Source organism: Oryctolagus cuniculus, chromosome 9, assembly GCF_051225735.1.
Source record: "Oryctolagus cuniculus isolate XC-2025 breed Fujian yellow rabbit chromosome 9, ASM5122573v1, whole genome shotgun sequence".
Lineage (NCBI taxonomy): Eukaryota > Metazoa > Chordata > Mammalia > Lagomorpha > Leporidae > Oryctolagus > Oryctolagus cuniculus.
Genome location: NC_142875.1, coordinates 36,802,070 through 37,055,436, shown reverse-complemented (window position 1 = coordinate 37,055,436; position 253,367 = coordinate 36,802,070). Strand labels below are relative to the sequence as shown.

General features: G+C 43.3%; 1 protein-coding gene across 40 annotated transcripts; it reads left to right on the top strand.

Annotated features, from left to right (window-relative positions):
• The first annotated feature begins 22,358 nt into the window (after nt 1-22,358).
• LMO7 (LIM domain 7) lies at nt 22,359-251,314 on the top strand. Of its 40 annotated transcripts, XM_089303561.1 has the most exons (33): nt 22,359-22,484; nt 23,031-23,101; nt 104,690-104,760; nt 126,262-126,331; nt 150,846-150,952; nt 190,486-190,516; nt 191,491-191,604; nt 195,708-195,909; nt 201,946-202,198; nt 203,165-203,446; nt 203,710-203,913; nt 204,792-205,511; nt 206,413-206,442; nt 214,185-214,302; nt 216,338-216,480; nt 217,763-218,669; nt 220,987-221,289; nt 229,066-229,180; nt 230,281-230,442; nt 231,196-231,383; nt 232,435-232,495; nt 234,109-234,165; nt 236,029-236,054; nt 236,703-236,807; nt 237,407-237,499; nt 238,291-238,685; nt 239,525-239,590; nt 241,935-241,987; nt 244,126-244,339; nt 245,619-245,915; nt 247,853-247,961; nt 249,174-249,276; nt 250,555-251,314. In XM_089303561.1, the coding sequence occupies exons 2-33, from the start codon at nt 23,033-23,035 to the stop codon at nt 250,575-250,577; spliced, it is 5,691 nt and encodes a 1,896-aa protein (XP_089159687.1). In that variant the 5' UTR covers nt 22,359-22,484; nt 23,031-23,032; the 3' UTR covers nt 250,578-251,314. The 40 variants fall into 40 exon arrangements, with proteins under 40 accessions (XP_089159687.1, XP_017199021.3, XP_017199023.3 ...); XM_089303563.1 differs by lacking the exons at nt 22,359-22,484; nt 234,109-234,165 and adding an exon at nt 234,323-234,364 and having other exon boundaries at nt 22,770-23,101; nt 231,277-231,383; XM_017343524.4 differs by lacking the exon at nt 22,359-22,484 and having other exon boundaries at nt 22,770-23,101; nt 231,277-231,383.
• Nucleotides 251,315-253,367: the final 2,053 nt, after the last annotated feature.

The following is a 253,367-nucleotide window of genomic DNA, read 5'->3' as shown; positions in this document are numbered from 1 at the left end:
ACAGCAGAGAGCTGGCCTGGGAGAGGGGCAACCAGGACAGAATCCAGTGCCCCGACCGGGACTAGAACCCGGGGTGCCGGCGCTGCTAGGCGGAGGATTAGACTATTGAGCCGTGGAAGTGTATCATGGCAGTGGTTTGTAGAGTGAATTAATCTTTGGTACTCAAAGTGGGATTACATCAGTATTACCTGGAAGCTTACTAGAAAGGAATAATTTCAGACTCACCTCCAGAACCTGCATTTTCACAAGCTCCCTGGGTGATTGATATGCATATGAAATTTGGGAAGAGGTAGATTATAAAAAATAGACTATAATAGGGAAGCTCATTTTTCAAGTTATTTCAATCTGCCACCATCTTATGGATGAAGAGGAACTAGATGAAGTGACAGAATTTAAGAAAGTGAACCCACAGATGGGTGCTGTTAAGTAATAAAAAGAAAATAGAAAATAACCTGAAACAAATTTAATAAACTGGTTGTGTGTAGATGATGCTTTTATCATGCCAGTAGTAACAACCAAGTGTTCTTTTTCGTTACCCTGTATTTTGCACTCACATTTGTATTTATATTACCTTAAATATCTTCAATATTCCTCAGCAGTGTTCTGCCTATTGCCCTGTTGGGTTTCTCCCTGTATTCAGTTTCTTAAGTCAATGGTACATTACCTAGAATTTGCATAGATTCTCAAAGTTTGCTATGGAAAACACTTTGTACACAATGGATAAGAAGAGTTATGAATCCAATTATCTTGAAAACATTGGGTTAAACTTTTCCTAAGTTAAAGATATATTGTTGTGGAGCAACCACACAATATCTCAACTTCTTAAAAAATTTTTCGGCCGGCGCCGCAGCTCACTAAGCTGATCCTCTGCCTTGCGGCGCCAGCACACCAGGTTCTAGTCCCGGTCAGGGCGCCGGATTCTGTCCCGGTTGCCCTTCTTCCAGGCCAGCTCTCTGCTGTGGCCCGGGAGTGCAGTGGAGGATGGCCCGAGTGCTTGGGTCCTGCACCCCATGGGAGACCAGGAGAAGCACCTGGCTCCTGCCATGGGATCAGCACGGTGCGCCGGCTGCAGCGGCCATTGGAGGGTGAACCAACGGCAAAGGAAGACCTTTCTCTCTGTCTCTCTCTTTCACTGTCCACTCTGCCTGTCAAAAAAAAATTTTTTTTTAATTTTTCTATGTATTAGGAATGGCATTTTCTAAACATTTTATAAAACAATACTTTAGCATTCTTTGGCACATGCTTTAGCAGGATAGTCCTTCCAAAAGATAAAATTACAACAAATACAGATCTATTTATCTGGCTTTTGTTCAAAATTCATGGACTGGGGCAGCCTCCATTTTTATGAAATAGAATGAGGACTCCCAATGGGCAATAAAACAGTGGCTTTTGTAAAATGAGAACAAGGAAACAACAAGAGAAAAAAAAACCCTGGTAAACATCATGTTCCTTCAGGTTACTTTTTTGTAGGAGGTAAGGCAGAAGAAACTTCCTTATGTTGACTCAAATTTATGAAATCTGTTTTCAGGAACAACTTGTCTGTTTTGGGATCTGTCTACTTCCTTTTATTTTCAGTTTGATTATATGGCAGGTAGCGTAAGTGACTCTGCCTCGGTTTGATCTGGTGAGGCTTAGTGAAGGAGCTCAGGGCAAACAGTAACCTCCCGTAATTTTAACAGCTCTTTGCGGAACATACAGCCTCAAAATTTTTTCTTGCTTTTCTATTCCTTTAACTTTATTCCTTCCCCTGTTCCTTACAACGATTTGTTCAGTCGCTTGCTTGAAACTTAGTGCTTAAAGAAGAGATTAATAGTTTAGTTTGAATGGAAGCTTAATGCAGACATTAAGGCTAATCAAATTTGGGTCATTTCTGTATACTGCTGTTAATAACCATGATAGATTTAGGGGGAGTGGAACTAAAAGTAAATGACTGCTTGGTGGACTTTTGGGAATTGACTAAACGTCATCCTTCCCCAGATCTAATGGATTGCTTTAAATCGTTGGAACGTGTAGAGGAGTTTTTCTGAACTCCATTAGTAACTGCTAATATTTTCCATGCTCATCACTGTCTAAAATGGAAGTTTTCTGTATTCTCTGTTGAATCAGACTTCATGATGTCTTAAATGAAAACCAAATTCTTCATAAAAATTTTTAAACCTATCTGATTTGTTTATTCCATCTGAGATTTATGCACAGTGTTTATTAGGTAAACTTTATCACTGGACTATATATAACAATCTGCTTTTGTAATGAAAACAAAATAGTTTAAACCATACTTTTAGTCATTAATGTTTGTCTAACACTGTAGCTTTCAAAAATGTGTCTAAAGGCTTAAGATTCCTCTGTTGGTGCTTATAAGAATTGCAAAGAGGCATATTCCCATCATCTTAAAAAATCTTTCCTATGGGCTGGCGCCGCGGCTCACTAGGCTAATCCTCCGCCTTGCGGCGCCGGCACACCGGGTTCTAGTCCCGGTCAGGGCGCCGGATTCTGTCCCGGTTGCCCCTCTTCCAGGCCAGCTCTCTGCTGTGGCCAGGGAGTGCAGTGGAGGATGGCCCAAGTGCTTGGGCCCTGCACCCCATGGGAGACCAGGAGAAGCACCTGACTCCTGCCATCGGATCAGCGCGGTGCGCCGGCCACAGCGCGCTGGCTGTGGCGGCCATTGGAGGGTGAACCAACGGCAAAGGAAGACCTCCTTTCTCTCTGTCTCTCTCTCACACTGTCCACTCTGCCTGTCAAAAAAAAAAAAAATCTTTCCTATGTATAGAAATTGATTTATTTTAGGTAAACCTTATGCAAATATGTGTGTTATGCACACACACACTCACACATATATATATGAGTATGCATGGGGTACTTCAAAACAGTTCATGAAATAATGGAATTAAAAGATAGTGCACATTTTTTGTGAGCTTTTTGGAGACCTTCCATTTCTGTGGGTTTCCTGTTCTTGGATGTAATCCACTGTGGATCAAAAATATTTGTTAAAAAAAAATCTGTACTAACTGCATACAGACTTTCTCTTGCCATTATTCCCTAGACAATACAGTATAACAACTATTTATGCAGTGTTTACATTTTAACAGGAATTAGGGGTCTGGAAATGCCAAAAATCTATGGGAGGATGTGTGTAGGTTCTATTTCAATTCTATACCATTTTAATTAAGGGTCTTGAACATCTTGGTATCCAGTCTCCCACAGGTACTGAGGGACGACTGTTGAATACTCTCTCACATACATTGACTTACACCTAAATTCTCTGGATTAATTAAGTCCTGCACTAAAGTTGAGTAAAATCTCTTTGAAAAGTATGTAATCATTGCAGGTTTCTAGAGCTAATTTAGAGATATTTATAATAACACACATGAAGTTTAATAGTTAATGTTTTTTATCTTCTAAGATCTTCAAACAAGGTTCCTTGTTGTTTTCAGTAAAATTACTACTGGCCGGCGCTGCGGCTCAATAGGCTAATGCTCCACCTAGCGGCACCGGCACACCGGGTTCTAGTCCCAGTCGGGGCGCCGGATTCTGTCCCGGTTGCCCCCCTTCCAGGCCAGCTCTCTGCTGTTGCCAGGGAGTGCAGTGGAGGATGGCCCAAGTGCTTGGGCCCTGCACCCCATGGGAGACCAGGAAAAGCACCTGGCTCCTGCCTTCGGATCAGCGCGGTGCGCCGGCCGCAGCGCACCGGCCGCGGCAGCCATTGGAGGGTGAACCAAAGGCAAAAGGAAGACCTTTCTCTCTGTCTCTCTCTCTCACTGTCCACTCTGCCTGTAAAAAAATAGAATAAAATAAAATAAAATTACTACTGAAAACCAAGTGTGGAATATACTGTTTTCTGATAGCACAAAGTGTTTTGTAATTCCTTTTGCTTTCTTATTTAAAAATTTGATCTCCTTAAAGTATATATATATAGTATTGTGATATGTAAGGCACAGCATCACAGAGAACATTTATTTTCTTGGTGCCAGTGGATGAGATCAGTCTACTTTCCTTCAGTTTCATGCATATTCTCACTTAAGTAAAAGTTATTCTAAATCTTTCTCATTATATCTTTGTTGAGGAAAGTGGTTCTGAACTTGTCTGTTGTTTCTACCTTCTTGATAATCGGCAAGGGTCGTCCATAGGAGATTTCTACAGTCCACAGCTGGATACTATATGGGAGGCCATACAGACAATAAAGGCTGTATATTGTGAACAATTCTTTATTGTCTAATTAGGAGGTTGGGAACCTCTGGGTTAAGGGCTCTAAAAGTATACAACCATTACTGAAAGCTATTTTGCAAAATGAATTAACATTGGTTAGAAATATGTCATGTAGCTCTTCTGATCTACAAGATGTGAGTATAAATGGAATTATTTAAAATAAGAATCTAAGTGGTCAAGAATAAATCCCAGGGACATGTTCAGTTGTCAAGACACCATATCCCATATCTCGGGTGTGCCTAGGTTCAAGTCTCAGATTGGCTCTTGATTCCAGGTTTCTGCTAATGTGCACCTTGGAGGCAGTGGTGATGGTTCTAGTGGTTGGTTCCTTACTGCCCACGTGAGAGACCCAGATTTAGTCCTGGCTCCCAGCTTCTGCCTGGCCCAGCCACGGGAGAACTAGAGGATGGAAGTTCACTCTCTTTCTGCCTCTCAAATAAATACTAAAGTTCATGGAAAAATGGAATTAATACATGCTTTTTTTAAATAAGGGGATAAATCCCAAGTGATATGAATGACTAATTCAATTGCTTGGTGCAAAACTGTGCCCTTTATCAACATGTAAAACTGGTTAAATATATTTGATAGTAATTTCTCTAAGAGTTAAAGGATGAGATCTTTGTCCTGTGCATGTTTTGTGATTACAAGATGGAAACAAATTGCTTGAGGTATTGTTTGTATCCTAAACATGAAAATTTTGAAGCACACACAAGGGCTGTAAGTTAGACTATTTAAAAATGTGGTAAAACCTGTCCAATGCAACATTGAGTCTTAACTACTTGCAGTAGGTGACAAAAACACTGAGTCTGAATCTTCTTTTAGGGCTACGCAGTGGAAAGTAATTTTTTTCATGAAGGATACTTTTCCTTATTCTTCCTGAATACTAAGCATTTGAAACCAAAAGTCTCTTCCTCCTCCACCATCAGCATGGAAATAGACACTTTTGATCACCATGTATACAATTTATGAGAATGTTACACTTGTTCATATTTTTATCATTGAAAGACCAAAATATGATATTTCATGGTCTGGGTATAAATCAAAGGATGCATTCTTGAGAGGAATTGATTTCTTTTATTAAAAATGCAAATGTCTTAAGTATTTCTCTATTTTAATGTAATAAAGATATTTATTCATATAGCCATAATCAGGTTCATATGACGTATTCAAGATAAGAATGCAATGGTACTGATTTTAAGAACTTTAGAAAATTTGGCTTGAGGGCAAAATAAACTCACAGAAAGAATGTTTAAAGCCAACTATTCACCTCGCTGTTTCAGCCTTAACCTCGCCTTTCCCATTTTCAGCAGACTAAAACATGTACCTTAGTTGCTACAAGAATTCCAGAGAGGACATTTAAACCAGCAACCCTCTCTTGTTTTCTTACTGAATGCCTTGGAAGGTGAGTAAAGTCACGCAGGAGAGAAAATACTCAGGTCATTTATTTCTGTCTATCTAGTATTCTACAGATGATACCTATGTAGATATTGGAGATTAGTTAAGCAACTAGCCTGATTTTAAAATGGAAAGCAATTCTCCAATTTTGGGGTCTCAGGAGCCCCTTGCACTCTTAAAAATTACTGAGCACTCAATAGAGCTGTTGCTCTCTTTTATTAGAGGTTAAAATAAATTTTAAGAATATTTGTTTATTTAAAAAATAAACCCATCATCACATGTTAGCATAAAGAACATTTTAACTAAAGAATAACTTTTAAAAGAAGAATTACATTGTTATATAAATTAAATCTCTTTATTATTGACTTTTGAATGATGACTGGATTCTTCTGATAATAAATGCAAAGTGCTGACTGTGGCAATTTAGAAAGTCAGTAGTACTCTATATCCAAACGCTGTCAGAGATGGTCATCTAAGGACACAGAAATGTCTCTTGTATATCAGATCCATAAACAGCCCAGGTTTTGGTGTGAAATCCGGTTTTACTTAGTATTCTTGATTTTGACTCAGAAGTTTTGGGTAAATTTTAACACCTTAAGCAGAAGTGCTCTCATGCAAGATTTGCACAGAAATTACACATAAACACCAGCACTCAAAAATGGTAGCTGTTATGAGCAGCACTCCGAGACTGAAATGAACTATATGGAAGTAATTTCAAAGTTTGTTTCATGTAGCATCAATTCATCTAATTTTAAAAATAAATAGGGAGATGGAATGAATAGATCACATTTTGTTTCCATGCACAAGAGAAATGTGCATATTTCTTCTGTGACTCGGAAACGGTTTAACCTAAAAAAAAAAAAAAAATCCCAAAATAGCTGAAGTTAGCAGACATGCAATTTAGCAAGGATGATTGGAATTTTGGTCTTTCCTGTAATAGTACTGTACCTAAGCACACTGCTCATTAGGAACACATTTTCATCTGAATCTTATACTGTTGGGGGCCAAACCTGCTGTTTTTCTTTTCGATAGCTGTGTTGACAGAATCTAATCAGTCCGAGCAATTATTTCAACATTTCAACCTATCCTCACTGTTCATGCTTCATTGACAACTATTGAAATTTTGATGAAGTTCAATATGGTGTTGGAGTGATAGAAAAAGGTCAATGAAGTTCAATACATGGGTATGACATACACCCATTTTAATTTTTATTATAATTGCTATGAAGACAATAACTATTTCTACTTTTTACAGTTGGCCTTACGCTGAGAACAGAGCTCTAAGCTCTAGAAATTTGGAAGTAACAGATGAGTGCGTCAGCCCATGTCTACATCTGTGTGGACTGTCTGTATCTTAGGAAAAGAGTCGTCAGCACAGAAGGTAATAATAGTTCTTCGAGTACTTCTGTATGGTTGCTTTTAAAAGAACTAAGGCAGGGTGTCTCCATTTGGTTCTGCCTCAGCCTGGCCCTGCCCTGGCCATTTTGGCCATCTGGGGAGTGAACCAGCAGATGGAAGATTTCTGTGTCTCTTCTTCTCTCTCTGTCACTCAGACTTTCAAATAAATAGATCTTTAAAAAAAAAAAAAAAGTCGGCCGGCAGGGCGGCTCACTAGGCTAATCCTCCGCCTTGCGGCGCTGGTACACCAGGTTCTAGTCCCGGTCGGGGCACCGGATTCTGTCCCTGTCGCTCCTCTTCCTGTCCAGCTCTCTGCTGTGGCCCGGGAGTACAGTGGAGGATGGCCCAAGTGCTTGGGCCCTTCACCCTCATGGGAGACCAGGAGAAGCTCCTGGTTCCTGGCTTCGGATAAGCGTGGTGCATCAGCCACAGTGCGCCAGGCGCAGCGGCCATTGGGGGGTGAACCAACGGAGGGAGGACCTTTCTCTCTGTCTCTCTCACTGTCCACTCTGCCTGTCAGAAAAAAAGAAAAAAGAAAAGAAAAGAAAAGAAAAGAAAAGAAAAGAAAAGAAAAGAAAAGAAAAGAAAAGAAAAGTCTGTTCCTGACCATCCTATGCTTACCTCCCCCTCCCCCAAAAAGATCCAACAGGAAGTAGATATTGTAACGATAAAATTAAGTCAATTTGCAGACTATGTCGAGGAATTTTTTTTTTCCAGGCAGAGTTACACAGTGAGAGAGAGAGAGAAGAGAGAGAGAGAGACAGAGAGAGAGTTATAGACAGTGTGAGAGAGAAACAGAGAGAAAGATCTTCCTTTCGTTGGTTCACTCCCCTAATGGCCGCTATGGCTGGTGCTGCGCCAATCCAAAGCCAGGAGCCAGGTGCTTCCTCCTAGTCTGCCATGCGGGTGCAGGGCCCAAGCACCTGGGCCATCCTCCACTGCACTCCCGGGCCACAGCAGAGACCTGGACAGGAAGAGGAGCAACCGGGACAGAATCCGGCGCCCCAACCGGGACTAGAAACCAGGGTGCTGGCGCCGCAGGCAGAGGATTAGCCAAGTGAGCCACAGCACCAGACAATATACCAAGGAATTTTCAACTGGAACTTTTATTGTTAGCAACCACACATCGCAGTTTTTCATCCCCTCTTATTAATTTTATGATCATTGTTCACTTGCAATGATAGACTATGCCTTAAGAGGTAGAAGATAATAAGATAACATAAAGTATGTTTTAGTTTGGAAGACACTCTCACCAAAAGCTGTATGGGCATGCAGAACTGTCAATGGAGCTACTCAAAGCCAACTTGAATTTAGGTTTGTGTGTCCAGAATTATTAAGATCCTGCTGGATTTTTGCTTTGAAAAGTTTTTCTCATTCTTTTTTCTAAATCTTGTAATTGTCTGTAAGCATGCCTTATGTACTTAAAATGCCCTACTCTAATCATGCGTTAAGCTCTGAGAATTATAAGCCTAGAGCTTCTTTGAAGCGTTCAAGCCAGAGATGGATGCTTCTAGGGCTGCTGTCACATTGATTTACAGCCACTATCCTAACCTAACTTTAGGTCTACTCAACAGATCTGGCAATAAACAGAACATAAAAGTATCTGATTTTGTATAATTTTGTTCTGCGTGAGAAAGGTTTGTTTTCTCCCATTATGTTGACTAAATGTGTTAGGATATCTATTGAAAGTAATCTTTTAAAAATAGTTTTGATTGGGGCTGGCATTGTGGCATCATGGGTAAAGCTGCTGCCTGCATTGCCCAGCATCCCATGTGGGTGCTGGTTCCTGTCCCAGCTGCTCCACTTCAAATCCAGCTCCCTGCTGATGGCCTAGAAAAGCAGCCATCCATGTGGGAGATCTGGAGAAGCTCCTGGCTTCAGGCAGGCCCAGCCCCAGCCCCAGCCCCAGCCATTGAAGCCATCTAGGGAGTGAACCAGAGGATAGAAGTGCTCTCGCTCGCGCGTGCGCTCTCTCTCTAACTGTAACTCTGCCTTTCAAATAATAATAATAATAATAATAATAATAAAGAAAATTTGAGTAAATATGTCAGGATATCTATTGAAAGCAGTTTTTTAAAAAACAGATTTGAGATCTTCCTTCTTTTCTTTTCCTTTCTTTCTTCTTCTTTTTAAAGCTGTATTTCTTTGAAAGGCAGAGCAATAGAAACAGAAAGATCTCCCATTCACTGGTTCACTCCCCAGATGGCCACAAGAGGCCTATGCCAAGCAGAAGCCAGGGCCCCAGAACTCCATCTGGGCTTCCCATACGGGTGACAGGGGCCCAACTACTTCGGTCATCCTCCACGGCCTTCCCAGGTGCATTAGCTGGGAGCCAGATTGGAAGCAGAGCACCTGGGACTTGAACCAGCACTCTGATAAGAGTTATTGGCATCACAAGCAGTGGCTTAACCTGCTGCTCTTCATCCCTGGCCCCTTAAAGCAGGTCTTGAAATTAATAATTCCTGCTTTTTTGATTTAGTATCCAATAAGCCTCTCTGGCTATTGGTGCTTAATGAATAAAATACTTTGGTAAACATTTTGCTGGCCTGAAATTTTACTATAAAAATTATTTTTTGGAAATTAAAATGAAAGGTTAATTTTCCACTGCAAGTTTTGGAAAAATGGTATGAACTTTCTTTAAACCACTAGAAGAGCAAAAATAATCTCAAATGCCTCTAAAATCTGAATTTAAACGTTCTTAACATTTTATTGGGTACATAATTGTACTTGACTTTTGGGTGATCAGCATTTAGTTATCTTTGTATCTATTTATGGTGGCTATTATGGTACCTTTGAAGCTCAGTAAAATATTTATTGCTGCTCAACCATTATCTTAGTGAAATAAGCCAGATGCAAAAAGACAAATATCACATTTTCTCTGATTTGTGGTAGCTAAATATGGGGTACAAAAATTTTAGGGAGGTCTGGTGCTGTGGCTTAGTGGGTAAAGCTGCTGCCTGCAGTGCCAGCATCCCATATGGGCACCGGTTCGAGTCCTGGCTGCTGTACTTCAGATCCAGCTTCCTGCTAATGGGCCTGCAAAAGCAGCAGAGGATGGCCTGAGTGCTTGTGTCTCCCACCCATGTGGGAGACCCAGAAGAAGCTTCTGGCTCCTGGCTTTAGCCTGGCCCAGCCCTGGTTGTTGTGGGCCTTTGGGAAGTGAACCAGCAGATGGAAGATCTCTGTCTCTCTTTCTTGCTGTCTCCAGCTCTTTCAAATAAATAAATAAATCTTTTAAAAAATAAAAATTATATGACAAAGTATCTTGGGGTTTGACTATTGTTTATAGCCTTTATCTATATTCCTTCTGAACAGTGGTCTTTGTACTTTGTAATTGTTGAACCCTTTATTTAGTGGAGCCTCAAGCCTCTGATTATAAAGTGAATTAAAAAAGAAACTTGGAAGGAGGGGGAGGAAAGGAGGGAGAATTATATTTTTATAGTCCTAGAATATCTGTGAACCACAGGAAATCTGTTCTCCTGGTATTAATAAAAAAGATTCTGGAAGACTCTCCCAACATTAAGACAAAATTTTTATGTAATTTCTAAGGTACAATTAAAATAATCAAAAAGCATTATTAAATTGCAATTTATTTTAGGTATTTCCAAGTGAATTATTTTTTAAAATGTTGAACAACTTAGCTTTTGAAATTTATCCATCTTTATCTGTTTCTGGATATGTTGTAGGGAGATGAAAATCACTGAAAAATATGACCATGATATAATTAGGAATGAAGTTTTGGAAGGTGATGGGTAAATACTGCTCTACCAGTCCATTCCTCTTCCAGGAGAATGAAGGGAGTTCAAAGTGCAGACGATAACCAGGTGTCTCTTGGTATTTGTAAATCTTTGGCCATTTGGGGTTATATTTCCTATCACTTTCAAATAGAATTTTTTCAAAGACCAGACCTGGCCCCCCATCCTGTCTCTCCCCATATCCCCAAGGATTCTTCTCAAGAGTGCACACCTGCAGCCATCTGTGGTTTCGTTTGCTTCTGCTGAGTTTTCAGTTTCTGTTTCAGTCTCATCATCTGTGGCAGACAGTGAGCCTTCCCAGGTGGGACTTTGCCTTATGTCAGGCACAAAGAGCAGAGGCTCCAAGGTACCACCAAGGTTAAGCTACATATTCATCTTTACTGATAAATTTCACACTCCAGGAGAGAAATAGAATACACAAGTGTACACCACTACAGTATTATAGATATAACTATTTCCCGAATACAAGACAAGAAAATCAGACTCTTTGTAGATATAGCCAGCGTCCCACCCCTTAGCTCTACACTAAGGTCCACCTGATCTCACTTGTTGGAGACAGCCCCTTTCATAAATCTTTCATGGGGCCAGTCTTCCCTCACTGCAAGGACACTTCTCTTACTACCTACCAGAGTTGTCTTTACTGTAGGACTCTTAGACATAAGGATCCACACACAAGTCTGTGTTTGAGTCTGAGTTGTGCTGGAAGTGATAAGGAAGGCAGTGAATAGCTACAACAGAACAATGGAACATGGCTATTGGCATGACAGATGCTATCTATATAGAGGTTCCGGGGCTGGCACTGTGGCCCAGCAGGTTAATGCCCTGGCCTGAAGCGCCAGCATCCCATATGGGCACCGGTTTGAGGCCTGGCTACTCCACTTCCGATCCATCTCTCTGCTATGGCCTGGAAAAGCAGTGAGAGATAGCCGAAGTCCTTGGGCTCCTGCACCCTCGTGGGAGACCTGGAAGAAGCTCCTGGCTCCTGGCTTCAGATTGGTGCAGCTCCGGCCATTGTGGCGAATTGGGGAGTGAACCATTGGATGGAAGACCTGTCTCTTTCTCCCTCTGCCTCTCCTCTCCTGGTTCGCTCTGACTTTTAAATAAGTAAACAAATCTTTAAAATATATATTGAGGTTCCTGGGGCAATAGGAAGTATGATCTTTTTTATTCTTCCTGATTTGTTTGGTCTTCTCTGAGTACCTTTTGGAAAAAACACTCACTCACATAAGTTCTCCCAAGGTCAAACAACTATTCTCAAGGACTGGATAGTCTTGTATCCATTTGAGAGAGGGAAAGATTTCTCTAGAGTCAATAGTCTAGCCAAAAATCTCTTCTGTCCACAATAAATAAGCTGTTACATTTACGCAGCATGGATTCAGGCCTTTCTCTTCACATTCTTCTAATGATCTAGACCCTGCCTAGAGATATACCTCTGCAAAAATCAAATGAACCCCATTATAGTCCTCTTTCAACAGTAGAGTTGTGTAGCTTTGAGCACCACCTTTAACGGTACGAATACCCAGCAGAAGATGTGTGTGTAGCCTTGATTTGTAACTAAGTCAGTCTCAATAAGCCAGCTGTGACTTTCATTAATTGGCAGTATGTAGAAATGGAGATGAGGCTTTTCTATATGGGGGATGTGTCAAGGTCATGTATTTGTTTTTGTTTTTTTAAATTCAGTTACAGAGGATTGGAATTGTTTGGCCTGACTGATCTGCTTCTGTCCACAGGACTAAAAGAGGCTTCTTATGAAGTCATGGATAGGGGCATTCTTAGTCCAAGAGCTCTTTGGAGACTTTGCTGGTTTACCTCAGAGACCACTTGATTTTTTGTTCAGGGAAAAGCCCAATTCCTTGTTTACCAGAGAACCCTCTGACTGAGCTAGCTGCAACGCTGGCCTCTCTTAACATGATTTTTTTGAAAGATGTGTTTATTTATTTGAAAGGCAGAGTTACAGAAAGGTGAAGGGAGACACACACACACACACACAGAGAGAGAGAGAGAGAGAGGAAGAGAGAGAGAGAGAGAGAGAGTCTTCTATCTGCTGGTTCACTCCCCAAATGCCCGCAATGGCCAGGGCTGAGCCTGGTGGAAGCCAGGAGCTTCTTCTAGGTCTCTCACCTTGGTTTCAGAGGCCCAAGGACTTGGCCATTCTCCACTGCTTTTTCAGGCACGTTAGCAAGGAGTGGATGGAAAATGGACTAGCCTGGACTTGAACTGGTGCCCATATGGGATGCCAGCCCTGTTACCCCTTCTTCGAATGATTTTTTTTCCAGCCCTTGAGGGAGTAGCAGACCTGTCTCTAGGCAGATTGAGATTCTGTGGTCAGGCTGGAACTCAGCCAAGAACTTCACTTCAGAGCTATTTGTAAGTTTCTTCACACTGTCTAGTGTTGACAGTGAGGTCTGCTTGAGATTACCGATGGTGCAATGGAGACCCAGACTGGTAATTATGGAAACCATGGGGGTCTCTTTTCTCCCAGTCCAGTCAGTTCTGTTGTCTTTAATTTTTTTTTATTTTTAAAATTTTATTGTGGTAAACATGATGTCTACCCTCTAAATAAAATTTTTGGTATATGATACTTTATTGTTGATCATAGGTACTACCTTTTACTTTTTGAAACTATGATACTATTAATAATTACCCAGTATTTGTCGAGCAGGGAGAATTGTTATAAAAATTATAATTTGAATTTCTGCAAGTTTCCTTTAGTTGATGGACTCTCTCCTCTTTGGGTTTACCTTGAGAATGTAAATAAGAATTGCTATCGCAATTCCAATGTATTAATAATATAATAGGTACCATGTTTAAATATTTTCCTCTGCTTTTTTAGCAGAACAATTTGAACAGTAAGGCTATTTCTTTTATCAAATAAAGTTAATAAGAAGTGGGGTTAAATTTTCTCCACCAAAACATAAAAACAAAGGAAAAGATAAGTATGTTTTAGGGCAAACTGGACTCGGCTATTTTTATCTTTGGCTATCCTTTCTAAAGATATCCTTCCAAGGAAAACAGAGTTTATTTTCTTCATTTCACTGGGCTTCGGGAAGAGAAGTTTAGTAAACACACATTCTCTCCTTCCTCTTTCCCAGAAGCCCCAATAGTTTATTTTAAAGCTAATTCTAGGGTAAGTCCTTTTGATCTCACTGCTATCACTTAGAGAACTATAGTGTGGTTTGTAATTCTGGCTAGAATGCAGGACCTTAAAGAAAATAAAGGCTTTAGATTTATGTTAAATAATTTGAGTTCAGTGATGGGAAACCCCTTTACATGTTTAAAAAGAAGAATAAACAACAACAAAAAAAAAACCCTTAAGATCTTTATAGTAGGGAGAAAATAACCAACTGCTCTTCAAATTATGGGGTTGGTTCTATGTTTTGAAAGTTACCATCTCTGTTGATCTCTTAATGAGATGTCTGTGCACACAGAGGGGAGGGTCCATCAGAACCAAGGGCTTTTCATCTCCTCATCGACCGCTCCTGGTTAACTATCCAGAAGCTGAAGAAGACACAGTGAGGACCCCTCTGTCCACTGGGTAAAGGAAATGCTCAGCACCTGGTGCTGAAAACTTCCTCCAGATGTTTGTCTTTTTTTTTTAAAAAAAAAAAAAAGGATTTATTTTATTTATATGAAAGGCAGGGTTACAGAGAAAGAGAGAGAGAGAGAGAGATTGAAAGAGATTCCATCTGCTGAATTATTCCCCAAATGTCTGTAATCACCAGGCCTGGGCCAGACCTAAGTCAGGAGCCAAGAGCGTCTTCTGAGTTTCCCATGTGAGTGCAGAGGCCCAAAGACTTGAGCCATCCTCTGCTGCATTCCCAGGCACATTAGCAGGCAGCTGGATTGGAGATGGAGCAGCCAGGACACCAAAGCCTCCATACTGGAAGCTGGTGCTGCAGGCAGTGGCCCAACCCGCTGCACCACAATGCCAGCCTCTCCGCTTGCCTTTTAGGGGAGTTATATAATGTGGGATTCCCCCTATTTTTTTTTTTTTCCTTTTGCCTTCTGACACATTCACTGTCCATCTGTCCATCTCTCAATGATGATCTGTAATATTTTGGCTTCTCTTTTTCCTCTGGCTTCCATTTCCATATAGAGAAACCACCTTTCTGAATGCGAGTGTGTAAGTACTAACAATGTCATAGTCCTCTGATTACTGACACTGAAGCATGTATTTTTGTGGGTAAAGGTGGGATAATTAGAGCTAGGATAAATATAATCATTAGTATATTTAATATGTTTTTTATCTACCTTCTTGGAGTGATTCTTCCTGTTAATTAAGCTGTTACATAAGCCTAAGAAATAGACGTGTACACCAGATATTGGTTATCTCTGAATCCAGAAGGGCCGACGCTTTGAACCAGAACCGACCACAGTGTAAAATTTAGTTCTTTTTATTAGGAGAATTCCCACTGCACCTGTCTGGCCTTCTTCTTCTTTTTTCTAAGATTTATTTATTTGAAAGGCAGAGCTACAGAGAATCAGAGGCAGAGGTAGAGGCGGAGGGAGAGAGTTACCTTCCATCTGCTGGTTCATTACCCAAATGGCCTCAACAGCCCGAGCTGTGTCATTTCGAAGCCAGGAGCCAGGAGCTTCTTCTGGGTCTCCCACGCGGGTGCAGGGGCCCAAGGACTTGGGCCATTTTCTACTACTTTCCCAGGCCATAGCAGAGATCTGGATCGGAAGTGGAGCAGCCAGGTCTCCAAACAGTGCCCAGATGGGATGCTGGTACTGCGGGCAGCAGCTTTACCCGCTATGCCACAGCGCCGGCCCCTGGTCTTCTTTTAATTCTTTCCAACCACTTGGTCCCTCCTCATTTATGATTTTTATCCCAAGCATCATTCAACTTTTCCCCTTCTTTCTAACAGAGTATCCCCTACTCCCATTCACCTTAAATCCTCTCTACCCAGCTCACGGACTTGCAAGAAACTTGGGCCCAAGATACACTTCTACTGTACCGAAGCCAGTTCCTCCCCAGGAAAGCAGTCCTGAAGAAGAGCTAATGTGAGTCCCCCACAGGGAGACATCTGGCAAAGTCTGGAGACATACTTGGCTGTCATATCTACAGGGTACTACTGCCTTCTGGTAGTCAGTGATGCTGCTTTAGGTCCTAAATGATACAGGCCAATCACCCTAACAGAGAATTAGTGAAAAATTATTAACAGGATCTCCATTGAGAAACCCTGCTGTAAAAACTTCCTTATATTATTTTTGTATTAGCTGTTATAGTCAATGAAATTTTCTACTCTGCTACTGTCGATGCTTTATCAATTCAGTATGGTGTTACATGTTTGATACAAATGAGACTCCAGTCAGTAAACCGTTGTTGAATACCAGATGTGTGTTAGGCACCAAGACTGGGATTGATAAGTTGCTCATGATTCAATGAGGAAAAGAGATAATGGAATACCTTGAGAAAAGGGCTGTGATTGCTTCAAGAAGCTATGCCTAACCTGGCCCAGGAGGATCTGCCAAGATTTTCTGAAGGATTCCCAGAAGGAAGAAGCTTGAACAGAGCCTGGGCGAACAGGGAGAAGAAGGCCAAGCAGAGCGAGAGACGTACATTTCTGTTTTTGAGAATCGGTTTTTGAGGATCATGATGTGGTAAGAGGTGGTTAGGAGCAGATCCTGATAGGAACCCACCTATGGTGTTGGCAATCACCAGATGTCCCTAAAGGGCCACTGGGAGTCCTCGCAGTCTATAGCATCAGATTTACATTTTAGAAAGGTCATCCTATTTCTGAAATCTAGCTGAAAGCAATGAAGGCCTGAACTAAGGTATTGGGAATACAGATGGTGAAGTGGGGCCAACTGAGGAGATAAATTTAAGAGAACTGACAGGGGGCTGGTGCTTGGTGTAGCAGGTAAAGCCACCGCCTGCAGTGCCGGCATCCCATATGGGCTCCGGTTCAAGTCCCAGCTGCTCCACTTCTGATCCAGCTCTCTGCTATGGCCTGGGAAAGCAGTAGAAGATGGTCCAAGTGCTTGGGTCCCTGCATCCATGTGGGAGATCTGCAAGAAGCTCCTGGCTCCTGGCTTTGGATTGGTGCAGCTCTGGCTGTTGTGACCAACTGGGGAGTGAACCAGTGGATGGAAGACCTTTCTCTCTGTGCCTCTCCTTCTCTCTCTGTGTAACTCTGACTTTCAAATAAATAAATAATAAAAAGTAAGTACTCAGCATGCCAAAGTACCATGCTTTTTAGAAAGAGAGAGAGAGAGCAAGCGAGCTAGCTGACAGGATTGGGAATGAGGTCCACACTGCGTGAGAGATGAAGTCCAGCAGGACCCCAGATATAGATGTGATGCCATTTGGCAAATTAGGGACGGCAGGAGGAGGCTGCAGCTTGAGTTTGAGACTCGAAGTCAGATTTGGACATATCTTTATTTCAAGCTTTATTACAAGCTTTCTCATTTATAAAAGTAATATACATGTTTTTGCAAAATAACTTGAAAAACAGACAGAAGTATAAACATCTCCATTCAGAAATAGGCACCATTAAAATTTCCCCATTTGGGGGCTGCTGCTGTGGCATAGTGGGTAAAGCCGTAGCCTGCAGTGCCGGCATCCCATATGGGCACTGGTTCGAGTCCCGGCTGCTCCTCTTCCAATCCAGCTCTCTGCTGTGGCCTGGGAAGGCAGTAGAAGATGGTCCAAGTGCTTGGGCCCCTGCACTCCACGTGGGAGACCCAGAGGTAGTTCCTGGCTCCTGGCTCCTGGCTTCAGATCAGCCAGCTCCGGCCGTTGCAGCCATTTGGGGAGTGAACCAGTGGATGGAAGACCTCTCTCTGCCTCTCTGTGTAACTCTGACTTTCAAATAAATAAATCTTTTTAAAAAAAATTTCCTCACTTGCTCTAAGTAGCAAAATTATTCATTTAAAAAATACAATCCCAAGGATAGCTGTTGTGCTACAACTCGCAGTCCATATCAGAGTGCCAGTTCTGGTCCCAATTGCTCTACTTCTGATCCAGCCTCCTGATATTGCATCCTTGGAGGCAGCAGATGATGGTCCAAGTGCTTGGGCCACTGCACCCATATGGGAGACCCGAACAGAATCCCATGTTCTTGACTTTGGCCTGGCCCAGCCCTGGCTGTTGTGGTCATTTGGGGGTGTGAACATCCATCTGTGTCTCTCTCTGTGCTGCCACTCTGCCTTTCAAATAGATGAAAATAAATAGACATTTTTAAAAATGCAATCCTCAAGGTAATTTGTGCACTGCTTTTTCACTTTGCAATATATTTTAAATCTTTTTCTGCCTCGTTGAACTCTTTGTGCATTTTGAAATGACTGCACAATATCTGACTCTATGGAAGAACCATAATTTACCCCACCTTCCTGATTGTTGGAGTGTGCTTTTAAAAATTTTATTTGAAAGGCAGAGAGATAGAGTAGGACAGCGAGAACCAGAGTGAGAGCGAGAATCTTCTGCTTTATTCCCCAGGTGTTGCAGCAGCCAGAGCTATGCCAGGCTGAAGTTGGGAGTTGGGAACTCAGTTGGAGTCTCCCAGGTTCACGTCACGGACCCAAGTACTGTGCCATCACCTGCTGCCTTCCTGGGTGTGCGTTAGCAGGAAGCTGGAACAAGAACCAAAGCCAGGACTCGAACCCAGGTACTTTGAAATGGGATGCGAGCCTCTCAAGTGACATCTTCACCAAACGCCTGCCTCTATTGTCGGAGGCTTTTCTTGCTCTTGGGATTCTTATTTTCAACAAATCATGCTTGAAGCCATCACAGGCTGAATCCTACAGCGATAAGTTCCTATGACGAGAATAGGGGACAAGCAGGAAGGGACAGGGAGAAGCCCCAGGGTCTGCTGACAAGGCCCTGCAGCACTGTCTGGCATGCGTGGGATCACGTACTGGTTGAGGACAGTTCTGGGAGGAGCATAACCTCAGGGGAGGCTGGCCTGCGTACCTGAGGCCAACCACGAAAGGACTGGCAGCTGGGGCTCTCCTGCCGGGCAGGGAGTCCTCCTAGGAGGGAGGTTTGATGGGGCATTCCGGTCTTCACTGCAGAGCCTCACTTGGTATCTTTGCTCATATCCCCTGGCTACGTTTCCAGAAGGGCTATGGCATGAACGTTTGAAGAAAATAACTTTTTAAACAATGTAAAAGGCAGAGAGACACCATCCTCTGGTATACTGCCCGGATGCCCACAGCAGCCCCAGATGGGCCAGTCGGGAAGCAGGAGCCGGGAATCCAGTGCAGGTCCCCCACTCAGGCGGCAGTGATGCAAGTACTTGTGCTACTCCTGCTGCCTTCAAGGGCAAGCATTAGTGCGAAGCTGGACTTGGAAGTGGAGCTGGGACTCCGACCAGGTACTGCAATATATGATGCAGGCACCCCAGGCTGCATCTTAAACACTGTGTCCAATGCCAGCCCCTAAAAACTTTTGATATTTATTGCCAAATGGCCTCCCAGAAGATGGTACCCATTTCCCCTTGGAAGTTCATTTTACCGCTAATGGATAAAAATATGACAGTTGCACTGCTTTGCATTTAAAAATAGAGAAATGAAGCAATTACTGGTGCTTGAGCTGACTTGAAACAGAATTTGCAACACTCTTCAACCCTTTCCCCGAAAGCAGTGAACAAATACATGAAATCTCCACCTATTAGGGAAAGCTGATACACTACTGTCAGAGACCAATGAGAATAACCATCATTTATTGAGTGCCTGCTCCACCCCAGGCAATGCCCTGGCTTTTTACATCCATCATCACATTTAATTCTCACACCAAACCTTTGACTTAGTTATTGTCATCGTTTAGTTATTGTCATTGCTCAGGCATTCAAGTTAACCTAAGTCTTAACCTACGTCATTCAGTTTCCCAAGTCTGTGTACTTTAAAAAAAAAAAAAAGATTTATTTTTATTTATTTGAAAGACAAAGTTACAGAGAGAAGTATATATATATATATATATATATATATATATATATATATATAGAGAGAGAGAGAGAGAGAGAGAGAGAGAGAGAGAGGAGAGAGGTCTTCCATCTGCTGGTTCACTCCCCAGATGGCCACAACAGCTTGAGCTGAGCCAAACCAAAGTCAGGAGCCAGGAGCTTCTTCCAGGTCTCCCACGTGGGTGCAGGGGCCCAAGGACGTGGGCCATCTTCTACTGCTTTCCCAGGCCATAGCAGAGAGCTGGATCAGAAAAGGAGCAGCTGGGACTAGAACTGGTACCCATATGGGATGCTGGCGTTTCAGGCCAGGGCTTTAACCCGCTGTGCCACAGCGTTAGCCCCCTGTGTACTTCTTAAATCCTGGACTGTTCCATCCAAAACTATATGTTCAGTTACATGGCAGCAGAGTCAAATGGCATAATATATGCACATACTAATGACAGTAACAATAACCCTCAGGAAGCTTGCAGAATATCTGTCCTATTTATTTAGGAGTGCAATGGATTCAGTGTCTGGAAATTTTTTTTCTATCACTTAAAACTTTTAGCACTTATACATAAGATTCTTAATAAAATTTTAAGTGGTTTTTTTTTTTTTAAGACTTCTTTATTTTGAAAGGCAGAGTGACAGAGAGGGTGAGGGAGAGAGAGAGATCTTCTATCTGCTGGTTCACTCCCAAATGCCTGCAATGGCCAGGGCTGGGTCATGCTGAACTGGAAGCCAGGAGCTCCATCCGGGTCTCTGACATACGTGGCAGGAATCCAGGTAGTTGTGCCATCATTCACTGCCTTTTGAGGTGCATTAGCAGGAAGCCGGATCTTCAGGGGGTACCTAGGACCAGCACTCTGGTATGGGATGCTCGTGTTCTTAGTGCAACTTAACCTGCTGTGCCCCACACCTGCCCCAACAGTCTTTTTTTTTATTTATTTATTTGAGAGGCAGAGAGAAGAGTGAGCTCCCACAGAGGTGGCAGGGACCCAACCACTTGAGCCATCACTTGCTGCCACCCAGGGCACACACTATCAGGAAGACAGAATCAGGATCTGAGGCGCATCAGCTCCAACAAGGCACTACAGCAAGAAATAAGGCTGGCCAGAGCGGTGTCTTAGCCTTGGCATCGAATGCTTGCCCACAAGAGAATAGTCCTTGAATAGCCACAGTGAAATAGCTTCCCAGTATCTTTCATCATTCCATCCTCTTTTTCGGGTTTGACCTGATCAGGGTGTCACCGACAGGCAAATGGTTCAGGGAATGGTCCCCCACTTCAGCAATGATTGTCAGTTCTTTTAAACAGACCCACTGTTACTACAAATACCAGTAAAAAAAAAAAACACACACAAAAAAGGGGGGCGTTGAGTGAAAATAAGCCTAACAAATAAACAAAAACCCATCTTCCCTATGTGGAGTAATGTGGGTGGTGAAGCCTTCATCTAATCCAGCCTCTACATCTAACTGCCAGGGGACGGGAAGTGCACAAACACATTCACCGAAGACCCCCCGCAAAGAAGCCCTAAGCAAACCCAGAGGCAGATGTAGCTTCTCCAACAAGATAATGTCAATCAAAAACGGGGGAGGAGAGAAGGAGGACACGTTCCAGGTTAAGAAGCTGTAATCAATTGCAGTGTGTGGTCATTGATTGGGTCCTGGTCTGAGTAAGTCAGCTGTGAAAGACACCTTAGGGTCAGTTAGGGAAATCGGATTTTGGATTGGATATGAATTGTAATTGCTGTTAGCTTTAACTAGGTGTGGAAATGATAGGGCAAAGAAATGTCCTTTCTAAATGAAATGTATGTTGTTTAACATTTAGGGTTGAAAAATTGTACTTGACTTTAAAACTCTCCAGCAGAGAAATGAAGAAGTAAATAAGGGAAAATGTTAACAATCGTTAAATACAGAGTCTGTAGCAGACTCTCTGATCTTTTTCAGTAGAAAAGGTAAATAATCAACTAGAAAAAAAATAAAAAGGGGTTACTTCCTTTTCAGGAGAGAGAGAGGCCCATCTTTATCTTCCCAAGGTGAAGCCCCCAGGGAGCCCAGCCAGATGAGCAGTTAAAGCCACTTTAAATAAAAATATTTATTTATCTATTTATTTAGAAACGCAGAGTGACGGGGAAACTGAATGAATCTTCCATCTGCTGGCTTACTCCACAGAGGTCGGCAACCAGCTAAAGCCAGGAGCCAGAACTCCATCCTGGTCTTCTTCGTGGGTGGCAGGGGCCAAGTGCTTGGACCACCCTCTGCTGCCTTGCCAGACGCGTTAGCAGGAAGCCGGCCCCGAAGCAGAGCAGCCAGGACTCCCCCGCCGGCACTCTGAGATGGACCTGATTTGGCTTCTAGTGAGGTCTCCCGTAAGCCAAGCCTCTGGCCTTGCGCACCTACCCGGGGCCACTGCGGATATCAAATAACGGACCGCGCTGCTGCCCGTCTGGGTGTGCCCCAAACAGGAAAGGCTTTGGACTTCCAGTGCGAGGGCGGTCAGACGGTCTGAACTGGGCTGCCCGGCGGCAGGCGGGGGCCTCGCAAGAGTCCCTTCGCTCGCTCGTACCACGCTGCGTGGCAGGTCCCTTCTTCCACACTCACCTGGAAGAGCGGCTCAGCTAGGCCGGTCTCCGCTGGGCGAGACCCGCCGCAGGTGCCCAGAGCACGACTCTCACCTGCCGCCAGGTGGGCCGGACCGGCCGCAGGGGGCGGGGACGCGGCGCACGTGGAGGCGGGGCCGTGGGCTCGGTCCGGCCGCATGTGAGGGCGATGGGCTAAGCCGCGCGCCCCCGCGGGGTGGGGGACGCTGCTTGGCCCCGAAAGGTGCAATTGTGCGCAGCTATTCCTGGTACTGCAGGCCCGCTCGGCGGCCGCGAGCCGAGAGAACGCCCCTTCCAGGAGCCCCGGGAGAGAGAGGCGGCCAGGCGGGCGCGGGGGTGCATCCCCTGGGGCGGGGCTGCGGTCCCAGGGCGGGCGGTGGCATCTCCCCGCCCAGACGGTGCGACCGCAGAGCCTGCCGCTCCGGGAGCCCGGGGGTAGCAGCTCTGGGGGCGGACGGAAGCGGAGACTCGGCGGGCGGAGGCGGGGCCGGGCGGGGCCACGCGGCGACGTCCGAAGCCCACAGCGCGCTCGGGGCTGGTGCCGCGCGCTGCCTGCCGTCGCCGCCCGCACGCCCGGCGCCCCGTCGGGAGTTGTGGAGACTGCAACGCCTCCAAGTTCTTGTAGGCTTGCAAAGTTTAGTCGCGGTGCGCAACAAAGGGAAAGCGCGCCCGGAGCGCAGGCCGGCACGGCGGCAGCGCGCGTGCCCTCGCAGCCCGCCGGGCCGAGACGCGTGCGGACCCCGACCCCAGTGTGCCCGCTCAGTCTCTCTCTCTCTCTCCCTTTTTTGCTCCAGTCATGGAAGGGGTGGAGGAGGCGGAGGCCGACTGCTCCGTGGCGTTCGCCGAGGCTCGGAGATGGGTGGAGGTGAGTGCTTTTGACTGCGCGAGTCTGCGGTCTCGGGACGCCCGTCGCGAGGTGACCGCTGCCCCGGCCTCCTCCGGGCGCTGTAGCTTTCGCCGTTGACCCAGCCGGTGCCGTGCAGTTTGGGGAACTTGGCACGGTTTGGCTTTCCTGCCTCTTCCTGCCCAACTTCGTGTGGGCGCTGCTGTTCCCCGACGGTCGGGTCGGCGTCCTCAGCGCTCGCCGCCCCGTTCTGGGACCTTGCATCCGTAAGGACCACCAGCCCAGGGAGGAGGTCCCCAGGTCGGCTCCGGCCCGCCGGGCGTGGTGTCCTGCCGAGAGCCCGCGGCACGGAGCTGATCTGCCCCGGGTGCATTTCTCCGGGGTGGCTACGAGTGGGGATGCCCGACGCCCACCTGAGCAGGTCGTGCGTTCAGCGAGTGGGGCGCACGCGAGGGCAGGTGGAGAGGACCCTCGCGGCGCGCCTGCAAAGCTGCCGGTTCTGCCGCAGCCTCGGAGCTCGGGACGTGGGCGTCGGGGAAACATCCTCTTCACTTTCTGCGTGGAGGAGACCAGCGTATCTGCGGGTCCCTCACGGGAAGGTCGTTCCTAACCCAGCTGGGCCTCACACAGAGGCTCCTCGGTTCCCTTCTCTCCCCCCTAAAATGCAGACAGCGTCTCCACGGGCTTGGGGCGCCCTTTATCTGTAGAAGGTTAACATCAGGACAGCCAGCCTTTCAAACGATTTTTGTAAAGGAGAAAAAAAAAAAAAAGTCTTAGAAGCTTGTTAGAAAGCTGTGGCCTGCTCCACTTTTGCAGTCATTTAGGAGTTATTGATGCCACGTGCTGGTTTGTTCAGTGCACTTAAACATTCGCATTAGGTTTAAAGATTCTTTCACAGGAACAAAAAACATATTCGGAATTCCAAAGCAAACAGTATTTTAAAGTGACTTTTTTTCTTGAAAGAAAGACATGTTTGCATGTGGAAAAAATAAAGAAACCAACTTCGAATGTTTCATTTCTGACACTAAATAAAAGGAATGCGAAATGTGAATTGTATTAACCAGTAGGAAGTTGGGCGGTCTGAAAAATTAGCTTTAGGTGTCTTTTTGGGCTGAGACCTGAGGTCATATGAAAGTGACTTAGGAAGGTGTGGAGGGGGGGCATGTTTAAATGGGAGAAGTGTGAACACTGTATTTCGAATTGCAATGAGAGTGGAAAAATTCCAGCAATGTAGTTAAGAGAAATAACTTAACTTTATTTATAAACTTTGAAAAGTCCAGGCTTCCCACTGTAATTTTCCATCAGCCCGGTTTCTTCTGCATAATTTTAGAAAACACTCACCATTTTGTGTTGGTGGGTTGGGGAGGGAGGGAGGGGGCAAGGAAGAAGGATGGGGCATTTCTTGGTGATGCCTGGCTCCTGTGGGGAGTTTGTATCTGCAGGCTTTGTGTTTGCCCGAGGAAATCTGTGAATCTGGATGACTTCGCACCCTTCTTTCTCTGAGTGTGCAGATTTTGGCAAACTGAAGATTCCTTGTTTGTCCTAGCTTGTTCCTAATTGTGTAGGGTTTTGTGAGAAGTTTGTGTGTAATGAATAGAGATAAGTGTATTGTGATAAAGGATATTGTGCTAAAAAACAATGCAGGCTGCCGTGCTGTCTTCTCACTCCATCCCTCTCTATTGTAAAGGTGTTCATCAGCCATCATTTTTAAAAGGCAGACACCCCCCCCCACACACACACATCGGAGATCTTCTGTCTACTGGTTCACTCCCCAGATACCTCCAACGACTGGCGCTGGGCCAGGCCAAAAGCCAGGAGCTGAAAACTCAATCTGGATCTCCCACTTGGGTTGCAGGGACTCACCCGTGGAACCATCATCTGCTGCCTCCTAGGGTGTGCTTTAGCAGGAAGCCAGAATCTCGAGTGGACCTAGGACTCCAACCCAGGCATTCCACTATAGCATGTGGGTGTCCTAAGCAGCGTAACTGCTGTGCCAAACACCTGCCCCCGTCAGCAGTGATGAGATGACTGAATAAAGGGTTTGGCTCCTCATTAGCAGAAACTCTAATCTTTCCAAAGATAGTATCATATCCTTTTAATGTAGTTAGTGACATTGATTTTTTCCCCTTATGCCACTCATTGTATCGTCAGTGAACATGCTTTTGGAATGCTCAGGCCATTTGAAGTGACAGTGGTGGGGTCATGGGCAGGCTTACTTCATTTCCCTAGTTTGGGTCCACATAGATCTCTCTTGCTAGCTTTGCTTTTACAACTACAGCGCATATTTAAAATATTCTTGCCAAAGGGAGCAGAATGAATGGTTCTCTCATTGCCACGATGTCTTCATTTTAAGAACCCCTCTATTTGAAGATGAATGTTGATTCCAAAGTGTATTTTATATTTTGGAAAGTGAAGATTATAATGTGAATATTTATTCTGCTTGCTGATATTTTTGCTCCACTTTGCCCTATCCCATTTTTCTGGTGTGATGAAGCATTAGTGGCTCCTTCCTGTGGGTGTGTAAGTGCATGTATACTCATACGTCTTTTGTGTAGTAGTGTACATTATCTTAAATTTATACTCTGCTGCCTTTATTCTTAGCCTCAGCTTTGACTATCTCAGGGTCGAGGAACTCCACTGACCTTGTGAAATTTTGAATGATGCCTGGACTCTATGTCAGTTGTATCCTTGGGATTTTCATTTTCTGTCTGTGATTTTAAATAGATGATGTGTTGTTATTATACCCAGAATCAGAAGTTTTTTGAGCCGGCGCCGTGGCTCAATAGGCTAATCCTCCACCTTGCGGCGCCGGCACACCGGGTTCTAGTCCCGGTTGGGGCGCCGGATTCTGTCCCGGTTGCCCCTCTTCCAGGCCAGCTCTCTGCTATGGCCAGGGAGTGCAGTGGAGGATGGCCCAGGTGCTTGGGCCCTGCACCCCATGGGAGACCAGGAAAAAGCACCTGGCTCCTGGCTCCTGCCAGGATCAGCGCGGTGCGCCGGCTGCAGCGGCGGCCATTGGAGGGTGAACCAACGGCAAAAGGAAGACCTTTCTCTCTCTGTCTCTCTCTCTCACTGTCCACTCTGCCTGTCAAAAAAAAAAAAAAAAAAAAAAAAAAAAAAAAAAAAAGAAGTTTTTTGAATTCACTTTTTTGGGGGGTCAGGGGAGAGTGAGGTGAGGGCTAGTTTTTTATTCTATCACTTATTTTATGACTTATTTTTATGAATTTCAAATTGTACTTAGAAATATATATATGTGTGTGTGTGTATAATATATATATATATATATATATATATATATATATGCATGACACCCTGAGGGCTCATTTTGCAATCAAAACACATGTTGAAATGCTGCCCTTTAAGATAACTCAGCATCATCATGCTGGATTTTTATCTGGTTGGAAATGCTGTTTGGAATATTAACAGGGTAGCAGGGCTAGTTTATGATTAAACATTGGTTTTAAAGCCAAGCAGTATAATGGTTTGAAGGCAAAGGCAGAGGGGAAACTTGATTGTACCAAGGTCATGGCGAGGGTGGGTGACAAAGTGTTGGAAAATACAGCCTGGACTCTCTAATTTGAGTCCTCTTGTGCAGCACCTTTCAATTTTCTATACCTAATGGTTGCCTCTGTCTCTCGACATTGAAAAGCCTGTAGTAAACAAATACCAGTGTGATTAAAAACCGGATGTGTCACTCTGCATTGGTTACTCACCAGTTTCCAGTCTTGAGTTGATGTTGCTTTCTATGTTGAGGTTTCACAATAGTAATTTATATGACTGGAGCAGAATAGGCTTTTTCTTTTCTTTTCAACTGACTTTATTTATTTATTTAAGTGGTACAGACAGTGAGAGGGACAGACAGAGAGAGAGGCCTTCCATCTGCTGGTTCACTCCCCAAATGGCTGCAATGGTCGGAGCTGAGCTGATCAGGAGCTGCTTCTTCTAGGTCTCCCATGAGGATACAGGGACCCTTGTGCTTGGTCCATCTTTGGCTGCTTTCTGAGTCCACAGCAGAGAGCTGGATCAGAAGAAGAGCAGCCGGAACTAGAACCAGTGCCCATATGGGATGCCGGTGCTGCAGGTGGAGGATTAACCTACTGTGCCACAGTGCCGGCCCCAGAATGGGCTAGCTTAATTCACTACCTTCTTGCTCACCTGTCCTTCCTGTTATCTCTGAGTTTACTTCTAGTATCACTGTCATCTTGTAAAAGGACCAGGGGATGCGAACTTGAGAGTTCACTGCCAAGTCTGGCACAAGAATATGAGTCCTTCATGATTGACTTTGAATTGGTCTGTTTCTTCATTTGCCCAGTTTGTATCTTTCAAAGATGTGCTGGTTCAACACCTTCTGACTTCCTCTGTTTACCTTGGCTGCTAAAGAATTTGAGGAATTTAAAGCATCTGTTGGTTTTAGAGAATTAGGCTCTGTGGGTACCCCACTGATATTAGCAAAATCCTTCTGAATGGTTTCTCTCTTTCTCCCTACACCACATCCTTTCTACTGTGGTTACTAGCCTGTGGTCTGGTCTGAGAGTTTGCTGAGGGTACACAAGTCCTCAGTGTTTATCTGCGTTGTCCATAGACTAAATAGAGGTCTTTGGAATTGAACTACTGCTTTCCAAGTGTATCTGGAGTGATAAAGGCATTCCCTTGAGAACATTACCGAATTCATAGACTCAGTTTTGGTAATTATGTATGATTTCAGCTATATTGAATTACTGACCCACAGCTAACTGTACATGTTTTAAATTTGGCCTGAAGGCTTCTTTGTACGTAGTTTGGAATAAGTAGCTGAGTCTCATCCAATCACAAGTGACTGAACAGTCAGACCATGTTTAAATATGGCACACTGGAGTTGTAACCAGTTGGCTTGTCTCTGTATTTCAGTTCCTGCTGTCTGTACATCACTGCCTTTTCTGTGGCAATGAATAGAACCTGCCCACGTGGTGGGACGGAGAGTTCTGAACCATTTTTGGTCCAGACTTGCCTGTTTCTAGAATCACAAATAAAGCCAAATAAGATGAGCAAAATTTAGGTTTGTTTTTGTGAACCTTAAAATATAATCAACAGATATCAAACTTGAAAATACTATGATGGCAAAAATTTGTTAAAGAATTTTGATTACAGAAAGTAATTCTTAAGCTAGCTGTTTTAGCCAAAATCATTTTTTTTTCAAAAGATAAGTATAATTATGTTAATTCCTTGTTTTCTGGGGAGTTAGGAAAATTATTTTAAAGTCTGTGATCCTTAGTGTGGTGTTCATGGCTCATTTTCATTCTAGTCCTATCAGCCTATATAGCTGTCTTTATTTTTGGATGTTTTCTCCATGACTAATCACGTAGTTGCTGGATAGTATAGAGATTATGACTACAATCTAGTTTTGAAACCATCGTATAAGGCCTGGCTTTGCTCTTTAAATCCTGCAGTCCTCAGCTTTCTCCTTTTCACCTATGCTACATTTTTAAGGGAGGAGACATTAACTGAAAGCAGTTAGTGCCCCCCTTTGTTGCCTGTGTTTCCTGCTCGCATAGAATATGGTTTTCTCACTCCCGTGTTGTTTGCCTGCAATATTTGTTATTCTTTGTTTTTGAGTGAACTCCTCTTCATTCTTCCATACTTGGAGTAAAATCAACCTTTATGGGAAGGCTTTCTGAACTGCCAAACCTCCACCTGTGTCCATTCCTTTGTCTTCTCTGTGGCTCATGTAGATCCCTCTGTATGCTCTATGGTGTAGTTCCATCTGGTTTGCCAAATGAGACTATATAATAGGTACCTTGTGTATGGTGCCTGATAAATGCTTATTGAGTGAAAGGACAATTTTAAGGTTTTATGGGTTCCTGGTGGAAACTTCTGTCTAGAGGTGAGTATGTGCAACTCTTGTTGGTTGGAACCTGTTACAGGATGTGGCTTCATTTAGGGCCTGTGTGCACTTGGATATTGATTGAGAGTTTCCTTTTTTCTCCATCCCTGGTCCTGAGATAGTTACTGTACTGCTGCCTTGTACTTGATCGTTTCCTTCATGGGCACTTGCATTTAGTTGTTTAAAAGGTACCTGTTTTGTGCACTGTCTGGGAGGTACCTGTTGGTTTATTGATTGAGTCACCAAATTATTGGCCTTTGACCTTGGCTTTTTGAGAGAAGAGTACCCTGAGGAACATTCTTTCAAACAAAGCCAACATGACTGACTGTAATTGCACCATGTACAGTGATGGCTTCGAGGAGACTGCCCAAGTGTGCCTGCAGAGTGAGAGAAGACAGCATTTGCCCAGGGTGCAAGTGGGGCTAACACATTGGCTGCTGTACTGGAGCCTTGTGTTACAGAGAGAGGTAGAGACACACACACACACACAGAGGTCTTCTATTTGCTGGTTCGTTCCCCAAATGGCTGCAACAAGCCAGAAGCCAGGAGCTTCTTGCAGGCTTCCCACATAGGTGCAGAGGCCAGGGACTTGGGCCATCTTCTGCTGCTTTGCCAGGCACATGAACAGGAAGCTGGATCACAATGGGAGCAGCTGGGACTCAAACTGGCGCCCACGTGGGATGCTGGTGCTGTAGGCCCGGCCTTTAACCTGCTGTGCCATTGAGGAAGGCCCTGCCCTTGTGTCTTTTTTCCTTGTGAGAACTTAAAGTTGTGTGCAGCATAGTTCCAGGGGCTGCTTAGAGTAGTTTACTCTTTCTGAGGTCGTGTTTGCATGCAGTGAATTGCCCAGATTTTAAGTGTACACTTGTAGGAGTTTTGTCGGTTGTATACACCTGTGCCACTACCACACCAATCAAGAGAAAGGATGTGTTTCTCATTTACAAAAGTTCCCTTCCAGAAGAGTACATCACTCCCCACCTCTTCTGTAAGCAACCCCCCTTCTGATTGCCAGAATCGTAGATGTCTCAAGGTGGGTTTTGAACAGCCAAGAGATGTCTAAATGCCTGATTATACCTTTTGTTCCTTATGCAGTGCCTTGCTGTTTCTTGAACACAGCATCTTTATTGACAAACAAGAAAGGAATATAGGAAAGAGGGAGGGATGGCAAGAGATGAGGGAGTTCATAAAAAAAGCTCTTAGAGGTGACTGAATCCCACAAATAGGAACCAGGACAGCCATGTGGGTGAGCAGCCTGGCTCCAGCAAGTGTAAACGGATGTGTCAGGGTATTTCCTGAGGAGCTGGGAGGGCTCCACCAGCTGCCTGGATCTTACAGTGTGCCGATGCACTGAGAGCTGGAAATGGAATGTGTCCAAAAGTGAGAAGGCATGCAAAGAACGTGTGCCTTCACTAAATTAGCATGTACTGGAAGTAGTTCGAGAGGTGGACCCAGCTGGCTGAGGGAAATGGGTGATTTTTATTGTTCTTAGTGCACATCACCAAGTTGCCCTGTAATAGCTTTGTGCCAGTTTGCAACCAGGAATGAGAGTTCAGCTTTTCCATATTCTGGCCAGAATTGGAAGTGGACATTTGCATTTTTCCTCTACGTTAGTAGATGAAAGATGGCATGTTTTACTTGTTCGCAGACTCAGTGGGTTTCTCTGAAGGAGTAGGGTGAAGTTGGGACAAGGAGGGGCTCTCCCCTCTCACTGGAGTCACAGAAGGCAGACCAGAGTCCCAGTTGACCGTTGTGATGAAGCAGAGCGCCTGGCTGTTTCTCCAGCCATTAGTGAGGCACTGAAGTCCTTAAAGGATCTCCTAGTCTGAGATGGGAACATGCTGACTCTGGTCCTTCCATGCAGTGTGCCAGCTCTCTCTTTAGATGCTATCTAGGGGACTGCTGTGTAGACACTGGCTCTTTTCATCTTCGCCTTTCCTTTTTTTTTTTTTTTTTTGACAGGCAGAGTGGACAGTGAGAGAGACAGAGAGAAAGGTCTTCCTTTTGCCATTGGTTCACCCTCCAATGGCCGCCGCAGCCAGCGTGCTGCGGCCGGCACACTGCGCTGATCCGATGGCAGGAGCCAGGTACTTATCCTGGTCTCCCATGGGGTGCAGGGCCCAAGTACTTGGACCATCCTCCACTGCACTCCCGGGCCACAGCAGAGAGCTGGCCTGGAAGAGGGGCAACCGGGACAGAATCCGGCACCCCGACTGGGACTAGAACCCGGTGTGCCGGCGCCGCAAGGTGGAGGATTAGCCTAGTGAGCCGTGGCGCCGGCCTTCTTCGCCTTTCCTTTTAAAATCACTTCTTGGAGCAGGAGGTTATCCTAGCGGTTAAGACCCCCACCTCTCAGGGCCTGCACTGTGGCGTAGCAGGTAAAGCTGCTGCCTCTGGCAACAGCATCCCATGTGGGTGCCAATTTGAGTCCTGGCTGCTCTGCGTCTGATCCAGCTCCTTGCCAATGTGCCTGGGAAAGCAGTGGAGGATGGCCCAAGTACTTAGGCCTGTGCACCCACCTGGGAGAACTGAAGAAGCTCCTACCTCCTGGCTTCAGATAGGTCCAACTCTGGCTGTTGTGACTCTTTGGGGAATGAACCAGCAGATGGAAGATCTCTCTCTCTCTTTCCCTCTGTAATTCTGCCTTTCACATAAATAAATAAATCTAAAAAAAAAAAAAAATACAAGAAAAAAGAAGACACTTGTATCTCACCCTGGAGTGCCTGAGTTTGCTTCCTAACTCTGGCTCCTGACTCCAGTTTCCCGCCAATGTGACCTCAGGCCATTGGGATTCTTCCTCACTGGGAGAGCTGGGTTGAGTTCCCAGGTCCAGGCACCCACCCACCCCAGGCCTGGCAGTGGGGGACTTGGGGATTTGGGCATTTGGGGATTGAGTCAGTGTTTGTGAACTCTATCTCTGTCTGCCTCAGGAAATAAGTACAGAATTTAAAGACTACTGCTCAACATAACAGCATTTGAGTTAGAAAAAAAGCCTTGTGTACTCCTTAAGAAAAACAAAGCAAAATCAAAAATTCACCCTGTTCTTTCAGTTTAAAGAAAATATTTTGTAGGTCAGCAATTTATTTAAGTTACCATCTGCAGACTGAGTTGTTGATGTTGTTTTTGTGTTCCACCATTTCTGAGAGAACGTTCTTAAATGCTTGTTGAATGAATGCATGTTTTGTGTACAATCAAAATGTTGGCTTATTTAATTGATGCCGCAGATCTCCTTAAGCCTGTTAACTATGAAGAGTGCATTTGAGCCTGAGGAAATGATAAATTATGCATACTTGTGCTTACTTTTTAGTTTCCAAAGGTAATTATTGGGTGTGCTTCTTTAAAAGCGTGTTTGATGTACTCAAAGCTCTTAATAAGGATAATAGCTGTCATACATGCTCAGCTTTGAAAAGCTGAGGTGGAACACAATCTGCTGCTTTGCTCTAAAGATATGGGCATTAGAAAGTCCCTCAGATGAGTCACAGCACAGCCAGTGAACAGCCTCTCCAGAGAGTATCAGTGTCTCCAGCAGCATGCTCAAAGACTGGTTCTGATTTCTGAGTCCAGGACCCTTTGGTTGCTTAAGTACATTTTGGTGACAGTATATGTCTCTTTCTCTAGACATATGTCCATCTGCAAGCAGTGAGGATTTCCATGTAGGAGAGAAGTCAGAGAAACTTCCAGGGTCCAGGGACAGAATTGTCCATAAGTGATTTGTCACAAGACTTTTGAATCAGTGTTTTGAACATCTTTTTATAAATAAAAAACTGTCCTGTCCTACCCCCAGAATGAGATGACTTCAACAGTGAGTGGCACATTAGTGAAGCTTTTACAAGTGAAGTCTTTTTAAAAAAAAAAATTATTATTTGAAAGAGTTACACAGAGAGAGAGAGGAGAGGCAGAGAGAGACAGAGAGAGGTCTTCCATCCATTGGTTCAGTCCCCAATTGGCTGCAATGGCTGGGGCTGTGCCGATCTGAAGCCAGGAGCCAGGAGCTTCCTCCAGGTCTCCCAATGTGGGTGCAGGGGCCCAAGGACTTGGGTCCTCTTCCACTGCTTTCCCAGGCCATAGCAGAGAGCTGGGTCAGAAGTGGAGCTGCTGGGTCTCGAACCAGTGGCCGTGTGGGATGCCGACCCTGCTTTGCCACAGTGCCGGCCCCAGAGTAAATAACTAACAGTTGAAACAACTAGTATTTTTGAGTTGCTACCATATGCAAGACACGTGGCAGATGCATTATACTCACACACCGTTTACTTAAGTACTGTTACTACCTGAGGATGTTTTTCTGAGATGAGGATAAAGTGAAGTGAGAGGTAAAATAATTTGCTCTAGGAAACATTAGTACTTGTAAGTAGTGTTTGGGATACAGAGGCAGTTTACCCTTTTAATCACCATACTCCACTGCCCAAGAGTGATACTGGCTCGTTAAGTGTAAAGGATTTTATAATCTGGAAGAGAATGGGCTTTCAGTGTTCATTCTGTCTAGAGCTTGAACTTGAGCTATTATTTTTTTCTTTTGCATATGACAAGTCCTGTTCACCATCACAAGTTCCATCTTGTAATAGTGTCTTGATAATACACGGTGATCAAATTTTACATAAGTTACAGAATGGCTAGTGGACATTTTTGGGCAATAGCTGCGACTTCGGATTTACATGTTCAGATATATCTAAGTGAATTGATTCATGCTCAGTAAGCCCTTTAAGGTATTAAGAGAAACATTTTTATGTTAGGGCATCGAGTTATACTTCAGCAAGAGTAGGAAATAGAGTGTATCTATTTCTTAGACAATTTGTAAAAGTATCAGTTTCTCCCCTTATGTAACCTACATTTCAGTCATTTCATGCATACTAAAAATTATACAGACTGTTTTTTAGGACTTTTTAATATATGTCGTGTTTTTGATGAGAATACTTTCTAGTTTGTATTTTGTACTTACGTGAGATCATGAGCAAAGATTGTTATCTTCCTGATTAGACTGAAATTTGATCTAGATCTGTGAACTGGGAAAGAAATACCTGAATTATTTTATTATACTACTGTTTCAGTATTCCAGGGGAAGGAAGTCCTTGTCAACCTTGTTATAAAATTTGATTCTGGATTTTTTTTTTTTTTTTTTTTTTGTCTAATGAGAGTTCAAAGTTTTTTATTCTGTCCAAAGAAGGGGAAAATAAGCAAACATGTTGAATTTACCTCTTGAGAATTATTTAATCAATCCTATTTGAAGAAAATACTATCAGTCTATCAACAGCATCAGATGTAGTTGGTCATAACTTCTCTCATTTCATTTCCTTTGGGGCTGGCACTGTGGCAGGCTGCCACCTGCAACTTTGGCATCCCATGTGAATGCAGGTTCGGGTCTTGGATGCTCTGCTTCTGATCCAGCTCCCTGCTAATGCTTCAGGAAAGTAGTGGAAGATGACCCAAGTACTTGAGGGTCCCTGCCACCCACATGGGAGATTGGATTGAGTTCCTATCTTGGAACTCAAATCTTCTTGGCTTTGGCCAGGATCAGCCCTGGCCATGTGGCCATTTGGTGAGTGAACCAAGATAGGTAGATAGATAGATCTCTCTCTCTCTCTCCCCTCTCCCTCCTCCCTACCTCCTCTCTCTCTCTCACCTTTCTCTCTGTAACTTCTTTTCAAATAAATCTTTTTTAAAAATCCCCTTTAGTTGCCTTCTGTTTTTTTTTTTTTTTCCCCGTTTTACTGGCTGTTTCTAGTTTTCCTTTGTGGAGTCCTAGTTATTGTCATCAGTGAATATTAGTGCTCAGAGGCTCGTCCTCTCTGTCTGCGACTGTCCCTTGTGGATGTTGTAAAGAACAGAGCTTTACCTACCTTCTCTGTGCTGATGCCTTCCATATGTACACTCAGGCCCCGACTCATCCCTCACTCCAAGCCTGTATGTGTAGTTACGTACACAGGATTTCCCACTGTGGGTCTGAGAAGCACAACACAACCACTGTGTGCAGAGCAAGACTCTGAGTTCCCCCTCCTATTTACTGTCTCCTGTTTATCTCACCACGGTTTCTAGTCTTAGCAAATGGCACCACCGTTTACCCTGTTGCTCAGGCCCCTAAATTTGAAGTCATTGTAGACTTCTTGCTCTTTTTTTTTTTTTTTTAAATCATACCTTGCATTCAGTCTCTGAAGAAATTCACTTGGTTGTATCTTCAAATATATCCAGAATTTGACTACTTGTTACCACCCACATCACCTCTTATTAAGGATTTTGCAGTGGTCTCAGCATCCTGATTCCAAGAGAGCAGCCAAATGCCTCCTTTGAAAATGTAAGCCAGAAATTATAAAATCCAACCCATCCCCCCCCCCCCCCCCGACTGTGGTGTTCCATTACATTGATAAGATAACCTGAATTTTAAAGCCACAGTCTGTAGGGCCCCAATGATCTGTTCCCTCTTGCCTGTCTCATCTCTGTTTCTCTGTCTTGCTTGCCTTGCTGCATCACACTGGTGCTCTTCTCCCAACCTGGGAAGAAGGTTTCTCTTTTAGGGTATTTGTGTTGCTGTTGCTTGTGCATGAAAACACTTCCCTCATTGACTTAGGTCTCATCTGGAATGATGCCTCTTCATGCCCGCTCCTCCCCCTCCTCTAAATAACCTCTCTGTCCCTCTACACTCTTAGATTCACTTATCATCGCTTGTCTTTGCATGGTTTATTTTTTGTTTGGCAGTGACTCCCACTAGAATGTAGTAGCCTTACATGCAAGGACGTATTTTATTTTCAGGCCTCTACCAGTTCCATGTATTTCATAGGCACTCAATAAATATTCACTGGATAAATGGATGGATAAACAAATAACTTTGCATTCTTTATACTTGAAATATTTTCAACCCTATGATAGAACTGACTTCCTGGCTATGATTCATCTAACATGAGAAGATGAGTCTGCTGTATTAGGTTTTTTTCCTTTTATCTTCAAGTTCAATTCTAGATTAAGCAATTTCCAAGCGTATTTTCATAAAAACACCACCACCACCAACAAAACCCCTGCAAGTTTAAACCATGAGAAGTGGACTTTATTCAGTCAATTCTAAAGGTTCCTGAAGGCAAATGTCTTAAGATAAACATTCAAGATTATTTAAAGATGAACCTTCATAGCTGAAAATCCCGTGCTGAGAACCGTGCATTGTCATGAAACTTTGGAGTATTATTCATGAAAAAGATCCCATGACTCACGGGTTGAGTTATGTCCTGCAGTTGCAGCACGGTCTGTAACTAGTACTAATTGGAGACAGAGAAGTAGAAAATATCTTTACCCTGTCTAGAAATAATCGAATCATCAAGAAGAGGAAAGTTTTCCCCTTCTTCCTCAAACCAGACATTAAAGATCCATCTCATGCTTTCAAACCAGTTTTTCCAGGACTCATTCCACAAGAAAAAAGTGAGGTGGAGACTTGCAAAAGAACTTTGTTAAGAAATGAGTGAACATGGGAGGCTAGCCTTCCTGGACGGTTTTGGTACAAGCTGACTTTCTCTTAACTTAAATTATTTTTTCCTAGCTGTCACATGAAACACGTGATTTTTTTTTTTTTATAATAACAACTTTTTAGCAGATGATAAAATTGAGGTTCAGTAAAGTTAAGTTTCTCCCCCTACCCCCCACCTACCTGATACTATTCTAACTAGAATTTGAATTTAGGTTTATCTGGTAGAAAAACTCAAGTTCTCCACTACTTTGTTTTTTCCCTGTTTCTCTTCTCTTGTGTAGCTCTGGTGTGTACATGCCCTGTTATACTGTGGACTGCTGCTTGTATCTGTCCCTGTTGTGTTTATTTCCTTATTTCACAATAGGAGCTAAATTACAAAGCATAGGAAAGCACTTAGACTTGAGACAGAATGTGGGGCCGGCGCCGCGGCTCACTAGGCTAATCCTCCGCCTTGCGGCGCCGGCACACCGGGTTCTAGTCCCAGTCGGGGTGCCGGATTCTGTCCCGGTTGCCCCTCTTCCAGGCCAGCTCTCTGCTGTGGCCAGGGAGTGCAGTGGAGGATGGCCCAGGTCCTTGGGCCCTGCACCCCATGGGAGACCAGGAGAAGCACCTGGCTCCTGCCATCGGATCAGCGCGGTGCGCCGGCTGCAGCGGCCATTGGAGGGTGAACCAACGGCAAAAGGAAGATCTTTCTCTCTGTCTCTCTCTCTCACTGTCCACTCTGCCTGTCAAAAAAAAAATAAATAAATAAATAAAAAGAAATAAAAAAAATTAAAAAAAAGACAGGATGTGTTATAAATTCACACCAAAGTATAATTAGATACTATTAAATAATTTCTTGATATTGGGATGAGGCACGGGCCTTTGGAGACCATGTGTGTGTGGTGAGGAAGGAAATGGTGAAGGTTCTTGCTATTGTGGTTACTTCTGAGACTCATCCTGACAGGAGATAGTCACAGGGCAGCAGAGCTGCAGGGTATTTGAGAATGCAAAAGTATTTGGAAGCTTCTTGAAAAGGCCCTTTTTGACCTGAAGTAGGAGGGCATTTGAGTTGGGGGTGGTCCTAGCACGAGCAAGGGGCCATTGGGTTGACCCATTGGCAGGACAGTGAAGCTGTAGTTGAAGTTGTGGTGTGGAAGGTGCTGATTTGAAGGTGGTAATTATAATACCAAATTTTGGATAAAGATTGTGACTTAAAAAATATTGTTATTAGGTGAAGTTGGAACCCCTGGGAAAGAATGGGTCAGTGGAGGGTAGAGGCCGTATCTCATAAAAGATCGAGGACTTCACCTTGGTTGACATCCTCTGTTCGGAGGATGGGAAAGGGAGGTGGTGATCACGAAGTCAGGTGGGGAACCAGGAACGTGTCCGAAAGCCCAAGGGAAACACTGCTTTCATAAAAATACGGAGGAAGAAGATGCTCAACAGTGTTCAGTACTAGAAGTGATCAAGGGAGAGGAAAATGGGAACAGGACCACTGAATTTGGAGGAGAGTCATCTCTTGTTGAAAGTATAGTTCGGAAGTGCTGCTGTGGTAACCAGATGAAACTTCAGAAAACCCATTGGAAAGTCTCAGAGAGAAGCGGTAGGAAGAGCTATCCAAGAAATGAGCAGTGTCTCTAACAAGCTGTTATTTGTACTAATGAAATTGTTCGCTGTCCTCAGCCTACCTTATTGGATGTATTAGAGGTGCTGGATCTTAATATTTAAAGGAACTACCCTCTAAGACAACAGACCTGAAACAATCGAAGCAATGTACTCCATCAAATACTAAAGTTGAAGCACATTGCTCTATTTTAGAAAACTGTGACACAGAAGACCAGCTGGGTGTCGCTTGAATCTTCTTCTGACATCATTTTTCTTTTTCTAAATAGGGAAACCTTATCTATTCTTGCTCAGGGATTTTAACCTCCAATAATTTAGTGGAGAAATTTTGTTTTTAAAATTTAGAGTAACTCACTTCTAAAATGACAGAAGGAACAATGGCTGTGTCGGAAAGGGCTGTGGCTATTTACCACCTATTAGCTGCATAGACTGTGTTCATGAGTGCCCAAGGACAAGGCATGAAGTAGTTCATCACTGAGGGCAGGCACTGGGCTCAGTAGTTCAGATGCTTGGGACCCCCACATCCCATATCAGAGTGCCTGAGTTCGAGTCCCTGCTCCACTGTGATCCCAGCTTTCCACTAATGCACACCATAGGAAGTAGCAGGGGATGGCTCAAGTCTTTGGGTCCTTGCCACCTATGTGGGAGACGGAGCTTGAGTTCTAGGCCCCTGGCTTTGCCCAAGCCATTGGGGTTGTTTAGGGAGTGTTCCAGGGGATAAGAAGTCTCTATCTCTCTGCTTTTCAAATATAAATAAGTAGATACAAATTTGCAAATTAAAAAAAGTTCATCAATGGAAGCACAGTAGAGGCTACAGCTGTCAGAGACTTTTCCAAAGCTAGTCTCTTGGACACCTCTGTGCTTCCCAAGCTGTGTGTGAAGCTACTTCTTTTGTACATTGTGCTATTGCACAGCAGAGTAGGCGAGAGTCAATCTCATGAAGCTGGGAAGGATGGAACTCCCTCATCCCTGTCCAGTTGTGTTGGTGCTGCCCCAAGCATCACCAAAGCTGACTCCCTAAGGACTGAAGAAGACTATCCTCTGGAAGAATAAAATGGCAATTGTACCTTTAAAAATTAAAATAGGACCTAACACAATGTCAAAAAAAAAAAAAAAAGATAAAATGGAGTGGCCATTGTGGCATAGTGGGTCAAGCTGTGGGTAAGAGGGCTTGGGATGCCCTCTTACCATAACATAGTGCCTTGGATCAAGCCAGGCCTCCCCCTCTGCTTTCAGTTCACTTCCCTGCCAATGTGCCTGGGAAGCAGTGGCCCAACTGCTTGAGCTCTGCTGCCCCTACAGGAGGTCTGTGTGGAGTTTCTGTTTGGGGTGTGGCCCAGTCCCACTGTTGGGGGCATTCAGGGAGTGAACCAGCAAATAGAGGATCTCTCCATCTCTCTCTTTCTCATTGCTCTGCCCTGCCAGTAAATAAATCATTTAAAAAAGACTCAAAGAGGCCGGCGCCGTGGCTCAATAGGCTAATCCTCCACCATGCGGCGCCGGCACACCGGGTTCTAGTCCCGGTCGGGGCGCCGGATTCTGTCCCGGTTGCCCCTCTTCCAGGCCAGCTCTCTGCTATGGCCAGGGAGTGCAGTGGAGGATGGCCCAGGTGCTTGGGCCCTGCACCCCATGGGAGACCAGGAAAAGCACCTGGCTCCTGGCTCCTGCCATCGGATCAGCGCGGTGCGCCGGCTGCAGCGGCGGCCATTGGAGGGTGAACCAACGGCAAAGGAAGACCTTTCTCTCTCTGTCTCTCTCTCGCTGTCCACTCTGCCTGTCAAAAAAAAAAAAAAAAAAAAAAAGACTCAAAGAGGTGTTTATAAAAAAGTTAAGTATATGTGAATAGGTTTGCTTTAATGATTCCAAGAAACCTAAAGCCATGTTAATCAGATGCAATAAGAAAGAAAATCAAACTTGTAATGTTCCTAAATTTAAATTCCCACAACTGTAATAGGAAGACTACCAGATATTTATAAGGCTTAGGGAAAAAGGAGTGTGAAATATTTGTAGTACTCAGAAAATGGTAGGTGTCCATGTTATTATCATTGTTATACTTTAATCTGTATATAATCAGAAAATGGGTTATTAAATGACGTTTATCTAGGTGGATAATTAAATGATCTTTCCTAGAATAACTCATTTTCAAGGCTGTGTGTGTGTTTTTCTGACCATGAATTTAGATAACTTGCTGTTTATTCTGACTTTGGATTTGTGAATCCAGATTTTCATTAATCATCGTCTGTATTGGTTTGAAGTTGTGATTAAAATCTTTTGATCTGTGAGAACTCAAGGTTGGAATGAACAAATACTTTAAGAGCAGTGAGTTTTGTTTCTTTTGTTGTCTTTCTCTCTCCAGGGATCCTTGTGTGTTTATTTTAGCATTTCTTTGCTATTGATCTTTTCCTTTCAGTGGATTTATGGTAGCAAGCGAAGGCTAGTTGACTTGCCTGAGACTTCACAGTGAAAAGTCTCAACAGTGCTCTTAGTGCACTGTTGAAAACTCTGTCATCTGTTATTGTATTCATTCTCCTTTCCTTTTTCTGCTGTTTGACGTCTGATATTAGAGGATTGAGTATAAAAAGAGGATGTATAAAGTTTTTTTTTTTTTTACAAATAAAATGGTTTTTCAAGTCAACATTACAGCATAAAGATATTTATACGTCTTTAAGCTATCCTTTGTTCTTTTTGTATTTTCATTTGTATTTTAAAATTACTTTTTATGTTTTTCATGTGTATCTTTGTATCATCTTATTAATTTAGCTCTTTTGCTGTATTTACCTTGGGTGAGGCAATTGTAAGATCTTCCCAGGAAGGACATTTTAACATTTAACCAAATGAGCTATTTTAGAAAAGACAAGTGTTTATAGTTTCCATGAGGAAAGAAAATGCACTTTTAGATGTTTTATTCGAAGGATAAGGTTTATATAGCTGCTGGTCTTTAAGCCAATTTGCAAACATTTTTAGACTTGGAAAATACTTGTAACTCCTGATAGGTATAACTTGCCAAATAGCTGATACTTTTGAAATTTGGACTAAGTTCTGGTAAAAGAATGTGGTTGACAGCCACGTTACAATTTACAGTAATCCTTTTTGTGTAAGGAAATGAATCTACTTGACTTAATAAATTCCAGATGTGTTTCTGGCTCCTTCATTATTGCCAGGTCATTTAAAATTCAGGTTTCACTGTCTAATTTGGTTGTGGCAGCCCTCTTTTCTATGATGACCAGTATGATGTTAAAGTACTTTGTAAAACTGAAACATTGTGGGGGGAAATTTGAATGTTGTGTGGGTAATTTGGGAACACATGCCTTTGGGGCCACTGCCTCAACCTAGAGCTTAGAGGGCTAAAAAGTTTCTGGCACCCTGCACTTAAGACCAGGAGATCAATCAAGTTGAAGACCTGTAAGGAAGTTAGTACCATAAAGAACTTTCTTAGAAGCCCACCTAAATGAATTTTACTCCTTGCTTCTCACTGGTAGCCCTTGTCTTTAAGGGAGTTGGGGAAAGGTTTTGAGCTGAGTATCTCTCTGCTTCCAGCAGCAGGGGTCTTCTGTTAGGAAGAATGGATTGACAGTTTAGGTCTCTGCCGTGCTGGGTGTCTGAATGTTACTTTTCCATAGCATTTTACTTTTTTACGACTACAATCTTAGCTCTCTGATGATACTATAATATAGGGTTTTTCCCCCTTTATATTAACTGTTGTCTCTGTTTCATCCAAGTCCTTTTTCTACCCCTTTTGGCATCAGCCTGTCTTAAGCTGGAAGCTTCTTTTACACCTATAGTATGCATGTCCAGCTGCCTTCTGGGTTCTGTACAAGTCTGTGCAGCCAGCCCTGTCAATCACTACCCCTTGCCTGTTGTTTCCAGGCCCTGAGTCCTTTCTGGAAGAATGTGCTTGCTTTGCTTGTGCAGTGTGTCTTCGCAGATTCTCAGGTTTAACCTTCTGTTCTGCTCAGTGAGGTACTGCCCCTCTGTCTGCTCTGTATCTTCCCAGAGTTTCATTAGTGTTTTCTGTTTTCCGAGTCTTTTTGTCCTTGTGGAATAATATCGTATATTTTTATGCTGTCATTTTGGTGAGGTTTTAAGACACTGGGAAGCCAGTAATGTATGTGTGTGTGTGTGTGTGTGAGAGAGAGAGAGAGAAATGTAGCTCATAGAATAGAGGATATAAAAACATGAATAGAGGGAGCTTTGCAATGGTGAGGTATCCTTTCTTTTTTTCTTTTTTTAGATTTTATTTATTTCTTTGAGAGGCAGATTTATAGGCAGAGAGAGGGAGAGACACAGAGAGAGGTTCTCCACCTACTGGTTCACTCAATAGATGGCTGCAATGGGCAGAGCTGGGCCATTTTGAAGCCAGGAGCTTCTCATGGGTCACCCATGCGAGTGCAGGGGCCCAAGGACTTGGGCCATTTTCCACTGCTTTCCCAGCCCACAGCAGAGAGCTGGATCAGAATAGGAGCAGCCAGGACTCGAGCCAGCACCCACATGGGATGCCAGTGCTACAGGTGGAGGATTAACCTACTGCCCCATAGTGCTGGCCCTGAAGTATCATTTCACACAAGTAAAATATATGCCATCTCATTAAAAATTTTTAAAATGTTTCCTACTCTAAAGCAGATTGAGAGGGCTTATCTAAATCTTCAGTCCATACAGTGCAGTGAGGAAAAAGTTAAACTGTGAATACAGAGATAGTGAATACAAGCAAACAGAACAACAAAGGCAATAATGAACTAAAGCTGTAGCTGAGTTTACATTCTTGCCATGGGCTCCATTCTCTGTCCTAATACTGAATCATGAACTTAATCCTTGTGGCAATAAATTCAGAGACAGCTCCATGTCCCTTTCCATCCTTTTCACATCTGAGCTTTTACCTGTACTTCCATTCACCTGACGGGCAGGTGAAAGGAGGAGACAGGGAATATTGTTGAGCATGGAGTAGATACTGCATAAATGAGATTTTTTTTTTCTTTCTTTAAACCGTATGCTACCATAAGGAAACTAGAGATCAAATGGCCTAAGGAACCTGCCTGTGTCGCTCAGCTTTTTCACTGATGTAAAACAATACATGAGATAAGGTACTTATGAAGTAATGAAGTTCATGGTTTTGAACAGACAGTGCAGTGCAAGCTCTAACTCTGCCGAGGGGACCAATGTGGATGGTGGAAGGCAGATAGCAGATGCTAGAGTATGTGCCGAACAAGGATTGCAGGGCAAGCCAGTAAATGGGAGGAGAGAGAGAGAAAGAGAGCGAAAGAGAGAAGGAGAGAGAGGAGAGTGGGTAGGGAGGAAAGGTGGCCAAAGAGAGAGCGAGAGCGAGAGAGAGAGAGATGGATGGATGGTGTGCCCAAACTCAGGCTTTTATAACAACCCTCTTGGTACAACTACTCTCTGAGGGCACACCCTCAGTTACTCCCAGTTGTGTCACCATGGGGACCAGGATCTTTGAGGGACTCCTAAACTAATATCCAAATCACAGCACTATTGGAGGAAGAGCAAGCCTTAAACCCAGATCCTGAGTTCAGTCCTAGTGTGCTTTGTGCCACATCACCATTGTTTCCAGCGGTGTGCATTGTGGAGATGTTTCCCTAAGAGGATTCACTCCAGTGGCACTTCACTTGTTATAATTGGTTGCCTTTGCTGCAGAGGAGGTGCCTAACCATTCAGCACCAAGAACAGTGCTTAGTAGAAATGTCTAACAGGAAGAAAAGTTGAATGAATTCAGAGCTTCGTCCTTAAATGCTGGTATTGTAAATCCTTATTAACTGAGATCTGAGACTTCGGCAGTGATTTTTGTGTGTAATTTCTGGAGGGAGGAAGTGCTAAGTAAGACCGGCAAAGCTATCAGGACAACTGGAAGTGTTCTGTAATGGCTCTATTGTTCTGTAGTTAAAGGAAATACACTCCAGGTCTGTGATGACAGAATCCAACAAATAGTTTTCTGTTATTCTAGTGAATTTAGACTTGCAGTTTTGACACTATAATTCTTGAAAATTTAATAGAAAATGCCTTTATGAAAATCTATTCATGGATTTCAAACTATTTTTGGGCCAAAATAAACTTTTTTCAAGTTTTTATTTCTTTGAAAGGCACAGAGAGAGTGAGAGAGAGTGCACTTCCATCCACTGGTTCATTGCCCCCGCACAGCCAGGTATGGGATAGGCTGACACCGGGAGCTCAGAACTCAGTCCACTTAGGTGGCAGGAAGCCAGGTACCTGGGCTCTTGCCTGTTGCTTGCAAGGGTGCCCATTCTAGGGGACTGGAATTGGAGGCAAAATAGCTGGGACTCAAACCCAGACACTAGGATGCAGGCTTCCCATGTGGCTTGAGTCAGATGCTTACCCCAATAAAGGTATTCCTAAATTCCATTTACTTGTCGAGGTGTCCATGTATTACTGTGTAAAACTGTACTAATTAGTTAATAATTATTTTCATGTTAGCAAGTAATTAAATTTTATGTGTAGTTTCCTCTTTACAACTGTAGTGGATCTCTTTATAAAGAATGTAATTAAATAAAAGAGGCGACAACAGGTCTAATTTTTTTTTTTTGACAGGCAGAGTTAGACCATGAGAGAGAGAGAGAGACGGAGAGAAAGGTCTTTTTCCATTGGTTCACCCCCCAAATGGCCGCTACAGCCGGCGCGTTGTGGCGATCTGAAGCCAGGAGCCAGGTGCTTCTCCTGGTCTCCCATGCAGGTACAGGGCCCAAGGACTTGGGCCATCCTCCACTGCACTCCCGGGCCACAGCAGAGAGCTGGACTGGAAGAGGGGCAATCAGGACAGAATCCAGCGCCACAACCGGGAATAGAACCCGGTGTGCCGGTGCCGCAGGCAGAGGATTAGCCTAGTGAGCCAGGGCGCCGGACTTAGGTCTAATTTTTTAAAAAATATATAAATATAAACCTTTCTCACTCTCATCATTACTATAGTATCCTCTACCCTTTCCCCAGATAAGAAATTTGAAATGTAAATCGGGATCCTAGCAGGAAGAAGGTCACAACAGATCATAGAGACCTTAAAGTCCGGGCATGCTGGGAAATGTGCAGGCACAGGTGATTCCCGGCACAGAGGTTAGCAGCAGTAGGAAGGCATCTTCCTGAATGGCTGCTGATGCTGAAGATCAGAAAAGCACATCTCAGGCCATGGGCAGGGCAGCAGGATAGAGGTTGGAGGTGTGGATCTTGAGAAGGGTGAGGTGGGAAAGAAGACAGATCCCTTTTGCCGGAAACCAAGTGGCAGCCAGTGGGCAAACAGCTCAGATGGTAGTCATTAGGGGCAGATTCCTGTGGCAGGTAGGGAGAGTTATTCAGATCTGGTGGAAGCCATGCCTAGCTTAGGAGCAGGACAAACAGCCATACATTTTCCCCCCTCTTCTGTATTCCTGTTGCACAGCTTTAGGTCTGGACTGAGAATTTTCTTTGTAGGGTTTTCTTAAATAGTCCTTATTTAACATAATTATATATCCCATGGCTGGCGCCGCGGCTCACTAGGCTAATCCTCTGACTGCAGTGCTGGCACACCGGGTTCTAGTCCCGGTTGGGGCACTGGGTTCTAGTCCCAGCTGCTCCTCTTCCAGTCCAGCTCTCTGCTGTGGCCCAGGAGTGCAGTGGAGGATGGCCCAAGTGTTTGGGCCCTGCACCCGCATGGGAGACCAGGAGAAGAACCTGGCTCCTGCCTTCGGATCAGCGCAATGTGCCGCCGTAGCGGCATTTGGGGGGTGAACCAACTCTCTGTCTCTCTCTCTCAAAAATGCTAAATCTTAAAAATAAATTAAAAAATAATTGTATATCCCAACCTCATTACCCAGGATCTCAGTCTAACGTCGTTTCCTACCTTCTTCTGTCTCAAAACCTCTGATACATGTTAGTGACACTTATTTCTCAGATGTCTCCCTTGGATCTCTTTATATACCCAAGTTTCTGAATCCTTGCCTATGTGATATCTGTCTATTATCCAACAGATGAGTGACTCTTTATCTGGTTTCAGAAGGTTTAGACTGCAGACTTGATCCCTCTCATGCGTAGAGTTCTGTAGTCATCTCATTTCCAACATTGTAGCTGAGAACACTGTTGTAACTTGCTTTTACCTGGAAGCTTGTTATATATATTTCTTATGAGAAAAAAGCATATTTTTCTGTTTCAGTGACATTTTATTCTTTTGTTTAATTGTCATCTCACATATTTTTGCAGCTCCTTTTATTTGCAGTTAGAACCACTTTAGCTCTCCCCCAGATCTTTTCATGGTTTCCGTCTCTTTGTAGCTTTGCTCTGCGTTTGATCATCCTTTGAGGCCTCTCATCTCAGTAGTAGTGATGACTCAGTTCATCTGAGTGCTTTTGATCATGGATTACATGTGTATGTGTGCTATGAAGAGGATCCTTGTGGCAGGCAGCGAATGTAAAGGCAAGCCCTGGCTCAGTCAAGTCACACACAGAGAACGTCTCTCCTCCGGGGTTTCTTCATGCGACTTGGCCCTTGGTGGAGGGGAGGCATCCCTGCACGCTCTTTTCCTGTAGGCCGGGGAAGCTGGTGTTGGTGTTCTGTGGTTCCAGCCCCACCTGTGTGTCCTGTCTCTCTAAACCGGTGTGGCCAGAGCTGCCTCCTGCGATACTTCCCCATCATGTTCTGGTTCCCTCATGCTGAAGGGCAGATAGACCAGCAGCACTTCCTGTGTGTGTGTGTGGGGAGCTGGAGCCTTAGCTGGAACTGTGAGCTCAGGAGGGGAGTCTGCCTTACATTTGAAGTTGGGAGAGGAAGGAGAGCTGCGTCTACTGTGCTGGAGGCTTTCTAATGTACATCTCCTGTTACGCTTGAAAGTGCTTTAGAGTTTCTGCAGATGTACTGTTAACGTTAGGCTTTTTTTTCCCCCAATATTTATTTATTTATTTGAAAATCTGAGTTACAGAGAGAGAGAGAGAGAGAGAGAGAGGCAGAGAGAGGGAGAGAGAGATAGTGAGGTCTTCCATCCATTGGTTCACTCCCCAATTGGCCACAATGGCAGCAGCTGCGCCAATCTGAAGTCAGGAGCCAGCAGCTTCTTCCAGGTCTCCCACGTGGGTGCAGGGGCCCAAGGACTTGGGCCATCTTCTACTGCTTTCCCAGGCCATAGCAGAGAGCTGGATCAGGAGTGGAGCAGCCGGGACCCGAACTGGCACCCATATGGACTTCAGGGTGCTTTTCCCTCTCCTCATGGAGTCAACTGCAGGCGGCGGCCTCACTACTACACAGCACCGGCCCCAATGTTAGGTTTTTAACCATCTATCTAGCAAGTGATTATTCACCTTTGAAATGTCTAAAAGAGGTTTTGATTTTAGCTTCAACATTTTTCATTAGTACAGAACTGCTTTTGCATTTCAAACCCTGCAGTGTAATATTTTCTCCTAAATTATAACTTCAGAATAAATATATGCATATTTTGTATTACTGAATGGGTTGTTATAGTTACTGTTTCAGAAATGCCATGTTTAGCCTGTGGTCAGCGGACTATGGAAGGTTTGTGGTGAAGGCCAGTGGAGGGAAATCCTCGCCAACTAGTTTTCTTTTGGATTCAAATGTGCGGGTCTTGGAAAGGCTACATCAACTGTGCCAACTGTGAAAAAGCTCGGTTCAGGACTGACCCACCAGCGGTCTCTGTGTGGAGGATTAGACTTCAGGATGCCTTTCCCTCTCCGCATGGCGTCAACAAGCCAAGGGTGTGCAAGCATCACTTGTTAGCAGTACATTGCTCTTTGTGCCCCCCAAAAGATTTGCTGCAGTTTTAGGATTTTAGTCCCCCAGCACCTTGAAACATGACTCTTACTTCAGTCTGGTTGTGGTCATTAAAGAAATTATGGTATAAGTACACTGTGGAGTACTACTCATCTGTAAAAAAAAAAAAAAATATGTGAAATCCTGTCTTTTGCAACAAGATGGACACAACTGGAAACCATTATACTTAGTGAAATAAGCCAGTCCTAAAAAGTAAGATATCATATGTTTTCCCTGATCTGAGGTAACTAATAGAGTACCTGAAATGTAATGTATTGAAGTGAAATAGACATTTTGAGAGTTGATGATTACGTGTAGCCCTTGTCTTTTCCATTGAGGAACAGTGTTTTTTTCTTGCATGTTATTTGTTGAACTATGTATTTATTGTAGGGTTAACTTTATGAATATATAGTAAACTGAAAATAGATCTTTGTAAAAATTTGGGATTAGGAGAGGAAGGAAGAAGAAGGGTGGGAGTGTGGGGAGAAGAGAAGAAAGGGTGGGAAGTATCACTATGTTCTAAATCTCAATATATTAAATACATGAAACTTGTATACCTTAAATAAAATTTAAAAAATACTATTAAAAATAAATGATATTTTTCAGAAAATCACTAAACTTTATAAAACTGCTTTTGCTTTCTTGGAATAACCCTTTGTGATGATAAATTTTAAAAATACACTATTAGTTTTTGTTCCCTGCTAGTTCTTTAAAATATTTTATTTATTTGAGAGGTAGAGTTACAGAGGGAAAGGCAGAGAGAAAGGTCTTCCATCCGCTGATTCGCTCCCTGGATGGCTCAACAGCTGGAGCTGAGCCGATCTGAAGCCAGGAGCCTGAAGCTTCTTGTGGGTCTCCCACACAGGTTCAGGGACCCAAGGACTTGGGCCATCTTCTACTGCTTTCCCAGGGCATAGCAGAGAGCTGGGTCAGAAGAGGAGCAGCCGGATGCAAACCAGAGCCCATATGGGATGTTGATGCTACAGGCAGAGGCTTAGTCTACTGTGCTGCAGCGCTGGCCCCTACTTGCTGTTTTTCTGTGATTCTTTTTTTCTGATGTATATTCTTTTTTTTTTTTTAATTTTTTTTTTATTTTTTTTATTTTTGACAGGCAGAGTGGACAGTGAGAGAGAGAGACAGAGAGAAAGGTCTTCCTTTGCCGTTGGTTCACCCTCCAATGGCCGCCGCTGCAGCCGGCGCACCGCGCTGATCCGATGGCAGGAGCCAGGAGCCAGGTGCTTTTCCTGGTCTCCCATGGGGTGCAGGGCCCAAGCACCTGGGCCATCCTCCACTGCACTCCCTGGCCACAGCAGAGGGCTGGCCTGGAAGAGGGGCAACCGGGACAGAATCCGGCGCCCCAACCGGGACTAGAACCCGGTGTGCCGGCGCCGCAAGGTGGAGGATTAGCCTATTGAGCCACGGCGCCGGCTTGATGTATATTCTTAAGTCTAAAATTCCAGTATTTTATTTTTGGGCATTAGATTGATTTGGAATAAAGATTTTGTTAGCTTCCTAAAATGTACCGTATGGAGCTGGTGCTGTGGCATAGCCAGTAGAGCTGCTGCCTGCAGTGCTAGCATCCCATATGTGTGCTGGTTTGAATCCCTGCTGTTCTACTTCTGATCCAGCTCTCTGCACTAGCCTGGGAAGGCAATAGAAGATGGTAAAGATCTTGGGCCTCTATACCCATGTGGGAGACCCAGAGGACACTTCTGGCTCCTAGCTTGGGATCGTGCAGCTCTGGCTGTTGTGGCCACTGGGGGAATGAACCAGTGGATGGAAGACCTTTCTTTATCTTTGCCTCTCTGTAAACTCTGCCTTTCAAATAAATAAATAAATCTTAAAAAAATGTTGTTTCCTCTCTTATTCTCTTATGTGTAGAAACATTTCAGTAAAGTGCAACTAGACAAAAAAAAAAAAATCAAAGAAACAACAGAGTTGATCTACACTATTGACCAAATTGATATCTACAGGAAATTTCATTCCACATCTGGAGAATATACATTGTTTTTATCAGTCCATGGAGTGTTCGCTAAGGTAGGCCATATGCTAGGCCATAAACCAAGACTCAACAAATTCAAAAAAATCAATTGTACCATTTATCATTTTTGACCACAATAGTATAGATCTGGAAATTAACATAAGAAGCTCTAGAAAATATGCAGACACATAGAGTGAGCAATATGCTCCTTAATGAATAGTGGGTCATAGAAGAAGTCAAAAGAGAAATAAAAATTGCTTGAAATGAATGAAGAAGGCAATACAGAATATCAAAATGTATGGGTCACAGCAAAAATGGTATTAAGAGGAAAGTTTGTGGGGCTGGAATTTGTGGTAAGTTGATGCTGGCATCACATATGGATGCTAGTTTGTGTTTTGGCTGTTGCAGTTCCAATCTGCCTCCCAGCTAATGTTCCTGGAAAAGCAGCCGTGGATGACCCAGGTGCTTGGGCCCCTACCACCCACATGGTAGACCCAGAAGGAACTCATGGCTCCTGTTTTCAGCCTGACCCAGCCCTGGCTCTTGCAAACAGCTGGGGAGTGAGCCAGCAGATGAAAGATCTCTCTGTCTTTCCCTGTCTGTAACTCTGCTTTACAAAATAAATAAATCTTTTAAAAAAGAGGAATATTTGTAGCAATTAGTGCCTACACCGAGAAATTGGAAAGGTATCAAATAAATGATGTGACAGTGCATCTCAAGGACCTATAAAAATAAGAACAAACCAAACCCCAAATTAATAGGAGAAAAGAAATAATAAATAAATAAAATTGAAATCAAGAAAATCAGTGAAAGGAAGAGCTGCTTTTTTTAAAAAAAAAAAAATAGATAAACCATTGGCCCAACCAACCAAAAACTTAAAAAAAGACCCAAATTAGTAAAATCAGAGATGAAAAAGGATATTTTACAATGTGTGACACAAAAGTAAAAACAATCACAGGAGTTGCTATAAACAGCTATCTACCAAGAAACTAAAAAATCTAGAAGAAATGGATAGATTTCTGAACACATACAATTTACCAAAATCAAGGCATGAAGACAGAAAACCTAAATAGACCAATAACCAAGATGGAGATTGAATGAGTAATAAAGGCTCTCCCAACAAAGAAAAGCCCAGGACTGGATAGCTTTACTAATGAACATAGATTAAATTTAAAAAAGTCTTCAACAAATTAGTAGCTAATCCAGTCCAACAGTACATCAAAATCATTGTCCCAGACCAAGTGAGATTTATCCTTGGGATGCAGGGATGGTTCACCATTCATAAATTAATATATCAAGTTGCTCATCAACAGTCAGGGTGAGGGCTGATCAAGTCACCATTTCTCATAGTGTTCATTTCACTTTAACAGGTTTCCTTTTTGGTGCTCAGTTAGTTGTCACCTATCAAGGAGAACAAGTGGTATTTGTCCCTTTGGGATTGGCTTATTTCACTCAGCATAACGTTTCCCAAATTCCTAACAGGGATCACTTTTCAGTTAAAATTTAAACACCTAAGAATAATTGTGTGTTAATTACAGAGTTCAACCAATGGTACTAGAACAAAATTAATAAACATGATACATCACATTAACAAATTTATGGGTAAAAGCCATATGGTTGACTCAATGGATGCAGAGAAAACACTTGATAAAAATAAAACATCCTTTCATGATAAAAACCTTAAACAAATTGGACATAGAACATACCTCAACACAGTCAATGCAATATTTGACAAACCCACAACCAGCATCATATTGATTGGGGGAAAGCTGAAAGCAGTTCCACTAAGATCTGGAACCAAAGATGTCCACTTTTACCATTGCTATTCAATATAGCCAGAGCCATCAGGCAAGAAAAAAATCAGAGGGATACAAATTAGAAAGGAGGAAGTCGTATTATCCCTGTTTGCAGATGAGATGATCCTATATATAGGGAAACCAAAAGACTCCATCCACTAAGAGACTATTGAACTCATAAGAGTTTTTGCAAAGTTGCAAGATATACAATTAACACACAAAAATCAATAGCCTTTGTATACACGGACAATGCCATGGTTGAGAAAGAACTTGTAAGATCAGTACCATTCACAATAGCTACAAAAAATTTAAATATCTTAGAATTAGTTCAACCAAGGATGTGAAAGGTCTCTACAATGAAAATTACAAAACATTAGAGAAAGAAGTAGAAGATGATAGAGAAAATGGAGGACTCTTCTATGTTTGTGGATTGGAATTAATGTAATCAAAGTAATCATGCTAACAAAAGCAATTTACAGATTCAGTGTTATCCCAATCAGAATACTGAGGACATTCTCCTCAGATCTAGACAAAACAACCCTAAAAATTCATAGGGGAACATGAGTCCCCAAAGAGCTACAGTAGTCATTTTTAAAAAAGATTTATATATTTTTATTTATTTGAAAGCAGGAGTGATAGAGAGGCATAGGCAGAGAGAGAGGTCTCCTGTCCATTGGTTCACTTCCCAGAGGGCGCACTGGCCAGAGCTGGGCCGATCTGAAGCCAGGGGCCAGGAGCTCCTTCTGGGTCTCCCACGTGGGTGTAGAGGCCCAATATCTTGGGCCATCTTCTGCTGCTTTCCCAGGCCAGAGCAGAGAGCTAGATGGGAAGTGGAGCAGCTGGGATTCGAACTGGCACCCATATGAGATGCCAGCACTGTACATGGTTGCTTTGCCTGCTACACCACAGCGCTGGCCCCACAATATTTATAGGTTCATCAGCATCATGACTTTTTTAAAAAAAATTATTTATTTATTTGAGTGTTAGAGAGTTAAAGACAGTGAGAGGGAGAGACAGAGAGAAAGGCCTTCCTTCCATTGGTTCACTCCCCAAATGGCCGCAATGGCCAGAGCTGTGCTGATCTGAAACCAGGAGCCAGGAGTTTCTTCCGGTCTCCCATGTGGGTGTAGAGGCCCAAGGACCTGGGGCATCTTCTACTGCTTTCCCAGGCCACAGTAGAGAGCTGCATTGGAAGAAGAGCAGCTGGGACTAGAACCGGTGCCCATAGGGGATGCTGGCGCCGCAGGCGGAGGATTAACCCATTGCACCACAGTGCCGGCCCCAACAAAAGTAGTCTTAATCAATAAAAATAAAGCCCGAGACATCACAATACCAAATTTTGAGACATGTTACAGGGAAGTTATAATCAATACAGCCTGGGATTGGCACAAAAATAGACATGTGGTCCAATGGAACAGATTAGAAACTCTAGAAATTAAATCACACATCTATAACCAGCTATACACATCCTATTGTACTAAGGACTCCAGAAATCATTGTTCCTACCTAATTGTATTTTGATACTCACTATCTAAGCTCCTCCTACAAAAAGTAGTTCATTGATATTGGAAAGCCATGAATAGAACTCACATCATCTGTGAAAGTGATCGTAAACTGCTGAGCATGACCGTGAGCACGTCTGAACTCTGTGCCTTCACTTTCTAACTGCAAGGTGATAGTAAAACTTTCATCTGTAGGATTGAAAGATGAGACAAGGCAAAAAAAAAAACCGTTTCAATGGGAGCAATGAAGGAATGCAGTAAATGTGGGCCCCGGAAGTTAAGAAAAATGGACAAGTTACAAAAAAGGTAGTTTGGTTACCTTAGGAGTGCATGAAGGAAAGAATAGTGACCTAATTAATAAGCAGACGTGACGTGTTGTTGTCACCACCTGTTTCCAGTTTCTCTTCCTTTTCTCACTGGTGGAGGAAATGTGCCCTGCGTCAGTACTGGCTGCCTCTGCACCTGAGGCAGCTCTGCCGTCTCCTCCTATGCTTTATTTGTATTTCTACAACTATTTTGAGGCATGATTTGCCCGCCATAAAATTGTGTGCTTCGTTTCCCCACATTGTCATGGTTATTTAGGGTTATTATGTGGTTGAATGATTTTTTTTGTCATCAGCGGGTGTGCTTTTCTGCCGCTAGATATGATAAATTGTATTTCTATGTGGAATTCATGACTTTAGATACTTATTTACCTGCATTTAAACCTTTCATCTTCTGCTTTTAAAATTCTTTTACCTGGTATTTTTTAAAAGATTTCATTTATGTATTTGAAAGTCAGAGTTACACAGAGCAGGAGAGGCAGAGAGAGAGAGAGAGAGAAAGAAAGAGAAAGAAAGAGAAAGAAAGAGAAAGAAAGAGAAAGAGAAAGAGAAAGAGAAAGAGAAAGAGAAAGAGAAAGAGAAAGAGAAAGAGAAAGAGAGAGGTCTTCCCATCCACTGGTTAATTCCCCAGTTGGCTGCAATGGCTGGAGCTGTGCCCATCTGAAGCCAGGAGCCAGGAGCTTCCTCCATGTCTTCCCATTCTGGTGCAGGGGCCCAAGGACTAGGGCCATCTTCTACTGCTTTCCCAGGCCATAGCAGAGAGCTGGACTGAAGAGGAGTAGCAGGGACTTGAACCAGCGTCCATATTGGATGCTGGCACTGCAGGTGGTAGCTTTACCCGCTACGCCACAGTGTCGGCCCCATTTCCCAGCATTTTAATATTATGTCAAAGGTGATAGTTTATCTGAAAGGTTACTCACTTTCGGCCTTGATTCTCTTTTCCTCAAATGGTAGACTTTACTAATTCCAAAAACATTTTTTTTTTCTGACAGCAGGTTTCCTGTTTTGTTCTTTGGATGATACTCAAAAACTATGGATTCTTTTTTTTTTTTTCCCCAATACATGAACACGAGCACACATTTCACATCCAACTTCAGGGGTTTCATGAATCATGAGTTTGATTCAGTGGAATAAGAAATCCTGTAGGGCAGATATCCTATGTTGTCCATCTTGACACTAAGCATCTTACTGTGTGAAAAGTTCCTCTGATCCTCAGATACTTTTTATTTTCTCACTTTATATTCTTGACAAATCAGACACATTAGACTTTTTTTTTCTTTCAATTACTGTGAAATCAGTGGGGAGATAATGCCCAGCCTTTTAAAGAGGACTACGTAAGCAAAAGCTGCTGACTCAGTTGTTCTGCCTTCAGGTAACTCGTTTGTGTTTTGAGCCACGTAGGGAGTACTTCCGTTGGAATTATCATCTGAGCCTTCCAGAGGGCTTCTCCATGACGAATGGCAGGTGGAGCTGTCGTCTTGTAGGTGTGGAAACCTAAACCCGTTTCCAAATGCTGGTGCTGAGGGCCTTTCGTTTTTAATCCTAGTATCATTGATGAATTGAATAGATTCTCCCATGGGTTTCTCTAGTTGTTAGCTAAAGTGGCAGGAGTGGAGTTTGGGTTTTTTTTTTGGATACTCAGTTGAACTCAGTATTTACTGATTTTCTGGTATGTTCCTGGGAGAGAGAAGACGAATACATCCCTGGCAAGAATACCCTGGTGTTGAGGCATAAAACCCATCCCTGTCTGTTTACAGAGATTACAGAGATGGGAAACTTCTTAATAATCCTCTTCAATTACGTTGCCAACATATTTGTTTCCCTCTTGGAAGTTTTCTTGGATTTTGTTAATGCTGAGAGTTTAAAGGAAAACTTGCAGTGTCCTATAGCTAAGTAAGTTCTTTAAAAGTGACCAACAGCAACAACAAGTGACCAACATACTAACTTTATTTGTTTTTGACACTCGTAATGATTGAGATGACTCAATTAATGAAGGGGACGAGCCTATTGAATGTTTTTTTACAGGCAGAGTGGACAGTGAGTGAGACAGAGAGAAAGGTCTTCCTTTTTTTCCGTTGGTTCACCCTCCAATGGCCGCCAAGGCCGGCGCACCGTGCTGATCGATGGCAGGAGCCAGGTACTTCTCCTGGTCTCCCGTGGGGTGCAGGGCCCAAGCACTTGGGCCATCCTCCACTGCACTCCCGGGCCACAGAAGAGAGCTGGACTGGAAGAGGGGCAACCAGGACAGAATCCGGCACCCCGACTGGGACTAGAACCCGGTGTGCCGGCACCGCAAGGCGGAGGATTAGCCTAGTGAGCCGTGGCGCCGGCCTGAGACTGTTGAATGTTACTGTGTTTCTCAGATGGCCTTTGTGATGACTGTCAGCTTAATTCATTATGGCAAATGTATTTTGTTTGTTAAAACTGGCAAATGTAATACATAGAAATCTAATAATTTTCTCTTAAGTTGTTAGAGTAAGTTTGGATTTGTACAATATTTACTCATATGCCCTTTCAAAATTCAGGCATCATTTTTATTTTTTATTACATGATCCTTTAATATTATTTTAAGTGAAGTTTTGCATTAAATTCTGGGATTTTAATAGGTTTTTTTTTTTTTTTTTTTTTTTTTTTTTTTTTTTTTTTTTGGACAGGCAGAGTGGACAGTGAGAGAGAGACAGAAAGGTCTTCCTTTTGCCGTTCGTTCACCCTCCAATGGCCGCCATGGCTGGTGCGCTGTGGCCGGCGCACCGTGCTGATCCGATGGCAGGAGCCAGGTGCTTCTCCTGGTCTCCCATGGGGTGCAGGGCCCAAGCGCTTGGACCATCCTCCACTGCCTTCCCAGGCCACAGCAGAGAGCTGGCCTGGAAGAGGGGCAACCGGGACAGAATCTGGTGCCCCAACCGGGACTAGAACCTGGTGTGCCGGTGCCGCAAGGCAGAGGATTAGCCTACTGAGCCACGGCACCGGCCAGGGATTTTAATAGATTTCATACTGCAAGTTTAAGAAATTTAGATTTAAAATGGTGTACCTAAGAGTACTGAAGTTAGTAAAATAAAGTGTGATGTTTTTATTTCTCTCCCTTAGTTACATTTTGGTGAGGCTAGTCCTGTGAGGCTTAGGTGACTGGGGTCAAATGCCAATTAGAAGATAAAATAAGGGGCTGGCGCTATGGCACATAGTAGTTTAAGCCTCTGCCTGTGGTGCCAGCGTCCAATGTGGGCACTGGTTCAAGTCCCTGCTGATCCTCTTCTGATTCAGCTCCCTGCTGATGGCCTGGGAAAGAGTGGAGGATGGCCCAAGTACTTGGGCTTTTGCACCCTTATAGGGGACCTGGAAGAAGCTTCCATTCCAGTGGATGGAAAACCTCTGTCTCTCCCTCTCTCTGTCTGTAACTCTGCCTCTCACATAAATAGGTAAGCATTTGCATATTGTTATGCTGCGGTCTTTGTGTTGAAAGTTAAGAGGAACAAATTGTTTTTCTTCGGTGATAATGAAAAAAGTGACTTTTTTAAAATACAAATAATTATTTGTTTTGTATTTAAGAATCCAAATGGGATTTTTAAATGTTGAAATAAAAATCTTTTAGGGGGGCAGCGCCATAGCTCACTTGTCCTCCGCCTGTGGCGCCGGCATCCCATGTGGGCGCCGGGTTCTAGTTGCTCCTCTTCCAGTCCAGCTCTCTGCTGTGGCCCAGGAGGACAGTGGAGGGTGGCCCAAGTCCGTGGGCCCCTGCACCCGCATGGTAGACCGGGTGGAAGCACCTGGCTCCTTGCTTCAGATCAGCACAGCACCGGCCGTAGCGGCCATTTGGGGGGTGAACCAATGGAAGGAAGACCTTTCTCTCTGTATCTCTCTCTCACTGTCTATAACTCTACCTGTCAAATAAAAAAATAAAATAAAATAAAAATCTTTTAAGTTTTGAAGACTTGTGAAACATCAATGCTAACAGTGAATTCTGGTATAGTTCAGCTTTGGGGCCATTTTGATTTTTATGTCAAATGTCTAGGATATAAAACATATCTGTATTACTTGTCATAAATTAGAACTGTTCACAGGGATAGAATATATTTTAAGAAATTAATTAGGGGCTGCGTTGTGGTATAGCAGATTAAGCCATTGCGTGTGATGCCGGCATCCCATTTGGGCACTGGTTCATGTCCCTGCTGCTCCACTTCTGATCCACATCCATGCTAATGTGCCTGGGAAGGCAGCAGAACATAGCCCAACTGCTTGGGCCCTTGGGCTAACGTGGGAAACCCGGATGAAATTCCTGGTTTCAGCCTGCATGTTGTGGCCATTTAGGGAGTGAACCAGCAGATGGAAGATAACGGTTTCACAGTTTCCTCCCCTCTCTCTATAACTTTGCCTTTCCAAATAAATAAATGTCTTAAAAATTAACTTTATTTGAGAGAAGTTAGGGTAGGGGGAGAGAGAGAGAGTGAGATAGGTCTCCCATCTATTAGTTTATTTCTAAATGCCTCCAGCAGCTGGGGGTGGGGGGGTGGCGCAGGTTGAAGCCAGGAGTTGAGAAGTTAATCTGGGTCTCCCCTATGGGTAGCAGGCCATCATCTGCTGCCTCTCATGTTGCACATTAGAAGGCAGCTGGAATTCAGAGCAGAGCCGCTCTCAAACTCAGGCACTCTGATAGGGAGTGTGGCCATCCCAAGTGGCATCTTAATTGCTAGGCCAAGTGCCTACCCCCAAGAATAAGATTTTTAAATATAAATAAATCAAGTAATGTCTTATCAAAAGACAAAATAAGCTTAATGTAAAATCTTCGTTTGCAATTCTTGAATGAATGTTCTGGTGAGCTGAGCAGAGGAGGTTGACTATAAGGAGAAAAGGGCTGAGGAAAGCAGAAACAAAATCTTTTCAAATCTTAGTATATACCAAGTTAATCTTCTGTACATAAAGTTAATTGAAAGTGAATCATGATGAAGAATGGGATGGGAGAGGGAGTGGGAGATGGGATGGTTGTGGGTGGGAGAGAAGTTATGGGGGAAAAGCCGCTATAATTCAAAAGTTGTACTTTGGAAATTTATATTGATTAAATAAAAGTTGAAAAAAGGAAAAGAAGAAAAAGTCATGCTTGTTAAGTGGGCAGCGAGGCTGTGGAGGGTGGAAGAAGTAATTTCTAGTCCTGTTGAGTCTGCTGTTACCAAGGAAGAGATACATACTACATGGTAGACTTTGGAAGTGCAAATGGTAGAAGTGTGATTTGGATTGGAGATAGAGCTTGGGGACTGTGTTGGTGGTGGCTGACGTCATGAGAGAGGATGAGCGAGTAGAGATGTGTTCAACAAGACTGACCTGAATTCCATAACCCTGGGGAACAGCCATGTTGAAGAGTTAGGCACAGGAGGAGGAACCCAGGGAGGAGATTCAAAAAGTAAGCAGTCATCCCTAAGAGAAAGGGATGCAACCAGTTTTTAACCTGGGATCCAGCTGGTCCAGGATTAAATTAAACTTCAAGGGGTTTCTTTTTTGTGTTTGTTTTTAGTTTTTTTTTTTTTTTTAAAGGTTTATTTATTCGAAAGGCAGAGTTACAGAGAGAAAGAGATCTTCCATTCACTGGTTCACACCAACTGGGTGCAACAGTTGGGGCTGTGCCAGGCCTAAGCCAGGAGCTTGGAGCTCCTTCTGGATTGTCCATGTGGGTGGCAGAGGCCCAAGCACTTGGGCATCTTTTGCTGCTTTTTCAGGTGCATTAGCAGGTAGTGGAATCAGAAGTGGAGCAGCCGGGATTTGAACCAGCATTCACATGGGATGCTGGTGTTGCAGGTGGCAGTTTAACCTACCGTATCACAACACCAGCCCCTTTAAGTGGTTTATGAACTTTCTGTATTGCGTGTGTGTGTGTGTGTGTGAGAGAGAGAGAGAGAGAGAGAGACAGACAGACAGACAGACATGCCGAAGAGGGTAGGAGAGGAAGGTTCATGGCATATTTCCAAAAAAGACTTGTGACCTACACATATTTCAGCATTGAAATAGACAGTATCAAATTGAAAGATCAGAAAAATGACTGGAAAAATATTTAATCTGCTGATTAGGAGATTGTAGTTGTTTAGAGCAGTTTCACAGTGAAGGTGAAAGATAAATTGGAGTTCACCAAGAAGTAAATTGGAGATGGAGAGGTAAGCACAGGGAGTGTAGAGTTCTCTTTCAGGAAGTCTGGGTGATAAGGCGTGGAGAGATTGCATGATAGAAAGGGGTAAGATTAAGCAAAGCATAGCAGTGCCCTGCCTGGCCTCGTCTGTCCCAGGCTCCTTGCCATCCATCTCTTTGTGCGCCTGTTCTTAATGAATTTGGCAGCTTGTGGAAAGAAAGCTGCTTTGCTGTAAACTGTAGGAGCTGCCTGCGTGGGCCATTCGGCAGCACTAAAAACTCCTGATTGCAAACCCCGTATGGGTTCCCTGGTTAACCTATAGTGCCTTCTGTATTCTGTGCATAAGGGGAAGGGACATGATCAGGTGGAAATGGTGGTCCCTGTGCCAAGGGTGTAATGAACATCTCTGGTCCAAGGTTTCCCTTACAACTCTGCCTGCATGCTCTCCAGTCCCTGGGGGATTGCTGGTGCCTGTATTACTACAGGTCAGACTCCTTAAGGCTACACTTGTGGGTGCTTAAAACAGGGAAAGGGCTTAAACCTTTGTCCAAGAGTAGTAGGGCAGCACAACACACACACACACACACACACACACACACACCCCTAACTTTCTCCCCCATTTTTGACTCTTTTCCTAATAAAAGTTGATGTCTTAGTCCATTTCTTAGGGCTGTAACTGAATAGTACCATGTGAGAGACCTGGATTGAGTTCTAGGGATCCTGGCTGTTGGGGGCATTTGATAGGAAATTGCTCTATCACTCTGCTTTCCACAAAAAAAAAAAAAAAAAAAAAAAAAAAAAAAGGGAGGGAGAGAGATTGAATTAAAGCAAGAAAGGATGAATTAGGAAAAAAAGAAAGTTTATTCAGTTTAAAAGCCAGGAGCTCCAGCTTGAGGGGCCACATGTGATGAGGGCCGAGCAAAGGTGCTAACTTGGTTCTCTTGTCTTCTTCCTCTGAAGCCACCAGTGCCATCCCAGGGGCCCCATCCTCGACATTATCCGATCTTAAATATCTCCCTGTGCCATTAGCTTTAGGAATTACGTTTCAACATGGTTCACTCCACAAATCCCCATAACAGCCAGGGCAGGGCCAGCATGTAGCTGGGATCTGGGAAACCTTGCAGACCAAAGTAGATCAAATACCTTAGGCTGAGCTCACAAGGGAATCAGAAAAGCAGGTGGAAGCCGGGAAGTTGAGATTTGTAGCTTTCTGAACACAGGCTGATGTCCTCAAATGAAAGTTGCAGAGCCTATGTTGTGGGTCAGTCCTATCGCTTCTTCTGTTTTCTGCCACTGAGACTCGACTCCTGTCCAGCCTTGGGTATGACCTCCTCACTCAAGCCAGTTAACAAGAAACATTCTTGTCCCTTCCAGCCCTCTTGAAGCTGCCAAGGATCATTGTGTTACTAATATCAGGTAAGGGTGAAAATCGTTTAAAGATTAAATGAGGCCGGCGCCGCAGCTCACTAGGCTAATCCTCCGCCTAGTGGCACCGGCACACCGGGTTCTAGTCCCGGTCAGGGCGCCGGATTCTGTCCCGGTTGCCCCTCTTCCAGGCCAGCTCTCTGCTGTGGCCAGGGAGTGCAGTGGAGGATGGCCCAGGTCCTTGGGCCCTGCACCCCACGGGAGACCAGGAGAAGCACCTGGCACCTGCCATCGGATCAGCGCAGTGCGCCGGCTGCAGCGCGCCAGCCGTGGCGGCCATTGGAGGGTGAACCAACGGCAAAAGGAAGACCTTTCTCTCTGTCTCTCTCTCTCACTGTCCACTCTGCCTGTCAAAAAAAAAAAAAAAAAAGATTAAATGAGAGCTATTTCTTTTTTTAAGATTTATTTTTATTTATTTGACAGAGTTACAGAGAGAGGTAGACACAGAGAGAGGAAGATGTTTTCCATCTGCTGGTTCGCTCCCCAGATGGCTGCAATGGCCAGAGCTGAGCTGGTCTGAATTCAGGAGCCAGGAGTTTCTTCTGGTCTCCCATGTGGGAGCAGGTGCCCAAATGCTTGGGCCATCCTCCCCTGCTTTCCCAGGCCATAGCAGAGAGCTAGATTGGAAGCAGAGCAGCCAGAACTTGAACCGGCACCCATATGGGATGCCAGCGCTGTAGGCCGGGGCATTCACCTGCTGCGCCAGAGCACTAGCGCGCCAGCCCTGAGAGCTGTTCCTGTACTTGGGTTCACATCTTATCATAGAAGCTTATCAAAAGTGGATCTGTCACCAGTTGAATTTGTGGTAAAGGCATTTTAGATTGCATCCTTCACAGGCTGTTTGTCAGGGAGTAACGTGTGTCAAAACTGTCTTGGGGCTCATGTTCCATGGCAGCCTGCTGTCTTCCTCACTCTCTTTAAAAGCTCTGAGCCGTCTTGAACTGTCACTGTTTGGGAAGAAGGTGCAGGTCAACTGCACACAGTAGCTGAAAGCATTCGAATGACTTCTGTGAAATCTGAATGCTTTGGGTGGTATGCATATTTCTTACAATGCTGAATTTAAGAAAAAAAAAAAAAACCTGGAAATATAGTAAGGCAGTCCCTGACTTAAAGATGCTATGACCTAGGCATCCTGTGCTATGCAGGATACAAAAGAAAGATGTATTTGGTGGAAGCTGGACTTTGAATTGCGTACATGAATTGTTGCCTGGGCTAATCAATGTGGATGCAATGTTGGGCAGTGCAGCAGCTGCAGCTGTAGTTATGTCAGCCATGGGATCACGAGTGTGGACAATCTATACTTTGTAGAGTACCTTTGCATCCCCTTCATCTGGCAATTGATTTTTTAAAAAGATTCAGTTACTTGAAATGCAGAGTTACAGAGAGAGAGAGAGAGAGAGCGCCTCCATCTGCTGGTTCACTCGCCAGATGGCTGCAATAGCCAGGGCAGGGCCAGGCTGAAACCAGAAATCTCAGACTCCATCCAGGAGTCTCCCACATGGTTGGCAGGGGCCCCGAGTGCTTGGACCATCTGCTGTTACTTTCCCAGGCACATTAGCGGGTAACTAGGCTTTAAGTGGAGCAATGTGGGCTTGAACTAGTGCCCATATGGGATGCTGGCATTGCCTGTGGCGGCTTAACCCCCATACCACAGTGCTGGATTCGCTGGCTGTTGAGTTTTGTTCAGTGCTTCTGGTGTTCTTCAGGCCTTCTGTGCTCCAAGTTGCATGTGTTAGTGGTGAGTGCCCATACAACATTGTGTTTTGTCCCTTCAGTATGATATTGAGTAAACTGCATGAACTGTGCAACACTTTATTAGAAAATAGACTGTGTCAGATGAGTTTTGCCCAGGTGTGGGCTTATAGATGTGTTCTGAACACATTTAAGGTAAGCTGAACTCTGATATTTAGTAAGTTAGGTATGTTAAATGCATTTTTAAAATTTTATTTATTTGAGAGTTATAGACAGAGAGAGAGAGACAGAGAGAAAGGTCTTCCTTCTGTTGGTTCACCCCCAAATGGCTGCAATGCCCAGTGCTGCGCCCATCTGAAGCCAGGAGCCAGGTGCTTCTCCTGGTCTCCCATGCGGGTGCAGGGCCCCAAGCACCTGGGCCATCCTCCACTGCACTCCCGGGCCACAGCAGAGATCTGGACTGGAAGAGGAGCAAGTGGGACTAAAATCTGGCGCCCATATGGGATGCTGGCGCTGCAGGTGGAGGATTAACCAAGTGAGCCACGGCGCTGGCCCCTATCAAATGCATTTTAAAAAATAATTTATTTGTGGCCTGTGCCGCGGCTCAATAGGCTAATCCTCCGCCTTGCGGCGCCGGCATACGGGGTTCTAGTCCGGGTCGGGGCGCCGGATTCTTTCTCGGTTGCCCCTCTTCCAGGCCAGCTCTCTGCTGTGGCCCGGGAGTGCAGTGGAGGATGGCCCAGGTGCTTGGGCCCTGCACCCCATGGGAGACCAGCAGAAGCACCTGGCTCCTGCCTTCGGATCAGCGTGGTGCGCCGGCCGCAGCGCACCAGCCATGGCGGCCATTGGAGAGTGAACCAACAGCAAAAGGAAGACCTTTCTCTCTCTCTCTCTCACTGTCCACTCTGCCTGTCAAAAACAAAACAAAACAAACAAAAATAAATTAAAAAAAGAATTTGTTAATTTGGAAGAGGAGTGATAGAACTAGAAAAAGAGTGAGAGAGAGCTTCTGTTGGTAGTTCACTTCCCAAATGTCTGTGAGTGAGTCAAGTTCACTCCCCAAATACCTGTAGCAGTCTGGGCTGGGTCAGGCCGAAACAAGGTGATAGGAGCTCCAACCAGATCTCCCACGCAGGTCAGAGGAACCCAAGCACCTGTAGGATCATCTACTGCCTCCCAGGTGCACCAACAGGAAGCTGAATCAACACTCCAGTATGTGATATGGGATACCAAACACCAGCCCAAATGGCTGGGCGACTACACTCATTTTTTAAATGCATATTTGACTTGTTATATTTTTAATGTATTATGGCTTTATTGATGTATAATCCCACCCAAGTTGAGGAGCATATATACGCACTATTTTGGTTTGTTGGTTCTGTTACCTAACTGTGTAGCTTGATTGAATTTATATCTTGGCACTTGTTAAAAAAATTTTTTTTTACTTTTTGCATTAAATTTCATTGTATGTATAAATCAAAATTTATGTAATTTCTCCATTTTGATTTTAAGATTTTTCTTTGTACTATTGGTGGTCATAAGTACTGCTTTAGTGACTAACACCGGGCCCAGGTTTTCTTTTTTAAGAATTATTTATTTTATTTTTTGCTTTTTTTTATTTTTTTATTTTTTTTGACAGGCAGAGTGGACAGTGAGAGAGAGAGAGACAGAGAGAAAGGTCTTCCTTTGCCGTTGCTTCACCCTCCAATGGCCGCCGCGGCCAGCGCGCTGTGGCCGGCACACTGCGCTGATCCGATGGCAGGAGCCAGGAGCCAGGTGCTTTTCCAGGTCTCCCATGGGGTGCAGGGCCCAAGCACCTGGGCCATCCTCCACTGCACTCCCGGGCCACAGCAGAGAGCTGGCCTGGAAGAGGGGCAACCGGGACAGAATCCGGCGCCCCAACCGGGACTAGAACCCCGTGTGCTGGCGCCGCTAGGCGGAGGATTAGCCTAGTGAGCCGCGGCGCCGGCCCTATTTATTTTATTTTAAAGTCAGAGTTACATAGAGAAGGAGAGGCAGAGAGAGAGAGAGAGAGAGAGAGAGAGAGAGAGAGAGAGAGAGATTGATTGATTCCATCTGCAGGTTCACTCCCCAATTGGCTGCAATGGCCAGAGCTGTGCTGTTCCAAAGCCAGGAGCCTTTTCTGGGTCTCTCACACGGGTGTAAGGGCCCAAGGACATAGGCCATCTTCCACTGCTTTCCCAGGCCATAGCAGAGAGCTAGATGAGGAGTGGAGCAGCTGGAACTCTAACCGGTGCCCATATGGGATGCTGGCACTGCAGGCGGCAGCTTTACCCGCTAAGCCACGGTGCTGGCCCCAAGGCCTAGGTTATTTTGCAGGTGTGTGGTGTGGCTGATTCCCAACAGCTTGTTGGTTTTCCTTTCTGGAGACTCAGCCAATTTATACTCTCATCAGCCCCACAGATGAAATGGTGAGGTGGTGTCTTGTAGCATTTTTTTTAAGTAAACTTTTATTTAGTAAATATAAATTTCAAAAGTACAACTTTTTGATTATAGCAATTCTTCCCCCCATAACCTCCCTCCCACCTGCAGACCATCCCATCTCCTACTCCCTAGCCATCCCATTCTTCATCATGATTCATTTTCTTTTTCTTTTTTTTTTTTTTGATTTTTTAAGAATTTATTTTGACAGGTAGAGTTATAGACAGTGTGAGAGAGAGACAGAGAGAAATGTCTACTTTCCGCTGGTTCACTCCCCACATGGCTGCTGTGGCTGGCGCTTCGCCGATCCGAAGCCAGGAGCCAGGTACTTCCTCCTGGTCTCCCATACGGGTGCAGGGGCTCACGCACTTGGGCCATCCTCCAGTGCCCTCCCGGGCCACAGCAGAGAGCTGGACTGGAAGAGGAGCAAGTGGGACTAAAATCTGGCGCCCATATGGGATGCTGGCACCACAGGTGGAGGATTAGCCAAGTGAGCCACGGCGCCAGCCCCCTGATTCATTTTCAATTATCTTTATATACAGAAGATGAACTTAGTATATACTAAGTAAAGATTTCAACAGATTGCACCTATAAAGACACACAAAGTATAGAGTACTGTTTGAAGACTAGTTTTACCATTAATTCTCATAGTACAACACATTAAGGACAGAGATCCTACATGGGGAACAAGTGCACAGTGACTCCTGTTGATTTAACAATTGACACTCTTATTTATGGAGTCAGTAATCACCTGAGGCTCTTGTCATGAGCTGCCAAGGCTATGGAAGCCTCTTGAGTTCACAAACACTGACCTTATTTAGCCAAGGCCATAATCAAATTGGAAGTTCTCTCCTCGCTTCAGAGAATGGTACCTCCTTCTTTGATGGCCCGTTCTTGTAGCATTGATTTTGTATTGATCGGAATAAACAGGGTGATCGTCTCTTCTGATGTTCAGTTGTAACTTGTGTCTTTTCTGTGAACTCTTAATTCTCAGGCCTCCTGTTTGGTAGAATCTTGCTCCTTATTATGGAAATTAGCTCTTTACCTGATCTATGAGTTGTCTTTTGTGTGTGTGTATGTTGTTTTGTGTTTTATTTGTCTGTAAAGAAACTTTTTATGACTTTTTCTAGTTGAATTTTTTAGACTTTTCTGAGTTTTCTATCATGAAGACCTTTTTTATTCCTAAACAATTACCACAGTTTATTTACTTTTTCACTTTTTATGCTTTAAAACTGTGATCCATCTTGACCTAATGTAAGTATAAAGGTTGAGTTATGGGTCTAATTTTTTTGAACAGCTTCCACCCTTGGCAGATACTGATTGTTCACCTGATACCTGTTCTCTTCACCACTGAAACCCTGGCATTTATGAGAATGTGAATAAATCCAGATGAAAGTACTTGTCTTCCCAGACAGCCTTGCTGCTGGAGATGGTTGTGTGTACAGAGGATTTCTGAGTCTAGCTTCCAGGAGAGGTTTGCCTTGCTGGCAAACCAGCCATTTGCTGGCAAATGAGCCATTTGCTGGCATAGGCCTGTGCTCTTACTGTTTCCCTGTTTTCCTGCTTGAGTGAGGGTGTAAGGTACGGTGTACAGCAGCCCCTTTGAGAGTCTGGGGCAACAAAGCATGAGGATGAAGCCAACATCTAAGGCTGGAAAGAACATGGGACCCTGATGGCATTTTAGGGCTTGGTTCATTTTTAAGTCACTTTTTTTTTGGACAGGCAGAGTGGACAGAGAGAAAGGTCTTCCTTTGCCGTTGGTTCACCCTCCAACGGCCACTGCGGCCGGCGCGCTGCGGCCAGCGCACCACGCTGATCCGAAGCCAGGAGCCAGGTGCTTCCCCTGGTCTCCCGTGGGGTGCAGGGCCCAAGCACTTGGGCCACCCTCCACTGCACTCCCTGGCCACAGCAGAGAGCTGGCCTGGAAGAGGGGCAAACGGGACAGGATCCGGTGCCCCAACCGGGACTAGAACCCGATGTGCCGGCGCTGCAAGGTGGAGGATTAGCCTAGTGAGCCACGGCGCCGGCCCTTTAAGTCACTTTTAACTAGATTTTTCGGTTCCCTGCTTTCCTATGTGACCAAAATAACACAGTGCCTTCTTACTATGTACGGTAGGTTTCCTTATTATATGTAGCTTGAAAGGTTATAAAGGAAGTGCATGCCTGTTGAAGAACATCCAGAGAATACTGCAAAGGACATTGCAAGTTAATACCACTTAGAATCTCGTCACTGTTATAATAAGTTTTGTTGCTCTGTGTTGATATCTTTTGCTATGCCAGCAGACAGTTCATTTGGCATTATACCTAGCTGTTTCTTGAGGATACTAGAGAACTCACTGGTAAACAGAAATTTCAGTAGTATTCCTATTTTCCGTTTTGGTTGTTAGTTTTACACTTTCAGTTAATTTTTTTTTTCAGAAATAGAAACTTTGCTGCAAAATACACCATTTGTTATTGCACTGTTGTAAGTTTGAATGCATGACTTAATACTTTTTTTCTTGCAGATTTTTTGAAGAGAGCAATAGAAGACAGTGATTTTAACAACACATGTTTACTTTCAAAATAATACTTAAAAAATCGGAAATAGAAGTATTGTGGATGAGTGTTTTTGACTTCCAAATGTATTTTGGAAATTTAAGAAACAAGTATTCTGCAGAGTGTCTTCCAGTTTGAACTAGCACTGCAACACAATTGCTTGTGCCTTGCTAGCTTGTAAAAAGCTTAGGGGGGTTATCATCAAATTAAAATATAGTGTTAAAAATCCTTGTAGCACGTCACAAAGTCACTGTGGACTTCACTTGGAGAAACTGCTATGGGTGCTGTCAATTTTACAGAGAAAATGTAATGAGAGTGAAAGCATTGGTGGAGAAAGTTCCAGGTTTTGGCAGCAGAGGTCAGAGTGCCTCTGCTTGTGTGCTTTGGCGCTGTCAAAGCAGATGGTGAAATACAGCCAGGACCAAAGTGAGAGGACCCAGCCTCTCCCAGATCACACATAAGGGCTGCGGTGACCCCAGATTTCATTGAAAGACAATGGAATCTGCAACCAGGAGTTGGTTTTCCCACTTGGCTATTAACCCGGTTCTTGAACAGCAGAGGAAACCTGCTGAAAGGAAATCGGAGTCCTCATTTCACTAGTGTTCTGTTTAGAGTAATGAAGTGTGCTCGGCCTTTGAAAACTGGACGCCTCGCTGAAAGGACCTGATCATTTGTTGACATCACTGCATTAACTGCCAGCAGCGGCAAATGGCTTGTGATGGAGACTGTAGAATGTATTACTTCTGAGTCAACTTCAACGCCCTCTCCTTGTTATTTATAAGTTTATTCTGAGGTTAAATTACAGCAGAAGAATAATCAAACATATTCTCTATTTTCTTTCAGTTATAACATCTTTTGTAAATCATATGTAAGTGAGGCCCTGTGACTATAAAGTAGTTAGATCAAATAAAACTTGAATAAACGTTTAGGAAATTGGACTTCATTTCTTGCAGATTGAATACCTCCCCGCCCCCTTGTCTTTTTTTTTTTTTTTTTTTTTTTTACTTCCAAGAAACTAAACCTTTTGGGAAAAGATCTTCCCTTATCTGTGGTATTGATGGAATTCTGAGCCACCGTGGTTGCCACAGGCAAGCTCTGAGGTGGTGGCTGAGTTTTCTGAGTGCTCTGTCTAAATGTTACCTACGCGTCCGTGGCTAGAATGCTATTTTTTGAACAAAGACTGGCAGTTATTAACTTAGTTGAAGAAAATGGCCAGTGAGACATGAGGATTGTAAAATATAATGATGAAGAATGTTTTAATCACTCAGCCTCCCTCTTGATAAATTTCTCCTCCTTGTAACACACACACACACACACACACACGAATGGCATTGACACAGTGCTTCTTAGAAGAAACAGAGTCATAGCTAAACCACACTAGGAAGTTTTATGAATGTTTGCTGAAATTGTGCATGTTTGGAAAAGACTGTTACTGATGAATATATGTGTGAGGGTACTTCAACAGGTTTGTGGAAAATGGAATTAAAAAATAACTCTCTTTTGGTGCCAACATTTTGAATCTGTCCATATGAGGAGGTCTTTAAAAAGTTCAGGAAAAAAATAAGAAGAAAAAAACTGTAACATGGATTCTAAATTTATTTGAAAAATAATAAAACTTATCTTTTAATTGTATTTTTTGACAAAGAGTGCATGGAAAAAGGAATTAAAATATAGTGTAGCATTTACAAGCTCTTTTTACAGCCCCCTTATATATGATGTGAGATGTGTTCCTGATGAGCGCTGTTCAGCATCCTGCCTGGACCAGAGCACACGCTTTGTGGGGAGCAACTCGGACTATACTGTTACTGGAATTAAGACTTATTCTATGCATCTGCTCTTCCACAATATGGCGCTGAGAAGGGAGTAACAGCTTCTACCCAGCTGCCTCTCACCAACTTGACAAGCTGCAGGAGCTGCTCCTGATTGGAGGAGAGCAGCGCGCTCAGCGTGTGGGTAGCAGAGCACGGATTGGTGGAGAGGACTATATAGGAGGAGAGAGACGGCATGGTGGTGTGGGTTGGTTGGAGAGTGCGTTGGAGAGTTCGCGGGGAAGTTCGTTACTTCGTTCTTTCTCATTTCTCTCTACTCATTCTTGCTTTGGGAGTTTGCTGTTTACTTATTCTTACTTTACTATAGAAAGGACTTGTAAAAAAGGGAACAACAAGCGTCTGGTCCGGTGCGGCTCCTCCGCGTGCGGAGGAGCAGCAACGCTCAGTCGATGTTGGTTGAATGGGTGAATAAAATTTTGCTGTTACATATAGCAAATTAATTTTAAATATGTGCCTTTCTCCAGACTAAATGATTTGGCTGACATAATGACTTAACACTGACTGTTCCTACTCATTAAGATCTTTGATTGTTGCTGTAATTATAGTTAACATAATAGCTTTCTCAGCACTTGCCCCTGTGTAATCTAGGTTAGCCACAAGGACACTAAGCACTCTAAGTGGCTTCCCTTGCATTAATATGAGTGCCTTCTCAGTGTCTTTTTCTGCAGGGGCAATGCACCTTGGGAGCAGGGTAGCTGGTAATGCAACACCTGGCTGTGGAGCAGGAATTGGTTAGGTGTAGGTTCTCTTTTGAATTCGGTGCATATCTCCCTCTTTGTATCAGTCCACACCTGAAGATTAGGTTTGTTCTGCTGTGGATAAAACATTCCTTACTTAATGCATTCCACAGTAGCTACTAATTGAATGTGAATGTGAAACTCAAGCCTCCTTTCACTAGCTAACAAAGATGAGAAGGTATTGCATTATTAACAAAGCTTTTAACCAGTTAGAGGGGTGCTGGGTAAATAAGTTGAGGACACTTCCTATTTTTTTTTTTTAAGCAAAACAAACACTGGGGTAGAACCTTCCTGTAATAAGGTGACAAAGGCTTTCTTAAAGGGCTTTTAACCCGTCAAATGTTTTAAAAAAATAACTTGGAATTAGAACCTTTAAAGATGATATCCTGGTGGTACAACTTTTATTTTTGTGTCTGTACTGAGAACGACATACTTTTCCTTTTTTTTGGGAAAGGCTTTTATGACTTTATTTATGGTATGGAGCAAGCCCAAGTATTTTTCCTCTGAGATTCACTTTCTACAATTTTGTTTAATTTAGAGGAAACATATGTAATTATATATACATGAAGCACTAATAAAGACTGGCATATTTGGAGCGTCTGCAGGGCTGCTGGGTGAGGTGTGGACCAAGGCAATCCTCTACAAAAATCTAATGCTTTCGAACAACTGCAGTTGCGTTTACTTAGTGGCTTTAAACAATTTTTGCAGTTAGTAGGGTGGGTGTTTGGTGCAATAATTAAGCCCCTTTTTGGGACACCTACATCCTCTGTCTATCCGAGTCCCTAGATTCCAGGCCCAGCTCTGTTTCCAATGCCAGCTTTTTGCTGAAGTACACCTTGGGAGGCAGCAGGTGATGGCTCAAGTCTTGGGGTTCCTGCCACCCGTGTGGGAGATCCCAGTTGAATTCTGGGCTCCTGGCTTTTGTTTGGCCCTGCCAAACAAAAAGGTATTTTGGGAGTGAACCAGTAGATGGAAAATGGCTCTCATCTCTCTCTATCTATGTTTCTCACAAATAAAGTATGAAAAGTAAAATGGTGATTTTCTAGGAAAGTTAACTTTTGGCTTTCAGTTCTTTTTTTTTTTTTTTTAATTTATTTGAAAGATAGAGTGAGACAGTGTGAGAGACAGACAGAGAGGTCTTCCTTCCATTGGTTCACTGCCCAAATGGCTGCCATGGCCAGAGCTATGCCGATCCGAAGCCAGGAGCCAGGTGCTTCTTCCTGGTCTCCCATGCAGGTGCAGGGACCCAAGCATCTGGGCCATCCTCTACTGCCTTCCCGGGCCAAAGCAGAGAGCTGGACTGGAAGAGGAGCAAATGGGACTAGAACTCAGCGCCCATATGGGATGCTGGCGCCACAGGCGGAGGATTAACCAAGTGAGCCACGGCACCAGCCCGGCATTCAGTTCTTACCGGTATCTCTAAGCAGGCTCTGAATAAACAGGATATGTTGCATATCCATATTTTTAAGCTACATTATGTTCAGGCATCCATCCTTTCATTCAGCAATTATGTGAGTGCCCACTATGTGCCAGTGACTTTAAGTGATTGGGATATATTAGTGAAATATATCCCAATATATCAGATAAACACACAGAATGGCTAATAAATGCGAGGTTTATAATCATGTAATCCAGATGAATGGACAGAGTTTGCTGAGAATCTCATATTGGAAGCCAGACAGATTTCTTGTGTGTCCTGCTAGAAGGCTGTGCATTTATCCCTGTGACCTTACCTTGAAGGAAAGTTTCATGTGGAGAGCCATGGAACAGAGCTTTTCCGGGGTGACCCTGGGAAGATGGGGCTGGGTGTGGGCCTTCCAGAGCTTAGGGCTTTTCAGTGAGGAGGGATTTTTGCACCGCTGCTCCCCTTACCCCCAGTCTCTGCAGTTAGACCAACTCCATTCTTCACAGTTTTCACCTGTAGATTCTGCAGTGCATTTCTTTAAAAATAAATGCTCTCGTCTAGATTATGAGTGGATTGGCAAGTCTTGGAAAATGATTTTTTTTTCCTCCTGTTTGCAATTTGCCTTAAACACAAGTAGTTTGGATTTTTCATGATTAAAGTTGTTGTTGGATTGATCTGTGTTCATCCATCAATTTAATTTCTTGCTTATCTTCCCAGCTTGGTAAAATTGTTTATGATGCTAAGCAGATGATTATCTGAAATCTGTAGCTCCTACAATTGGAAATTTAGAAAAGACTGTAGACAGCATCTGCTATTTGATGTAGTTTGCTATGCTCAACACCTCCAGGGACAGAGCCCACTCTCCCTCAGTTCGCAGCTGTTTCTGTCTGTGTAACATTCTAGGTTCTGTCTCATAGAGGCCAATATCCATTTTTCCCTTTGTTTTCATGACACACAGTTTCATAAAACATTTATGGAGTACCTTTCATATAAAAAACATTCTGCTATATTGGCAAAAGAAATTGATTAGCCCATGTATGGCTCAATTTTAAAAATGAAAGTATTTTAAAAAATCTTGGAAAATTAATTAAAACATATTTTTCTTGTGTGCAAACACTCTTTGAGAGCCACACACAGGTTTTGTGAAATGTGCATTTTCCATGAACTTTTCAAAGACCTCTCGTACTTATTTTTGATGGCATCAAAGGTGCTTTGCCAGGTGTTGAGCCTGGCAATGCACCAACGCCCGATGTGCTTTGTGTGTGTATCCATAGGCAATAGGGTGTGCATGGCAGGTCCAAAAGATGCTGCCACTGCAGTCTACACAGCCGGAGTTGCTGAGCCTTGGAAGGATTGGGACCCATCAGATGAAGAAATGGTAGAAGGGTGTTTTCTTTTTTTAAAGAATTATTTTATTTATTTGAAAGAGTTACAGAGAGAGGTAGAGCCAGAGAGAGAGAGGTCTCCCATTCATCTGGTTCGCTCCCCAAATGACTGCAACGGCCAGAGCCGAGTTGATCTGAAGCCAGGAGCCGGGAACTTCCTCCGGGTCTCCCATGCGGGTGCAGGGGCCCAAGGACTTGAGCCATCTTTTACTGCTTTCTTAGGCCACAGCAGAGAGCTGGATTGGAATAGGAGCAGCCGGGATACCGATATGGGATGCCGGCACTGCAGGCTGAGGTTTTAACCCGCTGTGCCACAAAGCCAGCCCTGAAGGGTGTTTTCGGCAGCTTTTACCAGGATGATACTGCATTACAATCCCCAGAGTACAGTCTTTGGACCTCTGACTTCTGAATTATCTAAAATGCTGATTGAACATCGGATTCCCAGTTCCCATTCAAGACACACTGACTCATGAATGGAAGCAGAGTTGGGAGCATGGAGTCTTAACAGATAGCCTTGCTGATCCTTGATGTTCAGTACAGGACGCTGTCCTAAACTTTGTTAATGTCAGTTCAGATGTGGCAGCGTTTTTGAGAGCTGGTTTGCAGCTTCTAGCCGGGGAGCACAGCTGCTCATATGCCCTTAACTGAAGACCGGTCCTCGAGTGGGGAAGGTCGTCCTGTTCAACCAAGCATGCCGCAGCTTTGGGAGGGATGCACTTGGGACCAGAGCCCTGAGGGAGGGAGGAGACACCTGCTTAGCCAGCCAGATCATCTGGATCCACCCTTGTGATCAGTGGGACGATAGATGTCACAGCCAGAGAGCCCTCGCATCGGCAGCTGCGTTTTTAATGGCTACTTCACGCTATTGACATCTTTTTTTTTTTTTTAATATATTTTACAGTGTAATTTACCCTTTTTGGTGTATTGAGTGTTGACAAATGCATGCAGTTTTACAATTAACATCACAATCAAGATACAACAACTTTACATCACCTCTCCAGATTTCCTTCTATACTCTTCTACTGATCCTTCCCTCTCCACCCCTCCTCCCTGGCCACTATTGATCTCTTTGTGGTCCTTGTAGGTACCTGTAGCTTTGTGTTTTTGAGTGTGTCATGTCAATAGAATCATACCATTTGTAGCCTTTCATGTCTGGCCTCTTCTTCTTAGCATAGTGATATTAGACTTACCAATCATTCATACTTTTCTGTAGCTGAGACTGATTTTTGGTATGGATACAGCACAACTTTGTTTACCCATTCCCATTTGAGAGAGGCTTGAATTCTAGTTTTTGGGTGTTATGAGGCTATCATGACCATCCATGCATTGGCTTTGTGGTTCACTTGTGTGAACATTGAGGGATGGGATTAATGGGTCTTACTGTACATGTGTGCTTATTTTTTTTAAGAAATTGACAGTTTTCACGTGACTGCACCATTTTACGTTGTTACCAGCAGTGTTGGAGAGTTCCAGTTGCTTCTCCACCCTTGTCAGTACTTGCTGTTATGAATTTAAAATTTTAGGCCTTCTTAAATGTGATGGGTAATGGCAGTAGTGTTTGTGGGTATTATAGTAGCACCTAATTCTCCTAATGACTGTTTAATCTGAGTACCTAGCATACTCTTCTGGACACGGCAGAATGTCAGAATGAATGCTACTTCAGTAGCAAAGACCATTGACTAAAGTTTATTACTCACATAGTAAATAGCAAGAAGTTTATCAAGGAGAAAGACTCGGGTTTTGTCTGGAATGAGAAGGGCATTGGTGGTCTGGGATTTTTATTGTGTTAAGGGGTGGAGCCTGGATGGGACACCTTTTTTTTTTTTTTTTGCTAGTCAGTTTGGGGCCTTTTTTAAAAAAATATTTTTTTATTTGAAAGTCAAAGTTACAGAGAGGGAGGGAGACAAACAGAGAGTGATCATCCGTGTGCTGGTTCACTCCCAGTTTGGCTGCAGTGGCCAGGGCTGGGCCAGGAGCAAGAAGCCAGGAGCTTCATCTGGGTCTCACAGGTGGGTGGCAGGGACTCAAACACTTGGAGCATCTTCCCCTGCTTGATGGGTTGGAAGAGGAGCAGCTGGGATATGAATCAGCACCCATATGGGATGCTGGTGTCACAGGTGGTGGCTTAACCTGCTATACCACAATGCAGGCACTCTACCAAACTTTTAATTGGGTTATTTGTTTTTGAGAGTTGAATATTCCAGATGTAAGTCAGATTCACTGGACATGTATCAGATATGTTTTGCAAATATTTCTTCCAGTGATCTGTATTTTCCCCCCATTTTCTTAACAGTATCTTTCAGAAGGTTTGGATGAAATCCAGTTTATCTTTTTTTTTAATTGGTAATGCTTTTATTCAAATCTAAGACATTCTTTCTAACCCAAGGTCATAGAGTTTTTCCAGTGGTTTTTTTTTTTTTTCCTGGAAGTTCTTAAATAGAGATTGTGCAGTTAGGTCTAAGATTCATTTTGATTTATGTTTGTTTATGGTGCACAGCATAGATTGAGGTTTATGTTTGTTTTTGCATACAGATGTCCATTTGTATCCCAGCTCAATTATTGTCATGCTTCTTTAATGTAGTCCCCTGCTTATTTTCCTTAGCAGATTCCTTTTCATCATGCCCCTCTCTCCAGCACTTCCAAAAGCAGTCTGTCCATTGGGAATATTGATGTGGCATGGTTGTAGAAAGGAGGCACCAAGCACTGCACTACCCCAGCCCCGTCCCCTTCCATGCTGATCCAGCATGACTGCAGACTTGGCATATCCATTCTCCATCATGCACCAGATGCTGTGATTTCCAACACATGCTCTGTGGCCACATGTGCACCAGATGCCATGAGTTTCCTAGAGATCATCATGTGCACTGCAGCCCTCTCCAAACTCCACCTCTTTAAAGGTTCAGTGAGACCCTACCCTAGGTACTGGTTCTATCCAATAAAGGCACAATCCTGAATCTTACCAACTGCAGTACTTATTTTCTCCTGAGGTTGTCCTCATGCCTGTCTGAGTGTGTGCTTTCCCTTTGTCTTTAAATAAAAATCTGACTTTCCTGCTCCCTTGGTCAATGTTGTCTTGAATTCTTTGATTCATGGAGGAAAGAACCTAGGAAGAAGAGCAGCGAGGGAAGCCTCTGTCTCTTCCCACCGCAACAGTAAGAAGAAGTGGGGAAGAATGTTTTCCATGACTCTGAGCTTTGTCACTTTGAAATTTCTTCATCTTCTTTAAAAACAATTTTTTAAAATTTTTTTGACAGGCAGAGTGGACAGTGAGAGAGCGAGCCAGAGAGAAAGGTCTTCCTTTTGCCGTTGGTTCACCCTCCAATGGCCGCTGTGGCTGGCGCACCGCGCTGATCCGAAGCCAGGAGCCAGGTGCTTCCTCCTGGTCTCGTCTCTCTGGCGGGTGCAGGGCCCAAGCACTTGGGCCATCCTCCACTGCACTCCCTGGCCACAGCAGAGAGCTGGCCTGGAAGAGGAGCAACCGGGACAGAATCCAGCGCCCCGACTGCAGGTGGAGGATTAGCCTAGTGAGCCGTGGCGCCGGCCTAAAAACAATTTTTACCATGGGAGGCAGAAAGTCTCCTGTGAGAAGGGCACTGGAATCGGCTAAGCTTCTTGTGTAAATTGGGTTAAGTAGAATGAAAAGCAGGGTGACTCATATTCCCTAACAGAAAGCAGGCGTGTCTGACCCAGACGCCGTGTGTGTGACCACATCACTGCGCAGTTCACTTTTCCTTACTTCCTTGAGTGAAGAGCCTTACTGTTCTCACCTTGTAGTTGAATGCAGGGATGCACACTTTTCGAGAAGCTTTGAATGTCAGCTAGTAGATAATCTTAGAGGCCCGTTCAAGGTTTGATCTTCTGTGGCCTAGTGATGTGTTGGGTTTAGTCCACTAAAGTCCACCTATCTTTAGCTGTTTGTAACTGTTATATAAAAGAAGCAACACTGGCAACTTTAGGCATGTTTTCGATAACTTTCTGATCATCTTTCCTGCAGCTAATTTTCCCAGAATTCGTTAGACAGCAAGACAAGGTTTCCACCTCTCTGTATCCTTCGGTTTAGATATTCCATGGAATTTGGCCTTATTTCATTTTGCATAGCACAGAATCAGCAAACATCCTATAATAGGCAGATATGAACTTAGAGTAACCCAGGCTTGCGTTTCTCTGAACCCTGCTGGCCTCCGGGAACGAGGCTGCGATGCCACATATTTGAGTGTTCTTTCCGCCTTCGGCTAGTGTTGACTCATGTTTGTGTGAAGTGGAGGGAAATTAAAGCCTTATCCCCTCCCTGGTGTCTTACAAAAGAAAGCCAAAGAAAGAGACCAATTGGAAGATGAAAGCCTGCTGCATTTTAATCTTCTCATCTGCCTGCACTGTGTGGCCTCTGGGCCTTGTCAACAGGGGGAAGTAGTTGAGCCTGTGGACTATTTACTTGGATTTGGCCTGTGGAAGCCCACTCTGTTCTCAGCTGTTCCTTGTTGGTACCAAAGTGCTCCCTGAAGCACGCACTGAAATAAATCCAGGCTTTCAGGCTTGCCCTTGAGTGCATAGTTGACGGATGCCTGTGATGCTGGCCAGCAGATCTCAAGGTGGAAAGGCAAGATAAGGGGGAAGAAGCTTCCTGGATATATGGATTGGGGAGCGAATGTTTTCTTTCTGTCCCCCAAAGGTTCAGTCACTGAGGCTATGAAATGACCCGAGAGTAGTTGGATTAACAGGAGAGAAGGCTTGCGCGGGGTCATCACAGGATGTGATGGGATTTGAATACCCAAATGATGTGGGCAAGGCAGGTATTCATTTCACTTGAGGCTGTTCTCATGCACAAAGACAAGCATGTGAAGCGCTGACACGTATAAGGTGCACAAAGTGATAAAATTGATATAAAAGGTGAGAAAGTGAACACCCCCCCCACATATACATGTGAGCGTGGGGTTGCGTCCCACAGAGAAATACCTGTCATGCGGGGGCAGTAGGCCAGAAGACGGGCTGCAAAGAGATGGGGTGGAGGAAGAGAGACCCAGAAAGCACCTGGCAGCCCCTCCAGCCGTGATCTGTGACGGAAGAGATACAGAGCTCCCCCACCATGTTGGTCCCTTTGTGAGGTTAGGGGTGGTGCCTCCAGATTGTGTGGCCCTTTGACAAGTTCTGAGCTTACTTTCCATATTTTCATGGTGTGTCCTTTAGGTCCTGATGAAGGAGAAGCATCCTGGAACGGGGGGCATTCTGCTTGACAATGAGGAGAAAAGAATTACATGGGGGTTTGGAACTTCCAGTTCAGCGACCTTGCTAGCTGCCTGCCTATGCCATCTCACCCACACGCAGTGATACCTGGAAGTCAGGAGCTCTTCCTGGGGAGCGTGGACCAGGACATAGGCAGCCTGAGGGAGCGTAAATGATTTGGGAGGGAGATGAATGAGCCTCGGAAGGATAAGTGATGGCCTTTGACGGAGTCTGTGTGGCCATGGTGTGAATGTTCAGTCTCTCTCCTGTGATGTAGTTTATCTTTTCTGATTGATGGGCCTCCTGAGGGAGGCACTTGTAACAGTTGAGTTTCTTTTAGGGGAAATTTATCTTTAGGAAGATGAGGAAACTTCAGAGAAAACCCTTCTGTGCTTAGGGAGAGAAAATGGACAGAGATAGAGGAAGTTGAGAGAAGATTAGAGAGATGTCAGTTCTGCGAACTTCCAGCACTCTTTAGTTCAAAGTGCCCAGACTGCCAAAACACCATACTATGTGGTATCATTTTCTGTGTGCCTATAGTAGGATGTCTCTAGAGCCATAAAAACAATTTATGTAAAATGCAGGGAGATACTTAGGGAGAAAGTGGCTACTCGTTTATGTCAGTTTATTGGGAAGTAAAGCCCAGTCAAGCCAAGGACTTCCCATTTTAGTTTTTTACCTCTGTAAGGGGTAGAACTTACTGAGTTGGTGTCATGGGAGATTTTTAGATATCACAGACCAAAAGGGATGTGGCCCGGCCCCAGCTGTTGCGTCCATTTGGTGATTGAACCTGTGGATGGAAGACCTCTCTGTCTCTGTCTTTGTCTATCTTTGTAATTCTGCCTTTCAAATAAAAAAAAATAAACGTTGTTTTTACAAAAGGATTTCAATATATGAATGTTGTATGGACACAAACATTCAATCCATTGCAGTCATGCCATGGGAGGAAGTGGGCTGCACTCATGCCCCCATGAAGGGTATTATCCTTATCCTGGATTTACTATCATTGGCTCTTTGTAGGATATGCCTTTATAAAGTGACCATCAACACATTGTGTATGGTAGGACCTGGGTTAAAACTTGACGGAATTAGCATCTACTTTGGCAGAAAGAGTGGGATGTTAGGTCAGTGTCTTAGGTGATAGGAATAAGGGCTGGGTTTTGTTTTGAAGAAAAAAGGTGGGAGAAAGTTCTGGAGCACCAAATACATTTTGTGTGATTTATGAGAAAGTCTTGTTGGGGATAGTGCTTTTGCACCACCAGAGGGCAGTAGTCATTCAACAATTATTAATTGAACTCCATAGTCTAAGTACCACTGAGATCTGGGGGAAACAGTAGCAGCCTCTGTGAAAAGACAATTTTATAGTAATTTTTTCTTTTCCCCTCTTTTTGCCTCTCTCTCTGATGACCTCCAATGAAATTTACCATTTTTTCTGTCAAATGTTTTCTTAAGTAGGATTATTCTACAGTGTTGAATACACAACTCTGTAGTACTTATTATATTTTATTTATCTTTTAATGAAATATTTAATTTGGAGGTACCTAAAATTAATCAATGGCTTTTACAGTGTGACTGCAAAATATTGACTCCACTGCAGCCCAGTGAAGATTTTGGTAGTTTCTCCTACATCCTTCAAACAATTAAAGTTGTTTGGAAAGACAGTATCAGTTGAGACTCTTGGCACTTATGACTAATCCATTATAACAAATAGCAATCTAAAAAATAAAAAGCTAAAGTAAGTGCCATTAAAGGGTAAGAAGTTCATTGGCTATACTGTACAAAAAGATGAAAATTAAAATGGGTTGTGTACTACAGGTTTATGTAAATATAAAAATCCTGTCACCCCCTCCTGCAAATGCTTAGATCCTTGTTCAGGTAACAGAAAGCTCCATTCCATTCTCTTCAGTAGCATAATCTCCTTAGGATTGAAGATTGAATAATTAGCTCCCAAATTTATTTACTTCCTCCCCTCCCCTCCCCTGTCTCTTCCCCTCTCCCTCCCTCCTCCTCCCCTCCCTTCTCTATTTACTGCTGTCAATTTTATGACACATTTAGCACAATCAGGAAAATCTTCTCAGTGAATCAAGCACTTGGAGCCTGTAAATATATTGACAAATGCTGGCTAAGATACATATATCCCATGTTGTTTTGGTTTCCTATCTTCTAAAAAATTTTAGAAACATTTATTCATTTTCATTTTTCTTTAAAAAGCAGAGACAGGCATCTCCCAGCTGCTGCTTCACTCCCCAGATGCCTACAGCAGCCATGGCTGGGCCAGGCTGAAGCCAGGAGCCCAGAATGCCTTCTGAGTCATCTCTATGGATGGCAAGAACCCAAGTACTGGAGCCATTGCCTGCTGCCTCCCAGAAGGCCCACGAGCAGGGAGTTGGACGAGAAGCTGAGCAGTCCAGCATTTGGATTCAGGGATGTGGGTGTCTTAACTGCTGTGCCACAGTGCTCTCCTCACACCTACTCTTTGCATCAGATCCTTGTACAGATTTCTTCTTTTGAGCAACCTGTGGATTTTCAGCGTTCTTTTTGGCGTTCATAGAGTTGCAGCAGACAACAGCACTGGCAGTTTTTCCAGCAGTCAATGTGGTAGCTGTTGCATTGCTGAATTCCTCCTCCAGATTCCACCTGTCCGCGGCCTGGCCTGGACTGTTTTACCATTATTTTTCTCTTTTTCTTCAAACCTATCACTGATTCCAAAACATGGAATAAGCTCCTCCCCCTGGGCTTTTCCCTTTGAGCAGCCACTTCATTTTTCATTTTATGTTTTATAGTGTTTTCCTTTTTCCCCTCATTCCTGAGGTTGAGATTTATGTTTAGATATTTTTAAAACAGTTCCTGAAAGTCATTCTACATATTTATGGAAAATCCCCAAGGGCACTACTCCTTATATGCATTGCCTATGTTGCAATTTTCAGCCCATTCGTAGAGAAATTGGACATGTGTTTTTCTAATTAGTTGATCTTGATCTTTCTGTAATTTAAGACATCACTTTCAGAATCCATGCCACTTCCCTACATTTAGGCCGAGGGGAAGCTTCCCACTTGACATGTCGTCTTCAGGGTCAGATCTTGAAGAGGGGGAGTCTAGAAAGGTAGCCTTCCGCTAGGCCACACAGCAAGCCGTCTGCGGCCTCAGGCAGTGGGTTAGTGGCAGGGTGGGAAGGAGTCCGGCCTGGACACAGGACTGAACATTGAGACCTGGGCATGAGTCTGCCCCCTGGACATTGCCATGGACTGTAGGCCTTCTCCAGGGTGTAGCATTTCAGAACATAGTCATTCTTACCCCACTCGGTTTGGCTGGGGTGGGACAGAAAAACCCTTTCTCACTGAAGGCCCAGGAAGGTGCTAAACTACCTCTTCTGAGGCAAATGTAGGCTGAGAGTTTCTTTCTGATTTGATCTGCTCACACTGGGCCTTGTAGCAGGCCCGCCTAAGTCTGTATTTTACTGTATGCTTTGTCTGATCCTTGAAATATCCTCCAGGACACGCTGTATTTGTGTATATTTGTACCTGGCCAAGAGCAGGATGAGTAACCCTTACCCAAAATGCTTGGGATCAGATGCATTTTGGATCTCAGAATTTTTTGGGTTTTGGAATATTTACATATATGTCAAGAGATGGCTTGGGAATTCTGCCCAAGTTGAAGCACAAAATTCATTTATGTTTTATATACAAACAATACACGTGGTCAGAAGGTAATTTTATGTAGTATTTTTAAAGTTTTGTTCTTTTTGATTGCGACCTCTCATAAGGTCAGTTATGGAATTTTCTATGCATACATAGTAGGGCTCAAAATGTTTAAAGTTTCAGATACTGGATTTTGTTTTAAAAGATTTATTTATTTATTTACACAGAAAGAGGAAGAGACAGAGACAGATCTTCGATCCACTGGTTCACTCCTCAAATGGCCTCATCAGCTAGGGCTGGGCCAGACTGGCGCCAGGAGCTTCTTTCGGGTCTCTTACAGGGGGTGCAGGGGCTCAAGCACCTGGGCCTTCTTCTGCTGCTTTCCCAGGCCATTAGCAGGATGCTGTAGCAGAAGTGGAGCAGCTGGTCTCGAACCAGTGCCCACATGGGATGCTGGTGTTGCAGGTGGTGGCTTTACCCGCTGTGCCACAATGCCAGCCCCAGATACTGGGTTTTTAACATCAGGAATGCTCAACCTTTATTAGCCTTGGCCCAATGTATTTGAATGAATAAAAAGAAAGAACTTGTTTATTTGTCAATATCAACAGTTGGCCAACTTTTTCTGTGAGGGACAGATATTTCAAATTTATTGGCTGTGGGTCTCTGGAAACACTGCTCATTTTCCCTTTCCAATGCAGTGAGAAATTTCATTGTATGTGATTGGAGGCTGCATCTCAATAAAACTTTATTTATAAAAACAAGAGGCTCTGGCGCCACAGCTCACTTGGCTAATCTTCCGCCTATGGCACCGGCACCCTGGCTTCTAGTCCTGGTTGGGGTGCCAGATTCTGTCCCGGTTGCTCCTTTTCCAGGCCAGCTCTCTGCTATGGTCCAGGAAGGCAGTGGAGGATGGCCCAAGTGCTTGGGCCCTGCACCCGCGTGGGAGACCAGGAGGAAGCACCTGGCTCCTGGCTTTGGATCAGCGCAGTGCTCCAGCCTTAGCAGCCATTTGGTGGGTGAACCAACAGAAGGAAGACCTTTCTCTCTCTCTCTCTCTCTCACTCTCACTCTCACTCTCACTCTCACTCTCACTCTCACTCTCTCACTGTATAACTCTGCCTGTCAAAAACAAACAAACAAAACCCAAAAAACAAGAGGCTGGCCAGATTTGGCCCATACTATGGGCTTTAGTTTTCTACACTTGGTTTAAGATGCAGTTTCAAGTGAAATTAGGTACATCAATTCTCTTGCCTCCCACATTACTTTGAGCATAGTAGTTAGCAGAGGCATAAAGTACACAGATATTTATTGAGTGGGTAACTGAAGAGTTGTTTCCGCTAATAATTATAACTGGATAATAATTATAACTGCTTTTTCTGAGAATACTTCAAGGAAGTTTTCAGAGAGTAGATAAGACATTGTATGTTGTGCTACAACACAATTTTAGTGAATAAGAAGTCTTGATAAGTCCATGCGGAGTGGACTCTCTAGGCGAAACTGGATGATTTCTCTGGGCCAAACTGTGTCTGAGAAAAGTATTTTTTGCAAAGCTTTAAAAAATTAGTTTTGCTTCAGGTAATGTGAATCTAGCCAAAATATCTCACTGTTTATACGCGAGTGACCTAATGTTTGAAATATTGGTCATCGCATCAATCTTCTGGGTGTGTGCTTAGTCAAGGGTGTTTGCTCAGTTTCATTGCAAGACGCGGCCTGCTTTATCGTCACAAAGTATGCAGCGTTTATGTGGTCTCGGCCTGCCTCGGTGTCACGGCGTGTTTACTATGAGGTGTAACGTGGAGCTGTCTGATATCATGTTAAGGCTGTATGTTTTTTGTTTTGTTTTTTACTGTCAGCTAACTGATGTTAACCTTAGCTGTTACCCGAGATAGAGGAATTTGGGCCGTAGCTGCTGAATACTTTGGCTTCCTGGCCCAATTCCCATTCTTCCATCCAGACTTTTTCCACTCTGGCCCCTGGAACAATTATTCAGTGGTAAACATTCCAATGTGTACCTCTTTCCTAAGTCTTTTTCCTTTTCCCCTTTGCTTTAAGCGAAGCTCAGATCTCTGGTTCTCCTGTAGTGTCTCCTGGTCATGTTTGCTGGTTTCCCTATGCCGTGTATACCTCGGGACTGGAAGAAGCAGCACCACCACACAGCTGGCCTGAAGTGTTCACACAGAAATAGCACCTGTAGATAGTGTGGTGAAGGCATCTGACACCTGGGCCAGCACGGTGGCTTAGTGGGCTAAGCTGCCTCCTGCATTGCTGGCATTCCATGTGGGTGCTGGTTCCTGTCCTGGCTGCTCTGATCCAGCTCCCTGCTAATACCCATGGGAGAGCAGCCGAAGATGGCTCAAGTGCTTGGGCTCCTGCACCCACTCGGGAGACGGAGATGGAGTTCCAGGCTTCTGGCTTTGACCTGGCTCAGCCCTGGTTGTTGGAGTCATTTGGGGAGTGAACCCAGTGGATGGAAGATTGCCTCTCTGTCTCTCCCTCTCTGTCTATAACTGCCTTTTCAAATAAATAAATAAATCTTTAAAAAGGAAGAAAAGTATTCAGCCTCCTTCCACCTCATTATTAGGCTGAGCTGCCCTTTTGAGCACCTGCTCTCCTTCCCACCCCAACCCTGCCATCTCCCTAGCAGAATATAGTGTAGACCTGCAGAGGTCAAGTTCTCAAGCCTCCCAGATCCACGACTTCTGCTTGTACCCGAGCCAGTTTCTTCACTGTCCTAATACTGAAATTAGTTATATCCTGGGGAGGCTCCACTTCGGCGCTGTGAAATCCCAACATCTTACTCTGCAGCTTGCCCCAGAGTTTACCTTGTAACTTCAGCTATACTTGGTTAATTAAAAGCTCTTTTCTTTGTTCTTGGTGTGTTTACCTCCATCCCCTGCTTAGGTGTAGTCTGCTCAGGCAATTAGTAAGCCTTTAGTGGCAATATCTTCAAACTTGCTCAAGTGCCCTCTCTTGTGTGCCTGGCAAAACTCAACAATTGACAGTCGGCTTGAGTATCGGCCTGTGCCAGCACCCGTTTGCCTTAGCCGAGTTCTGTAGAGTGGCTCAGGCCACCGCGACACACCAGCTGGTTTCAGGGCTGGTGGTCCTTTGAGTGTCTCTTTTTCAAGGAGCTGTTTACACACGACCTGCCGCAGTGCTGCAGTCCCCTGCATTCCTTTCCAGTGATCTTGGGATCTTGCATGTGTGCTTGCTCATGTTCCTTTGGGGTTATCCAGCCAAGCATTCACTGTTAATCTGGAGGTTTACTTCATCCTGGTTATCAAATGGCTGTGCCTTTTCATCGTCTTCCTAGGCAGTAACCTCTCTCTGGGAGACATAACTTGTTTCCTCAAGGCTTTTCGAGAAGGAAAGGGTACTGGTGGGATTTAGGCTTATTTTGTTGTTGGATGATAAAAGAAGACTTTTAAGCAAGAGTGAAGCAATTCTGAGCTTTTTTGATGTACACAAGCCAGAATTCTTAAGCTGCGGTATATATACCCTTGTGTAAATTATTCTGCTCATTTTGGAAACTATGAGTGTTTTGCACAATTCCTTACATCGAGATGCAGGAAAGTGGCACATGTGGGTCCTGTTTCAGAACTGTAGCTGTAATTTTGGGTCACACGTGTGGGGAGCCGTATTACCTGGCATTTTTTAGTAATACAATTAATACGATGGCCTGGGGGTCAGAGAAGCAGCATCAGTGTGATGTAAACGGCCATCATTGTCATCAGCACACGCACTTACTCGACAACGATGGTTTGAGAGATGTGCAGACACAGAGGAGTAAACAGTGGAGGCCGTTTTAAGTCCTTTTGTGTCACACGGACGTTTAGTACTATTATTAGCCCGTTTCTGGATGGAGGTCTTTCATTGTGCAGCCATTAAGGAATTCATCAAACTTTCATGTGGCCTTTGTGGGGCTCCTTTGTCCGGGGCTGCCATCTGGCTCCGCGTGAGGCTGGGGTGATAATTATTTCATGTGGCCCTCCCGGGCCTCCTCCTCCCTTCACCGAATCCACTTTGCTTTCTCTGCATCTTGCTGCCCTCTGACTCTTCCCCATTCCAGGATGTAGAATAATCATCATCATTCTCTGTTGGAGAGGTGGCTGTTATTTAACAGTGGTTTTCCATCTTTCCTTCTCCCCCCTTCAAGGTGTTTGTTGGACTCTCCTGCTAGAGGCTCTGAGAGTGTTTTTTCCGTGGTGCTGTGGGACTCTTGTTTATGAACTATGGCTGCAGCCAGGGTGGCTGGACAGAGGGGTAGGGGGGCTGGGCACATCTCCACCTCTTCCTGCTGTGCACGCTGCCCTCTGGGGGTGTCAGGCAGCTCATGCCTCCTGCTCCACTTCATAGCACCAACTTTTTTTCATACAAGAGCGAAATCTTTTTCCTGAATTGTGCTCTTTAGTTTCTAAACTTGAATTACAGCTTCTCTGTATTTCTGAAGCAGCTTCTCTTTTAACCATTTTGCCTTGCGAACTCTAGAGTAAAAACAACTGATCACAAAGAATTGTTGTGCAGTGGGAGAAGGCAGGACGTGTTGTGTCAAACTCTTACGGAGTTTTCTGACCTCAGAAAGGTTTCATCCCAGGATAGAAGAGATGACCAAATGATGACATTAGGCAGAATGGTGTGGCTACTGACTCAGTGGCTTAGAAATGCAACGTCGCAGATGTGTCTCCTTGGAACAGTCTGTTAGGGGAGATGTAATTTGAGTTGTTAAAATAGATGACGTGGAGGTAGGCATTTGACCCAGGGGTTAAGGTGCTTGTTGAGATGTATCCCGTATTAGAGTCCTGGTGTTGACAGCTTGCTCCGTTTCTGACTCCAGCTTCCTGCTGGTACACACCCCTGGAGGCAGCAGTGATGGCCCAATGGGTTGTGTTGTGGGGTGGATCATTGCTTTATGTTTTATTTATTTGACAGGCAGAGTGGACAGTGAGAGAGACAGAGACACAGAGAGAAAGGTCTTCCTTTGCCGTTGGTTCACCCCCCAATGGCCACTGCGGCCCGCACCCTGCGCTGATCTGAAGCCAGGAGCCAGGTGCTTCTCCTGGTCTCCCATGCGGGTACAGGGCCCAAGCACTTGGGCCATCCTCCACTGCCTTTCCGGGCCATAGCAGAGAGCTGGGCAGGAAGAGGAGTGACCGGGACAGAATCCGGCACCCTGACCGGGACTAGAACCCGGTGTGCCGGCGCTGCAGGCGGAGGATTAGACTATTGAGCCGCGGCACCAGCCCACTTTATGTTGTTTTATTTAGCTGTTTTATTCCAGCTTCTTGCTTCCACATGAGATAAGAATTCAAAGCAGAGACACACATAAAGTGCAAGCATTGGGACAGGATTTATTTATTTATTGAATGTGGGCAGCCCGATGAGGAGAAACGCACACCATGAGGAGAGTCTGCATTCCCCCAGTCAGTGGTCCCCTTCATTGGACAGAGGGTGGTGCCCTAATTGAATATCCAAATGGGGTGGGGTTGGGCGTGTGTGCTGTCCTCTGGGAATGTTTCCATGGTGTCTCCACATGAACTTAATGTGCTCGCGTTTGTCATGGCATCTTCATGGTGGAGGAGCCAGGTGATGCATGGGAACGTGGGCGTGTGTCACTGGCATTGCAAGGGAGTGGAGGTAGGGTGCAGGGCTAGGGACAGAAACTGTGGAACCCCCTCCCCCCAAGCTCCTTTGTTCACTGACTGACTCCCTGCCTAGCCCATATCAGTTGGACCCTGCTACCCATGGGGGAGGCTGCAATTGGGTTTGTAGCTTCCAGCTTCAGTCCCTGGCTTGGGACCATTGTGGGCATTTGGGGACTGAACCAGGTGGTAGGAGTTTCTCTCTCTCTCCTTCTTTCTCTTCTTCTCAAATAAATAAATACAGCATAATAAGATAAAATCTTCCCATTCAAGGACATGGAGACATTGAGGTTATTGAGCTCGTGTGTTGAGGTTGAGTCAGGTATTCTTGAGTGCGAATCAAGGTATGAGTGGCATGAAGGCAGGGAGAGGGAGGAAAACCATACTTTGCAATCTGAATGGAATTAAGGAAGGTTTTGAGCAGTGCTTGCCTTTTTTTTTTTTTTTTTTTTTTTTTTTTTTTTTTTTTTTTTTTATGAGCAAGGCTGTTTTGAGTTTTGAGGAGTGATAGGCCTTGAAGCGCAGGGTGGAGGGGGAGGAGAGCAGTCAGTAATATGGAGAAGCCTAGGACTGGGGTGGAGGGAGCTGCATGGATTTGGAGGGAAGAGCAAAGTTCATTCTGATGCGTTGAGTCTGAGAGGCTGGGCAGATGTGGTCTCATGACTGCCGTGGAGAAGCGAGGTGTGGCAGTTCAGTCGTGGGTGAGAGGGTGTGATCTGGTTTCCTTGGGAGGCTGGAGGTGAAGTGTGCATGCTCAAGAGGAAGTACCCAGCTGGCAGCAGTAAATGTGAGGCTGCAGGGAAGCCTTGGGCTTGGATATTGGACCACCTGCCTGGGTTTGTTCTGCAGTGTGCAAAGTCTGTGAGGTGGAAAGGGGAGCACCTAGCCAGTGAGTGCAGGAGGAATTTGAAGGAGGGTGTGGTTGGCAGGTCAGGCTTCACGGTTTCGAGGAGGGTTAACTCGTCATCTTTGGGAAGCCTTCCAGATTAACTGGTGCCCTCCTGCCTCCCACGCCTTCTGGCACACCCAGCTGCTGCAGGCCGCGGCCCTACTGGGTTTTGCCTGTACATTCGGTTCATGATCTTCCATTTATTATGGTTGCTTGTCTACCCATGTGAGCACCCTTCTGAGCAGTAGTTCTAGGCTTGGAGAGCAGAGTCCATGTACAACCTACACTCAGAAGACTCCAAGAACCTTGCTAAATTAGCTCCCTGATGGATGGAATACCTCATCATTGAAAAGGTTGAAAACAATCCTGGAAGTCTCAGGCATGGTAAATTACAAATGTTTAGGCTCTGCACACTTTCTGTGCCAAAAATTTACTCCATTTCTGAATTTTTTAAAAAGATTTATGTGTTTATTTGGAAGGCAGAGTTTTACAGAGAGAGAGAGAGAGAGGGGCAGAGAGAGAGAGAGAGAGACAGACAGACAGAGAGATATCTTCTGTCTGCTGGTTCACTCCCCAAATGGACACAGCAGCCATAACTGGGCAGGTCCGAAGCCAGCAGCCAGAAGCTTCTTCCAGGTCTCCCATGTGGGTGGCAGGGGCCCAAGTACTTCAGCCATCTTCCACTGCTTTCCCAAGTTATCTGCAGGGACTTGGATCTGAAGTGGAGCAGCTGAGACTTGAACTGGTGCCCATATGTGGTGCCAACATTGTAGGTGGTGGCTTTGCCTGCTTTGCCACAATGCTTGCACCTTATTTTTTTTTTTAACCATAGGAAGTTGTTCCTGGATGGGTCTCAAATCTACAGTTAAACAGATTGTATACTTTAGTGCGCATTTTTTTTTTTTTTCACAAAAAGTCTCAAAATCTATTAGGAACACATCAGAAGCTCTTGTAGCTGGAGACATTTGCCCTGGTGGTTAAGATACTGGTTAATACAGCCACGTGCAGCAAGTTAAGGTTCCACCTGCAATACTGACATCCTGTATGTGCTCTGGTTTGAGTCCCAGGTACTCTCCACTTCTGATGCAGCTGCCTGCCATTGTGCCTGGGAGAGCAGCAGCAGATGACTCAAATGCTTGGGCTCCTGCTGCGCATGTGGGAAACCTAGATGAAGTTCCTGGATCTTTGCTTTGGCCTGGAGCAGCATCGGGGGGAGTGAACCAGTGGATGGACGATCTCTCTCTCTTTTTTTTTTTTTTTTACTTTTATTTAATGAATATAAATTTCCAAAGTACAGCTTATGGATTACAATGTCCCCCCCATAACTTCCCTCCCACCCACAACCCTCCCCTTTCCCGCTCCCTCTCCCCTTCCATTCACAGAAGATCTCTATTTATGTCTTTCAGTCTCCCCTTCCTTCTTTCCTTCTCTCTCTCCCCCTTCAAGATTTATTCATTCATTTGAAAGATGGTGTCACAGAGAGAGAGGGAGAGACAGCTCTCCATCCGCTGGTTTACTTCCCAAATGGCTGCAAAAGCCAGGGCTTTTCTAGTCCAAAGCTGGGAACCTGGAGCTTCATCCAGATCTCTCAAGTGGGTGCAGGGGTCCACGTACTTAAGCCATCTCCTGCTGTTCCCCCCACCCCAGGCATGATAGCAGAGAGCTGGATGAGAAGTGGAACAGCCTGGGCTCAAAGAGTTGCTCATGTGGGATGCCGGCACCACAGGCAGAAGACTCAACCTGCCAAGCCATGATGTCCGTCCCATGTCTTCCCCTTTCTCTCTCTCTAACTCTGCTTTTCCAATAAATAAATCTTTACAAAACAAAACAAAAACAAAAACCAAAAAAGACAGCCATGTCCTACGTCAGAGTATCAAGGTTCAATGCTGGGCTTGGGCTCCTGATTCCAGCTTCCTGCTGATGCAGACCCATGGAGGAAGTGAGTGTTCGCAGCTCAAGTGGATGGGCTCCACTTTCGGTGTGGGAGACCTGGATTGAAAGGCTGACTTCATCCTGGCCCAGGCTCATTCTCCACCTTCGTGGGCATTTGGACAATGAGGCACTGGATGAGAGTGCTATCAAAAAGATTCTTGTAGTGTCAGATGAGTGGTATTATATAGAAGCATTTTTCCTTTTCAACAACTATAACTAGTAGCTGTATTTTAATCTTTATAGAGCTGTTTTTATTGTGTGTTTATATATATACCTGGATCTAGTGGTTGCAAATAGTGGACAGTGGTCCCAGGGCTGCCGTTTAGACCCCTGAATTTCCAAAGATAGGCCAGCAGGTGGTAGCAGAGAACATGAACGGATTTCACACTTGGCTTCCTTAGGCTTCCATCAAAGAATCAGGGTATTTAGAGCTGTGAGGACATGAAGTGATGATTTAGTACACATTCCTTTTCTTTTTTTTTTTTTTTAAAGATTTTATTTATTAATTTGACAGAGTTACATACAGTGAGAGGGAGAGACAGAGAGAAAGGTCTTCCTTCCACTGGTTCACTCCCCAGATGGTTGCAATGGCCAGAGCTGCGCCAATCTGAAGCCAGGAGCCAGGTGCTTCTTCCCAGTCTCCCATGTGGGTGCAGCGGCCCAAGCCCTTGGGCCATCTTCTACTGCTATCCCAGGCCACAGCAGAGAGCTGGACTGGAAGAGGAGCAGCCAGGACTAGAACTGGCGCCCATATGGGATGCTAGTGCCGCAGGCAGAGGATTAACCTGCTGCACCAAGGAGCCAGCCCCTACACATTCCTTTTCTTATAAGGAAGACAAATCTCATAGATACCTTTAATATGTGTTGAAGGTCTGCCTGTTGGTAGAGTTAAGACTTGTAGCTGGTCTACCAGGTTCTTTCCACTAAATCACTGTTACAAAGCCCATTCTTAGTCTTAGCAGTTCTGGAAAAGGTGGACTTGCGGGGGTCCATCCAGGCCTTTGGTGTTAGCATCTGTATCACGAGTTTTTGTAAGCCCCACAGGCAGTTCTACATGTTAAGTTGACAGGGAACTCCCTTCTACGGAGCAGCCGTTAGGCTGGGCCTTGAGGATGCAAAAAAAAAAAAAAAAAAAAAAAGCCCATGTGATCTCAAGTGAACCCGGCTGTCCAGGGCCAGACACGTGGTGAACAAGAGCAAGGCAGGCTGGGTGTTCATAAGGCGAGGGGGGCCCTGCCACCCCTCTGAGGCTGTGTTGCCTTCAGGGACATCCAGTTGTGGCCGTGAGGTAACACATGCCCAGCACTGCTGGACTGTTTCCCTTTTAAGGAGAGGCTAGCAGTCTTGCACTGTCTGCCAGTCCCCGACGTCAGCGTTCTGTCCAGGCCACTCAGAACATGGCCACAGGCTGCAATCATGTGGCTGTGATTTCCACGTCAGGAACTTACTTCAGTGGGAGTTGCGCATTAGCTCTGTGGTGATACGATCGTCGTGGGTAGACCTTGGGAGATGGTACAGTAGGGACAGCAGGGTCACTGCATCGTTGAAGGAGGCCACGTGGCTTACCGAAGGCCAGTTCTCAAGGCTGCTGGGAGACTTCAGGAAACTAAGCTCATTTGTGTGGGCAGTCTTCCTTTTTGTTATCCTGAAAGGGAACTTGGGTGTTGCTCTTTGATCAGTCGCAGCACACCAATTATTGTCTTAAAAAGTTACCTCTGGTGGTTCCATGTTGGTAGCCTGATTCCAGTAATAGAAGTGAAATTATAACTAGGTCAGGGATGTTTCAGATGAATCAGTGGTGCATTGTGGGACTGGCCAGGAGCCTATCAACTTTTTAGATAAATAAACTAGAAACTTTGTTACTGCAAGTTGCCTGAGGAAAACTGGTTTCTTCACATTTCTGTTGTTGGCCGTGTCATTAGTTTGCAATAGGGAGTTGGCAGTGATTCTATTCCTATAAGCCCATTTGCTATGGCCCTCATTGTTATACCTGAAGTGTATTTTCTTTTTTGAAACCATATAATTAAAGTGAATTATGAAACAAGACAGTAAATGTACTTGAGAAAACCTGGTTCTGGGGAATTATTCAGATATAATGCAAAGGTGACATATTTGAAAACAGAAATATGGAAATTATAATACAGATATATGATATATAGGAACTATGATCATAATTTAATTTAATATTAGAATATTTCTAGATGTGAGACATAGGGTTTGGGATTTCTGCTTAGCAGCTTAAGAACTTTATCTGTGGGGCCCATGCTGTGGTGCAGCGGGTTAATGCCCTGGCATGAAGTGCTGGCATCCCATATAGGCGCTGATTATTGTCCCGGCTACTCCTCTTCCAGTCCAGCAGCTCTCTGCTGTGGCCTGGGATAGCAGTGGAGGATGGCTCAAGTCCTTGGGCCCCTGCACCTGTGTGGGAGACCCAGAGAAGGCTCCTGGCTCCTGCCTTCAGTTTGGCGCAGTTCTGGCCATTGCAGCCATCTGGGGAGTGAGCTAGTGGATGGAAGACCTCTCTTTGTGTCTCTATCTCTCTCTGTAACTCTGTCTTTGAAATAAATAAAATAAATCTTTTTTTTTAAAAAAAGAACTTTATCTGTGAAAACAGGTTTTTTGAGAAGAGGGTAGGCATTTAGAATATAGTAATCCTAAATAGTTTACCTTAGCCTGAACTTCTTTTGTATAAGGGTTTAAGATAATGTGAAAAGTCTTTTGCAACTTTTTAAAAATCATCTTTATTGAGCTTGATTAAAATGCACAAATTTCTAATTGTATAGTTAATCCTTTTAAGCTGTGTAAGATCTCTACATTTATTTTTGAGTCACATGAATATTTTATATATGATATTAGTCTGTGCAGTCATGACAAAACATCATATACTGGGTTGGATAAATAACAAAAGTTGAGTTTGTTTTTTAAGAACAAACTTACTGAGTTGTAATTCACATATCATACAACTCATTCTTTTAAATAATACAATTTCTTGGTTTTGAGTATGTTCACAAAGTCGTCTGATTTCAGAACATTTTCATCCTCTAAAAGAAACCCTGAAGCAATCAGCAGACACTCCGCATTGTCTTTCCTCCAGCCCTGACAACCACCAACCTCCTGTCTGTTTCTGTGGATTTGTCTATTCTGGGCCTTTCACAGTAATGGAATCCCACGAGATGCGGTCTTTTGTGTCTGCCTTCTTTGACTTAGCTTGTTTGCTTGGTTTATTCATGTTGTGCCATGGATCTGTACGTCATTCCTTTTCATTCTGAATTACATTCCATGTGTGATGATACCATATTCTGCTTGTCCATTCATCAGCTGATGAACATTAGGTAGGTTCCACTTTTCCGCTAATATGAGTAATGATATGGACATTCTCATCCAAGTTTTTGTGTGGAGACAAGCTTTCATACCTGTAGAATAGTAGACATCCCTTTGCTTCCTAGAAATTTATGGTTGACTTGAAGGAAGGAAGGCTGATGGATGGGTACCAGAAGGCCTACATTTCTTTTGACTGGCGGTAGAGATCCATCAAGAATCCTTTGATGAGAGTTCTTGTATATCAGGGCATCTCAGCTCCAAGGCCTACTCACACCAGACTGACGCTGGATTGTTAAGTATATCATAGATACCAACGGCCTAACTATCAGTTTGAAGTTCATATAAAGTAAGTACCAACTCTCACCTGTAATACAGACACACTGTTTCCCAAAATGAATGTTTCCCACAGCGATGACTCTCACAGTAATTCACAGGGAAGTAGGCAGTAATTGTTGAGACTTGCTAATGTATGTGTGAGACATTTCTGCCAAAAATAACATCTTTTGACTCTTGCGAACCCGTGATTATATTAAGCATTTGGACTATACTTAAAATATCCTGATAATGGATGTTCACATCTATTTGTGACTATGTACTAGTTGTTTAAAAACTCTTTGATCTAGAAAAAAAAATAATCCGTGCAGCAGTGTAGGATTTTGTTACTTTTTTTTTCTGGGTGTTTCCTGTATTGCTCACAACAACATGAGCTGGAGTATGAATCTCTATTTATAGACAATATGTAAATTGCCCATTAGAATTCATTTTTATGATGGTTAATAGAACATATAGCTATAAAATGAGCCTATTTTTGTGTTTGATGTTGTCAGTGAACTTAACTGTTTGCTAATGGGGGTCAGGTTGTTTTAGATTTTGTATCTGGATGAAATCTTTCTCATAAGTTGACAGCCCTGGAGCAAATCTTCCTTGAGTTTTATTTAGTTCTATCCAGCTATATTTTATTGTTAGCTTGTTAATAATTGTGTCTTAGCAAGCTAATTGGAGGCTATAAGCTGAAGTTGGATATGGCATAGGAAGGTGGGCTTCTTCTTTATTAGAAATTTTCTTTTTTTCCCCCACAAAATGTATAATTGACATTTGTCCCTATGATTTATTTAAAATGAAGATAGCATGATAAGATATCAACTTGAAAAAGGATTATTTGAGAAGCAGAGATGAGTGAAAGAGCTCATGTGTGAGCAAACTAGCTCCTGTCTGCTATGCTGGTTCACTCCCCAAATGCCCACAATGGCTGGGGCTTGGGCCTGAGCCGGGAGCCAGGGACTCAATCCAGGTGTCCACTGTGGGTGGCAGGAACCCACTTGTACCACCATTGCTGCTTCTTGGGGTCTGCATTGGCAGGAAGCCAGAGTTGAGTCAGAGCCAGGAATCGAACCCAGCCACTCTGAAGCACTCGATCAGATGCTGGCTCCATGATGACTGAGTAGAAATGTTGAACATTTGTACCGGTTGTTGGCCTTTCGTGATCTGGGGATGCAGCCTGAGGCTTTGGCTTTTGCTGTTTGTTTTCCTCCTCCTTCCTCCTGGCGGTTTGAAGGCTGTTGGCCTTGTCCAGGAGGTGAGGGGGTGGTGTAATTTACACCGGCCACTCTGAGATGAGGATCTTCAAGGGAGCAGTGGGGCAGGGAAGATGGTTAGACTTATAGCCAGTATGAGGCGTTTGGGTTCTGTTTAGAACTCAGTGATCTGTGCAATTTTGATTACTACTATCTTGGAAGACTATGCGTTGGCTTTGGTTTTGCTATCAAATGACATTAGTATTGGCAAAAGTAATTGTGGTCTACTCTGGAATATTACATAGTATGGTGCCAAATCTTAATCAAGACTAGTGACTTGAGAATTATGTCCTTTAAAGCAGTATTATTTGCTGAATGAACAGTACAGGTTAACCAAGAACATGTTATAATTCAGAGGCTTAGCCACATTTTAGAGATGCCTGGGCTTAAAATACCATTTTGACCACAAATTTCAGAACTAAGTTGGACTTTTAAAGAAGAATTTCCAAAAATCACCTCATCTTACTTTTTATATTCCTAATGCCTCTCACACCGTGTACTTAACGGGTTGAAATTAAGTGATTTTTGAATGAATATATTTGTGCTTAGTATCTTAGCTTAAATGAAGCTTATTACTCAAACGGAGAGTGAATTCTTGCAGAGTGGACAGTGAGAGAGAGAGAGAAAGGTCTTCCTTTGCCGTTGGTTCACCCTCCAATGGCCGCCACGGCCGGTGCACTGTGATGATCCGATGGCAGGAGCCAGGTACTTCTCCTGGTCTCCCATGGGGTGCAGGACCCAAGCACTTGGGCCATCCTCCACTGCACTCCCTGGCCACAGCAGAGAGCTGGCCTGGAAGAGGGGCAACCAGGACAGAATCCGGTCCGGCACCCCAACCGGGACTAGAACCCTGTGTGCCAGCGCCGCAAGGCGGAGGATTAGCCTAGTGAGCCGCGGCGCTGGCCGGAGAGTGAATTCTAAGGTATTCTTTAGCCTGGAAAAGCTTTCGTGTTGCAAGTCAGTAGTGGTGACCGCTTTCTTCTTGGAAAATTTCCTCCAAGATTCTTCCCTTTCAAAAAGGCGGATCACTAGAGTGACGTGTTTCCATGGACTCCTGCATGTTTATTCTCAGATCATTGGCACACTGGCATGGGTTCACTGCTGTGCAGTAGAAGGCTAATTTAGCAAGGTGATCTCAGGACCAAGGCAGGTTCTTCCTTCAGGACACAGCCAACCCTCTCACCCCCTTCATGCATACCTCCTTTTTGTTGTGTTCCTTAGAAGTGCAAATGTTCCTAGGGAGAGTAATTTGATCCAATGTATTTCTAAGTGATGAGTATGTAAAAGTGGTGTTTCAGCCAGTGAGAAGTTAGGTAAGGCAGCCTGCCCTTTAGAATACTCGGTGTAGACTTGGAGCCCAGAGGCACAGGAAATAGGTAGGTCCCTAATTACCTTTTAGAATTCACTGAGAGCTACTGTAGGTGCTCTGATTGGATGCTGCTTTGTTACATGTGTAGCTCCTTACTGGCTTAGGCCTCACCTCAAGTAACTGCACTGTTAGTTTCCTTGTGTATACAACAGAGGAAGAACTCCTTCCTACACACAGACTTGCTGTGAAGGTTAGGGAAGACGCCCAAAGCCGAGTTCACCACTGGCCATTGTAATCTGAGGTCTGGGGAAGTGAGGAGACTTAATCTTCGTTCCCCAATCAGATTTCCGTCTCAACTGCTGGACTCCAGGTTCTCTTTGTGGGGGAGGGGCAGAGGACACCCTGTGATGATGGTCTAAAAATGGCAGAGCCCATCTTTCGTGGGAAGAACTGGCTTCTCTAATGTCACAAATAACTTTTTTCATTATTCTGCTGAGGGAAGGGAAAGAAGAGATAGACACTTGCTCTCTTTAGGTTGTGTTCCATTTTTCCTCATGTGATTACTGGGCATCATGACCTTTGCATTTATGGTTTTGGGAAGCAATAAGGTCTGTCAAAGTTATTGCATCATCAGTAATGGTATAGATTTCTCATAAAATTAATTGTAAAAATCAGAGAATCTTCATGGGGTCGTGAGGATCATATAATTTGTTGCTTCCAAAATGAAGTTTAATGAAATAAAAGGAGGGAGGTTTAATTCATTGAGAGTTTTAGAGATTGATGGAAAAGCAGACCAGAAATATTGCCCGATATTGACTGTGTGTTTCCTTGAGTGGAAGATTAATTCAGACCTGTCTTCATGATGTGGTTTCCATGTACCACAATGGCTTCCAATGTAAAATATTACTTAGGGTTTTTTTGTTTTTGCATTTATGTTGCATGATTGGCATGATGATGTGTATCTTAAATTTCATGCTGTAATAACCGATTAATCAATTAGTAACTAATTTAATTTGGAAACATCTGTGAGTCCAGTTGAAGCTCATAGTGTGGTTTTTGTTGGTGAATATCTCCCCTGCTTTCTTCTGAAACAACCTCAAACAGGACTTGTGTTTTTATACTTTGATTCACACGAAAAATACGGTAGAGATTTCTTTGGAGGTTTTAGAAGTCTTTTAAATGGGTGCTTTAAAAGAATTGAAAAATTTAAAGGAGATGAGTGCTTGCTGACTTGCCTTAATGGGTGTTTTGCTGATAACCAGTGTGGTCTGAAGTAGTCTTTAAGGAGTTCCCAGAATGTTTGGGATTTAAGTTATGCGGATCATGTGATCAGAACTGGACCGGAGTGATGGAGCCTTGGAGAAACTTGATGGTGATGTTGGTGGGAAGCCTTACCCAGCCAGAGGATTAGAATAAAACAATCAACAAGATAATAAAGGGCATGAAGGTAATTGATACGATACATTTCACAGCAAAAGAAATGGCTTTTTTTTTTTTTTTTTTAAATTTGTGAATTTAACTGCCGGGTGTTTTCTTCTACAACATCTGCCCTTTACAGAAACCTTCCTGTCAAGGAATTCCCCATAGGGATGGAAGCTACAGGTGGTCAGACAGGTTTGGCAGCAGTGTTTGTGCAGAATTTGCTCTGGGCTCCACCCTTAATACGCTCCATTAGACTAATTACACCTTCACAGGAAGCGTCTCACCCAAGAGCCTCCCGCCGGGCCCTGGCACCTCCTTAGCTTCTTTGCTGCAGCTCAGCCCCCAAAGACACGGGCCAAAGGAAACACCAGCCTGTAGCAGAGTGTGTGCAAAATATTTCACCTGCTTTCTGTACAGTGTGAAGTAAAGAGGGCAAATATGCCTTTCCCTTGAAAAATCAGGGAACCGCGTGGCGACTCCTTCGGAAGTGTGAAGTGTGGGATGGAGCCAGGTTGGAACCTCGGGTCTCTGTGTCTCGGATTATTTAGGGTAGCAGTGCTTTCACAAGATTGCACTGGGGAAGTATGGAAAAGGGCAAGCGAAAGAGAGGGAAAGGAGTTTGCATAGAGAACAAGGTGTGGTTGTTTGCCTGTACAGTGATCACTTCTCTCTGTTGACTTTTGATACCTTAAGTGGGAAACACATGGTCTCTATTTGGTTCCTATGAATCACAAGCCCATTACGTAAAAGATGTCACACCTTAAATAACTGACTGATGAATAAGGCTCAGAATTATTGGAAAACTGAGTGATTGTTAGATTAGAACTACTACGCAAACGGACGTTCTTTCAGAATTCTGAAAAACCAGAATACTGAGCTCTTCTTAAGGGTAGACTCCTGTTTTAAAGTATGGCAGTTTTTAACAACAACCTGGCTTTGACTTTTGCAACATTTTCAGGATCTAGCAGCTACTCCAGTAGAATTATATATAATGTGATAACTGAGTTCCTTCCTTTAACTCAGGCAGGGAACGTCTGGCTGGCGAGTGTGTGAAGTCCGTGAAATCATTTGGTCTGGCCCTGCTAAGGAGACTTGAAATTCAATAAGTCTATAGTAGGGCAATTTTTTCAAAAGATTTATTTATTTGAAAGGCAGAGATGTAGAGATAAGCGAGAGAGAGAGAACACCCTTCCATATGCTGGTTCACTCCCTAAATGGCCACAGTGGCCAGACCTGGGCCAGGCCAAAGCCAAGAGCAAGGAGCTTCATGTGGATCTCCCACCTGGGTACAGGGCCATCTTCTGCCTTCCCAGGCACATTAGCAGGGAGCTGGATTGGAAGTGGAGCAGCCAGGACTCGAGCCGGTGTCCATAAGGGATGCTGACACTGCAGGTGGAGGCTTAACTTACTACGCCACACTGCCAGCCTCCAGGGTAATCTTTAAGTTGATAATTTTGTTTGGCCCATGAATGAGGTTATAAATATCAAGATGGCCCTTGGCAGTTGAAGTACAGGGTATTACATCTGACAAAGACACATTTGTGGGCTAAGGCGAAGCTTTGCATTTTCTGTGGATAGATAATGCTAGCAAATAATAACAGCTGATCTATGCATGCTGAGAGTTTCATATGTATCGTTCAGTTTATTCTCAGCGCCACCCTGGAAGAGAGGAAGATAGGTACTTTCAGTCTTCATTGGATGAGAAAACAGAGATGAAACAGCCTGGCTAGAGTTGATGGTAGAAAGTTGCAGAGCAGAGAATCAAACCCATGCACACAGACTCCAGAGTCCTCTTCTGGTTTCACCCAACAACTGTTGATGTCATGTTGTGACCTTAAGAAATGTAGCCCATGCCGGTGCTGTAGCTCAGCGGGTTAAAACCCTGGCCTGAAGCACCGGCATCCCATATGGGTGCCGGTTCTAGTCTTGGATGCTCCTCTTCCAATCCCGCTCTCTGCTATGACCTGGGAAAGCAGTAGAAGATGGCCAAATCCTTGGGCCCCTGCACCCGCATGGGAGACCAGGAAGAAGCTCCTGGCTCCTGCCTTCTGATCAGCGCAGCTCTGGCTGTTGTGGCCAATTGGGGAGTGAACCAGTGGATGGAAGACCTCTCTCTTTGCCTCTACTTCTCTCTCTGTGTAACTCTGACTTTCAAATAAATAACTAAAATCTTAAAAAAAAAAAAAAAAAAAGAAAAATGTAGCTCAGGAGCTGGCCTTGTGACTTAGCAGACTTAGCAAGTAAAGCTGCTGACTGCAATGCTGGCATCCCACATGGGCACTGGTTCTTGTCCTGGCTGCTCCACTTCACATCCAGCTCCATGCTCATGTCCTGGGAAAAGCAGTGGATTATGGCCCAAGTGTTTGGGCCCCTGCACCACTTGGGAGACCCAGATGAAGTTTCTGGTTCCTGGCTTCTGCCTGGCTCATCACTGGCCATTGTGGCCATCTGGGGAGTGAACCAGCCAATGAAGATATTTCTCTCTCTCTCTCTCTCTGTATCTCCCTCTGTCTTGTTAGCTTTGACTTTTAAAATAAATAAATCTTAAAAAATAAAGCAAAAGAAATGTATCCCAGGCTGGGCACTGTGTCACAGTGTGCTTGTGCCCTAGCTATTCCTCTTGACTGTTTCCTGATGATGTGCCTGGGAAGGCAGCAAATGATGATGACCCACGTGCTTGAGTTCCTGCCAACCATGTGAGAGGCCCGGATGGAATTCCAGGCTCCTGGCTTTGCCCTGCTGTTGTGCACATTTTGCCCCCTCACCCACCCCTCCTGTCTTTTTCTGTTTTTCAAATAAAAATAAGTCTTAAAATAAAATAAACAAAGAAAGAAATGCAGCTGAGATACCCTTTCCTTGTTTTTAGAGAATTTTTTTCTTTAGTTCTTTAGAAAGTGTCTCAGGTAAGTTTATATTTATATAGATATACAAATTGCTAATTAAAAATCAGAGTTTTTGAGTTACTGAGGTTGGAGTTACTACTGTATTATGAACATTTTTGTAATATTCATGAAAATATCCACACTATTAAAGCATTTTTAAGAGAATTTTCACTGTATTAAAGTTTACAGTGCACATTTTTATTCTCCCTCCCCTAACACAATGTGTGTTAAGACAGCACATCTCTTTTATCCAGGAAAATTGATAAAGAAATTAAATTTATTTATGAACTTACCTTTTTATACTCTTAACAGTTCAAGATTTTTGATTTTCTAAAAATTTAGTTTTTTTTAAGATTGTTATTTGAAAGGAAGAAAGAGCTTTTTTTTTTTAACTTTTATTTAATGAATATAAATTTCCAAAGTACAGCTTATGGATTACAATGGCTTCCCCCCAATAACGTCCCTCCCACATGCAACCCTCCCCTCTCCCACTCCCTCTCCCCTTCCATTCACATCAAGATTCATTTTCGATTCTCTTTATCTACAGAAGATCAGTTTAGCATACATTAAGTAAAGATTTCAACAGTTTGCTCCCACACAGAAACATAAAGTGAAAAATAATAGATGATTTTTTAAATGATGATGAAATCAGATCAGACCTATTGTCATGTTTAATCCCAGTGAGAGTCAAGTTGGGAATTGATAATTCTTCTTCTTTTTTTTTTTTTTTTTTTTTTTTACAGAAGATCAGTTTAGTATACATTAAGTAAAGATTTCAACAGTTTGCACCCCCATAGAAACACAAAGTGAAATATACTGTTTGAGTACTCGTTATAGCATTAAGTCTCAATGTACAGCACACTAAGGACAGAGATCCTACATGAGGAGTAAGTGCACAGTGACTCCTGTTGTTGGCTTTACAAATTGACACTCTTGTTTATGGCACCAATAATCTCCCTATGCACCAGTCATGAGTTTCCAAGGCTATGGAGGCCCCTTGAGTTCTCCGACTCTTACCTTGTTTAGACAAGGTCATAGTCAAAGTGGAGGTTCTCTCCTCCCTTCGGAGAAAGTTACCTCCTTCTTTGAAGACCTGTTCTTTCCACTGGGATCTCACAGAGATCTTTCATTTAGGTTTGTTTGTTTTTTTTTTTTTTTTTTTTTTTTTTTTTGCCTGAGTGTCTTGGCTTTCCATGCCTGAAATACTCTCATGGGCTTTTCTGCCAGATCCGAATGCCTTAAGGGCTGATTCTGAGGCCAGAGTGCTGTTTAGGACATCCACCATTCTATGAGTCTGCTGAGTATCTCACTTCCTATGTTGGATCACTCTCCCCTTTATTTATTCTATCGGTTAGTATTAGCAGGTACTAGACTTGTTTATGTGCTCCCTTTGACTCTTAGTCCTTTCATTATGATCAATTGTGAACTGAAATTGATCACTTGGACTAGTGAGATGGCATTGGTACATGCCACCTTGATGGGATTGAATTGGAGTCCCCTGGTATGTTTCTAACTCTACCATTTGGGGCAAGTCAGCCTGAGCATGTCCCAAATTGTACATCTGGAAGAAAGAGCTTTTAAAAGACTTATTTGTTTATTTGAAAGAGTGTCAGAGAGAGGGTGAAATACAGAGCAGGTGTAGAGATACAGGAAGAGGAAGATTGAGAGCTCTCCTGTTTGCTGGTTCACTCCTCAAATGGCCGGAACCAGACCAAAGCTAGGATTCCAGAACCCCATCCAGGTCTCCCCCGTGGGTGGCAGGCTCCCCAAGTACTTGAGCCATGTTCCACTGCCTTCTCAGGTGCTTTTACAGTGACTTGGATCTGGAGCAGAGCACTTAGAACTGGAACCAGTACTCTGATATGGGGTGCTGACATGGCTACTGGTAGTCCAACCAGCTACACACTCCCCAAATGTCCATGGTAGTCTGGGCTGGGTCAGGCCAAATCCAGGTCTCCCACATGGGTGACGGGGACCCAAGTACTTGATCCATCATCTGCTTCCTCCCAGGGCTTGCATTCATAGGAAGCTGGATTGGAAGCAGAGGTCGAATTCTATACCAGTCCGTCTGACAGAGACAGACAGACAGAAAGGTTTTCCATGTGCTGGCTCACTTCCCAAATGTTTGCAGTGGCCCCTGCCTAGGGCCAAAGCTGGAAGCCGAGAGCTCAATTCACAGCTTCTACGTGGGTGTCAGGACCCAATCACGTGAGCATCACTGTTCTGTCCCAGAGTCTACATTTGCAGAAAGCCAGAATGAAATGCAGGAGCTGGATATTGAATATGGGTACTCTTGATCTTGATATGTGGCCTTGTCTTGACTAGTAGGCCAAGCACCTATCCCTTACTATGCTCTTAAATATATATTTAAAATTCTTTTATGCTGCAGTCAGCTCCTGGAGAGAAGTGCTACCTGCCTTTACTTCTTCATTTTTAAAATCTCTACCAGTATGTAATTAGTTTCCATCATAGAGAGGATCCTCACATGTCTAATTCATGCAGCAGTGAGTCCCTTCTATAGAGTCAGGCTCCCTGTAGGCAAGGATCTTCTACTTTTTCCTGCTTCTGGCACATCACCTTCTGACCCAGGCTCTGTGCACACTTAGGGAACGGACGAATGAGAAACTACCTTGAATTCTGAAAGCAACTTTGTTTGGTCAGTCACCAGACCGTAGGTCTAGCTACAGCAGCATGAGGCATTGTGGAGAGATGCAGAATTAACATAGAGGGAGTCGCAGGAGGGTTGTAAAGCGAGCTGTGGTAAGTGTGGACAGCAGGACTGTGATGACCGTTACATCCGTGAGCTCCGGAGCTGGCCTGGGGTGTAGGATTTGTGACTTTCCAGTGGAGGATTCCAGAAACCTGTTTCTGTCTGCTGTAGGGGTGTATCTCTATGGCTGCTGGTGCCATTGCCGCTGGCTTCCTGTTCACATGGCTGTTTGGGGTTCCAGTCTCAGGAGTTGTTCTTGGAGTGTTTTTTCCCATCATGGCCTCCATTTTCTCTGCTGCTACTTCCCTCATGAAATTCCCTTTCATTTCCCAACCACTGCAGCCCTCTGGAGGCAGAATCCAGGTACTTTCTAGCGGTTTCGCTGCACCATCGTTGTAGTAACTGCAGGTGGCCTGTGATGGCCTTAGGTTGCGAATGGCCTGTTTACAGTATTTACCATCTTGCCCCTCTCTGCAGGATTTCATAGTCTTCTCTCTAAGATGTTGCACTAAAAAGGCTCTACACAAATAAGGGCCATCTCACGAGCAAATCGGAGGAGAGTCATACCGTTTGCTTCTTAGTTTTGTACGATCCTTGAGGAATGTAAAGATGGAACTAAAACTAAGGACGTTTTAGTTACTCAGTTTTTTGTTTAATAGAAAATACACTGCAAATTTAATTAGCTTTTTTATTACATTTCAGAAAATACTCATTGTGGTTTTTTTTATGATTTTTAATTTATTTATTTGAGAGGTAGAGTTAGACAGACAGACAGACAGAAAGGTCTTCCATGTGCTGGTTTGCTCCCCAAATGGCTGGAGTGGCTGGAGCTAGGCCAGTCTGAAGCTGGGAGCCAGGAGCCTCCTCTGAGTCTCCCATGTGGGTGCAGGGGCCCAAGCACTTGGGCCATCTTCCACTGCTTTGCCAGGTCATAACGGAGAGCCGGATCGGAAAAGGAGCAGCCAGGATTAGAACTGGCATCCATGTGGATTGCCGACGCCGTAGGCAGAGGCCCAGCCTACTATGCCACAGCACTGGCCCTGTGGTTTGTGTGTGTGTGTAATTGTTCATACTAAAATAGTAAACCTCTTTGTAACATAGACCAATATGTAATTTTATTTAATATGGGATCAGTTCTTAGTGATATTTCGAATTCTTCAAGTATAATATTAGATGTGCACAATTTAATCTAACACTGAATTTTGACTTGTCTGTTATTCCTACTTAAGAGAAAATTAACACCCATATCTTTCTTGCAGGCAGTAACAGAGAAGAATTTTGAAACAAAGGATTTCCGAGCCTCTCTAGAAAATGGTGTTCTGTTGTGTGAGTAAGTATTTCAAGCATGTGGAAAATAATTTAAAGATGTGTGTGTTTGTGTGTGTGTGTGTGTGTGTACGTTTGTGTAATGAGATGTCTTTACTTCCCGTTTCCCCATCAGATGAGATTTGATCCCTGTAAATTGATACCCCTACAGAATGAGACAGTAGGAAGGGTTATCAGTCTCTGTATCTAAAGATAATGTGGGTGAAATATATATTATTTTTAATTAGTAAACAAGAACGATTCTATGATTGCTTGATGGGCCACTAGGGGAGGATAGTTGAGGAGGAAGGCTTATTATATTTCACCACCTCGCTTAGGCTGAACATTCTTACATGTGGAATTGCCTGGTTTAGAAATTAATACGAAACTTCTTCATCAGTTAATTGTGATGATTGAAATAGCACATCTGTTTTTATAGCTTTACTTGGAGTCACTGCATTACCAAAAATCAATTTGAGTCGTGGATCATTCATTCAATTAATAAATCTCATCAAGAATCACTTCCCAGGCTTTCGTTACCATAAGTGAAATATACTGGTGCTATGAATGGTGGTGTAAGGCTGGCATTGTATGTTTAGTACTGTGTCTTGTACCGCAAAGGGTGCATTGTAGAGTTAGCCAAGTATATGACCATTCCAGGTAATGGACAGGCAGGCCTATGGGGTATAAGAATGAAATGCTGGGTGAGGGTACAGTTTGCAGAAATGAGCAATTGAATTGTAAGTATGTACTTGTACTTTATGTGCTTGTTTTTTCATGTTTGAAAAAACACTGAATTATTTCAGTTTGGACACTTATCCCGTAGGTATTTATGGAATCTCTCCACATACAAGCCTTGGGAGTGTATGTGCTCTTACCTGGATGGTTTTGGTTCTCCTTTTGAAGGATGTTCTTTGTAGCAAAGATCTGGAGTCAAGAGGCCCAGAGGTTAGATTCCTTGTTCCATTACTTGTGGACCTTTGAACAAGTACCTTAACATTTGTGCACATTTGAGCAAGTGACAACATTTGAGCCTCATTTTCTCATCTGTGAAGTGGAGACCAGGGTATCTGATCTGCCTAGTTCACAAGGGTTGAACCTGAGTTCAGTAATACATGTATAAAGGTTTGTATAAACTCTCACTCTATGTAGAAACACAGGTTGTTGCTAGAACGCAGTCATGTCACTAGTATTCTCTGTCTCATCAGCTCTGTTGGCAGGTGCTCAGACTTGCTTGTTTCAGAGTTTTATTAATTTATCACATGTGAGTTGCTGCTGTTCAATCATTTGAGATCTACAGAAATTCCAGTTGCTGTCGTTCCCCGTCTTCGTGGAGGAACGACACTAAACCCTTCGCTGTTCTTTCGTCTGCTCGGCCCTCCCCGGGTTTGCTGCTGGTTCTTCCCGGGTTGGCTACTGTCCCTTCCACCTCCGTGGAAGGGCGGTTCCCCCTGCCACATTCCCCACTTCCGCAGGGGAGCGGCACACCGCCGGCTGGCTCTCTCGGGGGCTGCACAGGTGTTCCCCTTAGATGTTCCCCTTAGATGTTCCTGGTGCATGCCGTCTCTCTCCTCCTTTATAGTCCTCCTCCGCCAATCCTAACTCGGCTGCCCACACGCCGAGTACGCTGCTCTCCTCCAATCAGGAGCAAGTCCTACAGTTTATTGGTTGAACTGGAGGCAGCTGTGTAGAAGCTGTTTTCTTCTCTCCCAGCGCCATATTGTGGGAGAGCAGGTGCATAGAATAAGTCTTAATTCCAGTAACAGTCTAGTCCGAGCTGCTCCCCACAGATCCCCCTTTCTTTTTATTTTTTGGCGTTGATACGCGCCTGTCTTCGGTGTCCCGCGGCACACACTCTGCTCTACTTGCTAGAGTTGCCACAGGTTCTTACAAGTCCTATCAATCAGGCAAACCGAATACGGGTCCTCTCTTCGCTATGTTGTGAGGAGGTTTTTAGGCGCTGATGCGTGCCTGTGTTCGGTGCCCTGCAGCGCATGCTCTGCTCTGCCTGCAGGGGCTTACAAGCCCTAACAATCAGGCAAACCGAATCCAAGCCTTCTCATTGCCGTATTGTGGGGGAGACTTATTGGTGTTAATTCGTGCCTATCTTCGGTGACCTGCAGCTCATACTCTGGTCGAGCTGCCTACTGGTGCTTATCGCCTTACTAATCAGGCAGACCAAATCTAAGCCTTCTCATTGCTGTGTTGTGGGGAGGCCTTATTGATGTTAATTCGTGCCTGTCTTCGGTGACCTGCGGCGCATAAGCTGCTAGCCGCCCGCAGGTGCTCACCGCTTTCCTAATCAGGCAGACCGAATCCAAGCCTTCTCATTGCAGTATTGTGGGGAGGCCTTTCTATTTCTCTCTTTCTCTATCTCTGGGCATTCCTATTTCTCCCATTTTACTTCTGTCTGCCAACATTCCTATTTCTCTCATTTTACTTTTAAACTTTTGTTTCTCTTATCCCTGCGGCCTCCCGGCGCCCGCCCCGAGGCTGCTTCTCGGCGGCTTTCCGGCTCTGAGCCGCTTCAGCCCGCGCCTCTCTCATCTGCGCGGCTTCGCACTAGCCCAGCGTTCCCTATCTACTTGAGCCCCGCACGCTCTGTCTGCGCGCGGCAGCCTCCGCGAGTCACACAGCGTAGCTTACGTCTCCGCCACTAGCATTCAATCCAAGTTCCCCGGGCTAGCCTGGCGAATTCAACCCAGCTTACGTCTCCGCCCCACGATTTGGCTTCCCGTCCTTTGCTCCCCGGGCTAATCAGACGGATCCCAATCTGGCTTACGTTTCCGCTTCTGGTTTCAACTTTTCGCCCCCTATTCCCGGGCTAACTTGAGAATCCCAAAGTGGCTTTCGTCTCCGCCTCGGCCTGCCCCCCGCGGCTTCAATTTCCCTAACATTTTTCTCTACCCGGTATGTTTCCCCAAGCTTTCCTCCAACAATACTCCTCCCTCATTTCTCCTGGCCTCTCCCCACAGTCCGCATCCGAGTCTGTTTGTTCTAGCTTTCACTTTCGCTTTCGACCTTAGAGATTTCTCCCAGCTTCCCCCCGTAGTCCGTATCTGAGTCTATGCCTAGGCTTTCAATAGCTCCTTCCGGCACCTTTTTCGTCCGGCTTTTCCCTAGGCTGTTTGCTAGTCTCTCTCTCCGGTAATTTCCCACTTCTTCCCGTTTCTTCCCGCTTCTTCCCTCCTAGGTTTCCTATCCGAGTCACGGCACCATTATGTCGTTCCCCGTCTTCGTGGAGGAACGACACTAAACCCTTCGCTGTTCTTTTGTCTGCTCGGCCCTCCCCGGGTTTGCTGCTGGTTCTTCCCGGGTTGGCTACTGTCCCTTCCACCTCCGTGGAAGGGCAGTTCCCCCTGCCACATTCCCCACTTCCGCAGGGGAGCGGCACACCGCCGGCCGGCTCTCTCGGGGGCTGCACAGGTGTTCCCCTTAGATGTTCCCCTTAGATGTTCCTGGTGCATGCCGTCTCTCTCCTCCTTTATAGTCCTCCTCCGCCAATCCTAACTCGGCTGCCCACACGCCGAGTACGCTGCTCTCCTCCAATCAGGAGCAAGTCCTACAGTTTATTGGTTGAACTGGAGGCAGCTGTGTAGAAGCTGTTTTCTTCTCTCCCAGCGCCATATTGTGGGAGAGCAGGTGCATAGAATAAGTCTTAATTCCAGTAACAGTCTAGTCCGAGCTGCTCCCCACAGTTGCCTATAATAGTTTTACGTAATAGATATCAAGACAGCCTGTATAGAAGGATCACAAATTTTAAAGGGTATTTTCTGTCCTTTTCCTATGTCATATTCAGAATACTTGTCAAATAGCATTTAAACTAATTTAAGTAGGCCACATGGTCAGCCCAGTTGTTCATGATGGGAAATTATTTTTATTTAGAACATAGTGTAATTTCTTTTTTTAATTTATTTGACGGGTAGAGTTATAGACAGTGAGAGAGAGAGACAGAGAGAAAGGTCTTCCTTCCATTGGTTCATTCCCCAAATGGCTGCCACGGCTGGCGCTGTGCCGATCCGAATCCAGGAGCCAGGTGTTTCCCCCTGGTCTCCCGTGCGGGTGCAGGGGCCCAAGCACTTGGGCCATCCTCCTCTGCCTTCCTGGGCCACAGCAGAGAGCAGGACTGGAAGAGGAGCAACCAGGACTAGAACTGGCGCCCACATGGGATGCTGGCGCCACATGGGGAGGATTAACCAAGTGAGCCATGGCGCTGGCCCCTAGAATATTGTGTAATTTCAGTGTGTCCTAATGAGATCCAAAGGTTGAGGGGGAAAGATGCCTGTTAGAAAGAGATGCAGGGGCCAGTGTTGTGGCATAGTGGTTCAAGCTGCTGCCTGCAATGCAGGCATCCCATATGGGCACAGGTTCTTGTCACGGCTGATCCACTTCTGATCCAGCTTCCTGCTGATATTCCTGGGGAACTAGTGGAAGATGACCCAAGTTCTTTGGTTCCTGCCACCCACATGGAAGAAACTCATGGCTCCTGGTTCAGCCCAGCCTAACCCTGGCTGTTAAAGCCATTTGGGGAGTGAACCAGTGGATGTAAGATCACTTTTTTTTTTTTTTGAAGATTTATTTATTTATTTGAAAGGCAGGGTAACTGGGGGCTGGGGGGAGAGGTGTCTTCCCTTTGCTGGTTCACTCTTTAGATGGCTGAAATGGCTGTAGCTGTGCCTATCCGAAGCCAGGAGGCAGGAGCTTCCTCTGGGTCTTCATGTGGGTGCAGGGCCCAAGGACTTGGGCCATCCTCCACTGCTTTCTCAGGCCACAGCAGAGAGCTGGATTGGAAATGTAGCAGCTGGGGCTTGAACTGTGTTCATATGGGATGCCAGCACCACAGCTGGCGGCTTTACCCACTACACCACAGCGCTGGTGCCATAAGATCACTTCTTGCTCGCTCTCTCTGTCTCTGTGTAACTCTGCCTTTCACATAAACAAATAATTTTTTTAATGAGATGTGATCTGTTAGCTACCTTAGTTCCCATATGGCGTATATAGCATTTGGAAGCAAAATAACTTTGCCGATTCTAAGTCCCACAAGTCAGGAGAGGTATTAAGGAGGTTTGTGTAGGAGTGTGCCTATGAAGTATGGGTTTTTTTTTTTTTTCAAAGATTTATTTTATTTATTTGAAAGAGTAACACACAGAGAGAGAGGCCTTCTGTCCACTAGTTCACTCCCCAAATGGCTGCAGTGGATGGAGCTGATCCAATCCAAAGCTAGGAGCTAGGGGCTTATTCTCAATCACCCACATGGGTTCAGGGGCCATCCTCTGCTGCTTTCCCAGGCACATTAGCGGGGAGCTGGGTCGGAAGTAGAGTAGTCAGGACTCGAACCGGCATTCATATGGGATGCAGGCTGGGGTTTTAAACTGCTGCACCACAGCTCAGGCTCCTGGGGTTCTTTTTAGAGTTGTGAGGTCATATAGTCCAAACATGTTTCCAGTGATGAACTATTATTCGTCAGATTATGTTAGGGATCACACTTTCTTTTTGGAGCAGTGTTTCTATAAGCTTATTAAGCATGTTTGGTAGTGACAATTTTTGATTTAAAATGGAGTTTAAGGGTCAGTCTGAGCTCTGAATGATTTGAAATGATTTGCAGAATTTATACCCAACTGGAAAGGATGAGCAAATTGTTAGCAGTGGAGCTACTCAGAGTTTTGATAAAAGCTGTTTTAACTGCTGGTAGTACAAGTTAGAATATATATGTAATTTCTACCTTAATGGTAAAATATTTGGAAGTATGTTTAGATATATATTGTGTTTAGGAAGTGACAGTGTAATTCACAAACCTCAAAAAGCTCATTCTTGTGTTGTTTCCATATTGGAATAATATGTCTGAGGTTTTATATGTTGCTGTGTTAAGTTTAATCAATCTGTTTAATACCGAGTACTCTTTAAATGAATGTTTCATCAAAGTAACTTAAATAACTATTAAGCCAAGGTAATCAACAATTGTAGTTTATTGTGGGATGCCGAAGTTCTGCATAATATTTGTATTAAAACTTCTTTGTCTAAATTCTGAATCACATTGTTTATAGCCATGGTTAATGAAGACACATTAATCTAAAAGATGTCATGCTGGACAGAAGCAGCTCAGGTAATTAATGTTCTTCACAGTCTATAACTGAAGAAAGCCTCGCTGATTAGTCTGTGCAATGATTAATCAGGCACCATTGTTGCAGACTGCCTCCAGCTGAGTTCTGGGTGGGGTGTAGGAGGAGACCCCTGTCAGAGGCCTGGCATCAGAAGCCCTGGCTTGTACGTGAATAGTGAATCTAGTAAGCAGTCTGTCTGTGAGATTTTACCCATTAGAGATTTCAGGTTTCTGCTAAAACATGATTAGACTATTTTAAAAACCTACATCCAGTTTGTATAGGAAAAGGCTGTCTTCTCCTTTGCTCACTGCCAGAACCTTCTTTCGTGTGAGACACAGGGTCTGCCGCCTGCCTATTAAAAGTCTCCAGGCACCCTCTTTCACCGTCACCATTAGGGAGTTTTCTGAATATTTCATCTAGCCATTTCAGCAGTCTTTTAATCTTTCAGGAGTACTTTCTCCTCTTTGAACTGGCATTCTGAAATACCTAAGTCAGGAGTTGGAGGAGCTTATTATAGCTTGCACACAGCTGGCAGTGTACTGACATTTCGGAGGGTCTAAATGGGGTACAGATTGCACCATGGTTTCAGTCCAGATCCACCTGTCAAGAATGAGAATGGTTAGGTGCACTCGTTGCCTTTTAATCCAAGTGGCTCTGGAAGTTAGGATCTTCATATTCCGCGTGCTGTTGGCATGGGTGGGGTGACAGCGCTCTTCGGCAAGAAGCACCGGAGACAAGTTTCGGTGAACGTGTCCACTTTTTTAATGACCACGCACACTTTTTAAAGGGCAGGCAGAAGGGGTGTGACTAATTCAGGGCAACACTGATTCTGTAGGATAGAACCGATATTGGTGCTGCCACGCTTCTCCAATCAGCTTGGAGGTCCCTAGCTAGGGTAGCTTTCCAGATGGTCCTAAAGGGCCTGGGGCACCAGGGAGCTGTTTACCTGATTGGCAATTACAGGACCCTTTAACAGGGAAGGGGTGGGGAGGGAAGTGCCTGGGGCTCCCGCTGCCTGCCTGCAGTCAGGTTGTGGGGCCCCTCCCGGGAGGCATGGTGTGCCATGCCCTCTCAGCCTCCGGCATGGACAGGGCAGGCAGACTCCCTGCCAGGTACAGGATCACCCACACTCCCGGTTCTCCCATGTGGGTACAGGGACCCAAGTGCTTGGGCCATCTTCTGCAACTTTCCCAGGCACATTAGCAGGGAGCTGGAACCCGAAGTGGAACAGCCAAGACTTGAACCGGTGCTTATGTGGGGTGCTTGTGTTTCAAGTGGCAGCTTTATCCGCTACAGCACACTGCCCGCCCCTTATCTGTATTTTAATATCTATGCATTTATTTAAAAGTTTAAAATATATTCTCATTTTTAAAAAAGATTGATCTATTGTTTATTTGAAAGGCACAGTTACAGAGAGAGACAAAGACAAAGATCTTTATCTGCTGGTTTATTTCTTTTTTTTTTCTTTTTTTTTTTTTTGACAGGCAGAGTGGACAGTGAGAGAGAGAGACAGAGAGAAAGGTCTTCCTTTGCCGTTGGTTCACCCTCCAATGGCTGCTGCAGCCGGCGTGCTGTGGCCGGCACACCGCGCTGATCCGATGACAGGAGCCAGGTACTTATCCTGGTCTCCCATGGGGTGCAGGGCCCAAGCCATCCACCACTGCACTCCCTGGCCACAGCAGAGAGCTGGCCTGGAAGAGGGGCAACCGGGACAGAATCCAGCGTCCCGACCGGGACTAGAACCCGGGGTGCCGGCGCTGCAAGGCGGAGGATTAGCCTAGTGAGCCATGGCGCCAGCCTGCTGGTTTATTTCTTAATCTGCTGTGCACACACTGGCTCTAATTTTCATTTTTATTTGACAGGCTGAGGGAGAGAGAGAGAGAGAGAGGGAGAGAGAGGGAGAGAGAGAGAGAGAGAGAGAGAGAGAAAGAGAAATCCTCCATCAACTGGTTCACTCCCTAAATCCCCTCAACTACTAGGGCTGTGCCAGGCCAAAGCCAGGAGCCAAGAGCTCTGTCTGGGCCTGCTATGCGAATGGCAGGGACTGCAGTGCTTGAGCTATTACCTGCAGCTTCCCAGAGTGTGCAGTAACCGGAAGCTGAAGCAGCAGTGGCACTGGCACTCGGATGTGGCATGCACACGTCCGAGTGCCGGTGCAGTGATTCCACGTGGTGTCTTTACACCACTGTACCAAACACCCATCCCCAAAATATCTTTTGATATGAAGTATATCCAATTGAAGGTCAGCTTGGCAAATATAAACTTAGAAATTCACTTGTGTCGTGGTAGCCATACTGTGCAGACTCATTTCAAGTTGGACAGTTGCTTTATTTTGCAGCTTCACACTTGAGAGCAGAGAGCACAATCATGGATATTTTACAAATTTGCATTGAAAAAAGATTTATTTATTTGAAGGACAGAGTGACAGGGAAGAAGAGGAGAGAGGAAAGAGAGAGAGAGAGTTTCCAACTGCTACTTCCATCTCCTCAAATGTCTGGGGAGATAGGCTGGGCCAGGCTGGGCCAGACTGAAGCCAATAGCCAGGGTCTCTATCTAGGTTTCCCACGTGGGTGGTAGGAACCCAGGTACTTGGAGCATCATCATCTGCTGCGTTGTCAGGAACGTTAGCAGGAAGCTGGATCAGAAGCAGAGGAGCCAGTACTTAAAACAGCACTCTGATATGGAATATAGGCATCCTAAGTTGTGACTTAACCAACCTCTCCATAATGCCTTTTTTATAGTATTTTCTTACCATATAAATCACTGAATAGAATGTGGAATGTTTCAGTCCTAAGAACTCTGAGAAGTAGTTGTAAATAAGTTTCTTAATGATTAGGAGAATAAGGTATGTGCTAAATATCTTTAAGAAATTTAAAGTTGATCAGTAAGAAATGATTGAAATAGGCTTTTGATTTAATAGGAACTCAGTTGAACAATGTATGAACTTTGAAATGGTGAAAGTGGAAATTCTGATCAGTGATATGAGAAATGTATAAGAGAAATTGTTATCAAAAGGAAGACAAATATGTAATGGTATCACATCAATTAAAACTAGATAATTGCTTTGTGTGAGAAACTTAATCTCGGGATTTTTTTTAATTAACCACATCAGAAAAGTAGATGAGACATCATGCCTAAAAGTGGCAAGCTATCAAACTTAAGAAATGAGTGATGAGCACCATGTGCCAATAGATTTAAATAAGTTTATCATTTTAACCCAATGCCTATATAAAATCTAGCCAAATGTTTTGGAGACTACAAGTTATTTTAAGGATTGCGTGGCAAGATAAACAGATTAGAATACGAAAAATTCTAAACTGACAAACGCCTGTGGAACTTGCCTGTCCCAATATTAGAACAAGTGACAAATGTGCAAAGTACAGTATTTAACAAGTATGGATTGAGTTATAAATGTCCCTATGGATGGATCAGAAGGGTTCAGAAATAGTCTCATATGTTAACAATCTATAACAATTTGGGACATGCTCAATCAGCCTTGCCCCAAATGGTGGAGTTAGAAACATGCCAGGGGATTCTAATACAATCCCATCAAGGTGGCATGTACCAATGCCATCTCACTAGTCCAAGTGATTAATTTCAGTTCACAATTGATCACACTTACAGGTCTAAGAGTCAAAGGGATCACACAAACAAGACTCGTGTCTGATAATACTAACTGATAGAATCAAAAAAGGGAGAGAACGATCCATCTTGGGAAGCGGGATACACAGCAGACTCATAGAATGGCAGATGTCCTAAATAGCACTCTGGTCTCAGAATCAGCCCTTAAGGCATTCAGATCTGGCTGAAGAGCCCATGAGAGTATTTTAGGCATGGAAAGCCAAGACACTCTGGCAAAAACACAAACAAAAACCCTACATGAAAGATCTCCACGAGTGAGATCCCAGTGGAAAAACAGGGCCATCAAAGAAGGAGGTACCTTTCTATGAAGGGAGGAGAGAACCTCCACTTTGACTATGACCCTGTCAGAATAAGATCGGAGTCGGCGAACACAAAAGGCTTCCATAGCCTTGGCAACTCATGACTAGAGCCTAGAGAGATTACTGATGCCATAAACAAGAGTGTCAAATTGTTAAATCAACAACAGGAGTCACTGTGTACTTACTTCTCGTGTGGGATCTCTGTCCTTAATGTGTTGTCCAATGTGAAGTAATGCTATAACTAGTACTGAAACAGTATTTTACACTTTGTGTTTCTGTGTGGGTGCAAACTGATGAAATCTTTACTTAATATATACTAAACTGATCTTCTGTTTATAAAGACAATTGAAAATGAATCTTGATGTGAATGGATTGGGAGAGGGAGCGGGAGATGGGAGGGGTGCAAGTGGGAGGGAAATTATGGGGGGGAAGCCATTGTAATCCATAAACTGTACTTTGGAAATTTATATTTATTAAATAATATATATATATATAAAAACAAAAAAAATAAAAAAGGAATTTATAGGGGCCGATGTTATGGTGCAGTGGGTTAGGCCCCTGCCTGTGATGCCAGCATCCTGTGTGGATGCTGGTTTGATTCCCAGCTGCTCTACTTCTTTTTTTTTTAACTTTTATTTAATGAATATAAATTTCCAAAGTACAGCTTATGGATTACAATGACTTCCCCCCCATAACGTCCCTCCCACCTGCAACCCTCCCCTCTCCCACTCCCTCTCCCCTTCCATTCACATCAAGATTCATTTTCGATTCTCTTTATCTACAGAAGATCAGTTTAGCATACATTAAGTAAAGATTTCAACAGTTTGCTCCCACACAGAAACATAAAGTGAAAAATAATAGATGATTTTTTAAATGATGATGAAATCAAATCAGACCTATTGTCATGTTTAATCCCAGTGAGAGTCAAGTTGGGAATTGATAATTTCTTCTTCTTTTTTTTTTTTTTTACAGAAGATCAGTTTAGTATACATTAAGTAAAGCTTTCAACAGTTTGCACCCCCATAGAAACACAAAGTGAAATACACTGTTTGAGTACTCGTTATAGCATTAAGTCTCAATGTACAGCACACTAAGGACAGAGATCCTACATGAGGAGTAAGTGCACAGTGACTCCTGTTGTTGACTTTACAAATTGACACTCTTGTTTATGGCCTCAGTAATCTCCCCATGCTCCAGTCATGAGTTTCCAAGGCTATGGAAGCCCCTTGAGTTCTCCGACTCTTATCTTGTTTAGACAAGGTCATAGTCAAAGTGGAGGTTCTCTCCTCCCTTCGGAGAAAGTTACCTCCTTCTTTGAAGACCTGTTCTTTCCACTGGGATCTCACAGAGATCTTTCATTTAGGGTTTTTTTTTTTTTTTTTTTTGCCTGAGTGTCTTGGCTTTCCATGCCTGAAATACTCTCATGGGCTTTTCAGCCAGATCGGAATGCCTTTAGGGCTGATTCTGAGGCCAGAGTGCTGTTTAGGACATCCGCCATTCTATGAGTCTGCTGAGTATCTCGCTTCCCATGTTGGATCACTCTCCCCTTTATTTATTCTATCGGTTAGTATTAGCAGGTACTAGACTTGTTTATGTGCTCCCTTTGACTCTTAGTCCTTTCATTATGATCAATTGTGAACTGAAATTGATCACTTGGACTAGTGAGATGGCATTGGTACATGCCACCTTGATGGGATTGAACTGGAGTCCCCTGGTATGTTTCTAACTCTACCATTTGGGGCAAGTCAGCCTGAGCATGTCCCAAATTGTACATCTCTTCCCTCTCTTATTCCCACTCTTATGTTTAACAGGGATCACATTTCAGTTAAATTTCAACACTTAAGAATAACTGTGTATTAATAACAGAATTAAACCAGTCATATTAAGTAGAGCAGACAAAAAAAACTACTAAGAGGGATAATGTATTAAGTTGTTCATTAACAGTCAGGGCTATGCTAATCAAGTCACCGTTTCTCATAGTGTCCATTTCACTTCAACAGGTTTCCTTTTTGGTGTTCAGTCAGTTGTCACCAATCAGGGAGAACATACGGTATTTGTCCCTTTGGATCTGGCTTATTTCACTCAGCATGATGTGTTCCAGATTCCTCCATTTTGTTGCAAATGACTGGATTTCGTTGTTTTTTACTGCGGTATAGTATTCTAAAGAGTACATATCCCATAATTTCTTTATCCAGTCTACCGTTGATGGGCATTTAGGTTGGTTCCAGGTCTTGGCTATTGTGAATTGAGCTGCAATAAACATTAGGGTGTAGACCGCTTTTTTGTTTGCCAATTTAAATTCCTTTGGATAAATTCCAAGGAGTGGAATGGCTGGGTCTAATGGTAGGGTTATCTTCAGGTTTCTGAGGAATCTCCAGACTGACTTCCATAGTGGCTTGACCAGTTTGCATTCCCACCAATAGTGGGTTAGTGTCCCTTTTTCCCCACATCCTCGCCAGCATCTATTGTTGGTAGATTTCTGAATGTGAGCCATTCTAACCAGGGTGAGGTGAAACCTCATTGTGGTTTTGATTTGCATTTCCCTGATTGCTAGTTACCTTGAACATTTTTTCATGTGCCTGTTGGCCATTTGGATTTCCTCTTTTGAAAAATGTCTATTGAGGTCCTTGGCCCATCTCTTAAGTAGGTTGTTGGTTTTGTTTTTGTGGAGTTTCTTGATCTCTTTGTAGATTCTGGTTATTAACCCTTTATCTGTTGCATGGTTTGCAAATATTTTTTCCCATTCTGTCGGTTGTCTCTTCACTCTCCTGACTGTTTCTTTTGCAGTACAGAAACTTCTCAATTTGATGCAATCCCAATAGTTGATTTTGGCTTTGACTGCCTGTGCCTCCCGGGTCTTTTCCAGAAATTCTTTACCTGTGCTAATATCTTGAAGGGTTTCTCCAATGTTCTCCAATAACTTGATGGTGTCAGGTCATAGATTTAGGTCTTTAATCCACGTTGAGTGGATTTTTGTGTAAGGTGTAAGGTAGGGGTCTTGCTTCATGATTCTGCACATGGAAATCCAGTTTTCCCAGCACCATTTATTGAATAGACTGTCCTTGCTCCACGAATTGTTTTTAGATCCTTGATCAAATATAAGTTGGCTGTAGATGTTTGGGTTGATTTCTGGTGTTTCAATTCTGTTCCATTGGTCTATCCATCTGTTTCTGTACCAGTACCATGCTGTTTTGATTACAACTGCCCTGTAGTATGTCCTGAAATCTGGTATTGTGATGCCTCCAGCTTTGTGTTTGTTGTACAAGATTGCTTTAGCTATTCGAGGTCTCTTGTGCCTCCATATGAATTTCAGCATCATTTTTTCTAGATCTGAGAAGAATGTGTTTGGTATCTTGATTGGGATTGCATTGAATCTATAAATTGCTTTTGGGAGAATGGACATTTCTGATCCAACTCCCTGCTAATGGGTGAGAAAGCAGCAGAAGATGGCTCAAGTGCTTGGGCCCCTGCACCCCGAGGCGAGGACCTGTACGGAGCTCTTGGCTCCTGGCTTCGATGGCCATTGGTGCCATCTGGGGAGTGAACACCTTTGGGGTGTTGTCTGTTGTGCCTTGTGTTGTGTGTAATCTGATTGTGTCCACAGTCTATTCTGTCTCCACCTTCGGCGACCTCTGCTCCTCCTCTGCTCAGAAGCTCAGGTGGTCGATGTGTCGCTTGGCCTGCTGGTGCTTCCCACTGTGCTCCCAGACATCCTGCACATTTGTCCTTGGGGCTTGATCAATTTGGAGGTGGTGTAAAATCCCAAGCTTTGAAGGGATAGAAAAAAAGGAAAGAAGTAGGTATTTATGTAAGTGTGTATATGTGTGCATATGCACGTACACACACACACACACACACACACTTTCTGGCTAATGGTATTCTAAGGCTGATATTTTAAACAATAAACTGACTTAAATATTATCGAGAGTCCAGAGTACATCTTGTAAAACCTCACCATGGGGCTGGCGCTGTGGAGTAGTAGGCTAAGCCTCTGCCTGCGGTGCAGGCATCCCACGTGGGTGCCTATTCATGTCCCAGCTGCTCCTCTTCCAATCCTGCTCTTGGCTTGTGGCCTGGGAAGGCAGTGGAAGTTGGCTCAAGTGCTTGAACCCCTGCACCCATATGGAAGGCTTGGAGGAAGCTCCTGGCTCCTGGCTTCAGATTGGCCCAGCTCCGGGCATTGCAGCTGTTTGGGAAGTGAACCAGTGGATGGAAGTCTTTTTCTATTTCTTGCTCTCGTGGTCTGTGGTGTTACCTCATAAATAAATACATAAAATCTTAAAGTGAATAAATAAATAAAAAGACTCACCAGACAGGGGCCGGCACCGTGGCTCACTTGGCTAATCCTCCACCTGCAGTGCTGGCATCCCATCTGGGCGCCAGTTCTAGTCCTGGTTGCCCCTCTTCCAGTCCAGCTCTCTGCTATGGCCCGGGGGGGCAGTGGAGGATGCCCAAATATTTGGGTCCCTGCCATCTACATGGGAGATCCAGGCTGAGCTCCGGGCTCCTGGCTTCAGCCTGACCCAGCACTGGCAACTGTGGACATTTAGGGAGTTAACCAGCAGATGGAAGCTCTTGCTCACCACGCACTTGCTCACTTTCGCTCTCTCTCGCTCTCTCTGTCTCTCTCAATTAAGAGTAAATATGTGCTGGCGCCGCGGCTCACTAGGCTAATCCTCCGCCTAGCGGCGCCGGCACACCGGGTTCTAGTCCCGGTCGGGGCACCGGATTCTGTCCCGGTTGCCCCTCTTCCAGGCCAGCTCTCTGCTGTGGCCAGGGAGTGCAGTGGAGGATGGCCCAAGTGCTTGGGCCCTGCACCCCATGGGAGACCAGGAGAAGCACCTGGCTCCTGCCTTCGGATCAGCGCGGTGCACCGGCTGTGGCAGCCATTGGAGGGTGAATCAACGGTAAAGGAAGACCTTTCTCTCTGTCTCTCTCTCTCTCACTGTCCACTCTGCCTGTCAAAAAAAAAAAAAAAAAAAAAAAAAAAGTAAATATGTAACAACAACCTGCCAAGCTCTCTTCCTGAGTTACGGTACTGTTTTACAGTCCCACTAGCCAGGAGTGAGAGTTCCTGTTCCTCTGCCTCCTTGCCAGCCACTGGTGTCCTCAGGGCTGTGACTTTTGATCATTCTAATAGGTGTGAGTGGTGTTTTACTGTTATTTTAATGTGCATTTCTCTGGTAACATGCTCTGTGGGCCTTGCATATGCTATATATCGTTGATTTATCTTTGGTGAGATGTCTGTTAAGATGTACGGCCCATTTTTAAATCAGGCTGTTTTCTTACTGGTGTATTTTAGGAACTCTTCTCTTATTTAGGATAATAAGATTTAGGATTATATTTAGGATAATGATAAAAATCTGCCTTTATCAGATATTTTGTGAATCTGTTCCTTCAGTCTGTAGTTTGTCTTTCTATTCTGATAGTATTTTTCATGGGTGGAAAGCTGGTTTTTTTAAAGGATTGATTTATTTAATTGAAAGAGTTATGGAGAGAGAGGGAGAGGCAGATAGAACGAGATCTTCCATCTGCTGCTTTGCTGCCTGGATGAAACCAGGAACCAGTAGCAAGGAGCCAGGAGCTTCATCTGGGTCTCCCTTGTGGGTGGCAGGGGCCATCTTATGATGCTTTTACCAGGCCATTAACAGGGAGCTGGATCTGAAGTGGAATAGTGGGGACATGAATAGGCACTTATTGAGATGCTGGTATCGAGGCGGTGACTTTACTGCTATGCCACAATACTGGCTCCAAAAGCTTTGATTTCAGTCAAGTCCTGCTGATCAGTTCTTTCTTTGATGGGTGATGCCATTGATGTCACAGCTAAAAAGTCATCAGGAAACCAAAAGTCATGTAGATTTTTCTCTTAGGATATCTTCTAGGAGTTTTATGATCCTGCTTTTTACTTTTTGATCTGAGATCATTTTTTGAGTTACCCATTACAAACGGTATCAGAGCTGGGTCTAAAATACCCTTTGCTTTGGTGGTATTGGTAAATTTCCTGCTACTCAGTGAAGTCTGTTAGTCCTATAAACTATTGAATTTCCTCAGAATAAAAGGAATCCACTGTCAGACTATGCAAGCTTCACTAGATTCAGTTAAGGAAGCTTCAAGAATAAGAGAGGCCAAATAAGGAAGTTCTGTCATAAAAAATGGTGATGTAAATACGTTGGTATTGACTTGTTGCTGTTCAATTCATATTTCCTTGTATCTTCCTTTCTTGCTTCCTTTTAAAAAATTTTAATATTTACCTATTTACTTGAGAGGCGGAGTTATATAGAGAGAGCTGGGTCTTCCATCTGCTGGTTCACTTCCCAAATGGCTGCAATGGCCAGAGCAAGGCTGATCAGAAACCAAGAGCCAAGAGCTTCCTCCAGGTTTCCTATGTGGGTGCAGGGGACCAAGCACTTGGGCCATTCTCCACCGTCTTCCCAGGCCATCAGTAGAGAGCTGGATCAGAAGAAGGGCAGCTGGGACACAAACCAATGTCCATATGGGATGATGGTGCTGCAGGCGGAGGCCCAACCTACTTCGCCACAGCACTAGCTCCACATATTTTTCCATCTTAGTCCTTATTGTTAATTTTTTTGTTGTAGGTAATTTATCAAAATTAGTACCCTTAGGGACTCTAGAAATTAAATATTAATTTTGCTGCCAATTTTTGAAAATACCATAGTGATCATAAATATTTACACTGACTACCTTTAAACTTTGAAATTCTAGGTTACATATGCTGATGGTGTTAGCCGTGAAAAAAGGATCACTGCCTACTCAAATGTGGTTTTATTTAAAAATATTACAGCTTGGAGATTTAGATAGAATCATTAATTTAAGATCTTTTTTTTTTTTTTTTTTTTTTTTTTTGACAGGCAGAGTGGACAGTGAGAGAGAGAGACAGAGAGAAAGGTCTTCCTTTGCCGTTGGTTCACCCTCCAATGGCCGCCGCGGTCGGCGCGCTGCGGCCGGCGCACCGCGCTGATCCGATGGCAGGAGCCAGGAGCCAGGTGCTTTTCCTGGTCTCCCATGGGGTGCAGGGCCCAAGCACCTGGGCCATCCTCCACTGCACTCCCTGGCCACAGCAGAGGGCTGGCCTGGAAGAGGGGCAACCGGGACAGAATCCGGTGCCCCGACCGGGACTAGAACCCGGGGTGCCGGCGCCGCTAGGCGGAGGATTAGCCTAGTGAGCCGCGGCGCCGGCCTAATTTAAGATCTTTGTAAAACATGTATTTCAGGTAACCAGAATAAATGAATGTATCAGATAGCTTACTCCCTTGGTCAGCTTAGACAGTTCTGAGAGAATATTAAGGCTTCGCTTGTCTGGAAACAGAAAAAGTACTAGAGGGGAAGTGCTGTTGGTGTAAGCAAAAAGTCATTTCTAGTATTTGATGGAAACCACAGTGAGAATTTCCTCAATTTATTTCTATGAAGAAAATGGTTTTTGGATCAATCATAGGAAAAATTCTGCATTAAAAGCTGGGGGGGGGGGGCGGCTCCGTGGCACAGTAGGTTAATCCTCTGCCTGTGGTACCGGCATCCCATATGGGCGCTGGTTCTAGTCCTGGCTGCTTCTCTTCCAGTCCAGCTCTCTGCTATGGCTTGGGAAAGCAGTAGAAGATGGCCCAAGTGCTTGGGCCCCTGCACCTGCATGGGAGACCCAGAAGAAGCTCCTAGCTTTGGGTCCACAAAGCTCCGGTTGTTGAGGCCATTTGGGGAGTGAATCAAGGGAAGGAAGACCTTTCTCTCTGTATCTCCCTCTCACTGTCTGTAACTCTACCTATCAGATAAATAAATAAAATCTTAAAAATAAAAAGCTAGGCGGGATATTTAGCCAGGGTTTTCAGAGCACCTATAGGTCACCTTAGCGCTGGGAGATGCTGTTTGGAATGAGAGACATGTTTGTCCCCCAGCAGCTGCCTGATCTGAATGGTGTATGGCTTCTCCCTGCCTAGTGCTCTTCAGTAAGCATTGCTAAGGTGTAGAGATCAGGATTTACGTTTACAAGAAAAGTAGGCAAGTACACTGGTGCCATACAGAGGATAAAACAAACAATGTAACTTTAGATTTTATAAGAAATACATGACAGTTTTATATCTTTAGGAAATTTAGCTCTTAACAGTAAATGTTTGATACTGTGGGGGATGTGATTGTGGGGCTGGTGTCCTGGCGCAGTGGTTTGAGCTGCCGCCTGCGACACCGGCATCCCATATGCACTCCGGTTTCAGTCCTGGCTGCTCCACTTCTGAAGAATAGCAAGGTCATTCTAGCAAGGGTTAGAAGGGATAGGGCCGACAGGGAGGTAAGGTGGTCCCTTGACCGACTCTAGATCCTCGTCAGTGAAGCACTAGAAGGTGAATAGTCAGTGACGAAGGCAGTGCTTCCTTTAGGGACACATGAAATGCAAGAACACGCATGCAGAGAAGCTGTATTTGTGGCTGGTGCTGTGGCCTGGTAGGTCAAGCCTCCGCCTGTGGTGCTGGCATCCCATATAGGCTCCACTTCCGATCCAGCTCCCTGCTAATGGCCTGTGAAAGCAGCGGAGGATGGCCCAAGTGCTTGGGTCCCTGCACCCACATGGGAGACCCAGAGGCCTGGCTTCGGATCAGCCCAACTCTGGCCGTTGCTGCCATTTGGGGAGTGAACTGGTGGGTGGAAGACCTCTCTTTATCTCCCTCTCTCTGTCTGTAACTCTGCTCTCAAATGAATAAATGAATATTTTTTAAAAAGAAAGTTTGTTAAAGAGTATTTCCATTGATGGCACTTGCATTTTGTTTGACCTAAGAAAATGTGCATATTCCTTTAGGTATACTTAAATTTCATGGAAGTTTAGATTTTTTTATTAAACCTACTTATTCTCCTTGGAAGCAATATCCAAAAAGTGCTTTTAATTTTATATGAAAATTACCGATAATTCAAAATTTTGGTTAGATGTTCAGTGTCTGCCAAAGCTACCTGTGTGTTTTCTCCATATTCTAGTGCTTCAGCTGATGGCCACTATAACAACCAAATCAAACAGCATTTTCCTCTGCTGACTCACCTTTCCCAAGGGTGGTTTTTGCGCTCTCCAGAGTGTTATTTTTTCCTTGTGGCTATTTCCGTGTTTGCACATGTCCTAGAAGGTTCAGGAGTAAAGAACGTTAATCCATTGTGTCTGTGTTGCTTGTAAATAATAGCTCTGGTGAAACCTTCTGATGAGGGAGCATTCATCTGTGCTGGTTCCTTAAACTCTATCCCTGACGTCTCTTGGCTGACTCAATTAAGAGCAGCCTGTGTTATTATTCATTCCAGAAGCTGTATTTTCAGATTGAAATTACTAATCCTGTAATACAAAAATCAGTGATATAAACAGGTAAGCTGTTTGACCTGGCCAGAGTCACCAAGTGACTCAAGCAGGTGGGGCAGGAATTCATGGTAGTCTTCATCTAATTAGGACAACTGGTGCCAGAGTTTCCTGAGATTAGTAGCCCTAGCTCGTATTGGCCTCTGACTTCTTACCACTGAAAAATTGATTTTAAAATACAAGTTATTCCAAGGAAGTCACTGCCAAGCTAGTACTTGTGATTTTTTTTTTTTTTATTTCTTTGAAAGGCAGAGTTAGAGGGGAGAGACACAGAGAGAAAGATCTTCCACTCACTGGTTCACTCCCCCAGTTGGCGTCAATGGCCAGATCTGGGCTGGGCTGAGGCCAGGAGCCTAGAGCTCTGTCTGGTCTCCCATAGAGGTATCAGAGGCGCAAGCACTTGGACCATCTTCTGCTGCTTTTCAGGCACAGTAGCAGGAAGCTGCATCTGAACTGGACTGGATCCAGCACTCATGGGATGCCGGCATAGCAGGTGGCAGCTTTACCTGCTGCACCACAGTAGCAGTCCTTGCACGCGATTTGTTGAGTTTTGATATGCCAGAATGAGGTGCCTGTTGAACAGTTCTTTAGTCTTAAGTTCTTTGCATTGCAAGAGTGCTACCTATAATAAAATTATAGAAATTACAGAAATACCTGTTGGATGGAGAACAACTACAAGAATTATTTGGAACTGTCATTTCTTGCAAACCTGCTCAATTCTTTTCTGGCTCCTCAACTGGTGTTTAAAGAAAAATACTGTGGGCGTGAAGGGAGTATGCCTTCTTTTCTCCTGGGTTTCAGTGCACAAATAAAAAATGAGCATTCATGGACTAACAGTTCTAGGAAATGCTTACAGTCAAAAGGATGGTTTTATTATCTGTGTTAAATTGTCTAATGATCTTTGTGTGAAGAAAACTACAAAAACAGGAAAACACCTTTTGTTTAACAAACTAAATCTTCATAAGCCATTGCTTTGTAATTTTTGAATCTAGTCGGACAACATTCTGAAGGTAATTAAACTGAGACTTTTGTCCTTTTTATTCTTAGCACACTCAAGTGTACACATGAATCTCTGGAATGTTGAAAGAGTGACATTCCACGAGCTTTGGAATTTTTTTCCCTGTTGTTCGTTGTGAAGAGGAGTAAATTAGGAATGTTTGGTTCTTTCTCTTTATATGCTTTCCTTTTTGTAGCTGTGTTACAAAATTAAAAAAAAAAAGTTTTCTTTGTGGATGCATTATTGAATTAGAATATCACTGTTGAAGAAACTGTTTTCTGACAGTGATTAATTAACCAAGCTAGTGTTGATAGAAAAGCATAATTATAATGTTATAATGTTATTATAATGTTAAATTTCTCCATGGCCTGGCATTATATCAGTGAACAACTAAAAGTAGAATTCATAATTCTCTTAACTTAGGACCAACATTGTACTCTTAAGTTACAGTTATCAAAGCTGAGGTTTTCTTTGGGGTTTTAGGGGATGGAGACTTGGATATCTTTGCAGTAACTGTCATTAACATGCTCAGTTAGATTCTGAGCTAACTGTTGGCTAATCTGGGGAAATTCTGGTACATTTAATTTAATTTTCACCAAGTCATTCTGCTATGGTAACGAGGCAATCAGTCATGGGCTTGAATGTGTAAGTCTCAGTATTAGTTGACTATCTGGATGAGTTCCACTGTACCCATGAAATTTAGTGAAACAACATGGGTGTGAAGCTGTTTTTTAAAATACAGATCAATTTGTGGAAAAAAATGAAAATTATTAATGGAGAAAAATATTCTTAGGGCTAGGAAAGTATATCAGTAAATATTAAGAGCTTAAGTTGTGATAAAGAGATTCTTCAACTGGTTATGGTAATAGATCCAAATATTACCTTTTTTTTTTAAGAAATGTAAAGCTGTTTTTCAGGACGTGCCTTTGGCTGTTGCACTGTGCCATGGAAGACCCAGTCACCTTGTGGGCGGCCCTGTTCTTTGTTTCTTGACTTGTTTTCTTGATTGTTTGCTTTTCAATGAGCTTTTTATTCTGAATAACACACTGAGGAGTGGATAATGATGTGTGATTTTTTAGAATGTTAACAAAGCCACTAGACTGATATTGGCATTCTTATAATGGCATGTTATTTCTTTATTTACTTGCAGTTTGATCAATAAGCTTAAACCTGGTGTCATTAAGAAGATCAATAGACTGTCCACACCAATAGCAGGTTTGGTGAGTAACAAGTTATCCTCAAAACTCTTTCTTTTTTTCTGTGTTTTCCTTTACTTTTGCTGGACAAATGATAATTGTAGATATTAATGAGGTATAGTGTTTTATACTGTTCTGTGGCATACTAGGGTGACTGAAGCTAATAATAATATGTGTATATTTCAGTATAGCTGGAAGAAGATTTTGAATATTCTCACTACAGAAGCAGATTTCTTTTTCTTTGCTATGTAAAAATGTGGACATAGGTAGATTGTCTTATCTACAATTACCCTAGTAAGTAAGTTTTCTCAAGAAAAGCATTTCTAGTGATGTTCTCCTTATTTCTTTAGTTCCTGTCTTTTCCCTTCAGGGAGGAGACTTTTCATCCTTTATTTGCTTGTTTGTTTTGACTTTCGCGCTCTCAGACTTCACCTGTCCCCTTTCTTGGCTTCTTTATCCCACATCTTTCATTTGTATAGGGTCACATTTCCTCCTTGAGCTCAGTCCTGCATCCATTGTTTGCTGGCTGACCGCGGTGGCTCTATTGCTCACCAGTTGCATCCACTGATTCATGCTTGTGTGTTATCCTCACCCAGCACATAGGTCCTTTTTTCTTTCTTTAAAGATTTATTTATTTAAAAGGTAAAGTTACAGAGAGGCAGAGGCCGAAAGAGAGAAACACACACACACACACACACACACACACACAGAGTGAGAGAGAGAGAGAGAGAGAGGGAATGAATGAATGAATGAATGAATGAATCGATCCTCCATCTGCTAGTTCATGGCCAGGGCTGGGCCAGGTGAAAGCCAGGAGCCAGGAACTTCTTACAGGACTCCCACATGGGTGCAGGGGCCCAAGCACTTGGGCCATCTTCTGTTGCTTTCCCAGGCACATGAGCAGCGAGCTGAATCAGAAGTAGGGCATCTGGGACTTGAACGGGCGCCCATATGGGATGCACTGCAGGTGGTGGCTTTGTCCACTCTGCTACAGTGCCAGCCCCAGCACATAGATCTTAAGAGTGTTTGCAAAATACTCAAGCTCTTGTGCTTTGTGTAATAGGTTTCCTATCAACGTCCTGTGCGCTGTTGTGCAAGTGACTGCATTCCTGTTGCCACAGTAATAGCATCGGTGAGATGACTGTGATGGTCCTCCAGATTGTTTTCTAGCTTTCAGTTCTGGATTTTGTGTATAGAAAATACCGTGCACTGTTGTTCTGTAGTTATTCTGATGTCAAGACACTGGAGAAACTAATCACATGAGACTGTGTCTTTGGAAATAATTTGTAATTAAATACAAATGATGAATAATTTTCAGAAAGTTAGAAATCCTTAAAAATCAATGCAGCTTATAGGAGTCTGTTAAAAATTAACATTACAAAACACTGAAGTTTATGGTAGCTAATAATTGGAATAGCAAAAACAAACTGGCTGGCGCCGCGGCTCACTAGGCTAATCCTCCTCTGCGGCGCCAGCACCCCGGGTTCTAATCCCAGTCGGGGTGCTGGATTCTTTCCCGGTTGCCTCTCTTCCAGGCCAGCTCTCTGCTGTGGCCCGGGAGTGCAGTGGAGGATGGCCCAAGTCCTCAGGCCCTGCACCTGCATGGGAGACCAGGAGGAAGCACCTGGCTCCTGGCTTCGGATCAGCGCAGCGCTGGCCTTGGTGGCCATTTTTGGGGTGAACCAACAGAAAAAAGGAAGACCTTTCTCTCTCTCACACTGTCCACTCTGCCTGTCAAAAAACAGAGAAACAAAAAAAACCAAACTGATTTCTTCAGAATATTCATACTGTTTGTGATGCATCCAGGAATGTTCTGTTTGACCATTTGCTGATTGACAGATGTTAAAAGGATGAGTTATTAAAGGTAGCACTACAGGCCGGCACCGCGGCTCATTAGGCTAATCCTCCGCCTGCGACGCCGGCACACCGGGTTCTAGTCCCTGTTGGGGTGCCAGATTCTGTCCCAGTTGCCCCTCTTCCAGTCCAGCTCTCTGCTGTGGCCTGGGAGTGCAGTGGAGGATGGCCCAAGTACTTGGGCCCTGCACCCCCATGGGAGACCAGGAAGAAGTGCCTGGCTCCTGGCTTTGAATCGGTGCAGCGCTCCAGCCGTAGCAGCCATTTGGGGGGTGAACCACAGAAGGAAGACCTTTCTCTCTGTCTCTCTCTCACTGTCTAACTCTGCCTGTCAAAAAAAAAAAAAAAAAAAAAAAAAAAAAAGCACTACAAAATTTTGGGTATGTAGGAAGCATAAAAAGCTCATCCTGTTGGGATAAGTTGATTGCAAAGTGTTTATTATTGGAAAATGTCTCACAGAGAAGAAATGACACATTTTTATAGTTTGTTTTTTTTTTTTTTGAGATTTGTTTATTTGAAAGGAAGAGCTACAGAAAGAGAGTGAGAGACAGAAAGAGAGATCTTCCATCTGCTAGTTCACCCCAAAATGCTTGCAACAGACTAGGCCAGGCTGAAGCCAGGAGCCAGGAATTCCATCCAGGTCTCTCACGTGGGTGGCAGGGGCCCGAGGACTTGGACCTTTGTCTGCCTCTTAGATGTTTTAGTAGGAAGCTGGATCAGAAGTGGATTAGCTGGGACCCGAACTGGCTCTCTGATATGCAACGCTAGCATATGGGATCCTGGGGTTTTAAGAGGCAGCTGAATCCTCTGTACCACAATGTAGGCCCTTAAGGTTTTCTGTTGAGCTGTTGAGTAAATCTGAATTTGCCAGTGCAGCTAGGCTTAGATACTGATTTCTTCTTTCTTCCCAAGTTGCCTCCCTACTGTATCATGAATAGGCAGCCAAACTGATGTTTTTTTCTTTGAACTGATTTCAAGTTTGGTTAAATAAATAAAGCCCTTGGCGTCAGGTGTTTGGTGGTTAAGACAGCTTTGTCCTGCCTCGTAGTGCCTGGCTTCACTTCTCAGCTCCTGATTCTGGTTTTCTACTAATGTAGACCTTGGAAGGCAGTGATGATGGCTCAAATATTTGGGTCCCTGCCACTCTTTTAGGAGACCTGGATTGAATTCCCTGCTCCTGTGAGTCAATCAGTCGATGGAAAAATTCAGTTTAGTAAGTAAGCTTTATGTGAAAATGACTTACAAAATAATTTCTGTGAAACTTGAAAGCTTGAATCACATTTAAATATTCTGTCCGTTTAAATGGCTTGAGTTATTCTAAGATGCTTCAATGCTTAATTTTTAGATAGTCATTTCTTGAATCAGTTATTTGCATTTTAATGAAATTAGTCTGATTTCAAATATCCTGCATGTCTGGAATGCTTGGATTTTGTGGTTTATTGTTGTTGGCACTTGGAGGTTTTATTCAATTTTCTGATCGTATGATTAGATGAAAGCACAGTGTATTTTATTTTTAAATCCAAATATCTCTCCAAGTATTTCTATTCCAAGCATCAGAAATCCTATGCAGTTTTGATGTTATCTCTAGAAACTAAAATGGAATGTGTTTCCAGTGTGTTAAATAGGATTGATTTTCCAAATACAGGGCACTGAGCATTTTCAGTGGATGTAGGAGTGTAAGACTGACGATAGCCTCGGAACTGGGCCAAGTGCAGTTGCTCTGGAGTAGTCCTCACACCTCATTTGACTGCTTTTGATAGTTGTCTGTCAGGATGGCTGCATCACAGCTTCTCCAAGCCTTAATTTCAAGTGTGAATCAGAGCTCCACCATCTATCTGGAAAAGGGTTATTATGACATTTAAGAGAACAGTATAGATAATCTGGCATATGGATACTGAATCAATTACTACTGTTATTTATACTAAATAGTTCCTTTTTTTTAACAAATCATCGAGTGCTTATAGGTTGAGTATTTTCTCTTGAAGGAAGTGTTGGAAGAACAAAGACATATATGCAAAAACACCACAAAATAAATGTGCTACAGAGAATTGTCTGACATTTGTTGGATACCATGAGCACGCAGCGTTGGGAGTATGCAGACCTCTGAAAATTTCTTAATGGTGTACCAGAAGCCTTAGTTTTTGCTTTCTTGAAGAAAGATGAATAATCTGAGCTGGACTCTTCCTACCACTAAGCGTTGTGTTCACAGCACCTAACATAATGACTGACATGCCTAAGTGGTCAGAATTTTGCAAAAAGAAATGAACGAATGGCATGTTCATTGTGGAAAATAATAGGTTCTAGAATTGAATCTTTTATGGGATACTGTTTTACATTGGGTTGTGTCCCTGCCCGCCCCACTCCAATAAAGATACGTGGAAGTTCTAAACCTTCCATCGTACCTCAGACTGTGACCTTATTTAGGAATAAGGTTGCTTCAGATGTTATAATTAGTTTAGATGAGGGCATGCTTTTAGTATAGGCCCCTAATCTAATATAACTGTTGTCCTTATAAAAACCTGGCCTTGTAAAGACAGACACACAAAGCATGCCATGTGAAGACGGGATTGGAGTGAGGCATTTATAAACCAGAGATTAGGGAGGGACATGAAAGATTCCCCAACAGGTTTCAAAGGGAGCCTGATTTTCCAACACCTTGATTTTTTTCCTTCTGGTCTCTAGAACTTGGAGAAAATAAATTTCTGTTGTTAAGCTACCTAGTTTTTAGTATTTTGCTCCAGTATCCCTAGCAAATCACACAGGTAGGTAAATGCTTCAGGTTATAGTTTGTTTTGAAAAGCTTTTTACTTTGAAATAAATAGAGATTCACAGGATATTGCAAAAACAGTACAAAGATGTCCTGTGTACCTTTTACCTACTTTCCCAGGTGTACCATCTTCCATAGCTGTAGTACAATTTCAGAAATTGATAGTTGTGGAATCCAAACATTTATCAAATTTTATCAGTTTTGCATACAATAAATACCTTTTGTTTAAGTAGGGGAGCATAAAAATGTTTTCTTTGTTTCTTTGATTTTAAGATTTTTACTTATTTGTTTATTTGAAAGGGAGGGAGGGAGAGAGGGAAGGGAGAGAGAGAGAGGAAAAGGGAGAAAGAGAAAGATCTTCCATCTTCTGGTTTACTCCCCAAATGCTCATAACTTCTGGGGCTGGGCCAGGCTGAAGCCAGGAACTAGAATTTAATCTCTGTCTTCCATGTCGCTGGCAGGGATCCTAGTACTTGAGTCATTACCTGCTGCCTCCTGGGGTGTGCATTTGCAGAAGCTAATATGGATGTAGATCCAGGGCTTAACCTCAGGGACTCTATTATGGGATATGGCTTTCCCAAGCAGCAGCTTAACCACTGATACCCACTCAGAAATGTTTTCAAGTTAAGCCAGATCATGAGTGTCTTACTTGGAGAATTTATCAGAGAATTCTCCCATTTTTCTGGTGTTCAGCCAAAAGCCATAAGCATGACAGCAGTATTCTTGGTTGCCACTTAGTTGAAGTTCCCAAGTAAGGACCCTGAATGGTTCAGGTTGTTTTTCCTTTCCAGGCTGCGGACATCACTGTCATTGGCCAGCCTTTAGATGATTTCCTTAAGAAGAGAGTTTTCTCGGCCAAATAGAAGATGGTTATGAATATTGGTTTCCTTTGGCTCATTCATTTCAGGTAGATGGGGTAAAGTGGATTTTGTACCAGGGGTTTGAGTAGGGTAGATACACAGTGGGGAGTCCAATACAGTCACCATTTTTGTGTAAAGATTTAAGCTGAGCAGTTACAGTCTTGCATGGCCCCCTTCCACTGTTGTCTTTTGTGTAGGTGTATGTTTTGTCCCACTCATCCCAGCTACATGTGTATTTAGCTTTCCAGTTAAAGCAATGGATTTACCCTTGCAGATGAACCTGTGGGAAAAACATGGAATACCCTCTGAGTCATGATAGGGAGAGAGAGAGAGATGTTTAGATGATTTAGATACATAGTGAGTGCTTTGCCTGAAACATTCATGTGATTATTTTTCTTTGGGAAGATCGTAGCCATGTTCTCCTAGATCTTTTCTTCTAGAGATGTGGCTTTATTACTCAACTGAATTTTTTTGTTGTTGTTGTTGTTTTTGTTAAATAAATCTTTCCCCTATAGTTTATATTTTCTTTGTTCTTTGCAAAACTGTGTTAAAAAAACACACCTTAACCCAAGAGTTAGTATTTTCCAAAAATTGTCTGGTGTAAAATGTGAGTCTGCATGTTCAAATCATTGGAACTCAAAATCTAAAACTTCCTTTGGAATAAAAAAAAACTAACCTAAAAACAGAGCCCACAGAAACAGGCAGAATATCCTGAAAACAGCCAGTGAACCAGAATAATGCTTGCTATCTGATATGTTAGTGTGCATGAAATCTCATATGTGTAGAAACATTAAGGAGTTATTAACCCTAACATGCCTAGTCATTTGGGCCCTTAATGCTTCTAGTGTTTGTGTTTAGCTAATGCAGGTTTTCCAGCCTCACCATTGACTTTTTTGGCTGGATAATTCTTCATTGCAGAGATCTGTCCTATGGATTATAGAATCTTTTAACAGTTTTTCTGGTACCTTATCACTTGATGCCAATAGCTTGCTCTCCCTTCCTCTCATTTGTGGCAGCTAAAAATGTCTTGAAATTCTCAGTGATCTCCGTGGGGTAAAACCATCCCTGATTAAGAACCGCTGAACTAACTAATCAGGAAAGTACATACCACTCCCCTTCATGAGCTAATTTGCTGACTGACTATGGATTTCATTGATTTATTTATGCTTTCTGTTTCAATTGTAATCTCCCTTTGAAAAGCAATGGTATTCTAAGAAATTCATTTGTTTGAACATTTGCATCAGTGGGTTCAGTACAGAAATCCTCAGTATATCCATATTTGTCTGAAAATGTGGGTTGATTTTGAACAACTTTGCTATGAAGGATCACCTATCCAGATTAAATTTTTGTTTGAAAAGCAGACACGCACACACACACACACACACACAAACACACACACCGGGGAGGTGGAAATCTTCTCTTTGGTGGTTTATTCCCCAAATGTCTGCAACAACTGGGGCTAGGGCAGGCCTGGAACTCTTCTCTGAGTCTCCCACGTGGGTGACAAAGAGCCAAGGACCTGAGCTGTCATCTGCTGTCTCCCAGGTTGTGTATCAGCAGGAAGCTGGATGTGGGCATCCCAGTTGGCAACTTAACCTCTGTGCCAGACACTCCTCTGCCCTTTTTCAGATGACTTTCATGAGTGGAATGTGTAAGACGTGACTGTTGAGGCTGGGAAAGTTGTCTCCAGAATCAGGAATAATGTAGAATACAGGAAATGGGCAAAGATGCCCGCCGGCTTAAGCTGTTGGCCAAGTCCATTTCCTTTGCCTTCATGATGGCTACTTCAAGAGGGAAGACAAGTCTGTGGGTCTGTGCTCTTTCCCAGGAAGTCATTAGTAGTTAATGTTCTTGTGTCTGTGTGAACTAATTTCTCACTCTTTCACCTTTACCTCCTACATGCTCAGTGTTGGTAGAATAGTGTGACCTGCTCCATGATGAGATGTCACAGCTGAATTCCCTGAGTGGTCTCTTCTAGCAGTAGTGGAAAATGTGTCTGGGGAATATTCTATAAAATGGAAATGTTGCTGTGCTTTTCTAAGATTCATTCTCATCCAGTGACTCTACTTATCCCATCTTTTTCTTCTCAGAGAGAGAGAAGGAAAGGGAAGGTTTGTGTTACTGGGGTTTGTGGGTGCTTTCCACAAATAAAACCAAAAATGTGAGACCTCAGGACACAATGTTTTGTTGTTGTTGTTTTTTGGGAAACAATTAAAGCCCATTTCTGTTTTCTCTAGGTTCATCTAGGTTGAAAATAATATAAGAAGTACACATATAATTACTGTTTTCATTCAAGGGTACCAGTTTCCTGGGCAGGAGGCAGCAGTGAATTTTGTATGGTAGAGAAAATAGTCAAGAACAATTAGAATGGGACTTAAGAAATGAGTTATAGGAATGAGCAGACAACAGCTCCCTTGCTTATAAGAGTGTGGATGCTGGGTGGTACTATGTTCTGGGTCTCGGAGGGAGTGTCTCTCTAGTGGTCATGTGCAAGGTACATTTGTTTTCATAGGTTTAGATGTTGATTGGATACAGAACATTGCCAGCAAGTGACAGCGCTGGAAGAGGCGGGAGGTAGTTAAGGATCAGAATCAACAGTGGCAAACTGCTTTGAGGAGATCCACTTAGAACTTTTGGGAAAGGCTTCCACCAAGTCAGTTCTCCATGAATTGTTCATCCTTGCCTGTTTGTTGTTTAGCCAGTACGAGCAGCATTTGTTCTGAGCTGGTTTTGTTCTGAGCTGGTTCTGGCTGTCGTGATCCCATCTTCAGATAGATAGAAATCAACCTCTGTGTGTTATGGAGGGAATGGAGGGGAACAGCGTTGAGGTCCCTTCCCACAGCAGGCTCTGGCACGGCTTCTGCCTCACCTCCTCCTCTTTCATTTCTTCACATTTGATAAATAATGAACACTCTGTGCTCCTATAAATTACCATGTTCCTTAATTTCATTTTCTCACCCATCAGTATCTTGGTACAACTTTGTATTTATTGCATCAGACATTGGTGTTTCATTGAGTTGAAAGATAAATTTCTGTTCACAATTGATCATAATGATAGGACTAATGTTTATGTGATCCAAAGGGATCACATAAACAAGAATAGTGTCTGCAAATACTAGCTGATAGAATAAAAAAGGGAGAGAATGGTCCAACATGGGAAGTGAGATACACAGCCGACCCATAGAATGGCAGATGTCTTAAACAGCACTCTGGCCTCAGAATCAGCCCTTAAGGCATGCGGATCCGGCTGAAAAGCACATGAGAGTATTTCAGGCATGGAAAGCCAAGAGACTCTGGCAAAAACACAAACAAAAAAAAACCTAAATGAAAGATCTCTGTGAGTGAGATCCCAGTGGAAAGAACGGGTCATCAAAGAAGGAGGTACCTTTCTCTGAAGGGAGGAGAGAACTTCCACTTTGACCATGCCCTTGTCTAAAAATGATCAGAGTCAGTGAACTCAGGGGGCTTCCATAGCCTTGGCAGCTCATGACAAGAGCCTAGGGTGATTACTGATGCCATAAACAAGAGTGTCAATTTGTTAAGTCAGCAACAGGAGTCACTGTGCACTTACTCCTCATGTAGGATCTCTGTCCTTAGTGTGCTGTACATTGAGATTTAATGCTATAACTAGTACTCAAACAGTATTTTTCACTTTATGTTTCTGTGTGGGAGCAAACTGTTGAAAGCTTTACTTAATGTATACTAAACTGATCTTCTGTATATAAAGAGAATGGAAAATGAATCTTGATGTGAATGGAAGGGGAGAGGGCGTGGGAAAGGGGAGGGTTGAGGGTGGGAGGGACATTATGGGGGGGAAGCCATTGTAATCCATAAGCTGTACTTTGGAAATTTATATTCATCAAATAAAAGTTAAAAAAAAAAAAGAAAGATAAATTTCAATTTTTTTCTCCCTTTTTCTAATAGAGACAGTGGATGTTAAAGAATGTCAACAAATTTGATTAAAACTGCTGAATTGTGATCTCATTAGTAAAAGTGTACTGTAGAACTTATTGAAATTCAGTTTCATTCATTTGAGAGGCAGAAGAGACGAAGAACAAGCTCATTTGCTTGTGCACTCTGCAATAACTAAACCTGGCTGGGCCAAAACTGGGAGCCTGGAACCCAGTGCTCGTTTCCCAGGTAGGTGGCAGGAATCCAACTACTTGAGCCATCACTGCCGCCTCCTAGGATCTGCATTGTCAGAAAGCAGAGGTCAGGAGCTGAAGGGAGAAATCAAGCCCAGGAGTTCAATGCGAAATAGAGGCGCATCTTCACTGCTAGGCAGAACACCTGCTCTGAATGTTTGTATTTCAGAGGAAAAGTGAACCACTTTCAAAAGTTCTGAAGCTAGGTCCCAAATACTGAGATGAGAACTGCTCTTTTTTTTTTTTTTAACCGTTCTTATTGTACTAGCTTCTCAGTCTTGTTACTTTCTTAAAAAGCAAAACAGGAATAACACGGAATACTTTTAAGTAGATACAAGAGAATGCTGCTGTGGTATTAACATTACTAGTGTTTTATTATACTTGTGTAAGAAATTATAGCATGGAAGTTAAGTGTTTACTAAAATAAAGTCATTTTGTGTATTGAAAATGAAATTTTTCATGATTCTATATTAATTTGAATAATTTTTTGTGGGACTGGTGTTTGGTGTGGTGATTAAGATACTGCCTGGGATGCCTACAGCCCATATGAGAGTGCCTAGGTTTGAGTATTGGCTCTGCTCCTGATTCAGGCTTTCTGCTAATGTACACTTTGGAGGGCAGCAAGTGCTTGGGTACTTGACAGCCATACGGGAAACCTAGATTGAGTTTTAGCTTCCTGGCTTCAGGCTAACTTAACATTGGTCTGGCCCAGCCTTGGCTTTTGTGGGCATTTGTGGAGTGAATCAGTGCATGGATGATCTCTCTGTTTCTTTCTCTTTCACTGATTTTCAAATAAATAAATAAATAAATAAATAAATAAATAAAATTTTAAATATTAATTTGTTATAATCTGCATTTTACTGGAATTGTGGGTTACTCTGAGTTTTTAAATAGTTTGGGATTATCTAATGTCTGAGTGAATAGACCGGGGATTGTGTGTTGGTTTCTCCAACGCAGTAAGAACAGGAAGAGGTAGAAGGTGGTTAAGGATAAGACTCTGAAGTGATGGCTGCTCTCCTGGAATTGTGAGAGTGGGGACGCTGAGTGGTACTCTGTGCCAGGTCTACGCCAGGCTGGGTTTGGGTAGCAAGTGTTAGATAGGAAATGTCTGAGCACCTTGACCCCTCCCTGCACATGGCATTTACATGGGCAGTGGTGGCTGTGGAATATTAGATTCCCTCGAGGCGGCCTTGTCTCGGTGCCTCTCTGCTACCCCCACTTGAAGGCTGAGTGTCCCTGAGAGAGCAGTGTCAACACTGAAGTTGTTTCCAGTCTCTCCTCGTGCTGTAGTGCTGGAAACCAGGAAACTCCTGCTTTCTTTCTAACCACAATCTCTTTTTTTTTTAACAATAAAAATAGATTTTTTAATTATTGTAAAAACAAATGTTTACTGTAAAAGTTTAAACCATTCAGAAAGAAAACTGCGACTCTGTGTTCCATCCCCCAGCTGCCTGTAGCATAACTAACAGCCTCTGGGGCATCCATTCTTAGGAGCATCTTCTCCCATACACAAGGATACTCACACGCCCACACTCACATTTTCACATTCAGACACCCATGTTCTGCTTCTTCCTTTACTGGCCCGAGCCTCGGTTCCCAGATTGGGCAAGTGGGAAAGAGAGCCTGGCCAAACTCACAGGGTGCCTGCAAAGCTCAAGTGTAAAGTACACTTTGATGAGATAATTCTGCAAATTGTCAAGTGTGAAATAGATCAAAGGAGTAGCTGTCTCCCTCCCCACCCCCAAACAGGAAATGGTTAGAATTGGAGTGCCAACAAAGTCATTTTGCATACAGACTGCTTATAATGAGAGCCATAATCGCTTAATTGTTGTATTAGCACAGTTTGGGAACACTTCCCTTGAACTCCAGAACCTAAGGTGAGCACTTATATGCCAAGTTTCAACCTTTGGAGAATTAGTGAATTAGAATTGCTAATGCACATTATAATTAACTTGTAGGGTTAAAAAATAATTAATCCCCAAATATTGACTCAGTGTTTGAGTAGGATTGTATCATAGAGGACGTTTTTTCCCCTGGTAGACTTGGAATGCCCTCCTTAGGTGCCTTTTGCTATGTAGAAATGGAAACAAAAAGAGGCATTGAGAGTGATAAGAAATAGAATCCGAGCTGTGAAACTGGTACAAGGGTACTGGTCATTTGATATGTCTTAGGCCAAGACTCTCCCTCCTTTCCTAAAAATACTTACCAAACACTTCACTCTGTCCTAGATTCTTTTCCTGGAACTTGGAATACAGCACCCAGGGCAGAGCAAGTTCCTGCCTTGTGGAGCTGACATTCCATGGAGTCTGGGGAGCCAGTTATACCCAGCGAGGGACCAGTTGTTACAGGGAGGAGAGTATAATAGCTCATCAGTTGCCACTGGATCATACTGGAATTCATGTGAATGGGTCAAGTATGTGGGCAGGTGTGCGAAGTGCTATAGAAAAGGTGCTCAAGACCGGGACCTGAGTTATGTGGGGGGCGGTGACCCCTGGGGGGACATGGGAGTGAGTGGGAGACGTGCAGACAGAGGGAGGATCAGCAGGGAGGACTGCATGGGATGAGGAGGCAGGTGCTGAGGCTGCAGAGCTGCGTGAGCTTTGCTGAGATCGCGCCTTACTGCAGGTGTGATGAGGAGCTGTTGGGGACTTCTGAGAACAATTTACTTTGCTGTTAGAAGGCCACTGGCTTGCCTGTCGTGATGGAAGAAGGTATCTGTGAATGTACTGAAGGCTACTTCATTGTTCCCATGAAACAGGGGAGGTGCATGATGTGTGAATTGAATCTCAAGGAAACTGATTAAAAAAAGATAACTGGTTGCTGTATGAAATATAGGCCTGCATTTGCTCAGAGATTTCTGCAGACAGGATGGGCATCTGTGGTTTCCTTGGTGTCTTGTCCTCTCTCTGACATTACATTGGCTTTACTTGTTCGTAATTTAGTCATTTGTATTGCCAGGCTTTCTCTTTTGTTGATCTGTCTTAATTCCTGAAGCGTGTATGTCATTGTAACCTTGGTAGAGTTAAGATGGAGAAGAGTGGACCGGATAATCGTGTCTGTAGGCAAGATCTTAGTTGAGTGAACATGGTCAATTTTAAGGAACAAAAATGTTTAAATCCATTTAAAACTTCAAGTGAGATATTTGTCAGTTTGCATTAGGGATTTTACCTGCCCTGTTTACATTAAAAAAAAAAGATGAAAAGCATCTAGTTCGTAGATGTTGAGACAATAAGGTATAGCTAATCTGGAATTAATAATTATCTGAATGGGCCCAAGTCTCTAAAGCTGTCCTTATCAGTTAAAAACTTTAAGTGTGTGTTAGTTGAGAAGCATCAATCATGTGAGTCCAGAGTAGGTTTGTATTACCTGCAGACTTAACCGTGTATATTTTAAGCTTTTTTTCATGACCGCTCCTTGACAGGATCACATTTTTCAGTTTATATTCTTGTGTATCCAATTTGGGTTTCTTCTAAAATTGACTAGCTGTGTCCCATTACAACTCAGGTCATCCTCACTGGCGCCTGAGTCATGCCACTGTCCGTGATCTCCGTCAGCACTGTAACATAGATGCTGCAGTAGGAGATGCCGTGACTTGGGGCAGGCACCGTGGCACAGCAGGTTAAGCCGCCGTGTGTGATGTCCATGTCTCATGTTGCAGTGCTACTCTGCTTCTGAACCAGCTCCCTGCTACTGTGCCTGGGAGGTAGCAAATGATGTGTCAAGTAACTGAGTCCCTGCCTTCCATGTGGGAGACCCAGATGGAGTTCCTGGCTTCTGTAATTGGCCTGGCCCAAGGCGTAAACCAGCAGGTGGAAGATCTGTCTCTCCATCTCTCTCCATCACTCTGCCTTTCAAATAAGCAAAGAATCTTTAAAAATAGTCATGACTTGTAGAAAGAGAAGTGACCACGTCCTATATTCCTAGAAACAGTGACAGAAACATGTTTTTTTCCCTCAAAAAACCTGTATGAAAACCCTGTTATTCCCATTTTGTAAGATAAAGGTTCTTGGCATTCAAAGGACGATGATTGATTGTGCTCAGGGTCCTCTGTTGTTTTACAGATGCTTTATTCCAAGAAGGAGGACCTAGCACACAGGACCTGTCTTTAAGGATGTGTGCTGATCATGGTGGGGGCTCTCCTGCTTGAACAATGGAAGGTGTTACATTAAAGGAGCATGTAGGGTACACAAGGCAGGAGAGCCCCTAAGTAGCTCAGAGGCCTCCCGAGGTCAATGGACGTTCAGACATGGAATGTGGTGTGGGTGATAGAGGTAATGGATGTTCAGATGGGGGTGTGGTGTCGGGGATGCAGGTAATGGACGTTCACATGGGGACTGTAGTATGGATGATGAAGGTAATGGATGTACAGATGGGGATTGTGGTGTGGGTCATCCAGGTGGGCCCAATGTAATCATCCACATCCTTATTACAAGAAGAAGAAGAAAGGAGACCAAGAGGCAGATGGCCGTTGGTTTTGAACATGGATGTCATGAGCCAGTGAATGCAGAAACCTCTGGAAGACAAAAACAGCAATGGAATGAGTTCTTTCCTGGACACATTGACTGTAGCCCATTGAAACTGGTTTGGGATTTTGGACCCCGAGAGCTGTCAGATAGTAAAAATTGCTGTTGTAAGCCATTAAGTTGTGGCAATTTGTTTAGTAGCAATAGGAAACTAATGAGTTCCAAAGTTAGCAATGCATATTTGAGTCAAAGTCCTGGCTTAGAATCTCAACTCCACAGCTGAATGTATGACCTTGGGCAAGTCACACAGCTTCTCAAGCCTCAGCTCCTTACCGTGAAAAATGGGAACAGTAAGACTTGTCCAAGTTTCCTGGTGAGAATTTGAATAGCATTTGTGTAAACTGCTGCAGTGTGCTACCTAACATGCAGTAAGAAATCATTGTCATCCTGGGAAAATCAGGTATTAGGGAAGGGCCAGTTAGGATAGCAGGAGAACTGGAAGAATGCCACGTGAGGGACAGGAGGCGTTCAGGAAGCAGGACGTACAGGCGGAGAAGGGGTGTGGTTGGGGGAGCATGTGGAGTCTGAGGCAGGAGCACACCAAGCTCGCCTGGAAGAGACAGGTAAAGTTGGGTTTGCGTTATGATGGCGACAGACTGAGGGTCAGTGTTTTACAGTTCCAGTGAGATGGTCTTTGACTTGCCTGGCATAGTGAGGACTGAAAATGAGGCAGCCTTGTAGGCAGCCAGTGCTTGGGCCTGGAAAAGGTTAGACAAGAGCTGATGGTCCAGACACAGAGTCTGTAAAAGTGATGCCTGCAGAGGGGTGGGGCTGCGGGAATGGAGCCCCAATTCTCAGATGGCTGCACAGTTTTTTTTCCCCATGTTCTTCTCTTTCCTTAAATATGCTTTATTGCTTCATAAAATTATGTTCTAGCACCATTGTGACATGTTTGCTTAAAACAATTACTTATTTGTTTTACTTTGGGCTGTAGAATGTGGATAATTTGAGGACAGAGCTTGTTAGGCAGCGATTTCAGCACATTTTTTTTTTTAAGGAGTATGTGAGTTGGAGTTACTTAATTTTTGGTGTAAGATTTAACTTAATGAATAATATGCAAGTCTGATTTAATTGATGCTGCAGTTTGACAGAGCCTGTTATTGCTTCTGTGTAGTTAATTGCAACCTGAGATGATGAAGCGTTTCGATGACTAGCTCCACCCACCCCAAAACCTGTGAGCTCTGCCCTCCTTCTTCGACTTTCTGCCGCCCAGACTGGGCCACTTCTGCCTTGCTTTGTTTGGTTTCGGCTCCTGCTCAAACCATGCTGGTGAAAAACTAAACCACCGTGCTGCTGGCATCCTTACCCTTCTCACTCATAATACCCTGGGCCCTCCGTGTCACTTAAGCACTCCTGGTTTTTGGTCCGTGTCCCTACTTTCACATGTTAGAAAACTGGCCCCGTACCCTTAATTCCTTTGCTCTCAGTAGATGACCACGCCTTTTTCTTTGTAGAGAAATACGTACTCAAGGGCAGGTTTGAAACATTGATGAGTCTAGCTGCTCATTTTTCTCACGATGAAGCTGGGTCACTGGCAGTTGTTTACCTGTACGTTACATTTCTTATCAGCAAAGCCATAACATAGAGTGTGAGTTCTCCAAAAATAATAGAGAAATCATTGCCAGCTGCGATCAGATTGTGACTCAGGGGCTGTCTTAAGAAAGCAGTTCTTAAGAAACCGTGTGATTAAATGCAAATTTGGCTTATTTTAGTTACCGCGATACTTTGGAAGTGCTTTAAAACTGTTTTGAACAGTGACATTAATGTGTGGCAAGAGTGGAATTCAAGTACTTTTGGTGATGGTCTAGTGTTGAGCTCTTAATCGCAGGTGACTCATCTGCACACAAACACTGCTGTAAGTCATATTTGATGAGAACATTTTCTTCACTTTAACAAAAGCTCTATTTATTTATTCAAAAGGCACTGTGACAGAGAGAGAGAGAGAGAGAGAGATCTTCCATTCACTGGTTTTTTTCCCCAAATGCCCACAACAGTCAAGGCTGGACCAGGCAGAAGCCAGAACTCCATCCTGATCTCCCGTATGGGTGGCAGGAGTTCAAGTACTTGAGCCATCGCCTGTTGCCTTCCCGGGCACATTAGCAGGAAGCTGGTTTTGAAGTGGAGAAGCTGGGACTTGATCTGGGACTCTGATATGGATGCTAATTTTGTGAGCAGCAGCTTAACCCGCTGTGCCCTAATACCCACTCCTTTCCTCACTTTATTTGCCAAAAAACTTACCTATAAAAACTTGAGTCACTTGGGTAATCTTCTCAGTGTAGATCAGCATCAGTTGGTGTTCAGCTTCAGAGGGATTAACTAGCTACTATTTCATTGAAAAAAAAAAATCATGTTTAAAGTAGGCATACATAGTTTTTTCCTGGGATTACCAGCCAATAGTAATCGTGAGAATGGTATTGGGTCCATTGATAGGGGGCACTTCTGGGTGATGTCGTCTGGGAGCTGTGATTTAGGTCTGTAAGGTCTCGGGTCACAGCTTTGAGTGTGGCTTCACTGTTTTTCAGAATTAGTTATGATCTTTTAAAAAATCTTATTTTTCCATACTACCCTTTATTTGCCTTGTTGCTATACAAGGAATTCACTTGTATTTGTAACAGTTCTTGAGCATATAACTCAGGAGATTTTTGTGAAAGTAACTGGTTCGAGCTTACTCATAGACAGCTCCATAGTTACTGTTACATGAGGGTTTCCTGATGTAGTGCATTCCTGCCTATTGCTGATGGCTGGTCTTCACTGTCACTTACTCCTCTGCCCCTTGGAGTTCATAGTACCAGAGGTTTTTTTTTTTGGGGGGGGGGTGTATTTTCCTCATTGCAGCTCTTTGCAGCGCCTGCATCTCCCTTCTTGAAACTCTCTGCTGTTGGTTTGCATGATGCTATTCACTGCTACTTTTCCTCTTATTTTTCTGGATGTTAGATTTTTTTTTCCCTTTCTTGACTCCTCTTTATTTAACCACCCCTTAAATATTGGGGGTTGGTTGTGAATCCTTCTTTCTCTTTGCCTTTCCTAAGAGGGCTTTCTAGCATCCCTAATTTCAGCTACTACTAATGTGTACTTAACCCCCGTCACCCAAAAAAAACCCCCATTCTCTAAGATCAAATATTTCTTGTTGTCCCAAACCTAATTTACTGCCAGCTAGGTATTTTTGTGTGGCTGTCTGAAACTTAACATTGCTAAATGTGTATTTTTTCAGCCAGAATTAATGACTGTTCTGTATTCTTTGTGGCCTCCTTCCTAAATAGTTCCAGTGGTTATTTTCTTTGGATAGGGCCTGGAAATTGTACCCAATAAAGTAGGCATTCTACTGAGGAGACTTCCAGGGTTTTGAAATGCTGTCTCCATTCTCTTTACTGTTATACTACAATGTGAGAGAAGACAAAAAGTGAAGGGTGACAAACATCAGGGACATGGGACTCAGGCATTGCTGATACTGAACATTTCAGCTTCTTTAGTCAGTAAATGATGCTAGAATTGGGAAATGATTTCAGGCATGGATCATATTCAGACAATTGGCAGGAAAACAAGGCCTCAAGAGACAGTTGAGGGTGTGGTTGTAAAATCCTGTAAGTTCCTAGAAAGATCCAAGGTGGTGCCTTGAAGATCTATCCAGACGAGCAGTTGGGCTTCTTTTTTTTTTTTTAACTTTTATTTAGCAAATATAAATTTCCAAAGTACAGCTTATGGGTTGCAATGGCTTTTCCCCCCTATAACTTCCCTCCCACCCACAACCCTCCCAACTCCCGCTCCCTTTCCCATTCCATTCACATCAAGATTCATTTTCAATTATCTTTATATACAGAAGATCAATTTAGTATATACTAAGTAAAGATTTCAACAGTTTGCACCCACACAGAAACACAAAGTGTAAAGTACTGTTTGAGTCCTAGTTATAGCATTAATTCACATTGAATAACACATTAAGGACAGAGATTCTACATGAGGAGTAAGTGCACAGTGGCTCCTGTTGTTAACAAATTGACACTCTTATTTATGGTGTCAGTAATCTCCCTAGGCTGTTGTCATGAGCTGCCAAGGCTATGGAAGCCTTTTGAGTTCACCGACTCCGATCTAATTTAGACAAGGTCGTAGTCAAAGTGGAAGTTCTCTCCTCCCTTCAGAGAAAGGTACCTCCTTCTTTGATGGCCCATTCTTTCCGCTGGGATCTCACTCACAGAGATCTTTCATCTAGGTTTTTCTTTTATTTATTTATTTATTTTTTTTGCCAGAGTGCCTTGGCTTTCCATGCCTAAAATACTGTCATGGGCTCTTCAGCCAGATCCGAATGCCTTAAGGGCTGATTCTGAGGCCAGAGTGCTGTTTAGGACATCTGCCATTCTATGAGTCTGCTGTGTATCCCGCTTCCCATGTTGGATTGTTCTCTCCCTTTTTCATTCTAGTATTAGCAGACACTAGTCTTGTTTCTGTGATCCCTTTGACATTTAGACCTATCAGTATGATTGTGAACTGAAATATAACCCTACCATACAACCCAGCCATACCACTCCTTGGAATTTACCCAGAGGAAATTAAATTGGCAAACAAAAAAGCTGTCTGCACCTTAATGTTTATTGCAGCTCAATTCACAATAGCTAAGACATGGAATCAACCTAAATGCCCATCAACAGTAGACTGGATAAAGAAATTATGGGACATGTACTCTATAGAATACTATACAGCAGTAAAAAACAATGAAATCAGGTCATTTGCAACAAAATGGAGTAACTGGGAAAACATCATGCTGAGTGAAATAAGCCAGTCCCAAAGGGACAAATATCATATGTTCTCCCTGATCAGTGACAACTAACTGAGCACCAAAAAGGAAACCTGTTGAAATGAAAAATGGACACTATGAGAAACAGTGACTTGATCAGCAGTTGGGCTTCTAAGAAACTTCAGGGTGTTGTCCTTGAGTCATCTTCAAAGACCAAGATAGACATTTCTTGCAGAGATTCCTGGGTGTTGATTTTGTCTAATATGATGAGTCCCAATTAGATTGAAAGAAAATCTGTAGCACGTTTGAGAGATTGGTACTCGTGTTTGTGGAAACACTGCCAGCTCATACTAAAAGGGTTAGAGAATTATAAAATTAAGAGACCTTTAGTTGCCCCAAACTTCTTTGGGAAGGGTAGGAAGCAGACTGAGAAAGCTATATGACTGCAAACTCAGGCTACTTTCCAGGAAAAAGGAAGTTGATTTTTGGGTGGAACCAAGAGTCCAGAGGGTGGAGTCAAAAACCATGAAATATTCCCTGGCACTGAGTCCTAGTGAAGGAACTGCCAACCTGTACTTCGCGGGGTATCAGAATTTCTGTGAATCCATGACTCCTGTGTGCCTTTCATTTGTCTGCAGTTTTGACCTGCAGTGTCTACAATGATTACCAGCCATCTGTTCCACCGTTGTATGTTGGGGATATTGAGGGCAGGTAACCTGTCTCTTTAGTTCACTGGTATTCAGATTGAGAATAATATGTACTCAAGGACTAGACTTAAGGAATTACACCTGAGTCACCTTGTTCACGCCTAGATCTGACTTAAGTGATGAGATTCTGGACTTTGAGCTCACTTTGTAAAAGGATGACAATTTCCAGGGCATTGGGAAGGAGTTTGTGTGCTTTGCACGTGGGCAGGACTTGAATTATTGTGGTGCAAAGTGAATGTGGCAGCCAGCCCACAAGAAATCCTCCAGTGACTCTCACCTCAAGGTATTTATGCTCTTGTAGTCTTCCCTGCATTGACAAGGGCTGACCTGTGTCACCAGTGGGATATTGAGGAAATGACAGAACATGACTTAAGAAGCTGGGTCATAAAGCATCGCGACTTTCCTCCTGCTGTCTCTTGGATCAGTGGCTCTATCAAGCAGTCCTTTGGAAATGTCCATTTGGAAAAGAACCGAGGCTTGCTGTCAACACCAGCCATGATTTTCCAACCACATGAGCGAGCCCCCGGAAAACCTTCTGACACCTGTGGTCTGGGCTGGCATGTGGATTAATACTTGATGAGTGGTCCCCGGGTCAGGAGCACGCAGCCAAGCCCACTCCCAAATTCCTGACCTTCTGAAACTGATATCCTCTGTTTTCTTAAGCTGCTAAATTGTGGGATAATTTGTTATTCAACAATAGATAACTAATAGAGGTACCACAGTGAACTAAAAAAATCCCAAGAATCTCTGTGGATTTTTATGGCTTCCTCATCCTACCTAAGTTAGTAAATATGTGGGTACTTCAAAAAATTCATGAGAAAATGAAATTAATAGTTTATTTTGTTACAAAAATTTTGAAATCCTTGCATAGCTTTTCATAATATGCATTTCCACAAACTTTCTGAAGACACTTTATAATGCTATTCTGGTTACTAATCTCTCTAATTTTCTATCACCCTGCATACCCCTATCTATTATGACTGTTTTATAATCAATTCAGTGCTAAAGGGTAGGGCAGAAGTTGGAGAGAATGGGAAATCTTAAGTCAACTACTGTTTTTATTTCTATTCTGTCTTTATTTATAGTCATAGAAAAATTTCAAATTGAAAGGAGCTATTTCTGAATAGCTAATCCTCCGCCTATGGTGCTGGCACTCCAGGTTCTAGTCCCAGTTGGGGTGCCGGATTCTGTCTCGGTTGCTTCTCTTTCAGTCCAGCTCTCTGCTCTGGCCCGGGAGTGCAGTGGAGGATGGCCCAAGTGCTTGGGCCCTGCACCCTCATGGGAGATCAGGAGGAAGCACCTGGCTCCTGCCTTCGGATTGGCACTGCTCGCTGGCCGTGGCGACCATTTTGGGGGTGGACCAACAGAAAAGAAGACCTTTCTCTCTCTCACTGTCTAACTCTGCCTGTCAAAAATAAATAAATAAATAAATAAATGGAGCTATTACATATCTTTAGGGTTCATCATTATTATTGGTTTGTTTCTGAGAAGTCGCTTTTGGTCCTAAAAGTGCAGGTGTTGCCGATGTTTGGGGCAGGCTTTTGACATGAAGCCTTCAGTGTAAGCTGGGTCATTCAGTGCTTGTATGATGGATTGGGGCTTGGAGGGTAGGGCTTCCTTACAGAGAGACGTGTTTGCCCTTGGTAATGGGTTACAGATCCACAAACTACTCATTTCACAGATGAGGAAAACAGGATCAGAATGTTTAACCAGTCTTTCCAAAGCCACGTAATTGGTTAGTGGCAGAACAACTTGGAATCCAGGCTACCAGTCCAATTAGATAAGATTTATTTGAATTTGTCTTTTATTTGTACTCTTCTTTTTTTGCTGTTTTCAAGGCAAAATTGTTCCACTCAATGAAAGTTGAAGGCTTCTATTTTAATAATTTTGCTGGGTGTGGCATCTTTGTTTGAACAGACATGAAAATATTTGTATTCCCCTTGGGCACTTCTCTGGCTGGGTACTTTGAAATTGTAAAATATAAATTACCAATGGGCTCCAGTCCAGTATGCATAATGTAATTTACCATGATGTCAGTACAATCAATTCCTGCTGTACAGGCCTTATGTAACTTTGTTCACAAAGCTTTTCTAGTTTAAGGTTGGACATTATTGAACTATTTAAAATATATTCTTTAAGTGTTAGAGACCATATAAATAGCATCAAGTGCCTGATAATCACAATAGACAGAATTAAAAAAGAGGGAATGTCCAACATGGGAAGCAATCCACACAGCAGACTCATAGAATGACAGTCGCTTTAAGAAACACTCTGACCTCAGAATCAGCCTTTAATACATTCAGATGTGGCTGAAAAGCCCATGAGAGCAATGCAGGCATGGAAAGTGACGACACTGTGGCAAAAATATCCTACATGAAAGATCTCTGTGAATGAAATCCCAGTGGAAAGAAGGGGCCATCACAAAGAAGGATATACTTTTCTCTGAAGGGAGGAGAGAACTCCCACTTTGCTTTATGGCCTTGTTTAAATACTGATGGAGTTTGTGGTCACAAAAGGCTTTCATAGCTTTGGCAGCTCATGGCAAGAGGCTCAGGTGATCACTGGGGTCATAAATAAGAGTATCAGTCGTTAAATCAACCACAGGAGGCACTGTGTCCTTACTCTCCATGTAGGACCTCAGTCCTTAATGAGGTGTACAATGAGAATTAACTGCAAAACTTGTTCTCAAACAGTACTTTTTACATTGTCTGGGCGTATGTGTGCAAATGTTGAAATTTTTACTTAGTGTAGAGTTGGTCTTCTGTATATAAAATTAATTAAAAATGAATCTTAAAAAAGAATGGGATGGGAGAGGGAGTAGGAGGTGGGACTAGAGTGGGGGAAGTAGTGTGGGTATGGAGGGAAAAACCACTATATTCCTAAATTCCGATGAAAATTGTATTAATTAAGTAGAAGCTTTGTAAAAAAAGATACTCTTTTTGGTTAAAATATGGGCTTTAAGACTAAAATCATTATTTATATTATTTTTTCTTGTACTTTGTCTCTGATTAAGTATAGTCACTTTAGATTGTAAGAGGTTTCTCTGTGCATACTTGGATGGGTTTTGAGAAGTATGGCTTTATTTCTCTGTCCTTATCAACCTGCACATATTTGTTAACCAGATGAATGCTATTTAATTGTATAAAATATGTGAAGAATTGTTTTGACTGCCAGTTTAGTAAGTTTACCTTTAGTTTAAAGTGTTACAAAGTACTAAAACAAACATAAAGAATGAAATTGAACTGGTGGGAAATTTCTAATGGCCTATATTTCTTCTTCTTCTTCTTCTTCTTTTTTTTTTTTTTTTTTTTTTGATAGATTTGCCGACTAGAATTTTTGGTATTGGCTCACCAAACCATTTGTTCTGTGTATCTCATATGGTCAGTTTAGAACCATTAATTAGTTTCATCTGGCAGTTACAGTTAATATCATCTTTAGAAATTGTGAGTTTCACAAAAAAAATTGTGTTTTTGTGTCTCTTGGAATTTTGCCAGTAAATTACTTGTGCCTTTTCCAGGTGAAATCATATTAAAGCTAGACGCCTCTTCGTTGGGCTCCTCAACTTTGGACTTACAAATCTCTTTACTCTTGGACTTCTTATTTCAGATGTTTCATGGGTTTGAGTCAATAGCTAGGTACTTGTGCTGCCTCTGACTGATAGCACCTTCCTCCTCCCAGCCTGGCACCGTGCTGTCTTCTCAATCTCCCTTCACTCCCTGGCAATCAGAGTTGCTTTTCTCCTGCTCTTTCCCGGAATCCCCTCATTCTCCAAGAGCCTAAGCTGTGGAACTGAGCCTCTTCCTTCTCTTTTTAATCGTTCCCACCCACTTTTCCATTTCGCCCTGACTTTCTTCCTTCCCATTGTAGGAGAAGAGTAGTTGGCCTTGGTGCAAGTGGCAGGATGCCTTCCGGGCTGGGGGAGGCTCTCTATGGCTGACACAGGCACCTGCTGTTACCAGTGTGCTTAAGGGAGCAGTGTGTATGGAGAGGGCACTCACTGAGCAGGGAGCTCTGACGAAGGGAAGGGAGGAAGCCTGCCTTGGTTCATCACAAACTCAGCCCCTTCAAATGTTTTCTTTAGGAGTAGTAACTGTAATGCCTAACCTCATTCTGGTAACTGAGTGTGCGCCTGTGTTTGAAATGCAGCTGGCTATAAATAGAATATCATGGTTCAGGTTTGTACAGCAGTTTACATTGATGAAAAGTGCTGGTTTGTGAATGGAGAATTTCGGTTTTGAAATCGGATATGCGGGCAGCCTTGGGAGGTGGGGGATAGCTTTTCAGTTTTTGGAGGCAGCTCCTGTGGCAGGTGCAGGGAGTGAGTAACGTGCCACTCCTGAACGCGGTGATTTAGCCAATGAACACTGGGCTTGGTCCTGTGGTATGGTTCCCCTGTCTGTCAAGAGCTGGCTCAGCAACCAAGCCCAGATTCCAGGTGTGGTATTCCACAGTCGTGCTGTAATTTGTAATCATAGAAACAGAATGTGCCTCCTCTGATTCCTTCCCTGCCAACAGTTTCTGGGTGGGTGAATGTCAGTAGCCGGAGTTATTTTTAAAGAGGAGAGGTGAAGCTTGTCGTGCGAAGCTGGGAAGAGGGCGTTTGTTTGCAGAGCAGAGCTGACATCAAAGTGTAGATTGCTGCTCAGTGGCTAGGCACTTGTCCTGTAACAGGTAATGTTTAACGTGCCAGTCACAAAGATCACAGAAACGGCGTTCCCCGGGCATAAGATAGCAGCACCGTTTGTGGTCTGGAAGGCTGAAAGACCTTATATGCTCCGGTGGTTTTTTTTTTTTAAGCTTTTCAAGTATATGCATATATAAGTCTTGGTTTTGCTACCTCCTCTTTTCCTGGCTGTGATTGGACTTTGGAGCTTGGAAGTTATATCATAAAAAATTTGTAACCTTTGTGTGAGAGAGCTCGGCTAAGCAGTCACTTTCCGAATCTTTTCACAGGATAACATCAACGTTTTTTTGAAAGCTTGTGAACAGCTTGGATTGAAAGAAGCCCAGCTTTTCCATCCTGGGGATCTGCAGGATTTATCAAATCGAGTCACTGTCAAGTAAGTTGCCCTGGTTTGCTGTGTATTTTTAAACTTGTGGCTTGTAGCTTGAATGAAGGGAGTTGCTGAGAGTTCTTGACTACAGATAGATCACTCTTTTCTGTGTCTTTCTGTGCTCCAAAATAGACTGAAAAATGGCTTAGCGATTGTGAACGTGAAGCCGTCTGTAAGGAACGACTTGCCAGGGTCTTACTGTAAGTGTCTGTGTGACAGACATGGTAGTTTATATTTTAATGCTTGACTAACGTGGCAGTGTTTGATTACTAATGGTGAGGCTACTCATTATCCGTACAAAGTGAATTTAGAGATAATTTTAAATTTGCAGAGTATGAATTGTTTTAGAATAGCTTTTTGTACATCTGGAATTAAGACATACTTGCTAATGTAAGAATTAGGGTATTGCCTTGGTCAGAAAGGTGTTCTGAATATTTGGAAGGGAGTGACAACCTGGACAAAAGGTGTAATGCCAGTGACCTCGTCAGTTACGGCTGATTTTCAAAAATGAACCGTTTCCCACTATTTTAACAGCACAGGACAGATGAGAAAGTGAAAGTAGGTATGAAAACATGGACACAGGTGTACCGTTGGATTTTAGTGGAAAATGGTGCTCATGTGTGAGTACGTGGTTTCAGGAAATGTGGTTTTATTTAAGCTTTTGTGAGATTCTGCCCCCCACCTCACCCCATACATCTGATTTGCTCCCAGAGAGTCCGTAATAAACTCATGAATGTGATTGGAAAACTATATAATTTTCTAATAATGGCAGCTTCCTTATCATGATGGCTCTCAACTCTAGTTAGGATTTTTCCAAGGGAGCATATAAAAACCCTTATTTCATCTCTAGAAATAATGGAACTGGAAGTAGCAATTTCTGCGAGTTCAAAGACTTATTATTTATATCATTAGTGTTCCAATTAAGCTGCCTTTCATAGCTTTAAAAAATAACTATGAAATATTAACGGTGGCCTTTTTGTCAAGAAAAATAATCGTCTATTCATAAATATCTTTGACGTGTAGAATGTCTTCTTGCAGCACAGCCTAAAAAACCCAGGTAGAATTAGTCCTGAGCAATCTAACAATATATGTTTTTCACTGAGCGAACAATTTTGAACCTGTCTGCTTCTGGTTCTGTTGAACATACTTCGCTAAACTCATCAGTGATAGGTGGCTGCCGCCATGAGTCTGTCTGCATTTCTGATTAATTGAAAGACAGTGGAGAGACTCTGAGGTTTATGGCCACAATGAAATGTTTGCTTTTGCAGTGTTTAAGGTCATGTTTTAATTTACTTGAAAAATAAATATTTGGACGTGTTTGTCTTATTTTTCCTAATCAACAAATGCTTAAGACTTATCTGATGGGCATAAACTTTAGACCTTGAGAATTGGCTTTTTCTTAAGTTGCTAATGTCTATTGGGGTACACGCACTTCCCTCTAAAGTTGTGCTGTTTTGAAACTGTAGCCTGTATTTGAGTAGGCTATGGATTAAGCAAAATGCGTGTGTTCACTCAATCCAAGGGTGCTAGGACAAAGTTTGCCACGAGACATTGGTCAAAAGTGCTTAAGAAAAATTAGTATCTCGGCTCAGCCGTCAGGGAAATGAAATTCCTGACGGACTGAAACTGGGCGGTCACGCGGTTAGGGCTGCAGTAGGAAGTATGCAGAGCAGCTTGTTTCAGGGGAGACGGCAAGTCTGTCAAAGCAAGGTGTGCCTAAGTAAGGCTGGCGAGAATGCCCGCGTGGAGACCTTGACTTTGCTAAAGAACACCTCCCCTGAGAATTCTGTCTTGTTGGGCCAAAGAACAAAGGCTTCAACCCTGGGTCTACCTCAGTGGGAAGCCCTGAACTCCCCTGGTGACTCACAAGGAAGCTGGCTAATGACTGCTTTAAAATGTTAGTGAATCTCTTTTTCCCTAAGGTAGTGTTGGTCAGGAAAGGAAAGCAAGTAATCGTTTACTAAATAGTAACGCATTTCTGAGTTGTTAGTTTTTGTTCTTCCATAATGTGGAGGGTCCTGGAGGTCAGAGATCTTGTCTGAAGGAACTAGTGTCACTTAGGTTAGTGCTTCTTAACTGGGGCCAGTTTTGCCTTCCCAGAGGCATTTGGCCAAGTTCAGGGACACTTCTGTCCTGGTTGGAGTTGGGGGCTGCTACAGGCCTCTAGTGAGTCAGGATGATGCTGAATATCCCATAATGCACAGGACAGCCCCTCTCTCCTCACCCTTGAGAATTTTCCTGCTCCAAGTATTTATAGTGCTGGGTTTTGGAAACACTGGCATAGATTTCGAATTCCTTACTCACTCCCTTTCTGCCAGTGAAATAGTCATGTGGAAATGAAGGGTACTGACTGTGACAGACTTTGACGTGTGTAAAGTGTAACCGTTTACTTATGTAACAGGGTACCCATTTCCTTGTTAACCTGTTTGTCTGTCTCAATAGGAAGACTTATTGTAACTTGTGCTGTAATGTGAGTAGCTTGAGAGTATTTTGCTCATCTGTGTAGAATGAATTTAGCAAACAGTGTGGCAAGTTATTTGGTTATTTTACATAGTCTGTTGTAACTCAGCTGCTCGGACCGATGGATCTAACAGTGGGGAGAGCTGTGGTTGGCTGTGTTGTGAGCACAATCTGAGCAGGATGTACTGAGAGCAGATAAGAAAGGACAGCTGATACCCTCCTCCATGCTGGCGAATGTGGGGGGGGGGGTTAGCGGTTAGCAATGACATATTCATAGTTGGCACATGGCATTGGGAAAGTTGTGTGTGGCGAATGAGTGGCAGAAGCAGTGTCAGTTCAAGAGCTGTTACTGTTAAATAATTTCAGTCATTTGGAATCAAAGTACAATAGTCTCCCCAATAGTTTTCTACCGATTTGAGATTTACATTTAATTTGCAATAAAAAAATTGTCACTACACAAACAGAACTATAGTACTCCTTATCTTTCTGTAATTATATTAATATGTGATCTAATTTTCTGACTGAATTACTTTGCAGAAATTAGTAGTTTGAATTTTTCCAAGTGTGTTGGAATTGGAATTATTCCATTTATTTGGAGATCATATATGTGTGTTCAAAATCAATTGACGGTTTTAATTTTGATATCCTTGATTTCATGGGTAGGATCTATCTTTATTTTCTCCCAGGAGAGTAATAAGCAAATTTATGACTTAGTTTCCATGAGTGTGGTAGATTAAGGCTTCCCTGATCTGAGCCCATGACCCTGAAGTTGCATTACTATTAACTGATGATCAGATGTCAACGTTGAACTTAGAAATGCATGGGATCTGCTGAGAGGAGGTGATGTGACTCCCACAGAGCTGTTCTAGGCACACCTATAACAAAAGGCCTGGAGGAGTACAACACAGTGGCCATGCCAACAGACCACTGCACACTGGAGAGCACCAGTAGCAGGTGGCATGGTTCTTCAGTGGAATGTGGACATCAAGAGGCGCAGAGTAATTGTTTGTAGTACAGAGCGAGTCAACAGAGTAGCCCCGGGAGTACTCTATTGGAGGAGTTGGAGTTGGCAGAAAGATGGGGTTCAACAAAAAGGTTTTAATTTCCTATCTCTAGCGATTTGACTCAGAAAATAATGCTCTAATCAATTTACATATCAAAATTTTTAAGCTGAGGATTTGAACAGATTGTAAACATGTTTCTTCTCTCCACCCCCTTACCATTCCAATCCAGCTTTTAGCACTTCTTCAGATACATTCTGTTCATAATATAATTACAGGATGGCAGTTCTTTTGAACATAGTACTCCAGTCAAACAAAGAAGTTATTTTCTGGTATAAACTTAATCATTATTTGCAGTATTCATATATTAGGTGTGAAATGTAATTTTAGACATTGCCATTGTTTGAGTTCTTTTTATAAATCTATCAGAGTGAGGATATAGAAATCAAATCTTATTTTTACACATGCTAGTTGTCCAGGGAACAATAATTAGAAGCCAAATTAGTGTTAATGTATTTCTATCATGAAAATAAATGAGGCTCAAATCAATGTTTTAAGGATTTATCTGATCTCTGAAGCTTCAAAAAAGTGCTCAATTTTTGTGGCAATACTGTGAAGTCATTTTTTTCAGAATCAAGTTCCCAGATGGTGCCTGTTTTTTATCAGTCTGCCAAATTGTGCTTGAGGTACTTGGTGTGTGTGTGTGTGTGTGTGTGTGTGTGTGTGTATTTAAGGTTTACTCATATAAGTAGAAATGTACCTACTTTGCATTATTCCACCCTTTTCTGATCTAAACCTGGTTTTTCATTTTTTGCAAGTACATGTCTTTCAAGTGAGTTGTACAACATCTTAATCTTTTTATAACAAGCTTAATGATTTCTAAACTTGGATCTGTAACTTGAGCTTGGTGTCTTCCACCTGTCACTCATGTTACTATTTTAAAGCATTCCTTTTCTACTGATGCATTAGAATAAGACAGAGGAAATTTTTGCATTAACTCTATCCTTACTGTATTCAGCCATTCTGTGCCGTGAGGTACTTATCTAGAGGGGGACAGTAATTCCTCCAGATTGCTCACACACTGACCAGCAGCAGAAATGTCTGGCCCAGTTCATAAATGCTTTTAGTCGCAAAGTTTGAGTCCCTGTGAGTCCGAGCTGCAGAGAAGGATTGTGGGATAGGAGGCGGGTCTCATATTGGAAGAAGTGATAAAACAGTTAAAGTTTTATCTGAATCTGTTTCTTTCTGTTTCTAGTGATTAATTTCTTCCTCAGGTACAGGAGTTTCTGCCTGCTAACTGCTTCCTTAGCTTTCCACACCCTCAAATATAAAAAAGGCCCCGGGGGGAGTCTACAGCTTCTCTCTTGGCCTGCTGGATGTGGCTTCATGTTGTGGACTTCTCTAACCACAATTTTTATCTCCAGAAGTAAGCTGAACTCTTTATTTTTGTAGAACCCTTCTTGATGGCACATTTAAAGCATTTATTTTATAACAAGGCCCTTCAAAGGGTTAAGTCAAAGACACCAACATCTTTTTCAAAGAGGTCCTTCTGTCTTTCTGATTACCATCTGTAGGGCTGCCTATGTTGAATGAATCCCACTTTTAAAATTACATGCACTGTCAAATTGGTAGTCTCCTCAGCTGTTTTTGAAAATGTGGACTCTACCAGTAATTTGAAGTATTAAGCATTGTTTTCAAGTTTCATCTTTTATTCTGGATTGATTTAAGTGATCATTTGTGTAACAGGGGTAGAGGTGTTGTTGGAGTATATGCTTAAGTCTGTTTCTGGAGCTACAGAGTAGGAAATGGTGCTTAATTCAGTAAGAGGAAACTTTAGCCTACATGAATCATTCACTTAGCTATCATGTAAAAACCTTGATTCTGCATCTGTGATGTGGCAACACACTTAGGCATAGATAAGACAGAGGAGTGACTGCAGTAGGGTTCACGTTGTGATCTGAGAGATGTCCCTGTAAATTCACAGCCAGGAAGTACGTGGAAAGAGCTCTGCAGGAAGGTAGAGATGTCTGGACATTTCACCTTGTTACAAAGAAGGTGAGCTTTCAGAGCACTATTTTTTTTCTGGATCCTCGAAACTGTTTGTGGGTAGAGAACATGTCGCACTCCTTTTATGATCTCCTTGATTCCGGACAACCATAGTAGTTTAATGTTTGAAAATTGGATTTCAGCTACAAAGACTTCCTGGATATTTTAAAGCCATTCTGTCATGATAGGGAGAAACTGATTTTTTTTTTTTTTCCTTTTCCAAGACTTCTCTTTTTTTTTTTTTTTTTTTTTTTCCTCTCATCATCCAAACTCAAAGCAGATCTGGCAAAGCAGTCATTGAACTTTTGGTTTCAATTACCTTTCACTTATCATACCAGAATAATGATATGGCAAATTACAACATAGTCTGAAACTCACACGCCTTGAGAGAGGAGGATGTGTCTCCTCCCCGTGTGGGAGCGATAAGTGAAAACTGGAAGGTTGTTCCATGTGTCTTTCAAAGTAGCTGGTGGAAGTTTTAATAAATCCTTGTGATGATGTAGAAATGATACACGGTTAGCTGACATGTGAAGGATGCTTATACAAAGTATTAGAAACATTTCATTGTCTTCATATGATGATCACTACTCAGTTTTCATCTTGTGGAACAAATCTAAAATACATGCTTAAGACTTTTGGATAGAAAAATATGGCAGTTTTTTATGAGTATTTGGAATATTATTGTAGGAGCTCAAAGGCAAATAAATATTTTTAAAAATGTGAAATCATAGTGGAGGTAACATCTAATGAGAAAATATTTAATAAGACATTTCACTGAGACACTTAACAGGAAGCCTCACTCTTTCCAAAGTCAAGCTGCCTGCCTTGGTGGCTCTTACCTTTGTGTCCAGCATTAAACTCCAAATCCATCTGTCGGTCCAGTAAAAGATCACGTTAACTTTGACTTGGCCGTAATTAAAAGCCACTTGAAGAATAAAAATAAAAGACACTTGAAGATTTCCTGACAGTTCATTTGAACTCTCTTTGCTATACATCAGGCTGAAGTGTAGTTACTTTCTCCTAGAAGGGAACACAAACACTCATTAGATGTATGTCGCTTGTTGCAAACAGAAGCATCTTGAGGAGCGCAGGGCTTGTGGTGTCTCCTGATTGGAGTTTAATCCCGTGTTACCCAGGGGCTGAGTGGCCTTACATGGATTACCTTTCCTCTCTGTAATAGGTTTGCTTCTCTGTTTTGATTTTATGGCAAATAATTCCTGCTTGTTCACTGTGTGTCCAGCCGTGTGTTCTATGAGTATATTAGTAAAGAAGGTACGTGTAATTGGTGTTCTCGTGGAACTCAGCAAATAAAACCACTTGGGTGCTATTACTACTTCACAAGGATGTTGTAATGATTAAATGAAGTCAGGTGTGTAAAGTGTGTAGTGCCTGGCATATAGTCAGTGCTTAATAAATGCCATTTAGTTATTATTGTGGTCATTTTTGCAACTTGGCTTTTATTTTCTTGACCTCAGAATCTTGTCCCTGCCTACTTAAATTGTAATTATAAAGTATAGGTACTTTATTTTTAAAAAATTAGGCCATTTTAGAATTATTGCTTCTCTCCTTTGAGAGATGTGTGTCTTTTGATGTTTGTATTTAGTCAATTTTTAAAAATTTAAAAATTAAAATAGCAAAACTAGAGACCAGGGAATGGATAATTCTTTGATCTTGTTTCTGCATATGCAGGACTAAAATATGTAACATTTTTGACATCCAATTGTTTTTCTCTATTTTCTGCAATGTTTAAAATATGTTAATTCCATTTGGATCTGTTTCTTCCGAGGTTTTTTTTTTTTTTTTTCATATACTTTGAAAAGGAAATATAAAGGTACTTCCATTAATCCAAACCAGTCAAATCCTGAACTTGACATTGTTTATTGTTTTATTTCTGTTGCACCATTTTCTTGTCTATTTCTGTGAAAGGTGTCACTTTAGTCACTCTTTGGTGATTCTTTAGATAAGAAGATATTATCTGAGTGGATTTTTAGGGCTTATTGTTTTTTTCTTTTTTTAGAATAGATGTTGATAATCTTGTCTTTACTGACTTTACATGTGCACTGCATCTGTGTTTTCCAGTGACAGAAAAGCTAGCTAGCTTATTTGAGGCATCTTCCATTTCTTTTGTCTATCCAAAGGCTACTATCCCAACATTACAATGAGTATGAAGATTTTTGATTACATTATCTGAAATAATTGAGATTTTTTACTGTAGGTATTAAAAAATTACAAAGATAGGGCAGACATTGAAGAGCAGTGATGTCGCAAGCCAGGTCCACTTCTGACGCCAGCATCCCTTATCAGAGTGCCAGTTCAGAGTCCTGGCTGCCCTGCTTCCTCTCCATCTTCCTGCCAGTGCACCTGGGAAGGCAAAGGAAGATGCCTCACTTGCTTGGGCTCCTTTCACCAACATGGGAGACCAGGGGATGGAGTTTCTAGTTCCTAGCTCATCCTGGCCCAGACCTGACTATTGGAGCTATATGGGGAGTGAACCAAAAGATGGAAGATGTCTCTCTCTCCCTTGTCTCTCCTTCTCTGTCTGTCTCTCTTTGAAATATATAAATAAAACTCTAAAAAATTACAAATGACAAAGGCACTGTGTTTGAGATGGAAAGGCATGCTTATGATTTAGTTCCAATTTTACTTGTATACAATGAAAAAGTCAAACTAAGAAATAGGAGAGATCTTCAAAAAATTTATAGAAAAATCTGTATTATTGGGGCTGGCTCTGTGGTGCAGTGGATTAAAGCCCTGGCCTGTAGTACTGGTGTCCCATATGGTGTAGTACTGGTGTCCCAGCTGCTGCACTTTCAATCCAGCTCCCTGCAGATGGCCTGGGAAAGGAGTGGAAGATGTCTCAAATGCTTGGGCCCCTGTATCCTTGTAAGAGACTGGAAGAAGCTCCTGGCTCCTATCTTCAGATTGACCCAGCTCCGGCCATTGCAGCCATTTTGGGAGTGAGTTAGTGGATGGAAGACCTCGCTCTCTCTCTCGCTCTCTTTCTCTGTCTCTACCTCTCTCTTTAACTCTGTCTTTTAAATAAATAAAATAAAAATTTTTAAAAAATCTGTACTATTAGTTAATCCTCTGTATATAAAGATAATTAAAAGTGAATATTAATGTTGAATGGGATGGGAGAGGGAGTAGGAGGTGGGACAGTTTGGGGGTGGGAGGATGGGTATGGGGGGGAAGAACCACTGTATTCCAAAAGCTATACCTATGAAATTTATATTTATTAAATAAAAGCTTTCTAAAAAAATCTATACTATTAAAAATACATGGATTTCCAAAAACTGTTGTACCAAAATAAACTTCTTTTAATTTCACTTTCCATGAGCTTTTTGGTATACCCTCAAACTCTTTTATGTTCATGCATTTTGTTTTATGTGAATGCAAATTTTGACATTGATTTATTTTTTTAAAAAAAGTAGAATCTGTCCATCTAATATTAAATATGAGTAGAATTGGCATGGAGGATATTGTTTAAAGAATTTAGGCTAATGGAGCAGTTATATTTCAGGGCTAATGACTCTGGTGTCCTTTCTGCAGCACTGAGCAGTGTGGGTTGGGTGCCAGTGGATTTATCTCTTGTGTCTCAGAGACATGTGCCTTGCTTCATGCATGTCTAAGCGGGTAGGATCTCGTGTCATCAGTTTATCTTCTCAGGAGTTTGGTACCCTGCTTCCCATACCACTGGCCAGATATGCAGAGTAAACCCAGGAATTCCTGGCCCGCACGTGTTGCTCAGAGAGGATGGAGCTTTGGCGCCGTGGAAGCGTCTTGCAGTGCCGGCATCACATATCAGAGTTGCCGTTTGGGTCCGGGCTGCTCTGTTTCTGACCCTGCTCCCTGTAATGTGCATGGTATGGCAATGGAACGTGACCCAAGTGCTTAGACCCTGCCAGCCATATGGGAGACCTGAACAAAGTTCCTGACTCCTGGCTTTGGCCTGGACCAAACTTGGCTCTTGAGGCTGTTTGGGGAATGAACCAGTGAATGAAAGATCTCTTTTCACCCTCTCTGTCTGCCTTTCCCTGTGTCACATTGCTTTTCAAATAAATTAATATTTTTTAAAAAGAAAGTTTTACTGAAAAACCTTGAGTTTTAGGGAAACATAGTCTACTATCTGTGTAAATCTGAGTAACTCAAATTAGTCTGTTTCCTGCGTATAAATGGTAGGTTTAATTTCTGTGGTATAATTTTTATTAAAAAAGGAGCAGATTAAAAACATGCTTTGAGTCTTAAGCTAAAAAAGGAAAAAGTTGGGATTTAGCCTTGGGGAAGCACCTGCTTTGCATTAAATTGTGTTTATATTAACCGCTGTCAATTTAGCAGGGGTTTGCTTTCCGTGCTTTGAGTACTTCTGGGGAAAAATTGCTTGAGATCAAGAATATCATTGTTACTACTGCATTTCATATTTTATTGCATTATAATATCAATGACTGTCAGGCCTTTTGCAATGCATTTTTTTCTAAATTCACTGAAGTATGGACATCTTCAAGGAATCAGCGTTTCTGGGTAAGCAGTTTGGCTGACACATTATTAGACTACTTTTGATTTCATACTGAGAAGGAAAAATCTAATAGGTAGCTCTTGTTTATCCCATGTTCATTAATAAATGTGTATAAAATGTATCTGCAGCGTTCCTAAGAGTAGAACACATGCACATTGGTTTGATAAGAACATGTTTAAAAATGTCTGAGGTCTCCGAGCAAGGCTGCAGATCCTGTGGTTCCCTAGATCTTTGTTTTGGGTGATACACTCATTTCCCTGAGGGACTCTGTCCATCTCTTGGATGGACATAAGAGCAGTAGTGTTCATCAGAGGCATCCACAGCTTGCTGAGCTCCCTGTTATTATGAAATAGAGCTCTGTGTCTTCCCTCGTATTCTTCTTGTCATAGTACAGGGAGGTGGGTTATTTCAGCCTCAGATGGCCCTGGCCCACGGGGCTGGGGACTTGCTTCCAGCACAGGTACAAACAGCACACTCCTGCTAGGCTGATGCGGAGGACAGGGGGGCAAGAGGGGCGGTAAGGCTCCACTCAGGGCATTGAGCCTGCTACCTGTGCTCCTTTGCTTTGTTAATGGCATCCTCTGCATATTTAATATTCACTGTGCAAACATCCTGAATCCTGTGGGTAGATATGGTCATAAGACCTATTTTTTCCTTACCTGGATCTTGAAACCAAAAGTGGAGAAAAGCGGAAGCATTCTTGATTGTTAATTTGTTTTTGGGTCTTGAGCACTGAGATGACTTCCTTGTCCTGTGTCAGGGGATGCTGGAGTTGGAGTGATGACTAGCAGTGAGCAAGGTTAGGAAATCATCAGAATGAGTCCAACCACTGCTACTCAGTTAGCTTTAGATAAACTGGGTAAGAGCTATTGAGCATCGTCAAGTATTTTACGTAAGTTCTTTCTAAACTAGTTATAACAGTACAGCCAGGCATTTCTCTCTGCTTCAGATGCCTCACGTGAAATGAGGCGGAAAGGAAAGGAACTTGCTTAGCTGTATGAACTTGGAATAGCAATGAAGCTAGGAGTTTAATTCAGACAGTGTCTTTGCCTCCAGAATGTGCCCTCTTTCCGTTCTGTTGTCTAAATAGACCTAACAGGCCATTAAAAATTTGCTGATACTCTTTCCAGTGCTCTATGACAAATTGACATAGGTTGCTTTTTAACCAGATCAGCTATGCCTAACTTGGATTTGTTTACATGATTGATACTACCCGATTTGGTATGTAACAAACATCTTTACAATATGACTTTAAATTTTACTAGTTTGTGAGGAGACTTCAAAAAGTTCATGGAAAATTATAATTAAAATATACATCTGGTACAAAGCATTTTTAAGAACCCCATGGATAGTTTTTTTTTTTTAAATATAATTTGTATTTCCTATGAACTTTTTGAGGACCTCTTCACATACATAAATTGCAAAATATTTTTGCACCAAAGTGGGCTTTGAATTCTATTTTCCATGAACTTTTTTGAAGTCTCCTATGCCTTTGGATCTAAGATAATTGATTTTATTTATTTATTTTATTTTTTAAAAGATTTATTTATTTATTTGAGAGGCTGAGTTGCAGAGAGCCGGAAGCAGAGCAGAGGTAGAGAGAAAGAGAGGTCTTCCATCCGCTGGTTCACTCCCCCAATGATCATCTGGAGCTGCACTGATCTGAAGCCAGGAGACACGTCTCCCTCGTGGGTGCAGGGGCCCAAAGACTTGGGCCATCTTCCACTGCTTTCCCAGGCCATAGCAGAGAGCTGGATCGGAAGTGGAGCAGCCAGGACTCAAACTGGTGCCTAATGGGATGCTGGCACTGCAGGTGGTGGCTTTACCTGCCATACCACAGTGCCAGCCTCCAGATAACTGATTTTAATAACTCCTCACTTTAGGAATGTTAAATGAGAGCACATGTGTGTTATAGTAGATGAACTGTGGTGGAAGTTTGGTCCTTCAACACGAGCCAGCTGAGAAATAATAGAGTATTTGGATGTTATTGATATGTACACATAAATGCCTTTTTAGATTTTATGGCTTTCATGCAGATATTTATGAATGTTCAGTTGTATTTTCTGTGATAATTGGACATTCCTGTTGAGGGCTGAGGATTGTAAAACCTTGCTAATCTAAATTGCCCAGGATCATATCATGACATTTTGATTTTTAAAGCATTGGCTTGGAAACTGTTTTTTCACACAGTAACTGGTAAATTCACTTTACATAATTTCTTTGCTTGTTTTTGATGATCTCCAAACATTTTTGATTGGGAATAAGTGGTACACACACACACATATATATATAAAATGGAGTATTTTGTTCGTTTAGGTCATTGTATATTAAATTTTATACAAGGCCTCAATGATTAATCACCTGAAGTACTATTCCAGTACCCAAGTTACAAACAAAAGTGTAGATTATAGTCATGTTCTATTGTATTAAAGAAGAAAGTTACTAGGGTACATTGGCCAAAGTCCTGCTGTAAGTGTAGCCATTGGAGAGTTTGAAACAGGTGGTAAGCAGAAAGCTTCAAGTGTAACAATAAATAGGGCCGGCCAATTCCAGTAAGATGAAACTCTAGTTGCCAAAAAAAGAGTGGAGGATCAGGTAGTGACTCAAAAAAGCAAAGTCCAAGAAATGACTCAAACACAGAAGCACTTCAAGAATTCCTTTACCAGGACTTACAGTAAATAGAGGGATCACTTCTTCTCATACCAAGCCTTTAGAAATTATTTCTAAACTTATAAATGAGTGACATTCTGTAATGTGATATTTTAGATTACCAAAGAAACATGAAACTAGTGGTAGCCCAAGATACGAATAAAGCAGAAAATTACAAAGAAGCACAATTTTGCATTAGATAGCCAGTATATAGTTAGATGTGATGTTTAAAAAAACAGTGGAGTGTTAACGCTATTATGTACCACAAGAGAAGGAAAAATACTGCTTGTGAGAGAGTAGAGGAGAGTGGAAGGAAACTAACACTTGAGTGTTTTGCTGAATGCCGTGTGTAATCTTATAAGCACTTTGTAAGATAGGGTGTTTGCCCAAGTGTACAGGTGTGGAAACTGAGACTTGGTGACTTGCTCAGGGTCACACACTTCTTAAATGGTGCAAGTGGAAAAGCTCATTCTCACTCTAAATCTACTGCTCTTTCCATCATAAAATTCCACCTCCAATGTGTTCACATGAAAGATATAAAGGAACAAAAATTTAACATACTAATGTGTATCTGGCAGACACGAACTGAAGTTCAGAAGGCTGGTTGGGTAGGAGTTAAGTTCTGGAGATATGGAGGCATTTGAAATTTCTGGAAGTTATGAGTGAGAAATTGCCCAGACTTGTGAGAGTTATAGCACATAGCGTAAGTGCTTCTTGAACTTCAACACACTTCTAAAATAGCTGGGGATCTTGTTCAAGTGTAGGCTTTGAAGCTGGAGGTCTATGGCAGGGCTGTGCATCTGTGTTTCAGCAGCCTTCAATCTTGCCAGTGAGGCCCGCAGCCTGAGTATCAGGGGTTAAGGCAATAAATGGCAGGGATCTCACATGAAGGTGTTGTGGATGGGAGGCTCAAGTGCGCATGTCAAGGATTCGCAGGATTGAATGAGAAATGGGAGCTGGGTGTATCCGGAGGCAAAGAGGCACGGAGTTCAACCAAACACCTGACAGCGTATTCTTCATGGGAAGCAATGGTCTCTGCTCTTGAGGCCTACATTTTGGCGAGAGAAGATTAAGGAATGCTTCTTGTGTGCAATTTGACAGCTTGGAGACAGAGTGACAGGGTGCTGGGCATGAGCTTGGGGGATCCAGGAATGGTACCTCAGATATCCTGGCTAGGTTGAAACTTTATCTCAAAGTTACTCGAATCAGTACCAAAACTTCTGAGCACCAGGTTAAATGTTAAAAATCAGCGATGAAGAGGGGCTGGTGCTGTGGCTCACTTGGCCAATCCTCTGCCTGAGGCACTGGCATCCCATATGGGTGCTGGGTTCTAGTCCCGGCTGCTCCACTTCCAGTCCAGCTCTCTGCTGTAGCCCGGGAAGGCAGAGGAGGATGGCCCAAGTGCTTGGGACCCTGCACCTGCATGGGAGACCAGGAGGAAGCACCTGGCTCCTGGCTTTGGATCGGCACAGCGCCGGCCGTAGCGGCCATTTTGGGGGTGAACCAACGGAAGGAAGCAGCCAGGACTAGAACTGGTGCCCATATGGGATGCCGGTACCGCAGGCGAAGGATTAACCTAGTGCGCCAAGGCGCCGGCCCCCCTTTATTCCTTTTTAAAGAGCAGTTCCTTGTGTTGCATTTGCTTTCATGCCTTTGCCTTCTCGCTGGTGTAAAATGATGACCATTGACTCCAAAATCAAGCCATACCTTTGTCCATGCTGTTTCCTCCTCTTGGACACACTTCCCGCTCATCTTTACCATTTGCCTTAATTTTTTTTGCAGCTTTATTGTTGTTTGACTTGCACATAATAAAATTCATATTACGTGTACAGCATGCATTTTGAAATGAAATGCGACTGTGTAGCCATCCCCATAATCAAGATGTGGAACCCCAGGCAATTTCCACACGCTTCTTAGCTGTCAAGCCCTGTACTTGATCTCTAGCTGTAGTGCTTTTGGTCACTACAGTGTTCAGCCTTTTCTAGAATATCAGATAAATGGAACATACAGTACATAGTCTTTTGAGTTGGACGACTTTCAATTTGTGAACTTAAAAAGTTATGTTATTTTTTGAGGAGCAGAGACACATGAGAGTGTGAATGGGAGAGAGAATATACTCTTCTGTTCTGGTTCACTCCTCAAATGGCTGGGAACTTGACCTTAATTCAGGTCTCCCATGTGGGCATTGGGAACCCAAGCACTGGAGCTCCTGCTGCTCCCACCAGGGCCTTAATAAGCAGGAAGCTGGAGTTAGGAGCTGAAGCTGGCTGTGGAACCCAGGTACTGTGATCAGGACATGGGCATCTTAACTGGTTTCCGAGCTGCTAGGCTAAGTTTCTGCCACTAGATACTATTGTTGAGATTCACGCATGTTGCGTGATTATTACTGAGTAGTATTTCCAAATATGGATAATGCCAGTTTATTCATTCACCAACTGACAAACATGAATTTCCAAATTTTGGCTGTTGTGAATAATGTTGTTATAAGGAGGAGTCATTAAAAATTCATGAAAAATATGTAATATGAAACTGTTCATAGATTTCAAATTTTTTTGCACCCAAATAAACTTAGGCTTAAATTCCATTTTCCATAAACTTTTAATTATTTTTTGAAAACTTTTTGAGAGAGGTAGAGAGAGAGATGCACACGCAAAAGTAGAGATCTGGTCCACTGGCTGTTTCCTCAAATGCTTTCAATGTCTTGTTCAAAAGCCAAGGCATGAAACCCAATCCAGGTCTCTAACTTGGGTGGCAGGAAACCAGCTGAGCCATCTTCACCACTTGCAAGGTTCTGCGTTAGCAGGAAGCTGGAGGCAGGAACTGGAGGCAGGAATTGAATGCAGGCACTCCAGTGTTGGATGTGTGCATGTGAACGACTAGGCTAAACACCCGCCCCTCCATGAACTTTTGATACTCTTGTGCAAGTCTTTGGGTGAACGTGTTTTCACCGTTCTTGGATAAGTACCTAGGGATGGGATTGTCATTATCAGAAATGTATAATCAGCTTTATAAGAAATTGCCTTATTACTTTCCAGACTGACCGTACCATTTTCTGTTTCCATTTCTAATGTGTGAGAACACCAGTTGTTCCACTTTCTCATCAACGTTTATTACCAGTCCTTTGGACTTCAGTCATTCTACATGGCATGCAGTGCTCTTCCTTTTGTCTTTTTTTTTTTTTTTTTTTTTTTTTTGGACAGGCAGAGTGGTCAGTGAGAGAAACAGAGAGAAAGGTCTTCCTTTGCCATTGGTTCACCCTCCAATGGCTGCCGCGGCTGGCATGCTGCGGCCAGCGCACCGCGCTGATCCGATGGCAGGAGCCAGGTACTTCTCCTGGTCTCCCATGGGGTGCAGGGCCCAAGTACTTGGGCCATCCTCCACTGCCTTCCCGGGCCACAGCAGAGAGCTGGCCTGGAAGAGGGGCAACTGGGACAGAATCCGGCACCTCGACCGGGACTAGAACCTGGTGTGCCGGCGCCGCAAGGCAGAGGATTGGCCTAGTGAGCCGCGGCGCCGGCCTCCTTTTGTCTGTAGTTTGCGTTTCCTCATGACTAGTAATGGTGAACATTTTTCATGTGCATGCCAGCTATTCCATGTATTCTTTGCTGAAGAGTCTTTTCAAGTCTTTTGCCCACTTCTTAAAATTGAGTTGTCTTTATATTAATGGCTTGTAAAAGTTATTTTTATACATGCTTAGCAGCCTGTTATCATATGTTTGTCAAATATCCTCTCCCAGTCTCTTACTTGCCTTGTTTTACAGTTTCTTAACTCTGTTTTCTGAACAGTGACAGATTTTAATATCTCTGTAATTACCATTTTATTATTTTTTCTTTTATTATCTGGGCTTTTTTTTTTTTTTGTATCATGCTTAAGAAATCTTTGCTTAACTCAGTGTTGCAAACATATTGTCTTCCCCCTCCTCCACTTGAACATAATATATTTAGCTCTTCATTCACATTTGTGGTCCATTTAGCATTAATTTATGTATATGATATAAAGATTGAGGTTCATTTCCCCACCCTGACCTCATATGGATTTTAGTTGTTGTAGCACTAATACTTGAAAAGATTATTTCCCATTGCATTACCTTGGCACCTGGGTTGAAAGTCTATTGTCCAGATAAGTGTGCATCTATTTATGGCTCTGTTCTGCTTCATTGGTCAGCATTCCTAACCTTCTGCCAAAACCACATGTTAATAATTGTAGATTTAGCCTTGTTTCTTTCTGTTTTAAAACCCAGGTAAGAATCCCTTGTTTTCATTGAAGTTCAATATGTTTTCTGTAGTGCTGTTAAAATGTTCTGACTTCCTATCCTAGGAACTATTTCACTTTGGAATAATGGGCAGGGGAAGCATCAACCCTGCAAGGGCAAAACCATGCCTTATGCATAAGAGTGTATGTCTTCCAAACCCAAGTAGTTATTGAAGTCGGTTCAGAGAATCCGGTATCACCACATGGCATGTGCTAGCCTAGGAGTCCTTCAGCCATCATTCCCACTGTGTGTGTGACTTCCATAGTGCAGACTAGTGTTTGCCATCTCAACCCCTCCCATTTGGTTTGTACATTCTCCACAGCACAGGGAAAAATTGTTGCTTATATTTGCTGTTTTTTTTTTTTTTTTGGTTGTGTTTTGGCCGACTACCTTTAAACCTCAACTCTGTCTTGTAAACTGCTGATCAAACAAGAATCTCTACCACCCCAGGACTCCTAGGCTGGGACACACAGGGATGTTGACTTCTTTAAACTGACTTCTTTTTTTTTATTTATTTTTTGACAGGCAGAGTGGACAGTGAGAGAGAGAGACAGAGAGAAAGGTCTTCCTTTGCCGTTGGTTCACCCTCCAATGGCCGCTGCGGTCGGTGCGCTGCGGCCGGTGCACCGCGCCGATCCGATGGCAGGAGCCAGGAGCCAAGTGCTTTTCCTGGTCTCCCATGGGGTGCAGGGCCCAAGTACCTGGGCCATCCTCCACTGCACTCCCTGGCCACAGCAGAGAGCTGGCCTGGAAGAGGGCAACCGGGATAGAATCCGGTGCCCTGACCGGGACTAGAACCCGGTGTGCCGGCGCCGCTAGGCAGAGGATTAGCCTAGTGAGTCGCGGCGCCGGCCTAAACTGACTTCTGTATACAGCTGGGTCCAGAAGACATCCTACATGCTTATGTTTTACCCTTGGAGGCCGAGTTTTACACTTACAGGGTTGATGTTTGCTAAGACTGAAGTTTGGGGTGCATTTTAGGCCTTTTCTCCTTTGTACTCCTGGTCCCCGTCTTCTAGGTCATTAATAAGCCCACTGGGGCTTTGTGTCTTCTTTTAAAAAAATTTTATTTCTTTTCATTTTATTTTGCCAAGAGAACATGGCATAACACAGGTGATGTTCCTATAGACTCAATCTGCTCTACAGACAAGGGAAGTCTTCCACCAGTTTACAGACACACATACTGGAGGAAAACCATGAATAAATTTCAGAACTTTCTTTGCACCAAAATGTATCTTTATAATTCTGTTCTTGCATGAACTTTGCTGTGGTACAAAAATTGGAAGAAGGATTTCCATAAATACTCTTTACCTTATATAAACAAGAAAGTTTTTTCCCTTTTGATAATGCTAATTAAGTCTTCAGGCATGAAGGTCTATATGATTTTGGATCTCCCCATAATCCTTTGATGTGTTGATGATATGGTAACAATTATAAATATTTGGATTTATCCTCTACATTCAGCAGTGTTCTGAGAATGAAGAAAACAAACAGAACAGGAAAGTATACAGTCAAACCAAAGAAAAGAAAAGGAAATTAGAAATCTAAAAAATATTGTTGGGAATCTATAGGATACTATTAAAAAACCCAACATTCGGGTTCTAGGAGTTCCTGAAGGCATGGAGAGGGAGAAAGGATTAGAAGGCCTTTTTAGTGAGATACTAGCAGAAAATTTCCCAGGTTTGGAGAAGGACAGAGACATCCAAGTACAGGAAGCTCATAGAACCCCTAATAAACATGACCAAAAGAAATCCTCACCATGACACGTTGTAATTAAACTCACCACAGTGAAACATAAAGAAAAGATCCTAAAATGTGCAAGAGAGAAATGTCAGATTGGACTTGCCCCAAATGGTGGAGTTAGAAACATGCCAGGGGATTCCAATACAATCCCATCAAGGTGGCATGTACCAATGCCATCTCACTAGTCCAGGTGATCAATTTCAGTTCACAGTTGATCACACTGATAGGTCTAAGAGTCAAAGGGATCACAGAAACAAGACTAGTGTCTGCTAATACTAACTGATAGAATCAAAAAGGGAGAGTACAATCCAACATGGGAAGCGGGATACACAGCAGACTCATAGAATGGCAGATGTCCTAAACAGCACTCTGGCCTCAGAATCAGCCCTTAAGGCATTCGGATATGGCTGAAGAGTTCATGAGAGTGTTTTAGGCATGGAAAGCCAAGACGCTCTGGGGGAAAAAAAAAAGAGGACCTAAATGAAAGATCTCTGCGAGTGAGATCCCAGTGGAAAGAATGGGCCATCAAAGAAGGAGGTACCTTTCTCTGGAGGGAGGAGGGAACTTCCACTTTGACTAAGACACTGTCTGAATAAGATCGAAGTCAGCGAACCCAAAAGGCTTCCATAGCCTTGGCAACTCATGACTAGAGCCTAGGGAGATTACTGACGCCATAAACAAGAGTGTCAAATTGTTAAGTCAACAAAAGGCGTCCCGGTGTACTTACTCCTCATGTGGGATCTGTCCTTAATGTGTTGTCCAATGTGAAGTAATGCTATAACTAGTACTGAAGCAGTATTTTACATTCTGTATTTCTGTGTGGGTGCAAACTGATGAAATCTTTACTTAATATATACTGAATTGATCTCTGTATATAAAGATAATTTAAAATGAATCTTGATGTGAATGGAATGGGAGAGGGAGTGGGAGATGGGAGGGGTGCGAGTGGGAGGGAAGTTATGGGGGGGAAAGCCAAAAAAAAAAGAAGAAGAAAAAAATGAAGAAAGCAAAAATGTTTGTTTTATTACCCTAAATCTAAAGTACGTAAAATTATAGATTTTATTTTATAAAATTATATTATAAAAATTTTATTTTAATCTAGTTCATTAAAGGTTTTCTTATGATTATATAATTTGTCCTCTTTATGTTGGTAACAACTGTCTTAAAATTACAGAGGTAGGAAGGGCATCATCTTGCTAAGAAATTAATAATCATTGTGTCTAAGCGCATGAATTCTTTTTGATGTTAGTTCCTTCATAAAATACTGCAAATGATAGAATCAAGAGAGGCTTATCTTAGGTAAACTTTATTTTTATTTTTATTCACTCAAGAGGCAGAGGGGCAGAAAGGTAGCTCCCATCCAGTGGCTCATTCCCCAAATACTGCAACAGCTGGGTCTGGGACAGGCCCAACTCAGGAGCCTGGAAGATAATCTATCTCTCATATGTGTGTGGCAGGGGTGCAACCACCTGCTGCCTCTCAGGGTTTGCATTAGCAAGAAGCTGGAATCAGGAGCTGGATCCTGGACTTGAGCCCAAGCAATCCCGTGTGGTACATAGTCATCCTAATCTCTAGGACAAAGCCTGACCTGTGATAAACTTTTGAACTTACAGGTAGCCATCCTTACCAGTTGCTATTACCTTGTTTATGATTCTCTTCTTCCTCTTCAACTCACAAATAAATACTTTGTCCATCTGGTTTTGATCCCTTTCTTATGTCCGGTAGAAACACTGAGAAGAAATTTGAGGTTCTGCCTTTCAAAAGCTTATTTTTTATATGTCTTGGAATTGCTTTTTATGGAATAGCCGAACTAATTTCTTGCTACCAACATTGCTGATTGTCATCTCAAACTAATTTTTAACTTCTCATGACTTTTTTAAATTGACATGCACTGAAAAGGAGATACTATATTCAAAAGGTTGTCAGCATTAACACCTCTGGAACACGTTATCCCACAGTTACAGTCGAGGTAATACATGGGAACATCTATTTATATTAGTGTGCAGTGCTTAGTCATGTCACCCAGTTGATGCAGGCACACATTGTTTTATTTGAACTTACCAGAAAGGCCCTCTAGAAAGAGTGGTATAGCCCTGGGTTGGCTTTCTCAGCAATTCAAAAACTGTAGTGGAAATTTTTAATTTGAGCAGTGTTCTTTTCAGGAATATGCCTTTGTAAGAGGTAGGAATCAGAATAGCAGAGAGAAGAGGCCCTAAAAAGGTAATCTCATCCAGTGCAGATTTGTCACAGAACGGCCCTAAAGAGCTCAGGTGGAGTTAGCAGGGTCAGCCCGTGAGCCAAGGTGGCTAGGTGGATTCTAGTCCTCCCTCCTGATTCCAGCTGTCCTTATTTCCACTGTACGGCACTGCCAGCCCAACCGGGGCAGCCAAAGACTGCAACACGTTACATTTGATCTCTTCATACAGATTACTTTGGTATTATAGTTTTTCCCTGTATGATTTTCCAAGGAAGCAGCCTTCTATTCATGCTCATTTACATTCAGATGAATTACTCCACTGTTTCAGTCAAATTTACTGGGGAAAACGTCAGCTAATGCAACGCAAAACTGTGTGTAGACAGTTCTTCAGAAACATCAAACAGGAATGCACGATATCATGAGGCAGTTACAAAGTGAGTGCCCCAAAAGTAACTTCTTTTAACCTTCTGATAGTGCTTTCTTGGAAGCTGGCATTGGTTGACTTTTCAGAAGTCATAGGAAAGAAATTCCTCTTTTGCCACTTGACGCATTGTGTTCTGTGGCCTCGATACATTTTTTGTTTACATGTTTTCATCTGGATCCCATGGAGTCTTGGTGCTTATGTGGTGTTAAATAATAAACTCAGTGACCTTCCCTGCCCTTTGGATCCCTGGACCAAGGCACCCTGGGAGCCGGCTTAGTGCATAGCGATAACAGCAAATCAAGGGCATTTTTATGATGCTCTGTTAAGCACAGCAGAGCATGTTAAGGTTTTTAAAGTCAGCACTTGAAAAATCATTGGCGGTAGTTCCAGCTTTTTCACTTCAGTTTCTGTTTCCTTGTGCTTTTTTATTTTTTTTGTCTTTAATTCTAGCTGAGTAAGGCTGGAGGAATTGTTTCAGGCTTCGTTTTTCAGAGAAATAGCTGAACTCTTGAAGTTGAGCTGGAGTTTTAACTTTGGCATGTTTCTAGGGCATTGGCTTTTAGTCCTTAGTGTGCATCATGGTCACCTGGAGAGTCATTCCTAGACCTCTAGCCCCAGAGCAGGTTCCATTTTAGGAATGTCAGGAGGATCTCTGTGGAGGAGGTGATGCAGGCCGGAGTGAAGGCTGAGAATGCATTACATCTAAGGAAGAGATGCAGCCAAGAGAGGTTTTTTTTTTTTGTAATATTTTTGTTTATTTATTTGAGAGGCAGAGTTACGGAGAAAGGGAGAGACAGATCTTCCATCTGCTGGTTCACTCCCTAAATGTCTTCAGTGGCCAGAGCTGGGCCAATCCAAAGCCAGGAGCCATGAGCTTCTTCTGGGTCTCCCACAAGGGTGCAGGAGCCCAGGCCCTTTGGCCATCTTCCACTGCTTTCCCAGGCCATAGCAGAGAGCTGGATCAGAAGTGCAGCAGCCGGGACATGAACTGGTGCCCAGATGGCATGCTGGTGCCACAGGTGGAGGCTTGGCCCACTATGCCACAGCGCCAGCCCCCCGCATTCAAGAGACATTAGGAGCAGCCGTTGATGGGATTTGCTGATGAGGAAGTAAGAGTTTGCAGGATGGGGAGTTCAGTTGGTTTAGGCCTCAGCTTCTTGGCTGTGAAACTTGAGGTTCTCTTCACCAGATCAGAGCATCGTGGAAGGATCAGCAGGCTTGGGGATTAGATGATGTTTGCATTTGAGAACTTTCTGCATTTACTTCTGGGAGGAGATAATAGCAGTGGGACTATAAAGGGTAACGACTTGAGCAAAGTCTTCTGGGAGTATTGGAATTGGGTTGGGACTAAACATGATGAATGGAGACTCAGGAAAAGAAACTCAGTGGAGTAGTTCTTGGGAAGGCTCCAAAAAGGTATTCGTAAATGGGAAAGTTGAAATTGATTGCAATAGATGTAAAGTAGCTGAAGCTGACTGGAGGTGTGTTGACATTGAAAGTTAACTGACAGGTCAGGGTTATGTTAACCTCAGTTTGAAAGCCAGTTGTGTTATTTGTTTAAAGTCTCTCTCTTCCTTCTCAGTGGCTTATTGGTGATACTCTATGATATTCTGACATTCCAAATGTTATATGGAAGGCAGAATAGGAAATGGGAAAGTGTGTGTGTGTTACTGCATGGACGAATGTGTATGTATATGGATATACTGTTACATAAAAAAAATCAGTGTGATGATGTCAGAGGATAATTTTAAATAATGCATCATCTTGACTGTCTAGTAGTAAAAGGTAACTTTGGATTATTGGAACAAAATATTATGTTAGAAACATGAAGTTTATATTCCCTGTACAAGTAGTCAGTTTCTCCAACTTCCTTTTGAGAAAGGTTTGTCAACCTAAAGAGCAGTTGAGGCATGCCAAGCGTGAGAGTGAGGAAGTTGACTGGAGCTGGAGCGAGAGTGGGCACCCAGGAAACACCCAGAAAAGGAGCTCCTGCATGCCATGTGAGTAATTAATACATCGACAGGAAGGAAGCACAAGGGAAGCTGTCGTGCGTTGCTCGTTGCAGTTACATTGGTTAATAGGATAAGCACAAGCTGCTGACAGCCTTTTGCTTACTCCATGTGATAGTTGTAGGAGAAATAACAAAAAGGTAGGAACATGCACTTTACTGTTGAAATGGTGTCAACTAGCCAGGAAGGGTTAACTAATACATAGAGTTGTATGTAGCTAGGATCTCACATATAATCATTTCCCTCAAACCAGTGACTTTTAGTGAGCTTCAGTCTTACCTGGATTTAAATTCCTCTCAGGTTGGATGTGGCTTTATTATTCCTAGAAGACTTGGAAAATGTATTCATGAAGGAAAAATTCTCATTCCTTTTCCCAGTGGTATATATAATTTGCTATGGGAGAGATGTTGTCTTTAAAGTTTTTTTTTTTAAACTTTATTTTGTTAATCTAATTGCAATTAGTTTCATGTGAAAGTTTAGTAACAATTTAGCAGTGAATTATGAATTTCCCTGAAAAAAATTAAATACAGATGGTACAGTTGGTAGCGATTGATTGTAGACGAGGACAACAATGTTGAATAAGAAAATAGACATCTCATGTTTTAGCCAAATGGTATTTATATGCTGTGACCTGCTGTTTATGGTAGATAAATTTGGGTTTGAATTATCACAGTATAAGAAAAGCAACTTCTGGAAAATTGCTGAATGTTATTAAACCTCAGTATCACATCTGCAAAATGAGGATGACACCTATGGAGTTGTGCAGTATTGGTGGCAGAGTTAAGCTGTTTGTGTGATATGTAGCACAATGCTGATGGTGGTACTTGTATTAGTTTCCTGTTGCCACGGTAACAAATTGCCTCCGCCTTATTGACTTAAAATAATAATACAGATTTATTCTCTCGTAGTTCTGATGTCACATTCAAAATGAGTTTTTAAAACTCATTTTTTAAAAAAAGGATATACTTTTATTTATTTGAAAGGCTGAGCAATGGAGCCGGCATTGTGATGCAGTGGGTTAAGCCACAGTCTACTACGCTAGCATCCCGTGTGGGAACCAGTTTGAGTCCTGGCTGTTCAACTTCCAATCCAGCTCCCTGCTAATGCTCCTGAAAAGGCAGCGGAAGTTAACCCAAGTGCTTTGGCCCCCACCATCCATGTGGGAGACCTGGATGGAATTCTAGGCTCATAGCTTTGATCTCTGTCTCTCTCTCTAACTCTCTCTCTCTCTGTGTGTCTCTTTCTTTCAGATCAATCTTTAAAAAAAAAAGTCTAGGTGACAGAAAGGTTTTCCATCCTCTAGTTCACTCCCCAAATGGCCAGGAACTCCATCCTAGTCTCCGTGTAGGTGACACCTTGTGCCATTGTCTACCGGTGTCACAGGCTGCAGCGTAACCCAGTGTGCCACGACAACGGCCACTCAGAATGACTCTTAAGGGGACTGAAATCAGAAGTGTTAGCAGTTCTGGTCCCTTCTTGAGGCACCAGAGGAGAATCCCTTCTTTCCTTGTCCCCTTCCCTCTGTTCCCGAGGTAGCCTGCAGTACCTGGGCTCCTGGCCTCAGCCTTTGTCTCTGTGGTCAGTCCGGTTTCCTTGATGGTGCGCAGGTCTCCAACTTCTTCTCTCTCTCTTTTTTTTTTTTGACAGGCAGAGTGGATAGTGAGAGAGAGAGACAGAGAAAAAGGTCTTCCTTTTGCCGTTGGTTCAAACTCCAATGGCCGCCGTGGCCGGCGCACCACACTGATCCGAAGGCAGGAGCCAGGTGCTTCTCCTGGTCTCCCATGGGGTGCAGGGCCCAAGCACTTGGGCCATCCTCCACTGCACTCCCAGGCCACAGCAGAGAGCTGGCCTGGAAGAGGGGCAACCGGGACAGAATCCGGCGACCCGACCGGGACTAGAACCCGGTATGCCGGTATGCTGGCGCCGCAAGGCGGAGGATTAGCCTAGTGAGCCCCGGCGCCGGCCCACTTCTTCTCTCTTAAAGTGACACATTACCTTTTCAGATGCAGAGCTCTTGCTTGGCTGTCTGCTCCACTCATATATTTAATATCTTTTTCTGGATTAATGTCATCAGATGACCCTTTCAGCTAATTTTAGGCCTTGAGGATCTTTATCTGATTGGAGAATTAAATTCTTAGATTTGTTTAAGCATTGATTTTTAACCGAGGTCAATTCTGTCTCTCAGGGGACATTTGGCAAAGTCCAGAGACATATCTGACTTTCATGGTTGGGTTGAGAGAATACTACTGATATCCAGTGGCTAGAAGCCAGCAGTGTTGCCGCTTAACCTTGTGCAATGTGCGGGACAGTCCCCCTACAACAAAGAGCTAGGAAGTTCAAAATGTTAATGTTGCAGTGCTTGAGCAACGCCTGTCTAAAGTTGTATTATGTGTATTAGCCTTTGACATAAGTAAAGTTATGAAAAGTTGAGTTGTTTTTTTCTCCATCTCAGATTGCTTGGGCAGTAAGCTTTAGATATGAGACTTATATAAAATAGGGAAAATTTGGGGAGAAAGTGATTTGTTACCAAACTAAAGGTCTAGGAGGTGTACTGATTTTGAAAGAAGTCTCCTTGGCAAGAGAGAATAATACCTGGGGGTCTTCGAGAAGTTCAAAGAAAATATGAATTATGAAAAAAACTGTTTGGATTTTAGATTTTTTTTTTGCACCAAAATAAACTTTGAATTCCATCTATTCATGAAAACTTGCATGGAGACTTGGGAGCGTGTTGTGTGAATAGTTTGTTATACTTATTTTTTATATAAAACTTTTATTTAATAAATATAAATTTCGAAAGCACAACTTTTGGATTATAGCAATTCTTCCCCCATAACCACCCTCCCACCTGCAAACCATCCCATCTCCTACCCCCTCTCCCATCCTATTCTTCATTAAGATTCATTTTTAATTATCTTTATATACAGAAGATAAACTTAGTATATACTAAGATTTCAACAAATTGCACCCACACAGACATACAAAGTATAAAGTATTGTTTGAAGATTAGTTTTACCGTTAATTCACATAGTACAACACATTAAGGACAGAAGTCATACATGGGGAGCAAATGCACGGTGACTTCTGTTGTTGATTTAACAATTGACACACTTTTTTTATTTGACAGAGTGGGCAGATTGAGAGACAGAGAGAAAGGTCTTCCTTTTTGCATTGGTTCACCCCCCGATGGCCACTGCGGCCGGCGCACCGCGCTGATCCGAAGCTAGGAGCCAGGTGCTTCACCTCGTCTCCCATGTGGGTATAGGGCCCAAGAACTTGGGCCATCCTCCACTGCCCTCCCGGGCCATAGCAGAGAGCTGGCCTGGAAGAGGGGCAACCGGGACAGAACCCGGCACCCCGACTGGGACTAGAACCCGGTGTACCAGTGCTGCAGGCGGAGGATTAGCCTATTGAGCCGCGGCGTTGGCCAACAACTGACACTCTTATTTATGAAGTCGGTAATCACCCAAGGCTCTTGTCATGAGCTGCCAAGGCTATGGAAGCCTCTTGAGTTCACGAGCTCTGACCTTATTTAGATAAGGCCATAATCAAAGTGGAAATTCTCTCCTCCTTTCAGAGAAAGATACCTCCTTCTTTGATGGCCCGTTCTTTCCGCTGAGATCTCACTCACAGAGATCTTTCATTTAGGTTATTTTTTGCCACAGAGTCTTGGCTTTCCATATCCGAGATACTCTCATGGGCTTTTTAGCCAGGTCCAAATGCCTTAAGGACTGACTCTGAGGCCAGAGTGCTATTTAGGATATCTGCCATTCTATGAGTCTGCTGGTATGCTTATTTTGATTATGAGGGTTTGTTTTACCAATACATAGTTCATGTAATCCATTTTAATGATGTAATAACTTACAAATAACAATTTACATCATCATATACTCTGCAGAGAACTTTCATATACAACAGAAAGGAAATAAATTTTTCCATGTTAGGCACTTTAAGTGTATTTCATTTTCCCAAACTTAAAGATAGATTGTGCCTTCATTTATTTAAGATAGAAAAATTCACCTTCAGGAAACACAAAGATATACATGCTTGCTTTATAATTTTAGTTATTCACAGTGGGTGCACTTCTTAGAGAAACCACACTTACAAGGACCTAGTGGCAGTATGATTGGGGAATCAAATACCTTGGAGTTGCTCTCACAGCCTGAGCATTGTGATGATGATAGTATTTCAAGTACTTGGGAGTCTTTTTAAAATGTGCTCTGGCATTGGTGCATCTCTGTATAATAAGCTGTATGTGTAAGACAGTGGAACATATTTGCACATTTTACCAGAAAGGGCAATGAGCTGCTTCTGCCATTGTCTTTGAGAGACATTTTTAGGGAGGAAGTTTTTGTTGTCATGGATGGGCTTAGAACCAAACACTTTGACAGAACACTGGCAGTTCTATTTCAGTAAATATTTTAAATATATCATGGTAGAAATTGTTTGTGATTGAATGAATAGTAAGGTTCTTGTGAAAGTTTCTCAAGTGTTTGGAGTCTCAGTTTTATAATCTCTAAATCTTTAGATTGTCATGTGGATTAAAGGGGATAATGTTGAACAGTCAACATAATATAAAATATGGGATAAAGGTGATTGTTATGATTATGTTATAATTAAGTACAAAGTAGGACTTAAACAGAACACAGTTGAAAGGAAACCTCATTAATAGTAGTGTCGTAAATTTTAATAACTATTCTGCCAAAGAAAAACTCAAAAGTGAATTTTACAAAGTGTTAGGACTGAGCAGAATCTTAATTTGTTGTTTTGTATGCAGAATAGGACAGCATTGCATGATGTAGCACTTTTAGAAATTTTTTCACCTTAGGTCCTGTAAAACTTTTGTTGAGTATCTCCTGTTCTGTGGTCCATGTTGAGAAACACTTGATTAAGTTATGTCACCTGGCACATTGGCTCTCAAATATCACCATCGTAAGACTGGAAGGTTCATACTGAAGGTAGATTTTGGTGTTGCCTTTCCGAATCTGGAGTGAGCCCTGAGGTGTCTCGTTCAGTGTTCCCTCAGTGTCTTCGGGAACATGAGTGGTTTGGATGTGCTCTCTATTGGGATTGACAGCTTTTTCAGCCTCCTTGGAGGAGAGGTGATTGGCAGTTTGGTAACTGGTTGTGTGACGGTGTCTGTGTGCCCTACTCCTGGATCTTCCCTCAGCCCTCATCCTGCTGCACCTGCTAGCAGTGCTGCGTACATACCGTGTTTGTTTTCCCCTTCTGTCTGGCTTTCTTGAGGCAGGCACTCCCATCGCCCTGGGTGGCCCTGCTCTGTTTGCTTTGCTGGTTTCTCCTCTTCCTCTTAACCCTTATGGTTTGGGTTTTCCAGGACTCAGTCCACGGACCTCTTCTCTATGCCGAGCTTATTTTCTGGGTCATCTCATTTAGTCTTAGGACTTTACATTTCATCTGTATGCTGACAGCTCCCCAAATTATGTCTGCAGTCTAGATTTCTACCTTGAACATCCTTCTTGAGTGTCTAATTACTGTTTAATTACTAACATTTCTGCTTTGTTCAGTGTCTTGAACCTAGCAGGTCTAAACCTAAAACCCACACCCAAACCCACTTATTTTTCAAAGCTTTCCATTTCTGTGGCTATCTAAATGTTGTTACCTACAGGAGAACAATTACATTTATTTAGTTGACATGTCATCTAGTCTCTCCATTAACACATTTTATATAATTAAGTATCCTAACTCCATGTCATAAGCAGACCGTATATGATAGATATCAAATTCTGTATTTAGTAGTTATCTTAATGGTAAACCCAATATACCATCTAGAATGGGGGCAGATTTCCATTGGGAAGTCAGTTTTGTGTGATAGCAGATGTCTATGAGATAGCAAAGGAGAATTTGAGAGAGTTATGGATACCATTCACCTTTTGGCTCAGGAAATAGCATTCTTCAATTTTGTTATTTTAGTGGAACTGTGTGTCAGTGCAAATGCATGCTTTTCTTTTTTTCCCCCCTTCTCCCTTTAAGCGAAACACCACTATTCTTAGTCGTATGTGGGAGGAATGTGAAGTTTAATAACAAATTTTTAACAAGCGTGTACTTACTCGTATCATGATTGAAATAAGCATTATATTGCTAGGGCAAAAACTGTTAAATTTCTAAGAGTGTTTTTCACACATAGGTAAGTATGGAAATTATGTTTGTGTTCATGAAGTCTCTCCTGGGATGGTGTTGTTTGCTTAAGTGTCATTTTTATGGTTTCCACAACTCTCAGATAAAGCTACATTTTGTAGAAATGGCAGATGAGAACCTGTGTGTCTTGAGTCTCTAACATAGCTGGGAGGCTGTGAAACGAAACACAGTTTCATTTTTAGGAATGAAGGGAAGGAGGAAAAATTTCAGTTTCTGGTGCCAGGTATTGTGGCATACAGAGTTGAGTTGCTGCCTGAGACAATGGCATCCCATATGGGCAATGGTTTGTGTCCCGGTTGCTCTACTTCTAATCCATCTTCCTGCTGATGGCCTGGGAAAGCAGTGGAACATGGCCCAAGTGCTTAGACCCCTGCACCTACTTGGGAGAACTGGAATAAGTGCCTGACTCCTGACTTATGCCTGGTCCAGCACCCGGCTGTAGTGGCCATTTGGGGAGTGAACCAGCAGATGGAAGACCTTTATCTCAGTTTCTCTCTCTCTCTCTCTCCCTCCCTCCCTTTCCCCCTCCCCCTCCCCTTCCCTCCCTCCCTCCCTCTCCCCCTCCCCCTTTCCTCCCTCCCTCCCTCTCTCTTTCTCTCACTCTGACTTTAAAATAAATCATTAAAAAATAATTTCAATGCAACTTTTTTTGAGTGAAAGAAAGCAAGTAAAATAGTCACAGAATTCATCCTTAACTTATTTTATTCACAGATTTCTTTTGTTCCCCACAGTGAGAAAAAGATGATGGCATTTGCTGTATTTTAAATAATGCAGTGGGTGAGCTTCCATTAAGAGAAAAGCTTCCATTAAAAGAAATGAAGCCATTACCAGACAGATTTCTGAATTCCTTCAGTGCTTCTTGCATTTTGAAAAGAAATGCCCCCTTCCTTTAGACACAGTAGTGCTAAAAATTATTTCCCTGCTGTAGTTCTGAAAATTTCACTTGGTACCCTCGGGGCTGCTCAGGATTCCTAGACTGTCCTCTCATTTGGAGGCAGACTGTCCTATTGTGTGCACCAAAATGATGCCCTCTGCTCGGGTTTGAATGGGTCCTCCAAAGTTTGTGTTTTGGAAACTCAATCCCAGGTGTCCTGTTGGGAGGTGGGGCCTTTAACAGGTGATTGGGTTGGGCTCTGCCCTCAGGAATGCACCAAGGCCCCTGTGGTGGGAGAGGGTTCCTGGTGGAAGGAATCCAGCCCCTCTCTCTCCCTGTCCTTCCCACTGTGTCGCGGGATGGCACAGCCTGCAGGCCCTTGACCTCATACTTCCTAGCTTCCAGAAGTCTAAGAAATTTCTTCTTCTGATAGAGCAATGCTGAGTGGACTAAGAGACTCCTGTTTTGTCATTATAAGAACATCTGCTTTGAGTTGTCTCTGCTGTCTCTCACTGCCACACACAAGCACGCACACAGGAATGCACACATGCACACACACGCATGCACACACACACACACAAGTGCGCGCACACACACACAACTCCACCCTTCCCCTACATGGATCTGGCAGATTTAAACCAGGTGCTCTCCACTCACTTCTAGAAAATCGTGCTGCAGGACCTCATTTCATGATTTTTTTTTTTTTTCAAGTTGTGAACAGGTAGCCAAGCTGCATTAAATAACAACCAGAGAGAGAACAGAGGTTATTTAGTGGTTTGGAGAGGGACCAAGTATCTTGTGAGCCCAGCTCCTCTAATAATAGCAACCCGGTTTCCCCAGAGGCAACGCCCAGGTCAGGCTGGTGCTGGGCAGGGCAGGGCAGGGCTGGAACCAGCTTTTGAAGGGTTGGGTCTCGAGGAAGAATCCAGGCCTTGCCCTGGGAAGCAGCTGTGGGAGTAGAGGTCTGGGAGGGGTGGTGCTGGTGCTGCTGGTGGTGGTGGTGGTGTATTATCAGTAAGCTACAGTTGTGGAACAGTGGAGGCAGAGTTAAGTGATGTGACCACGAGAGTGGATCCAGAATCCACGTGCCGGAGGGCTGGCCCCAGAGCCTGTCCTCTTATCCCTGCTGCCTCCTCACAGAAGGGCCCTGGCGTGGCGTCCTCTGAAGCAAGAGCATCTCCGTAGACTGTATTCCTTGGCGCTGTTATGTGATGGATTTGTACTAGCATTTTTCAATAAAAATGAGAGGATCGCCTCGAGTGTGCCCGGTGACTGTGAGGCAGGGTGCAGACAGGTAGGTGAGCCACTGGAGGAAATGTGTGTTAGGATGAACCACGTGGATTTCAAAAACTTTTTGCACCAAAAAACTATCCTTTTTTTTTTTTTTTTTTTTTTTTTGACAGGCAGAGTGGATAGTGAGAGAGAGAGAGACAGAGAGAAAGGTTTTCCTTTGCCGTTGGTTCACCCTCCAATGGCCGCCGCGGCCAGCGCGCTGCGGCCGGTGCACTGCACTGATCCGATGGCAGGAGCCAGGTGCTTTTCCTGGTCTCCCATGGGGTGCAGGGCCCAAGCACTTGGGCCATCCTCCACTGCACTCCCTGGCCACAGCAGAGAGCTGGCCTGGAAGAGGGGCAACCGGGAAAGAATCTGGCGCCCCGACCGGGACTAGAACCCGGTGTGCTGGCGCCGCTAGGTGGAGGATTAGCCTGTTGAGCTGCGGCGCCAGCCAAAAACTATCTTTTAATTCTGTTTTCCATCGCCCTTTTGAAACACCTGCCTGTCTCTGGCACTTTGTCAGCTAGCAAGGGCGTGACCAGAGACAGTCCATTGAACAGAACACGTGATTGCATCGATGCTAGACTTGTGTTTCTTTAATATTAGGTGTGATATTGGAAAGTTAAAAACATATGTACGGTCCAAGCATGGTGTGACAGCTATCAACATATTCAAGATATTCATTGTTTGAAATTATTAATATTTTATCACTACCTCACTGTATGGAAAATAGGGGTTTGGGTTCAGGTGTGGTTTCTTTGGCGTTTGTCTTTTGGAGGTCTTTTTCCTTAGAAAGCAGCATTTGAATCTTGTTCTTGGCACTTTGAAGTTGGTCTTTTTGTGTGTATGTTGCTTTTGGATTATTGTTGCATATTTGTAAATGCCTTTTTTATAGTTTTAAATATAGAGTTTAAAAAGAAGTCTAATTATAAGTATCAATACAATTTGAGTCAAAATTGCACGCTAAAATGGGAATTATATTTTTTTTTAAGTTTGTTTTACTTGAGAGAGAGAGAGAGAGAAAAGGGGAGAGAGCTTGATTGATTGGTTTTACTACTGGTTCACTCCTCACATTCATTCAACAGCCCAGGCTTGACCAGACTAAATCCAGGAGCCTGGAACTCCACTCAGGTCTCCCACATGAAGGCAGGATCCCAGTACTGGAGTCATTTCCTGCTGCCTGCCAGGGTGCACATTCACAGGACGCTGGAGTGGAAGCAGAGCAGATGGTACCCACACGAGGATTTCTGATACAACATACGGGTATTCTAAGTAACATCTTAACTGCTGCACTAGATGCCTGCCCCCAAATTGGATGTATTTTAGGAAAACTAATGTAACTTAATTGTTGCTTTTGACAACATGAGTGTTTCTTATGAATATCCTGAGCTTTTACCATTTTGTTTCTTTTCTTCTTAATTTACATTTCTGTAAGTTCCAAGTATTCAAACCAATAGTTGAGGGCATTTGTATGCCAGGCACTGTGCTGAGTATTTTACTTTTTAAATATTTTTTTTAACTTTTATTTAATGAATATAAATTTCCAAAGTACGGCTTATGGATTACAATGGCTTCCCCCCCATATCGTCTCTCCCACCCGCATCCCTCCCCTTTCCCACTCCCTCTCCCCTTCCATTCACATGAGGATTCATTTTCGATTCTCTCTATATACAGAAGATCAGTTTAGCATACATTAAGTAAAGATTTCAACAGTTTGCTCCCACACAAACATAAAGTGAAAAATAATAGATGATTTTTTATTTTTTTATTTTATTTTTTTATTTTATTTTTTGACAGGCAGAGTGGACAGTGAGAGAGAGAGATAGAGAGAAAGGTCTTCCTTTGCCGTTGGTTCACCCTCCAATGGCCGCCGCGGCCGGCGTGCTGCGGCCGGCTCACCGCGCTGATCCGATGGCAGGAGCCAGGAGCCAGGTGCTTTTCCTGGTCTCCCATGGGGTGCAGGGCCCAAGCACCTGGGCCATCCTCCACTGTACTCCCTGGCCACAGCAGAGAGCTGGCCTGGAAGGGGGGCAACCGGGACAGAATCCGGCGCCCCAACCGGGACTAGAACCCGGTGTGCCGGCGCTGCTAGGCGGAGGATTAGCCTAGTGAGCCGAGGCGCTGGCCAATAGATGATTTTTTAAATGATGATGAAATCAGATCAGACCTATTGTCATGTTTAATCCCAGTGAGAGTCAAGTTGGGAATTGATAATTTCTTCTTCTTTTTTTTTTTTAACAGAAGATCAATTTAGTATACATTAAGTAAAGATTTCAACAGTTTGCACCCCCATAGAAACACAAAGCGAAATATACTGTTTGAGTACTCATTATAACATTAAGTCTCAATGTACAGCACGCTAAGGACAGAGATCCTACATGAGGAGTAAGTGCACAGTGACTCCTGTTGTTGACTTTACAAATTGACACTCCTGTTTATGGCATCAGTAATCTCCCTATGCACCAGTCATGAGTTTCCAAGGCTATGGAAGCCTTTTGAGTTCACCGACTCTTATCTTGTTTAGACAAGGTCATAGTCAAAGTGGAGGTTCTCTCCTCCCTTCAGAGAAAGGTACCTCCTTCTTTGAAGACCTGTTCTTTCCACTGGGATCTCACTCGCAGAGATCTTTCATTTAGGGGTGTTTTTTTTTTTGCCAGAGTGTCTTGGCTTTCCATGCCTGAAATACTCTCATGGGCTTTTCAGCCAGATCGGAATGCCTTTAGGGCTGATTCTGAGGCCAGAGTGCTGTTTAGGACATCCGCCATTCTATGAGTCTGCTGAGTATCTCGCTTCCCATGTTGGATCACTCTCCCCTTTATTTATTCTATCAGTTAGTATTAGCAGGTACTAGATTTGTTTATGTGCTTCCTTTGACTCTTAGTCCTTTCATTATGATCAATTGTGAACTGAAATTGATCACTTGGACTGGTGAGATGCCATTGGTACATGCCACCTTGATGGGATTAAATTGGAGTCCCCTGGTATGTTTCTAACTCTACCATTTGGGGCAAGTCAGCTTGAGCATGTCCCAAATTGTACATCTCTTCCCTCTCTTATTCCTACTCTTATGTTTAACAGGGATCACATTTCAGTTAAATTTCAACACTTAAGAATAACTGTGTATTAATTACAGAATTAAACCAGTCATATTAAGTAGAACAGACAAAAAAACTACTAAGAGGGATAATGTATTAAGGTGTTCATTAACAGTCAGGGCTATGCTGATCAAGTCACCGTTTCCCATAGTGTCCATTTCACTTCAACAGGTTTCCTTTTTGGTGTTCAGTCAGTTGCCACCAATCAGGGAGAACATATGGTATTTGTCCCTTTGGGACTGGCTTATTTCACTCAGCATGATGTGTTCCAGATTCCTCCATTTTGTTGCAAATGACTGGATTTCATTGTTTCTTACTGTGGTATAGTATTCGAAAGAGTACATATCCCATAATTTCTTTATCCAGTCTACCGTTGATGGGCATTTAGGTTGGTTCCAGGTCTTAGCTATTGTGAATTGAGATTTATTTTATTTATTTGAAAGACAGAGTTACAGAGAGAGGTAGAGACAGAGAGAGAGGTCTTCTATCCGCTGGTTCACTCCCCAGATGGCCGCAATGGCCAGAGCTGTCCCAATCTGAAGCCAGGAGGTTCTTCCGGGTCTCCCAAGTGGGTGCAGGGGCCCAAGGACTTGGGCCATCTTCTACTGCTTTCCCAGGCCATAACAGTGACTGGATCAGAAGTGGAGCAGCCAGGATTAGAACTGGCACCCCTATGGGATGCCAGCGCTTCAGGCCAGGGCTTTAATCCACTGTGCCACAGCATTGACCCAGTGCTGAGTATCTTAAATAAACATTCATATGTACTTGTCAAGTGTTAGACCTTGTCTGAAGGCACTTAGAATATGGCAGAAAGCAAAACCACAAATTTCTTTTGGATTCTGGTGGAGGAGAGAGAGACAAAGAATAAATGCATATTGTTGATGGTCATAAATATCAAAACAAAGCAGGGGTGGGAGACAGGGAGTATCAGGTGAGCTGGTTGCAACTGGAAGTATCGAGGGTCCAGCAAGACTTCACTTGGAAGGCATTTGAGTGTGGAGTGAATAAGAAGCGCCCTGCTCTCACAAGTGTGGTCGGACGTTGTCCCCTGGTTTGTTCAGAACGAAGCTGAGGCTTTGACAGTCAAATAAATTGCACGAATAAACATAGAGCTGGATCTGACTCCAAAGTCCCTGCTGCTGAACCCTCGTGTTACACCCTGTCAACTGTGGACACATTCGTTACAGCGAAGTAACTCAGTTGGGGCTGCCTTGGTTTTGATTCTGGTGGTTCTGCTGCAGCTTGGCTGGCTCACAGGGAATCTTGGTAGCCTGAGTTTCCCTTCCCTCCTTACACCTGTTCTGTTTAAAAGGCACTGGGGTTGTGCCCTGTGGCCTTCGTAGGCAAAGAAGCCACTGGGTTACTGACTTCCTTGTAGTGGGATGTGTTCGCTGTGTGTCTGAGGAAGAAGTCTTTGCTCTAGCAAATCATTGACTATTTGAATTCCTATCATTGCATTTCAGCTGATAGGACACTAATTATGCTGGCCTGTGCATCACTGTGTCCAAGAGTGTGTTGTAAATGCTCATATTTAGAAGAGAATGTGAACTGAGTGAAAGGTAACAATGCCAATGTCACTGCTCATTGTGTTTATCACAGAATAGGCCCTACCATATATTTCTAGTGATTGCTTTATCTTGACAAAAAAGGTAAAAAACAAATGAGTGTGTTGGATTGGAAACCTTTATTGAGGACGGTGGATTGGAGGTCAAGGGTTCAAGGGAGCTCCATTGTACACATTGTACGTACATTCTTTATTGAGTGTGCCTATGTTAAGAGTAGGATGATTTTTGGTCCAGATCCTCACCTACATTGGCTATTGGTGGTTCTTTTGTGCTTTGAGGAACAATGTTTGAGGTGTTGATCATCACTGTAAAAAGTGGCAATAGGTTTACAATGCTGTTGTTATTATGGTAACCCTAGGTGGGGAAGCCTCACCCCCCTTTCAAACAGGCGCGAGACTGAGGGAGGCTTGAAAGCAGGGTATTACACCTGCGGTCGGTCGTAGTGGAGTCTCCAGAGAGACTGAGCCCCAGCCAAGGTTCCTTACAGTACTTAGAGGTTCCTCATCCTCCTGCCTTAATCATTACAGCGTTGATGGGTTTAAATGGTAGCCCATCTGACTTAGGACCACCTATGGGAAAGTAGTGTGCAAGACCTGAGAGCACACTTGCGACAGTTGGAGATACCAGAGCAGGTTTTGATGGGAGTTAGGAAAGCTGGTTAGGACTTTTTTCTTTCCTGGACAGCACAGTGGTGGGCAGCGGCTTCACCAGGTAATGGCCACTTTTCCAGACTGTCTCAGGCTCCTGTTCTCCCCTCTTTGTCTTTGTTGTGACTTTATTTCCGCTTCATTATGCTTTTTTGTCAGTTTCTAGTGACTTTCCCCATGTACTACTTCTGAAATAAAGTGATACTAATTTTTAATATGATTTTCTTTTTCTTAGGGATATACTATAGTTTGAGCACTTGGGTGGTGACGTTTACTCAATTTACTTTTTTGCTTTTGGCTTTCTCCTGATGTATGTTTTATTTATGTTTTCTTTTTTGAAAGCATTTTGATTAGTTTGTAACAGATTCAGTATAGTTCATAGCTACAATTCTAAGAATTTAATGATATTCCCTTCCTCCTTCTCCCCCACTCCCTCCCCCCTCTCCCTCCCATCCTCCCTTCCTCTTTCTCCCTCTCCCTTTCTTTCCTTCTATTTTTAGTTATTGAGATAACATATTTTAAATTGACATTGCAGTAGAAAGGCATAGTGCTTCACCAAGTAAGAAGTTTAATAAGCAAAAAGCCAAAAGACCCTCGTTTAATGGGAATACAGGCAACAGCCATAAATAGTAATTAAATGGAAAAATTACCACTTCACTGATATACAGTAAATTTTCAAGTATTCCATTTACTTGTGGAATTGTAATATACATACAGAAAGATGGACAGTTCAAAAATATTTTTCCAAAAATGAATACACATAGGTAGCAAGCTTTCAGGTCAAAATGTAAATTGTCAGGGGTAGGCATTTGGTTTAGGGGTTAGGATACATCACTTAGGATGTGTTTATCCAACATCAAAGTGCCTGGGTTCTAGTTCTGGCTCCGTTTCTCATTCTAGCTTCCTGCTAACGTGCACTTAGCTGGATACCTGCCACCCATGTGGGAGACATAGATTGAGTTCCTGACTCCTGGTTTCAAGTGTACCCAGGCCCAGCTGTTGTAGGCATTTAGGGCATGAACCAGCAGATCAGAGTTTGCTCCAGTTCTCCCTCTGTCTTTCTCTTTGCCTCTATCTGTGTGTGTCTCTACGCCTCTCAAATTAATAAAATAAATTTAAAAAATATGTAAATTGTCAGCATCTCACAGGCCCTGCTCCCTCCAATCACTTCTACCGTTCATTCCCAGAAGGATAACTTTCTGACTTCTAATAGCATATCTTATCTTGGTCTTGCCTGGTTTTGTGCTATAGATGAATGAAGCAATGCAGTCTGTATTCATTTGCACTGGCCTTTTCTTCCCATTGTTTGCGACGCTGAACCATATGGTTGAATGTAGCTGCATTGCCATATAATTCTTCATTATATGGATATTGCATAATTTATCCATGTTACTGTTAAAAACATATGTGTAGCTTCCAGTTTGCTGTTACGAGTAGTGCTACCGTATAAACATTGTTCTGTATGACTTTTGGTGAACAAATATGAGCACTTTTGTTGGGGATGCACATAGGAATAGAATTATCCAGTCATAGAAAATGGATATATTTAGTCGAGTAGATATAAGCAAGTGGGTTAAATGTTTTAGTAGATAAGTGTCCATTTTTAAAATACTTTTCCAACTGGCCTTTCCACTAGGAGCGTGAGAGTTTGTAAATTTTATTGTTGAGATGCCCTTTAGGGAATGGGTGGGAGGTGCCTGGTATTTTTAGGTTCATTTTAGTTCATGTTTGTTCTGTGGAAAGATTGTTTGAAAGTGAACTTAAATATTTGTCTCTATACTCCCTTTCTCTCTTTTTTTTCTTTATTTCTCTGTGCATATGAATGTGTGTTTTGTGTGTACAAGTCTACCATGAATATATTGATAACGTACATCTATGTGTGTATTTTATCTTACAAATATACTACTACTGCTAGACTGAAAAGCTATTTTAAAGGTCATGGAATACAGGCTTCTGTAGCCTCTGAGTTCCCACTGCCCTCGTGTGAGTGTGAAATGATAGGAAGTATATTCTATCAGGGCGATTGATCCCTTTGTCAAGGCGAATACTGTTGCTTCTTCATGTCCCGTCAGTATCATGCCATTATACTAACAAGCAGAAACCCATGATTTGTGTAATAGAGTGAAGTTTTTTCAGGTGCAGTTTCATGATTATTTTGTAAATTGCACTTTTCAGCATTTGCAGGTCATGGTCTCAATGGTGTGCTTTAGGGAATTTGAGTGACAAACCGGTAAACGGTGGAGAACACAACTCAGTGCCAAGTTGTTTTTTCTTTTCCCATTTATCAGTTTTTCTGTCATGACTACATATTGATTTTTTGTCCTGATTGCATTCAAACATTTAAAATAGAAGCAGAAAAAATGCAGAGAATGCATTTGGGAAGTCACACTATAGTGAGGAAAATAAGAACAGTGTTGCTTTTTATTTTATAGGAGATAGATCAGGATATTTCAACAAATCAGTGAATCTGGAAAACTCATAATGGCTAATATGTACTCTACGATGTTGGAACTTCCATGTGAATCTAATATATTCGTTGAACTTGAAAGCAAAAATGAGCTTTTTTTCCTTAGCTACAATTAATAATTTAGGGTTCATGGAAATTAACTGATATTTTCTTTTTTCTTTTACAGTCAAGAAGAGACTGATAGGAGAGTGAAAAATGTGAGTGTTTGCTTCAGTGAATCATTATAAATGGTTTTTACTTCTATGTTGTATAAGACAGCAGTAGATCTGAAGATGATATACTCTGTATTCTTTTTTCTCCTTTACATTTGTGCTAAAAAGCAACCAGTCACAGACTCTAAATACTTTAAATTGTGTGTGTTCTAGTATACAGTCAAAACACATTTTCTGACATATTGGTACAAAGTAATTGTACATTATTGGTACATAATCTTTAAGAAGATTTTGCTTGTTGTAAAATTTTTTGAAATTCATATATAGGATCTTCAAGAAGTCCATGAAAAACACATACTACAAAAATTTATGCTTAGATTTCAAAAAGTTTTTTGCACACAACTTATTTTTAATTCCATATCCATGAACTTGTTGAAGTTCTCTTTTATGTTATTAATGTAGTAAAGGCAAATAAATACTATTTGTACCTTTTAAAGGAGGAAGTATGAATCCACCTAAGGACTCTGGGTAATTGCTCGATGGAGGCTCATATGATGTCATTAATATTCTGCATATATTAGAACAATGTTTAAGAATGTGACAGCTTTATTTTCAAAAAGATTAATATCCTCTGTAAGGAAATGGAAACTCATTTCAAGTGTTCATTTCGTGAGTGTGTTGCAAAAATGATCGTTTAAAAAATTTTCATTTGTTTCCCTAGAAATTTTTCTGCTTTCTTCATATGTCCTAGTTGAGTGTCTTAATGGCTTTCTGGAGCTGAGTTTTTAACCTGAGAACTTGTGTAGGGTCAGGAAAATCTCAGAAGAATAAGTAAGATTTTTAATGACCCCTTCCCCTTCCCATGAATGTAAAAGAAATCCTGCTTTCCAGTCAAAGAGTAATTTATGTTCTCATTTATCCGCAACACTCAACTGGATTTGAGTTAGCAATTGGTTTCTAAATAGATCTTGTTGTTCATAGTCTGATTCCCTGTCTCTCTTTTTTTATTTCGAATAAAGGTTTTGATAACATTGTACTGGCTGGGACGAAAGGCACAAAGTAACCCGTGCTATAATGGGCCCTATCTTAATTTGAAAGCATTTGAAACTCTTTTAGGACAAGCTCTGACTAAGGTAAGGAAATGCACCTGTAGGACGTGGCTGTTACTGCTGCTTTGCTGCTGCTACTTTCTCATCCTCTTTCCCTTTGCTCCTTTTGTTCCTCCCCTTCCTCCTCTGCAACAAACAGGTGACTCTGTCTTGTCTTCACTGTAGATTGGGCTGAGTAGCCAGGATGGTTACTCTTTGCTGGCTTTACAGCCTAATAGCACCACGGAGTGAATGAGTGTATTTCCAGAACACTGCAAAGCATAGAGATTTGTCTCCGAACCTTTGGTACTTTGATGCTACCATTTGCTTTCTTTCTTGCCTACTCTGCATAATTTAACTTTTTCCCTAGTCATGAACTCAGCCTGGCATGGAGAGTTGCTTCCTCCCATGAAATTTATGGACGTTACTCAATTTCTTTGTATTAATGTGTTCTTGTCATGGGTGATTGTTACTCTAATGCCCACACTTTATAGCCTACAATTCTAACATACTCTTTTCTCAACAATAGTGGGTGCTAAGCGAAACTTGCTGAGCTAAGTTGGAGCCTTTTATTTTAGACACATTTCTGGTGCTTCATATCCTGGAATCAGTGCGATAGGCTTTTGAATGCTTATGGACCTTTTTAGAAGAGTTGAGAGCCAGGACTGACCATTGTTCTGTCCAATCTTAGTTTTGCTATTTGGATCTTAGACATGAATTCCTCTAAGGATGCACTTACCTAGGGGCATTTGCAGGCTCAGGAGGAAAACAGATAGTTGGAGTAACAGATCATCATCTAATTAATGGTAGTTGCTCTTTGGGTTTTTATGATGATTAAATGATATTGTACCAATAAGTCTTTGATAGCACCATATAAGGATGCAGTGAGTGATAGTGGCCATGATTGGAGGATAAAAGTTTATGCCAGGAGGAAGATAACCACTTTGCTTTACGTCTACCCTGGTCTTTAAATGTATTATCTGAGCCCAGACACACATAGTATAGAGATGGGATTACAGATCCTAGGAAGTTCAGGTGTTTATTTTTCTTTTTAATTATAAGGACTTAGTAGCGTTATGTTCACATCCTGTGAGTCAGTTAATTCAGGTAACAGTTGTGATCTTAATGTGCACACATTTTGTAGTAGGTGTTGGGAAAACGGCCGATGACCCGCCCTCAGAGCACGTTGTCTGGGACAGATGAGCAGATCAGTCAGTGCTGTGGAGGGTGGGGCACTGCTGGGGGATTTTGTGGGCCTCTGGGCCCAGGATAGCGCTGCCTCACAGAGCTTCAGCCAAGAAAAAACTCAGTGAAAGTCCATGCGGGACTTTGGCTTCTGTCCTGGTGCTCTCTTTATAGCCTTGGGTCATTTTTATGACAGTCTGACTCAGGATAATCCTGGCGCAGTGTTTATGCAAGGAATGCTTCATTCAAGCCCGTTTCCTGTCTCCGTTGTCGAAATCAGAGTGCATACAAAGAACTTTTCCTATATAGAACTGTATATAATGGGGCCGGCATTGTGGTGCAGCTGTTTAAGTGTTGTTGTTTTTTTTTTTTTTTTTTTTTTTTTTTTTTTTTTTAATTATTTGACAGATAGAGTTAGACAGTGAGAGAGAGAAACAGAGAAAGGTCTGCCTTCCGTTGGTTCACTCCCCAAATGGCCTCCACGGCCAGAGCTACACCGATCTGAAGCCAGGAGCCAGGAGCTTCCTCCTGGTCTCCCATGCAGGTGCAAGGCCCAAGCACTTGGGCCATCCTCCACTGCCTTCCTGGGCCAGAGCAGAGAGCTGGACTGGAGGAGGAGCAACTGGGACAGAACCGGCGTCCATATGGGATGCCGGCGCCGTAGGTGGAGGATTAACCAAGTGAGCCACGCGCCGGCCCCGAGAGTGACAGTTTGAGTCCTGGGTTCTCCACTTCTTCCTGCTAATGTGCCTGGAAAATCAGTGGTCCCAGTACTTGGATCCCTGCCACCGAAGAGAGAAGACGAGATTAAGTTCCTGGCTTCCGCCTGGCCCAGCTCTGACTCATGTGGGCATTTGGGGAGTGGTGGAAGATCTCTCTCTCTGTTGCTCTGTCTGTGTCTCAGTGTGTGTGTAACCCCATTGTCTTAAATAGAAGCAGATGATGGACCAAGTACTTGGGCCTTTGCTGTCCATGTAGTCCCTGGTGGTGTTCTTGGCTCCTGGATTTGCCCTGACCCAGACATGGCTGTTTGGCCACTTGGGGAGTGAAACAGCAGATAGAAGATATCTCTCTTCCCCACCTCTTTCTTGTCACCTCAGTCCCTGTTCCTCCCTCCCTCCCTCCTTTCCTCCCTCTCTTCCTCCCTCCCTCCCTCCCTTTCTCTCTCTCTCTCTGCTTTTCAAATAAATAAATCTTTAAAATTAAAAAAAAAACAGCTATATAATTGTGGTTCTCTTCCAGTTACAAAATAGGCATAACTGTGAGAGGCATGTGAATTTATCATCTGTTTGTTTCCTACCAGTTCTATTAAAATCATGTGTTCAACACTTTTTTTCCCATTTAACTAGACAATGCTTAATAGCTAATCCCAAATATCAATTAAAAAAAGAAACGACATCTGCTGTCGTGCCTGAGTCATCTTGTAGCTGGAGGTGACTCATTGTAGGTGACTTGTCAGAGAGAAGTTTCCCTTAAAAACCAGGCTCCAGGGCTCACTGAGGTGTTGTAACTGAGGTGGCCTATCATCACTAACGCTTAGGAGGTCGAAGGTCATCCTTCTGTGTGTTGAACTCTAAGGCTCCTACAAATGCATGTCTGAGAAACCTGGTAGAGCTAAGAGTTACTTGAAGTTTTAAAAAATCTTCTTTTATTTTGAGACGTACTTTCGTGGTACTAGCACTAGGCCTAGTCTCCCCATCTGCTTGGAAGTATCAGAGGAAGGAGCTGGCAGGTTCACGACGCGATGTCAGCCCCCAGGCCAGGATGTGTGGCGTTTAGAACTATATGAAATCCCACTTAAATCTGCTAGACCTTACTGGTGCATCGGACACTTGTCAGCAGTTGAGCCATGAATTGACAGATCCAGTACTAGTTAGAAGTGTGCCTGAGTCAGCTGCTGATTACTAATTGTAAATATACTTTTTTGTATGTTGAAAATATTCATAATTCAAAGTTGAAGAATAGTACAAGAAATGCCTATATATCAATATATATAACATATGATTCAATTAAGGTTTCCCATTCTGTCTTCATGTATTTCCCACCTATTTTTTTAAGAAAGATTTTATTTAATGAATACAAATTTCATAGGTACAGCTTTAGGAATATAGCAGTTCTTCCCCCTATACCTGCTCTTCCACCCCCCTTCCCGTCCCACCTCCTGCTCCCTGTCCCTCTCCCATCCCATTCTTCATTGAGATTCGTTTTTAATTAACTTTATATACAGAAGACCAACTCTATACCAAGTAAAGATTTTCACAATTTGCACCCACACAAAGTATACTACACTTGATCTTAGCTAAAAGGCCGAGAAGCGATACAAAGTATAAAGTACTATTTGAAAACAAGTTTCACAGTTAATTCTCATGTTTTTACTTAACCACTTTAAGGTTAAACCGCAGATATGATACCTTACCCCTGCATGTACAGCAATTAACTCCTAAGAGTAAGAATATTTTTGTAGATAGCCACAACGTCTGGTGTACTTAAACAGACTTGAAAATATTTCCTGTTATTTAATACTCGTCCATTTTAGAACTTGCCCAGTTGAGTCTCTACTGTTTTTCATAGCTCCTTTAGCGGAATCTGATTTAATCAAGGCTACATTTTACATTGGGTTGTTAGTAATTGCTAAGTTCTTCAGTGGAGCAGCTCCCGTAAGGGATGCTTTGCCAGCGTTGCCACAGTGCCAGCCCCGTATCCCCTACGTTAATAAATGTTCCGTATTAAGTATGTAGTATCTCACTGTCGCATTAAATGTTGGAAACCTCCTTGCTCAGTTGTGGGAAAGCAGTTGCAGGTTCCTTTCTGGTGTTTAGAGCCTTTGTCTGAGGTTCAGCTGGGAACTCTGATCGCCTCACCTATCAAACGACCCACAGCTTCAGCTGTGCAGACGAGCAGCAGCCCATTGGATTTTTGGAGCTTTACGCTAACTGCTGTCCTTCATCAAATGTGTCCTTTAGGCACTTGAAGACTCCAGCTGCCTGGCAAGGAGTGGCAGAGACAGTGGCTACGGTGACATCTGGTGTCCTGAGCGGGCAGAATTCCCTGCTCCTAGTGCTGGCAACCCGCAGCGAGAAGATTCCTTTGAAAGCTTGGACTCTTTGGGGTCCAGGTCACTGGCAAGTGGTTCCTCCGACATCACCTTGAGAGGGGCACGTGAGGGTGAGTTGAGCTGTGGTGTGAGCATGTTTTTCTCTCTGTGCACATTAAGAAAACTGGAAATAGGAGTGAAAGCAATTTAAGCAAAAATTTCACAATGAAGTAGATTTTCATAGAGACTCAAGTGTAAGAGGGGGTTTGTTTTGTTAGTTTTTCCTTCCTGATAGTGGTGGAAAAGCTTCGGGTTTTACGGTTTTTTTTTGTTTGTTTGTTTTTTGTTTTTTGTTTTTGTTTTTTGCTATTTCTGGAGAGGCCCGGGGAGAAGGCGCTTAATTGTAACCTGTTTTATCAATGTTGGTCTGTCCTGACTTCTTTCTTTCTTTTTTTAAAAAGGATGTATTTATTTATTTGAGAGGCAGGGTTACGGAGAGAGAGGGAGAGAGTTTTTCCATCTGCTGGTTCACTCCTCAAATGGCCCCAATGGCTGGAGCTGGGTGGAATCTGAAGCCAGGATCCAGGAGTTTCTTTTGGGTCTCCCACAGGGGTCCAGGGGCCCAAGCACTTGGGCTACCTCTTGCTGCTTTCCCAGGCCATTAGCAGGGAGCTGGATCAGAAGTAGAACGGCCAGGACTCAAACTGGTGCCGATATGGGATGCTGGAACTGCAGGTGGCAGCTCAACCCACTGTGCCATAGCACTGGCCCCCTGAATTCTTTCTTCCACAGTGAGCTTTAATAATCTGTGCCTACAAGGCCTATTAGCTAATATAGCCAAACATAGAATATACATAGGATTGGCCGGCACTGTAGCTCATTAGGCTAATCCTCCGCCTGCGGCGCCAGCACCCCAGCTTCTAGTCTCAGTTGGGATGCCGGTTCTGTCCCAGTTGCTCCTCTTCCAGTCCAGCTCTCTGCTGTGGCCTGGGAAGGAAGTGGAGGATGGCCCAAGTGCTTGGGCCCTGCACCTCATGGGAGACCAGGAGGAAGCACCTGGCTCCTGGCTTCAGATCGGTGCAGCGCGCCACTCGTAGTGGCCATTTGGGGAGTGAACCAACAGAAGAAAGACCTTTCTCTCTGTCTCTCTCTCTCTCTCTCTCTCTGTCTGTGTGTCAAAAAAATAAAAAGAATATACATAGGATTGTCCAAATTACTCTGTTTGAGTTCCTGAGAATTAGTTCTTTCACACATTCCTCCCTACAAAAAAAAAAATAGATATCTTAAGAAGAAACATGAAAGTATTTTTTTTAATTATCTGTTTTCTCTGATAGGTTATCTAATTTGGTGGTAGAATACATTTTTGGGTTCTCTTAGGATCAGTGCTAACACAGGACAGAATGAGTATCCAAGGAAAGTGTTAGGGAAGGTTACTCTTTTTGGGGAAGGAAACTTCTTCCGAAAATCCCAAGCTTGCAGTCAAATCGGTTATTTAACCGTATGTCTTTGGGCAGGTGTTTGGTGTGGTGGGGAAGCCGCCATCTTGGAGTGCCCAGGTTCAAGTGTTAGTTCTGCTTTCAGTTCTAGCTTTCTGCTTATGAGCAGCCTGGGAAAGCAGCTTTGATGGTTCAAGTACTTGGGTCCCTGCCACCCAAGATGGAGAACCAGATTAAGTTCCTGGCTTTAGCTTGGCCTACCCCTGACTGATGGGGCATTTGGGGAGTGATGGAAGATTGATATCTGTCTCTGTCTCTGTCTGTCTGTCTGTCTGTCTCTCGGTATTTTAAAACAAAAGCAAAACTGAAAACCCCATTGCCTTAAATAGAAGCATGTTTTATTCCTGTGGCCATTAAGAAATATCAAGCTATTCAGCTTTGACCTGACTGAGGTCGCAGGCAGAGTTTCTTTAGATGTTTCTGGACTTCCGCTGTCATTAACATGGAAAGCTTGAGAGTTCTGGTTGTAAATTTGTGCTCCATTTTAGTTTTCTTGCTTAGAAACATAGAAGTATTCAAAATAAATGTTCTTCTTAGTATTTTTATTGGAAACTTCAAACATTGGCAAAATTGAAATATTTTTACAGTGAACAAAGTTGTACCTACCAGCTAGGACTTCCATAGATTTTACTGTTCTTGCTTTATTACATATGTGTATATCTGTCTCTGTATTAGTTTATCCACCTTACTTTTTGAGGAATTTTAGGGTGCATTATATATATCTGGAGTATTTCAGTGTGCACATCATTAGCTAGGATCAATTTATATTTTTCTTCTGTTGTAAAATTTACACATATGCAATGTATAGTATATTCTTTGAAAAATAAAATTAATTTATTTGGCATGGTAAGAAAAAAAAAACCCAGTACTTTAGCTTTTAGAGTAGTAGCACTATTTTCAAATGAAAGCTAAGAAATGTGAATTGCAGGCATTCACCTCTGTAAGTTCTGCTGCATTTGTGTGCTGTCTAGCTGTGGCATTTTCATGGCCCAGGTGACTGACTGCACTCCTTTTAAGGAAGTGGATTAAAGCTGTTAAAGCAGAGGCTGCAAGTTCTCAGTACCATGTTACTTTGTCCTGAAGGAGAACCTGTAATGTTCAGTGTTGAAATGTATATCTGGCCAACAAGAATCAGAGAAGCACAGATGGAGGGCATGAGGGATGTGCAGACTTCGGTTAGTTTGTACACAGTGGTCCAGGGCTGCGGCATCTAAGTCCTCTCCTTAGGTACTTGGGCTGTGTGCTGGGTGTGGGCCACTCTCACTCTCTGGGTGGCTGCCTGGCTCAGGAAGGGAACTGCAGACATTGTTTAAGGAGTGTGGGAGGGACGGGTACTTGGCTTAGTGGTGTAGGCACCAGTTGGGATGCCTGTGTCCCATCCTGGAGTTGCCTGGGTTTGATACCCAGCTCTGGCTCCAGACTTCTTCTTCTTCAGGTCCAGGGTGGTAAAACTTTGTGATTAACATATTAAAAGACTTCTTCTTCTTCTTCTCCTCCCCCTCCTCCCCCTCCTCCCCTCCCCCTCCTCCCCCTCTTCCCCCTCCTCTTCCCCCTCCCCCTCCCCCTCCTCCCCCCCTCCTCCCCCTCCTCCCCCCTCCTCCCCCCCTCCTCCCCCTCCCCCTCCCCCTCCTCCTCCCCCCTCCTCCCTCTCCCCCCTCCTCCCCCTCCCCTCCTCCTCCTCCTTCTGTTTTTGACAGGCAGAGTTAGACAGTGAGAGAGAGAGAGCAGCGAAAGGTCTTCCTTCGGTTGGTTCACCCCCAAAATGGCTGCCACGTGGTGCACTGTGCTGATCCGAAGTCAGGAGCCAGGTGCTTCCTCCCGGTCTCCCATGAGGTGCAGGGCCCAAGCACTTGGGCCATCCTCCACTGCCTTCCCAGGCCACAGCAGAGAGATGGACTGGAAGAGGAGTAACCGGGACAGAATCCGGCACCCTGACCGGGACTAGAACCTGGGGTGCTGGCGCTGCAGGCAGAGGATTAGCCTAGTGAGTTGCGGCGCCAGCAAAGACTTCAGCTTCTTACTAATGCAGACCTTGGGAAACAGCGGCAAATGGCTCAAGTAATTGGGTTCCTACCACCCATGGGAGAGACCTGGATTGGAGGCATTTGTCGGATGAATCAGCAGGTGGTAGTTTGCTCTCTGTCTCTCGCTCTCTTTCTCTCTCTGCCTCACAAATAAATATAATTTTTAAAGAGTGTGGCAGTGAAATCTTAGTAATTACAATTGAGCAATAAAAAAAATAATCCTGGAGTGGAGGAGTGAGGGTCCAGGGTGGTAAAACTTTGTGATTAACATATTAAAATTCTGCTGCTGGGGCTGGCGCTGTGGCTCACTTGGTTAATTCTCCACCTGTGGTGCCGGCAACCCATATGGGCGCCGGGTTCTAGTCCCGGTTGCTCCTCTTCTGATCCAGCTCTCTGCTATGGCCTGGGAGGGCAGTGGAGGATGGCCCAAGTGCCTGGGTCCCTGCACCCGCATGGGAGACCAGGAAGAGGCACCTGGCTCCTGGCTTTGGATCAGCGCAGTGCCAGCCATTGTGGCCATTTAGGGGGTGAATCAATGGAAGGAAGACCCTTCTCTCTGTCTCTTTCTCTCACTGTCTATAACTCTACCTGTCAAATAAAAAAAAAAAAAAATCTGCTGTTATCCACTGTGTTGTAGTCCCACAGTGGTGGTCACCACAATTGAGGCTAACATTTTTAGGATAAAAAGAATTGAAAAGTCAAGTTCCTTAGTTTTAACATGAAAACTCTTACATCAGGAGTGACATTCACAGAAACTGCAGATCTCCGTACTGAGCTGTAAAAAGACTGAAAATTCAAAAGGGAAGTAGCCTGTTTGTGATTTTTAAATTTTGCACGTACAGATTTTGGCAAGACTCATTGGTACATTTACTGTAAAAGAGGGCCAGTTGTCTTATTACTTATTACTTACACTGCTCTTCTTGGTCGTTGCTGCTTAGGTCGTTTCCCTTCATGCCCTGACTCTCCTCTTACCCTGGGCCTGTCTCCTGGATGTGTGTTAATCCACATCCGGCAGACTTTTCTCCATGTTATTGACTATACCTTCCTGCCAGACAGGAGGGAGGAGACAAGAGGGCCTTTAGCTCGGGTTAAGGCTGCTGGTGCTCTGTGTGCTGGGATCCTGTTGCTGTCAATAGCTGCACGTGGCCAGCCTCAGGGTCACCCCTGGTGGAAAGTAAATGACCCTTCCCATTCTTCTTTACAGGTGCATGGGAGGCTGGGAGACGGCACAGACAGGGAAGACAACTCAGTTTGGAGCTGTAGTGTTTTTCTCTGCCTCCTTTTCTTCTTAGTCTTAAAGAAACGGTTTCTGTTGAAAGAGTGAATTACTAATTGTATCTATCTGACTGAATTACTAATTGTATCTATCTAATCTGTATCTAGCTGTATCTGTATCTGTCTGAGGTGCAGTTATTTGTCAGAGTTTGCTTTTGAATTATTTTAGATCAGAATACAGGGTTCCCAAAATCATTTCCATGGCCACCTTCAGATGAAGCCTTGAGTTTTGGGCTCTTATTGAGCCATAAGACTTGTAATTTCTTTGGGATTTCAGGTGACATCCAATCTAACCTTGCATGTAGTGTGTGATTTTAGGTCATAGGGGTCTGACAAGAATCTATGAGACTCCTTTGTGACCCAGTGGTGGTTTTTTTTTTGGCTGCTGTTTCTATGTGCTTTCTTTTTTTTTTTTTTTTTTTTTTTTAACTTTTATTTAATGAATATAAATTTCCAAAGTACGGCTTATGGATTACAATGGCTTCCCCCCCATAACGTCCTTCCCACCCGCAACCCTCCCCTTTCCCATTCCCTTTCCCCTTCCATTCACATGAGGATTCATTTTCGATTCTCTTTATATACAGAAGATCAGTTTAGCATACATTAAGTAAAGATTTCAACAGTTTGCTCCCACACAGAAACATAAAGTGAAAAATAATAGATGATTTTTTTTTCTTTCTTTCTTTTTTTTTTTTTTTACAGAAGATCAGTTTAGTGTACATTAAGTAAAGATTTCAGTCGTTTGCACCCCCATAGAAACACAAAGTGAAATATACTGTTTGAGTACTCGTTATAGCATTAAGCCTCAGTGTACAGCACGTTAAGGACCGAGATCCTACATGAGGAGTAAGTGCACAGTGACTCCTGTTGTTGACTTTACCAATTGACACTCCTGTTTATGGCATCAGTAATCTCCCTATGCACCAGTTATGAGTTTCCAAGGCTATGGAAGCCCCTAACTCTTCCCTGATGATGTCTCTTTGACAGCTGCATACATACTTTAGAGTTTCCCTAGAATTATTTCTGTTAGCTCATCGCTGGGTTTTATTCCCATGTATCACATCGACAGATTTTATGAAAAATCACTGAGGCAAAGAAGATCGAGAAGCAAAGGGGTTCCTCGGTAAATTGGGGCTTTTTCTGCTTAGAAACTGCAACAGCAAAAGAATGTACCGCCTGTGCCTCTCATATGCAAAGCAAGTTCCTCCTAATGGATCTTATCTCAACTTCATGACAAATTTCTAAAAATATTCCCTGCAGTTCGCAATAACAGCACTGGGTTTCCAAGGGAAAGGCAAAGCAGGCATGCCGGTGGATTTCAGTTAGGCGAAGAGTCTAGAGCCTAAAGCAGATTCTCGTGTCTTCTTCCTAGGTTGTGAAAGTGACACGGATTCTGAATTCATACTCAAAATGCAAGATTTTAATAAAGATGATATGTCCTATCGAAGGATTTTGGCTATCGAACCCAAGTCTGCTTTACCATTCAATCGTTTTTTACCCAACAAAAGTCGACAGCCATCCTATATGCCAGCACCCTTGAGGAAGAAGAAACCAGACAAAAATGAGGATAACAGACGGAGCTGGGCAAGTCCAGTCTATACGGAAGCAGATGGAACGTTTTCAAGGTACTGGGATGTGATGTGCTAATTGAGTGGAGGATGCTTTGTGAAATGTGTGTGTGGGGGGGTGGGTATTTAAATATGCTAGAAGAATGGTTCTTAAGGGTGTTTCCTAGGTGATATATTAAATTTCACTAATGAGTTTTTTTGTCCTTACCTCTATTTGTAGTCATACCTACCTTGAAGGTAATTCTTCTGTTTTAGAGGGTCAGCAGCTGGTGAGCTAGGTCTTATTTTAGATGCGTGCCTTCACCTTACTGGTATTTTTCTGGTTACCGCATGATTTACATGAGGTATTACTCATTGTGAGCTCTGCCAGGTTTTATTCTTTCATTTCCTTCCTCCCCTGCCCCCATTTTGATTGATCTTAGTGGACCTCCCCGACCTCCTTTAATTTCCCATCACATTAGCAGAGCAGAGTGTGGGTTTTCAAGTCAGAAGGACGAGTGTGGTTCTGCCAGTGGTCTGGACTCTGAGGTGGAACGAAGGTCACCTGACATGGTTTTGCATGACTTAGCCAACCAACTGTACATAGATTCCAAGGGAAAAGGAGGCCGAAGAGTTTCGTCTGGAAAACCACCTCTCCCTAACTCTTGCCTGCGAATATTTCCTCCTGCTGATGCCTTAGCCACGGGCTGCACACACTGAGGAGGTCAGAAATGTTTGTCCTGGATCTGGGTGTCTCTCACGCTGCTGATTTTAATTCACAGAGTTAACGTTCCCAATTATTTGCGATTTGTCTTCCTTTCAGCACAGCTTTGAATTCAGTATCTTTGTCCCGTGTGTATCTAGCTAATACCTTTTCAAAATGAGACGCTGTTAGAATGCCTTAGCTTGGTTCCAGGAGCTCTGGTGACGAGAGTGGGAATTAATGTGTTTCATTCACAGTGGTGCAAGCTTTGTGAGCCAGAAAGCATGCTTGTCTCGCAGATTGCTCACACGGTAACTTAACTGGTTGGATGTTTTGAACAGTAACCAGAGGAGGACTTGGGGCAGCAAGGTGCAGCACTGGCCAACTGTGCAAGAGACTCCAGGCTCCTCTTGTTCTTTGGAAGAGGCAGAAGAAAAGGCAACGAGCGTTCCCAGCACTGTAAAGGATGATCTCTATGTGCGAAAGCTAAGTCCAAGTGTGCCAAACCCAGGGAATTCTTTCGATCAGTTTCTCCCAAAATGCTGGGCCCCAGAAGATGTGAACTGGAAAAGAATAAAAAGGGGGACTTATAAGCCATGGTATAAAGAATTTCAGGGATTCAGGTTCGTCCATGCATGTTCCTGTCACTCCAGTGTTCATTCAGCACCCAGGCTGGGTGCATTCTGTGTGCATTTTTATGGGAGAGATGAGAAAGGTTAATTTCCCTTCTGCAATCCATAGAACCTGGATACGTGAGACCAATTTCTGTTTACCTGTAAGCCTTAGGCTCTGGCTCTTTCAAAGTCCTCTTCTAGTCGTAGTCACGTCCTTCTCCTCCTGTCTGTCTGCTTCACTCCCTGCTTCTTTTCTCCGTGTCACTCCACAGTGGACGGAATTCAGATTCTGAGGATGACGACTTGGGCTCTGACAGAAGCTCCACCATTTTTAGTAGAATACAAAGAGCAGAGTGCAGGCTAGACAGCGGCTGGCCACGACATTCACTCTTGCTGGATCTAGCTACCAAACGGGCCGTAAAGTCACGGGACAGCCACGCGGCCAGGAGAAGCAGCGGTGCTTCAGATGAGCCCAGGTGCACCTGTCCGCACGAGCCTGCCTGCTCGGGGTCTGGCCTCAGACACCCACTGTGCCTTCTGCTGCTGCTGCATTAACCCGGGGCCTAACTGCGCTGAGTCCTGAAACCTCACTCACTCACTAGATTTCAACCAGAAGCATCATGTATAACGTATTCCTTTGTGTATGAGCATGGGAGCTTAGAAGTCCGTAGCACCCACCATTCTCCTTTAGCGAAGCAGCGTGCAAGGCAGTGTGTGTTTGCCTGTGGCGTAGTTCTTTTGGAAAACGGTTCCAAAAAAAAAACAAAAACAAAAAAACTTTTCAGGGCAATTTCTTAATTTTACAGTTGTACTGTGTTTGGAGATGTGGACAAAGGAAACATGACAGAGACCAGGAAGGGCAGGTCTGATGGGAAAATGCAGAGAAAGGATTCCTTGGGGGTCTTCTATAAGACTCTAGAGTAATGTGTTTATTTTTTCAGCTGATCACACGAGCCTGTAGCCAACTCTGAAAGCTTTCCAGGGTCATTCCTTCTGGGCGAGGTGGGAAGTGGGCAGTTAGGCTACTATGTGTGGCATGTGGAGTGAGGGAGGGGTACCAGGGAGTCTGCCCTTGTTCTGGGGAGATGTAACTTGACCTGCGTTCCAGGCCCAGCCGGTGGCCTCCCTGGTGCCCACTTTTCCTGAAGTGTGTACTCTGCTCATGTTCCCTTCAGGGGTACCCTGGAAAGTCACAGGTGACAGCATGCAGTTCTAGTCTGTCTTCCTGGCAAGAGTCCCCTCTGTGGCCCTGTAAAATAGTGAGCCACTGTCACTGGCGTGTTGGTCTGCTACCTAAACAACCTTTTCTTCTCAAACTTAATCAGATTCTCCCTTTTTCTTTTCTGTGCTCCAGTCAGTTTTTATTGCTTCAGGCTTTCCAAACATACTCTGATGACATCTTGTCTTCTGAAACAAATGTCAGGATTGATCCCACTTCTGGCCCAAGGCTCATTACACGCAGAAGGAATCTCTCTCACGCAGCAGGCCATGGAAGGGGTGACTTCGAGTTGTCAGCCCTGGATCCTGACTTAGAAAACGATGACTTCTTTGTCCGAAGGATGGGGGCTTTCCACGCAAACCCGTGTGTTCTTCAAGCCTTTGAGGACTTTAGGAGGTTCTCTGAGCAGGACGATCCTGTGGAGCGAGACATAATTTTGCAGTGTAGAGAAGGGGAGCTTGTGCTTCCAGATTTAGAAAAAGACGATATGATAGTTCGGCGAATCCCAGCACAGAAGAAAGAAGTGCCTCTGTCTGGGGCCCCAGATAGATACCAGCCAGTCCCTGTCCCTGACCCCTGGACTCTACCTCCAGAAATCCAAGCCAAATTCCTGTGTGTGCTCGAGAGGACGTGCCCACCCAGAGAAAAAAGCCCCAGCTGTAGGATACTCGTTCCTTCATTTCGGAGGAAAGACGACGACATGCTGACCCGCAAGATCCGGTCTTGGAAGCTGGGGACCAGCGTGCCTCCAGTGAGCTTCACTCCTGGCCCCTGCAGCGAGGCCGACCTGCAGAAGTGGGAGGCCATCCGCGAGGCCAGCCGACGTCGGCACAAGAAACGGCTGATGGTGGAGAGGTCAGAGTGTGTTTCCACGAGGGTCGAGGGTCTTGCTTGTGATGGATCGTCTCGTAGAACGTGTGTGAACAGTCTGCCTACTGCTGCACCCTGCATGCGTGTGCCATTGGGAGGCATCCTGTAAAACTGCCTTGTGCCTTGAGGAACACGGCGTCACTTGTGGAAAAAGTGCAGTTCCATGTTTGCACACTTCTTCCTTGGGCCTGTGTAAGAAGGCACACACGCAGGCCTTGCCTTTGGTACTGTTCTGCAGTGTGAGATTTCACAAAAATGCTTCCCACTGAGGTTCACAAGCTCTTATTCTCATGTCCTAGCCTTACTGTAACGGTCTGGTATGGTTTGGTTTTCTGTGTTTCTTGCAGTTGGGAATGTCTGCTTTGGGGAGTAGATTTCATGTCAAATATGGCATTGCAAATTTCATTTAACTTGATTTTTGTTTTTGAACTAGGGTTATTGGACTATCAATTTGTAATTTAAGTTTATCCATGAAGTTCATTGCAAACTTTGGTGTTAAATGCATGAGTGTTATCTGGTGTTTTCTGAATTTTACTTATGTATAACCGGTGGTCATTTTAATAATTTGTGATATGCATCCTGTCTTTTTGATGAATGTTGAGTTTGTTGAATTTAGGGATGGACAAATCTGATTAGGTTGAATCAAATTAATAGACTAGTTGTAATTTACCACTTCCGGACAGCTGGGATCCTTTCCTGATGGATTTGTTGGTTTGGAATAAATTGAGAAAATCTTCAGTTGACTTTGTTTCACTTCCTTGAGATACGTAGAAGAAGCCTTTTGAGGTTTGTCCATCTCCAAATAGATTTTTAAGTTACAGTTAGAAACTAATAAAACCAGAAAATGACTTTTTTAATTGTATTTTTTGATTTTCTGGTTTCTTAGACTCTTTCAAAAGATTTATGGTGAGAATGGGTAAGTTTTCTGGTTCACAGAAAAAAAAAAAAGCTTGTGCATATTGTTTGTTCTTTGTGTAGTTTGTCATTGCACTTCTATCCTGGCATGTCACTAAAAGGGGGTGCTGTGTGCAGTGCATGAGATTTTTAAAATGCAAAGTTTTCATTAATTTTGCAACTAATGGTGGTACGTCTGTGTGTGTCTGAGTGTCCAGTGCATGAAGTGCTATGTGAAAGCAATAGCTTTGTTGCATTAGAAAATTTATATTTAAAATTAGCTCATTAAAAGTAACATAATGCTTGCCCAGGGTTGGGTATATTTATTTTGGTTTGACTACTGCATAGAGTAAAATTATAATTTCTGAATGCTGAAGCCAAAATAACTACGTATTTATTCAAGGTTAGAATGCATGCAGTTGGCACTTTCCATAAACTCAGCTCGTGGGGAGCTTGTTAGCAGGGATGGTGAGTGGTGTGAATCTTCCCTTAGTAGTATTTGGGAATATTTTCAAGATTCCCGGTGAAGAATCTTGCAGCATGGCTGTGTTTATAGAGCAAAGTTGGCTTTCCAAAATAGCAAAAATTAGAATTATAGTAGTTTCCAGCATTGTTGTGGGCACTATATTTATAACTAATTCTCAGTTTTTGGTTTACTGACTAATTCTAATCTGGTAGACATGATATTATGACACCAGTTTTCTTGAAGCAGTTTCTAGAATAATTGAAATTTAATAATAAGTAAATCACTCATTCTTCTTGCAAAGTTAGCAGGTGGTTATCTCTTAATATTTTCCAGGAAGAATGGTGTAACTTGTGACTCTAACTGCTAATGCTTTTTGAGTAAGGGCAAGACAGTTTAAAGATGTTACATATTTTAATCTGTATAAGCCTTGGTGGCTAAATAGTTTCTCTGGGTACGATTTGTATAACCGTTAAGCCTGTCTAGTTTTGATAGTTCATGGAGACCTTGGATGCTACTGAAATGAGCATTTCAAGCAAGATAACCATTCCAGATGGTGGCTGATTCCAAGTCCTTCGCAGCCACTGCTTTTCAAAAATCAGATTCCCAGCCCATTTCAGTGTGCCAGATAAAGGCATGTTGTCTGTCTAGATCCTCATGTGCTTAGATGTCTTCCTCTGTCCGGGTCAGTGAGGCAGTTTTCAGCATGACACTTAAGCATTTACTCTTCTGGGTTCATCATGGAAAAGCTGCTTTAGTTTGATTAAAATCCCTTTGCAGCTTCAAGCATCTTGAATTAAATTTCAGAAAAAATTTCCATTTTTTGATTAAATATGATTTTATAATATAAGTAGGTGTCGGGAATAGATGCTTCTCTTAAAGGGGACAGAAGGGCCCAGAGTACAGATGCTGGATGGGAAGACAAGCATATGGGACCTTTTCCGTGATTGTACGTGTTCCTCCGCTGTAGAGGCTCCATTATAATTTCTGAGGTCAAAAAGGCACTCCAAATGCCCAAACCTAAGAAGCAAGTGTGTGTTTGGCCTATGTCTAGGTGGGAGGACAGCAGCGGCAGCAGCAGCAGCGGCGGCAGCAGCCAGTGCTCTCTGGAGAGCACTCGTAGATAGTTGTTTGGGTAGCACAGTGTTTGTTTTGAAGGCTGTTCCGCATGCAGTTGGGTGCCAAGGTAACCACACAAATAAAGCAAGATTACCTGTAAATTGAGATTGATGAATAACTCATGACTTGTCAAATAATGGAAAATAATATAAGCGAGTCTTCAGAAAACTCGTGTGCTCTAGACCACTTGAAATCAAATCAGTCATATGGTTTTTTTTTTTCTTCTATATTCTGTCAGTTACCAGTGTTCTTAAGTTGATCTGCAATAAAAATGAAATACAAATTTAAGTTGGATTACCCTTGGGCTTTTAATTTAGAACCGATTCTGTGTTTAGGCTGGGTGATCTTTTCTCTGAACATCATGTATATTGTCAAGCGTGGCATACTTGCCTGGGAAAGTATTATTGCTCAATATGCTATAATTGAAAACAATAGCTGCCTGTTACACGAATGCCTTCTTTTTGGTAAGGACCAGGTTAAAGGCAAATGTACACTTTGTTTTGAAGTCTTAGGCTGCTAATTTCTGGCTTGCTTTTTATTTGGCTTTTAACACCAGTCAGTTTATTTTTAGTAAGATTGCTTTGAATGTGGCTGTCATTCGTCATGTGTGTGCTTCTGTGTGGCATGAACTTATGTCTTCAGAGACCTCCTAAAGTTTTGAAGTTCGGTGATGTCGCCTTCTGACAGAGGTGTTAATAGCATAACCAAACTTGCTGAGAGAGTTTATAAAGGTGATTCTATAGTGGGATTAAGCATGGACTATGCTGCCAGTCTGGTCAGGAAATGCACAGCGATTCATAGTGAAGCTGTCAGCAGACACGTAAGACATCCATATCTCACTCACGGATTTTGCCCAAAACCTTCTTTAGAACATAACACACAGAAGACAGCAAAAAGCAAGTGGGAAACAAGTTCATGTAGGTTACTTTCTGGGGATTTTTCACCCCAGAGGACATTTGGTTCTGTCTGGAGATAACTTTCTGTTATCATAATATGTGTTTGTGTGTGTGTGTGTGTGTGTGTGTGTGTGTATACACACACATGCTAGTGGCATCCACTTCCTTTGTAGCCAGGGTTGCTGCTAAATATCCTACAATACACAGGACAGCCCCCTCCAGCTGATAATTTGCTGGCCTCCATAGGTCTGTAGCGCTGCTTCTGAGACCTTGATTGAGCCTACAAATCTGTGTAAATGAGAATCCTCATTGTAGAACCTTATCATTCTAGTTTATGGTAATTCCAAAGCTTCTCACCAAGGTTTTTGCTTGACTACTCTTCTGAGCGTTCCTAATACGTGATACCTAATGACATAAATAAGCATAGTCTTGCCTCCTCTGCAAGTTGGGGGCCATTAACTTAGTGTCATGGAATTTTGGTTTTCTGTGTAAGGCTTTCATTGACTTTATAGCAAAGAAAATTTGCCATGTATTAGTCTTTTTCATTCCTTACTCCTTAGATATTCATGTGTAAAATTCTGAAGTTGAGTTCTAAAAGTAATACGTCTTGATACTAGCCCAAAAGCCTCAGGAGTGTAGTAAGTGGCCAGCCTGATGGAAGAAGAGAGTGACGCTTGCCTCTTGTTTTAGGATCAGCGTCTTCTTCCTAAAGCATTCCCTGTCCTGTCTTCCTCATAAATGCTGTTTTAAAGACAAAATTTTATTCACCCAAAAAGGCAAGATGTTAGGCCTGCATCTTTGGGGGTGGGGGAACAATATCCAAATGCAGTTCTAAATTGGAGTCTTTCCAAACAAGGCAATGTGAATGCAGTTGAGTTTTAAGAATTCTGTGGCTTGTTGGTCAACAGCCCCTCGCTAGAGCTGTGCAGGTCTCTGTAATTTGCCCCCAGTTTTCCTGACTCTGTCCCTGGTGCTTCTGTCAGTTCTCTCAGGTAGACAGGTAGGTGTTCTTTGCATTTCAGAGATGTGGAGAAAGAGAAGCAGATACTGCCGCTTTCCCAGGGCTGTGGACTGTTGAGTGGTAGGACTGGACGGGGGCTTTGCCTCGTGAGATAAGCCATGCCCGCCTGGCCTGCAGCAAGCCCTCAGGAGTTTAATATTGTGCTGCTAATGCTGATAAGGAGGGAAGGAATCCTTTATGCTCTGCCTGGGAGACTCCTGTGCTGCAGAAGTTCTAGATTTTATCAGTGTCGTCTGGGGTGACCTCTCTAATGTGAAGTAGCTTGGAGAGTTAGCTTACGGGAGCTCCTGCACCATCCTATTTGTTTTAATAATTGCTGGTTTGTAGCAGCAGATGCTTTTTAAAATGTACTCAGTGTGACCTTATCCAGTTCTCACAATCCTCACGTAGCAGATGGATAACTGAGGCTCAGAGGAACGAACCCACATGTGTCGGGTAAAGCCTTGAAACCTGTCCCACAGCTGGGCCTTGAGCCCTCTCCTGCCATCTCCTGCTGCCTGCCCAGTCTGCCCTGGAGCGTGCTTGGGCTTTCTGTGGGTAACTTCATACACCCCAGGGAACAGATCGAGCTCCCATTCCTGCCTTCACATGGGCCTGTCTGCTTCAGGCTGTACCGGGCTCACTCTGTTCATACTGAGGCCCTCCGTGGAGCACAGGAGGGTGCAGCCTCTGTCCTTGGTGGGCACACTTCATGGAAAGACACGTTAACCTCGCAGTGCAGGAGGGTGAGGGCTGAAAGAGCCCCTTTGGGAGAGTCTGGGCCAGTTGAGTCTTCTTCCCAACAAAAGATTCCTGAAATATTAGCACTTCCATTTTTGTTCCTTCTGAGAGGGCTATGCACATAGAGTCCCCTCATGCCGTGGTCCTTGAAAACTGGTCCTGATTCCTCTTTGTGAGCCTGTTGTAGAGCTTGAGTAGCCTCCTTTTCTTGCTATGACGTAATCAGTAAGTACATGTTCTCAGATTCACACGTTACTTTTGTGTGTAGTCATACCTGGGTAGGTACACTACATTAATAGACCCATGTCTTTTTATAGATGTCCTCATATAAGGTCTATTCTCCCAAATAACATTTCTTAATATTCCTTAATCAATCTTATAAGACTTTCTTTTAATTCTTTTAGAACTCTGGAAATTATTAGTACTTTACCTCACAAGAGGAATTGCAAACATTTCAAGCGTAGGGTGTTTTGCTTGATAAAAAGGCAAGTTTGACTTCGTTCTTAGCACAGATGCTAAATGAGCACGTCCTGTGTGCCTTGTGCTGTGTGAAGTCCTCTTCATCCGCAGCAGCCTGTGACTGGAGGGAGAGGGGCTGAGCAGGTGTGCACGTGCTCTGTGTCTTCTGAAGCTGAGTGTTTCTACCGTGAGGGAGGTGGAGCTGAAACGCCGGGGCAGCTGAAAGGACAGACCACTTTACCTTAGATGCGGAAGAGCTCAGAAGACTTCATCACAGCGGTCGGATGTTCTCTGGGTCGCTGATGGACCCCACTTCCTGAGCACTTCCCATGAGTGGGGCTCCCTTTTAGGCACAGGTGGTAGACTAGACAAATGAGGCAAAGTTCCTGCTTTATAATGTTACAGTGCAGGGCAGGTGATATGTACAAAATAGGTGCATTATCGATGATGATAAATGCTATGGAAGCCCAAGGATAAAGTTTTGTGTGAGCCAGGGGAGAGGAGCATTTGCTGCGTCTCATAGGGGGATCAGGGAATGAAAGACTCAGGTAACATTTAAAGAGATGCAAGATTGGCCGGCGCCGTGGCTCAATAGGCTAATCCTCCGCCTTGCGGCGCCGGCACACTGGGTTCTAGTCCCGGTCGGGGCGCCGGATTCTGTCCCGGTTGCTCCTCTTCCAGGCCAGCTCTCTGCTGTGGCCCGGGAGTGCAGTGGAGGATGGCCCAGGTCCTTGGGCCCTGCACCCGCATAGGAGACCAGGATAAGCACCTGGCTCCTGGCTTCGGATCAGCGCGATGCACCGGCCATTGAAGGGTTAACAAATGGCAAAAAGGAAGACCTTTCTCTCTGTCTCTCTCACTCTCCACTCTGCCTGTCAAAAAAAAAAAAAAAAAAAAAAAAAGGCAAGATGAGCCATGTGAGCATTTCATTGGGGGAGCTTTCCAGGCAGATGGGAGAGTAGTAGGAGGAGCAAGAGTTTTGAGCAGAGGTATGGAGCTCACTTGGCTGCAGCGAAGTGAGTGGGGCATGCTGGGGTAGGTGTAGAGGGGCACGTAGGAACCAGATGTCAGACCCGAAAGATCTCTGAAGAGCCGCTTTTAACTTGCGGGTGCTGGGAAGAAACTGGTGGGTGTGGAGTAGGGGCATGGCATGCATGGCCTGAGTGCCATCTGCAGGAATCTCTCTGGCTTCTGATAGAGAATACAATATGGGCCAGAAGGGCTGGGAACGGGAATGTTATTGAAGTAATCCAGAAGGGAGAGATGATGACTTGGAGTAGGGTGGTAACCATGGAGGTGGTAAGAGTAGCTGCATCCTTGATAGGGTGGAGGGTGGCGTGAAGGGATTTGCTAGGGCATTCTGAGACGACTCCAAGATTTTTGACCGCAGTCTGGAAGCATGTTGTTGTTAGGTGAGATGAGCAGATTGTGGAGGGTGCAATCCTGTTTTTAGTCTGTGACCAGCTAAGTGTGAGATGCCTGTTAATCTACCAAGTGCAAGAGAGTGAAAATGAAGTTTGGTACAACCATTCAGAGTTTAGTGTAGCAGGGACCTCACGGAATGGGTGGTATTTCAGAGGATATGTATTCTTGGGAAGGATGCCTGAGTTGGAGGGAGCAGTGGAGAAAGACCTTCTCTGGGTGAGGATTTCTGTAGCTTTTGGAAGTCCTGGCAAAAGTTCGCTGTGCTCTGATCTGGGGTGTTGGCTACAGAGATGGAAAGAAAGAGACACAGACTGGGAGGCCTTGGTGACTAAGTGCAAGTGGGAGAAGGAAGAAACAAAGGTGAAACATGGTTCTTCAGTTTCAGATGGGCCTGAGCAGGGAGCAGGCAACGTCATTAGCAGTCACAAGAGGAAAAGCAGGTTTGGGAACAAGATTAAGCCTGGCTGTGTCAACAAAACCATATGTTTAGCGAGTTACAGTTTACAAAATCCTGTCCAGCTGTTATTTCAACTGATCCTTCTACAGTTGAGGTACCTAGGGGATGTCCATGCAGAAATGTTTAGTTCAACAAGCAGTTGCAAATGAGTCAGATGGGCTGGCCCTCAGCTTTGTGGGTTTGGGAGTCGTTTGCATGGGAGTGATTGCATTCCCGAGCCAGCCAAGGCTGAGTGTGTATAAAAGAAATAGGGAGGGAAAGTTGTGAGGAAGGCGAAGTTTAGATGCCTAAGAGGGTGGAAACGTCTAGAGTGCGAAAGGCCTGTAGGAAAGTGAATGGGGCGGGGGGAACCCCATCTTCAAACGCTCTTTCTCGCCCTCTGTTTCCTTCCTACTTGCTCACTATTCAGATCCAAGCCCTCTGTTTCTAAGAGGCTTTCCACAGTCTTCCTTTTCCTTGGTGTACAGTTCACTAACCCCTTGTAGGTGCATATGTGTAGGCAGCATTCACCTTGTGTCGAGGCAGTGTTTACCTGGCTCGGTTCGCTGGTTTCTTTGTGCTCTTCAAGAACTAACCCCCAGTCCTTCTTCCTGGAGGTGCTACGAGTGGAGCAAGCAAAGTCGCCTCTGTGAAGAGGTCCAGGGAGGTGGTTGGTTGTAACTGGCTTTTTGAAACTGTAGTGCCTTCAGAACAAGTTCAGTGCAGTGGTAGTGCAGCTCTTACAGAACCTCTAAGAGGCAGGAGCACACACATTCGTGGTATTGAACTTGAGGAGAAAATATCAGGTAATCATTAAATTATTTAATAAGTGCCCAGAAAAGGAGCCAACCCTTAAAAGATTGTGTGGGAGATACAAAAATACAGACGGACAATTCTAGTGACTAATAGCTATTTTTTTTTCTAAAGTGACCCTTATGCATTGATATAAAGACTGGATTCATCTTTTTTTCAGAAAAGAAAAGTGTCTAGGGTTCACTTAGCTGTTTCGTGTGAAAAATAATTCACACCCGAGCTAGGCTCTTGTTTCTGCGTTTTGGAAAAACACCATTTATCTCTGTAGTGCTATTTCTGTGATGCTATCACTCCAGTGTCTGGGCCGTACAGCAGAAATTTAGATGGAATTTCCAAGCATAAGTCCAACCTGCCAGTTTTAACCCCAAGTCTGTTCTGTGAACCTTAGTAACCGCAGATACTTCTGTCGTAGGAGCAAGTCCATGAGTGATGTCAGCGCGGAGGATGTGCAGCACCTGCGTCAGCTGCGTTATGAGGAGATGCAGAAAATCAAATCACAATTAAAAGAACAAGACCAGAAATGGCAGGATGTGAGTATTCTTGAAATTAGGAGAGGGGGGACTGGGTGTGTGACTTAAGCGATTGTACTCAAGGCAAAGTATTCAGTTCTGTAGAAAAGGGGATCAGCTTCCTTGACCAGGATTTTAAAGCCTTTTTGGCCTATTGCTGTCGCATATTTTAAGAGCTATCCTTAGACAGTGTGTTCCTCTGCCGTGTTCCGAGGTCTCAAGAACATGAAGCTGCTTCCTTGCCATGTCGTCGGCTTGTGGTCTTGGTTTGGTGGGTGAGCTTGGACTGTGACTGTTAGCTATGCTTTTGCTGGGAGAAGACCTTGCTCAAGGTTGGGATAGAAGAGGGCAGGGGTCTGCTGAAGACCTTGGCCTTAGTAGGGAAAGAGGAAAATAGTTGTAAAGTCAATTGAAGGGATTGGGCAGAAATAAGAAATACAGCCCCAGGTAACGTTTGTGCTGAAAAAGTCATTATCCAGTTTGAATTAAAAAATGACTTATTTTCCCAGAGTGGATACAATCCCAACTGTTTCTATGGATGTAAACTTGATCTTTAGTTTTGACCCTGAAGACCAAAGCTTGGTCTATTTCCAAATAGTAATTGTTATAAACTAAAAGACTATAAGAGACTACGGTAGACAAACTGTACACAAACCCAATGACGTTTGGAAACAGGTTTCTGGTGAGAGAGTTACATGGTGGTGTGAACAAAAGGGTCTGAGACAGTAAATCTTAATTTTCAAAGAAATTAGAAGTCTGTGCAATGAAGAAGAAATCCTTCCCTTGGCTACATTTCTAAATTACAAGTGCCGCTTTTAGTTGAGGGCTCCATTGGCAAGAAACAGTAGTTTAATATCATTTTTCCTAAAAGCATGGTGATTATTTTGATATGAAAATCCTAAGTATTGAAGGGGTGGTGGTTATCCATTGGGTTAAATCAGATGAAGTTTCCTGTCAGTCATCCCACAGGACTTAACGCCCACTGCTTCTGTTCTGTCGGGAAGTAGTCCATACTGACTTGAAGCTGGTTTGAAGGCAGTGGTGGCTCTTCTCCCAGAGGGAATAAACCACATCCACTCTGTGTGTCCTGGAGTGAGGTTCCATTTGGTCTGAGACGTTGGCTGTACTTCTGTTTGGACTGGAATGCCCCCTTGCAGCCCTCAGCCTGCTGGTTCTCTGTCCAAACGTCTTAACCCTCTGGGTGGCAGAACAGCCCAGGTCGCAAAGGGTCACTAAAAAACTGAATTGGGTTGATTGTCCCAAGGTCCCCCTGCTCTGTCAGACTTAGCCAGCGGTCCTGGGAGCTGAGAAAGAGGTGTTGGATTCCTCCTTACCCTCCTGTCCTGTGTGGACCTTGCTGTCTTTGTGAGTGACTCTCAAGTCCTCATGCAGGTCTCTGCACGCCCTGCCCCTGCAGAGGTGGCCCTGTCTGCCAGCTCCGGGAAGCTCCTCTCCCAGGCTGTCCTGCCACACAAGCCCATCACTGAGCTTCTGTTTCCATGTCTGCTCCTCCTCTCCACTGAGACTTCCTGGGAGGGAGCATGTCTTACTCATCTGTGGGTTTACAGTTCCCAGCCCCAGGCCTGCCTCAAAGTAGGGGTTGAGCTTGTCTGTTAAAGGAAAGACCGAGTGTGCGTCCAGCTTAACCATTGCAATCGCATTTCTAAGTTTGGGTCCTGCCAGTGAGGCGTGTCGTTTCATGTAACAGCCAGGCTTTTGGAGCAAGATGAAAATGCATTTGAAACAGTTCCTTATCTGTCTCACCCGGCACCCAATTACAAGCATTTAGCATTCTTTGTGAAATGGGCAAAGAGGCAAGACTTTCTGGGAGAATAGAAATGGGGTCTCTCTTATTAGGTCAGGTTTTTCAGACGGACACATGAGATACAGTCTTGGTTCAGAAACACTGGCTATAAAAAGCAAAATGAGGGCACGCTGGCATCAAGAGGGAGTGAATAGTGCCAGGGATGTAACAGGAGACGCAGGCGCTTTCCCAGGGCTGGAAAGGGTGTGCGTGAATTCAGGTGTGCCTGCGCTGATGTGATTTTTCTCTCAGGACCTTGCAAAATGGAAAAGTCGGCGGAAAAGTTACACTTCAGACCTGCAGAAGAAAAAAGAAGAGAGGGAAGAAATTGAAAAGCAGGCACTTGAGAAGTCTGAGAGAAGCTCCAAGACCTTTAAGGAAATGCTGCAGGACAGGTAAAAGGGCTGAATGTTCCTCACGGGTGGGAACAGCAGCGCTCGGCGCTTGTGTAAGTACAGGATGATGTAAGTGTTCATCAGTGTGAAGTTCTAATCAAATAGGCACTGAAACCTTCAGGGTTTTGTTGTGAAGTTTTAAAAAAAAAGTATTGCTTGGCCTGTGACTTGGATTAACCAAAGAATTGAGTGCTGAAAGTAGATGCTCAGTATGTCTGTTGTGTTCTGTAGTACATTTGCATGTGGAATTGGATGGTATTTGCTGTATTTGCTGTAGGAAATACTCTTCTCTCTCTAAAGTATCTCTATGAATGGAATGGTCAAAGTAGCTCTTTTAACTAAGTTGTGTAGAATGTGACAGGGTTATTGCATGTGTCTCAGTGGTACAGTCCAAATTATATTTTAAAGGAGGTCTCTGTAAGCAGACGCAGGGGGCTGTTCATTCTTTGCATCGCAACACACAGGATCCAGATCCAGGTTGAGCTTTCGTGTAAAGCAGTTACTTTGTGAAACACCAGTGTATTTATAGTTCAAGGAGAAGGCAAATATGCTTTGAGCCTGATGTTAAAAGGGAAATATGCTGTCAGCTGAAATTAAACAAAACTGCTTTGTGTGGGAAAAGTCAACGATCAACACAGTTTTATTCAGTTCAATGCAGTGCAGAAGGACTGAGAAATAGGTAGTAAATCTTACTAAAAGAGATGACGATGTTTCAGTTTGTTTCTGAAATGATTTTTAATTCCTAATAGTTGTCCACACAAGTACTATCAAGACATACGAAACTGTTCACTGCCTTGATCTTGACAGAAACCTGAGTCTTGTGGTCCTCTTTTTTTGTTTACTAGCTTATTATACATTTTATGCAGTAGAAAAAATTCAGAATGATGTCAGGGCTCCACAGCCTTGGAAATTTCAAATTAGTTAAGTCAATTCTATTTATAATGTTTTAATTTTGGAAGAATTATAAACAGGACTAAAACTTTGTGAATACTCTCTTATGAACATTCCCCTATTTCATTATTAACATCTTCTTATGATAAAAAAAATTCCTGTGAAGTAGATGAGAACCTCTTTAATAAAAAGTCCAGTTCCTACAGCCTTTCATGGTTGTGGCCTTGAAAAAAAAATGTATATATTTTTCATCACAGTCTGTTAGTGTTGTATTGATTAGTGTGTTGTCAGGAGCCTTTTTATTACCAGATCATTTAACGTGTCAGTTGCTGTCTCTCCATGTCTCGTGTGAAGTATGTAACATTGTGGTGTTGGGGTGTTTCTTTCTAAGGGAATACCAACATGAAAAGTCTGCATTTACACTAAGAAGAATGTATTCCTCTGATGATGTATTGAACAGTGAGGAGCAACCCGCAAGACTGATTGTGTCAGAAGCAAGTTACCAGAGTGAGAGAGTGGAAAAAGGGCTAGCTCCTACCCCAGCTTTGTCAGAAGCAAGCTACGGGAGTGAGAGAGTGGAGAAAGGGCTAGCCCCTACCCCAGCTCTGTCAGAAGCAAGCTACGGGAGTGAGAGAGTAGAGAAAGGGCTAGCTCCTACCCCAGCTTTGTCAGAAGCAAGCTACGGGAATGAGAGAGTGGAAAAAGGGCTAGCTCCTACCCCAACTCTGTCAGAAGCAAGTTACTGGAGTGAGAGAGTGGAGAAAGGGCTAGCTCCTACCCCAACTCCGTCAGAAGCAAGTTATTGGAGTGAGAGAGTGGAAAAAGGGCTAGCTCCTACCCCAACTCCGTCAGAAGCAAGTTACTGGAGTGAGAGAGTGGAAAAAGGGCTAGCTCCTACCCCAGCTCTGTCAGAAGCAAGTTATTGGAGTGAGAGAGTGGAGAAAGGGCTAGCTCCTACCCCAACTCCGTCAGAAGCAAGCTACGAGAGTGAGAGAGTGGAACAGAAGGGCCCAGCGTTCCGTACAGAAAGTCCTAAAGAAGACTCAACAACTTTTACAAAAAGAGAGGACAGTATAATAGCTGAATTCCAGCTTCCTTCTCGAAAGCCCACAGAAGAGCGTCCACCCTCTGTATCTTCTGAACATTCACTGCGCACACAAATGGAGGCGACTCGAGTTTCAGCGTCTCTCCCCAGAAGCTACCAGAAAACTGATACAGCCAGGTTGACATCTGTGGTCACACCGAGACCTTTTGGCTTCCAGTCAAGGGGAACCTCATCACTCCCCAGATCTTACACGGTAAAAATGGCCCCAGTTCCTTTAGTCTGTTCTGAAGAGCAGAGTGTTGAACTTGTGCAGAGGCTGGAGTTACGTATAATTGATGTGTCAAGTGTACATAACGTACATATAAAACAGTTTAATTTGTGCCTGTTTGTAGGCAATAGAAATGCTTAAAATATTGCAGGGAGTCAGAGTTGTGCAAGTAAGACTGATACATTTTGATGGTTGATTGGTTTGGTTTGAAAGGCAGAGTGACAGGGAAGGAGAAGGGGAGGGGGACAGACAGTGAGTGAGAGACCTTCCATCTTTTGGTTCACTCCCCAAATGACTGCAACAGTCAGGGCTGGGCCAGGTGGAAACCAGGAGCCCAGACCTAATCTCCCACATGGGTGTCAGGGACCCAAGTGCTTGGACTGTCATCACTGTCTTCCAGACATGTTGGCAGGGAGCTGGGTGGGAAGGGCTAGCTAGAACAGGCCCTCAGATAGATGATGCGCATCCCATGGAGTAGATTAACCCACTGTGCTACAACACAGGCCCCAGGATGATATATTTTAAAGAATGAGTATGAGAACTTCTGAGGCAGACCAATTATTTCTTAGCATCATATTTTTTTTTTCAAATATAGCTTTCTTAAAGTATCACACAATACAAGTTGGCCAGTAGTCAGCACTTGTTGGTCAACAAATATGTAGTCTAAATATTTTCAGGAACCTAACTACTAATTTCTGCATTTTCCTGATTTCCCAGTTAGTCAGATCTTGATATGTTTGAATATAGTTATTAAAATGTATCTTGGTCAAATAGATGTATATTTAGATTGGGTTTTTGAAGGACATAAAATAGTGAAAAATCCTGGGATTGAAAGGATACTGCATATGCAGCAGCAAGAGAGTTAACCTGAGTTATCTGAAAGGAAGTAGTAAGTTTTAAGATTAATATTCAAATTTCCTTTTAGCTCTGCTAAAGTATATTCCCAAAAATCTAAAAGATAAAAAAATACTTTAAAAAACAAAGTATTTCAGATAAGAAAAACCAACCTAAATGAGCCAGGAAATCCTTGACAGTTATATGGAGGAAAATAAGCACATTTGGCAAACTACAAATTATATTTAGGGGCGGCCATCATGGCATAGTGGGTTAAGTTGTGGCTTGGGATGCCCACCTCTCATGGGAGAGCCTGGGATGGAGTCCTGCCTCCGCTCTGGTCTAGCTTCCCTGGTACTCACCCTGGGAGTTAGGGAATAAGAGCCCAAGTACTTGCATCCCTGCCACCCACATGGGAGGCCAGGATGAAATTCTTGGCTTTTGGCTTTAGTGTGATATAGGTACTGCTGTAGCAGGTGTTTGGGGAGTGAACCAAGGTATGGAGGATCTCTTCTCTCTCTCTCTCTCTCTGCTGCTCTGTTTTTCATCAAATAAGTAAAAATAAATACATTTTAAAGAAAACCCAGTTGGGTTCTCTGTTTCCACTTGTTTGAAGCTTAAGAATAATACATTTATATGCCAGACACCATTAACATGGTCAAAAGCAACTGATAGGCCCAAGAAAAAAAAATCTCAGCAAATTATATGATAGATAAAAGTTTCATATCTTTCAGATGGAAACAGTTTCTGCAAATTGGAAAGGGAAAGATAAAATGGATATAGGAAATGAACAGTGAGTTTTAGGGAGAGGGATTCTCAAAAGCTGCTAACATAAAGCAAGTGGAAACATACCTGCTCCGGAGCGTCCAGCATTCCCTGTCAGACTGACAAAGATTTAAAACACTGGAAATGCCTAGTGTTGGTGAAGAGTCAGGGAAACATACTTTTTTATATACTATTTAGAGAACGCACTGCTAGAAGTTTTAAAGAAATTGTACCTACTTAAAACCCCTAGATCCAAGAAATCTACTTCTGGAATTATGAGCTCTAAAATGAAAGTTCCAATTATAAACATGTATGGATATTTGTTGCAGTTTGGGAAGTGATAGAAAACGTCCAACAGCTTTTAATGCACATCAGATGAGGCAAGTGTTGATGGACACGATACTGAGGATTCAACTGTTACACAGGGCCTGGTTTAGAGTTCTGTCACCTACAGTGATGTAAAAAGCACCTCAGATTTCAGAAGACTGCACAAAACAATGCTTTTGTTAAAACCACGGTTCCTCCCTCCGCATAATGTTTTTTCAGTTTGGAAGAATGTACTCTAGAATTTTAGCAGCACTTTGCTCTGGGGCATATGTGTTACTTGTGTCATTTAAAAAATAGTAATGAGTATGTCTTTTAAACAGAAAATAAAGACAATAGATCTATCAAGTTTAAAACAGTGTCTCCTTCCTCTGTTTAGATGGATGATAGTTGGAAGTATAATGGAGATGTCAAAGGCTTTAAGAGCGTTCAAAATAATTCAAGCAGCACCTCTGCCCCCAGACCTGACACAAGTCACCTCTCAGGGAGTTTATCCATTGAGAGACAGGCAGCCACAGAAGATGTGGTGAGACTGCCCTCTCCTACACCCTCCTCCTCGTCTCTGTCTCAAGACCAGGCTGTCACCTCTAAAGCCACGCTGTCTACATTGTCTGGCACCGATTCCACGTCTGAGTTTGGAGAAGGGAGATACTCACCACAAAGAGAAGTCTCCAGCTCGCAGGTGAGTTGGGAAGGCTCTCTGTGTCATCCACGGCTCCGATAGATACATCAGGATTTAAATCTGGAAACCTCCTTCGAAGCTCCAGGTGTTTGAGTCGAGGCTGGCAACATGCCAAGTTGTATCAGGGTTTACTTGTAACAGATCTAGTGACCTTTAGTACTACTTCATATTCTAGAACGCTTAGAATTCTGCATGGCTTCCTGTCTCTTAATGGGAATAAAGAGGTTTAGTTATACTATGACAGTGCACTGCTTAACATTTGGAGTCCAAGGGCCTGCATTTGATGTAGTGGTTAAGATACTGCTTGGAATGACTGCATCCCATGTTGGAGGGCTCGAGTTTGAATCCTGGCTCTACTCCTGATTCCAGCTTCCTGTTATTGCATACCTTGGAAAGGCAGCAGTTGCTGGCTGAACTACTTGGGTCCCTACCACCCATGTGAGAGACCCAGAATGAGTATCCAGCTCCTGGCTGTGACCTGGCCCAGCATGAGCTGTTGCTGGCATTTAGGCAGTGAACCAGTGGATGTAAGATCATGTTCCCTCCCTCCCTCCCTCCCTCTCTGACTTCAAAAAAAATATACTCCAAACAAAATATACCATCAAGTAAAGAATGACCAGGGTTGGGGGCACGGGGGGGAAGGGAGAAATTTGTAAAATGCTAACACATGTCTTTTAAGAAATTTTTATTAGGTAATAACTGTTCCTTTTAGCTTATGTATACACATAGTAAAAGTCTTTGTCTAGCAAACAGGAGGCTTTTCTCTTTGAGAACAGACCTTGTTGAGCAATTTGAGTTGTATGAACCCCTTAGCATCAAGGAGCTTTTGTGTTTCTTCGGTTTGTTCTAATACATTCTGTTACCTGACTAGAGTATGTTGTTTTCCAAAGCAAAGCATCAAGTATTTAATTTGGCCAAGGCTATATTAGTGAAATAAATTTCTGTGAAATTATTTAATACAGCATTTTTAGCATTAGATTTTTATTTGTATAGGAGGAGAGCTTTAAAATTTTTTTTCTAGTTATAAAGTTCTGTGTGCCTGGGAAAATCTGGAAATGCAGGAAGATATAAATAATGAGAACATCTGATATATCCATTATTTGGAAATAATCGTTAACCTTTGGATATATTTTTCATAGTTTTTTTTTCCTGTATATATTTACAAACATATGCAAAAACAATTTATCCAGCTTTTAATTTTTAATTTCTTTGAGTACCCTTTTTGTTTATTTGAAAGGCAGAATTCCAGAGAGAGGGAAAGACAGGGATGGGGAGTGGTTTCCCTCTCTCCACTGGTTCACCCCCCAAATGGCCACAATGAACAGGGCTGGCCCAGCCCGAAGCCAAATGCCCAGAATTCCATCTGGGTCTCCCACATGGGTGGCAGGGGTCCATTCACTTGGATCATCTTCTGCTGATTTCACAGGTGCATTAGCACAGAACCAAATGGGAAGTGGAGCAGCTGGCACTCGAACCAGAACTCATGTGGGATGCTAGCCCTTGTTCGAGTTTTTGTTTTTTTTTAAAGAGTTATTTATTAATTTGAAAAGCACAGTTACAGAGAGGGGGAGAGAGAGAGGGAGAGAGAGAAAGTGAGGTCTTCCGTCTTCTGATTCACTCCCCAAATGGCTGCAAGTGCCAGAGCTGGGCTGATCCGAAGGCGGGAGTCAGGAGCTTCTTCCGGGTCTCCCATATGGGTGCTGGGGCCCAAGCATTTGGACCATCTTCCACTGCTTTCCAAGGTGCATTATCAGGGAGCTGGATCGGACGTGCAGCAGCTGGGACGTGCACTGGTGCCTATATAGGATGCTGGCACTGCAAGCTACAGCTTTACCTGCTATGCCACAGTGCCAGTCCCTGTTCAATGTGCCAGCCCTGTGATATTGCATATGATTATTTTAAGAAAGAAAAGCCTGGATCCTATGGCAGTATTGTGGTCCTATGGTATTTTGTGCCATAAAGAGGGAAAAGCGTGATGAAGGACTTAACATGTCCTCAGTTAAACTCTGCTGCAGGAACTTCCTGTAGCTGGGGATTTTGTCCTTTTCCTTTCGTTAGCCTTCCTCCGTCTTGTGTGGTTTGCTTTTCTCCTCACCGCCCTTGCCAGTCCAGGCTGACAGGGCAGTTCTGGGGGATCCTGGGAAAGGAGAAGGGAGCATGACCTAGTCCTTCCCCTCTCCAGCCGCCTTGCCAACGAGGCTTTCCCCACTTCCCAGAGCAGTCTTGCCTGCAGGTTTCTCTTCGGCCTTTTCAAAACCTGCACTCTTGAGCCTCATCCGAATCCACCATCCTGAACCGCTGCCCCAGATTTTTTTTTTTAAAAAGAGCCTGAATGTAGGAAGCAAGATTTTTTTAAAAAGATTTATTTATATATTTGAAAGAGTTACAGAGAGAGGGTGAGGGAGAGAGAAGGAGAGACAGAGACATTTTCCATCTGCCAGTTCACTTCCCAGATGGCCATGATGGCCAGTGCTGGGCCAGGCCAGCGCCAGGAGCCAGGAGCTTCATTCTCGTATGCCACGCAGGTGGCAGGGGCTGAGACACTTGGGCCGTCATCTGCTGCTTTCCCAGGCACATTAGCAGGGAGCTAGATTGCAATTGGAGCAGCCGGAGTATGAAATGGTTCCCATATGGGATGCTGGTGTCGCAGGAGGGAGTCTTACTTGCTGTACCACAATGCTGGCCTTGGAAACAAGTTTTTTCACATGTCCATTTCCTGACTTTAAGCCCATGGTAAGTTCTCCTTTTAACAGTACCGAGGGCTTACCTTGTCCTAGCTTCAGACCATGCATTTGACTTGTCACCTTTGCTGGACCTTAGGCTCTGTGAGGGTGGGAAGCCAGCATGGCGCCAACGTCTGTGAATGGTGGTTGAGTGCTGCCTGAGTTCTCTCAGCTTCTGTGCTAAGTGTGTGAGAGTTAAACAGGATTTTCTGTAGTCGATCTGGAAACTGTATGAAGTATTTCCATGGGAAAAAGAAGGTAATTACTAGGCATTAGCTGTGTGCCTTGGCGCCTTTTAAATGCTTCATTTAATCCTCTCAATAATCTTGCAAAGTAGGTGGCATTATCCCCATTTTTACCAATGAAGTACTTGAGATTTGAAAGTTATGTAACTTGCCCCAGGCTGCTGAAGCACCTGAGCCACAACTGTAACTTTTCTGGCTCTATTTTTTTTTTTTTAATATGACATACTCTCACTTGGAAACCGCCTTTTGTATTGTAACGATACCAAGTACTATTTTATTTTTAACTTTACTGTGTCTTTAAAAATTAAGCACCAGTAGGGACTGGAGTAACTTGTGAAACCATTCTTAAGATCTTCTCCAGGAAAGGTATAATGTATCCATTGAGACTTTGCAGAGTGGGAACTGTTTCTGAAAGGCGGAGTTTGAGATCTGTGAAGTAGGGGGTAAGGAGCGACCAGAAACGTTGAAACAGGACATAGTACAGAAAGGAATCCAGTAGTTAGCAGTTCACCACAGATGAAGGAGATTGTGGCCTACACAGGTGACAGCCCGAGGGAGGATGGGAAGAATGGGGGTGATTCAAGATCAATCTGTGGATTGTGCACTCAGTGGTACGTTATTAAATGCGTATGTGTGGGAGACAGTAGGGGTAGAGATTGTTGTGTAGAGCTGAGTGTGAGAGCAGTTAAAAGAAGAAAGGAAAATGGGGCCCAGAAAGAATATGAGGTTTCTATCTTGGAAAAGAGGTTGGGTAGTGATGCAGTGAACCAAGATGTGAGAAACAAGAGGCGGAAGAGAGGCTCTGGAAATCAGATAATTTTGGAAATAGGGTTAGGATTTGAAGGCATGACAGCACATGAAGATACTTGGGAAAGCATGTGGTCAGAAAGACTGCAGACTGGCTAGGGGGCAGGAGTGCCTGCCCGACACTGGAAGGGAAAAAAGAACACAGCAGTGATGCTGAGAGGTGGCTAGAAGTCGGGGTAAAGAGGCAGGAGAAGGCGTTCTAATAGGTGGCTTGGAAGACTCGCTCCTGAAAAGGAGGAGTTGTCATTGCCTGGTTGGATGAAGACTGAAAGTGGATTTGGTAGGTGTAAGATAAGCTTGGAATGAGCACGCTGAAGCAGGAGGGAATGGAAATGCCACCTGCCGCTTTGGAGTGATGAAGGAGAAATCAAGGTTTGATGTATCTTTGAAGGAGAGCAGCTCTGCTGTCAGCGAATGGTCATGTGCTGAGGGCTGCTGGCTTCAGGGTCTCCTCCCACAAAGACCCTGGAAGACACCAAAGAACCCTGTGTACACAGATGCCAGGACCATTTTCTCTGTGACGTCGCAGTGTGAATTTCTGTGTTTAGCAACTCAGTAGGCTTCCTTTCAAGTCAGCATGTTTGCCTAACTGGGCAAGTCTGAGGTTAGCTTTCTGACTTGTTGGTACTGAAGACTGACCCCGTTTTTCATTAACTCCCAACTGTGGTGATGTGAGAATCTAAATCCATTGATTCTTTTGAAAATCTAACAGTTGGGACTCTAGATCGTCCTCGTGTTTTTAACACTTGGAGTCTTGTATGTCTGCTTCATTAGTCTGACAGTTGGGGTAATATCAGCTTTCATTGTATAGTTCTGTTCAGATGTACCTAACTTGAGAGAAATTACTGTTATTTTAAATCCTACGATGTCAACAGTGAGCTCTTCAAAAGTGTTTTCTGGCATGGGCAGCTGAAGCCACTTGGACAATTAATTTGTCAGTCGTTAAGAATGTAGATTTCCCCCAATAATCCATATGCTTGTTTTATCCAGTTCAAAACGATAATTCTCCCATATTATCTTCAGAAGCTCAGACCTTTTGTGGAATAGCTCATTTGTATGTTGTTTGCAGAGAAAAGCGAGTAGAAATCCTCCCTGCTGCCACTGTTGAGCAGTAGATACATGGACATAGTTGAGCAGCAGAAACATGGACATAGTTGTAGATACACCCATGTGCCCAGCGCCAGGGGATAATCTGACGTGCGAAGCCAGGAGCGCCGAGTGGTGCCTGGAAGCTGCTAGGAAGGTGGCCCTGCCGGTGGGCTTCTGGGACGCTCAGCCTGGACCACAGTCACCCACTTCAGTGCTGATTATCTTTGGTTTGAGAGGGGAGGCAGTGTGCATAAGGTTTTCATTTGAAAGTAAGGATTTGGACAAAGAAAAACCAACTTGAAATCCGAAGTCAGTGAGAGGGGGAAGGCTTTAAGAGACTCACTGACATGCCTGAGGGTGCTTGGTTGTTGACAGCAATGCACCTGCCAGTGCCCTGTGGTCCTGCCTTCTGTGAACTGTCCCTAGGGTGGATGTAGCAGCCACCACAAGGCTGCTGTCCTCCTTGTGAACTTTTTTTCAGAGAGGTGGTTATCTGTCCTTTCATTTAATATGCACAGATAGAGACTGCTTTCTTTCTGAAGTAAGAACAGCCCTTCCTGGGACAGTTCTTCGTGTCTAGTATAATTGTGAGACTTTTCCTCTATGGTTTAAGCGCATTCTTTTTGTCCTGTGTTTCGTAGAAAAGGATAGTGTTCGCTTGCTGTTTCCCACAGAGCGGCCCTTATGTCGTTTGAGACTGTTTATTAAACCCCACCCTGTCTTTTATTCTTCAAGCCAAAAAACCGTCAATTTGTGTTTTGCATACCTAACCCATCATTTGTCTCTGTGTTTGTTCTTCTGCAGCAGTAGATTCTGCAATTGAATTGGCTTTGATTCAGATTTCTGGTTGTTAGCGTGGTGAAGATGGTCACTTACGTTCACTGAGTCATCTCTAAGTGTATAGTGATTTGGGTTAATAATTTGGTTATTAAAGAATTGATAATTCTTTATAAGCACAGTTTATTGTATTCACATCAGTGTTCATCGGGATGATTATTAACGAATGTAATGACTACCTACATCTGGATTCTCACTTTGAAACTGCTTTACAAAAGACGTTCTGCTGCACACTTTCCTATGTTATTGGCTGCAATTGTTTTAGCTAAAAAGCTTCCCATACTCACTGTTGGAGAGTCAGTAATTATTTTCTGAGAGCAAGCATTGGCTCTAATCCATCTTTATATTCCAAATTACTTTGTCTTATACAGAAGAGATGTACAATAAGTATATGAACAAATGAATGAGTGCGAAGTGTTACAACACTTGTGTTCTACCTGTCCATATATCATAGTAAGTTCCGAGTCCTTTATTTTAGTATAGTGCCTTCCTTGTCTGCCTTCAGATTCTTAGATACTATCCAGATTTTTCTCAGAATATTGTCATTTGGATTTTCAACTTGCTTTATAAATGGAAGAACTTGAGCAGAAAGCTTTAAGAACCTTTAAGAACTGGCCAGTGGACTCAGGGTTGACTCCAGGTTTAACTGCCAAACTAAAATGGAGACTTTGTAGGTTTTTTTTTTCCCCTTTCCTGGAAAGTAAAATAGCTTTAGGAAGATTTTTTAAAAAGTAGGTAAGTCTAAATTTGTTATAGTTGTTAGGAAACAAACAACTAAAGCACTGATAAACTTATATGGAAATCTGTATCTGTTTACTTTCTAAAAATGAAACAAACTATTTACATTTTGAGAGAATTAAAGTTTCGAAAACATGTATTATAAAACTGAAACCATTTTCTTTTTTTAAAAATTTATTTATTTACTTGAAAGTCAGAGTTACACAGAGGGAGAGGGAGAGGGAGAGGGGGAGGGAGGGGAAGTAGGAGGGAGGGAGAGAGGAAGAGGGAGAGAGAGAGAGAGAGGTCTTCCATCTGCTGGTTCACTCCCCAGATGGCTGCAACAGCTGGAGCTGTGCTGATCCGAAGCCAGGAGCCAGGAGCTTCTTCCAGGTCTCCCACTTGGGTTCAGGGGCTCAAGGACTTGGGCCATCTTCTACTGCTTTCCCAGGGCATAGTAAAGAGCTAGATCAGAAGTGAAGCCACCAAGACGCGAACTGGCACTGCAGGCAGTGGCTTTACCCAATACACCACAGTGCCAGCCCCAAACAGAAACAGTTTTCTAAACTAAATGTTTAAGAAGGCCTTGTGAAATTTAGAATTTGTTGTTGTGTTGTGTAGTTATGAAAGTGGACATAGAATTTTACCTTCTGTCCAAGAAACTGTCCTTAGGCTTTTATGGGCTGATGCTACTTCAAGAAAGTCACGGTGAATAGCTCAGGGTGGCTCTGTCGGGACTCCTTGGCATCTCAGGGAGGAATAGTTCAGCACCGGTCACAGCTCTTCCTTTACTGCCAGATCCTCATGAGGCAGTTGAGAAGCAAAAATACCAGGCCAAGTTTGAGTATGGAGCAGGTGTAGCAGTCCTAGATGACATTGTATGTCTGTGGAGTTAGGTGTCTTTGAGCTGCTTAAAATTATTCAGCTATTTTAATGTTCAGTGTTGAAGGAGGTAGCTTTTTTAAAAAAAATATTGTGGCATTTTAAAAGTAAATTATTTACATCACTCTGCTGAATTTTTGGGCAGTGAATAAAGGGCTGGTAGGGTACTCAGTTGCATGGTGAGCAGAAGCCTAGGCTCTGTCAATGGCCAGCTGATGCACAGTATTAATGTGAAGAAAACTGTTTCTTCACAATAAAAGTTCCTTTACTTGAGCAGAAGAATATAATAAACTCAGTGATATTTTGATAAATATGTTTATTTATCCCAAAGCCAGTGAAGAAAGAGTGGAGCTTCTGGTTTACAAATCGATAACTCAGGTGCACCTTGCATGCGGCCTCGCTTCTTGCGTGGATAGAGTTTCCTTCCTCTGGGTGCCAGGAACACTTGATACCAGCGTTTCGTGTTTTATTTTCAGGATCAGTTTAGCGATATGAGAATCAGCATAAACCAGACGCCTGGGAACAGACTTGACTTTGGGTTTACAGTAAAATGGGATTTTTCCGGGATCTTCGTAGCATCTGTTGAGCCAGGTAAATGATAAGAGTTTTACTGAACTTTCTTTTTTGTTACTCTATGCTGCGGAAAAACAAAACACAGAAATTAATTTGTTTGATATAGGTGGAGAAACTACATCAATAAATAAAGGAGATACATCCTATCCTCTGAGACTCTTAGAAGTTGAGGTTACAAGTTACATCTTGCTTATTTTCCTAGTGTATTTTTTGCTTTGAAGAGTCTTAATTTTTACAGAATGTTTCTGTTAAAATTTTAGGATTAATAGTTGGGAATATTAACAAACAGTACTTAATTAAAGATTTAGAGAAAACTTTCCATGATTGGTAGTGTTTTGTGGCATATAGATGCTATACAACAAATTATATATATATATATGACATACAGCCAATTAATGTTTATTCATATAATTTTTGAGCACCCTTATATATCTGTTATCTATTGCCTGTGGAGTCATCAGGACACTTTTATACTTTTGCAAAGGAATTACCCTTCCTCACTCAAGGTTCCGTAAGTTAAATCCAGGAACTCTTGGAAAAATATGACTACCCCAAGGCCTGAAATGAAAATGCACACTGGTGTGTTTAAGAGTAGATCTTGGCTTACATATTTCAGCTATGTAAAATTTCATGCTAATATTGGTTATTTCTTTTGAAGTTCAAGCCTGCTGTAATTATTTAACCATATTTTAAGCATAAGAATAATTTTGTGTGCTTGTAAATGACCCCTTTTTTTTTACTATTCCAGAGTGCATGTGATTTGGAAGCACAATTAAAGAGCAATATATTTCACATTTTAAACTTAAAAATGATTTAAACTTTTCTTTGTCCTTTGGAGGTTAATATTTTTCATTGAATATATGAAGTGAGAGTTTCTCCTATAAATGTTAGTAAGATGCACATTACCGAATTTAAAAATGCCTTGGTTTTTTGAATGATATTGATAATCAAGCATTTGGTAACACACAAAAAAATTTTAGTGACTTCTCCACCTGAAAAAAGTGAGAAATGGTTTGTCAAGATTTGAGTCATTTTTGATTAAAGAAGCAGGTTTTTTTTTTTAAATGTGGTTTATTTAAAATTTAAAAATTTTTTTAAATTTACTTTGCATTATTTAGGCAGCTCAGCAGAATTTTCCCAGCTACAGGTTGATGATGAAATTATTGCCGTTAACAACACCAAGTTTTCATATAAGGATACACAAGAGTGGGAGGAAGCCATGGCTAATGCTCAAGAAACTGGCAAGCTAGTCCTGGACGTCAGGCGCCACGGGAAGTCTGGTGAGTGCCTCTAACCGCTGTGTCTGGCTTTCAGGCTGGGAACTGGTCTTGGGCAAGTAGTTGTTAACAATTTGCTTCAATAACATATGACTTCTTGCATTTTATTTATTTCTTGGCTTAAAGGTGTTTTGTAGTTATGTGGGGACAGATCTTGAATGATGCCTTTGGGTATTCTGTCTCAGAACTTTTTACTAGCAAATTTACTGAATTCTGTACTGTTTTAACTGATTAATCTCCTGCTCTGATGGAAGGCAAGTATCAACTGAGAACAAATCTGCTCTCTGGAGTCATTTATAATCATGACGAGAATTTAGAATTACACTATGGTTTACCTTTCTCTACAGTGCCCCACCTGTATGGTGTGAAAGTGTGTGGTAGGTGACTTTTTATTCTCAAAGGACTTTCTCTGGATATATTCCATTATTGTTTCTTAGAGGGGGTAGATGGGGAAGGACCATCAGCTTCCCCAGACCTGGCAACTCATGATATGGAAATAGAACACCTCATCCTGGTTTGTGTAAAGATTCAGGGAATTTGCTAGTCTTCTCTTTATTAACACAGTTTAACCCGTGTACCTTGTTTTGGGAAGGTGGTCTATAGTAAGAGCCCTGGGTTCTTCCCTTCTTCCTCCTGCTACCTGATTTGTTTGTCTGTCTTGTGTATGTGCATCTTGTACATGTCCACTCAGTAACTTTGTTCTTTCCACTTCATCATTTATGTCTATTCATTACTTGATCTTCATGTGCCCATCAGACTGGGGCAAAGACCAGCCTTCCCTGCCATGTACACGCCATAAAACCCTCAATCTCACCAGTATGGCTACCAAAATTATAGGTTCACCTGAAACAAAGTGGATCGATACAACTTCTGGAGTTTACAGTTCAGAGAAGTCCTCCAATCTGTCAGTAACAACTGATTTCTCCGAAAGCCTTCAGAGTCCTGTAAGTATTTTGAGCGGGAGGAGTGCTTGTATAGAGCAAAACAACTGGAGGAATTGTGTGTGCAGGAAGTCATTTATTCTGTTTGCACAGTTTGATACTGTTTCAGCAAGGAAGAATTGATTATGGTATTTTAAAAGAGTAAAATGTATTTTTGAAAACAGTGAGGCAGTACTCATTAACAAGGTGGTAGTGAGTTATATATGGTAAAATCAGAAGCTCCCAAAATGTTGATTTGCACATATTTCCCACCAGTCTTTCAGTCTTGCTGCATCCATCTTTCAGATCTTTGTGAAATAGCAAGTATATAAAATTCTACAATGTAACTTCCTTGTGCATTCTTTATTTTTTACTGGCAAAATAACATGTAGTCATCATTTACAATGTAAAACTTTATGAAACAGTTTTAGTTCTTATGTGGGTGAATTTGTTGGATAGGATGGCATAGGCTTAAAGAATAATCACTTCTATTAGGTGATTCCAAATAATTATAATGTAGGAAATTTTTCCAAATATTCAAGCAGTACATTTTATGTAGCCTTTGATAAAATATGTTTTCTACTTATGATATTCACTTAATTTAATTCAATTGTTCACTTAATATAACTTTCAACTGAATATTATGCATTTGTGTTTGGTCCCTAGATATCATCATCATTCTCATTCTGAGATGCCCTATTTTATTTACTAAGGATATCATTGGTACTCTATGTAAGAAAGGTTTAGATGTTAGAAAGTCCTTCATGACTATTTTGTGTGCTCATAAATAGAAGTCAAATGGACTAATGATTTTTTGACACATCATGTTTGTTGGAAAATAAATGGCTAAAGTTAAAGTTGTCCGTGCCTGCAGCTTGTTATTAATCTTTCTACAAATATTGAAGAATAATGAAAAAAATTGTTTCTACTACATGTAGAAGGCTATAAGAAATCCATCAGTATCCTGAAAAACTTATCTTGTTAAGAGAGATTTTCACTAATGAGAAAGAAGTACATTACTTAAGCTCAAAGTCCAATTGGAAGGAACGTTCATTAACATTTTTATTCTTTCTAGAACACTGAATCCAAAGAAATCAATGGGATTCATGATGAAAGCCACACTTTGGAATTAAAAGGTAAAAATCACCATTTTAACTTAGATTTATAATGAAGGAAAAGCTATGGCACTCAAATCCTGCTATTGTAAAAATTAATATCTGTGACTGCAGGAAAAACTGATCCACTGCAAGTTGAAACTAACAGGTTAGCACACAGATCCAGTTGCAACCAGGTGGGAGGGCATTCAGTTCCAGCACTGAATAGTTGAGGAAGTGCAAACAAAGCTTTGGCAGCACATTCTGGAGTTTCCAGTGCCTGTGTGCCTAAGTCAAATAAGAAAGACTGGTTTTCCGGAGGCTGTCAGCTCCTGGCTATGGCACACTGGCTAAGGGACTGTTCCTTGAACATGAATGAAACCTCCTTTATTGTTGTGAAGGGGGCAGGCGTGGAGGGAGCTAATCTTAAGAGGAAAGCGCCAGTGGTGATAACAGTCATTAGTGTATGTGCCAGTTTGTAATGAGAAACAGGACAAGCTGTCTAGGGAAATGGTGGAGTTCGCACTCTGTCCTTTTGTCCATCCAGAATTAACTTAGCTCCATCATGCTGTGTACTAGTGTGCTAGTGTACTAGTCCTTGGTCATGCAGAATAAAATAGAGGTTTGGTCTACATAGGCAGTGAGAGAGACCCATAGTAGGCGCAACTTCTTTCACTGAGATAAAGCGGGTCTAAGCGTGTACGTTTCCCTTCTGTCGTTATTTGTCTTTGTAATTCATTTCTGGTAGTTAGAAGTGGCTGTATTGTCACTGGTTTAAAATTGTGTTCTTTGCCAGAGAGTCTTTAAAATGAGCATTACTTGTTTTCCTTCATGCTGTTAACTCTAAGGTATCCAGGTCCAGTTCTGCCAGTGGCTCAGGCGTGACTCACTGATAAGAGCTATTCAAATCTTTCATGCCAGTGGGTTGTATGCAGGCCCTGTCAAGGAAAGTTTTGGTTAGATAAATTATCACCAAGCAGCATCAAGTAATAATCACATTTACATTTTAGGCCACAGTCTTGTGACAGATCTGTGGGAGAAGCCAGATTGTTTTCTGTCTGACTGGGCTCCATTTGCCTGACTCAAAGTTAATAGGTACAAGATCATGAAAGCTAGAGCAAAAAGCTCTGGCTAGAAGAACCTTTGCACTTTAGCATTTGTTTTTATTGAATCTTTCTTTGGATAGCCTTTTATTGTCTTCCTTCCCTGTACTTTTTAGCTCTTATTCATCTCCAGGTTGTGAAGATTCTCCATTACAGATAATTCTTGCTTACAGATAATTCTCATGCCAGATGAGATTGTGGATTGATTAACCTAAGCAACATGTGTTAATTTCCATGGCCTTAAAGCAGTGGGATGTAGCACGGAAAATTGTGTTTTACCTTTCATCGTTGTGAAACTGTAATGCTACGTGCTAGAGTTAATAAAAATATTTATTCCTTTTACTAATTTGAATGTAATATAGACGACTAAAAGTATGTGTGTGTGTGCCTTGCCATAATGCGTATCTTCTGCGGCTATCAGATTTTTCATTTAAAAAATACTGCTGTAGATAGGGAAGGTGTATCGAGAATCATTTAAGTTACCAGTGGTGAGAAATGAAAATGAATAGACGTGCTATTTATTGATGACTTTTGTTTTTATTTTTCAACTAGCAACTGAACCCATTTCTTTGAAAAACTTAAAAAGGCGATCACAATTTTTTGAACAAGGTAAACCATAAATCACAAAGCTGCCCATTCATGTACTTTTCGTGGACTTGTTCTCACTCTCCATTCTTCCTCATGGCTTGTGGTGCTGGGCACTGCACCTTTCAGCGTGGCTGCCGTTAAGACCAAGCAACATAACCTGTCTCCATTCTTCCCCTAGGGTCGCCAGGCTTTTCTTACAGTTCATGGGTCTACCTCTGTGGTAATGGGTCTTTGTGTGTCCTTTGTTTACCTCCAAAGGTTTTTTCGTTTTGTTTTCAACTTTGTTAAAAGTCTGACTTGCTCTTAAACACACACTTCTTGCCACTGGGTAACAGTAAGAAATGAGGCATTTCACGTACACCTGACTGCTTCCTGCAGCTTGCATCGTATTGGATTACACCAACATCCAATTGGCCACCTTTTAAAAAAAACTCCGACCTGTTCCTGAGTGTGGAAAAATGCTCTATTATTAATTAAGAGCAGAGTGATTTCTCTGATGATGAGAGCTGATGGCTTTGGAGTGGTCGATAGGACTGCTCTGCTGACTCTTAAGTACATTCAGAATAAATTGTGGTTGCTTCTGAGAGCAGCTGCGCTTTGAGATTCTGGTGTTGGTGTAGTTGGGCGTGCTGCCTCATGAAGTGTGAGGCGTGTGGCATTCTTCACTTTCCACGTTCATCTAACACTCTGTCTCATGCATGTTCAAGCTTCCGTGTTCCCTATGAAGAACTTACAAGTAATACCCAACATTTAGATGCAACAGGCAGAGGAGATTGTGCTGTTGCTGTCTAAAATGTTACTGTTTCTTACTTTTAAGATTATTGAAACATGGCCAACTTGTGCTATAACATAGTGGTACATGTGTTAGTATATTTTGTGTTAAAAATCGCTTAGTCTCCTTTTTTGTGCATTACGGTCTCTTTTTGGTCCTAAACATAAAAAGTTTATTAGCTCTGCCCTTCTATTTGTGTCAGTATTGTACGTTTTTTTTTTTAAGTTAATATTTTAAAATTTAAACTCCTGATTTCTATTTAAACGAAGCAGTTAGAGACTCCAGCTAAAAACAGCAGAGATAATTCCTTTGCTTTTCTAATTTTGTCTCACTTTTCTTCAAATGGCTATTTTAGGAAGAGTGGTTAAGTCTCAAAGCTGTTTTTTTTTTTTTAAATATCAAGTGAATAATTAACAAGACGGCTGAGGTTTCAGGGAAATTTTAAAATACTGTGTGCTAGTGTGTTTTCTGAAAGGCTGTTTTTGTTAAGTATTGTACTATGTCTAGTACACTTAATGTAAGCCCCGTAAGGGTGAAAAGAATAAATTGTGCCAATAAGTTTGCATGTGAAGTTTGAATACTTGTGCTTCAAATAATAAGAAAGGACAGTGAATCGTTTCTTGAACATCTTTTTGGGTGACATATTTGTGAAAACCAGTTCCCTACCAACAAGGCCTGAAAAATGTGACTTGTGACTGTCACTTTATAATAGAATAGTGGCAAGTGAAATGTTGGATTTGGTAGATTTTGTAGTATTTGAAGTTTTTTGTTTTCTCTTAGGCCAAGCTATGAGACACTGACCCGGTTTATTAATAAAAGAACCCTAAAACCACTTCAATAATCTCCCTGGGTCCAGTTCTGGTACCCAGAGCTAGGGCATACCTTTGGTGTGCGTGATTCATCTGCGTGTTACTGACTTTGAGTTTGGAATATGAACAACAAAACTAAAGAGAAATGATTTACTGACTGTCATTTGAAAAAAACATTGCTGTTGCTTAGTATACTGGCCTAGAGACAGGAGGGATAGGACTTTCGGAAAGGAGCAGTTTAATGGAAATGGAAAGACTAACATTGTGCTTTGCCCCTCTCCTCACCCACCTGCGGTGGTACAGGAAGCTCCGATGCTGTGGTTCCTGATGTAAGTAGTATTCCTTTGTATTTTGGGTCAATAGGGTGACATGGGTGGGACTGAATTTATACAAATTGCTTCCCATTATTTTACATAGGGGTTTATCGGGTAGTAATCCTGCCAAGATGAAAAAATAGACTTTTTGCTTGTTTTGAAAACATTTTAAAACTTTTATTTAAGGTATACAGATTTCATGTATTTCATAGGTACAGATTCAGGAACACAGTGATGCTTCCCACCCCACCCTCCCTCCCGCCCATACTCCCACCCTTCTTCCTTCTCCCTCTCCTAGTCCCATTCCTAATTTTTTTTACAAAGATCTATTTTCAGTTAACTTTATACTCATAAGATTAACCCTCCAGGAAGTAAAGATCTCAACAAATAGTATGAAGAAAAAAACACTGTTCCTCAACAGTCGACACAAAGGGCTGTTAAAAATCCTCAAATCTCAAAGTGTCCACTGCACTTGTAGAGATCACCTTTTAGGTGCTGCATTAGTGACCACAGATCAGGGACTTTGCCGTGGAAAACGCGCTCTTCCTGGCTAGCGCAGGCCAAGGGGACAGGCACACTTGATCTACGTGAAAGCAGTTCGTGAGATGACTCAATGAAGTTGTGTTGTTCTGTGTTTGCTCCTCTTCCCTGGCAACCGCTCAGCTTCCCGCGCCCACCGTCAGCGCGCCGAGTCGTCGGGCCTGGGACCAGGAGGAGGAGCGCAGGCGGCAGGAGCGCTGGCAGAAGGAGCAGGACCGCCTGCTGCAGGTAGCTGAGGGCTGAGGCGCGCCCTCCCTGCCCTTCTCCTCTGTGTCAGCCAGCACTGAGCAGCAAGTTAAAAGTGCAGGACAAAACCCCTACCATCTCCTCGCTAACCGATCCGTTTGTGGGGTGGAAGCTCATTTTGCATTAAGCAAATACTTTCCTCTTTTGGGCATTGCAGAGCCATCCTTTTAACCACGCTGTGTGGATTTTTCGAGGGTATGAAAGGCAGCACTCAGGAGTGGGAGGTGCACAGCCTTGGGGAGGGCTCGGTTCCAGTACCTGGAGAGGAGGTCCACTGCCACAGACCCCAGGCCCCCTTCGAGTTGGCCCGAGGCACCATGAGCTCCAGCCATGGTAAAGTGTGGCTACGCGTTTGATTTTGGAGTGTCTGTCCCCTCCCAGCATCTGCATTTCAGACCAATAGAAGCTCATTTTTCTCTTTCACGGGCGAAAATCTGCCTGACTGACTAAATCCAATGAGAACAAAGCACCGTCTTTAAAGGCTGAGGTGACAGTTCAGAGAGAGCAAACGTGCTCGTGAGAAGGATGCTGTGGAACGCGGAAGGTCAGCCTGTGGGTTAATGTGCCGTGTTCCCTTTCAGGAGAAGTATCAGCGTGAACAGGAGAAACTGAGGGAAGAGTGGCAGAGGGCTAAGCAGGAGGCCGAGAGGGAGAACTCCAGGTACCTGGACGAGGTATCGTGTCTTCCTCCTTCTCTTCCCCTTGTCCATGGAATTAACTCGGAAGCAGCAGAGGCCTCCTTCCCCTCCACTTCTGGCCACATGTTCACACATGTAATTCCTGGGAAAAAAATGCAGTGATTTGTGATGTGCTGAATTTTGATGTTTCCGTCTCCTCTCCTAGTTTTTCTATTGCATCATTAATTATGCTGCCAGAACTTGAAGTTTGTCTTCCTCTGCTAGGTTATACCTCCATCCCTTATGCGTGGCATTTTTTAAGTGATAAAACTCTTAATATTTTTTCAAGTGGAATTCTGGGCCAACTACAGTGAATATCATCCAAAATGAAACATGCGTGTGTCTATATGAAAGTCTAGAAAATATTTTTTCTTTTTTTTTCAACTTTTGTTTAATAAATATAAATTTCCAAAGTACAACTTTTGGATTATAGTGGCTTTTCCCCCATAACCTCCCTCCTACCCACAACCATCCCATCTCCCATTCCCTCTCCCATCCCATTATTCATCAAGATTCATTTTCAACTATCTTTATATACAGAAGATCAACTTAGTATACACTAAGTAAAGATTTCAACAGACTGCACCCACACGGACACACAAAATATAGAGTACTGTTTGAGTACTAGTTTTACCATTAATTCTCATAGTACAACACAGTAAGGACAGAGATCCTACATGGGGAGTAAGTGCACTGTGACTCCCGTTGTTGACTTAACAATTGGAAAGTCTGGAAATTTGAGAGATACGCAGATTTAGATGGATTTTGTTTTTTCCCTGCTCACCTAGGAACTGATGGTCCTAAACTCACACAGCATTTCTCTGCCTGCCCGGGAGCCCGCTGTTGCCACCTGGGAGGCCTCTTGGAGTGAAGGGTCCAAGTCTTCTGACAGGGAAGGGACCCGGGCCGGCGAGGAGGAGGGGGACCCGCAGCAGGAGGAGCAGAGAAAGCAGGAGCAACTGGTCCTGGAGCAAGAGAGGAAGCTGAAGGAACAGCAGTATCAGGAGGAGCAGGAGCGGAGGCGGCAGGAGGCCCAGTATCAGGAGGAGCAGGAGCGGAGGCGGCGGGAGGCCCAGGCCCAGGCCGAGGCTGAGGCCGAGGCCCAGAGGCGCCGTGTGGAAGAGCAGAAGCACCAGGCGGAGAGAGAGAGGGAGACGTCGATCAGAATTTACCAGTACCGGAGGTACGTGTGTCCCACAGCCGAGGGCCTCAGGGCCTTTAAACTGGCTTCCCTGAGATGTCTGCTTGCCTCCTTTTAAGCTTACCTCTGCACGCTGCACAAGTGAGCACAGGCAGTCCCCTAAACACGATCACCTGCCCTGCTCCCTGCTCAGATCTCATCTGATGGCTTCTCAGCCCCGGCAGAACACCATCCAGACCCCTCCTCGTGGCTTGGAAGGCTCCGTAGAAGCTATGAGGGTGGCCCTTGTGTCGACCTCTTAGTCTCTCAGAGACTTCGCACTGCTCCAGGCGCTCGGGGCTCTTTTTCTTGCCTGAAGACGCCCTGTGCATTCTGCCCCTGCTCTTGGCACTTTCTGGTTCCTCTGCCTGAATCAGGCTTCCGTCACGTGTTTGTATGTCTTATTGATCTTCTTGCAGTGTGCTCAGACATCACCTTCTTTGAGTGTCCAGAATGCTTGATCTAAAGCGTGCGCTTCCCCCACACTCCCTCTCTCTCTGTGCCCTTACCCTGCCTCCCACTATACGCTGATTTGTTTGTGGCCTGTTTGCCCACTGAGAAGTCAGGACTGTGAAGCCACTAAGCTTGGTTTGTTTACTTGTGTTCCAGCCCTGGAACAGTACATGGACGTGGTAGGCACTCGGTGTATGCTTGTGGGATGAGTGAGGTCCAGCTGTCTGGTGACAGCAGTAGTGATTGGTAGCAATATTTTTGGATGTTGAGTATTTAACTCAGGCACGGTGTGCATGAAGAGATTAGAAAAATGTTATTTTGGTAGCCTTTTTTGTAAATTTAGGAAAGTCTTAATGTTTTGACTATAAATTTTTTTTACCATCTTTTAGGCCTGTTGATTCCTATGATCTGTCAAAGACAGAGGAAGAATCCTCCAGTTTGCTTCCTAGTGACAGGTGAGTAGAACATTTAATCATAATTTGGTAGATATTAATTGGCTTTGGGCCAGTGTTCCAAGACTTGGCTGGATGATGTAGAACGACTTTAGCTCTTTGTCCTTTGTGTGATACACAGAGAACTCTCTGGTCAGTCTTTGTTTCAGTTTTTGCCATGTAACCCCTTGGGTGACTTAGCTTAAGATCTTGTGAGTCAGTTTTTGGGGCTGAGATCAATTGGCAGTTATTCCAGTCAACGTGGCTCACTGGGCCTCTGCTACCAGTTCACTAGGTGGCTTTGCTCTGGGGAGTTGGCCAGCGTCCCCTGGAGCAATGAGAACAACTGGGGCATATGTCTTTCAGCATCCATCAAACCAGCAGAGTCTTAGATACATGGTGCTTAGGCAGGACTGTCAGGTCCACAGTAAAGTCACAAAGCCAGCTCAAGTTCACAGACATGTGACAGACTTTATGTCTGTACCTGTTTGTGGGAGAAGTCACATTGAGATGGGAATGGACAAAGAAAATAGTCCATTTTTTTTGTAATGCACCATAACCTGTACTTTTAAAATGTTATGAGTAATGGCTTAAAATTACCCAACCCAAAATTCATTACCTCTGGACATCAGAAATGAGAACTATGATCTTTTTCCTCAAGAAGTTGATTAGACCTACTCATCAGTTTTAGGAAATAAAGACAGGATTTAAACTATCTGAAATATTTTTCACATCTTAAGATTTCCTAAAACAGGACTTTTTTTATTTATTTATTAATTGAAAGGCAGAGTTACAGAGCAGAAAGAGAGAGAGAGAGAGAGAGGTCTTCCATCTGCTGGCTCACTCCCCAAATGGCTGCAGTGGCCGCAGCTAGGCTGATCTGAAGCCTGGAGCCTGGAGCTTCTTCTGGGTGTCCCACGTAGTTGCAGGGGTCCAAGGACTTGGGTCATCCTCCACTGCTTTCCCAGGCCGTAGAAGAGAGCTGGATCGGAAGTGGAGCAGCCAGGACTCGAACTGGTGCCCATAATGGGATGCCAGCACTGCAGGCGACAGCTTTACCTGCTGTGCCACAATGCCAACCCAGGAAATTTTAATAGTTAAAGTAATTTCAAAAATAATCTACAGTTTTGGAATTAAGGGCTTCTGAACAAACTCTGTCCATAAACATCCAGTATAGGTTCATTAACTTGTGTTTTCAGACCTGAAATATCCCCTTTGGGAAGTATGTCTTCCATATTAGATACAAGGAAAGACTTGTATCTGTTGGCAGTAAGGAAGACTGAACAGGGCTCAGAGTAGAAAGCAAAAAGGTAAGGAATGACTGGGTATAGTGGACTACAATAAGCTAAAGAATAATCTATTGATAGATTACCTTCTTCATAGAGAGTTGCCATAGATGAACTGTCGACCACTAAAATATTTACCTCTCTGTTAAAGCTGTGGGTTTACTTACATATTTGAAAAAGCTTTATGTAGCTTATTACCATAAGGAAAATAAGAAAAATGCAGAGAATGGAAATATTAAAGAATCCTGGGAAACATGAAGTACTCACAGGCCATCCTGAAAAGCATGCCCCAGAGGTATTGAGGAGTGTGGTAAACACCTGGTAAGAAGGGTTTTCCTGGTGCAGCTCTGATACACTACAATGTGTTACCGATTATGGCATTGTGTATGCAGATCATTGTATGTGTGTGCATATGTATAATACTGTGTGTTATTGTCTTGTATATATACTATGCATTACTGTGATTTTTAAGCTCACTGTGCCTAATGGATTGAGAATGAGAGCAGCGTGTGTTGACTTATAGACCTACATTTTACCACGACGAACCTGGTGTTTTCAGAAGTTGGCAATGCCACATGATATAGTGCTTCCCTGGAACACCAGGAAAGCATATGGCAAATTCCTCTTCCCTGCTAGTCAGTGGGGATGCTAATACCTAAGAAGCTGACTTGATGACCCTGGGAGGAGTGTAAGAAGAGGGACAGCGTCGTATGTTTAGGTGGTCTGATGGCAGTGTTTGCAAGCCCAGTGAGGCTGACATCTGGAACGCGGTGAACACTGATAGAAATTGTTCGGCCTTCATGGTCTTGAGAGTTGTATCACTGTAGGATCTAGAGCAGTACGCTGAAGTGCTTCTGTCCATGTCTCCTGTCTCACTGCTTCCTGCTTAAGGATGTCTCTGTTGGCTGCTGGTTTGTGCAATGTGAAAAATTTCCCGGCTTAAAAATAAATACAGCTCTCAACAGACATAGGACATAAATTAGTTGCTTTATAAAGCAATCTTTTTTCGTGTTTTTACCTCATAAATATGAAAAAGATATTCTTAATGAGATATATTTGATGCATTGTCTTCTTTGTTTTAGGAATAAGTCCAAGTCTACCACTGAACTGCGTGATTTCGCCACAAATAAAAATGGTAAGTATAACTTTTTTCAAATCCTTACTTGTTGGCACACAACTGGATCCGTGTTGTTAAGGTCAGAATATTTCTGATTAATTAAGATTGCTTAATTAAAACTGAATATTTTTAGCGTCTGTATATAAAACCAAAATGAGGAATGTGCTTATTTTGTCTTTCCTTAACAATGGTAGGAGGACGGAGAGAGCGAAATGGTTTAAAAATAGCTAATGTAGGAATTTTACAGAGGAATGTCGATGCGGTTTTGTACAGTAGATTTTATCTTGCAGCTGAAGAAATAGGACGGCGAAGTTTGCTGCAGGATATTGTTAGTATGACACGTGTTTCTCAGGAATGCATGTAACTAATATCTTGTAACCAAGGGAGAAAGCTCCCGAGCAGGGCTTGCCTGGGCCTCAGCACGGGACGGCAGAGGTGGGGACTGGGGTGCAGGCACTGCCTGAGTCCAGCTTGTCTCCACAGCATGGGAGAATGCAAGCCTGCGGCTTTCGGCTCTCTCTGCCTTAAGAGGAGATGGCCTGTCTTATTTCATGGGTGACCTTTGTAAGTGCTGACAAGGAATTTTTGAAACTGTGAACTCCTCTGAGAGCAGAGCGTGTCTATGGACCAGAATGCTCTGGGCGCAGCTGGTGTGTAGCCTCAGCTTAAAGCTGTCGCGTCAGTGCTCATCCTCACGGCTGCCTCTCTGGAGGACTCCTGGTTCTGTGACCTCGCCTCTCCTTGAAGTTATCTGGTCCTTGTTTCCCTCTTCCTGCATAATTTGCTGTTTTCCCCTTTAGCTGTACCCAGAGTGTCCTCTCTCTGAATTCCCAGTTGACCGGGTACCTTCCCATCCGGTTCCTCCGGCCTTACCTTTCTTCCCCTGTGTGGATTTCCTGTTCTTTCTCCCCTAAACTTGCCCCTGGTCACTATTAAAATTGCACATAAAGTAGTACTTCAGGCTCCATGAAACATCTTTAACCTGCAGTGAAGATCCTCTGTCGTGACGTGTTAACAACAGCAGCTGTGAATCTCTGGGATGATCTTATTAATGCATGTGGCTTGTGTCACTGACGTTATTTTGGTAGGATGTTTTCTCCCCTTCAGTAGCTAATTATAAGCTCCTGAATGACAGGCAGTGAAAATGATTGTATTTTACCACGTAACCTGGTTACACCGATGAGCATCTTAAAAATAGAAAATGTTTTATTTAAAAATCTGAGCAAATGTATAAGCTATGTGTATACACAAATATAAATATGGGTATATGTAAGAAACCGATGATAGAGTAGCACATTGGCTAACGGAAGATTAAGACATAAATTATGAATTTTGAAAGGATGATCGTGGCAGTAGATATAGAGAAAGAAGGCTCCTTAGATGACGCTTCCTGATCCAAATTATGACAGATGATGCCTGAAAGTTGTCAGTGTTTTGTCCAACTCAGAAATTAATCAGCAAATCTAAGAGGCAAAATCCTTCTGATAAAACGTTACTTAGTTGTCATTAATATGTCATCTATATAAACCAAATCTGGTTTATAGTTCTGTCAGTTTCTTGGAGTGGAAATGAGTCTGATAAGATTTTGATAACTTGCATTACTGAAACATGTTTTGCCTCTTCACAAACGCCATTTTGGTGACTGGCTGTGCTCTGCTTCCTCCAAGTTGGTGCTGACTGTTTCTGTGACTCATATGGTGAGCACTCGGGTCGTGCCAGCTGGGGATACACCTGCCTATGTCTCCTCTCCCTCCCCAGGTGGGGAGTGTAAGTTTTCTGCAGGAAAAAAAGTCCCTGTTTCTTTGCAGAAGTTGTCACAGCAGGCATTGGGTGACCGTGTGCTTGATGGACTGAATTAAGGCTATTTCTAGCCAGGCACTTCGTAACTGAATTTTGCTGAAAGGAACACCAGTTGTTGGCTTTGAAGCAGCCTCCTTTGTCTTGCTGACTTGACCTGTGCGGTGCAGTCTCTGGGTGTGGATAAGGAATCTGCAGGGATAGGAGGCAGTTCCTTCCTGTGCTCAGGGCAACCTCACTGAAAATGGATCACGTTAGCACATGTACACATTGCCACCTTGTCAGCTGCACTACGTTTGGAGATCTACCCGCTTTCACAGTCTGCTAATCCTGAAGGTTTTCATGTGTTTTTGGTTTAGGAAGCAGTAGGTCTTCAGACCGCAGTGGGGACAGTAGCTCCTCCCAGAGGAGCTACAAGAAGGAGCCTGTCCCATCAGGAGCAGAGTTGGAAAGACAGCAAATCCTTCAGGAAATGAGGAAGAGAACGTCCCTTCACAACGACAACAGCTGGATCCGGCAGCGCAGTTCCAGTGTCAACAAAGAGCCAATTAGTCTGCCGGGGACCATGAGAAGGTGCGAGGCCTTTTAGGAAGTTTTCCCTCTATTGCACTGTGAGGCAGACGTTTCATTTCAAGGCAGGCTGGTGCTTTGGACGGGAGACTCGTCAGAATTTCTTCAGGTGACCTAAGATTCAGGGAGAGCAGGGGAAGCAGAACAGTTGTCACTGAGCGGGGTCCGGTCAGCCGTGAACCAGTTGCTTTGTCTGCCTCATCTCATTTACTCTTGGGGCCGCGTTTGGCGGGTGGGGGCAGTAATGGTTTCCATGTGCAGAAACTGTGGCTCCCCAGGGAAGACGTTGGACAACCTCAGACAGTTAATAGACTGCAAATGTGGCTGCAGAGCTCAACATATAAATAATGTATGCCCCTCTTAGTGCCTTCTTGCCTGCTGAACTGAAATAGGGGTCACGTTTTCCTTTAATGCTCATAGTGAGGTAATTATTATATTGGATAGTGTGAAAACTTCATTTTTATAACTTTAAGAAGGTCAGTAACTTAGATGTACATTGGAGATGAGTGGCTAAATGTTTTAAAAGACATATTTTTGGTAAACAAATACTGCAGCCACTCTGATACATTATTTTCTTCTCTAACAAAGAAACTGGAGAAAGTTTTTGTAACAGTTTTGTAGGCAAAGAGCTAATTGTCTTAATATACAAATAACATCTTGAAAATCAGTAAATAAACCCTTACAACTTTATAAAAAATAGACAATAATGAAAACAGTTGACAGGAAAAAGAAAAACAAGACACGAGTAAGCATATAAAAGCTTAATACTGCTAAAATGACAGTGGTTGATCATTTTTACTCATGGGATCTGTAAGTGTTTAAAAGATTAATCAAACCTGGTATGGACAGTTGTATAAGGAAATAGGAATTCTTGTTCTTGACTGGACAGATTTTTCAGTATGTACTAAAGCAAACGTTTATATACCTGTGCTCTGTGAGCAGTTTAGTTTCTACTGTTTATCTTTCAGATATATTTGGGTAAGTGTACAAATGTATAGTCAAAGAGGTACACTTAAAATACTATTGGCAGTGACCAAAAAAAAAAAAAAAAAAAAAACAAACAAACTCATAATACCCACTAAGAAGCTTTATGAAGGCTGGTTGAAATGTGAAACATGGTGGTGTTTAAACATGGCAGCTTTGCTTGTGCAAGTTCATTGTTTCTGTAGCTGGACTTCTGCATGTGACTGTGGAACATGGCTACACTGATGATGGTATGAGGCATTGGGTAGATATCTAGCTGCATGTGTGTTGTTCTGATGAGTCCTATTCTGTGTTTCAGAGGTGAATCTCTGGATCACCTGGATTCCTCCAGATCCAACTCTTGGAAGCCAACCCCGTGGCTCGGTCAGTCCACGGGTATCTATGCCTCTTCCTCTGTTCAGGACTTCAGTCGCCCACCACCTCAGCTGCTGTCCACGTCCAACCGTGCCTACCTGAGGAATCCATCCTCCAGCATTCCCCCTCCTGCAGCTGGCCCTGTGAAGACCACAGCCGTGGGCACGGCCACCACCCGCACCTCCACCCCACAGAGCCATTCCCCTTCCACTTCACAGCCGGGCTCTCAGCCACGCAGCAGGTGAGGCCCCCTTCATGCTTCTCCTCCTCTGCTTAGTCTCAGGTGGCCTTCTTGTTGACACTTCCCCCACATCTTGTCCAAGTTTCCCAACAAGAAAGAAGAGTGAGTGCTTTGAGTGTGTCTAGTAGAGTTCTCTTATCAGATCAGTTTCCTTAGGCTGGCTTTTTTGGTGCCTTTCCCTGGACCCTCACAGTATTGATAGGTGTCAGGTGTGGCCAATGGCGACCTCTGTTCATTGCCCTGTCTCCATTGCGTGTGCTTGTGCTCCGTATCTTAGATGTAAGACGGGCCTCAGTGGCTCCTAGTGTGGGATCACGATAAGACAGCAGCTCACTATGAATGCTGTTTGAATTTCTGAATATAGGCCGTGCTGTAAGCAGCTGGCTGTTTTAACGACACTGTAATGCAGACTCATAGGAATGGCGTGTAGAAGGAAAGCACTATCATCAGGCTGCATTGTCGGAGCTGAATTAAGACAGAAAATGTTAGGTAGGTTAGATGCTGCTCTTTGGGTTTCTGATCGCCAGAATCGTTGCTTGCCTGCTGTTTGGTTTACCAACATTTTGTTCAGGCCACATCGACTGAATTCTGTGGGTCGCAGGGTATGGGAAGGGTTGTATGGAGGACTTTTCAGGTATCTTTGGGGTTGGGTTTTTGAAGCTGCAAAGCTTCTCCACCGCACTGTTCTCCTTCTGAGTACACGTACCTTAGGGGAGTTCTTCTGATAAACCACTTTCCATCACAAATAAAATACGTAAAACTAGAGACACTTTGAAATACTAAGGTTTTTTTCTTAAGCTATTAAATAATTTGGTAAGAAAATGCGTTTTATATAAGTCCAAAATACTGTTACATGTATCAAGGTCTATAGAATGCATCTCAGAAAGTTTCAGATAAAAACTAAATTACTTCTGAAAAGGAAGATTTTTGATGCACTTTGCAGGGGAGAGATGAAGCGTGTGGGATGGCAGGAAGGCAGGGTAGAGGTGCCCAATGACTCTCCAGGAGCACTGCTCAGGCGTGGCCTGGGGAGGGCTGGGCTCTCCATGCAGAGAACGTCTTGGTCAAGGGGGTGATGCTCTTAGCACTAGACTCTCCACAGCTGTGCACTGCTCGGTGCCACTCAAGCGCAGCTCAAGTGTCATCCTGGGGCCATGGAGACCTCAAGGTCAGCAGAGAGCGCTCTTCACCTTAGCACCTGCGAGAGGGGAGAAAACCTATATGCCCAAGTAAAGAGCTGTGCACTATATGCATGTATTGAAATGTCACCGTGTTCCCCCCAAATATGCATCATTACTTACGTGCCAACTGAAAATGAAAACATGTGGGCGCAGAGAAGAAAGTAGAAGCCCTCTTTCCCTATCCAAACGGTGGTGGTGGGGTGGGTCAATGTTCGTTTCATTCTCTGGAGAGCTGATGGTGGAAGCCGGAGGCACAGTCAGGAAAGCACTGACAGGCACTTCTGTTTAACGCCAACATCTGGTGCATGAGAAAGAGGGTGAAGAGGGAGGCCCAGGAGCTAGGTCAGGGAGCACTTGAAGCGCCTCTTGGTTCTGAAGGGTGAATGGCGTGCTTCGAGTTGTGTGCTCTGGCAAGTTGAATTGACGGATGTTGTAGGTGGACTGGAGGAGGGGGCCTTACTTGCTGAGCACAGATGTGCTGTAAGAAGGGTGGCCTCACGAGGTGCAGAATGAACTGATTACACTGAGCTCACTTAGGTGCATGGGTGTCGAGGGTTCCAGAGCCGCCATGGGGTTCGTTCAAGGTTGCGATATGATGAAGGCATGCGTTAGCTGACCAGGGAGGAGGTTTTCTCCCGCAGATACAGAGAGCCTGCCTTCAGTCATCGCGAGTGTTCCTACTGCAGTGTGATTTTTCTATCAGAGCTTTGAGCCGCACAGGTGAAAGCCAGCGTTCCGTTCTTGTTCTGCATCTAGGTCAGTCAGTGGGAAGCGCGTGTGCTCCTACTGCAATACCATTCTGGGCAAAGGAGCTGCCATGATCATCGAGTCCCTGGGGCTTTGTTATCATTTGCATTGTTTTAAGGTGAGACCGAGACATACAGCCTGCAGCCTGCAACGCTTTGCTTGGAGAGCGCATGGCTTCTTTGAGCTGCTGGGTCTGGATGGGCCACTAACAAGCCAGGTGCTGCCTTTGTCGGTCGTGCTGCATTTGAATCACCAACTGCTTGCTACTTAGTTCTCCAATCTTGAGCCTGACTTCAGAATGTAAATCTGGAATCACTATGTATTTCCTCTCTCTCATCTGTTATCATGCCATATGTGAAATTTCTGATGCATAAATGCTCTCCGTAAGTTGCTGTCATAGGCATACGTGGAATCCAGTTTACCAGTGTTACACACGGCACGTGGACGTGCCACTATCCCAGCATCCTAGGGCCTGGCTTTGCTTAGGGGGAGCAGGTAAAGAAAACCCCTGGAAGTATTTTTACAGTTGCACAGTCTGTTTATCCCTGATAGGTTTTTTGCCCATAAGAAAGAACTAAGGCTGGAAGTGTTTGGTTTTGCGGTGTCTGTCTTTAGAGACACAAGCTCACAAAGTAATTCTTGCAGGCTACAATTTCCCCAGATTTGCAGGCGTTCTGAATCAGATGAGACACACGTCTCTTTGATCCTTAAGCTTACACTTAAGGGCTGGAGAAAGGTCCCATTCTTGATCGTGCAGCTCACCCCTTGTACCTTGCTCACTTGGACTTGTCCTAGGCAGAGCAGAATGAGTCAAAATACTTAAGTGTTTGCATGCATGGGACCACAGTCCCCAGACTTGAAATGATGGTCTCGTGGGCACACTTGCCAAGCTGGTGCAGTGGGGACACTGGGAGTGGCCCGCCCCAGAGTGGAGTGCCAGAGTGCCAGAAACCCAGCCTTCATTCACTGGGGCCAGTCTTCATGTGGCGCTCTGTGCTCCACTCTCCTTCAGGGAATGAAGACCAGGTTTCTTTAAGTCTATCAGCAAATCATTTCTGCTATTTTTTTTTTTTTTTGGTAGATTTAGAATGATCATCTTGGCTCTTAACGGTGGCTTTGTCAACCCTTTAAATATGTCTGATCTAACAGGCTTGATTTTAATCTACTAATCATCTTTTAGCTTTTTTTTTTTTTCTTTGCTTAAATGCGTTTAAGAGCTTAGACGCTGCTCCTGTGCATCGCCACTCCCCCACCCCAGCCCAAACCCTGCAGTGCTCCTAGCCTTCTCGGGCTGCCTGACCATGGACATTCTTCGTTTGGTGTCCTGCAGTGTGTGGCCTGTGAGTGTGACCTCGGAGGCTCGTCCTCAGGAGCCGAAGTCAGAATCAGAAGCAACCAGCTCTACTGCAACGACTGCTATCTCAGATTCAAATGTAAGAGAGCAAATCCGGGAGAAAATCTCGTGTCTGCTGAGGAGAACCCGGGTGCCCCTGCCTTCCCCTGAATCCGCGGCCACCTCTCCCCCGAGCTCACTGCCTTAGAGTTCCAGGCTTGGGAACTGCACCCTGTCCCCTTCCCAGAGGGTGTGTAGTGAATGGGCCACTGCGCGGGGTTCCAGCTACACAGGAGTGGGGTGCGGGACTGAGGAGCTGAGAGGGACTGGTATGGGAAGTCAGGACAGTGCCTGGTGCAGTCTGCCTAGGGCCTGGAGAAGCCACAGACTCAGGAGTGCAAACAAACCCAGACAGACACTCGGATGGCACTTCCTCACGGGCTGTCGTCTGTGTCCTGATAAGCATTGAGCGCCCATCACCGCTTTGTTTCTCTAACTTAACAGTGGGCTACAGTAGGAGCAACTCCAGAAGCTAATGTCTACAGTAATCTATCATCAAATACCAGTATTTTTAAAAGGAGGGCTTTTCATTCTGATTATACTGTCTCAGTTTCATTTGTAGAAAAATGGGGTTCTTCAAAAAGCCTCAAATGCTCCTTTGCGTCCGAGCAGGTGCTTGTGTGTTACGAAACAGGATAGTGTAATTAGCTTGTGTGTTGTTCATAGCTGCAGCAAGACAGCCATTTCTGCTCTGTTTTGCACCTTGATGCTGGTAACGTGTGTTTCTTCCTCACTGTGAAAGGGCATTACAGGTGGTATCAACAAAACCATTTGGTTTTGAACTCCGAGGTATTTATGCGGCCCCGATGTGAAGCGTGCATTGGAAATGGTCCGAGCTCAGTCAACTCTCTTTTATCTGTTGTGGCTTCCGAGCCTTTGTATGCTGGCCATCCAGTGCTTTGCTGGATGCTGGCCCTGGGGTGGAGAATGTTGAGGCTGGGCGTGCACTGGTGGGGACTGTGTGTATGTGTGTGTGCTTTTCTCTCTCTCATCAAATTCCCAAGCCAAATAGCATTAATTTTTGGAATCGTTATAAAATTGCCCATGCCTTTTCTCCCCCTCCAATACAAATAACAGAGAGTTGAGTGTAATGTATTTTCTGTTATCTGCAGTTAATTTGTGCTCCGCTTGTTCAAATACGGAACTCTAGAGCCTGAGGCTGTGACTTGCCTCCTTTTATCCTAAGACCGAGTGACAGGTGGCTCTTTCTACCTCCCCCGTCACTCTGTAAGGGATGATGCTATGTGTCCCAGGTGGCAGGACTCAGGTTGTTTCTGACTCTAAGTGGTTTTTCTCTCTTCTCTTCTTGCCTGATCAGCTGGACGGCCAACTGCCATGTGATGTAAGCCTGCACGCGAAAACACTGCTGCAGATAGAAGAAGAGGTGGTTGCAGCCGGTGTAGATCTATAAATGTGTGTCGTATGTCTTTTTTTGCTCCCTTTTTAAAAAAAAACAGAATAACTTTTTTTCCTCTTTAGATTACATAGGAACACTGTAGGCTTGGTGGAGCCTGTGTTTTTGTTGTCATTTATTTATAAGAAGGTAATTATGTGTGGGGGAAAAGTGCAGTATTTACTTTTTGAATTCAAGTATCATAAAAGCACAAGGGGAAAAGTAAGAACTTAAAATATTTTTGAGGCTGATAATGATCTAGTTTGACTTTCTAGTGGTGTTTTGAAAAGAGGATATTTTATTGTTTTTTTTAAAAGGTTCTTAAACATTTGAAATAGTTAATATAAATACCTAATTTCATCCGCTCTGTTTATTGTAATGTATGCTAAATTAATGCAAACGTGTACGGGAAATTTTGTTAAAATCCACCTCCAGATTTGCTTCCTGTATCCTGCTCTCCATCTGTGTAATGTGATTTTTCAATATTTCGCCGTGTAACATGTTATTTGCTCGATTAGGGGAGCTCTCTTTCTGCCTCAGAGTTACTGTTAGCAGTTCTCAATGGAAAGCTGCTTACTTTCATTGGTAACAAGTAACCACGGTTTGTACACCAGAAGTTTTCTGCAGAAACCAGTGAGCATTTCTGTTCAACTACATTTGTAAATAAATTTGCTGATGCCTTTAAGGAGTGGTTCCTTCTCTTCTTCAGTGCGTCTGTTGACTTTTGCAGCCTTTTAATTAAGCATCTCCACCTGGTCTTTTTGATATTACATTTTATTTAGCTGCTTTACCGAGATAACAATTCATATAAAATAAATGGCCTGTACGATTTGATAAATTCTTTCAAGTGTAGACCAGTGAAACTGTCACCGTAGTCTTAATGTTCTAACTGAAAAATTTTAATGGGTAGCTTTGTCTTTGTTTTTGGCAGTTACCTTTTTGAATATAACATGTTGTTTATGGCAGGAAATAGATGTTAGCAACACATTGTTGGGTCATTCAAATAAAATCTTTACTTTTGCTTGCTGCTGTGATAAAAGCAGAAAGCAGTGAGTTTAGAAAATCCAGAGCAAAATGTACTTTTGCTTCAAAATTATAGTGTGGGATTGCAAGAGTATACAATTTTCACATGCTTTGAATTAAAATACAAATTTGCTTAGGACCTTTCCAGTGTAGGCAGAGTGAATAATTCTAGGACATGCAAACTGTTTACTTATGAGGGGGTCTTCAAAATGTTTGTGATAAACATGCATTAGGAAAAAAAATTTATATGTGGGTTTTCAAAAATTTTACACTGAAATTTTAAATTCTATTTTCCATGGACTTTCTGACGTATACCTTAATATGTATAATTGAGAAGCATTAATGTGAGAGAAAATTAAAAATCTGGTTATTGATTGTTTTTGTTTAGTCTTTATTGTTTCTTCCTGCTTATTAAAGTAGTATGTGTTTATTAAGGAAAATTTGTCAAATGCTGCAAGGCGTAAACATTGTAATTCTTAATTCCAGACTCTGGAGACATGAGCTCTGTATTTTTACTTCTTCAGCATAGTTATTTATACTGTGTCCTTTTCTTAAAAAAATTATTTATTTGGAAGGCAGAGCAAGAGCATGCGTGTGTGAGAGAGAGAGCGAGCGAGAGAGCGAGCGACAGTGCTTCTGTCCATTGATTCACTCCCCAAATGGCCATAGCAGCTGGGTCTGAACCAGGCCAAAGTCAGGAGCCAGGAAGGCCTGTAGTTGAGGGAGATGATAGAGCATCTCAAGCTTTCTCATCACGTGCAGATGGGGAAAAGGACCATGGAGACCCAGTGATTGGTGGAAGAAGCATCCGGGCGTGCTAGAACGTAAGAGAGAACTTCCTAGACACTGGAGCTAAACCCGAGGAAATGAGGAAGCAGACCACTGAGACACTTAAAGGACAAGCATCTCAGACCTCGGGAACCACAGGTCTCACAGCCTTGGGGCAGGAGAATGTTGGCTGTGTTCAGGAAGAAGCCAAGTAGATGGGTGGAGTGAGGAGGGCTGTAGGGAATGTGGGGAATGCTGGCCGGCACAGGTCAACAAACCGTTGTAGGAGTTTGGCTTTTGCTCTGCATGGGTTAGAAAAGCACTGGGGGGCTCCGAGTACAGGATTGAAATGCACTGACTTAATGTTCTAAAAGAACTACACATAGCAGTATAAATGATAAATTACAGAAGGGCAAAGGTGAAAAACAGCGGGGACACTAATTTGGAGTCTGTTGAAATTGTCCAGGCAAAAGATGACATTTTCTTTCTTCTTCTTTTTTTAAAGATTTATTTATTTTTATTTGAAAGGCAGAGTTACAGAGAGACAGAGGCAGAGAGAGAGAGAGGTCTTCCATCCGCTGGTTTACTCCCCAGATGGCTGCAGTAGCTGGAGCTGGGCTGATCTGAAGCCAGGAGCCAGGAGCCTCCTCTGGGTCTCCAACATGAATGCCAGGACCCAAGGACTTGGGCCATCTGGTACTGCTTTCCCAGGCCACAGCAGAGAGCTGGATTGGAAGTGGAGCGGCTGGTCTCAAACCATCACCCATATGGAATGCTGGCACTGCAGGTGGTAGCTTTACTCGCTATGCCACAGTGCTGGCCCCCAAAAGATGACATTTTCTACAAAGCATGGTAGCCAAGGAGGTAGCAAGGAGTGGGAAGACTAGTGTGTGTGTGTGTGTGTGTGTGTGTGTGAAATGCGTGTTTGCAGAGTTTGTATATATTGA

Excerpts from the sequence above, each read along its gene's own strand:
- LMO7 (XM_089303561.1), top strand. The coding sequence starts at position 23,033 with ATGGAAGGGGTGGAGGAGGCGGAGGCCGACTGCTCCGTGGCGTTCGCC. Across the intron at positions 205,512-206,412 it reads AAACGGCTGATGGTGGAGAG|ACTCTTTCAAAAGATTTATG; the intron begins GTCAGAGTGTGT and ends CTGGTTTCTTAG. Across the intron at positions 247,962-249,173 it reads ATCATTTGCATTGTTTTAAG|TGTGTGGCCTGTGAGTGTGA; the intron begins GTGAGACCGAGA and ends GGTGTCCTGCAG.